We start from the raw sequence: 288,358 nt of genomic DNA, 5'->3' as shown, positions 1-288,358 counted from the left end.
AACCATTAGAGTGCTTAGTTGTTGAGATAAGTAGGACAGCCTTTGATCTTACAGAGAGTAACGTTACTGTTAAGGACTGTACTGTAAGATTTCTTACAATTTCTATGAAAGAAGACCTATTTATAATGGGCACAACGTAACAGGTGAAACAACCTGTCTCCACTTTTGGTCTCTGTGTCTTTCTCACCGTTTCTTCACTTTATCTCTTTGTCCTCTCTCTTTCTCTCATTCTCCCTCTTTCTCTATATCTCTTTCTTGCACTTTTTAATTATCTCACTCTCTATTTCCTTGTATCTCTGCTTTGCATTTTGTTCCAATGTGTCTTATACCTAAGCAATCTTCCCATCTTTTCTACACTGAAGGAACTGCATATTTTATTGTAATTTTCAACAGTTTGTTATGTTAGACCTGAAAGCCTTAGGGTTGTCTTCCCCCAAACATTGTGCTTGCTTGTCATATATTTTTGATGATTCTTTTTGTTAGTTCTAGGACTCTGAGCACTTTACCACTGCCGACCAGTGCTAAAGTGCACTTTCTTCTCCCCTAAAACATGGTTGGATTGACTTATCCACGGTATTCACATTTAATTTACTTGTAAGTCCCAAGCCCATGGCTTGTAAATTAAAGGCTACCAGTGATACTGTTTTGGCCACCCCCTCAAATAGCCCCTAAGCATGTCTCAGGCCTGCACTGCAGAACCTGTATGTGTAGTTCACACTGCCATGTCAACTTGGCTTTTAAAACCTCTTGCCAGACTTAAACTCGTGTTTTATTTCACCCAAGTCACCCCTAGGGTAGGCACTAGGTAGCCTATAGGACAAAGTACTCTGTAATAAAAAGGTAGGACATGTACTCTTAAGTTGTACATGTCCTGCTAGTGAAAACTTCCCAAACTCGTTTTTCAATACTAAGAGGCCTACCACTATCTTATGTTAACATTGGGGATTCCCTATTACATTTAATATTATGTCATTCCTAATTTCGGGAAAGGTAGAGTCATCACGTTTAGTACCTGTGGTATGCTAATGACAAATTCTCTTTAATGTTAAAGTTGAATTTGTAGTTGCCGTTCTAAAAATGCCACTTTTATAAAGTTTGAACATTTTCCTGTTCTCAGCCATTTGGTGTCTGCTGTCTGTCTCTGATCACTGGCTGGCCTGGGTGACAGGTAACTTTGGGTGTTCCGTCTAAACAGTCCCACACAAAAGAAGGCTGGGTGTGACTTGATGCATCTTCATGGAAGGAAGTGTCAATACTGGTCGCGTCTCTTTCTTGGAGAGAGGGCAGGCCTTGCAGAGGCAATATGGAACCAATCCCACTTCCTGCGTGCACCTATCAGTTTGGCTCAATTGCTCAAGCTAGCTGTCTCATCATAAAAGGGAAGAGGGCCCTTCTGAATAGGTGTATAGGTCCCCTGCAAAATTGTTGACCTGTGTGAAACACAAGAAGGAATGCATGTAACTAATTAACTTTCCTTCTAGTTTGGCCCTTAGATTATAGTGTCTTCCGCACCTCACCCTTTCCCTTATTTAAGTGAACGTAGGTACCTGCGAGGTAACTGGCATATGCGTGCACCTGGGTGAGTTGTAATGAAGTCTCAAGGAAGGTACCTGGATAATAAGTGAAAAGTGGAAGATCCTGATTACAACTGTTAAGGGAACACAAGGGTTATTGCATCGAGGGGTTCTAGTCTTAGGCATTATTAGATACAGAAAAACATACTTCAGTACACCATTTCTTACATGCACCTTACTAATCTTATACCACTAATCCCTTATAGTTTAGTTATGTTGTGAAGGAAATAGCACAATGTCCTGTTCCTCCACAGGAATAACACGCTCTCACTCTAGCACCAGTCAAATATCAAAAAGGTGCTCTTACTCGCAGTGCCAATATCTCTTTATCAACCGAGCTAAACAATGTGCAAGAATAGAAAGTAACTATGCACTGTTTATCTTTGTCTTAAAGGTTTCTTTTCTTTTAAAGGTACCTGTGGTGAGTGAGACAATGAAGATCAGCGAAGCAGATGATGGCTTCAGGTAAGTGTCCGCTTCTTGATGTAGTGTCTGCTCTTGAAGGTTTGTATGATTGCTGTGCATGAGGAGGATCTGAAAGAAGAGTTGTTTTTTTTGTGAAGGCTGCAATAACAGCTGGGGAATCCTGGTCTGACTTCTTTCACACTAGGCAGGAAACCAGCAGGGTAGCAGATCTTTAGGCAAAGCAAGTTGTTTTGCCTTGGGTGTGGTTTAAATAGACAAGCTGCTGCCACTCCCAATATTGCAACAGGAGGTCTTCTGTGTGCACATAGCACCACCCATGAACTAAATACTGTGAACATGGACCTTATGGCCTATGGGTGTAGCTCGGTTTAAGGGGGTTAGGAAGGGAGGGAGGAGCTGGGCACAACCTTATACTTACACATGAATATACTGTGCTCTGTCCAAATGCAGAGGGCTGGACTTTGAGTTTGAAGACCTCTTTGCACTTCAAAGACCCTTCTTTGAAGTACCCCCCATTTGTAAGGCGCAACTGGGTATAAGTACCAGCCACCTGACCCTATCAACTGAGTACACTTTTGGATCTGAAACCAACTTGCCAAGGGGAAGAGCTGCAGTGCTAAGGACTGGCACACTGCTGCACTGCTGTTCTTGGAAACTGCTGCCTGGCTGTGCTCTCTGCTTCCTGCTGCTTTGTTTCTGACTGGACCTCCATCACTTGACCCAGAGTGACACCAAGCGCTAGCTGGCTAGCCTCCTGTTCTTCAAAGACTCAGGGACATTGAAGTCGTTAACCCTGCTCCTTTGCCTAGTCGAATGAAAGTGGATCCAGGTGCTTGCTCCAGTGGAGCCAAGGTATCTTCTGTTGTGTGAGGCAGAATCAGCGCATTGCCGCTTTTGTGCGAATAGAACCAGCGCATAGCCATCAGAATTGATGCGTAAAAATCACTGCATCTCCGCCGCTGTAGGAGAGACGATTGGCGCATCCTCTCAATTGTGTGGAGAAACCCAGTGCATTGCACTCATAACCAACATATCTTGGAACCAATACATCGTCTTCGGAACCAGCGCATCACCATCGTTGTGTGGAGAAAATTGACTTGTCACCTCCACTGCGTGATCGACACTGGCACTTCACTCGGCTACACCCTGCATCTCACAGTTGCAGTAGGGATTGCATGGCTCTTGTATCTGGCCTGTGCCCCATCGCGGTCGACCTGAACTCTTGACTGTGCCCCAGTCTAGAATGATCAGATAACCCCCATAGACGCTATTGCTTCTAACTTTATCATTTAAAAATTCACATCTTGATCTCTACTATTTGGATTTTTGTTGTTCTGGTCTTGTTTTATTTATAAAATAGTAATCTATTTTTCTTAACTGGTGTGAAGTCTTTTGGTGCTGTTTTCACTGTGTTACGGTTTGTAGTGTTGCACAAATACATTACAAACGGCATCTTGAGTTAACCTTGCCTTCTCTGTGTCAAACTAACAGAGGATGAACACAAGTTAATTAACAGTGTGTATCTGACTTACTCTGACTAGGATTGCGGTTCCTGCTTGGACTGGGTGCATACCTCTGCCAACCAAAAACCCAATATCTAACATTGGTGATCAGCGGTGAGTGTAAGACTTGTGTTTGTGCAGTGACATACAGTACTACTCAATATCTAGACAAATAAAGTAAACTCTCCTTAATTTGATTTTTTTTTATTTTTTCAAAGGTTTCGCCTATTCCCATTTTTTCCGATGTGTCCATGACCTCATCTGACAGGATGGAGTTTGAGCTTGTCAACCTAGCGAGTTACACGGTGGCCCAGCTCAAACAAATCTGTCAAGAGATCGTTTTTTTTCCAAAGGAAGCTCTAAGAAAGCAGTGCTCGAGAAAGCTTAGAGAGCATGGGCAGAAGCCAACCAGAACAACACAGATAATGAGGAAGGATCAGGATCTGAGGAAGAAGCAGAACCAGGTCAGGAGAGTCTGGCCATGTGACTTGCTAGGGACGGAGGGAACATCCTTCCAGGACTGGATGTCCATACATGTGCAGGGAGCAGTGTGTCATCTAGGATCCTGTACCAGAGGAGCTGGAGGGCAGGAGGGAGGAGAGAACATTTAAGCTAGAGCTTGCAAACTTGCAGAAGGAGCAAGCTCTAGAGGAGAGGAGGCTAGCCATAGAGAAGTAGAAGTTGGCCCATGAGCTAAGCCTCAGTGAGCTAGATATTAAAGCCATGCAAGTAGAGTCCAACAGTAGTGGTGGCAGTGTAACTGCGTTGTCCACTGGTGAAGGGAGGGTCCACCTCCCCAAATATTTGATGCCCTGTTATGTGGTGGGGGATGGAATAGATGCATGGCTTGCAGCCTATGATGTGGCTCTAAGAGTGCATAATGTTCCAGAGGAATTTTGGGGGGGGGGGGTACTTTGTGAAGGTGCATGGCAACAATTGGGAAAGACACACTCTTAACACTGCAGGTAGAGGAATGAGGAAAAAACATACTACACTGCATTGAAAATCATTCTTGGCGGCACATTTGGTTTGACCCCTGAGAGGCATATGCTGAGATTCAGGGGTAGCCACAAAATCTCAGCACAAACCTGTGTGGATTTGCTTTATTATGCCAGTAAGGCACTGAAGAGCTAGGTGAAGGGCAGCAAGGTTGATGATTATTCGGGGCTGTAAAACTTAATTTTAAAGGAGCATGTGCTTGATATTTGTTCTCCAGAGCTGTGCAAACACCTGGTTGATAGCATGCTGACTGACCCCAGAAAGCTTGCTGAGTAGGTGGCCATCTGGGTCAGCACTAGAGTGTTCAAGAATGTATTGGGGGACTCCCAAAAGGGTGGTCAGGGTATCCAACTGAAGAAAGAGGGGGGAGATAAAAAGAAGGTAGGTCAGGGTTTCCAATTAGAAAAAAAGGGGGGAGATAAAAAGACAGAGTTTGCTCAAGGCCCCCAAAATGGGTCACAGGGGAAAGGGTCCCATTCCCAATCTAGTCATCAGAAAAAGAACTTCCCTGACAAGAGTCATACAAAACTCCCAAATGTTATGAGCGTTTTGAGAATGGACACTACAAGGGGATTCCAAGTGGCCAAAAAGAGCACCACCTCAGACTGGAGGAAAGACACCAGGGGTGGCAAGTTAAGTGCTTGGGAGGAGTAAGTGTCCCAGTAAGTGGGGAAAAACTCAGAAACGTTACACATGTTTCCCTGGGTGAAGGGGAAATGGTTCCTAAAATCCATGTGCCATTCAATACTGCAAAGTATAGGTAATAGGTTACGATCAATGGGCAAGGTATTGTGACTCTTGTCATGAGCAGCAAACCCATCATTCATGCTAGACCCTCTTGACACTCTAATTATCCTTATTGTCAATAATGTGCAATATACTTTGCTTGTGCTATTTATGGAACTTTGGGGCATATTACCAAAGGCCTTTTCGCCGCTTTAGCGGGACTTTTTCCCGCTAAAGCGGCGAAAATTTCATCGCCCAATTACCAAGCTGTCGCTAACACCAGTTAGCGATAGCTTGTAGGCGATAGCGAGCATTTTGGGGCCCGCTTTGCATGTCAGCGGTAATTATCGCTAATGACATGCAAAGTGGGCGTGCCAAAATGTTAGCGACTGAAAACAGTCGCTAACATCGCTATCGCCTATTACCTACAAAGGCGAACCAATGGAAATATTCGCGCTAAGCGCGAATATCTCCAAAAGCTAACGCCTGCTAATACCAGTTCTTAACCATGTTATCCAATGGGAGGTGGATAACATGGCTAAGAGCTGTTTCACACTAATGCGTGAATATCGCTGTATTGTCAGCGATATTCACGCATTTTGCCTGATTTTTTATCGCTTTTGAGATAAACCTTGCTAATAGCAAGTTATCTCAGCGATAAAAATCGGTGAAGCGCGGCGATAATAATTTTGTTTATGTTCAGGAAGTTGCATGTGTTTTAATCATCATATTTAATAATTAGAACAGAGATATTGCTTCGGGAGACAACCGTTACATCGCAACTTTTACAACGCACTTCTATTACAACACAACTTTTACAACGCTGGATCCATTACATCGCATGCCTTTACAACGCATGACATTACATAGCAGATGCTATTACAACGCATGCCATTACAATGTGAGTATAAGTAAGTATATAATTTTTTAAAAATTGTATTTAATATTATTTTAATAATTTAATTAATATAAATAATAAATAAATATAATATTTTTTTTATATTATAAATTAAATATATTAATGTAAGTAATTTTATAAAATAAGTATGAGTATAGGAGTATATGTTTTGGGGTACTGAGGTATATGTTTTGGGGTACTGAAGTATATGTTTTGGGGTGTTTCAGGGCTGGGTTTGGGTTTTGGGGTACACGGGTATTTTTAGGTTTCAGGGCTGGGTTTGGGTTTTGGGGTACAGGGGTATTTTTAGGTTTCAGGGCTGGGTTTGGGTTTTGGGGTACAGGGGTATTTTTAGGTTTCAGGGTTGGTGTTGGGTTTTGGGGTATAGGGGTATTTTTAGGTTTTAGGGCTGGGTTTGGGTTTTGGGGTACAGGGGTATTTTTAGGTTTTAGGGCTGGGTTTGGGTTTTGGGGTACACGGGTATTTTCAGGTTTTAGGGCTGGGTTTGGGGTTTGGGGTACAGGGGTATTTTTAGGTTTTAGGGCTGGGTTTGGGTTTTGGGGTACAGGGGTATTTTTAGGTTTTAGGGCTGAGTTTGGGTTTTGGGGTACAGGGGTATTTTTAGGTTTTAGGGCTGGGTTTGGGTTTTGGGGTACAGGGGTATTTTTAGGTTTCAGGGCTGGGTTTGGGTTTTGGGGTACAGGGGTATTTTTAGGTTTTAGGGCTGGGTTGGGGTTTTGGGGTACAGGGGTATTTTTAGGTTTTAGGGCTGGGTTGGGGTTTTGGGGTACAGGGGTATTTTTAGGGTTCAGGGCTGGGTTTGGGTTTTGGGGTACAGGGGTATTTTTAGGTTTCAGGGCTGGGTTTGGGTTTTGGGGTACAGGGGTATTTTTAGGTTTCAGGGCTGGATTTGGGTTTTGGGGTACAGGGGTATTTTTAGGTTTTAGGGCTGGGTTTGGGTTTTGGGGTACAGGGGTATTTTTAGGTTTTAGGGCTGGGTTTGGGTTTTGGGGTACATGGGGTATTTTTAGGGTTCAGTTTTTTTTTAAAAAAACGACTTTAAATAAATTAAAAATAATTAAACAAATTAAATTAAATTATATTAATTACAATTTTTAAATTAATTAAATTAAATGTATTAAATTAATTTATTAAAATAAATTAATTATAATTTTAAAATTAATTAAATTTATTTAATTAAATTAAATTAATTAAATTAAATTAATTACAATTTTTAAATTAATTAAATTAAATTAATAGAATTAAATTAATTAAATTAAATTAATTTCAATTTAAAAATTATTTAAATTAAATGAATTAAATTAACCTAATTAAATTAACTTAATTACATTTTTTTTAAAAAGATATACTTACCTATACTTACGTTGTAATGGCATGCGTTGTAATAGCATCTGCTATGTAATGACATGCGTTGTAAAGGCATGCATTTTAATGGATCCTGCGTTGTAAAAATCGTGTTGTAATGGTATGCGATGTAAAATTATGCGTTGTAACGCCATACATCCATTGCTTCATGTGACAAATGTATAGAATTGTGTGCTTCACATTGGTAATATATCAAACTGTGTAGTTTCGTAGCTCTGAGCATTTTAGAAATTCATGTGCAAGAATTAAACGTAAAAGATCAGGAAAATACATGTGAGCAAGGTTTGGAGCAGATGGTCATTTGCATGGCATTAGCTCAACAGCAGAAACGTAAGCACAAGTTTTCTCTCAAGTAGCAAACAGTATTTAAACTGACCGCATCTTTCTCTCAGTGCTTGGTCTCGTCAAAGGCATTGTCAGTTCTTACCTGATCTCCGATCCTGTTCCGCGGCTTCAACGGTCTTCGGCAGCTTCCCTTCAGTCCTCCTACGGTATAGTCCTCGTTCCTGCTCCTGGGGTGATCCCTGTGCTGGCCTCTGGCTCTCAGGGGTAGTCTTCGGAGGTGACTTCTTCTTCAGGGTCCCGATCTCCCAGTCCTTCCACTTTGTCACCATTCTTCCGGAGCCCCACATCTATGAACCAAAAAAAGGACAACAAAGACAACAGCTAAGTTCTTTAATTCATACTGATCGAGAAAACCTTAGCGGTGAGTAATTTCTTTTGTGTTTAAAGACCAAAAATAGACCTTGACAATGACATTGGCATAATTAATATTGAAGAAACTTCTAGATTACAGACAGCTTGTTTTTTTAGCGCTATTGATCATCAGGTGCCAGAACAGAAGCACTCGGACGAAAACTCCTCTTCTATTTTTGAAAGAAGGACTTTGGAAGAAATCAACGTTATTAGAGACATTTAACAGACCCGCCAGGATTTCCCGTTTTGCAAAAAAATCGCGAAATCAGCACTTTTGTAAAAATGATGCAATTTTTACAAAAGTGCCCACGAAATCCAGACATCCAGACCTTGGTCAAGGGGCCAATAGAAGGGGGGTCCTCACAGCAGGCAGGCGAGGTGGTGGTTGTTTACACTCCTCACCTGCCCTGATGTGCTGTTCTTTCTTACATTCTCAAGCTGAGGGGATTCACCTAGCTGCTGTGCAGTTGTGGACCACTCTAGGATTGCAGATCGTCGGCAGCCCAGGTAAGCTACTGCTTGCTGTGTTTGGAACCCGCTGCGTGCCTAGTGTGCGGCGGCCCAGGGGGCACTGTTTGGTGGCCCGCCGCACACGGGGCATGCGGCAGGCCCGGGTACCATTTTTTTAAATGTGTTTCTTATTGGGGCCAGTCGCATGCTCAGTATGAGGCGGGCGCTGGGGGACATTCTTTTTGGGACCTGCCGCACATGGGGTATTTGACGGGCCCCCGCTGCCATATTTAAAAAAAAGGGTTTGGGTGGGCCTGCCACGTGCCCAATGTGCGGCGGGCCCTGGGGCACAATCCTTTTGGGGCTTGCCCCACACAGGGCAAGCGGCGGGACCCAGCTGGCATATTTATTTCAAAAATTTGCGTACAGTTGGGGCCCGCCGTGTGCCTAGTGTGCCGCAGGCCCTGGGTGGCATTCCGTTTGGGGCCCCCCGCACACGGGGCATGCGGCGGGCCCCCGCTGGCAGTTAAAAAAAAAATGTGTTTCTTGTTGGGGCCCGCTGTGTGCCCAGTGTGCGGCGGGCCCTGGGGGGCATTCCTTTTGGGGCCCGCCGCACATGGGGCACGTGGCGAGCCCCGTCTGGCATATTTATTTAAAAAATTTGAATATTGGGTCCCGCCGCGTGCCCCATGTGCAGCGGGCCCTGAGGTGCATTCCTTTTGGGGCCCGCTGCACACGGGGCACGCCGCAGGCACCAGCTGGCATATTTGTTTAAAAAATGTTGTGGGCCTGCCGCATGCCCAGTTTGCGGCGGGCCCCGGCTGCCATATTCATTATTAAAATGTGTTTCTTGTTGGGGCCCGCCGCGTGCCTAGGGTGCAGTTTGGCCAGGGGGCATTCCTTTTGGGGCCCGCCGCACAGGGGGCACGCGGCGGGCCCCGGCTGCCATATTTTTAAAAAAAATGTGTTTCTTGTTGGGGCCTACCCACCACGTGCCCCGTGTGTGGTGGGCCCTGGCTGGCATATTTTTGTAAAAAATGTTTGTTGGTGGGCCCGCAGCATGCCGAGTGTGCGGCGGGCCCTGGGGGAATATTCATTTTAAAAATGTGTTTCTTGCTGGTGCCCTCTGCGTGCCTAGTGTATGGTATGCCCTCGGGGCAATCCTTTTGGGAGCCGCCGCACACAGGGCACGCGGTGGGCCCCGGTTGCCATATTTTAAAAAAAAATGTGTTTCTTGTTTCTTGGGCCTGCCGCGTGCCCCATGTGCGGCGGGCCCCGGCTGGCATATTTTTGTAAAAAATGTTTGTTGGTGGGCCGCAGCATGCCTAGTGTGCGGAGGGCCCTGGGGGGCATTCCTCTTGAAGCCCGCCACACATGGGGCACACAGCAGGCTCCAGCTGGCATATTTTTGTAAAAAACGTTTGTTGGTGGGCCCGTCGTGTGCCCAGTGTGCCCAGTGTGCCCAGTGTGCCCAGTGTGCGGCGGGCCCTGGGGGGCATCACTTTTGGGGTACGCCACACACGGGGCACGTGGCAGGCCCCAGCTGCAATATTTTTTTTTAAATGTGTTTCTTGTTGGGGCCCGCAGCATGCTCAAAGCGCGGCAGGCCCTGGGGGGCATTTCTTTTGGGGCCAGCCGCACACGGGGTACGCTACGGGCCCAAGCTGCCATATTTTTTTCAAAAAATGTTTGTTGGGCTTGTAGCATGCCCTGTGTGTGGCGGGCCCTGGGGACATTCCTTTTGGGCCCGCCGCACACGGGGCACATGTCGGGCCCCAGCTGCCATATTTTTTAGAAAAAAATGTTTGTTGGTGGGCCCGCCGTGTGCCCAGTGTGTGGCGGGCCCTGGTGGGCATTCCTTTTGGGGCCCGCCGCACATGGGGCACACGGTGGGCCCCGTCTGGCATATTTATTTTTAAAATTTGCATATTGAGGCCCGCCGCATGCCTAGTCTGCGGCGGGCCCTGGGGGGCATTCCTTTTGGGGCCCACCATACACGGGGCACGCCGCAGGCCCCGGCTGGCATATTAAAATAAAATGTTTGTTAGTGGGCCCTGCGCATGCCCAGTGTGCGGCAGGCCCTGGAGGGCATTCCTTTTGCGGCCCACCACACACAGGGCACGGGGCGGGCCCAAGCTGCCATATTTTCTTTTAAAAATGTTTGTTGGTGGGCTTGCAGCATGACCAGTGTGCGGCAGGCCCTGGGAGCATTCCTTTTGGGGCCCGCTACACACCGTGCATGCGGTAGGCCCCGAATGACATACTTAAAAAACAAAATGTTTGTTGGTGAGCCCGCAGCATGCCCAGTGTGCGGCAAGCCCTGGGGGCATTCCTTTTGGGGCCCACCGCACACGGGGCACACAGCAGGCCCCAGCTGCCATATATATATTTTTTAAAAATGTTTGTTGGTGGGCCCGCCATGTGTCCAGTGTGTGGCTGGCCCTGGGGGTCATGTCATTTTGGGGCCCGCAGCTCATGGGACACACGGCGTGCCCCAACTGCCATATTTTGTATAAAAATGTGTTTCTTGTTGGAGCCTGCGGGTGCCCCGTGTGCTGCGGGCCCCGGCTGGCATAGTTTTGTAAAAAATGTTTGTTGGTGGGCCTGCCGCGTGCCCAGCATGCGGAGGGTCCTGGGGGGCATTCCTTTTGGGGCCCGTTGCACACGGGGCACGCGGCAGGCCCCGGCTGCCATATTTTTTTGAAAAAATGTTGTTGGTGGGCATACCGCGTGCCCAGTGTGCGGCAGGCCCCGGGGGCATTCCATTTGGGACCTGCCGCACACGGGGCCCGCGGCGGGCCCCGGCTGGCATATTTTTGTAAAAAATAATTGTTGGTGGGCCCGCTGTGTGCCAGTGTGAGGTTACGTGGTTTTCGACTTCGCTTCGTATCTAGCCACCATTTTGTATTTAACCGCCATTTTGTGTTGCCTCACTCAGGCAGCACGGCGGACGTGGTGAACACGATGTTTTTGCTTTTTCAGCTGCTACGTGTCCTTCCCGTTAAAGAGTAACTTCTGCCTATGTTTATGAAACCGATGTCAGGGTCTCCCGAGTTTCGTAAATCCATGTCTAGACTGATTAATCCATGTCTTACTCCACTGTTTGGGTCCCACCATTCTTCTCAACTTTATCTTGTTTAACTGACCTTCGCTATTCTCTTTGTGCGTTCTCTTGTTACATAAACTGTCTTTTGAAGCATTCAACATGTTCTGCCACCTGCAAATTGAATTACGGGCACTAGTGTTGATTAACCTGAAGGGAGGAGAGCACACAGGGTCTGAAAGGAGGGTGTGTTTTAGACATTCGATAGCTTGTTTTCAAACTATTCCTATTTGTCAGTTTTGTATGTTTTGGGAGTTGGCATTATAAACTTGTGTACTATAATAGTCTGTGCGTCACGGAATGAAGTAGCAGTCTCCTGATAACATACCCGTTGTTGTACTTACAGGGCCACTGTGCTTAGCTGCAGCTAATAAATCTGCTTTTCTACGCCTAACAGAGTGTCACGTGTCTCTGTCTGCCAAAGGAGGTGAACCTGGAGATCTTAGGCGTGCCCTGCGCCGCCTGGCCCATAAGGTCAGGTTCTCCAATTGGCGGCCCAACGTGTGGGCGACTTCAGTGGTAGTAGTTCTGCCCGAAGGTCGTGAGGCGCTCCGCAAGAAAATTCCAGAGGATTTCGCGAGCCACGTGAGCGACACCTGTATGTCGAAGTGGACCGAAGGTCTTTTGAGGCATGGCAACTCCTTCCCGACGGCTGCTGACGACTGCTGCCCTGACTGTCACCATGCTTTGGCCCCTGGTGATGACTAGTATCGCGAGACGCTAGACGGACATCTGTTGGCGTGAGAGAACATTTAGTTAAGTATTCATGGGTAGCGCCCACCTTTTTTTGGGGGGGGTTTTGTCATTCGATTAGTGCACTAACCGAAGCCGTTTGTAAGTAGTCCAGTTCGTTACCAAATGCCTGGATTTAGTAAGTTTAGGAAATGTTGTTGTTTTGGTTGTACTAGGGATTCCCGACTAGAGTATTCTTGTCCGATTCCTCTGGTTGGAACTCCCACTTATGAGCTCTATTCAAAACATGGTTTAGGTCCTATTATTTTTAATGAAACATGGATTCGATACACTAAAAAAGATGGTGTTTTATGGTGGCCACAAAATGGTACCTTTGAGCCTGCTATATTAGACACTTTGGAATCGATTTTATTTAAGAGAAAAGCCCGGCCGGCAATGTTTGACTCTTTACGCCTCTGGTGTAAAGAATCCAAACAGAAAGAAATTAAGCAAATGAAGAAATATAAGAAAGAGCAGGATATGGCGATTTTACAGGCTGCCCAACAGTTTAAAAATGACGAAGCTGATCAGATGGTTGAGGTTTCGGAGAGACAGCATTGTATGGCAATAGACAGATGTTATCCTGTGTTACCTACTGCTTCAAAAAGTAAGGGTTCTGACGAAGATCCTTTTGTGTCCCATCTCTTGACGTTACCTCCACCTTATGTGTTAGGTGCTAATGCACCTCCATTACAACCTGTTGTTAATCCAGCTGTTCTGGTTCCTGCACAGCTGCCTCTTCCTGTGATTCCACCTCCACCCCCTTTGCCACCGACTTCTGTACCTCAAGCTCCTGTGCCTCAGTTTCCTTTACCTTCTGTTGCTACTGGTTCTTCTCCTGCTCTACAGAATACGTTGTCTCCTGTTTTATTGTCAGATTCTCCGACAGCTCGACATCGTTTAGTTGAAACTGTTTCTGGTCTTTTGTCACCTTTTCTTGGATCTCTTTTTTTTTCTCCTGCTTCATCTCAAAGACAATCTCGTAGTCAGATCCCAGATTTGGAAGAACGGACTAAGTTAGATTCTCTTGCTCGTAATTGGATTACGAGTAGTTTACAGTATAGTGTGCGTGATATTTTAGACACCTTTCTGCAATGGAGTGCGCCTACGCAGAGGTATGTCTTTAATATTATGTGCAACACTCTTATCAAAGAGTGGGAAAATATGGATTTGGATTCATCTCCTCAGGGTTTATTTGAGATACGGGATCAATTGTAGGTCCTGATGTAGAGTCTGCGGTTCAGAAGCTTGTTATTTTCCGATCTTCCTTCTTTTCTCAAAGTTCTCTTGAGCCTGATCCTGCGGTTCGTCGTAAAATGGCACAATATCCTATGCGAGAAGTTCCTCCGATATGTAGGGATGCAGTTCATCAAGCAGGTACTAATCCAGCTATTCCCGCTCATTTTCAGTGCATATGGGTACATGATCCATGGAAAAGATCAGAAGTGTTAGCACTGAAGCAGTCCTTACCGGACCCTCGTAAGAATCCTGCGGGGTATTATAAAGAATTGTCTCAGACTGTTAATGCATGCATTATGAATTTGGCAGATATTGATCTACTTATGGGAAATGTAGTACCACAAGCTTTATGGGCTAAAATTCGTAGACAAGACCATTATCAAGCTTTAGGTGGTAATTGGGCTGCTATTACGGCCGCAGATGAAGGACAAGTAGGTGGTGCCAAACTTGATGATCTGATTACGGAGTTGCCTGGTTGAATAATAGCTCTTATGAAAACGATGATGCCTGCTGTACGCGTTAACTGGGATAAGTTAGCAGCATGCAAACAAAAGGTCTATGAAAGTGTCTCCGATTTCTTTACTCGTTTTGAAGAGACTTTCATCGACCATAGTGGTCAAGATATGAGAACTGTAGGTGGACAGCGATTTTTTGTAGATAAATTCGTTTTTAATTTACTTCCAGAACTATCGCATAAATGGAAACAATCTGAGAGTGCATGGGCTGTTTCTTCAAGTGCCAGATATTAGGTACTGCTCAATATTATGAGAATAGGGATAAGGAAGATAAGGAAAAAGCGGAGAAGAAAACTAAAGAATTAAAAATGAAGGTTCTTCTGCAACAGGCTTATCCTCCTCGTTCTGCTCAGCCCCAATTTCAACAGCCCCCACAGTTTCAGAAGCTGTTGCAAAAACCTGAATCTCCAGCTCCGCGATTTCCGTTGGGTCCTAATCAATGTGCCTACTGTAAAGAGGAAGGTCATTTTAAGATTAGTTGTCCGATTTTGTTGCAGCGTTATGGCGGATCATTAGCGCCACGGGGTCGTGGAGACTCTCGGTCAGTATCCAGAGGTAGAGGGCGTGGTGCGTCGTCTCAGGAACAACGTCCCTCTCCCCCTCAGGACTCTGCAAACTATTTTGACCAGCGGAATTCTCAGTCTGCACAGTATTACAATGATGATTATTGCGCAGATGGTGAGAATGCTGATTTCCTCACTTGCTAGGACAGCCATAGACAGAGTAAGGGAGTCGTATCAGTTCCAGTGTATCAGGGTGGACCTTATGTTAATGTTGTAGCATTGGGTGTTACGGAACCATTTCTTTTAGATACTGGTGCAATGAGAAGTTCTATTATGCATTCCAAACTCCCTGGGGCACCTTTGTCTGGCTTAACAAATGTTTCTGTAGAACTCTCTGGCACCCCAGTTCGCAACCCTGTTTCTTGTCCTTTGCCCATTTCCATTGGTCCGTACGATTTAGAAGCTCCATTTCTTTTGACGACGGGTTGCGGGGAGAATTTATTGGGTTTGGATTTATTGAAACGTCTGCATGCCACATTGTATTGCTCACCATCTGGCGTACATCTTACTTTAGGTGCTAAGTTGACTTCTCCAATGTACGTATCTAAAGACTAAATGCCACTCACACTGCGTTCGCTTCCTGCTACGCTTTGGGCTACCGGTCCGAATGATGTTGGTTTGCTTCAAATTCCACCTTAGGTGATTACTGTGAAGCCTGATGTTAAGTTATCACGCATTCCACAATATGAAATCTCTAATGATGGTGAGAGAGCTCTGTTGGCTATTGTTCATGACTTGGTTCAGAAGGGTGTGGTCGAGGAGACCAGAAGATATGTTTGTAACAGTCCTGTTCTGCCTGTTCTAAAGCGTACTGATCCTTCCCAGCCACCTGTGTATCGTTTTGTGAGAGACCTCCGAGAGGTCCACAAAATTGTTGTTCCTTAGTTTCCTGTTGTTCCAGATATTACCGATTTGCTTACTATGATTCCTGCTTCTGCAGTTTGTTTTGGGTCATTGATCTCAAAAAAGCTTTCTTTAGCATTCCCAGTCCATTTTAGCAAGTCACATACATATCAGGAGATGTAATGTTCTGAATCCAGCAACATTGTTGCCTATTTTGGTGAGAAAAGTGTACAAGATCAGCATGATTGTTTTCTTTGTACGGAAGAAGAAACTAAAGGTCGAGTTGATTTGGAAGATACACTACTTACGGATCCGGACGGGATCCTGTGGGTAGATGGGTCTTGCTTCAAGCTTCCTAATGGCGAGACGACAGCAGTTACAACTCTACATACGATAGTGGAAACTGCACGCATTTCACAGAATTCAGCGCAAGCTGCAGAGTTGATTGCGTTGACGAGAGCATTTGTGTTGGCGAAAGGAAAAAGAGTGACTGTTTACACAGATAGTCAATACGCATTTGGCGTTGCCCACAGCTTCGGCCGTTTGTGGAGAGAAAGAGGATTCTTTACCTCCCACGGCACTAAAATACAGCATGGTCAGTTGATGACTGACCTTCTTGAATCACTCGCCTTGCCTACTCAAATAGCGATTGTGAAGTGTAGTGCGCATCAAAAGATTACTGATGACGTGGGTCGAGGAAAGGCATTTGCGGATGAAATATCGAGGGAAACGGCACAGAATGTTGAGAGTCGAATGTACGTTGCAGGACCGGCAAGTTGGGTCCCTGAAGCTGGTATGTGTGAAGACACAGTAGAAAGCGTGAAAATTATTCAGAAGGAGGCAACTGAGAAAGAATTGAGTAAGTGGAAAGAAAGTACGGAATGTTGGATACAATGGGATGTTGGACGGAATTGTCAGAGAATTAGCGATGGTTGTTACCAGATGCATATGTATTACCTGTGGTCACTATGGCTCATGGACCAGCCCATATTAATGCAAGGGGTATATGTAAACTCCTAGCTCCAGTATGGCAGAACAAAAATTTTCCTAAATGTGCAGAAAATGTAGTGAAGCATTGCATTGTTTGCTTGATGCATAATCCATGAAAGGGAACTCCAACTCCAGCAGATCCCTTTGCTCCCCCTATGTATCCTTTTGAGGTACTGCAAATAGATTACATCCATATGGAACATTTCAATAATCTTAAGTATGTCCTGGTGGTGGTTTGCGCCTTTTCAGATGGATAGAGGCCTACCCCCTAAAGGACAATACTGCTTTGTCTACTGCCAAAGCCCTTCTGAAGGAATTTTTCCCGAGGTTTGGTTTGCCGCGCATTGTCTGGAGTGACAATGGGAGTGAATTTATAGGTCAAATTATGCAGAAAGTATGTGTGGGTCTTGGAATTAGGCAGAAATTTCATGTGGCAAACCATCCTCAGTCAGCAGGTTTGGTAGAGTGTTATAATGGCACTCTCAAACTTAAGTTAGCAAAGATCCAGACTAGTACAGGCCTTTCCTGGCCTGATGCCCTGCCTTTGGCACTTCTCTCAACAAGAACGACTGTCCATTCTTGTTTGGGGCTTAGCCCATATGAGATTGTTTTTCGGGCGCCCTGCTAATGTTTGGGGAGTCCCTCGCCCCAAAAAGTACTCAGACATTCCGTATCCATTGTTGGTTGATTATTTGCACGACCTCACCACTAAATTGCGTGTTATTCATCAACAGGTCCAAAACGCTTTGACGGAGGCATCCTCAGATCCAGGACACTCCATCCAACCCGGTGACTGGGTGTGTCTGAAAAACTTCCAGAGGAAGAAAAACCTGGAACTTCGTTGGGGGCCGCCGAGACAAGTCGTACTCACTACCCGTACAGCAGTGAAGGTCGTCAATAAAAGAAACTGGATCCATGGCATGCATTGCAGGCGGGTACCATTGCCTTTACCTTACGACCAGTGGGTCCGAAAAGGCATTGGGGACAGTGAATGTGAAAAAGTACCTACTTTCATCCCGTTCCACATTGCATGCCTGGATTGGACTGGTTCTGAGAAAGAGGACGACGATGTTTTGCAGGAAGGAAGCTGTACCTCCACACCTACGACTAAACACATCGGATCTAGAGACTTTATTCAAGGACCAGACGATACCTGGAAAGACACGATACAACCTGAGAGAAAGGTTGCCTAAAAACAATTAAACTCTGTGCTTTATAATTTCGTCTTGTGTTAAAAAAGTGAAAGATTCCTTTTTCACTATCCATCAAGTTGCAGGGTCACGGTAGGAGTCTTAGGCTGTGACCTGAATAGTGACTAGGTCAACAGGACTTGCAGTGTCATAGGACGGCTAACAACCACAGCTAAGTGATTACGGAAGATTATCGTGAGCAACGCCTTTAGAGTAATGGATAGCGCAGGAAAAGAGAATGATGTCAAAATTATGAAAAGAAATCATTATAAGAAATTATTATTCAGTCGTTGTGGCGTAGCATTATGTATTTCAGTATGTTTATGCAGTTTATTAGCATGTATAGGATCGATCGTACACAGTATGCAGTCAACACCTGTTCCTACTTCTACCTCTTTGATTTCCTCTACTACTACTTCTCCGCATAAATTTTACACACTTCCAGACCATGAGCAGATAAGAAGAATGGAGTATTTTAACAATTCATTTATCCAACTGTTACATCAACATCAATTGGTAGTGAATACTACTGATTGTTGGGTTTGTGGGCTCATACCACACAACACAGAGAGAGGGATGCCGTATTTAGTCCTTCCATTTACGTATGAAGGTTCCGCCTGGGCTTATCTGGCTATGTTTTCTAATGCATACCAGAACCTACTCCGATATCCTCCTAGTGGGTCCTATAATGGAGGAGTGGATTTCAGTCATAGCTCTTTGATAAAGGGAATAGTGACCATGGCAAAAATCGCTGATATTATTAAGATTCCCAAAGATGAAAAGAGAGTATATGATGGATGGAACGTGACTCGGTATGTCACTAGTCTCACTGATAATATTAAACAGAAGAAATTTGCACCAATTTGGGTTTTACCCCAGAGAGGTAATCTGTGTTTACAAATAAATGGCCAGAATACCAAAATTAAGCAAGAAAGGAGTAATTGTTCTCACATATATGTCTATACACCCTTGACTCCTTAACCGTTAGTTCCATCTCAAGGTACATACTTTATCTATCATGATAAAGCTTATACATGGCTTCCCACCCATTTCTCGGGAACATGTTATATAGCTTTTCTTCTTCCTCCGACATATACTGCTCTTGCAGATCACCATAGAAAGAGATTTGGTAGAGGGGTTATTGATGCGTAAGACACAGACGGACAAGAGGGAGGAGATTTCCTGAATGGATTTCTTCTTTTTTGGGGTCCAATGGCAAATAGTAGAAACATCAGACGCCTAGTTTGTGTGGTCGATGCTACCATAAATATAACTTCTGGAGCATTGAATAATCTGACAGCTGAACTTCAGGCGGATCGCCTTATGACTTTGCAGAACCGAATGGTTCTAGACATTGTCCTGGCAGATAGAGGCGGAGTCTGTAAACTGATTGGGTCTAGTTGCTGTGTTTACATTCCAGATAATGCCCCTACAGTATACCAAGCCATCTCTAAGCTACATGTCATCTCCAAGTCCATTCATCAGGACACTGAAGACTGGTCTGTGATGGGATGGTTTTGGGGACTACTGTCCACATGGGGATGGAAAGTGTTAACTTTCCTTGGAGGGATTCTAGCAATCATCTTTCTTCTTGTCTTTCTTTACAGTGCGGTCCAGCTATTTGCGGACTTTGTGCCACTGTGTGTGTTTCTAAGCCAGTAACACAGGAAACAGAGAACATCAGAATGATGTTGCAGCAACACCTCAATGACCTCATGACCATCGATATCGATTCAGACTAACATGAGTCTTTTGTGCTTTGCCTGAGTATGGCAAAAGGAGGGTGTGAGGTTACGTGGTTTTCGACTTCGCTTCCTATCTAGCCGCCATTTTGTATTTAACCGCCATTTTGTGTTGCCTCACTCAGGCAGCACGGCAGACATGGTGAACGCAATGTTTTTGCTTTTTCAGCTGCTACGTGTCCTTCCCGTTAAAGAGTAACTTCTGCCTATGTTTATGAAACCGATGTCAGGGTCTCCCGAGTTTCGTAAATCCATGTCTAGACTGATTAATCCATGTCTTACTCCACTGTTTGGGTCCCACCATTCTTCTTCTTTATCTTGCTTAACTGACCTTCGCTATTCTCTTTGTGTGTTCTCTTGTTAAATAACCTGTCTTTTGAAGCATTCAACATGTTCTACCACCTGCAAATTGAATTATGGGCACTAGTGTTGATTAACCTGAAGGGAGGAGAGCACACAGGGTCTGAAAGGAGGGTGTGTTTTAGACATTCGATAGCTTGTTTTCAAACTATTCCTATTTGTCAGTTTTGTATGTTTTGGGAGGTGGCATTATAAACTTGTGTACTATAATAGTCTGTGCGCCACGGAATGAAGTGGCAGTTTCCTGATAACATACCCATTGGTGTACTTACAGGACCACTGTGCTTAGCTGCAGCTAATAAATCTGCTTTTCTACGCCTAACAGAGTGTCACATGTCTGTCTGCCAAAGCAGGTGAACCCGGAGATCTTAGGCGTGCCCTGCGCCGCCTGGCCCGTAAGGTCAGGTTCTCCAAGTGTGCAGCGGGCCCTGGGGGGCATTCCTTTTGGGGCTCGCCACACACCGGGCGCCCTGCGGGCCCCGACTGGCATAAATATTTTTTTTAAAGAATGTTTGTTGGTGGGCCTGCCGCATGCCCAGTGTGCGGCGGGTCCTCGTGGGCATTCCTTTTTGAGCCTGCCTCACACAGGGCAAGCGGCAGGCCTCAGCGGTCATAATTTTTACAACATTTTTGTGGTGGGCCTGTCACGTGCCCAGTGTGCAGCGGGCCCTGGGGGGCATTCCTTTTGTGGCCCACCTCACATGGGGCTTGCGGCGGGCCCTGGCTGCCTTAATTTTTTTTTAAAGTGTTTCTTGGTGGGCCCGCCTCGTGGCCAGTGTGCGGGGGCCCCTGGGGGCAATCCTTTTGGGGCCGTCGCACATGAGGCACGCAGCTAGCCCCGGCTGCCATATTTTTTTTCATTTGTTTCTTGTTGGGGCCCGCAGCTTGCCCAGTGTGCGGCAGGCCCTGGCTGGCATATTTTTTTAAAAAATGTTTGTTAGTGGGCCCGCCCTTGGCCAGTGTGCGGTGGGCCCACCGCACACTGGCCAGTTGCTTTTGAGGGCCGCCACACACGGGGAACGCGGCAGGCTCCGGCTGTCATATTTTTTAAATAAATGTGTTTCTTATTGGGGCCCGCCGCATGCCCAGTGTGTGGCAGGCCCTGGGGTCATTCCTTTTGGGGCCCGCCTCACACAGGGCTTGCCGCGGGCCGTGGCTGCCATATTATTTATTAAAATGTGTTTCTTGTTGGGGTCCTCCACGTGCCCATTGTGCGGCAGACACTGGGGGGCATTCTTTTTGGGGCACTCCGCACACAGGGCAAGCGGCGGGCCCCGGCTGGCATATTTTTGTAAAAAATATTTGTTGGTGGGACCGCCGTGTGCCCAGTGTGCGGCGGGCTCTGGGGGGGCATTCCTTTTGGGGCCCGCCGCACACGGGGGATGTAGTGGGCCCCAGCTGCCATATTTAAAAAAAACAACTTGCTGGTGTGCTGGCCGCGTGCCCAGTGTGCGGCAGGCCCTAGAGGACATTCTTTTTTGGGCCCGCTGCACACGGGGCACGCAGCGGGCCCTGGCTGCCACATTTTTTTAATAATGTTTGTTGGTGGGCCCGCCACGTGCCCAGTGTGCGGAGGGCCCTGGAGAGCATTCCTTTTGTGGCCCGCTGCACACGGGGCATGTAGTGGGCCCTGGCTACCATATTTTTTTTTCATTTGTTTCTTGATGGGGTCTGCCGTGTGCCCAGTGTGTGGCAGGCATTGGGAGGCATTCCTTTTGGTGCCCACCGTACACGGGGCATGCGGCGGGCCCTGGCTGGCATATTTATTTTGAAATGTTTGTTAGTGGGCCCGCCGCTTGCCGAGTGTGTGGTGGGCCCTGGGGGGGCATTCCTTTTGGTGCCCACCGTACACGCGGCACGCGGCGGGACCCCCTGCTGTATTTTTAAAAAAAATGTGCTTCATGTTGGGGCCCGCTGCTAAACCCAGGATGCGGCAGGCCCTGGGGGGCATTCTTTTTGGGGCCCACCGCACACATGGCACGCGGCAGGCCCCGGCTGCCAAATTATAAAGAAAAATGTGTTTCTTGTTGGGCCTGCTGCGTGCCTAGTGTGCGGCGGGTCCTGGGGGACACACCATTTTGGGCCTGCCACACACAGGGCTGGCGGCGGGCCCCGGCTGCCACATTTAAAAAAAAAATCTTGGTGGGCCAGCCACATGCCCCATGTGGTGCAGCAGGCCCTGGGGGGCATTCCTTTTGGGGCCCGCCGCACATGGGGCTCGCAGTGGGCCCTGGCTGCCATATATTTTTTTAATGTGTTTCTTGTTGGGGCCCGCCACGTACCCTGTGTGGTACAAAAGGGGGCGGTGATGGACGGAGCATCTGAACCAATCAAACACGCACACCCAGGCTGGCATATTTTAAAATAAATGTTTGTTGGTGGGCCCGCCGCATGCCCAGTGTGCGGCAGGCCCTGGGGGGCATTCCATTCGGGCCCGCCGCACACAGGGCACGCTGCGGGCCCCGGCTGCCATATTGTTTTAAAAAAATTGTTTCCTGTTGGAGCCCGCCACGTGCCCAGTGTGTGGCAGACCCTGGGGGCATTCCTTTTGGGGCCAGCCGCACACAGGGCACGTGGCGTGTCCCAGCTTGCATATTTTTGTAAAAAAATGTTTCTTAGTGGGCCCGCCGCTTGCCTAGTGTGTGGTGGACACTGGGGAGCATTCCTTTTGGGGCCCGCCGCACAATGGGTCACACGGCGGGCCCCGGCTGGCATTTTAAAAAAAACATTTTTTGTTGGTGGGCCCGCCACGTGCCTAGTGTGCTGCGGGCCTTGGGGGGCATTGCTTTTGGGGCCCACGGTCCCACGGGACATATGGGTAGGCAGTGGTTTTTAATGAGGTGTAGTGTGGTAAGTCGCAGTGCTGTGGGACAGGTGACATGGGAAGGGCTAGCCGAGCCTGCTCTAATGCTTTTTTCTTCTTTTATAGTCTAGATTGTTGAATCTCAGAGGAAAGAATCTGCTGGTTCAAGAGCCATTGCTCCATCTGGCAACCAATATATGCTTGCTGTTGCACAGCACAGGTAAGTTTTGGTTTCTGTACACTTCCAGGGAGATGAATACTACATATTCTAAAGCCCTGAACCTTGAGGTCGCCAACCATATTTGTGAAGTCCTACTTGCGATGGGTAGAGGGCTGTGCATGGTTTTGCAATGGAATTCTGTGTGATCAAGTGGCTTTCATAATTGTTTTTACATTTGGCTCATCCTTCCCTATTTTTTGTTTTTTCTCCACCCATGCAACCTTTGTCATGTTATTTTTTATTTGCAGCCACTTTGGGGCAGAGTTGTATTTTTTGGGAGAAACGCTTTCCTTATGTTTTTTATGTTTACCTCTCACCCCCGGTTTCCCACTATGAATCTGTCTCAACAAGTTTTCAATTTTGTTTGCCATTTGCAGGTGCTTCTGAGTTACATGCATTTTTACTCATTGCTTCTCTGCGTTTTTTTAACTTTCCATTCAACAATTGCAATGCCTTTTCACCCTCTGAAATACATTTAGTAACACCAAATATATTTGCAGGTGAGTTACTTGACTGCGCCACAACCCCAAGACCTTTTGGATTCAAGTAGCAACAGACCACTACAACAAAAGCACAATGGAGAAGTTTCTTCGGCCTTTGAAGGCTGTGAAGCCCAATCACACCTACCTACCCATATAACCGCAGCAGATCGAGCCAAAGAGTACTGCCCCATGATGCATGCTGATGGTGGCGTGCTGTTTTGCAGTGTGTGCAATGTGGCGGTGGACCACATCCGGAAACACACAGTGGATATGCATGTGCGGTCCCAAAAACACTTAAAGCGCTGTTCAGATGATCCAGACCCTCACTCTTCCAAAATGTGCCCGTCAGATGACTGTGAACTCACTTTTCGCAAAGAGTACAGCTGCTGGTGCCTCAAACCAGGAAATTATAAGTGAGTGGGTCAATGTCTGCACAGTGCTAAACATTCCACTGAGCAAAACCGACCACCCTGTGTTGCGCAAGTTTCTCCATGAGCGAGTACTAAATGGTGGACCGATACCTGGAAGTCTTAAGCTTCAAGAAAGTTATCTCCCAGAGAGATTTATAGTAGCAAAGAATCAGCGGAAAGAACACTTGCAAGATCAGAAGATCAGTGTTATATTTGATGAAACACCTGATGTCGAAGGGCGTTGTGTTTAGAATATGTCATTTGCAGTGGTCTCTGCGCAGGGTGGCCAGCAGATCCACACCCACCTAGCAGACCCAGTGTTCCTCTCACAGTGCAACCATGGGACAGTAGCGCAAGCAGTTGTTAAGGTGCTCACAGAGTACATCATAGCCTTTCAGGACGTTATTTCCTTTAACACTGACAATGGGGCAAACATGCTCAAGGCATACAACACTGTTTTGAGGAATCTGTACACAAACTCCATACATATCACCTGCTTGGCACACAGAATGAAGCTTACTGGAGAGAAATTTAGGAAGCCTTTTGAGGAGCTAAATGCTTTCCTTCTGTACTTCTCACACATCTTTTACATGGCTGGTAGGAGAAAGAAAAGGGACCTGCACCAGCTGTGTACAAGGACTGTGTGACCAGTTCTGCAGATGCTGAAAGGAGCAACAACATCTTCAAAATGATGGTGTCAGCCAGACAACGGTCCCTCTCAGAGCAATCCATCTGGGCATTACTGTTTTTGCATCATAATCAGCAGCACAATATTGGGCTGGATTCGGACTGCTCAGAAGAACTGCAAGATTACCACGACAAGCATACAGGTTCTGTGGGTATTTATTCATTAACATGTTTCTGTCCTATATGTAGCCTTGAAGCCAAATAAAGTGTCTATATTGTAAATAAACCAAATATACATACCTTCATGTTGTTAAATAACTCAAAAAACGAAGTTATCTGTGTTTATCGTAGGAAAAACTGCCAAATGAAATGCCCTAAAATTGCTGCTAAATTTCCATATTTGTGCCGCTAAATCTCCATAGTTGTGCCTCTATATTTGCTAATCCATGCCGCTATATCCTGGGGGGGTCTGATGACTTTAGAACACTTGACAAAAAGGTATAGGGAGCCATCTCAATTACACAAAGGTTATTTGAGAATTATGAACACATGTAAAAACAATTGAGAATATTTTGTTAAATATACATTTTATTTTACAGAGTCAAAAGTTTACAAGAAGTGTTAAACAGTTCATTTTAACTTTTAACACTTGTTTAAAGTCAAAGCAAACCAGAGATAGTATTCAGGAGAAATTGTGTGTTATTTTAGGTACCATTATTAACAGATCAGGTAAAGATTTATAAATTGTCTTTATTTCATATTGCTTGCTTTTGACATAGTATATGATTTGTTTTCACCACAGAACACCATAAGAGTTTGTCCTGATTTTTTTAGAATATATTGCCAGGACGCATCGCTTTAGTCCACATTAAGGTCCGAAGATCGAGGTATTGCACTCTTCAGGAAGACCTTCATATTTATCTCTCTCTTACTCCCATTCCCCTTTCCCTTTGGGACCTCTCTGGGTGACAGAATATTTAACAAGGCCCTGGCACTCAGGGAGTTTCTGGAGAGACTGGGGTTCGCTTGTCGCCATTCAAGAGCAAGGGGAATCAGGTGGGTGCTTTTCTTGACAGCTCTGAGGAACACAGATGCCAGTATGACTATGGTAAGGAGTCAACTGGTGGCCCCAGATCAAATTATATCCAATGCATTCCACTACATTTTGTTGGGTGACAACAGGGAAGGTCAATATCCAGTGGCCTGTGTTTCTTTTGAGTTAGGGCGGGTTTCAGGTCTTCTGAAAAGTCGCTGCGAGCCCTGCCATGCCTGTCGACTGTCTGTTAGAGAATGACCTTGAGCACACTACGTGGACAGAAGTGGAGCTGAAGGTACAACTGGAGATGTTAGGGTTGCCTGAGGGGATATGTACTACCACCAGGTCCATGCCTGCCCAGGAAGGGAGTCAAGAAGGTCTTGAGCCTGAAAGAATGGCCCAGACAGCTGTCAAAAAAGAGAAGGGAAAGGGGCATGGGAAACCAGCCCCTGAATGTCTCTTAGCAGAGGTGGATGGGGCACCAGACGAGGGCGCCTTGTACCCCACTGAGGAGGACATTGCCTCCTTTGGTGACTTGCCTGAACTTGCTAGATGGCATGTAGAAGGGGGACCTACGAGGAAGGAGTCCTGCAAGGCACATAAGGAGTGCCCAAACCTGGAGGGCTTGAGACAACAGGCCAAAGCCTAAGCTGCAGGTGATGCCTCTTTAAAGCACCCATTTACTAGGAGGAAAACCTACCTGTGCATGGGGCAGCTAAGGTCCTGGTAGTCCTCCAATGCTGCAGGGCCATTCTTACTGGAGTTGGCTTATGAAATAGCCTTGGCAGGGCACCTGGGCCAAGACATTTGCCAATATTGTCCCCACTTGTTTTGGCCTGGGATGAATATTTCCTCAGATGCATTCTGTAGGACTTGCTTGACCTGCAGGCCAGCAGAAAGACAGGGTAGAGGCTTAAAGTCCTCCTTAATCCCCTGCCTGTTGTTGGCACCCCCTTTGAAGGGGTAGGCAGTGGCACTGAAGGGTCAATGGTTCCCAAGACCACCTCTGACTGCAGGTTTATCCTGGTATTGGTGGACCATGCCACAGGATACCCAGAGGACATAACTTTGAGGACTGCAACTGCACTTGCAGTGGCTATGGCCCTAATGGTGAATTTTTCCAGAGTGTTTTTCCTCAAGAAAATGGTGTCTGACAGGGGCGCTAACTTCATGTCTGCTTATATGCAGTCAATGTGGAAGGAGTCTGGAAATACTTACAAGTTCTTCACCCTCTACCATTCACAAACCAATGGTCTAGTTGAGAGATTCATCAAAACCCTCAAAGGCATGATCAAGGGCCTGTCTGAGGCCCTAAAACGTAGGTGGGATGTCCTCTTACCATGCCTTCTCTTTGCTTACAGAAAGGTACCACAGAATAGGATTGGATTTAGCCCATTTGAACTTCTGTATGGTCATCTGATAAGAAAAACTCTCAGTCTGGTGAAAGAGGGGTGGGAGCAAGTTCCCAGGAAACTTCCCCAGGATGTAGTTAGCTGCATGCTGGATTTCAGGAGCCAGCTAGCTAAGTTGTAGAAGCATGTATCTGATAACTTAGAGGCCAGCCAGGGGGTGATGAAGCAGTGTAGGACCAAACGGCTACCCCTATGGAATTGCAACCTGGACAGAAAATGTGGGTAATGGAACTTATGGAGCCCATGGCTCTCCAAGACCTCTGGACTGAGCTCTGTGAGATAGTTAAGAGGAACAGGGAAATCAACTTCCTGGTGGACCTCAAGACCCCCTACCCCCACAGAGGGCTCTCTAGATCAACCATCTCAAACCACACTTTGAGAGATCTGAGGTCCCCATGTTGCTAGTGACTTATAGAGGAGAGGCAAATGCGAGCGAGCCTCTCCCTGATATCTTGGCCTCCAAGGAGAAGGATGGGTCAGTGGAATGTATGAACCTCTCTTCTACCCTGACTTCTGAACAGCAGAGTGACTGTCGCCAGTTGCTGGACAGTTCTCATCTCTGATTTTCTTCACTCCAGGATCTACTCACCTGTGTACCCATGATGTGGACGCAGGAAACCGCCTCTCTGTCAAGAATAAAACTTACAGGCTGTCTGACAAAGTTAGGGTCTGCATCAGATATGAGGTTTCTAAGATGCTGGAGTTGGGGTGATAGACCCCTCCAGTAGCTCCTAGTCCAGGCCTGTGGTGCTACTACCAAAATCTGCCCTAATTGGCACTAGAACTGAACTCAGGTTATGTGTAGATTGCAGAGAGCTCAATTCAGTCACCAAGACTGATGATCATCCCATTTCACAGGCTGATGGGCTGATTGACCGGTTAGTGGCTACCCTGTTTGTGAGTACTTTTGATTCCACTTCAGGATACTGGCAGATTGCCTTAACTGATGGAGTCAAGGAGAAGTTAGCCTTCTCCACACCAAAGTTGTGCTACCAATTCAAGGTAATGCCCTTTGGATGATTAAAGAATGCCATTGCCACCTTCCAGAGGCTGGTGAACCAGAATTTGGCTGGTATGAAGACCTTCAGTACTGCTTCCTTGGATGACATAGCAATCTTCAGTAGCAGCTGAAAGGACTAATTTCTTAACCTGCAAGCAGGGAGTGCTTCCGACACTGTAACATGAAGGCCTGGCTATCACGTCCAGTAAGTGCCAGATATGACGGGTCTGTGGTGTACTTAGGACAACTGGTAGGCCGGACTAAGGTGCAGCTCCTCCAGGCCAAAGTAACAGACTATCAGGGCCTGGGAGACCCCATAAACCCAAACTGAGGTGAGAGCCTTCTTAGGCCTCACTAAATATTACAGGAGATTTGTCAAGGGATATGGCACCACTGTGGCCCCCTTGAGAGACCTGACTTTGAAGAAGCAACAGAGAAATATGATTTGGACAGAGGAATGCAAAAAGCATTTAACTCCCTAAAGCAGGCCATGTGCACAGCTCGTTTGCTCAAGGCTCCTGACTTCTCCAGGGATTTCATTGTGCAAACAGATGCCTCAGAACATGGCATAGAGGCAGTTTTTTCACAGCTAAATGAAGAGGGCCTAGACCAACCTGTAGCCTATATTTTTAGGAGGTGCTTCCAGGGAACAAAGGTGGGGTGCTATTGAAAGGGAAACCTTTGCTGTAACCTGGGCACTGAAAAAGTTGAGACCATACCTATTTGGGACTCACTTCCTTATTCAGACAGACCGCAAGCCCCTCTGGTGACTCTTGCAACTCAGTGGTGAGAATCCAAAATAGTTGAAATGGTCCAGCTTCCTACTGGGAATGGACTTTATGGTGCAACAAAAACCTGGGTTAGACTTTGCCAATGCTGAAGCTCTTCCCACTTTCAGCTGGGGAGACATGTGTTAGAACTGACAGCCTTAGGGTGATCTTCCCCCAAACATTTTGCCTGCTTGACTCATATTTTTGCTGATCTTTGTGTTTGACTTAGTACTTTGAGCACTTTACCACTACCGGCTAGTGATAAAATGTATGTGCTTCTCCGATAAAACTTTTGATTGACTTATACACAATTGGCACAGTTAATGTACCTGTAAGTCCCTAGTACAGTGCACTACATGTGCCCATGGCCTATACATTAAATGCTGCTCATGGTACTGCAGCGCTGCTTGTGCCACCCACTCAAGTAGCCTATAGACATATCTCAAGACTGCTTCTGCAGAACTTATGTGTGCAGTTCACACTGTCACGTCGACTTGACATTTAAAACCCCTTGCCAATCCTTAAACTCCCCTTTTATTAGGCCTAGGCAGTATATTCCATTCCGCTCGCGGAATTTGCGGAATTTTGTGTTCCACAAAGAACGTTAAATTGCCAAAAATTCCATGATCAGCTGAACTTTTGCGTGCTCGCGGAGATTTTTTACCATTTTGCAGAGCTTTGCATAGTGCAACTACGCAAATTCCGCCCACCCCTAACTTTTATTACACCCAAGTCACCCTAAGGTAGATGCTAGGTAGCCCATAGGGCAAGATGATGTATAATAAAATGGTAGGGCATGCACTTTGAAATTTTGCATATCCTAGTAGTGAAAAACTCCCAAACTCATTTCTCATTACTAGGAGACCTACCCCTCTCATAGGTTAACCTTGAGGATTCCTTATTACATATAATAAACTGTAATTCCTAATTGAAGGAAGGTAAAGTCATCATGCTTAGTATTTCTGGAATGGTAATGACAAATTCTCTTTAATGGTAAGGTTGGATTTGCATTTGCTATTCTGAAAATGCTACTTTTAGAAAGTTGGGCATTTTCCTGCACATAGCCATTGGTGTATGCTGCCTGTCTCTGATCACTGGCTGGGCAGGATAACAGTTCATTTTGTGTGCTCCCTCTAGACAGATCCCACACAAAGGAAGACTGGGTGTGACTTTATGCATATTCCTGGGAGGAAAGGAAGGAGGATATTGCATATCCTTATACTTACACCTGAATAGGAAGTCCTCTATCCACACACAAAGGACTGCATAACCCCCATAGTTAGCCTAGTGCCAGGACAGGAAGAAAGGAGCTATGTGCACTTCAAAGAATCTTCTCTGATGCCAACCCCCGCTTCAAAGGAACAGCTGGGTATAAGTACTGGCCCTCTGACCCTACCAACTCGGTACACTTCTGGTCTGAAACCAACTTGCCAAGGAGAAGAACTGTTATGTAAAGGACTACCACACTGCTGGACGGCTGCTCTGGAAGACTGATGCCTTGCTGTGCTATCTGCTGATTTCTGCACTCTCTCTGACTGGACCTCCATCACTTGACCCAGAGTGACTCCAAGGGCTAGCTGACTAGTCTTTGGTACTTCAAAGACTCAGGGACATCAAAACTTTTGACTCAGTTCCTATGCTTGGTCCATTGGACATGGATCTAGGTGCTTGCTTTAGTGGAAGCGATGCATCTTCTGATGTGTTGAGCAGAATCGACGCATCACAGCTGTTGTAGGAACAGAACTGGTGCATCGCACTTGGAACCAGCGCATCACTGTCAGAATCGAATCATTGGACCCATCGCATTGCTGCCACTGCAAGAGAGACGATCAAAGCATCCCCTTGACAGTGTGGCAAAACCCAGAGCATCGCACTCGGAACCAATGCATCTCGGAACTGGCACTTTGCCTTTGGAACCAGCGCATCACCATCATTGCATGGAAAAATTTGACAACAAAGCCTCGCTCTGCTGAATCCCACATCCCGCTCTTGCAAACAGGATCAGGGTACTTTTGTTCAGTGGGCCTTGTGTGGCTCCTGTACCAGGCTCCTACTCCATTGTGGTCAGCCTGATCTCTTGACTTTGCCCCAGTCCAGTGCGACCAGATAACCCCAATAGGCGCTTATTGCTCTAAGCGCTATTATCACTTCTTTAAAATGTCATATCTTGACTTCTACTTATTGGCTTTTTCTTGTTTTGGTCTTGTTTTATTTATAAAATTATAATCTATTTTTCTAAACTCATGTGGAGTCTTTTTGTGGTGTTTTCGCTGTGTTACTGTTTGAAGTAACACAGTTACTAACTTCCCTAAGTGTACCTAAGTTTGCCAACTTAGGGCGAACAAAGCAAATACAAGGAGATGATGGACGGAGTGCTGAAACTTTTCAGACACTTACCCTCGCTCACCGATTATGGAGTCAACCCAGATCTGTGACTGGGGGTGAGTGTCCACCGTCATTTCCTTGTATTTGTTTTGTTCGCCCTAAGTTGGCAGGGTATGCCCAGACACGGTTCCCTTGCTCACTTTGCCACTGGATTTAATCTAGCCTGGCTGATGAGGGGTGTTACCCCAAAACCGGTCCCAGGATGCTTGTTTCCGGTACAGGGAAGACCTGCCTTGACAATTTGGGCTGGACTGTTCCCATGAGGAATAGGGTCAAGGCTGATTTGCATGTAGCTGGGTCTGAACTGAGGTAGTGAAGTGAGCTAAAGAACAATGATGGATTCAACCCAGATTCAATCCAGATCTGTTTCTGGGGAGTGAGTGTCTGAAAAGTTTCAGCGCACCATCTATCATCTCCTTGTGTTTGTTTTCTCACCCTAAGTTGGCAGGGTATGCCCAGATGTTGTTCCCTTACTCACTTAGCCACTGGATTCAAGCTAGTCTGGCTGATGAGGGGTGTTACCTCGAAACCTGTCCGAGGATGCTTGTTTCTGGTTCAGGAAAAATGTGGCTTGGCAGTACAGGCTGGACTGTTCCCATGAGGCACAGGGTCAAGACTGATTTGCATATGGCCATGTCTGAACTGGGGTGGCAGAGTGAGCTAAAGAACAGTGATGCTTTCAGCTCACCGTCCATCATTTTCTTGTGTTTGTTTTAAACATTTTATGTGCATTGTCACTCCCTTTTGAACCATCTTTATCCAGTTGAGAATGTGCCACAGCTGGCACCCCGGTACAAAAGGGGGTGGATGGATTAAACCCAGATCTGTTGACTGGGGGTGAACGTTTGATTGGTTCAGATGCTCCGTCCATCACCACCCCCTTTTGTACCGCTTTGTTCGCCATAAGTTGGCAGGGTATGCTCAGACGTGAGTCCCTTGCTCACTTTGCCACGGGATTCAAGCAAGCCTGGCTGAAGACAGCTGTAATGCCAGAAACCAGTCCTAGGAAGCTTGTTTCCGGTCCAGGGAAGGCATGGCTTGGCAGTTCGGGCTGGACTGTTCCCATGAGGCACAGGGTCAGACTGATTTGCATATGGCCATGTCTGAACTGGGGTGGCAGAGTGGGCTCAAGAACGGTGATGGATTAAACCCAGATCTGTTGACTGGGTGTGAGTGTTTGATTGGTTCAGATGCTCCGTCCATCACCACCCCCTTTTGTATCGCTTTGTTCGCCATAATTTGGCAGGGTATGCTCAGACGTGAGTCCCTTGCTCACTTTGCCACTGGATTCAAGCAAGCCTGGCTGAAGACGGCTGTAATGCCAGAAACCGGTCCTAGGAAGCTTGTTTAAGGCATGGCTTGGCAGTTCGGGCTGGACTGTTCCCATGAGGAACAGGGTCAGACTGATTTGCATTTGGCCATGTCTGAACTGGGGTGGTAGAGTTGGCTAAAGAACGGTGATGGATTAAACCCAGATCTATTGACTGGGTGTGAGTGTTTGATTGGTTCAGATGCTCCGTCCATCACTACCCCCTTTTGTACAGCTGGCACCCCAGCCATAGAGACATGCATCTGATTCTAATAGTAGATCTGGGGTGTAGGAAAAAGTATCCGTCCAAGCTTCTACATGACTCAACCACCAATTGAATTCTTCCATTGCCTCCAGACCTAAAAAAGCCATCTCCAAGTATTATAAAACTCTTTGTAAGGGCTTTATCTTTCATCTCTGGAGATCCCTGTAATAAAGGGGTCCCAAAAATATCACTATAATGGAAGGAGTAAGAAGGTCCACTAGTCTTGCCTTAGAGAGAACCTTGCTGTTGACCCTGCAGATCCACAACTCCTGCTTTAGTAGACAGTCGAGGGGATACGTCGAGCATCTCTCCTTCTGAAACGAATAAAAATCTCAGAAGTTCCATCCTTTTTGAGGACTTCAGATCCAACTTTTCTACTATTATGAAACCCATTATATGAGTTGTCTATTACTGCCTGTATGTGTCCTAGCAAGAGATTCTTTTCCTAACCCAGAAATATTATACTGCCCAAGTATGCCCTGATTCTCAGTCCTGGGGACCTGAGAGCTGCTGCAAAGGCATTTAACAGCTTGGTGAAACACCTGGGAGGAGAGGATAAGCCAAACCTTTATGCCTGCCCCTGCCAGAAGGACTGCATATTTTTTCTGTAACTGTGAAATATTTGCACAGTTAGATAAGTATCCTAAAATCTAACTGCATCATCTAGTGATCATCACCCAGGGAGAAGAATATACTGTAGACTGCGAACCGTTTCATTTGTTAAATCTAAATAAAGACTAAACAGGTACAGATCTTCTAGAGTTATCAGTGGCTGAAACTTTTGTTCTTCTTTTGAACCAAAAACATATTGCTTTCAAGCTCTTTGGGGGGAGGCTACAAAACAAGTCACTTCAGTCCTTTTCAAGTGCAAATCCTGTCTCTCCTGTAAAATTAAATCTACCCAACCTAGGAGAGCTCGATTGGAATAGGGAATGTGGTCTGTACTGATATGGCATAAAATAAGATTTGGAATCCCCCCAGACTGTTTGAAGAACCTTTTGTGAAGGAAAGTCTATTTTGCCCCCCAATTTCTAAAGGAGGGATGACAGAACTCTCAACTTGAAATCACCTTGCTTGTCCTCTATTGATGCCAAAGTACCCGCCCTCCTTCTTTGTGGGAAGGACATTGGTCGGGTACAACTGTACTGTTGGGCCGGCCATCTATTAGACCCGATTCTGTCCAATCTTCCCTTAGACTGTTCTCGAGAAGCCCTACAAATTGCCTGGTCCGACCATTTAGCCGTCCCTTTCTCTTTAGATATGGCTGAAACAGTAAAAAGACCTGAGGTGGGAACTGCTAGACGAGCTCGGAACTGGGGTAAGATCAACATGCCAGAACTCAATAATCTGTTGATCAAAACACTTCCGTGCACTGAACTACCAGTTGCTGCACTCAATTGCGCCACTGAACTTTGGCTAACTAATGCTGTCAATTTGGCGTTACCGATGACATCGAAGTTCGCTTCTTTACATCATCCCCCGGCTCAGTGGTACTCTGAACAGCTTAAATGTCTCCACTCACAATGTAAGACCCTGGAGCGTAAATGGAGACAAGGTTATTCCCCCTCACGTAAAATCATCTATAAAGAAGCCTTGAAAAAGTACCACAATAGCTGCAAAACTGCTAAAGCAGATTATACTAAAAAAACTGTGACTGATGCACGAAATTGCCCTAAGGTGCTATTCTCCGTTGTTAAAAAATTGACCGGTGCCAACTCCACTCCTCCCTCTCCGGCACTTGATGCCGCTCAGTGTCAATCCTTGGCAGATTACTTTATAAAGAAAGTTGATCTTATCTACGACCATTTCACCTCACTCCCAGAGACTACCTCTATTGCCCCTGACATGGTCCAGGAACCGGTAAACACCGCCATTGATGCAGTAATTACTACTTGGTAGCCTTTAGATGCCATCTCCTTTGTCTCCTGCTTAAATAGTGTGCGATCGGGCTCCCCACGGGATGCTCTCCCAGCCAAAATATTAAAACAATTTGATCCCCTCACACACCCCATCATCATTAAACTACTAAACGCTTCTCTGAGCGAGGCCCATGTCCCCCAACCTTGGAAACACGCCATGGTCGTACCTTTATTGAAAAAATTGGGTGCAGATTCCTCCAACTCTGCCAATTTCCGCCCTATATCACTATTGCCTATCTTTTCGAAGATATTGGAGAGACATATTAATTCCCAGCTTTCCAAACTAGTTGAAAACACTGCCTTTCTCCATCCCTCGCAGTCGGGCTTTCGGCCACGACACTCAACTGAGACAGCCCTCCTGGGGGTAACAGAGAGTCTTAGGCACGGTGTCGATCAGGGTAACACCATGGCGCTCATCCTGCTGGACTTGAGCGCAGCCTTCGACACCGTGTCGCATTCCATCCTTATTGACTCTCTGAAATCCCTAGGTGTGGCAGGCCAGGCCCTGGCCTGGGTAGTGTCGTTCCTTAGCGACCGAACCTTTCAAGTGTTTTCCCCTAAAGCAGCTTCCACCATTTGTCCATCTACCCGTGGCGTTCCCCAAGGTTCAATCCTTAGCCCTTTATTATTTAATATTTATGTTAAACCCTTGGCGACCATAGTTGAACAGGCTGGGCTAACCTTGTTCTCCTATGCAGATGACACCCAGATTGTCTTCTCCCTATCAGGGAGAGACGAGAACAACACCTCCGCACTCAAGTCTGGCCTCATTCTTGTGGCCGACTGGATGCGGAGAAATTGTCTCAAGCTGAATGGGGAGAAGACCGAGGTGGTCATTCTGGGTCGGAACAAACATCTTTGGGGCCCCCGTCATTGGCCCATTGAACTGGGCAATGCGCCTACGCCATCCACTGCAGTTCGTAACCTGGGTGTTATTATTGACGACAGGCTAATTATGAAGCAACAGGCTACTAAGGTTGCAGCCATTTGCTTCTCAACGCAGCGGTGGCTTCACAAGATTTTGTGGATGCTTCCCCTCTCCTCTCGCAGAACCGTAGTCCAGGCACTTGTAACATCACGCCTGGACTATGGAAATATTCTCTACCTGGGCGCAGATAAAGCCACCATACATGTGCTTCAGGTTGTACAAAATGCGCCTGCGCGCCTGCTAAAGAACGTCCCTAGACGCACTTCAGCTGCTGCCGCGTTGCGTGACCTTCATTGGCTGAGCGTTCCTGAACGTGTTAAAATCAAGGCACTCTGTTACATGTTCAAGGCCAAGCAGGGCAGCGCTCCAACTTATATCCAAGGGTTGGTAACACCTTACACACCCGTGCGCTCACTAAGGTCATCGGACACTGGCAATTTCACAGTGCCAAGATGTAAGCTGGCAAGAATGGGAGGCCGCTCCTTTTCTATTCTGGGCCCGAAATATTGGAACTCCCTCCCACTAGCACTAAAGTCAGAGACCAACCTACTCCGCTTCCGTAGGGCTCTGAAGACTCTTCTGTTCACCAAGCGCAGTCAATAGTTGGTTGTGGCCTCAAGTCAGGTGCTGCATTGTCCTTTCTTCTATAGTCTGTCCCTGGCGCCGGGAAACCCACTGTGGGTAGCTGTGCGCGGTAAAAGCTTAAATAAATAAATAAAATAAATTGGTGGTTGAAGTAGAGTCTGAAGTATGTGGTATGCCAGCAAATCGATCCCTGTGTCTGCTAGTCTTGGAAGAGACCTGGAAAAACACTCTCACCAGTGAGGAGTGAGTCTTATTCGGTCAAGCAAAAGCTTGAACTTAATGTCTAAGCTCCTTGATAAAGTCCTCGCCAAATAGATCTCCCTGGATGTTTAGTCCGAACTGCAGGATATCCAGTTCCTCCAGTTTTGGATCTATCCTCAGTAAGAGTAATTTGCGCCGTTTATATGACAGACTGACATTTGCGTTGCATTTGCCTTTGGACCCAGCTAGAAATTGACTACTGTATCTAGAGGTTCACCTGTGTTTTTAAATTTCATCCCGAATCTTGGAATCCACAAACAAATCTAAGAACGTCTTTTCCATTCTCAATGAACTGACAAACTTAGACTCTGTCCGCCCCAAGATAATTCCCACCCAGCTTCTCTGTGATTCACTCAATGTTTATTTTACTGACAAAATATTGGACATCAAAGCCAGTATTCCCCAACCGGTGTCCCCTCTCACTTCTGGCATGATAATTAAGCCCAACCACAATACCCTCAGTAGCTTCTCACCTATAACACAGGACCAATTTTGGGAACTACTGACAAGAGTAAAATCCGGTGCCCCCTCAGATAGTTGCCCCCCTCATATCTTGAAAGAGTGTTTCTCGACATACCCAGCCCCTGCCCTTACACTCCTGAACAATTCCTTGACTCTCGGCATAGTCCCCTCAGCGTTTAAAGAGGCCACAGTCATCCCGCTGTTAAAAAAACCCGGGGCAGACCCAGCTTGTAAAGCCAACTTCCAGCCCATCTTCCTATTGCCCTACCTAGCAAAAGTTCTGGAGGCTCACGTGGCTAAATGCCTTTTTACCATTGACAACACTGAAGACTCCATACTGAATTTTCAGTCTACCATGAGTTTTATTAAAACATGGATGGACCAGAACCAGCTTAAACTGAACCCGGGAAAAAACGAGTTATTCCTGATCGGCGACAGCGCCAAGTACTGGGGCCCACACTACTGGCCTTCTGAACTGGGCCAAGCTCCAACACCCTCCTCGTCGGCCAAAACACTTGGAGTCACCGTGGACTGTGATCTTTCACTGAAAGCACAGGTAGGTCAGGTGGTCTCCAAGTGCTTCTTCCAACTAAAAAAAATCCGGAAGGTCCATCGTCTACTTACGCCCGAGGCAATCCCCCAGGTTGTGATCTCCACTGTCCTGTCCCATCTGGACTATGCGAATGCCATCTATTTAGGTCTTCCCAACTACCTATCCAAACGACTCCAGATGGTACAGAACCATGCTGCGAGGTTAATCCTGAACCAACCAAGGCGTCAGGCAGCTACCCCCATACTCAGGAAACTGCATTGGCTTGCAGTCACCCAGCGCTGTGCCTTTAAAACCGGATGTATAATATTCAAATCCCTTTACTGTAAAAGCCCCACATTTATTAACCAACTAATCTCCAGATACACTCCATCTTGAAACCTACGCTCACTCCATCTGAGCCTCCTGCAGACGCCTTCTTTCAAACTTAAGCGCGCCGGAGGCGGTAGGTTCGCCACACTTGCCTCCTGCTTGTGGAACTCCCTCCCTCTGGAGATCCGGAATTGTCAAGACCTTCTTTCTTTCCGGAAAGCCTTGAAGACCTGGCTCTTCAGACAAGCATTTCAATAACTCAACTCTCTTCATCTATGTTCATGTTACTGCTGATCGCAGCGCCAAGAAACCAATCCGTGACAGTGCGCTTAAGAAATATTTTAATAACATGACAAAATCTTGTCCTGACATGATGACCAGGCTGTCTCCACATACATTCTTAGATCCTTACTTTTGGGAGGTAACAATTTTTGCATCCAGGACTGGGCTTACAGCCATTTTATCTGAATTAACTGGTCTATGGCATTCTAAACTTATTTTTGGTTTAGTGGCCCGGTAAATAGGATTCCTGAAGCTGGACTTTAGATAATCATCAACCAAGAGTGTGGGCAGCCACTCAGCAGAATGCAGGTGTTGTAAAATTGCAGGGTCTAACATTTCCTTCTGAATCCAAAATTACCCTATGTGGCTTATCAGCCAATTTGACTCTTTTAGAGGCATTAGCAGCAATACTATACACATATACGCATCACCAGAGTATTGATAAATCAATTCAGCATATGAACTATTGTTTAGACAACCAGTTACGCCCATATTCTGATCCTGCTATAGGGACTTTAACTCCTTTTTACAAGAGGAATTTAACTGCCACCATCCATGGCACACTCAAACTCATGAGGGTTTTCAATAATCAACACATGCTTATTCCTCATTGCTTCTTTTTCCCATGTAGGAGCAGACAAGGTACTTTTTACTGTAGTCTCCACTGTGTTATCTATATCGGTAACCACATTTTTAAGAGATGGATACTGCTTTATGTATTGACCTCACCACGGAATTATCCCAAACATTACATAGGTTTCTTTGCATACCTCATTTTCCTCTGTTTCCTTATTAATACTGTCAGGGTCTTTATTATTCTTATTCATAAAGTTTATATTTTTACAAACAGGGAATCCACATTCAAACTCAGAATGCAGAACTTGCCTTTAGATGGTAATCAAAAACTATTTTGAAGTATTTTAGTAGTACACCAACAGTACAGCTCGCCTATTGCAAAACGGTTTTGCAAATCTACATGTAAAGTCTTCACCTCACCAATATTTTATGTGTTGAGAGCTTCACCATGTCTGAGGAGATATCTGCACACTTATGCCTTAGTCCTTATCCTGATTAATAGTAAAGGTGATAGGGATGGGGGAGTGGCTACAAAATGGTGAATACTCAGTATTAAATGAGAAGGATTTAGTAAAGAGAAGAGTGGATTAGTGAGTAACATGCACTCACCCATAAAAGAGTAAACCCATTGACCTTCATAAACCACCTTTCTAAAGACACTAAAGCCAAAAAGGACCCAAAACAGTCTATTTTCTCCAGCTCAAAATCAAAGTAAGTCGAGTACGACACACATGGTCAATCATCGGTACTGCAATACCCTCATATAGAGAAAATAATGGAGGCAGAAGCTTAAAATAACACCCCATAGATAATAGTATCACAGTGAATGAATGAATTTCTACTTTTTAAAAATATGAATGCATTTAAAGAAAGTTTAGATAATTATATGTATAAAAAAGTTATTTTATTTTAAAATATTGTAATACATTTTACATTTAAAAAGCAATATAACTCAATTTTACTTTAAAACATATTGAAATTAATTTAAATCAGTTTAAATCAATTCCATGTGTACATTTCAGTAACATATTACATGTAAATAACATTTTTCTTCATTTGTTATAATAAATGTTTAAAGAATCATTTAAATTATTATATTTAAAATAATTAAACATTTAATTTAAACATAAATTAATAGTGTGGCAGCATTTATTTTATGTTACTCTTCATTTAAAGTAAAGCTATTAAATAAATTGATAATATTTCACATAAATATACTTAAGCATTTTTTGTTTCAAGTATAATATATTTTTTAATATTTTTTAACATGCTCCATTCTTTGCCATAAAGAGTTCTCCCTCCCGGTGGCAAAGACCTCTGCCTACAAGTGAAAAGTTACAAGTAGTGTCTTTACACATCTGAAGAGGCTCAATCCCCTTTAAGTCTACATTCTGGTCCTCTGTACGAGTACGGCTGTCCTCAGGACCACCATACTCACGGTGGCAGTCTGACCATCGCCACCGCTGTTGGCCAGACTGCTGAACCCACCATAAAAAGGGTCGCTCCTGTGCCTGGGGAAGCATGCGGGTGGGCACAAGTAGTGCCTCCCTAGAAATGCACCCTCGTTCCTGTACGGTGTGGCATGCACAACGTGGTGCATGCCACATCATGCATGAATGTGCTGCAGGTGCTGTCATGGTGGAAGTGTACTTTTAAGGTACTCCTATGAGCATAACAGAACAAAGTCGTGAGTCCTTGGAACCACTGCCTGCCCGTCATGGATTAAACTCATAATCTGGCGGGCGGGCGCACTATGGGCTTGGCGGTCCTCTTGTCAGTGCAGCAGTGGTGGGCCCGTAGGAGGACCACCAAACTCGTAATCAGGCCCTTTGTAGTACATGTAAGCTCAGTGGGGTCTATTCACAAATGCAATCTTACATATGAGTAAATCTACACATGTAGGTATACTCTTACACTTGTCAGTAAATTTACTATTTTCGCTATTCAACATGTACAAGTGTAAAGTTACACAAAAATGTAGATTTACATTTCTCTACTCCCTGAAACAGTGGGTGCAGTTAAGTTACTAGAGCTAAAAAAGGAGCAGTAGTAAGTCCAGCACCACACGTGGCCATACAAAATAGAGGTAGGCACTTAAAATAGAACCCAATAGAAATAATGTTAAATTAAATTCAACTTTTCGAATATATATATGTATTACCTACTGGCGGTCGCCAGTAGGTAGTTATAGTTAGGATTTTTTTCAATGTTAAATCTCAAAATTCTATTTGGAATAACTTTGGCGCTGGTTGACAAATCGGACTGAAAATTTCCTCAAAATGGCCTCGCGGCGTTCCGGTCCTTCCCTGAAAGTTTGGGGGGGATTCGTCAAGCAGGGGCCGAGATAAAAGGGGGGTCCCAAAACGCGTTTTCCCCATGTTAATTGCCATAGGGAGGTCGATTTCACTTTTAGCCCGAACGGCTGAATGGATTTCCACCAAATTTGGCAAAATTGTAGGGACTGGTAGCCCGATGTGCCTTTGCTATGTCTCAAGATATGTGCTCCAGTGGATTTTGAGTAATTTAGGTTAAAATAAATATATATATCTATATCAGCGCCCCGGTACGCGCCCCGGGGAGCGCTCCGGGCGCGCCACGCGGAGTGCGCACGGAAAGCTGATTGGCTCTCGGGTGTCTGTAAACATTCGAAACAGTCCGGAGCGGCCGCCATCTTGTGTCTCGGTAAAATCGAGACACAAGAGGTGGCTAAAACAAAGGGGGAAATGACCATAAGGCGTCAGGGATAGACCCCCTTTGACCCCCTAGGTTTGATGTGGGGGCTATAAAAGGGCCCCGCGGGGCATTTAAAATATATATTTTTTTTTCGTTTTGCGCGGGGGGAGTGCCCGGTACGCGCACCGGGGAGCGTACTATGAGGAAAAAAGATGACAGAGTTTTTAAAAAATGAAGCCTTTTTTTAGAAATTGGAGGTAGTTCTAAAAAGAACTTTTTTTTTCTTCTTTTTGTTGTTTTATATTTTTTTTGTGTTTTTTCAACATTTTGTACTTTTTCTGGCTTTTCAAAACAGTTTTCTATATTTTTTGTATTTTTTTAGGGGGAGAAACAAAAAAAAGGGAATTGAAACTGGCTCAACTGGAGCAAAAAAAACAAAAAAAACAAAAAAATACTTCTTTTTGGGGCACTTGTGATTATCACCTGCAAGGGCGATGAGCTTTACGCTTTTTTCACCATAGGCGATAAGCTTGCCACACAGAACAAGTGATTTTAAAATCAGCAAATCGTGGCTGAATACAAGGCATTATCTCTGATGTTTCTGGTCCCGATGAAGTGGGTTCGTTTCTTTGGGAGGTGGTCCTTGAAGACTGGGGGAGGTTACTGGCCAGTTCCCTGAGCTCTGCACGAGAATAGTTGTTAGGGTGCTTACGGGTCATATGTCGAATCATGGTATAGTTACCAAAGGAATATTTTTTGTTTGGGTTGCCCCTTGAGAGTTCTTCCTTACAGATTAGGCAAGTTACCTTGGCCGCATTCACTTTTTTCTTGCCCTCTGGGAGTGAAAAAAACTCCCATACAATGTGTGACTTGGGCTCGTATGGGGTATTTTGTTCAGGCAGCCATCTTTCATCATCCTCCTCTTCCTCTTCCTCCTCCTCCTCTTGTTGACCACAAATGTAATCTTGAGCTGGTCCTCTTGGTTGTTGTGGTGGTGGTGGTGGGGCAGATGCACCAGCTGCTGCTGCTACTGAAGCCATTATAAAGATCAAAAGGGTACAGAGAGGTAGAAACAGGTCTTCCTCAGTCAAAGGACAAAGTCAGAATAAGGAAAAAAGGTGGGGTCTTTCATCATTTGGAAAAAAAACTGTCCTGAACCAATGAGAAGTGTTATTTTCAGGTCACAAGACTAGGGGCTTCATCATTATGAAACCAAAACTGTTATGAACCAATGAAAAGTGTTATTTTCAGGTCACATGACCCGACGCGCTTACGCTACGCGCCCCCGGGCGTGCGCCCCGGGTCGCGTCGCGTAAGCGCGTTGGATGTTTACGTTGCGCGATCGTATTCGCTCGAGTACTTCTGGGTGCGCTTACGGCGTGCGTATCACGCGGACGCGGCTACGCGATACGTCACGATCATGTTTCCGTTCGCGATATTGGCGCTTACGGGACGCTCCCCGGAGCACGCCCCGGGGCGCTTTATAGAAGTACGCTCTTCGGGGCGCTCCTCCGGGGCACGCACCGGGAGCGCTCCAAAAAAAAAAAAAAAGGGGAAAAATTGTAGGGACTGGTAGCCCTATTCTTAAGTGGTTTTTACGAAAATTAACTTTGAAAAAATATGTATTGTGCTACATTGGGCTATATATATGTTAGAGGCAAAATGTAGCCCAAATGTAGCCCAATGTAGCCCAATGTAGCCCAAAGATGGCCACCAGAGACAAAAAAAATATATATAGCCCAATGACAGAATGTACCAGAGTGTTCTAAACAACTAGAGCGCTAACAGTCTTACTTATAAAGTGAGACTTATAGTTAGGAATTAGCATTAAAAAACCTATGAAATTAACTGAAAAAACCATAGGTTTCAGACCAGTTATAGTTAGGAATTAGCATTTAAAAAACCTATTAAATTCACAAAAAAAATAGGTTTCACATCAGTTATAGTAACACTTAATAAGCCAGTTAACCAATCATTTTTAAAAAAAAAAAAACATCCATTTACACACTTATTTAAACATTTATTTTTCCATCTACCTTTACATATACATATATAAAAAATATTTATTTTTCAGAAAGGCACACATTCACTGGATGGTGTCATCAGTGATGTCATGAGTGATGTCACTGACCATGTCATGAGTGATGTAATATGTGACGTCATCAGCAGTGTATTACACGCGCAAGTTATAGTGAGTCCAACTAACTATAACGTGGAATTTCAATGGTTTTATGTCAGTAAAATTTCCAGCTAACTATAACTGATGTGAAACCTATGTTTCTTTAGTGAATATATATATATATATATATATATATATATATATATATATATACTAGCAGCCCGCCCCAGCGTTGCCTGGGGCAGAAGGGGGCTGGGGGCTGCATTTTTACCCCGGGGCAGAAGGTGGCTGGGGCAGCATGTTCTTCGACTTCCCAAACACCCTCCCCCCCCCGCCGCCGCCGGCCGCCTCCCGCCTCCCGCCCGGACTCGAATTTTGGTATTTGTATGTTGCTTCCTTTCTGATATGTGCAGTGAGTGCCTTGATAGGCTTTAGAACCGGAATAGCTGCCCTGTGTTTTAGACGGACCGCAGACTACCAGGCCGAGGATCTTTTTTTCCAGGAATATCTCAGTTTAAGACGAATGGTAAAATACTGAGTAGCCGCCCCCTCCAGCCTCCCGCCTCCCGCCCGGACACCATAAACATTAAAGCCCGCGCTGGGCACCCGCCGACTCCCGCCTCCCGCCTCCCGCCCGGACACCATAAACATTAAAGCCCGCGCTGGGTACCCGCCGACTCCCTCCTCCCGCCCCCGCCCCCCGTCCTCCGCAACGTACCTCTCACTGCCACTGCTCCTCCGGTTATCCCAGCTCCTACCGGCGCTGTTGTCCTCCGCTCTTCCTGGTTCTGGCGCCGCTCCTCCCCTCACGTCGCTCATGTCGTCGCCTCTCCTCCCCTCACGCAGACGTCGCGGCCGGCGCTAGTTGCAAGGGACTATTTTTTTAAATGTATTAATATTTTTAAAAACGTTTTATTTTTATTTTTATGTAGCCTATGTCCTTCTGCTTGCCCTGGCCCTGAGGTTTTCTAAGATGTCTTGGGTGTGTGGATTGGCGCTGTAGTTCCCGAGTTTACCTTGCCTAAAGGTGCAAGTTCTCTCTTTATAATAGTAGTATAGATATATATATATGTATATATATATATATAATCAGGTGTCAACCTTCAATCCTTATGCCTCGGGACACGGTCGATGTATTCCATGATAATGTAACTTATCAATTGAAACAGTTACAGAAAAAAGTACAGAATCAAAAGTGGAAACATAACAGGCAATAGCAACAATATGAGGCCCTCATTACAAAATTAAGTCAAGAGAAAGACATAGTCATGAGGGCAAGTGACAAAGGAGGAAATATCATGTTACTTACCCGAACAAATTATGATAAGGAGGCCTACTCCCAACTTAATGACAGACATTGTTACGAGCGCACCACCGAAGCAGCAATGAAGTTGGCACACAAAGAGTATTATTTGAAATTGGCTAAATGGCGCAGAAGAAAAATGCTCACAGTAAACGAATACACATATCTTAAGAATGAGACCCCTGTGACTCCCAAAATGTACTTCATTCCCAAAGTCCATAAGAACAAGAACATGCCACCTAGTAGGCCCATTATATCAGCCAGAGGGGGAATGTTGGAAAGGACATCAATATACATTCATTTTTTCTTGCAATCATATGTAAAATCATTAGAATCATATGTGCAGGACACAGGTGACTTTCTTCAGAAAATACAACAAGTCACATGAGAAGATGGTTTTTGGATGTTGGCATTAGATGTCACTGCGCTCTTCACAAGCATCAAACATGAGGACAGTTTGATGGCAGTAAGGCATTATCTTTCACAGAGATCGGAACAACACATAGAAGACAATGAAGTGATCATACAGATGTTGGAACATTGTTTAACTAGCAATATCTTCATGTACTATAATTTGTTGTATCCCCAGTTGCAGGTTGTGGCAATGGGGGGCAGTTTTTCGCCAAGCTATGCCTGTCTCCATATGAGCAGCTGGGAAGAACTGGTCCTCAAAGTCAAGTATCAAGCAATATGGGAGGAGACAATTGTTAAATGGTTAAGTTATATTGATGACCTGCTTGTCGTGTGGAGTGGCACAAGGGAACAAGCTGAGGTGTTTGTGAAGGACATCGACAGCAAAGAGATCTATTTACAGTTCACAGTAACTATGAGCCAGTCAGCATTCCCGTTCTTAGACACTGAGGCCTATATCTGCAATAACAGGTTGGAAACCAGATTGTACAGGAAGAGTACCGCTGGAAACACGATTCTGCACGCTACCAGTGCACACCCGCCCATCTAATAGCAAGCTTCCATTATGGGGAGATGCCTCGCCTTAGGAGGGTGTGCAGCAATAAGCCGGAACTTAAGGTAGCACAACACAAGAGCAGACACAGATTTATAGAGAGAGGCTATTCCAGAAAAACCATAGATAATGCCATTATCAAATCCATGAAGTCTAATAGACATGAACTCCTCAGTACGGTAAACATTGTTTACCACGATGTTTTTACAACGCGGTACCTTTACCACGCGGCCTTGACAACGAAAGTCGTTACCACGACTTGCGCTGGAGGGCACTAAAGGATTACAAATAGTTAATTTACTATCCCAACACCTTCCCTAGGGTCCACGGGGAATAGTAAATTATACTATTTGAAATTCGTGCCCCCAACGCAAGTCATGGTAATGACTTGCGTTTTCACGGCTGCGTGGTAAAGGTATTCGTTGTGACGGTACGCGTTGTACCGTCATACATCCCTCAGTACATATTAGCAGGATGAAGAGAGGGTCAGGGAAATCACAGTGGTCCTGATAAATTCAATTAAGGCACAACCAGGTCCTTTTAGAATCATCACTGGGTACAATAAACAACATTCTGACATCTACAAAATCATCAATCGAAATCGGTCGATAACCCTAAATGATCCTGTGATAGGTCCTACATTACCTCGCAAACCATCATTAACTTTCAGTAGAGCACCATCGATGAGAGACCGCCTAGTAAACACGAGTCCTGAAGTCATTGAAAAAACATCCTGGCTTCAAACGAACAGTGGTTTCTACAAATGTAAGACATGCAAATCCTGTGTCCATGGCATTAATGTTAAAACCTACAGGGATGCATTCAGTGGCAAGGAACATCAGATCAACAAAGTGCTTACCTGTAAAACCGAATTCGCTGTAAACGTTTTAATTTGCCCATGTGGATTACAATACGTGGGCAGTACTAAGTTAGCAGTACATAAACTTATTTTACAACATCTACGAGCCATAGCTAACCATGATAACATGCCTGTGGTGAGGCATTTTAAAGAAAGGCATAGCAGCGACAATTCAGATTTAAAATACTTTGTGATTGACGCAGTAAGTGCCAGCAGAAGGGGTGGGGACAGGGAGTCCAAGTTGCGCAAATTGGAAACTAGGTATATCTTACATCTAGACTCTAAAAGTCCCGGAGTCCTGAATATCACAGAGGATTTACATACTTGCTTAACATAATGACCTTCAGGAAACACATACAGTAGTGGATATATAACACCTTAGTAGTTTGTGTAATGAAGAAATAGCAGTCACAAGTCTAATATCTTTTAGATCTGTAGCATGAATCTTAGACAGTTGTTAGTGTGTTTACCCTATTTATATCTCTGTGTGTTTTTACAAATGAAGCTGTCAGTGGATAGCGAGTGACAAGATGCTGCATTCTCCCATTCCCCCTATTAGGTATAGGAATATGATGCTTGATGCAATGTTTTAGTGCAAGTGCCTTTTCCAGCACGTGAGAGCTATTTTTCGGCAATAAACAAGCTTTGCCATTGGGCATTGCAAACAAAATCCTATGTCGACAACAGAACATCAACAGGAGTTACTGTTCACAGGCACTGAGTAAGATGTGACATAGTGGGGTGAAGCAACATCAACAGAATGTACACTAGTCATTACAATCTGTATATATATTGACATGAGCCTAAAATACAGGAAAAAACTGAATTTAATTATGATTGTAACCTAACGGATGTTAGAAGGGTTTTTAAATGTTGACACTTTGCACATTTAGGCACTATTTGCACATTGAAAAACGGATCCAGTAGACAGTAGATGCATTACATTAGATTTACATCAGAGTGTATAAGTCTCAGGGAGATAGGAGGATTACCATTTTGTATTTTTCCTTTCTCCCCGGCCGTTGAACAGAGGTCATTGAAGTATATTGACAGTTTATGTCTTCTATATGAACAACACATGGGATTTAGCCTACAATTATGTATAACGAATATGCGACCAGGGTTATCATCACACATGGTTGTAAGAATACATATCTTTGACCCTGATCTGTTCATCCGTTCCCCTCAGGAGGATGAGGGATGGTCAAAATTGGTATGGGAGCCAAAGTCGAGACATACCTTCCCTGTCTGGCTGGACAGGCTACCTTGAATTATGGTTTTGCCAGGTCCAACATGAGTGGACAGAATGTTCTATATTACAGCAGAACTGACAACTAAATTTGGTTTGGATTTTGAAAATGAGAACAGATTTCACTGTTGTGTCTTTCAAAATGCAAACTAAGTTTGCTATGGGAGGGTGGGAGCCGCGAGACTCCCGTTCTCTCATAGCAAACAGCAGTGTCCCGGGGGAAGGCACCCCGGGACACTGCAGGAGTCGACCCTAGGGCGTGGTGGTCTCCAGGGTCTTCGAGGGGTCTAGGCGGAGGGCCACGCAGTCTGCTTCCCACAATACACAAATACCCCGGCTGGTGGTTCCCGGGGCTTAAGGGGAGTCGTTGAGGTCCCCACATTTCTTATGTTGCAGGGGGGGGCCTTGGAGCCCCCCACAACCATTTGTTTTGTAACTCCGGGGTGTGGCTCTCACTCTTTGCTAGCAAAAAGCAATGTTGAGAACATCTTTTGGTAAGATAAAGGATTTTGAAGTCCATTTTCTGTGTTTTCGTGTACTTTGCAGGCGTTAAAGCGACGACAATTTTAACTCTGTCTTTGTAAATATGCCACGAAATTTTGGAATGTCTGCAATCTTGTCATCCATTTAAATAGGCACAAATTATTTATTGAAGTTCATTGTAAATCGTGAAACAACACTGTCTAATTGTGAGCGATAAAGAAGTGAATGAGTTGTCTACTTGTTTTGCTCGTAATGTGGATAGGGACAGGTTTACAAGTTTATTGCGTTACTATTGCATTACTTTTAAGCTGGGAAAAGTGACGCGAAAGTGGTACAAGGGGGGTGTAAATCTGGTTTGGATTTTGAAAGAGAGAGCAGGGTGCATCTGTAGGGTAAGTGCAGGGGTAACAATTACTATTCTAGATCTCCCCTATCCTCCCTTTCTCACCTTCCCTGTTCCCTCCCCTCTATGCTCCATTTATTTTGCCCTCCATATTATTTAAATGTTTCCCATTGAGACCTAGCTATTTCGCCAAAGCCCGGTGGAGATACCTGATAGCTATAGAGGAGATGGGTTTTGTGACTTCCCTCTCGACCGTCACCTACCCAGCCAGTCTTTGGGCAGACTTTCCTTCGTCTTTCTGCCGTATCTCCCTCCCATCCTGTTTTTCTGAGAACCTCTTCCCTCGACACTTGAGACCGAACTACTTTGTCTGATGCCCGATGGAGCTACCTGGTTTAGCTATAGGGAAGATGGACCGTGGATTCCTTCCTTGGTCGTCACCTACCCAGTCGGTCTTTAGACAGACTTCCTCTCATCTCTTTGGTTGTCTCTTCCCTTATCCTCACTTTCTCAACTCCCCTACCCTCCACTTATTTTCTCTCTCCTTTCTCTCCTCTCCTAATGTATTGCTGATTGTTTGATGTAATGTGTAATTGTTGATCTTTTTCTGTTATACCGTTAAACCACATTGTTCCACTTCCTTTCGTACCTCCAGTTGTCTCCTCCTGCATCCTCCCTCTATTTATGTCTCTCCTTCTCCCCTCTGTCAATGTATTGAGACTGAACGTTTTTGTCTGATGCCCGATGGAGCTACCTGGTTTAGCCATAGGGGAGATGGGCCGAGGATTCCCTCCTTGGTCATCATCTACCCAGTCGGCCTTTAGACAGACTTCTTTTCGTCTCTCCGTATTGTCTCTTCCCTTATCCTCCCTTTCACACCTCCCCTGCCCCCTCCACTACTTTTTCTTTCTCCTTTATCTCCTCTCCTAATTGTATTGCCTATTTTTTGAGGGGATTTATTGTGTAATTGTTGAACTTTTTCAGTTACATTGTTGATTTTCTGTTATATTGTTGATTCTCATGTAAAGCACTCTGATACCTCCGGGTCTAGCCAGCGCTATATAAAACTCTTGAAATAAATAAATAAGTGCATGTTAGTGTAGGGGTAACAATTAATATTCTAACTCCAGGAGGGTGCATCTGTAGGGTATGTGCTGGATAGTGTATGAGTAACAATTACTATTGCAAATCCAGGGGTTTGCATCTGTGGGGTATTTGCTGGATAGTGTATGAGTAACAATTATTATGAAAAAGAAAGGATTTAAAGGAGAAGGAGACATGCACTTTCACGGTCAACTTGGATGAATAGAAAGTGACGAGAGATGATTTCCGACGTGTTTAGGCTTGAGAGCCTGGTTAATCATTAAATGGGGTCTGGCAGATAAGTGCATACTTATTCTGCAAAAAGCCTTTCTGGGTCTTGTGAAGGCAAGTCATCTTTATTAATTACCCCACGCTGCGTGTACTTGCAAGGTCATCTGATTTGCTCGTATGTTAAAAACAGAAACTTTCTACACCTGTTATTCATTGGATGTGAAGCATGGATAAGAAGACGTATTACCGACCAATTCCTTTCCTTGCGCAGATTTTGAAAACCTTTTGATTGGCTGTTGTGTGGTTAACTCTACCTTCCTGATCCTAATGTTGATTGGCTTGTTTTTTCTATGTGACGTTACGATACCCTCACCATGTACGTAGCCCATTTTGTGACGCACTTTATTTTACAACGCGTTTCAAAAACTAGTTGTGGTAGGGTGTTTTTAACTTAAACTATGTACTCTGCTTACGAGTTTATTGACTGTAAAGGTATTTAAAAATATTATTCTATTTTCTATTGTATCATAATTGTGCTGACTTTTTTCCTTTAGCGTGGAGTACTTTGTCCTTTCATTAAATGTATAATTCTTCAAAGAATCCTTGAAAGAAAAATGCACAAGTTTTCAAAATATTTTTATTGAGTCTTTTATATTTATCACATGGGTAAAATGCAAAATCTTTTTTTTCATTCATTGGTATCACAAGTCGGACCACATTTTTTTTATTTTATCATAAGCACTCATTTCTTAAGTTAACATTATATAAGTATTACCATATCATCTTTTTTTCATGTTAGGGTTTCTTTTACTTTCAGATAAAATAGAATAGAAGTGCTACGACAAACACTCCCTCACTACTTCATCTTTCATTTTTTATGTACATTTCATGTCATTATTACATTTTACAATCATTTTTAAAAATTTAAAGCATTAACATTAACATTAACATTTGAAGACACAATAATATTATTATTTTTTTTAAAGTGCTTGCGAAGATAACCCTCCTGTTCTTCACGAGTGAAAATTGGTAAAAGCATTACTCAGTTTACATACTTTTAACCCATTATCACTGTAGAAGCTAAAGAGTATTTTCTTTTATTGTAAAGAATTTCCTTTCTGCGTCCATAGTGTATTTATAGTAAATTTTTCAATCATTAGGAAATACTTGCATAATAAAAACAAAAAATCCTCTGTTGAAAGTCATCCAACTCCACTTGAAGAATCATGAAGTTGAATGTAAATTAAAATATACATTAACAATATGATCCTTCTGTGGAAATGAAAGATAAAGTGAAGATTATACCATTGTTCCTAATCATTGTAATAGTTCTTTCGTCAACTCGTTATTATATTCCATTTCAATTTAAACATAGTAGATTTTATAATCATTTAAATATTTTTGCTTTCTTTTAAAAAAATATCAAACATATACCCATTTACATGATTTACTTCTGTTCGATATTCTTTCCTTCCTGCGTTGAAATTCACCCAACTCCTCGGGAGGGCAAATCATGTTTTATGTATTTTTAAATATACATTAACAATATGTTCCCTCTGAGGAAATGAAATATATTCTCAAGATGCTTCTGCAGCCCCGAATCATTACCTTGCTCGTAGTTTCTTCGCCCATATTGATTCTCTGACACAAAACTAGTCATCCCACAGGTGTGGTTTATATACTTTTCGGTTATTTAACAGTCTGTGGGATCAATTTATTGCTCCACTCACTTTTAAGTCCTATTTTTCAGTTGACAGGTGTTCTCATTTCCACTGTTTTAGTGTGTCACGTGTTTATGTAAACGTGCCTCTTTCCATACTTCTTAACTTTCATATAATTTCTAAAATGCTTTATTCAAACTTGTTTTTCTTATTAAAGCATTTCTATAGGTTACTTTTTTTTAAAAACGAGTATTAACATTCATTCCCCTTTTTTTCTACTTATTATTCTAGTAACTTCCCTTTTTTTGTAAAACTTTTTTTATTCTTCTTCATTACCCTAAACCCCTATTTTCCCTGCAACCTGTGCCATAGATTAAACTTTGAGTATTCTAATTTATATCGGACTATTAATTTATTTAATTTCATTACTTCGAGTTTTAATACATTTATTTATCTAATATTTTTAATCTTTCTTTATACACTGCGAGGGATACTGTTATTTGTCTAAGATACCACTATGAATCAGTGTCCTTTTGGCAAAATGGAGAGAGAAGGATTTGGTTGGTTGATGTGTTTGCAGTTACATAAGTACATATACTGTTGCAGTAAGCCAGGCTTTAGGGTTAACAGTGCTTCACACTCCTATGCATTATGCATGTAGTGGTGTAACCACCTTCACATTTGTGCTTCAGGCCTACAATTCTCCAGTCACTATCTATATACTCCAGAAAACACAGTGTGACTGATGTTGCAATTTCAAAATGACTCTTTCAGTACCATATAGTAATTAATTCACTGAAGTAAAACTCAACCAATTAAGAATTCACCCAGTGTCTTTATTTATATTAATGCAATCATTCAGTCAGTAAGCATGTAATCATGAGGTGAGCCAGGCTTTAGGGAATGGAGTGATTCAAAATGCTATGTTTCATACATGTAGTGGTGTAATAACCTTCACATCTGTGCTTCAGGACTACAATTCCCCACTCTCTATACATACCAGGGGTCTCCAATTAGTAGCTCGGGAGCTACTGGTAGCACACCAGCACCCTGAAAGTAGCTCTCAGAGGTGAAGGCACACCAAGCCAATCTCAGAGATTCTGTGTATAATAAATAAGGTAGTACTGCTTATTTCACCACCTTTAAGAGTTACAGACAGCCAAAGCATTGGCAGGGCCTGTTGATAACACTCAAACACACACTGTGGTGGCGTATCAATTAATCAATTAGGGATGTAAATAGTGCACTACTCACCTGTGAGGGTTTCCAGGCGCTGGGGAGTATGTGGGGGGGGGGGGGGGATTTCTGCAGCTTTGGTTATTAGAAAAGCCAGGTCTTATGGCTCTTCCTGAATGCTTTCAGTGTGCGGGTTCATCTGATGCTGAGGGGGAGTTCATTCCAGGGCTTGGCCATGATGTAGGAGAAGGGTGTGCCTCCTGTCTGGTTCTGTGGATACAGAGGATTTCGGCCAAGGCCTGGTCAGCAGAGTGGAGGTTTCTTTTGGGGTTGTGGATGGAGATTGAGGTATTGGAGTCCGGAGTGGTGGAGGGCTTTACAGGTGTGTGTGAGCAGCTTGAAGGTCACTCTTGTTTCAACGGGGAGCAAGTGGAGTTCTCATTTATGCTGGGTAATGTGGTCTTGTCGTGGGATGCTGAGGATGAGTCTGGCTGCAGTGTTCTGGACAGTCTGAAGTTTATGGAGTAGAGATTTGTTGATTCCGGCATAGAGGGCGTTCTCCTATTCCAGCCTGCTGGTGATGAGTACTTGGGTGATGGTGTTCCTTGATTCGGGGGTGGATCTATTTGAAGGTCTTGCTGAGTATGTGGAGGGTGTTGAAGCATGTGGAAGGTGCAGCGTTGGCCTATGGGTCTGTCATATGAAATATGTTTATCCACTTTAAATCTAAGTTGGGGAGACTTACTGCTGTGGTAATACCATTTGTGGCACACTGCATGAGATGATTGAATTTTACTTCATTAGAATAATTTAATATTGATCAACGTTTTCCTAGCATTCTGCTGATAACTTCACCTGGAATTTTATTGTGGTTACTACTGATAATTGTGCTTAGGGTGGTCATAGTATAATGTTAATACATACCCCCAGCACAAACCCTACACTTTACAAACACCACTACACTACCCTAAACCCTAAAACACTACCGCCAGCACGACCCCCTACACTACACAAACACTACTGCACTACCCTAAACCCTAAATCTACCACCAACACAACCCCCTACTCTCCACAAACACCACTGCACTACCTTAAACCCTATATCTACCCCCAGCACAACCCCTTCACTACACAAACACCACTACACTACCCTATACCCTAAAACACTACCCCCAACACTTATACAAACAACACTTTATTTACTCATATAGATAGTAACTCATAGTTAGTGTTATAAAAGCACTATTACAAGTATACAGTTATCCATACAGTTACTCATGCAATCACTGAGTCATATTTATACTTATTTATATAGAACAAATGTCACATACATTGCCTTTTATTTTTCTACTTTGTTGGACATGTCCCATTAAAAGAAATATTTGCTCATCACCACACCCATAAAGATATTAACTCACCTAAACAATTGTTATAACATGTAGTCTTAACGTCATATACCTACTGAATCAACTATTCACACATCTTTGGGCAGTCAGACACCCCCCACCGAACCACACACACATTCACTCTCCCATACAAATACTTAGTTAACTAATGACTAAGTAATATAGACTTTCACGTGGCTAGTAACCAACTGGTGCAGCAGTTTACAAAACAGCTGACAGAGTAATACAGATATTCACACAGTTTAGTCACTATCCAATATATTTAGTGATGTCATATGAGATGTCTATAGTGATGTGATCAGTGATGTCACTAACCATGTCATGAATGATGTAAGATATATATGTAAAGAGCTGCGTATAGAGGGGTCGTATTTGAAAGGAAAGGAAAAGTCACAGAGGTAACTTTTTCTCTCCATGTAAATGGTGTCTTCCTGCTCAAAAACAAACTCCACACGATACAGATATTCTTGCACCATGGTGCAAGGGTGCCTGTATCACCACATGCCTGCAGTTTAAGCTGCAGTGCAGAGGGAAGACAGACTTCCAACATATTTATGTACATATGTTGCATCTCTGTGCTTCGGAAGTAGCACAGCACGCTGTAGCTAAAGAGCTTACAGTGTCATGCTACAGCATTTCCTTATAGTTCTGCAGTTATACATTTACCATATATGACAAATGCATTCTTTAGTCAATTATGCAGAATGTATACATTTGTGTAAACTTTCACACACTAGCATATACACTTAGCTCTTTCTTTAACAAGAGTAGTTATTTCTGATAAGAACTTTTTTTTGTTGTACTTTTATAGTTTGTTTTGATTTTTAAAACGTTTTTTTTGCTTTTTTGGCGTTTTTTAAAAAGAAAAAAACTCAACAGGACGAACAAAACCATGAACTTTGAGGGAATACAAAAAAAAACTAGCATTTCTGGTTATCAATTGCTCTGCAAACTAGGTCTACTGATTTCTCCCCATAACAAATTAAACAATTGCACTTCACACACTGCATTCTAACTTTCACGAATTGGTGTTGATGTTGAAGGTGATGCTGCAGAGGTGCTTGGCATTGCCGGTGGTGGAGGTACATTTTGGCGCAGTCTTCTACATTCTTCTTGAGCATAGTTGACAGGATGCATGGATTGGAGGTGCTTGCGCATACTAGCAGTGCCACAGGAGTATTTCTTGTTTGGAGTTCCTCTGGACAGTACTGCCTGGCAAATCTTGCATGTTACTTTGGTGGCATTACATTTCTTTTGCCCCTCTGGAAAAGTAACAAATTTCCATAGGATGGATGTGTATCTTTTGGGAGGGTGAGGTTCTGGTAGAAATTGTTCAATAACAAAATCATCTGAATCAGATGTTTCTTGCAGCCATTTTTGATTCCAAAAAAGAAATTCAAGTTTCCAATGAACAAAAAGTGACGTTATTTTTAGGATAGGTCTTCTCGTAAGGAAGGTCTAGGAAGAGTAATTGAAATGAGTGGGGTTCCCAATGAAATCTTACTTTTTGGTCACATGGGATCCACGTTGGGTGCGTACAAGCAGCACACATCTAGCGCGACTTCTCAAAAGTAAAAGAATATTATTTTTTCCCCCTTAATATTTATATTAAAAACATATATATATATATCTTTTTTTATATTGAAAATTTTTGTGGAAGTCGTGCGCCCACCGTGTTAAACACGTACATGACGTCATGGGTCGCAGAGCAATTGCGCATGAAAATACGCACCCATCGCACACCCTATGCGCATCCTACAGAACAATTGTAAAATGGTGGCTACGGCCTGCGCAGCAATCGAGAGAGGTGCGCTTTGGCTGCGGGACTGCTCAAAAATTTGGGGAAAAAAAGAAAACACAAAATGTGAACAAAATATTTAAAAAAATATCAAATATATATATTACATTCAAAAATATTAAACATGTGTAATGTAATCTAAAAAATAAGATATCTAAAAATAAATATTTTTAAAATAAATTTGTAAATCAGGATCAAAGAAATAAATATAACAATTAATGGATTTAAACATTGGTATTGAATAAATCTTTCAAAATCACAAAAAAAACCTTGGGTTTCAGGCAGGTTATACTTTGAAATTATCTTTTAAAAATCTTTGAAATTCACTGAAAAAAACATAGGTTTCAGGCAGGGTATAATTTGGAATTATCATTAAAAAAAACATTGAGCCACACTTCTCCAATATTATTGTAGCGCTCAGTGCCATCAATTTACTATAGTGGTGCTGCAAAGCAGGGGCGGCATCTTTCTATAAAAAGAAAGTGTGTAAATATACATGCCATACAGTCATGGGAAAGTAACCAATGGCTATTCAAAGCACTGTAAATACAGTGACTGCTTTCAGCGTATTGAGCACAAAAGTGTAATAGGTGAAAGCATGCTTCTGCTCTAGTGGCACATAGGAGACCTATAAGAGATCATGCTGTAATGTGCAACAGACCAATACTGGCGCCAAATGGCAATGTTTACGAAAAACTAACCAGTTCCTGTAACAAAAACAAGGCTCATAAAAAAGTGACATGAAGTGAAAAGATAATTGAAGTCTTATCAATGCTTCAGGTGTGGCATTCGTGGTGAGGTGAAGAAAAGGGTAGGTGGCCCGTGAAGTGCCCAAAAGTGTTTGGTGGGCCCCTTCCTTTCCTCCTGTGAAAAATAGAGAAAGAAAATTCAGGTTAAAATTATAGAATATTGGAGGGCGTGGCTAGCGGCTGAGCATGGCGGCTGCCTAAAAGGCGAGCTCCGTGGATAGAGCAGCCTCTCCAAATATCCGAGCAATTATCTGGCAACAACGAGACCTCTGCAGGGGAGACCCGATGCCCGGGACCGGGCGGTACCTGACGCACTGCAGCTGAACTAAATCGGACACTGTGGGAGCAAGTTATCACCGACGACAGCCGTGGTTTTGAAAGGAAATACGGACCAGGAGCTCTCTTGTTAACAGACCCGACCGGAAATGCAGCGGACCTGGGCACAACATACTGGAAGCGCCTGATCTTGAGGGGCCTGGCAACGGTACTTAAATTTCGGCAGTACTGAGTAGGGGAGAGCTGCGGGAAACCAGCGACTGCCATGGAAATGCAGCAGTGGTGAAGCAAGCGGCATAACGGGCCGTGCGGCGGGCTGACTCCGGCAGTGGTGAAGACGGCGTATGAGAGTGTACCGCCATCTTGGAACAGTACAACTCGCCCCGAATCCCATGGTAGCTGACGGCGAGCACCAGACGGCAGAGACACCCGTCTACAACAGGAGCGCTGCATACAGAAATAGAGGAGCGGTGTCCTGGCCGGAGCCGGGGGAAGGTTCAGGTCAGACGGCTGAAGGCATCAACGTGCACCGCAAGTAGTGTGAGCGCGACGAGACAGGCCCTTACGCAAGTAAGGCCTGATGCCCACGCGGGGTGACACAGCTCCCCACTGGGCCGCTACGACAAGTACCAGGGTTAAGCACGAGGCACAGGACACCGGCACCCTTGGTAACGGCACTAAAGACCCCAAGCTGGGCGACGAACAGTGCGGCCAGCCAGCCCATAATTACAACAACCTCGCGGAGTGACATCGCTCACCAACCAAGGTCAAAACCGACGCTTGGATCTTGGGGCAAGAACCCACCAACACTGGCTTAACCAACTAGCGCCTCTCATTAAATGCTGAGATACTGCAGACTGACACCTGGGTGACATCTATCCTATGCCAAGTGTGCAAGCAGTGTTGCGTGACGATATCACAGTGTGAGTGCGGTGGACCGTATATCGGACCAGTCTATATATACTCGGGTGCACCTCTTCACCGCGACCAAGCCACTGTGCACGGAGCCTGATGCATCAACGACCGCAGTGCTGATCAACATGGCCGGTAAGGGCAGAAAGGGTGGCACTACGCAGACCAGAATCGACAAGTTTGCCTGCAATAAGAACATGTCCTCTCCGACGGATGGGAAAACGCAGACGGGAAAAGCAACAGATGGCACGAGCGGGAAGAAAGCAACGCTAGATGACGTCATGAAAGCCCTGACTCAAGTCCAGGCAACGATAGGCACGATATACACCGAAATTACCCTTATAAGGGCGGACTTCCATAAAATGTCGGAAAGGGTGAGCTCCGTGGAGGTGGTGGCGAAGTCTCTGGTCGAGGATGTCTCGGAGCTTCAATCAGCGATGGAGAAGATATCAGCGGAGAACAGGGTGCTGCGTGAAAGGCTGGACGATCAGGAAGGGCGCTCTAGGAGGAACAACGTGAGGATCCTAGGGGTTCCAGAATCGGAAGGTACCAGAGCGATGGACCTCTACGTGGAAGAGTTAATAAAGAAAGAACTCCAACCTAAGGGCCTGTCCGCTTTCTTTTCCTTTGAAAGGGCGCACCGGGTCCCAGGGGGACAACCTAAGCCGGGTGCGGCCCCTCGCCCGATTCTAGCCAGAATGTTCAATTTTCGGGACAGGGATGCCATCCTGCAAGCAGCGCGAGTCTCACCACCGGTCAAAATTCAGAACTCAACACTAGCCTTTTTTCCGGACTATACGGCGGAGGTGGCCCGCCGTACAAAGACGTTCCTAGATGTGAAAAAAGAACTCAGACAGCGTGAGATTCCATACACAATGCTGTTCCCGGCCAGGCTGCGTGTAGTGGTGGACAACAGGACCTGGTTTCTTGACAATCCTGAAATAGCCCGAGATTGGCTTGACGGTTGGCGGCCGGCCACTCATCCGCGCCGTTCGAACAGAACAAACAAGACTCTAAAAACAGGAGGGCATCGAAGCTCCCAAGATTCTAGACATGAGTCAGAAGACCAATCGCAGGTGAGAAATAGAGCGGACGAAGAAGTTAACGAGGAACAATAACTACCGGTGATTAAGTACATCCTAAGAACTCAGCGGTGGGCCAGATGGACTGCCACTGGATACCGAGCTGGGGCACCTGGAGAGAGTGAGAGGGGCTGCCATCTCCGGAGAGTCCTTCGCCCCATCGAGCAAGTATAATTTGTGTGGGGACTGGGTTGAGCACTCCGCTTAGTTGGGGAGGCGGGCGGTTTCATGTCCGTGTAGCTGGAGGGCAGGGAGGGGGGGTTTGTTCTCAATGTTAGCAAACTGTTCACACTGTTTGACTCGAAAAGATCTACTATGGCACACACACAACAGTATATGGACTGCTACACGAAGGACATGACAGGGTAAGCTAAGGGCACAGAAGGGCCTAACGCTGCAGAAAGACAATGGGGCACGATGCACGGTGTGATCTAGTGGGCGGGGGAACTGAGCGAGGGCCCGTTCCACCATTACATCTGATGTCCTGGAATGCGCGGGATTGGGTGACAAGATTAAGCGTGGGCTGGTTCTGCAGGCCATCCGGAGGCTGGGTCCCACAGTGGCTCTACTGCAAGAAACGCACTTGATGGGTGCGGCTAGCCGGGCACTAGATAGGCGAGGGTACCAAATGATTGCACCCTCAGAATTCACTTTGGGATCACGGGGAATGGGCATACTACTAAAAAAGTAATCCAGGTTCATATTACAATCCACTAAAACAGACGACCAAGGCCGTTTCGCGGCGGCACATGGACAAATGGGAGGGGAAGCCGCTGACTCTGGTATCAGCATATATCCCGCCAGCACTTCACACAGTCGCGCTACCAGACTTGGGGAAATTCCTACTGGAACTCCCAGAAGGAGATGTTCTAATAGGAGGAGATTTCAATGCGGTGGTGCACAACACGCAGGATAGGTTTCCACTTCGCACGCCAAACCCGGGTCCCTCCCGATTTAGCGATTTCCTAGTAGTACAGGGTCTGGTGGACCTTTGGAGACAGTTACATCCTGATGATAGACAATACACATATTATTCCGCTGTTCACGACAGTCTGTCCCGTATCGATTACTTTCCGAGGTGGTCTCCTCACCGTGAGTGACGTGCAAATTAGACCCAGGGGCATCTCTGACCACTCGCCACTGACACTAACTTTATCCTGTCCAGACATAGCAAGAAAACGAATATACCCAATCTTCCCTGGTTACCTCAAGATACCGACCATACGTAAAAACCTGAAAAAGGCTACCCGATATCACTTTGCGGAGAATACGACCTCGGTGACTTCACCGGCGATCCTATGGGAGGCATACTAGACGGTCCTGAGAGGGCGGGCAATAGCATCGATCACAGGACATAAACGCGCCCACAGGGAAGAACTGGCAAAACTGGAACTAGAGCTTGAGCAGGCGAACTTGGCACACATGTCGGACCCAACCACAAGTACACTGCATACATTACAGCTCTGTCAGCAACTTCACGATGACCATCTTCGTAGGAAGACGGTCGAGAACATCGCAGCGACGACACATAGAGTCTATGATATTGGGGATAAGGCTAATAGACTCCTGGCCTGGTTGGACACAAAAAAGGGAGGTGCCAAACATATATTGCAATTGAAACGATCTAGTGGGGAGGTGGATACACGCCCATCAGTGATAATTGAAAGCCTGGCTGACCACTTTCAAAATGTATACACCCCTGAGGGGGCCATAACACAGGAGGAGGCGGCGATGGCACTCCACGGGGTGCCAACGCAGACCCTGTCACAAGAGGCAAAGGGAGAGCTTTGCGCAGACCTGTCAACAGAGGAGATTCACCTGGCCATTAATGCACTAAATTCGGGTAAAGCCATGGGCCCCAATGGGATCCCAATAGAATGGTTTAAGACCGTGTCTGAAGAGGTGTGCACGCCATGTTAAACATATATAACGGAAGCCTAGAAAGGGGGATTTTGCCCCTGGACCAGCGGGTTGCAACCATTGTGGCAATCCCGAAACCAGGTAAGCCGCCAATGGAGAGCTCGTCCTATCGTCCTATTTCCCTCCTTAACGCGGAAGCCAAAATACTGGCAAAACTGCTGGCTATCAGACTGCTACCTCATCTCACACAACTGATCCACCCGGATCAGTCGGGATTCATGCCTCATCGGAGTACAGTGCTTAACCTCCGTAGACTACATGGAGCACTGGCAAGGGCCCCGTTTCTGACGGAACCAACGGCTATCCTGTCATTAGATGCCAGAATGGCATTTGACATGGTAGAGTGGCACTACCTTTTTGCAGTCTTGGATCATATGGGCTTCGGCCCCAGATTTATTTCATGGATTCGATTGCTTTACACTGACCCGGTGGCGCATGTGGCGGTGAATGGACATATCTCCCGGGATTTCTCCTTGGCAAGAGGGACACGGCAGGGATGCCCGCTCTCGCCCTTATTATTTGCTTTGGTCCTGGATCCATTGGCAGCAGTCCTTAGAACATCCCAGCTGCTGAGAGGGATACAATGGGGGGAAAATTGGGAAGACAGGGTCTCATTATATGCAGACGATATGCTGATCTACATGTCGGATCCAGAGAGGGGGATCCCGATGTTGCTGGCGCTGTGTGATCGACACGGGCACACCTCTGGATATAAGATCAACTGGACTAAATCGGTCATGTATGCACTTAAAGGCCCCGCCCCAAACCTACCAGCCGATTGCCCATTGACGGTGACGTACGACACATTCAAATACTTGGGGATAATTATCACTCCAGATAGTAAAGTCTTTTACGACCTAAACCTGATGCCCCCGCTCACGCAGCTTCAGGCAGACGCAAGACATTGGAAGACGCTCCCGCTGACGTTACTGGGAAGGGCGGCCTTACTTAAGATGAAAGCGCTGCCTCGTTTGATATATGTATTAGAAAATACGCCAATATTAGTGCCACCTTCATATTTTCGTAAAGTAACTTCGGTGGTAACTGGACTATTGTGGGGGGACCGACCGGCTCGAGTGGAATACGGGAAACTGGTCAGAGACTGGTACAGCGGTGGGATAGCCCTGCCAAATGTACAACTATACTATTGGGCGGCTCACCTTAAGATTGTCAACCAGTGGCTTCATGCACCGCAGGACGACCCTGCCTATCTAGCAGACAGAGCACAGCTGGGTATGCACACTCTCTTGGCCCCGTTATACAACAAGGGACTTCTGATGAAATTCCTGGGACCTACTAGGCGATATGGCACAAAGCACAGGCGAAACTGAAGTGGGGGGGTGTTATAACTAGACTTACGCCTCTATGGGACACTAAGGCCTTGGGACAGTTAAGACACAGTAAAGGATTCACACAGTGGGATAATATAGGCATCTCCACGGTAGGAGACCTGTGGACTAGAGATGGAGTGATTCCCTTTGACCAGCTGCGGCAGCAGTACGGCCTGGGAGTCAATGAGACTTACCGCTACATCCAAATAAGGCACGCACTGCTGACAGCGATTGAAGCGGGTACGGATGTCCCCGAGTCATCCCCGCTAGAAGATCGTCTGTTAACGGACTACATGCAGACAAGCGCCACCTCCCTCACATATTGGAAATTAATAAATAATCTACCAGACCCATTACAAAGCCTGCAGTAAAAATGGGAGAGTGAGATAGCGGAGATGGATGAGACGGAATGGAATGAGGCAATGGCCTCTCCAAGGGAAGCTGGCATCTCAGCGCGTTTTAGACTTGTGCAATCTAAAATACTACATCGGGTGTATTATACGAGGACCACATTACACAAAATTCAGAGGGCGGATCACCCATATTGCCTCAGAGGATGTGGTGGGGAAGGGACACTATTACACACACTCTGGGAATGTCCACTAATTGCAGAATATTGGAGGCAGGTACTGAGCACGATTTCACAAACTCTGGAGGTATCGATTACACCTGATCCACGCATGTGCCTGCTAAATATATGGGGGCCTAATGATCTAACACGCCAGGGACAACAATGGGCTGTTATAGGTTTCATGGTGGCAAAGCGTGACATAGCGCAGAAATGGTGGGCGATAGAGGTCCCGACCCGAGCACAATGGTGTAGGAATGTAGATATGCTCATGGTGATTGAGAGGGCTGTGTATAAACAAAGTGCTATTCCTCGAAAATGGAACAAGGTATGGCTTCCATGGAATAGTTATAGGGGGGATATATGTGAACCATTGTCAGAGGAGGACACGGACGATTCAGAGGAAGAGGAAGATGTATATTGAGATCTGAGTGATGGGGTAACAGTTGGGAGGTAACAGGAATAGGAAGTATGGCGGGAGAATAAATTAACAAGGGGGACCGAGAGCGATGGAATGTACAGAAGTACCGGACTGAGCTTACTCATATAAGTCGTGAAAAGTGGGATGCAATGTTGTGAACTGCTCATTGATCTATCGAGTCGCAAGTTAACTTAAGTTTATAAAACCATAAAAGTAAGACGTAAATTAAACTTTTCGTACAGACTGCCGTGTTTCTGATAAATGTCAATACACTGCTACTAAACTGCAACTTTTCCGCAGGAATGGATCTCAACTGATGTATGTTATTACTAAATTAATAGCAGCCGGCCTCCGGGTTGTAGGCGAATGCTGTGTAAACTACACGGATGTCAATAAAGTCTTACAAAAAAAATAAAAAAATTATAAAATATTAAAATATGACTTACATATATATAAACACATGTTGAAGAAACCATTTGAGACAACAGTTATACATGCAGCATAATGACTCTGATCAGAAAACCCTGTAGGCTGCCACTCTATTCCTCCAATAAATGGGATGCCAATTCCTCATCCACATTATGGCCATAAGGGTACTTCTATCCAGTTCTAGGATCTACTTGGACTCCCTTTTCCTGAGTTTCAGTTCGCGATTACCCCCTCTAGGACTTCCTAGTACTTGTTTGATGATAAAGAAATTAAGAAGTGAACTGTTTGCTAGATGGTATTCAGCAAAATGCCTAGCCACTGGGCACTGGGGATTCCTGTTGTTGATGGCCCTGAGATGTTCAAGTACTCTTTTCTTTGCTGTGTGTGTGATGCTCCCTATATAGTGTTTTTCACATGGGCATGTCAATACATAGATGACATAGTTGGTACTGCCCGTGAGAAATTGAGAAATTGTTTTCTTTCTATCATTGTGGGGCATACTGAAATCTTTAACCATCTGACTGAAGCGACACGCTTTGCAATGTCCGCAAAGGTAAAAACCTTTGAGGTTATGGATGCTAGTATTGGGGGTGGTTGTAATGTCACAACGCATAAGCATGTCTCTAAGACTGCGGCTTTTGCGGTAGGTGATCCTGGAAAGAGGCGACCACTCGGTCCCCCCGAACGTATGGTCGGGTGCCCCGATCCTCCCGGGAAACCATTTTGGGCGGGAGGCGTGTCTCGGCTGGTATGCCCGAAGCGGCGTAGCCGGGGCGCGCCTTTTCCCGCCCAAGAGGGTTTGTCCTAGACACCTACACCGATGGCCACGCCCAGTAGGCGTACCGGGGGAGGGTACACGCCCTCCCGAAGAAGAATAAAGAGAGCGGGAATCCGAAGAAGCGTCCTCTTGTTCCTGTGCTTGGAAGGCTGCACCCACTCATTGCTCGTGAGCCCTCGACGGAACAAGGAGCAATTTTGAGAACTTGTAATTCTTGTGTTTCTCTTTCAGAGACTTTACAGCGAAGGATCCAGGACCATGTTGATCGACTAACAGTTGATAATCGAAACCATGTCTGGCAAGAAGGCAGGAAAGAGTTCCGAGACAGACCAGATGCTTCGCATGTTGGTGACCAGAATGGCGAGAATGGAACGAAACATCGGAAAAGTCCCAGCGCTTGGTCGTGATTTGGCGGGTGTCAAGAAGCAACTGGCCGCAATGAACAAGCCTGGTAACCCGAAGAAGGTAATAGGCCCGGCATTGCCGGGAGTCGTCCCCGAGGGTAGAGGGAAACGGGTCAAGAGGAGGGCGGTGGCAGGGGAGGTTCCGGTCCCTGAGGTGCCCCCGGTCATGCCTGCCATACCAGCTGATTACCCAGTACCAACCCCAGACGCGGGTCAACCGATTCCGGTTGTGATTACGCCCGCTAACGATGAGGATATGCCTCCTGAATTGGCCACCCAGTTGGCCGCATGGCTCAATAAGAAGGCGGGGGGTGCTACGGCGCCCGGAGACACGGCCGAAAAGGCCAAATTACTAATCCAGCAGTTGCGGCAGTTGCGAGATGCCGCGAAGGCGAATCTCCCTCTTGTCTCCCCACAGGCCACACCAGAAGGACCGGCAGCTGGTCTCGAGAAAACGGCGGGAACAACGACCGCACCAGGTAAGCTCGCCTTGCCAGTGGCGGGGGAGGGCTCATTACCCTCAAGGCGGGAGAGGGTGGTTCAACATATCCCGATGGCCACAAAAGAATTGATATGGGCAGACAAGTATGTCAATATGTTTTCGTTGTTAACCGACCATCGCGAGATGGAATATGCTAAAACACAGAAAGATTTGTGGCACCCGAGCGTCTGGCGCGCCAAGATGGCGGAGTTCAGGGTGGAGGAGACGATAACAAATTGGGCGAAGGCCTTTGCAATGTTTACTGCGATTATTGGTGAACGTAAGCCCGAGGTATTGACCGAACTGTCTTGTTATCAGGCACGTATAATGGATTTTTATGAATCGTATGAGGGGGATGAATGGAAAGGTTACGACATGAAATTCCGTAAAGCGAAAGAGTATGATTCCTCTCTGACATGGGATTGCCTCGACTCAATTTCTTGGCATAAGCAGCTCCTGCCTGGGACGGCAAGGACATCCTCGCCAGGTGGGAATGGGTCGGGGGTTTCCCGCCAAAAGCTCGTGGTGCCCTTTCGAGCAGGCACCGGTGGCGATCACCAGCCGAAAACCGGCGGGAATGGTGGAAAGCGGGGGGTCTGTTGGGGCTTCAATAGAGGCAACTGTAACAGACCGCAAGGTACATGTAGGTTCAAGCATGTGTGTGCATGTTGTGGGAATTCCTCACACCCGGAGAGTTCATGCAGATCAAAAAATAGCGGGTCGGGAGGTAAAGGAGGGTCTAAGCAAGACTGAGGTGGATTGTTGTGTACAATTACCTACTCCCGTTGATCTCATGGCTATGACTCCTTGGTTAAACAAATACCCTGATTATGTCTCTGCTGGGGTGTTGAGGAAGGGATTCTTATATGGCTTTCACATCCCGGCGGGGGATTTTCGTGGGGAACCTTTTTGTAAAAACCAGCTTTCGGCACAGCATAATCCAGGTGTGGTGGAGAGAAAAATTGCTAAAGAAGTGAGCCTAGGCCGAGTGGCTGGGCCTTTTCAGCGCCCGCCAGTGGCGAATTTCATCTGTTCCCCATTAGGGGTGGTCCCCAAAAAGGACCCGGGGGAGTTTAGGCTGATCCATAATCTGTCTGCTCCAAGGGGTTTCTCAGTAAACGATGCTATTGACCCAGAAGTCTGTTCGGTGCGGTGCGCATCGTTCGATGATGCCGTCACCATGTTAAATCGCCTGGGCCCCGGGGCGCTGATGGCGAAATCAGATATCGAATCGGCATTCCGGTTGCTCCCGGTACACCCACAGGATCAGCGTCTGCTAGGTTTTGCGTTCCAAGGATGTTATTACATGGATAAATGCATGCCGATGGGTTGCTCCGTTTCTTGTGCTTATTTTGAAAAATTCTGCTGTTTTTTAGAGTGGGCATTCACTGAGGCCACGGGGCATAGGCATGTTATGCATTACCTAGATGACTTTCTGTTCTTGGGAGCAGCAGGCGACACGAAATGTGCGCAGGCGCTACAGGACTTTTGCATCCTCATGAGGGAGTTGGGAGTGCCATTGGCACCAGGTAAGACGGTTGGACCATCTACTTCACTGGAGTTTCTGGGAATTGAGCTCGATTCTGTGGAGGGATGTTTCCGTTTGCCAGTGGGAAAGGTATCTAAATTTAGGGCTTCCCTGGAACTTTGCCTTGGTAAGGCGAAAGTGACCCTGCACCAGTTACAGCAAGCAGTGGGTCAGCTTAACTTTGCCTTGAGAGTGATACCAATGGCCCGCCCCTTTTCAGGCTCTATTGCACAAGCTATGGTTGGTCTCAAAGAAGGACACCACTGCACGAGACTGTCTGCAGAGGTTCGCCAGGACATGCGCATTTGGTTGGCATTCCTGGCGGACTTCAACGGTCGAGTAGTGTGGAACAAGCCGCCAGCATCTTCGGACGAGCTGGGTTTGTGGACTGACTCGGCGGGGAGCGTGGGATTTGGCGCCATCTTTGGTAATCGATGGTCGGCGCAAACATGGCCGACGTGGTGGCACACCAGCGGTCTCACAGGTAACATAGGGTTCCTTGAGCTATTCCCTATTTTTGTTGCTCTGATGGCATGGCCGGACGAGTTCCGAGACCGCTCGGTGGTATTTTGGTCTGATAATATGACTGTTGTAGAATGCATTAACAATCAGGCAGCATGCTGCAAATGGATCTTGAGATTGTTGAAGGAAATTGTGCTGCTTTGCATGAGACTGAATGTACAGTTCAGGGCGAAACATGTGCCGGGTGTACTGAATCATGCGGCTGATGCACTCTCTCGTTCACATATGCAGGCGTTCAGGGGTTATCTACCTACAGCGGACCTAGCGGCGGCACCATTCCCCGAAGCACTCTGGCTAATCGGTGCCCCGGATTACAAGACCTCGTGGCAGCAAGCTTAGCCCCCAGGACGAGGAAGGCATACGAAGGAGCGTTTCGTTCCTATTGTGCATTTTTGGGTCCAACAGGGAGTCAGAACTGGGGTCAGGAGGATTCCTTCCTAGGGTTCCTGGTAGCAATGCACAGAGAAGGCCGATCAGCGGCAATGGCCAATAGACACAGGGCGGCCATCTCATTCGTGGCGCAGGTGCATGGCATCAAAGACCCAACAGGTTCCTTTTTGGCGAAAAAAGCCCTTCGTGGCTGGCAGCGCCTCGAGGGTCGCAAGCAAGACGAGAGGCACCCGATTGGCTTAGAAAGGTTGTCCATACTCATGGCGAAACTAGTCATGACATGCTCCTCCCAATTCGAAGCAGTTCTGTTCCGGGCAGCTTTCGCATTAGCGTTCCATGGGGCCATGCGGGTGAGTGAACTGGTCGCAAGGAATAAGAAAGATGTGGAGGGAGGCTTGTGCAGGGATCACATCCTAATTAGGGGTGATTCGATGGTAGTCATGATAGCTAGGTCCAAAACTGACCAGGGAGCTATGGGAAACAGTGTTGTTGTCCAGCGCATGCGAGGGTCCCCCACGTGCCCAATAATGTGTATAGAGGAATCCTTGGCACTGAGGGCGGATACATGGGGGGGGAGTTTGCTGAGGCACATCGATGCCACCCCACTGACGAGGTTTCAGTTCCAGAGGGTGCTAGCACTGACAATCGCTGCGGCGGGCATGGACCCGTGCGATTTCGGGACCCACTCCTTTAGGATAGGGGCTGCTACTGAGGCTACAGCCAGGGGTCAGAGTGCAGAAGAAGTGAAACAGTTGGAACGATGGTCCTCGAATTGTTTTAAAAGGTATGTGCGATTGCACATGTTGTGAAGTCAAGTGACATGCACTCACGCTTCTTGTCTTCTGTTTGATTTACAGTTTCGCGAGCATGTCATGCGGGGTGGAATTTGCAGTCGACCCAGTACCAGGGGACCAACGGTCATGGATCACCGTCTGAGGAGAGAGTGGTTTGGGTCGTGGGCCACTCATACGTGAGGCGGGCCGGGGACGTATTCAAAGCAGGTGACGTGACTCACGCAGCTGGGGAATACGGGTACAGAGTGGCCTTCCATGGAAGGGGCGGGCTCTGTATTGACCAATTCGAATCTTTTGTTGAGGGTCTCTTAGGGCAGCAGAGGTCACCGCCATCTGTAGTCATAGTACACCTGGGGGGCAATGACTTGGTGACACTGGGTAGACGAGTATTACTCAAGCAAGTTTTGTCGGCCGTTAGCTGGTTGGCAAAAAGAATCCCGGGGTGCACGATTGCCTGGTCCCACATGATTCCCAGAAAGGTATGGCGGGGGGGCCTTTCAGTGTCAGCACTGAACCATTCGGTGAAGAAGGTTAGCAACAAAATTGGTAGATTGTTTCGCTCTGCGCAGTTGGATAGCATTCCTCATGGGTGCATTCGGGGTGATCACATGTATCTGAATGATGGGGTTCACCTGTCCCGGGAGGGGAATGTTTTACTCATAGGAGACTTCATAGCATGGCTAAGGGGTTTGAGGAAGCATGACCTTTAGGAGGAGTTTGGGGGGGCCGGATAGCCGGTCAACTATCCGGCCTGTGGTGGTAGGGTCATGATCTGTGAGCAGTAATTTCAAGGTCCCTAGAGGGGGGGCGCCACCCACTATGGATGGGAGCGCCCGGGGGGTGGCGGCCATTGGCCCCTCCCACTGGGAGGCGGCACCCACTAAGGATGGGTCGCCTAAGGGGAGACGGCCATAGGCCCCTTCCAGGGGAGGAGGCGGCTATATGCCCCTCCTACGAATTTCCCGGGGCCCGGATATCCGCGACGGCGGATGTGATAGAGAGTGTGGGGGTGGAGGGGGAGTCCACGCTGTCCTTCCTACAGATACCTCACACGGGTGCTCGGACGACCTTTAAGATGGCGTCGAGCGGAAAGCGGGGCCCCCGACAAGACAAGGGAAATTAGAGTTGGCAAGGAGGGTACAGTCCTCTGCGCGGCCGCCACTCACACCGTGAGGGCGAGAGTTTTTGGTAGTAGGGATCTGACACCAGTTAAGACCTTGCCGTTGGCCCTTAATGCTAAGATGTACAATTTTAATTTAGAATGTATGCATTTGCAGGATGTTAGACTCGGCTAGGAAACCTTTGTATTAGAGATTTGTTAAGGTTAGCCAAAGAACATGTCTTCATCGAAATGTAATAAATGAAAATTGTACATGATTATGAAACTTTTTATTTAATGTTTTAATTTTGTTTCATATTTTAATAAATACGTCCGGGAGGGTGACTCCCTCCCGCCTTCCAAAAGTTCAGAACTGCGTCCGACTTCCCATCCTTGGGGATTGTGTTGGGAGGGGGTGACGGGCATCCCGGCCATATGGAAAGGGGCGACCACTCGGTCCCCCCGAATGTATGGTCGGGTGCCCCAATCCTCCCGGGAAACCATTTTGGGCGGGAAGCGTGTCTCGGCTGGTATGCCCGAAGCAACGTAGCCAGGGCGCGCCTTTTCCCGCCCAAGAGGGGTTGTCCTAGACACCTACACCGATGGCCACGCCCAGTAGGTGTACCGAGGGAGGGTACACGCCCTCCCGAAGAAGAATAAAGAGAGCGGGAATCCGAAGAAGCGTCCTCTTGTTCCTGTGCTTGGAAGGCTGTGCCCACTCATTGCTCGTGAGCCCTCGACGGAACAAGGAGCAATTTTGACCCACCCAACAGCCCCTTATGGCAGTGTTTGGTTTTGCAATAAAGTTTTGCTCTGATAACATCTTTTTTCCCTCCGTATAGAAGGAAAATGAATGTCTAGATTGATGATGTGACTTCTGTCTGCAGGATACTGTTTTTTCTTCTAGGAGTAAACAGTTTGATACAATTAGGTAGGCTGATATTTTCTTCCTTAGTAGGTGAACAAATGTCGTATTTATTTTTTGGTCGGGCGGTAAGGTCATGATCGGTGAGCAGTAATTTCAAGGTCCCTAGAGGGGGGGCGCCACCCACTATGGATGGGAGCGCCCGGGGGGAGGCGGCCATTGGCCCCTCCCACTGGGAGGCAGCACCCACTAAGGATGGGTCGCCTAAGGGGAGACGGCCATAGGCCCCTTCCAGGGGAGGAGGCCAACTACGAATTTCCCGGGGCCCGGATATCCGCGACGGCGGATGTGATAGAGAGTGTGGGGGTGGGAGGGGAGTCCACGCTGTCCTTCCTACAGATACCTCACACGGGTGCTCGGACGACCTTTAAGATGGCGTCGAGCGGAAAGGGAGGCCCCCGACAAGACAAGGGAAATTAGAGTTGGCAAGGAGGGTACAGTCCTCTGCGCGGCCGCCACTCACACCGTGAGGGCGAGAGTTTTTGGTAGTAGGATCTGACACCGGTTAAGACCTTGCCGTTGGCCCTTAATGCTAGGATGTACAATTTTAATTTAGAATGTATGCATTTGCAGGATGTTAGACTCGGCTAGGAAACCTTTGTATTAGAGATTTGTTAAGGTTAGCCAAAGAACATGTCTTCATCGAAATGTAATAAATGAAAATTGTACATGATTATGAAACTTTTTATTTAATGTTTTAATTTTGTTTCATATTTTAATAAATACGGCCGGGAGGGTGACTCCCTCCCGCCTTCCAAAAGTTCAGAACTGTGTCCGACTTCCCATCCTTGGGGATTGTGTTGGGAGGGGGTGACGGGCATTCCGGCCATATAGGTCTTGCACTAATACTGGGTACTATGATGTTATCACTTTTTAAGATTTGCCAGTTTTCGTTGAGAATTTTTTGTATTTTATGAGAACTGTTGTTAAATGTCAGGATCACCCTTGTTTCAGGTGGGTTTGTGTCCTTTTCTTTCTCAGCAAGAGTAGTAATACTCTCAATATATTTAATTGTATTCACCACCCTATTCAACACCCATTGAGGGTATCCTCTCTCTCTCTAAAGCGTTGATCATAATTTGTTCTTCTTGCTGATAGTTCTCTTCGGTGCTACAGTTTCTTCTCGCTCTCAGCAACTCACCATAAGGAATACTCCATTTGAGATTGTCCGGGTGGTTGCTGAGAGCGTTAAGGACACTGTTGCCCCCTGTATCCTTCCTGAAGAGCCTTGTTTCAAGTTTCTGATCTACTGATTTGATTTTGACATCCAGAAAATCAATTTCCGTTTTGTTGATGTGTTGGGTAAGTACTATATTGTAGGTATTGTTGTTGAGTTTTTTGACAAACTTGTTAGCCTCTTCCTCACGTCCTACCCAGATGACAAAGAGGTCATGAATGTACCGCATCCAGGTTTTGACCTTTTTGAAATCCTGAAAAAGACTTGCGTCCTTCCTGATCTCCTCTTCCCAAAGGCCCAGGAACAAGCAAGCAAAACTGGGGGCAAAGCATGTTCCCATTGCAGTCCCCAGTATTTGTTTAAAGAGTACCCCATTAAACATGAAGATGTTATTCTGTTAACATTGGTACATCATTTCGATTAACATTCTAGTGTGTTCAAGATATGCCATGTTCCTATCATTAAGAAAATAAATACATGCACGAATACCCTTGTAATGATCAATAATGGTGTAGAGACTGGATACATCCATAGTGACAAATAAGTTATTGGATGTCCAAACAATGTAATTGATTTTACATAACAAATCTTTTGTGTCTCTGATGTATGACGGTAGTAAAGTCTCATATGTCTGCAAAAAGTGATCAACTTATTTGGAAATGTTTTCAAGCACACTCCCCAGCGATGAGACAATCGGTCTTCCCAGGGGTACCTGTAGATCCTTGTGGACTTTAGGGAGAAAGTAGATAATAGGTGATTTGAGATAGTCTTTTTTCATAAACAGGTATTCCTCCCATGTAATTAAACCTTCTTCCTGCCATCTAGTAAGTTTGCTCCATGTTTCAAGTATACTGTCATTATATGTTTTGGTGTTTGTTCTTATGTAAAACGAAATATTGTTCAACTGTATTTGGGCCTCAGTTATATACATCTTTTTTCTCAGAAGTACAATGTTACCCACCTTTATCCGCAGGGCAGATGACAATTTAATTATTGTTAGCAAGAGAAGATATAATCTCTCTTTGTTTCATAGTTAATTTGCGTGTAACAAAGTTGCATGCATTTCTCGTATGTTTGTATTCCATCAGTGCTTTAGTCACTACCTCATGAAATGTATCAACATTATTATGTGGGAGGTTAGGATAGAAAATGGATCTGGGTTTGAATGAGGTTTTAGCAGCTTTATCAATGGGATTTTCCTCCAATTCCTGTGAGTTGTCAAGTTCCTGTATGACATTAAAGACTTCATAATCCCCAATAGTAAGACTAGTGGCATTCGTAGTCTGTGGTTCATGAGCAGGACTACCTTTTAAAGTGTGCCACTTGGTCAACTTGAGCTTCCTAATTAATTTAAAAATGTCAATTCTGGTCTCAGAGTAATTAAACATCTCTGTTTGGCAGAATGAAAGTTCCAGGCAAAGAGTACTTTTCTCAAGGGGTGAGAGGGTAAGGTTAGTTGGATTAATGATTGTTTTATTTACAATGTTTGTATCCATCATGGTTACTTCCTCTTTCTTGAGCCCCGTCCGGTTCCCACTGGCTTTGTGCTTTCCTTTTTGTATCTTGTGTTTGCGCCAGCTTCATCGTTGTTTACTTTGCCCCTGCCTCTTCCCTGTCCTCTTCCACGTTGGCCTCTTTCTCGTGGTGTTTGTTGGGAGGTTGTGGTCATCGCTTGCCGCCCCCTCCTCGGCGTGCGGTACTCGTCTAAAAAAGTCGCGGGACGAGTAAGTACTTCTACTTCTGAGATTGTACTTAAAGTGTGTACTGAGACATCGGTATTAGAATCACTGGTCACGGTGTCTGATACAGGCGCTCTTTGTTCACTTTGTGTTGTTGCCTGATCCTGAGAGCTGTTCATTTGTTGTGGTGATCATACTTCCAGCTATAAGTCAAGATGCGGCCACTTTCGTAATCTCCACAATCACGGTGTAATTTCCGTTGTTTTTTTCGCTTGATATCATTCTCATATATTGTCATCCGTTTTTTCAGATCATCTTTGAAGTTAGATACTGTGGTCTGGTCAGGATTTTTCTTGAGCTCTTCTTCAAGTTTCATTAATTCTTTAATGATGGTATCTCGATCTTCCCACGCAAACTTTATCAAGATGCAAAGCATATTTTTGGAACTTGTCGCTGAATTTTTTGCCCACTTCTCCAACATACGTGAATTGGGAGATTCATAGAATGGTGTGGTGTAAATGCGCAGCCCGCGGGCAATCATATTCTTTTCAACATAGTCCTGCAGGGATACTGCCTCCCACCACTTGGATGTCTCAACTTTTTTAAGTTTCTCATACTTTCTTAACTGGGTTGTAAGTGTATTATCACTGCTTTTTGTTTCTGCTGCGTTAGTCTGTATCTTTCCTGATGCCCTTGCCAACAAGGTTTGACCTGCCAGGCGTCTCTGTGATTCTTCATCCATGCTGCCACCAATTAGAAACAAAGATTATCCTTTTCATAAATGTGGCTTGATTGCGCCTTCGTGGTGCCTAGTTAACTTACAAGGCTCCTCAACATTTACTATGTATTCCGTTAAGCAAAGCTCTCCCTCCAAAGTCAAGGTTCCGATTGCCACCTTCAAAGTGATGTCCTCAAAATGCAGAAAACTGAGGTTTTAAATGTCCCGTCTATCTCGCGGGTTGGGGATAGAGTTCTTTTGGGCTGCGTGCCCTACAACTAGTTATCCCGTAATTACCTCCCACCAGAGAGCACCGAAGCCGACCATCCAGGGAAACCACCCCCCACACAGCGCAGTACCCAGGAAATGGGACACATGCGAATTTGGCCACTCCCGAGTCCCCGCCAGTGCGAGGCTTACCTCTGGGACGTCAGTCCTGATGCTTCTGGGAGTTTTGAAAACGGGGAATTGCTGGGCGCTCTGCTAGCTGGGAACGCAAGGGTATCGGAGGATAACGGGTTATGATGTGGTGCAAATGGGTGAGGGGATGAGCCCTATAACCCCCCAGTTTGTGTGTTGAGAAACCAACACACCGTAAAATTGCAACAAAGTACCCACTGCACACAACAAAATAAGTATAGCAAACGTGTGTCACTGTAGACACTTGTGAACTTCAATACAAAGCTGACAGAAAAAACCACAATGTCTTTATGTTTTATGGAAGACTTTAGGTCTTCATTTAATTCCTTCGATAAGTCAGCCGGCACATGTTTCGTCACAATGGAACATTAATTCCGCGACTCCTCAGGGCTGGGAAAGATACAAGGAACAGTGATGGAATATACAACACTATGCAATTACATGTTGTTCAATATAACCTCTTTTCAAGTGGTGCAACCTAAACCCAAAAAAATCTATGTGTGCTTTGTTCGCAGAGCATGAAAACTATATCTTAACCTGGTGGTGGTTGTGAGGAAGAGAGGATTGTGTGTGGTTGTGTAATAGGAAACATGTGGGTGGAAGGACTGGATGTGACATATGTGATCGGCGGGAGAGATCAAACCTGTTCTCAAGTTTTTGTAGAAATAGAAACCAGTCATTGTTTAAGTATTTGCTAAATGAGTCAGGCTTCCACACTAAAGTGTAGTACAAAAGTATGTAGACTGTGTGCAGTCATCTTACCTTAGTGGTTAATGTGTTTTTGTAAAATGCAATGGATAGTGTTGCTTGTCTAGAATCACACTATGAGTTTATGTGCATTTGGGAATCATTCTGAGAGAACCGTTTTGGTACTTCATGTGTTTGCAGACACTTAACTGCTTAAAAACCTATCCTGTTCTTAAGTTTTGGTAGAATTGCAAACCAGTTATTGCTTATGTATTTGGAAAATGAGTCAGGCTTCTACACTAATGTGCAGTAGTAAAATATGTGGGATATGTGCAGTCACCTTACCGCTTCTAGACTAGTAAATGTGTTTTGGTAAAATGCAAGGGATATTGTTGCTTGTCTAGAATCACACTGTTAGTCTGTGTGCATTTAGGAACTATTGTGAGAGAAGCATTTGGGTATTTCATGTGTTTGCAGAGACATAACTGTTTAAAAGCCTATCCTGTTTCAGGTTTTGGTACAATTAGAAACCAGTCATTGTTTATGTATTTGCAAAATGAGTCAGGCTTTCACACTAAAGTGTAGTACAAAAATATGTGAATTGTGTGCAGTCACCTTACCTTTTCCAGAGTAGTTAATGTGCTTTTATAAAATGCAAGGGATAGTGTTGCCTATCTAGAATTACACTATAAGTCTGTGTGCATTTGGGAATCATTCTGAGAGAAGCATTTGGGTACTTCATGTGTTTGCAGACGCATAACTGCTTAAAAACCTATCCTGTTTTCACGTTTTGGTAGAATTAGAAACCAGTCATTGCTTATGTATTTGCAAAATGAGTCAGGCTTCTACACTAATGTGCAGTAGTAAAATATGTGGAATGTGCGCAGTCACCTTACCTCTTCTACACTAGTAAATGTGTTTTGGTAAAATGCTAGGGATCATGTTTGTTGTCTAGAATCACACTGTGAGTCTGTGTGCATTTAGGAACCATTCTGAGAGAAGTATTTATGTATTTCATGCGTTTGCAGACACATAACTGCTTAAAAATCTATCCTGTTCTTAAGTTATGGTAGAATTACAAACCAGTTAACTCTAACCACCTTCACACTTCTGTTTCAGGCCTACAATTCCCCAGTCAGTATCCATACACTCCAGCAAGCACCCCGACACTGCTCTTACAATCCCATAGTGACCCTTTCAGCACCATGAACTAATCCCTTCACTGAAGTAAAACCCAACCAATCATAAATTCACCCAGTGTCTCTCCTTGTACTACTATAATCATTTAGTCACTCTTCATGTACTCATGCAGCGAGCCAGGCTTTAGGACATGGATTGCTTTAAACACCTATGAACTCTGCATGTGGTGGTCTAACCACCTTTTCACTTGTGTTTTAGGCCTACAATTCCCCAATCAGTATCCATTAACTCAAGCAAACACCCTGTCACTGCTCTTGTAATCCCGTAGTGACCCTTTCAGCACCATGTACCAATCCATTCACTAAAGTAAAACGTAACCAATTATAAATTCACCCAGTGTCTCTCCTTGTAGTAATGTCATATTTGAATCAGTACATAAGTACTCATTCAGTGATACTGGGCCTTAGCACTTGGACTGGTACAAACTCCTATGCACAATGCAGGTACTCCTCTAACCACCTACACACTTGTGTTTCAGGCCTACAATTCCCCAGTCAGTTTACATACACTTTGTGATGAAATTGAGTTTTGGTACTTTGATCCTTAACAAGAGAGTGCAGAAACTGATACATTAATAGAAGAAAATGTTGAAGAGAATGTTGAACATAGTAGTACAAAAAATGTTGAAGTTCAAATTACTAAGTTTAAGGTGATTTCAGGTGAAAAGCCAAATTATTCTTGTATTTGTTGCCGGCGAACTCATTATAAAAATCAGACTAGGACTGTTGATCTGTATTGAAAAAGTGAAAGAGAAAATAATGATAATTGGTAGGAATTTGCAACTTTTTTGTTGGTAGAGAACTGTTTTGATTGGGTTCTGATCAGCGTATTTGTAAATTTTGTTACAATAAATTAGATGAGAATAAAATGCCTGCTAGAGCTGTCCATAATAATCTAGAGTTGGTAACTATTCCTCCAGAATTGATAGATTTAAATACCTATGAGTCTATTCTCATTCAATATGTACACCCATTTCAGTCTATTGTTCTTATGGAGCCTAAAAGAGGTACATTGCCTCGTTCAAATCTACTGAGAGGATTAAAAGGAAGAGTTGTATATTTACCTCTAGATTTAAAGAAAAATGTTGATATTGGTGTAGAGTGTGTAGAAAATGAAGCACTAGTTATTCTTGTTAATGGCATGCCTATTAAGAGTAAGAAAATCTGGCAGGAGTTAGTGAATGTTAGGAAAGTGCAAAAGGCAACTTTGTATTTGATAAAAAAACAATGAGTACTCCAAAAATGTGTATATGGGAGAAGAAGAACCACTTTTAGCAGAAGATACTGAAAGGTCAAGTGGACAAATTGAAAAAGGAGACATGTCCAGAAGTGAAGAAATCTATGAACAATACAGTGTGCATCCACTTCATTCAAAAGAAGTGATGGGGAATACTACTGAGTAATTCCAAATGAAATAAGTGAAGGGAAGTCCCATGAGTGTATGGGAAGAAAGCTTGAAAGCTCGTTGTTTTCGCAGTTGTTCCCAACAGGAAAAGGAGGACGATATGATGAACGACCTGTGCAGATTCCTGCATCTGATTATCGGACAACAAGATTCTATGCAGAAGATCAAAGTTTTCAACAATGTCTCCCATATATATTTCATCTTTTGTTTGAAAGTAATTTGTCTGGACTTTCATATGCAGTCAATCATATAAATTTTTAAACAGGAGTACATCTGCAAAATGTTTCTGCAAAGGAATTTTATGGATAAAGTGCACCAGATAGATGATCATTTAGAATCTCAGCTGATTAATCTGATGGTATGTCAGCGTGGGACTAATGAATTTTGGTACCGTCATCATGGAGAACCTAAATGTATGCTAAGGAACTTAGGAACTCCTACATGGTTCCTTACCCTATGCTGTGCTGAGTATGCTTGGGATGATTTACTTGAATATCTTTGAGAGGCAAATTCCAATATAAAAAATATTGAATACAAGACACCAGGAGAATTGTGCTCTTTGGATCATGTTATTGTATGCAGGTATTTCAATCATAGATTTGAAGCTATGATGTCTTTTATCTGTAATTAAAAAAAATCCTCCTCTTATAGAAGTTGTGTATTTCTTTTAGAGAAAGGGGTATCAAGCAAGAGGGGCTCCTCATATACATATGCTGTTATGGATCAAGGATGCCCCCAAATTCGGAACATATTTGGAAGATACTGTTTTGACTTTTATTGAAGAATATGCTACATGTGCTATACCCAAAAGCACAGAAGAAAACAAGTCCTACGGTTCCAAAGCCATTGATGTGGAAAATGCTGTTGACGAAAGTAAAAGTCTAAGGATAAGTTCTATACCAAATGTCGTTTTGCATTTCCACATCCTGTAATATCCAAAGGAAGAGTGAACAGTTTTATGTCAGGTATGTGACAAACCATCACAAGAAACTCTCCAAAAAATACCTACAATTTGAGAAGAAGCAAAGAATCAAAATACATAAATGATTACAATCCGTTTATTCTGTCCATGTGGAATGCTAATATGACTATTCAGTATGTTGCGGACAATTCCATTGCTGTTGCTTGATAGGTAACATCCTACATTACAAAATCAGAAAAGACTGAATTGAAAGAAATGTGGGAAGAGATTTCTCACTAGAAGAGTCTAAGTAAGAAATTATACAGTTTCAGTTTGAAGAGAAATTGGACCATATGAATGCTCAGATAGGTTATCATCTGCAAGTCAATACTCCAAATCTATAAGAATCATTTGGGTGAGTCTAGGTCTTCCTGCAATGCGAAATCAAGTACTTAATACTGTACAAGAAATTGAATATTTAGCAGAAAAAGATCCAGAAAGTACAGATGTTTTGAAAACGAATATGTTCGACACATATTACCCAAACAGAAGTCATCATCTTGATAACATGTGTCTCTAAGTAGTGCTGCAAAATTACACTTTTAAACGGAATACTATAGAGAACTTCAAAGATGGAAAATATGGAATGATTAGTTCTGAAGGATGTTTGGTGAAACAAACGAAAGGAAATTTGATTAATCATAGGAAACTGAGTTACAACACTGCTGATAAAAGGTAATTTTACTATTTAGCCCTTTTGCAACTGTTCGAACTGTGGCGTTTCAAATTGGAATTACTTGGAGACTTTCAGAGCTATGAAGATTCCTTCAATGCTTGTAAAGATGCACTTTTTTTGCAAATTATGTAAAATTGTTGTACGATTGCAGCTGAGATTGCTAGAGACAGTTCTCAAGACAGTCAAAGTTCTGCCCCGCTGAGTCAAGATCCACTAGGACAACTAATTGTTCAAAATGAAGCAGCAATCACCATGAATGAGGTGGAAACAGCATTGTATCCAGCTCAAGAAGATAAAATGGACTTAGCAATCTAGGAAGAACAACTAAATGTTGAACAGAAAGAAATATATCAGCAAGTGAGACAACAGATTGACCATGGATTTCTTCATGTAAAGAAAGAATGCACATGCACATAATTTCAACCTATCCGAATGTATGTGAGTGGACAAGCTGGAACAGGAAAACGTTTCTTAGTTAAAGTGATCACCAGTTATCTACAGAAAACAACTGAGTCATATTTGTCTTGTGTTGTAACTGCTTCAACTGGGTTGGCAGCACACAACATTAAAGGAATTACATTTCATAATTTACTTATGCTACCAGTGGAGCATGAAAACAAATTGGAATATCACAAGCTATCCGGAGAAGCTTGTTGTGAAGTTTCAAGAGTGCTAAAGAAAATGAAACTTATGATTATTGATGAGGTAAGCATGGTCTCAAACTTAATGCTTGCTTTTGTGCATTTAAGAATGCAGCAAATTCTTAAAACAGAGTACGACGTGTTATTTGGAGGAAAACATGTCATAGTTTTAGGAGATCTACTGCAACTTACTCCTGTAAAAGGACAACCAGTATTTAAAACACTTGCGCATAAAGACACCAGAAAGTCTATGGGTAGCGTTGGAAACGTTAACATTTGGTCATATTATGAATACAAGGAACTCATTATAAATATGTCACAGGCCAATGATGTTGATTATGGATCTATTCTTCAAGATATAAGAATTGGAGTACTGACAGAACATGGCAAACAAGCTTTGCAGAGTCGATTACTTTACAATTTGTTTCCATATGAAATTATAGTTCCTGAAAAAATATATATGAAAATTGCAGAAAACAAACCTATAATCTGCTTAATGCCAACACTGCGCGAGTGTTCTATATTCAATTAACAACTTTTGAATGTGGAAAATGAAGAAATAATGAAAATGGAAGCCATTGATAAAATACAGCATGAAGGAATCACTATTATTTTGTCAGAAAAACTGAAAACAAAATTGGATTCTTTAGAAAAATCAATATCTAAAACTGCTGGTTTAGAAAATAATCTATATGCATGTATAAACTGTTGGGCAATTTTAAGGCAAAATTTGGATGTAGAAAAAGGTTTAGTTAATAGAGCAATGGACAAAGTTGTGGATTTTGTTAATTATCAGAATAACGATGGAATTGAATTTTTAAAAATTAAATTTGATCAGATTCAAGAAGTAAAACAAATTGGTCGTTGTTCAGTTCATTTTTTGCATGTTAAAGATTTATATGTCCGTAGGAAACAGTTTCCACTTTCTCTGGCATATGCAGTGACTATTCATAAATCTCAAGGTTTAAGTGTAGAAAGTGCTTTGGTGAACATTGGAAGTACCGTGTTTAAAGAGCGTATGGCATATGATGCTTTGTCCTAAGTCAGAACTTTATCTGGTTTGTTTTTGATTGATTTTGATGACACAAAGGTTACTGCAGATGCAAACTTTGTTAAACAGTATAATAGGTTAAGAAGAGCGTATGCTCACAATTTAGATCAATATCCTGTATTTGAAAAGAGTGTGGTAGGTCAAAAAAGAAGGTATGAGAATATCTGTAATGAAGGTATAGAGAAGGAAAAAAACAAGATAATGTCATTGCAAGCAAAAAGAAAAAGGACACTGTTGAAGAGTTTGTTGGTTATCAGTTTGAAAATAGTTCAGGTGTCAACTGCTATGCTAATGTAGTGGTCAATGTTGTTTTTTTTCTTGATAGTTTGCAACAGAAAATTATGGAGAATCGGGAAAAAAGATTTTGTTCTTTGTTGTATTGTATTTATGAAAAATTGAGAACTGATAAAAGTAAAATACAAAGCGTTTGTGATATTCGTCATCTTTTGGATGTATGTTCTGGTTCGACACAATTTACGCAGAATATCCAACAAGATGCTCAGGAATTTCTAATGTATATGCTTACCATATTGGAAAATGAAGGAATAGAAATTGAAAATCTTTTTGTCCTTTGTTATAAATGGGAACATCATTGTGAAAATTGTATGTATACATGTAGCACTAATATAGACACTGAAGGATTGATATATTTGATATTATCAGACTGTACTTCAGTATCTTTCATTAAACTAGTTAAAGCAGCAAATCAAAACATGAGTGCAGCCAATGCAAATCAGAAATGTTATCAACATTATTTATACAAAGATATGGACAATATATAACTTTAATGATGCAACGTTGTACAGCTGATGGAAGAAAATTGGACACTTTAATAAAACATTTTGTAGCAAGTCAACTATCAATATCAGGAAGGACTTTTGTAACAGTAGCAATAATTCTCCTTGATGGTCCTTCCACAACATCTTGACATTACACTACCTATCTAAAATGTGATAAAGGCTGAACATATTGTAATGATGCTCAGTTGGTTTTTAAAAAATGTTTGCCAAGCCAATTACCAAATTCTTACATAATATTTTTGAAGCCAAAGTTTTAGGAACATAATTCGGCCTCTGAGTAATTTATTAATATGTATTAATATGAGTACTATTGGACAATTTCAATATAAAGGATTTCATGAATACAATTTGGCCAAGAGGCAAGGGGTATGTTTGAATTACGGACTTTTTCTTGCACCTTCTCTAAGCGTATATTTTAAAACAACATTTACAGTGTATATAAATTTAAGTTAGAACATTTTATTAGGAGTAAGCATTTTATATATGTCTGATTTGCATTATACGGTATGTTATCGAGGATATAGTCTTGTTTTTCTTAAACAATCTTATTGATTGTTTTTTTTTTGCCCGCTGTTATGTGATGAGTACGATTGAAATCACTGTTTCTAGTGAAATTCAATATATTCTGAGAAAAGCAAAAAAGGCAAAGAAAATTATTTGTAAAATGTTAAAATTATGCTGTATTGTAAAAAATATAATATTATATATTATAACTCTATTTTTCTTCTCTTGTACAGATCCTAATTCTAAAATATCACATTCTTTGAGATTTAGATTATAAAAAAACAACTGAACAACAATGTGTAGCATTTTTTATTTCTATTACTGTGAAGGTAAGTTTAACTGAGTATTAAAATGCACAATGGCCTGTGTTTGCACACAACTGAAGAACGGGGAGATGGACGGAGTAGATATGTGTGGAAAGATGCTCTGTGGGTGTTTTAAGTTACAGGATAAAGTTAACATGAATACTAAATTTCACTGGGGGCCAACTTACCCACCAGATATGTGCAGAAAGTGCCAGAGAGTTACATTGCAGAGAGGTATAAAATGGGATATGGCTTCAGAGCACCTCTTTGCAAGGCAGCTATATGGTGTTCAATAGGAAGACATAGTGAGCTACTACGGCCTAAGGAGTTTGAGGATTAAAAGAGCATAAATTCTCTAAGTTAAAACATGTCACAGAGTGTGTTTCCACATGTTACATGAGGCTGCATTCCTTTCCTTCAGAATTCTATAAACATGTTCTATCACTTTACTGAAACCTAAGTACTTATACATTTACCTTGTTCTCTCTTTGCAGTACTGAAATTACTCTACCTATTACTCATATAGTTAAGGATTGGCCTAGCCATTAACCCTAGTACAAGTAAATTTCTTTATATACTATGCCAGCAGAGCTGCAAGAAGCTACAAAGTATTAATACAGTCTTAAAAACACCCAGTTTATACCTATGTAGTTTTGGAATCTCCCTGTCATAGGATATTGTGTGACCTGAAAAAAAAAAAGATTTGATTGGTTCATAATATTTCCCATTGTACCTATTGAAAGACCGCAATAATTTCAATCTTTATTCTTTGAGTATCTTTGGAGACATTACCTACTATCACTCTCATGCAATTTTTCAAATAATTAACTAGCAATATGTTGTTATTGTAACAATCTGCCATTACCTAAGCACTTATGTGGCAAATGTAGAAGCATCGTGTGCTAACAGTACGTCACTTTTTGTAACATAGTGATGGCGCAAGACACTCTTTCATATTTACAAAGACAGGAAAAGGTACTCTGTGTACCTGTTCTTCTCCATGTCAAGATGACCTCATCATACACACCACTTTGCATTGAAAGGGCGTTCTATAGGTGTTGCTGTGTGTGTTTGCAAAGAACACCCATAGAACAAGACACATTTCCAGATTTATCAGAAATCATGAATCTGGACATGTGTGTGAATGCTGCACCATCCTCTAATTTGTGTAGCAAGGCACAACGAGGAGAATTATTTTCATTCTTTCTCATTTTTTTCACTTTCAATATATGTTACAATGCACAGGATACATTGTAGGACAAAAATGCCTTCACTGATTGTTTTTGTGCAGGACGTTGTCTCTTCCTGCACAAAAACAAACCCCACACGACACAGACATCCTTGCACCATGGTGCAGGGGTGCCTGTGTCACCACATGGCTGCAGTTTAAGCAGCAGTGCAGAGAGAAGCATAGACTTGCAACATATTTATGTACATATGTTGCATCCCTGTACTTCGGAAGTACCACAGCACTAGAGCTAAAGAGCTTACAATGTGATGCTGCAGCACTTCCTTATAGTTCTGCACTTCTACATTTACCATGCACCACAAATGTATTATTTCAGGCAATTATGCACTACACATACATTCATAAAAACTTTCACACACTATCATACAAATATAGCTCTTTTTTTAACCAGAGTAGTGAGTTCTGAAAATAACGTTTTTTTCTTTTTTGTAGTTTTATATATATATTTGAAGGATTTTTTTGTTTTTTTTAAAAAGGAAAAAAGTCAACGGGACGAACAAAACAATGAACTTTAGGGCAAAAAAACCTCTAACAGCGATGGTTATCCTCATCATCAGCAGTAGATTGCGGGCGCGCGAGTTATAGTTAGTACAACTAACTATAATGGAGGAATTTCAATGGTTTTGTACGAGTGAAATGTCCAGCTAACTATAACACCCCTAAAACTTATGGTTTTTTCAGTGAATTTCTAAGGTTTTTTTAAATGCTAATTCCTAACTAGAACATGTCAGAAATCTATGTTTTTTCAGTGAAATTACCTACTGGCGGTCGCCAGTAGGTATATATAGTTAGGATTTTTTCCCTATGGGATTTCTGAAAATTCTATGTCTAATAACTTTGGCGTTTGTGGACGGAATCGGCTGAAATTTTCAGGAAAATGGCACATTTTGTTTCTGAGCAGCTCCTGGAAATTTGGGGGGGTTTCGTCAAGGGGGGGCTGAGAAAAAAGGGGGGTCCCAAAACGCGTTTTTAACATTGAGTTTTCCATAGGGCGGTTGGACTCACTTTTAGCTCGAACGGCTGAATGGATTTGCACGAAACTTGGCAAAATTGTAGGGACTGTTAGCCCGATGTGCCTTTGCTAGGTCTCAATATATGTGCTTCAGTGGATTTTGAGAAATTAACGTTTAAATCAAGATATATATCTGTAACAGCGCTCCGGGCAGCGATCCGGTTCGCGTACTTTTCGCTTATCGGAACTTTGCGAAGCGAAGCTGATTGGCTCTCCGGTGTCTGTCAACATTCTAAACAGTCCGGTGCGGCCGCCATCTTGTCTCTCGGTAGGATCGAGAGACAAGAGGAGGCCAAAACAAAGGAGGAAATGAAGGAAAGGGGGCAAGGTAGACCCCTTCTGACCCCCTAGGATTGATGAGGGGATATTATAGAGCCACGCTGGGCCCAAAAAAAAAAAAAAAAAAAATCAGTTTTTTTCGCCGTAGAGACGCGTCTTGGTACGCGAACCGGGCAGCTAACCGGGAAGCTAACCGGCAGTGTAACGGGAGTCTGACGAGTAGCTGATTGGCTGTCAACATTGTAAACAGTTCGGAGCGGCCACCATCTTGTCTCTTGGTAGGATCGAGAGACAAGAGGAGGCCAAAACAAAGGGGGAAATGAAGGAAAGGGGCAAGGTAGACCCCTTCTGACCCCCTAGGATTGATGAGGGGATATTATAGAGCCACGCTGGGCCCAAAAAAAAAAAAAATCCGATTTTTTCGCCATTTAGACGCGTCTTGGTACGCGAACCGGGCAGCTAACCGGCAGTGTAACGGGAGTCTGAGGAGAAGCTGATTGGCTGTTATCATTGTAAACAGTCTGGAGCGGCCGCCATCTTGTCTCTCTGTGGGATCGAGAGACAAGAGGTGGAAAAAAGGTGTAAATGAATGAAAGGGGTAAGGCAGACCCCTCCTGAACCCCTAGGATTGATGAGGGGGCTATTAAAGTTCCCTGGGGGGTGAAAAAAAAATGTGATTTTTCGCGGTAAAGGTGCTTCCTGGTACGTTAACCGGGCAGCTAACCGGCAGCGTAACGGGAGTCCGACATATTGTGTTTTTTGAACGTTTGTGATATGTGCACGTGTGGATTTTGTCTAATTAAGGTTAAAAAAAATATATATATAACTTTAAGAGTGTTTTGGCGCGCTTACGTTTTGGGTTTGGTTTGCGCTGCAGAGACGATACGTTACGGTTATGCGATGCATCATGAGGCGTCTCACGGGCTATGTGATACGTCACTTAATAAAGAATATATTTTACAGCTATAGATATTAGCTTTTAAAAAACCAATGAAATTCACAGAAAAAACCATAGGTTATAGACCATATATAGTTAGGAATTTGCATTTACAAAACCTTGAAAATTCACTGAAAAAACCATAGGTTATAGACCATATATAGTTAGGGATTAGCATTTAAAAAACCTTATTTTATTTGCACAAAACCATTGAAATTCCATATATAGTTAGTTGCACTAACTATATATCGCGGACCCGCAATCCACTGCTAATGATGTCACATATTACATCATTCATGACATGGTCAGTGACATCACTGATGACATCACTGATGACATCTCAAATGACATCACTGATGACATCACTGATGACATCTCAAATGACATCACTGATGACATCACTGACATCTCATTTGACATTACTGATTACATCACTGATGATATCATTTATGTGATAATACATCTTCAGACTCTAATATAACCTTAGATACACTCAGTGTAAACAGGCACTCACAGACTGTCACACATCCATGGAGTTACTCACACACCTAGTCAGTCATGCAAAGAATCAATCACACCTCCGTTTCCTCAACTATACAGTTATACACACCTTACTTATTCAAACATATACTAACACATATTTACTCTCTTATACAATCCTTGATACAAGTTCACAATGATTCATACAGCCACTCTCACATTCACTGGGTCTTATGTTCAGTTATTTATATATGTCAACTCTCACATGGAGTGTGTTTTACATATGTACTTACTTTGACATGTAGAACTGAGATATCCATTCACTAACCAATATACTCATGCACACAGTCAACTGTCCATACAGCTGTTTCTACATGCACTTTTGAAGCCATACACCTAGGGAATCAACTGCTCACACATCTATGCACAGAGTTATACACCTCCCAGCCACCCACACACATACTCAGTCTCCCATACAAATACTTGGGCAACCATTCAATAACCCATATAGTTACTGATATAGCTACTGATTTAAACATGCAGCAGTTTACAGAAGAACATAAATAATGATTGCCAAATTAAGACACTTTAATCACTAACACATGCACTCAGTGAGACACATTTAATCATTCTCTCATACAGTCAGTCATGCACCTACTAAATCCTTCATCCAGACACTTATACATCCACTCATTCTTCAATATGTAAGACATATTTTAACTTTACAGAAACATACAGTCACTGGGTGTTGTCATCAGTGATGTCATCAGTGATGTCATTTGAGATGTCATCAGTGATGTCATCAGTGATGTCACTGACCATGTCATGAATGATGTAATATGTGACATCATTAGCAGTGGATTACGGGTCCGCGATATATAGTTAGTGCAACTAACTATATATCGAATTTCAATGGTTTTGTGCAAATAAAATAAGGTTTTTTAAATGCTAATCCCTAACTATATATGGTCTATAACCTATGGTTTTTTCAGTGAATATATATATATATATATATATATATATATATATATATATATATATATATATTACCTACTGGCGGTCGCCAGTAGGTATATATAGTTAGGATTTTTTCTCTATGGGATTTTTGAAAATTCTATGTCTAATAACTTTGGCGTTTGTGGACGGAATTGGCTGAAATTTACAGGAAAATGGAACATTTTGTTTCTGAGAAGCCCCTGACAATTTGGGGGGGTTTCATCAAGGGGGGGCCGAGAAAAAAGGGGGGTCCCAAAACACGTTTTTCCCATGTTAATTTCCATAGGGCGGTTGGCCTCACTTTTAGCTCGAACGGCTGAATGGATTTGCACGAAACTTGGCAAAATTGTAGGGACTGTTAGCCCGATGTGCCTTTGCTAGGTCTCAATATATGTGCTCCAGTGGATTTTGAGTAATTTAGGTTCAAAAAAAGATATATATCTGGGCGGAGCCTAACCACACATCTGATCTGATTGGCTGTCAGCACTTCATCCAAGAAGTGTTGGCAGCCATCTTGGGACCAATATACATGATAGCACCTCATTAAAAAGCATTGTAGTTAATAGAGGGTTTTAGGACTTTAGTTACATTATAAATCATTTGTTGATGGTACCATACTCGTTTTAGGAATTGTGGTGGGTTCTAAGGTGATTTTACCATGTGAAAAAACCTTCTGCTGTGATATCATGAATATTGTTTGAAAGAAAACTAATAACTCATGATTTTCCAACAGTGGTTTGGAAGGGGATCTATAAGCTAAACTGAAAGCATATTTTCTGTAAATTCACATTATCTTTCTCAGTCATGTGAAAATGAAGTCTGACATTCTCAGTAAAACATGTACATCCAACAAGGACAGAGACTGTCAGTTGATTCCTTTGTGTTCTACTGCAGCCTCCTAGAGTGTTCTAAAGAACAACTAGAGCGCTAACAGTCCTACTTATTACAAAGGTATGGCACACCTGAAGCCATCTTGATTGGAATAAAGTGGTAACTCTTAATACATTTAATTTAAAAAGAAACAACATGAGGGGGTATATTTTGCCATAGAAAGTATGATTAGTGCTGCAGAATGAAAAATTAGGGCACATTTTGAGTGACTTCTCAAATCCTTTTCTATTTCATTAAAACATTCTGACATGCAGTCTCCCAAAATGGCCACCAGAGACAAAAGAGCCCAAATGTAGCCCAAATATCACCCAGATGTAGCCCAAGTATAGCCCAATGACAGAATGTCCCAGAGTGTTCTAAAGAACAACTAGAGCGCTAACAGTCCTACTTATTACAAAGGTATGGCTCACCTGAAGCCATCTTGATTGGAATAAAGTGGTAACTCTTAAAACATTTAATTTAAAAAGAAACAACATGAGGGGGTATATTTTGCCATAGAAAGTATGATTAGTGCTGCAGAATGAAAAATTAGGGCACATTTTGAGTGACTTCTCAAATCCTTTTCTATTTCATTAAAACATTCTGACATGCAGTCTCCCAAAATGGCCACCAGAGACAAAAGAGCCCAAATGTAGCCCAAATATCACCCAGATGTAGCCCAAGTATAGCCCAATGACAGAATGTCCCAGAGTGTTCTAAACAACAACTAGAGCGCTAACAGTCCTACTTATTACAAAGGTATAGCACACCTGGAGCCATCGTGATGGGAATAAAGTGGTAACTCTTAAAACATTTAATTTAAAAAGGAACAAAATGAGGGGGTATATTATGCAATAGAAGGTATTATTAGTGCTGCAGAAAGAAAAATTAGGGCACATTTTGAGTGACTTTTCAAATCCTCTTCTATTTCATTATAAAATTCTGACATGCAGTCTCCCAAAATGGCCACCAGAGACAAAAGAGCCCAAATGTAGCCCAAATATCACCCAGATGTAGCCCAAGTATAGCCCAATGACAGAATGTCCCAGAGTGTTCTAAAGAACAACTAGAGCGCTAACAGTCCTACTTATTACAAAGGTATGGCACACCTGAAGCCATCTTGATTGGAATAAAGTGGTAACTCTTAAAACATTTAATTTAAAAAGGAACAAAATGAGGGGGTATATTTTGCCATATGAATTATGATTAGTGCTGCAGAAAGAAAAATTAGGGCACATTTTGAGTGACTTCTCAAACCCTCTTCAATTTCATTAAAAAATTCTGACATACAGTCTCCCAAGATGGACACCCGAGACAAAAGAGCCTAAATGTAGCCCAAATATCACCCAGATGTACCCCAAGTATAGCCCAATGACAGAATGTCCCAGAGTGTTCTAAAGAACAACTAGAGCGCTAACAGTCTTACTTATGACAAAAGTATGGCACACCAGAAGCCATCTTGATTGGAATGAAGTGGTAAGTCTGAAAACACTTAATTTAAAAAGGAACAACATGAGGGGGTTAATTTTGCCATAGAAAGTATGATTAGTGCTTCAGAAAGAAAAATTAGGGATCATTTTGAGTGACTTCTCAAATCCTCTTCTATTTCATTAAAAAAATTCTGACATGCAGACTGGAACATGCACTTTGAATACCAGCAGCAGACGTCCCTGGTGAGCACTAGCTTTACTACAGTGATCTAATGTGCAACTAGAGTGCTAACATTCAGAATTTATGGCAAATGTGTGACACATCTGAATGCCTTCTTGATGGAACCAAAGTAAACAAGCATTGAAAATGCAATAGATCTCGCCCTCGTTTAAGTTAAAGCCATTCTGTTTGTAATGAGGTGGCTTTTTAGCTTTGCTTTTATTAGTGTTTTTTCAACTTTCATGTAAATAACATGCATCTGTATGCATATAAGTATATGTATGCATGCATTTATGTTTGTATTTATATAGATATACAGATGATATATGTTTATATATGTATGTATATATATATATTCACTGAAAAAAACATAGGTTATAGACCATATATAGTTAGGAATTAGCATTTACAAAACCTTGAAAATTCACTGAAAAAACCATAGGTTATAGACCATATATAGTTAGGAATTAGCATTTACAAAACCTTGAAAATTCACTGAAAAAACCATAGGTTATAGACCGTATATAGTTAGGAATTCGCATTTACAAAACCTTATTTTACTCACACAAAACCATTGAAATTCCATATATAGTTAGTTGCACTAACTATATATCGCGCACCCGCAATCCACTGCTGATGATGTCACATATTACATCATTCATGACATGGTCAGTGACATCCCTGATGACATCACTGATGACATCTCAAATGACATCACTGATGACATCACTGATGACAACATCCAGTGACTGTATGTTTTGTAAAGTTAAAATATGTCTTACATATTGAAGAATGAGTGGATGTATAAGTGTCTGGATGAAGGATTTAGTAGGTGCATGACTGACTGTATGAGTGAGTGATTAAATGTGTCTCACTGAGTGCATGGGTTAGTGACTAAACTGTCTTAATTTGTGCATCATTATGTCTGTTGTTCTGTAAACTGTTGCATGTGTTGATAAGTAGCTATATGAGTAACTATATGGGTTATTGATTGGTTGCCCAAGTATTTGTATGGGAGACTGAGTGTGTGTGTGGGTGGCTGGGAGGTGTATGACTCTGTGCATAGATGTGTGAGCAGTTGATTCACTAGATGTATGGTTTCAAAAGTGCATGTGGAAACAGCTGTATGGGCGGTTGACTGTGTGCATGAGTGTATTGGTGAGTGAATGGATATCTCAGTGCTACATGTCAAAGTAAGTACATATGTAAAACACAGTACATGTGAGAGTTGACATATATAAATAACTGTGCATAAGAGCCAGTGAATGTGTGAGTGGCTGTATGGATCATTGTGAACTTGTATCAGGGATTGTATAAGAGAGTAAATATGTGTTAGTATATGTTTGAATACGTAAAGTTTGTATAACTGTATAGTTGAGGAAATGGAGGTGTGATTGATTCTTTGCATGACTGACTAGGTGTGTGAGTAACTCCATGGATGAGTGACAGTCTGTGAGTGTCTGTTTACACTGATTGTATCTAAGGTTATATTAGAGTCTGAAGAGGTTCATCGTATTATCACATGAATGATATCATCAGTGATGTGATCAGTAATGTCAAATGAGATGTCATCAGTGATGTCATCAGTGATGTCATTTGAGATGTCATCAGTGATGTCATTTGAGATGTCATCAGTGATGTCATCAGTGATGTCACTGACCATGTCATGAATGATGTAATATGTGACATCATCAGCAGTGGATTGCGGGTGCGCGATATATAGTTAGTGCAACTAACTATATATGGAATTTCAATGGTTTTGTGTGAGTAAAATAAGGTTTTGTAAATGCGAATTCCTAACTATATACGGTCTATAACCTATGGTTTTTTCAGTGAATATATATATATATATATATATATATATATATATATATATATATATATATATATATATATACCTGTGAAATCAATTTTTTGGATATGGCAACCACTGCAACGGATAATACCCTGAAAACTAGGTTACATAGGAAGAAAACGGCGGGAAACTCTGTATTAAATTTTTCTAGCTTTCATCCACGGCATTTGATACAGAGTATTCCTTACGGGGAGATGCTGCATTTAAAAAGGATTTGCAGCAACTCCATTGACCTAGTAGAAGCTCAAAAACAAAGTAAACAAAGGTTTTTATCTTGGGGATATCCGGCTGACCTAATTGATAAGGCCATGAACAAAACTCAAAGATTTAGCAGACATGAACTCCTCACTAAAAACGATGAAAACAAAAATTAATTAAGTCAAAAAACGGTTTCTGCCAAAAGTGATCTTAGGTTCATAACCAATACAATTCACAAGCACATACCATCAGAAAAATTGTACATAGAAATTGGTCTCTAGTTAAAAGTGATCCCACCATAGGCCACAATTTGCCTCTTAAACCAGGATTTGCCTACAGAATAGCCCCCTCTTTGTACAGCAAGTTGGTGTCTACTAGTCCGGAAACATCAAGTCAGGCAAATTGGCTGATGCCTCTCAATGGTTTTAGTAAATGTAAATCGCGTAAGGCATGCACGTACGGTGCAAACAAAAAAAGTTATTGTACGGCCTTTAACACGAAGGAAATAAAAATCAACAAGCCTTTACACTGCAAAACGGAGTTTGCGATATATGTTCTTGAGCCCTCATGCCCGATCAAATATGTGGGCAGCACAAAATTACCGGTCAGCAAGGGAATTTTGCAACACATGAGAGCCATATTAAACTGTGACCACTTTTATCCTGTTGCTAGACATAGGTATTATGCAATAGACACTATACCCAAAATCAAGAAAGGTGGTGACAGAGAATATCTCCTTCGAAAACTAGAGACCAGATATCTCTTAAATATGGATAGCAAGACCCCTGGAGGGCTTAATAATACCGAAAATCTGTACACTTGCTTATAAATTTAGTAACTGTTTCCGGAAAAATATAATTTGCTGTATTTTTGCACTGTATTTTGTTTATACTGTGTCTTTATTGATGTAGGCCGCCTTAATCGGCAACCAATTATTATATTGTTTTTTTACTTCACTTCACATTTATGCACTTTAAATCCGTATGGATTTATATGGAATTACTTTCTCTTTTTTATTTTATTTATTGTTCTTAATTGAAGAACTTAGATCTTCTAGATGATGAATATTTCACTTTTTCTTTTGTGATAACACTTTGTAAACAGGGATGATGTTAATATATTTCAAGGAAGCATAAGAAAAGTATTTTACAGTGTTGGCAAATGAACTAGGATTTATCCAGTTATTTTATAAAATGCACTTCATGCCACTATTAACAAGCTGCTATTAAGAATCATGGCATCTATTTATGTACTTGTATATATATTTATTCGAGATTTTTTTAATATTTAAAACTTTTATATGATGGATTATTAACTATTGTATTTTTATATATTTATTTTTTAGCAATCAATGTATGATTGGACCACATATATTACATTCAGATATTTATTGTGGGATAGCAGCTTGAAACATTCATAAACAAATTGTTGTTTGAAATGTTTACATATTTATTCAAGTTTGCCTACTAGGACATATGTATATGTGTGTTCTAGCGACCTTTGAAAATGCGTTGGTATTTTCTCCCTGTTTATTATCACGTGCATAAGTGCTATAGTATAATTGGTCTAATTTTCATTACTGGCGTTGTCATGTGATCAAGGTTCTTCGGGACCGAAACGCGTAATGGCAGCAAATAAACCAGCATTCTAAGCACAGAACTTTGGGTCCGTGTCTGCTTTCATCTTTGCGAGATATGGAGATGGAGAAAAGTGGCGACTTATATATATATATATATATATATATATACATATATATATATATATATATATATATATATATATATATATATATATATATATATTCAATGAAAAAACCATAGGTTATAGGCCATATATAGTTAGGAATTAGCATTTACAAAACCTTATTTTACTCGCATAAAACCATTGAAATTCCATATATAGTTAGCTAACTATAAGCGCTAACTATATATCGCGCACCCGCAATCCACTGCTGATGATGTCACATATTACATCATTCATGACATGGTCAGTGACATCACTGATGACATCACTGATTACAACATCCAGTGACTGTATGTTTCTGTAAAGTTAAAATATGTTTCACATATTGAAGAATGAGTGGATGTATAAGTGTCTGGATGAAGAATTTAGTAGGTGCATGACTGACTGTATGAGTGAGTGATTAAATGTGTCTCACTGAGTGCATGGGTTAGTGACTAAACTGTCTTAATTCGTGCATCAGTATGTTTGTTGTTGTGTAAACTGCTGCTTGTGTTGATCAGTAGCTATAAGAGTAGCCATATGGGTTATTGATTGGTTGCCCAAATATTTGAATGGGAGGCTGAGTGTGTGTGTGGGTGGCTGGGAGGTGCGTGACTCTGTGCATAGATGTGTAAGCAGTTGATTCACTAGGAGTATGAGTTCAAGAGTGCATGTGGAAACAGCTATATGAGCGGTTGACTGTGCATGGGTGTGTTGGTGAGTGAATGGATTTCTCATTGCTACATGTGCAAGTAAGTACGTATGTAAAACACAATACATGTGAGAGTTGAGATATATAAATAACTGAACATAAGAGCCAGTGAATGTGTGAGTGGCTGTATCGATCACTGTGAGCTTGTATCAGGGATTATATAAGAGAGTAAATATGTGTTATTATATGTTTGAATAAGTAAGATGTGTATAACTGTATAGTTGAGGAAATGGAGGTGTGATTGATTCTTTGCATGACTGACTAGGTGTGTGAGTAAGTCCATGGATGAGTGACAGTCTGTGAGTGTCTGTTTATACTGAGTGTATGTAAGGTTATATTAGAGTCTGAAGAGGTTCATTGTATTATCACATGAGTGATGTGATCAGTGATGACAAATGAGATGTCATCAGTGATGTCATTTGAGTTGTCATCAGTGATGTCATTTGAGATGTCATCATTGATATCATTTGAGTTGTCATCAGTGATGTCATTTGAGATGTCATCAGTGATGTCATCAGTGATGTCACTGACCATGTCATGAATGATGTAATATGTGACATCATCAGCAGTGGATTGCGGGTGCGCGATATATAGTTAGCGCTTATAGTTAGCTAACTATATATGGAATTTCAATGGTTTTATGCGAGTAAAATAAGGTTTTGTAAATGCTAATTCCTAACTATATATGGCCTATAACCTATGGTTTTTTCATTGAATTTTCAAGGTTTTGTAAATGCAAATTCCTAACTATATATCCACTATAACCTATGGTTTTTTCTGTGAATTTCATTGGTTTTTTAATAGCAAATATGAAAAGCTTTAAAATGTCAAGTACGTGATAGATAAAAACATTTTCGTATTTATGCACGCTGATGTGCTTTGAACGCTGCCCCCCCCCTCCCCTCTTTTGCCTTTGTTAGTACTCTCTCTTTGCAGATACAGAAGGGTAGTTAACGCAGGCCTTTACCCCCGTTGTAATCCGTCGTACCTCCTTGTCTCTCCATTTGATTGATTGTTGTCCAAGCATTTACTGTTTTAGAATTGGTTCTCTTTGGATCATTCTCTATTTACAAACAAGCACAAAGTCGCAATACTCTGTTTAGTCTTTGCAGATAGTGAAAAATCGTGTAAAAAAATAAAAGTAATCGAGCAAAATCAGTAGGCCACTAATTGGATCTCTTTTTGACCTCGCTAAAATAGAAATATTAGGAACAACCCTTCTTGAGAAATACGAAAATAGTGAGATGAACTGAGCTCCACACCATGAGGGCTGCAAGACAGCTCGGCTCCATCACCCATCCCGCACAAAATAATGACAAACCCTATGCAAATATTAAAAATATAGACAACACACCAGCAAAGAAATAGGGTAAAACATTTTATTAAAAAACTATTTACATAACGTTGGTTTATAAGATGATGTCAGTAGTGGACCGATGTGTGAATAGATCGAAAACAGCACAAGGCTCCAAGATCCGGATAGCAAGCTCCTGGATGTTGGGTGCCATAGTTTAGAGTTCTGAATTTCAGCCTTTTTCAATGCCTGTGCTTTGTTGAATCAAAATGGCGGCTTGACACAAAGCTGACTCAAGCGTTGTTACTGATGCTATGCAGACCAAAACTGGTTTTCACTTTGTACATTTTTCTAGATTTTTCAATCCAAGTTTGGTTGACTTTGTAGAACGATGGCTTCAGATTTTCAACATACGGTGTGGTGGCGCTGACTGGGAGGGGGCGCTTCGCTCCTGCCCCCTCCCCAAGTAAGATTTTCATACGTGAAAGTACGTTAATGGTTTTGGTCCCCGAGATGCTTCGATGTCACTACCATTCTCAAATAGCATAAGTTCTGGATGTTGGGTGCCATAGTTAAGAGTTCTGAGCAGCGCTTGTAACACTGTCTGAAGCTTATTTCCTCCTACTGCAGCTTCACTATTCTCAAAGTAAGTGAGTGTCGTTTGTGGACCTGACTGCATTAGAAAACAATATGATATGTTACCTTCCTAAACAGCTTGACGGAGGCCCCTGAGGGGCGCTGTGATGGCCATGGACTCGGAGAAGACGCTTGGCTCCGACACCCTCCCCAAGTCTTATAGCACTGGTGTAGCCTGAGATCGCCCCCGACATAGGCGGCCGGCTCCCGGGGTCCGGCGGTACTTTTTGCCTTTTGATGACTCTTCAATTCTGGACCTTGTCCCACAATCCGTTTGACCTGAAGACAAGCTGTAGTGAGGCGCCCCTTTATCGTTTTAGTTGCCATTCCGCCCGCTTTTGCTACACTGTGCCTCTTCCGCCATTCAGCTGTTTTCCGCCCGCTCTTGCGACTACAGCGTCTCGCTCACCATGTAGTTGAGATGCGCCCGCTCTAGCGGTGCAGCGATAGGCGGCTGCCACAGGACTCTCAAAATGGCGGCCGGCTCTTCGGTTTTGGGCCTGGTCCACTAAAATGGCCCTGGGACACCTTGGAACTCGGACGCTTGTCTGCTAGGGCTTGGATCCCATTCTCGAAAAGCGTCCCCTCAGCCGTGAAGATTCTACAAAAGTCATGGGGGCCTCCGACTCCCGCAGGCTTCTGGTGGGGAGCGGCTGCCATGATTGCTCGTGGAATGGCCACGACGGAGCTACGAGATGGTAGTGGTCTCATGCTGACGCCAGCTTTAGTCTGAAACATCCAGAAACACTGTAGACTACCAATTCGATCAGTTCCGGTAGCGCCCCAACATGACCCGGAAGAGAAGAACTTGCCCTCCCCTCTTTGACTGATGGTTCTTGTTGCCTGTCCCCTCTGTTGTCATTTAACAGAACTTTTTGGACTGCTGAAAGGGGTTGTGTTCTGAACGCTGGTTGGTGGAGACATTTAGACTATATTCTTGACCTACGTTGTCGCGTAATGCGTTTTATGACACGCCGCGTTAGCGCACCCGGAAGTGATCCGAGGCGCGGCGCGCAGCGCGTAACGTAAGCATAACAGGTCATGTGACTTGTTAATAAAACTTTTCATTGGTTCATTTTACTTTTGTTAATTTAATGATGAAAAGCTTGGTCATATGACCTAAAAATTACGCTTTTTATTATTTTCGAACAATATTTTTTTTTCAAACATATGTTATAATATTCCAGGCTAATGTACTTTCCCGGAAAATTTACAACTGTCTGGCAAGTAAAATATATTCCTTTTTCGAGAAAAAGGGCGTTTCTTCCTTCCATGACGGAGCCGTTGAGTAAAAGAGATTCGGCCTGCTGTCTTAGTCGCCGATGCGCCTGATTATCAGATTCTTATCGATCACTTTATGTTGCAGACATGAAAAACACAACTGCCCTTGACCATTTATCTTTACTGCGTTCCTACATATTATACCTTTTATCCGTCATGTAATTGGACTGCTTTATTTCACTTGCCTTTTACTGATTCGAAAACAGTCACTAAAAGTAAAAACTTTACAAATGAAAATACTACTACCGTGTTTTGTTTTAAAAACCTTTATTGTGAAAATGTCAGTATACAAATACGGGCCTATAACCACGTGGGCCGGCCACGGAGCAAACTCAAATCGTATATGATGAGGAGACATTTACACTGTAGAAGAACGTAACGAGCGGGCCATTAGGTGACAAGAACAAAGGTGTCTAACAGTTGCGGTATCGGTGGACGTACATTTTGTAATTAAAATACGACAGGGCCACTTACAATAACATTTTCTAGATATACATTTGCGGGCAAAGAGTTACGAGTCCCATTTATACCGGCGCCATTTTGGGCGAGGCCGGGCAGGTCCAAGATATAGTCAAAATGTCTCCACCAACCATCGGCCAGACCAGAACCCCTTTCGGCCCTTTATGTTACAAGATGATGTCTTCCATTCAGAAAATATTGGTGGCAGCATTTTGAAAGGAAACAGAAACAGCCGTTCTCCTAGTGAGTTTCACATTGTTACATTTAGGAAGAATGTTGAAGAGTAGTATGTGGAAAATCTGAAGCCATTTTTCTACAAACTCTCAATCAGACTTGGATGGAAAAAAAAACCTGAAGAATGTACAAACTGAAAACCAATTTTTGTCTGTATAGCACCAACAGTAACGCTTGAGTCAGCTTTGTGTCAAGCCGCCATTTTCATTCAATCAATAGCGTCCCCCTGCACACATTCAGGGACCTGGTCGTGTCTTCAGATGAAACGCATTGTAGGAAAAGAAGCAGAAAGGAAAAGGAAAAAAGTTCCGCCGGACCTAGTGAAGCTGCAGCAGGTGCAAATAAGCTTCAGACAGTCTTACAAGCACTGCTCAGAACTCTCAACTGAGGCACTCAACATCCAGGACTTGCCATTCGGATCTTGGCGCCTTGTATTTTTGTTTTGTTTTTGATGGAAGGGAAAGAACAAAAAACAGACATTGAAAAAGGCTCAACAGTGCAGGGCGCCTTGTGCTGGTTCCGACCTATTCACACATCGGTCCGCTACTGACATCACCTCATAAACCAACGGGGCACCCCACGCCGACTTTCGGCGCAGCATTGTAGGATGGACACACCAGTGCGGCAATTTGATGGACACCACCTCGGTGCCATCCAGATCTCGGCGCGTTCATTCATTCAATAGCGTCCCCCTGCACACATTCAGGGACCTGGTCGTGTCTTCAGAAGAAACGCATTGTAGGAAAAGAAGCACAAAGGAAAAGGCAACAAGTTCCGCCGGACCTAGTGAAGCTGCAGCAGGTGCAAATAAGCTTCAGACAGTTCTACAAGCACTGCTCAGAAATCTCAACTGAGGCACTCAACATCCAGGACTTGCCATTCGGATCTTGGCGCCTTGTGCTGGTTCCGACCTATTCACACATCAGTCCACTACTGACATCACCTCATAAGCCAACGGGGCACCCCACGCCGACTTCCGGCGCAGCATTGTAGGATGGCCACACCAGTGCAGCCACTTGCTGGACACCACCTCGGTGCCATCCGGATCTCAGCGCGTTCGAGTCACTGTGCCGGAAGAGTGACCGGAACTCAGCTGAACACGCCGTCTTTCGGCGCAGCATTGTAGGATGGCCACACCAGTACGGCAATTTGCTGGACACCACCTCGGCGCCATCCGGATCTCGGCGCGTTCGAGTCACTGTACCGCAACAGTGACCGCAATTCAGCTGGACACGCCGTCTTTCGGCGCAGCATTGTAGGATGGCCACACCAGTGCGGCAATTTGCTGGACACCACCTCGGTGCCATCCGGATCTCGGCGCGTTGTGCTGCCTTCGGCCTATTCGCACATCGGTCCGCTACTGACGCCGCCTCACGTGCCAACGGATTTTCTACGCTTTTTGTAGCCCTATGTCGCATAACAGGTCATGTGACTTGTTTATAAAACTTTTCATTGGTTCATTTTACTTTTGGTTTCCTAAAGATGGAAGGCTTGGTCATATGACCTAAAAATAACACTTTTCATTGGTTTAGAACATTTTTTTTTCCCAAACGATGAAAGCCCCACCTTGTTTCTGGATCATTCAGACTGAAGCTGGCGTCAGCATGAGAGCACCACCATCTCGTGGCTCCGTCGTGGTCATTCCGCGAGCGATCATGGCAGCCGCTCCCCACCGAAAGCCTGCGGGAGTTGGGAGCCCCCAAGACTTTTATACAATCTTCACGGCTGAGGGGACGCTTTTCGAGAATGGAGCCCAAGCCCTAGCAGGCAAGCATCCGACTTCCAAGGTGTCCCAGGGCCATTTCAGTGGACCAGGCCCAAAACCGAAGAGCCGTCCGCCATTTTAAGAGTCATGTGGCAGCCGCCTATCGCTGCACCGCAAGAGTGGGAACAACTCAACTACATGGTGAGCGAGACGCTGTAGTCGCAAGAGCGGGCGGTAAACAGCTGAATGGCCGCCACCTGGGGAGGCCCGTTCACGCCGCCTCCCCCCCCCCCCCCGGGCCGCCGCACGCCAATTTTTGGAGCAGCATTGTAGGATACCAAAACCAGTGCGGCAGTTTACTGGACATCACCTGGGTGCCTGTCGTACATGTTGTGTCAGCCATGTGACACTGGACACAGACCGCTACTGACGAGGCCTCCCCCCGCACCACCCGGGACGCCCCACGCTGTTTTTCTGTGCTGCATTGTAGGATCCCTAAACCAGTGCGGCACCCAGGCGACATCACCTGGGTGCCGTCCAGAACTCTGCACGTTGTGCTGCCTTGGGACTATTCGCACAACAGACCGCTACTGACGAGGCCTCCCCCCGCCCCACCCGGGACGCCCCACGCCAATTTTCGGAGCAGCATTGTAGGATCCCTAAACCAGTGCGGCACCCAGGCGACATCACCTGGGTGCCGTCCAGAACTCTGCACGTTGTGCTGCCTTGGGACTATTCGCACAAAAGACAGCTTCTAACCATTGTTGCTTTTTGTGTTAATAAATGTTTAAATGTTTTTAGTTTTTGTTCTGTTCATTATCGTTAAAAGTTAATAAAGTTTTATAACCTTACTTTGTTGGAGTGTTATCTATTTTTTGAAAAACGGGTGAATGGGGCCTTGAATCGGGTTATTGTCATGTGTGGGCTTTGGAAGTGTGCTGCTGCAGGATCGGACATTTCAAACTCAAATGCACGTTCTTTTTCTTACCTTTCCGAAGCATGGAGCGCAATAGCAAGCAGAGAAAGGGTGATGCACGTGTTGAACACTACCTGACCTGGCAAGTTGCTGGCAGTGCCCCCCCGCCCGCTCCTGAAAGAGGGCACACACACACCGCCGCCCCGAGTACTTCAGAAATCTTTAAAAGACCATGCGCTTGTTCATGAGGCTTAAATGGTTTATCACCTCTTCTAGAACCCCTACATCGACCCTCTGACGTTTCATGGAAAAATTACCATGTAACACAATACCAAGCCCTATCAGCTGAAACCCCCAAGGAATCGTGGGGCATATTAGCAAGGGGGTTTATCTCCGCTTTTTTGGCTTTAAAAACCATGAAAGCGGAGATAAAATTATTTCCCTATTATCAAGCTGTCGCTAACACCAGTTAGTGACACCTAAAAGGAGATAGCGACCATCTTGGGCCCGGCTTTGCATGTCAGTGATACTTATCACTAATGACATGCAAAGTGGCGTGCCAAGATGTTAGCGACTGGAAACAGTCCCTAACATCGCTACCTTCTATTACCAACTTTTGGAGATATTCGCACTAAGCGCGAATATCTCCAAAAGCTAACACCTGCCCTGAGCAGGTTTTAGCCATGTTATCCAATGGGAGGTGGATAACATGGCTAAGAGCATTAGGTCGATAATACATGAATATCGCTGACTTTTCTGCGATAATAGCAAGGTTTATCTGCGATAAAAATCGCCGATGTGCGGCGATAATTTTTGTCTCTAAACAAGTTATAGACAAAAATTATCGCTAGTTGTTAGTAATATGCCCCCGGGTTTTTGCTTGCAGAAATCGGGAGGCGGGAGACTAGCACTGAAATCAGTACTCACACGCCTGAATCAGGAGGATTGGCATGTCTGAATTCTCTACAGCTGGGGCCATAAACTACATCCGCAGGGGTAGGTGATAGCCTGGGACCAGCCTGGCATCTAAAATGGCTGCCGTGCACGACAAAATTGTGGCATTCGAAAAAAGGCAAGATGGCGCAGCCGCTGGAAGAGATATATCAACATATATCAGCCTCCTCAGCCACCCTCAGGAAACATAGGGGATTAGGATATGTCTCCCGCACCCCCTTATACCTAGTACTTTAATTATCGAAGCACAAAATGGCGAATTCCCGTTTCGCTACCAGTTTGCGGCCCAGTTCGCGGCCCGTGAAGCGCTTCTACCGTGAAAAATCATTTTTTTTTTATTTTCCCCACGGGACCCTTTAATAACCCCAACAACATTCCTAGGGGGTCAAGAGGGGGATACCTTGCCCCCTTTCATTAAATTCCCCCTTAGTTTTTCACCTTTTCTTCTCTCTCGATCCTACCGAGAGACAAGATGGCGGCCGCTCCGGACTGTCACGCAGCAAAAAAAAAAAAAAAGCTCACGCACAGCCGCTGGAAGAGATGTATCAACATATATCAGCCTCCTCACCCACCCTCAGGAAACATAGGGGATTAGGATACGTCTCCCGTACCCACTTATAACTAGTAATTTAATTTACGAAGCACAAAATGGCGAATTCCCGTTTCGCTACCAGTTTGCGGCCCAGTTCGCGGCCCGTGAAGCGCTTCTACCGTGAAAAATCATTTTTTTTTTCTTTTCCCCACGGGTCCCTTTAATAACCCCAACAACATTCCTAGGGGGTCAAGAGGGGGATACCTTGCCCCCTTTCATTAAATTCACCCTTCGTTTTTCACCTCTTCTTCTCTCTCGATCCTACCGAGAGACAAGATGGCGGCCGCTCCGGACTGTTTAGAATGTTGACAGACACCGGAGAGCCAATCAGCTTTCTGCGCGCAAAGTTCCGATAAGCGAAAAGTAAGCGGACCGGATCGCTGCCCAGAGCGCTGTTACAGATATATATCTTGATTTAAACGTTAATTTCTCAAAAACTACTGGAGCACATATATTGAGACCTAGCAAAGGCACATCGGGCTAACAGTCCCTACAATTTTGCCAAGTTTCGTGCAAATCCATTCAGCCGTTCGAGCTAAAAGTGAGTCCAACCGCCCTATGGAAAACTCAATGCAAAAAACGCGTTTTGGGACCCCCCTTTTTTCTCAGCCCCCCCTTGACGAAACCCAACCAAATTTTCAGGAGCTGCTCAGAAACAAAATGTGCCATTTTCCTGAAAATTTCAGCCGATTCCATCCACAAACGCCAAAGTTATTAGACATAGAATTTTCAAAAGTCCCATAGGGAATTTATCCTAACTATATATACCTACTGGCGAACGCCAGTAGGTAATATATATATATATATATATATATATATATATATATATATATACTAGCAGCCCGTCCCAACGTTGTCCGGGAGCAATCATGGCTCAGGGCCCCCGCCCACCCTGACGTTGTGTAACCTGCCCACGTCACTGCTCACGTCACTTTTTCCTGCTGTAATGCCCCGTTTGGTACCTGCCCACGTCACTGGCCACATCACTTTTTCGTCCTGTAATGCCCCGTTTGCTACCCCCTCCACTTTGTACGCTTTTGTCACCTGCACACGTTTCTTTTTCCTCCTGTTAACCTGCCCACGTTACTTTTTCCTGCACACGTTTGTTTTTCCTCCGGTACCTGTGGCTCGCTCACCGCTCCTCCCCGCTGCCGATCCTCCCTCACGTTTGCTTTGCTGACTGGTAACTTGGCGCCCTACCTCATCCGCTGCTGACGCTCCTCCCCGCCGCCACTCCTCACTGTCTGCCTGCCGATCGTCACCGCCTGTCCGCCGGTCATGTCCGCTGCTCCCCTGATCTCCGCCGCTCCTCATCACTGCTCCTCCCCGCGCTGATCTCCGCCGCTCCTCCCCCCGCTGTTCTCCGCCGCTCCTCGCGTGTACGCCGCTCCTGATGTCAGCACGCATGTCGCGGCCGGCGATACTTTGAAGGAACTACTTTTTTTTTTTACTTATATTTTTTAATAACGTATTTATTTTTAATTTATATAGCCTATGTCCATCTGCAAACCCTGAGGATTACAACGATGTATTGGGTGTGTGGATTGGCGCTGTGGTTCCCGAGTTTACCCGCCTCAAAGCCTCAAAGTTCTTCCTTTATAATAGTAGTATAGATATAGATGTATATATATATATATGTGTATATATATATATATGTGTGTATATATATATATATATATATATATATATATATATATATACGCACGGCGTTTTTCAGATACGCCCAAAACGTAGGCTGCAGAAGGTGTAGGGCAGCACAGAACGGTTATTCAGCCCCACGAAACTATTTTCAGAACTCTGACAGCCCTTTCCATCATCCGTCATGAAGGATGCTGGAACTTGCAGTTCCTGGGTCTCCACCAATGGAGAGGATGCACTTTGAATATTAATGAGGGACTGCATTTGGCGCCAGTTTGGTGGAATGAAGGAATCTGATGAAGGACACACTACTCCGAAACATATATATATATATATATATATATTCACTGAAAAAACCATGGGTTATAGACCATATATAGTTAGGAATTAGCATTTACAAAACTTTATTTTACTCACACAAAACCATTGAAATTCCATATATAGTTAGTTGCACTAACTATATATCACGCACCCGCAATCCACTGCTGATGATGTCACATATTGCATCATTCATGACATGGTCAGTGACATCACTGATGACATCACTGATGACAACTCAAATGACATCACTGATGACATTATCCAATGACTGTATGTTTCTGTAAAGTTAAAATATGTCTTACATATTGAAGAATGAGTGGATGTATAAGTGTCTGGATGAAGAATTTAGTAGGTGCATGACTGACTGTATGAGTGAGTGATTAAATGTGTCTCACTGAGTGCATGGGTTAGTTACTAAACTGTCTTAATTTGTGCATCATTATGTCTGTTGTTCTGTAAACTGCTGAATGTGTTAATCAGTAGCTATATGAGTAACTATATGGGATATTCATTGGTTGCCCAAGTATTTGTATGGGAGTCTAAGTATGTGTGTGAGTGGCTGGGAGGTGTATGACTCTGTGCATAGATGTGTGAGCAGTTGATTCACTAGATGTATGGGTTCAAAAGTGCATGTGGAAACAGCTGCATGGGTGGTTGACTGTGTGCATGAGTGTATTGGTGAGTGAATGGATATCTCAGTGCAACATGTCAAAGTAAGTACATATGTAAAACACAGTACATGTGAGAGTTGACATATATAACAGTGCATAAGAGCCAGTGAATGTGTGAGTGGCTGTATGGATCATTGTGTACTTGTATCAGGGATCGTATAGGAGATTAAATATGTGTTAGAATATGTTTGAATTAGTAAGGTGTGTATAACTGTATAGTTGAGGAAATGGAGGTGGGATTGATTCTTTGCATGACTGACTAGATGTATGAGTAACTCCATGGATGAGTGACAATCTGTGAGTGTTTTTTTACACTGATTGTATCTAAGGTTATATTAGAGTCTGAAGAGGTTCATTCTATTATCACATGAATGATATTATCAGTGATGTTGTCAGTGATGTCATTTGAGTTGTCATCAGTGATGTCATCAGTGATGTCACTGACCATGTCATGAATGATGTAATATGTGACATCATCAGCAGTGGATTGCGGATGCGCGATATATAGTTAGTGCAACTAACTATATATGGAATTTCAATGGTTTTGTGTGAGTAAAATAAGGTTTTGTAAATGCTAATTCCTAACTATATATGGTCTATAACCCATGGTTTTTTCAGTGAATTTTCAAGGTTTTGTAAATGCTACTTCCTAACTATATATGGTCTATAACCTATGGTTTTTTCAGTGAATTTCAATGGTTTTTTAATAGCAAATATCAAAAGCTTTAAAATGTCAAGTACGTGGTAGGTAAAACATTTTCGTGTCTATGCACGCTGATGTGCTTTGAACGCTGCCCCCCCTCTTTTCTTTTAGGAGTATTCTCTCTTTGCAGATAGTGAAGGGTAGGTAACGCAGGCCTTTGCCCCTGTTGCAATCCGTCGTGCCTGCTTCCCTCTCCATTTGATTTATTGTTATCCAAGCATTTACTGTTTTAGAATTGGTTCTCTTTGGTTCATTCTCTATTTACAAACAAGCACAGAGTCGCAATACTCTGTTTAGTCTTTGCAGATAGTGAAAAGTCGTTAGAAACAACAAAAGGAATCAAGCAAAATCAGTAGGCCACTAATGGGATCTCTTTTTGACCTCGCTAAAATAGAAACATTAGGAACAACCCCTCATGAGAAATATGAAACTAGTGAGAGGAACTGAGCTCGACGCCATGATGGCTGCAAGACAGCTCGGCTCCGCCGCTTACCCCGCCCAAAACAACGACAAACACTATGCAAATATTATAAATATATACAACACACCACCAAAGTAACAGGGTAAAACGTTTTATTAAATAACTATTTACATGGCAGCCTGCTGCAACATCAATCCAAATGCATGCCGCCATTCCCGGGATTTCTCCCCGACTACTCTGCGGCCTACAAGATGGAGAGGACGGGGCGTTGACTAAGCAGGGCCTCCGGCCGCAACCACAGCGCCAACGATCGCTGCTAACAGCCACTGATCTGAAGAACCGCTGCCTGCGATGCTTCCCTGAGCCGCTTGACGGAGGCCCCCGAGGGGCGGTGTGGTGGCGCGGACTCGGAGGGGGTGCTTGACTCCTGCCCCCTCCCCAAGTCTTGTTGCCCTGGTGTGGCCTGAGATCGCCCCCGACATAGGCGGTCGGCTCCCGGGGTCAGGCGGAACTTGTTGCCTTTTGGTGACTCTTCCATTCTGGACCTTGTCCCACAATCCGTTTGACCTGAAGACACGTCCTGCGGTGCCCTGGTCCAACCATCACATATACCTGCGCCAGGACACGGCGTGGGGTGCACTGAAAGGGAGAGGCGGCGCAAACAAGCCTCCCCCACCTCCCCAGGTGGAGGTTTCTCAGCTACACCCCAGCGCTTCACTCGGCCACCTGAGTTGCGCCCGCTCCTGCGGCACAGGGCCTCGCTCGGCCAGCTGAATTGCGCCTGCTCTTGTTATTGCAGCGTCTCACCCGCCATCCGGATGATTTACACCCACTCATGCAGTACAGCGACAGGCGGCTGCCACGGAGCTCAGGAAATGGCGGTCGGCTCCACAGACTTGGGCCTGGCCTGCAAGGATGGCTCTGGGCAACCCTTGAACTCGGACGCTTGACGGCGTGGTGTGCACTGAAAGGGAGAGGCGGCGCGAACGGGCCTCCTCGACCTCCCCAGGTGGAGGTTTATCAGCTACACCCCAGCGCTTCACTCGGCCACCTGAGTTGCGCCCGCTCCTGCGGCACAGGGCCTAGCTCGGCCAGCTGAATTGCGCCTGCTTTTGTTATTACAGCGTCTCAACCGCCATCCGGATGAATTGCACCCACTCTTGCAGTACAGCGAGAGGCGGCTGCCACGGAGCTCAGGAAATGGCGGTCAACTCCACAGACTTGGGCCTGGCCTGCAAGGATGGCTCTGGGCAACCCTGGAACTCGGACGCTTGACTGCTAGGGCATGGGCCCCAGTCCCAAAAGCGTCCCCTCAGCCTTGAAGATTCTACAAGAGTCACCGGGGCCCCCGACTCCCGCAGACTTACGGTGGGGAGCGACTGCCATGATTGCTTGCGGAATGGCCACGACGGAGTCACGAGATGGTGGTGCTCTCATGCTGACGCCAGCTTCAGTCTGAAACATCCAGAAACACTGTAGACTACCAATTCGATCAGTTCCGGTGGATCCCCAACGTGACCCGGTAGAGAAGAACTTGCCCTCCCCTCTTTGACTGATGGTTCTTGTTGCCTGTCCCTTCTGTCATATGACGCGCCGCGTTAGCGCACCCGGAAGTGCTCCGGTGCGCGAGGCGCGAAAAGCAGCTACCCGGAAGCGATCCGGGGCGCGGCGCGGAGCGCGTAACGTAAGCATAACAGGTCATGTGACTTGTTAATAAAACTTTTCATTGGTTCATTTCACTTTTGGGTTCCTAATGATGTAAGGCTAGGTCATGTGACCTAAAAATAACACTTTTCATTGGTTCGGACTGGGAGGGGGCGCTTAGCTCCTGCCCCCTCCCCAAGCCTCTCTCGGCCAGCTGAGTTGCGCCTGCTCTTGCTATTACAGCATCTCACCCACCATCCGGCTAAATTTCACCCACTCTTGCGATACAGCGACTCTTCCATTCTGGACCTTGTCCCACAATCCGTTTGACCTGAAGACACGTCCTGCGGTGCCTCGCAATGCGGCCTGGTCCCTGAATGTGTGCAGGGGGACGGTATTTCTCGCTCGGCCAGCAGAGTTGCGCCCACTCTTGCGGCCTACGACATGGAGAGGCCGGGGCGTTGACTAGGCGGGGCCTCCGGCCGCAACCACAGCGCCAACGATCGCTGCTAAAGGAGGGGAGCCTTGCCGGTGAGAGCCACTGATCTGAAGAACGGCTGCCTGCGGTGCCTCCCTGAACCGCTTGACAGAGGCCCCCCAGGGGCGGTGTGGTGGCACGGACTGGGAGGGGGCGCTTAGCTCCTGCCTCCTCCCCAAGTCTCTCTCGGACAGCTGAGTTGCGATTACTCTTGCGGCCTACGACATGGAGAGGCCGGGGCGTTGACTAAGCAGGAGCCTCCAGCCGCAACCACAGCACCAACGATCGCTGCTAAAGGAGGGGAGCCTTGCTGGTGAGAGCCACTGATCTGAAGAACGGCTGCCTGCGGTGCCTCCCTGAACCGCTTGACGGAGGCCCCCCAGGGGCGGTGTGGTGGCGCGGACTGGGAGGGGGCGCTTAGCTCCTGCCTCCTCCACAAGTCTCTCTCGGACAGCTGAGTTGCGATTACTCTTGCGGCCTACGACATGGAGAGGCCGGGGCGTTGACTAAGCAGGAGCCTCCGTCCGCAACCACAGCGCCAACGATCGCTGCTAAAGGAGGGGAGCCTTGCCGGTGAGAGTCACTGATCTGAAGAACGGCTGCCTGCGGTGCCTCCCTGAACAGCTTGATGGAGGCCCCCCAGGGGTGGTGTGGTGGCGCCGACTGGGAGGGGGCGCTTGGCTCCTGCCCCCTCCCCAAGTCTCTCTCGGCCAGCTGAGTTGCGCCTACTCTTGCTATTACAGCGTCTCACCCGCCATCCGGCTAAATTTCACCCACTCTTGCGATACAGCGACTCTTCCATTCTGGACCTTGTCTCCCCAGAGGTACATCACCTTACACAGACATGCACTCTGATCTCCTTGGTCTCAGTCAAGCATCAATAGTAAGATTTTCATAGGTGAGTGTAAGTGGGGGCTGTTTGAGGACCTGACTGCATTGGAAAGCAATGTGATGCGGTGCCTCCCTGAACCGCTTGACGGAGGCCCCCGAGAGGCGGTGTGGTGGCGCGGACTGGGAGGGGGTGCTTGGCTCCTGCCCCCTCCCCAAGTCTTGTTGCCCTGGTGTGGCCTGAGATCGCCCCCGACATAGGCGGCTGGCTCCCGGGGTCCGGCGGAACTTTTTGCCTTTTGGTGACTCTTCCATTCTTGACCTTGTCCCACAATCCGTTTGACCTGAAGACACGTCCTGCGGCCTGGTCCCTGAATGTGTGCAAGGGGACGGTATTGATTGGATCAAGATGGCGGCTTCACACAAAGCTGACTCAAGTGTTGCTGCTGATGCTATGCAAACAAAAACTGGTTTTCAGTTTGTACATTCTTCAGGATTTTTCCATCCAAGGCTGGTTGAGAGTTTGTAGAACGATGGCTTCAGATTTTCAACATACTACTCTTCAACATTCTTCATAAATGTAACAATGTGAGACTCACTAGGAGAACGGCCGTTTATCTTTCCTTTCAAAATGCTGCCAACAATATTTTCTGAATGGAAGACACCATCTTGTAGCATAAAACGCAGCGTCAAGGGTGGTATTGCCCAGAATGTCTTGTTTTCTAGTGCTCGTAATGACGAAGCCAGAACTGCCGAAAAGGATTCTGGTCCTGCCGCTACTTACTGGAGACATTGAACTATACTCTGGACCTGCCTGGCCTCGACCAAAATGGCGCCAGTATGGGAGCGACTTGCAACTCCTTATGACGTTCTAGTTATTTAGCCTTGACGTTATGGGGGATGTATGCGGTCTTTGTGCACATGGCGGGCGGGGAAGGGTACTGACTGGGAATACGGACAACCCTATTGATGTCGATTTTTCATGATTAATTATTGTATTAATAAAGCTTCGAAGTAATGTTACCCATGATAATCGCCCATGGTGTGCGTATAGACGATTTTATTGTAATTGATCCTGTTATACTTTCAATTAAAAAATCAACCTTCACTGATCCTACAACCGTTTGTCACGTTTAGTTTTTTCAATTAAATGGCTCGCTTGTTACATACTCCTATACCCCTGGCTTTTGAAAGACACCATCTTGTACAATAAAGGGCTGCGTCAAGGGTGGTATTGCCCAGAATGTCTTGTTTTCTAGTGCTCGTAATGACGAAGCCAGAACTGCCGAAAAGGATTCTGGTCCTGCCGCTACTTACTGGAGACATTGAACTATACTCTGAACCTGCCTGGCCTCGACCAAAATGGCGCCAGTATGGGAGCGACTTGCAACTCCTTATGACGTTCTAGTTACTTAGCCTTGACGTTATGGGGGATGTATGCGGTCTTTGTGCACATGGCGGGCGGGGAAGGGTACTGACTGGGAATACGGACAACACTATTGATAACGCGGGGCCCTTTTAAAGCCTCCACATCAAACCTAGGGGGTCGGGGAGGATCTACTATGCCCCCTTATGGTCATTTCCCCCTTCGTTTTGGCCTCCTCTTGTGTCTCGATCCTACCGAGAGACAAGATGGCGGCCGCTCCGGACTGTTTAGAATGTTGACAGACACCGAAGAGCCAATCAGCTTCGCTTCGTAAAGTTCCGTTACGCGAAAAGTACGCGAACCGGAGCGCTACCCGGGACGCTGTTACAGATATATATTTTTTTGAACGTTAATTTATCAAAATCCACTGGAGCACATATATTGAGACCTAGCAAAGGCACATCGGGCTAACAGTCCCTACAATTTTGCCAAGTTTCGTGCAAATCCATTCAGCCGTTCGAGCTAAAAGTGAGGCCAACCGCCCTATGGAAATTAACATGGGAAAAACGCGTTTTGGGACCCCCCTTTTTTCTCGGGCCCCCCTTGATGAACACCCCCCAAATTTTCAGGAGCTGCTCAGAAACAAAATGTGCAATTTTCCTGAAAATTTCAGCCAATTCCTTCAACAAACGCTAAAGTTATTAGACATAGAATTTTCAAAAATCCCATAGAGAAAAAATCCTAACTATATATACCTACTGGCGACCGCCAGTAGGTAATACATATATATATTACCTACTGGCGGTCGCCAGTAGGTAGTTATAGTTAGGATTATTTTGTATAGGGAAATCGCAACATTCTATTGGGAATAACTTTGGTGCCGATTGAGGCATCTGCCTGAATTTTCCTGAAATTTGCCTCGCTGCGCTGCGCTCCTTCCCTGAAAGTTTGGGGGGGATTCGTCAAGCGGGGGCCGAGATAAAAGAGGGGTCCCAAAACGTGTTTTCCCCATGTTAATTTCCATAGGGCGGTTGGACTCACTTTTAGCCCGAACGGCTGAATGGATTTCCACCAAACTTGGCAAAATTGTAGGGACTGGTAGCCTGATGTGCCTTTACTATGTCTCAAGATCTGTGCTCCAGTGGATTTTGAGTAATTTAGGTTCAAAAAAATATGTATATATCTGGGCGTAGCCTAACCACATATCTGATCTGATTGGCTGTCAGCACTTCATCCAAGAAGTGTTGGCAGCCATTTTGGGACCAATATAATGATAGCACCTCATTAAAAAGCATTGTAGTTAATAGAGGGTTTTAGGACTTTAGTTACATTATAAATCATTTGTTGATGGTACCATACTCATTTTAGGAATTGTGGTGTGTTCTAAGGTGATTTTACCATGTGAAAAAGCCTTCTGCTGTGATATCATGAATCATGTTTGAAAGAAAACGAATATCTCATGATTTTCCCACAGTGGTTTGGAAGGGGATCTATAAGCTAAACTGAAAGCATATTTTCTGTAAATTCACATTATCTTTCTCAGTCATGTGAGAATGAAGTCTGACATTCTCAGTAAAACATGTACATCCAACAAGGACAGAGACTGTCAGTTGATTTCTTTGTGTTCTACTGCTGCTTCCTAGAGTGTTCTAAAGAACAACTAGAGCGCTAACAGTCCTACTTATATCAAAGGTTTAGCACACCTGAAGCCATCGTGATGGGAATAAAGTGGTAACTCTTAAAACATTTAATTTAAAAACGAACAAAATTAGGGGGTATATTATGCCATAGAAAGTATTATTAGTGCTGCAGAAAGAAAAATTAGGGCACATTTTGTGTGACTTCTCAAATCCTCTTCAATTTCATTAAAAAATTCTGACATACAGTCTCCCAAGATGGCCACCAGAGACAAAAGAGCCTAAATGTAGCCCAAATATCACCCAGATGTAGCCCAAGTATAGCCCAATAACAGAATGTCCCAGAGTGTTCTAAAGAACAACTAGACACATATTCGCTGGAGCCGAGAGGAACTACTTCTCCTCCGCCATGGCCACCTGACACCTTGCTCACATGGCATGGAGGCGGACAAGAGCGTGGACTGCAACTATTGCGGCTACACCTTTTGCGCAGGGCGATTCAAAACCAGTGCCCACCATCCCTTGATGTGTGGTTTGCTGAATGTCCGCTCCCTGCGAAAGCACTGTCTTGACATCCATGATCTCCTTGCTGAAAAGCGATGGGACTTACTTTTCCTCACAGAGACTTGGCTGGACTCGGATTCCATGCCAGAAATTATCGAGGCCATTCCAGAGGGTTACTGCCTTCAAAGATTAGACAGACCTAGAGGGAGAGGTGGGGGTATCGCCATAGTGGTGAAACAGGAATACCAATGCCAGCTTGAACGTACCACTATTGAAGGTAGTGAAGCGGGTGCCTTTTCCATTTCACTGAATGGCAAGTCCACCTTAAAAGGCTTCCTGATCTACCGCCCACCGGGCTCCCCCACAGCTTTCATTGAGAAACTAGTGGAAGCTGTTACTGAAGCTGCCCTGAGCACTGATAGGTATCTAGTCTTAGGTGATTTGAACCTACATCTGGATACTCTATCAGATAAGACAGCTATCGATCTCTGTCTCACAATGGCTAATTTACAATTTGAGCAGAAGGTGCAGCATCCTACCCATAACTTGGGTCATCTTCTTGACCCAATCTTTGCTAATTGGAGTCAAGTGGAAGCATGCACACCGGTCCCCATTCCATGGACAGACCACCATCTTGTCCCCTTTACCATAGGGAATCAAGAACCTGCTCCGATTGACCCTCCAGCTGATAAACACCCTAGGCGGAGATGGGCAGCATTCTCCCAACCCGCATTCAATTTGGCTCTAACGGCCAAAGGTCATCCTGGCGGAATAGGTGTGGTAGACATCAACTCCAACCTAGACCAACGCATTACAGAGGCCTTGGATCTGGTTGCTCCACTTGGTGCGGCCAAATTGGGGGGCCGAGCAAAGAGATCTGCTCTCTGGTTTAATGCTGATATGCGGGTGGCAAAAGCAGCGTGTAAAAGGGCTGAAAGGCAATGGAGAGTAGCATATTCCGTCTCCACTAAAGCAGAGTATACTAACCGTAGGCGTAGTTACCATAAATTACTACGGAAGGGCAAATCGGCGTACTTCTGCACTAGGATTGAAGGAGCTGAGCAGTCCACCAAAGAACTCTTTTTAATCTACAAGTCCATCACCATAGGCAAGTCTGCGGCATGCCCCCCGAAACTCTGCACGGTGGAGGGCTGTGACCGTGTTGCAGAATTTTTCACTAACAAAGTCACTCACCTTTACAATTCCTTTCCTCGGCAGGCAACAAACGCTCCCATATGGGGGAAGGGTGTCAAAAAGACGGGAGTACGAAAGCTTACCTCCTTCCTCACCCCGCCCACAGAAGAGCTAATCCGCATCTGCGGGTCAATTAAATCTGGCTCTCCAAGAGACCCGATGACCCCTAGTCGGCTTAAGGGCAGCTTGCAGGTGCTTGAACCTTATGTTCGCAATCTACTCGATTCCTCTTTTCTGTCCCAGAGTGTCCCCAAGGCTTGGAAGCGAGCAGTTGTACTCCCCCTGCAAAAAAAGGCCAATGTGAATTTCGAGAAATTCGACAATCTCCGCCCCATTTCCCTTCTGCCTTACATGGCCAAAATAGCGGAGAAAATTGCTAATACGCAACTGATGCAGTTCGTGGAGGAGGCATCGCTACTCCACGACTCACAATTTGGCTTCCGTCCCCGTCACTCAACGGAATCTGCACTTCTGGCGGCGGTGGAGGCACTCCGACAGGGTGTGGATGAGGGCCAGACTATGGCTCTGATCCTACTCGACTTAAGTGCAGCATTCGACACTGTAGCACATACCATCTTGCTACAGTGTCTGAGTGAAGGAGGGGTCACAGGTGCTGCGCTTGGTTGGATTAAGTCCTTCCTGTCTGATAGATGCTTCCAAGTCAGGATGGGAGAATGCTATTCGAGGGAGATCGAGTTGGGCCAGGGCGTACCACAGGGTTCGTCCCTGAGCCCGACTTTATTCAATATCTACGTCTCCCCGTTAGCAGCCATCGCGGAGGGCCACGGTCTCCACCTGGTGTCCTACGCCGACGACACGCAGTTGGTCGTCTCCCTATCTCGTTCCCCCGGCCTTGCGGCGGACATCTTCAGGAACTGCATGCAAGATCTTGCAGCCTGGATGTCCGCACACTGTTTAAAACTGAACGGCAGCAAGACCGAGGTGATCGTGGTGGGGGGCGGGCCTTCTGCGTGGTCGCCTGCGTGGTGGCCACCCTGCCTAGGTGAGGCCCCCACTCCCAGCCTGGAGGCCAAGAATCTTGGCATGTGGCTTGATAAGGACCTTGCCTTTGGCCCGCAGGTTGGCCGGGTGACAGGGGTGTGTTTCGGTGTCTTGAGAACTTTGAGGAAGGTTCTAGATCTGCTTCCCATCTCGGCTCGTAGGACGCTGGTGCACGCCCTGGTCACCTCGCGCCTAGACTATGGTAACCTGCTTTATTTGGGGGCTTCAGGCAAGGTCATGGGGCGCCTTCAGGTGCTCCAAAATGCCGCAGCACGGCTCGTGCTAAGACTCCCGAGAAGGTCTCCCTCTAAACCCGCTCTCCAAGCTCTCCATTGGCTTCCGATGGAGAAGAGAGTTGAGTTTAAGGCCCTCTCAACGTGCCATCGCATTCTGAGCGGCAAAGCCCCTGTGCCACTTCAGAGTTTGGTGTCCCACTATGAGCCTACCCGCAATTTACGGTCCTCTCAGACGGGACTACTTGTGGTGCCCAGAGTCAGGAAGGCGCGGATGGGGGGGAGATCTTTCAGATACCTTGCTCCCAAGTGCTGGAATGTCTTGCCCCCAGACTTGCGTCTTGAGCCATCAGAGGCCCTGTTTAGGAAAAAATTAAAAACTTACCTTTTTAGCAGGTAGCTCCTGGGGGAGGGGGGGATGGCAACTGCTCACTTATCATAGCGCGGGGACACGCCTTCTGGCGTCACCAGGCGCTTTAAAAATGTCCAAATAAATAAATAAATAGAGCGCTAACAGTCTTACTTATGACAAAAGTATGGCACACCAGAAGCCATCTTGATTGGAATGAAGTGGTAAGTCTGCAAACATTTAATTTAAAAAGAAACAAAATGAGGGGGTTCATTTTGCCATTGAAAGTATGATTAGTGCTTCAAAAAGAAAAATAGGGATCATTTTGAGTGACTTCTCAAATCCTCTTCTATTTCATTAAAAAAATTCTGACATGCAGACTGAAACATGCACTTTGAATACCAGCAGCAGACTTCCCTGGTGAGCAGTAGCTTTACTACAGTGATCTAATGAGCAACTAGAGTGCTAACATTCAGAATTGATGGCAAATGTGTGACACATCTGAATGCCTTCTTGATGGAACCAAAGTAAACAAGCATTGAAAATGCAATAGATCTCGCCCTCGTTTAAGTTAAAGCCATTCTGTTTGTAATGAGGTGGCTTTTTAGCTTTGCTTTTATTAGTGTTTTTTAAACTTTCATGTAAATAACATGCATCTGTATGCATATATGTATATGTATGCATGCATTTATATTTGTATTTATATAGATATACAGATTATATATGTTTATGTATGTATGTATATATATATATACATACACATACATATATATAAATGCATATGCATATATATGCATATATATCTGTGTATATGTGTGCGTGTAGAGAGAGGTAGAGAGGTAGAAGTGCAGAGGTAGAGAGGTAGAGGTAGAGAGGTAGCGGTAGAGAGGTAGAGACTAGTAGGGAGAGAAGTAGAGAGAGGTAGAGAGTAGAGAGTGAGTAGTAGAGAGTAGAGAGTGAGTAGTAGAGAGTAGTAGAGATCAGTAGAGAGAGTAGCAGAGAGTGATTAGTAGAGAGTAGTAGAGTGAATAGTAGAGTGAGTAGTAGAGAGTAGTAGAGAGTGAGTAGTAGAGAGTAGTAGAGAGTAAGTTGTAGAGTGAGTAGTAGAGAGCAGTAGAGGGTTAGTAGAGAGTAGTAAAGAGTGAGTAGTAGAGAGTAGTAGAGAGTGAGTAGTAGAGAGTAGTAGAGAGTGAGTAGCAGAGAGAGAATAGTAGAGAGTAGTAGAGAGTGAGTAGTAGAGTGAGTAGTAGAGACTAGTAGAGAGAGTAGTAGAGTGAGTAGTAGAGAGTAGTAGAGAGTGAGTAGTAGAGTGAGTAGTAGAGAGTGAGTAGTAGAGAGAGAGTAGTAGAGAGTGAGTAGTAGAGAGTAGTAGAGAGTGAGAAGTAGAGAGTGAGTAGTAAAGAGTGAGTAGTAGAGAGAGAGTAGTAGAGAGTGAGTAGTAGAGAGTGAGTAGTAAAGAGTGAGTAGTAGAGAGAGAGTAGTAGAGAGTGAGTAGTAGAGAGTGAGTAGTAGAGAGTAGTAGATAGTGAGTAGTAGGGAGTGAGTAGTAGAGAGAGAGTAGTAGAGAGTAGTAGAGTAGTAGAGAATGAGTAGTAGAGAGTGAGTATTTGAGAGTAGTGGAGTAGGAAAGAGTACGTAGTAGAGAGTAGTTGAGAATATTCCAAAGTTTGGCACAGCACCACTTGCACAATAAGTCCAATCAAATCATATCACTTAGAGTCCTTATTGAAGTGCTGAATTTTGGTGTATATTCAAATGCTTTTATTTTCCTTAAGTTTATGTACCACAGCCAGCCGAAACGTTTCGTTCTGTACAACAGAACTTCTTCAGGGCGTTCTTATTTCCTTCAAGTTATGTCGGTATCCTGTTGTCATATAACTAGATATTTCTTCCAAATGTTAGACGAGACGTAAGTACATTCTTATTCAAAGTGACTAGGTATCAATTTTACCCACACAATTCGGGCAGACTTGAGTAATTTATAGCATCCTCAAAGTCAGTCTTTCAAAAATTCCAAAGTATAGGACATGATAATCTAAATCCAAATGTTTCTCAATCGTTTCAATCGTTCGGAATATCGGTGTTTGGGCAGATATGACCCAGGGACCCCCAGTATGCAAGGGGAATTAGTCCCCCTCTGCAAACGCGCCAGTGGCCTGCATTGCAGAGAGGTGTAAAAAGGGGCATAGCCTCATTACACCTCTGTGCAATGCAGCCCCCTGGCGCATACTGGAGGTTCCAGGTGGGCTAGTTGGCCCCCAGGGACCCCTAGTATGCAAGGGGAATTAGTTCCCCCTCTTCAAACATGCACGGGGGCTGCGTTGCAGAGAGGTGTAAAAAAGGGTGTGGCCTCATTACACCTCTCTGCAATGCAGCCCCCTGGCGCATACTGGAGGCTCCTGGTGGGCTAGTTGGTCCCAGGGATCCCCAGTATGCAAGGGGAATTAGTTCCCCCTCTGCAAACGCGGCAGGGGGCTGCGTTGCAGAGAGGTGTAACAAGGGGCATAGCCTCATTACACCTCTGCAATGCAGACCCCTGGCGCATACTGGAGGTTCCAGGTCGGCTAGTTGGCCCCCAGGGGCCCCCAGTATGCAAGGGGAATTAGTTCCCCCTCTTCAAACATGCACGGGGTATGCGTTGCAGAGAGGTGTAAAAAGGGGCGTGGCTTCATTACACCTCTTTGCAATGCAGTCCCCTGGCGCATACTGGAGATTCCTGGTGGGCTTTCAGGTCTTATATAGTTAGGAAGTAGCATTAAAAAAAACTTTGAAATTCACTGAAAAAAACATAGGTTTCAGGCCTTATATAGTTAGGAATTAGCATTTAAAAAACCTATGAAATTCACTGAAAAAAACAGGTTTCACACCAGTTATAATTAGGAATTAGCATTTAAAAAACCTATTAAATTCACTGAAAAAACCATAGGTTTGACACCAGTTATAGTAAGCTGGAAATTTTACTGACATAAAACCATTGAAATTCCCACGGTATAGTTAGTTGGACTCACTATAACTTGCACGCCTGCAATGCACTGCTGATGACGTCACATATTACATCACTCATGATATGGTCAGTGACATCACTCATGACATCAATGATGACACCATCCTTGTGGCAGAGTGACAGACCTCCTTTCAGTGTAATGTAACCATTGAAACACATATTCAAAAATAGAAACTAAAATTTTCAAAAAAATATAGATACCCATACCAGTTACAACAACCAATTCAGTAATACCACCATCTATATACACATCCACTCATGCACCAACAGTTCTATATAGTCACTCATACATATATTCACGTATCATATGTAGTGAAACACCTATACATCCTGTTACACACCGACAGTCATCCAAAAGTTACTCACACACATAATCACACATGCAAATAAACTATTGAACATCCATTTATTTGCATATACAGCTATACACACACTACCACCTTACTTCTAAGGAAACTTACACATACTTACTCTCTTAAACAATCACTTATAGAAACACATACTTATTTAAACAAGAACTCTTTCAATCTCTCACTCTCAAATATACTCACTTATATACATCAATACTCACATATACTAGATTAAAACAAATGTAGTTACTGATAAAGACAATAGTGAGACAGTCATTCACTCACTAACACACACATATACACACTCATCCACCCATACAGTCCTGCACATATGCTGTCTTCAAAACACATACAAACAGTGAGTCAGTCATTGATGCATCTATGTGCTAAGTAACATCCCCACCAAACCATACAGACAGTCATACTGATACTAAAAAACATCTAATAACCCATAAACACACATGTAGCTACTCACCAACCCATGCAGCCACTTATACACAAAGTGAAACACTGATACAAACATTGAAATATTTAAACAATACTCCCTAACATATGTATTCACTAAGATACACTTAATAAGCCAGTTAACCAATCAATTTTTTTTTTAAAAAACATCCATTTAGACACTTATTTAAACATTTATTCTTCCATCGACCTTTACATATACATATATAAAACATATTTATTTTTCAGAAAGACACACATTCACTGGATGGTGTCATGAGTGATGTCATGAGTGATGTCACTGACCATGTCATGAGTGATGTAATATGTGACGTCATCAGCAGTGCATTGCAGGCGCGCAAGTTATAGTGAGTCCAACTAACTATAATGTGGGAATTTCAATGGTTTTATTTCAGTAAATTCTCCAGCTAACTATAACTGGTGTCAAACCTATGGTTTTTTCAGTGAATATTGTAGAAAGGTGGATATCTGACTATGGTTACCCCCAAACTTTTTGCCTGGTGTTTAGCTGGTTTTTGACATAGTTGGCCTGGGATCCTGCTATTCAGGGCCCCAGGCTGATTGCTCTCTCCTTAAAATGGACTCCATGTACCTTAGGTGCATACACAATTGGAACTGGTTCACCTTATTGGCCCCTGTAACAGTGTACCCTAGGTACCCAGGGCATAGGTGTTTCCAAGGCCTACCAGGGGCTGCAGCATGTATTGTGCCACCCCTGGCCTGGCCTCCATATTTGACACAACTGGCTGATCACTCAGCTGGGGTAAGTCGGTGTAATCACCTCTTACTTAGGTATAGTATCCCTATGCCTGACCTTAAACTGGACACATATGTTCCTATCAGCCACTCCTATGGAAGGCCTCATCAATCCTGGAGGCAGAGTGCTTGGAAATATGTGAGATGGTGCTCTAGCATGAGCTGAGCCTGTCTGCAGCTGTCGGGAACCACTCCCTAAGCTGTTCCGGGATATTGCCATACCATATACTCTTAAGTGCATTATAATCCTCGCGGTTATATGCTATCTTTGGTTTGGCTGTATCAAAACATGTCGAGTAAGGTGTCATACGAATTGGAATACTATCCCCTCGACAGTTCTGTCGACGGGGATAGCATTCCACCCTTCTAGAGGGACACGACATGTGTGTAGCCTTAACCCCGGTTAAAGTTAACCAGAGCCTCAGCATCACAAAATGGATGCTGCCACCACAGACACAAGTCTGACCTCCCGCTGCTGGGAGTCCTTCCAGCAAGGGAGGCTTGGACAAAGGGTTTCCTGCCTTGGGAGGTGCGAGCACCACCCCAGACAGGGTTTTGTGTATTGGGTAGGACAGGGCTGAATAGATTGAGACATGCCCGGGGCACACAAGGTGTCCCCGTGCATAAGCCAGTCCAAACCGGTCCTGGGACTTTCCAGACCCAGGCCTGGCAAGGAGCTGGACAAAGGAAAGGGGGTGTAACCGCCCCCCTTCCTGGTTCCTCCCAGAGGAGGGACCTAGTAGGTGATCCACCCCTCAGATTGGGAATAAGAGTGGGAGCAGTGCCATTGCACAGCAGATCATCCTGAAATCAACTTTAAACAAAGAAGAAGACTGGACTTCGACATTCTGCTGCTCAGAAGACTGAAGAGAATCTCCCTTGTGGCCTAGGAGTGGCCACCCTGTGAACACAGGTACCAACCAGCGAATCGACGTCTGTTTTGCTGCCGCCTCCCGCCGGAGCACGAGCACAGAGCCTGACAAGAGCCAGACTCCCAGACTTCTCAGAGCCCGATCCACAGTCCCTGCAAAGAAGGGACTCGTGGAGGCACCGAGAGACGTGGGACCTGACATCTTGGAAGACACCTGAAGAGCTGACAGTGCAGCACCAGAGGCATCCTCGACGTTGTGCTTTGGGGACTGAGAACCCCCACCACCGAGCAGCCCTTGCACCGAAGATCAGCCCCCCAGCATCTCCACGATCTGCGTGGGGCCCTTTTGCATTGTGCCACTCAACGCGCCATCCCGGCCACTAGCCACGTGGTCAGCGGCCATCTTGGCGAATACAACTACAAACTACACTGCGGGTTTGGTTGCTCGAGACTTGCCCTCGCTCCTGTAAAAAGGAGCCCCTGCTCTGACCTTGCTGGTCCGAGTAACAAGCCTTTCTTGATTCCTGCGTGGCTTGCATTAGCCAAGGCCTGTTTGCTTCAATCAAGTTGCCGACACCGCCAACAGTGAGAAGCCTGCGTCGGACAGCTGGTGACCGACTCCTGGACGTCCTCGACCCCCGGTGTCCACGTGGCTGCAGAGAGAAACTACACCTCAGTGCCTGTTTGCACCCGACATCGCCTGGTTCCAATCTGGTTTCACGGTAGTCACTGGCTAGTGACTTTGAACATTGTCCCCTCTGCTTTCAGGTCTTCACATCTTCAGATCCACCCTTGGATCCACCGGAACTCTTCACATCGAGCCGCCTGCAGCATCTTCAGCTCCAAGCACCATCGACCAGCGTGACGAAACCCGACACTACTTCGACCCTGTGCACCCGCTTCCTGTGGGTGAGGTAACTCAGCTCAGCCGGTGTTCCTACACTGGTACACACCTCTAGGGCCTGTGTCTCAAGTTTTAGATTTCTAGGTCACTCGGAAGGTTCCGAACTAACTAACTTTGTACTTTTTACGCACCATAGACTTTGCATTGGTGAGTGCGTGCACTTTAAACATTGCACCCGAGTCCCGCGGGCCTTTCCCGACTTAGTCACTGCTAGTCCCGAACAGCTCCAGCGATTCCCAAGGCCCTAGGCCTGTTTCCTTTCCGATTGGTATCTCTTATACCACTTATTTAGTATATGGTTTAGGTGGCCCCTAGGGCTCATCCATATTGTGCAACTTTTGTGTATTTTAAACTGTCTTGTGTTTAACGCTTGTGCTTCTGTGCTCATAAAGAGTCCAGGGGATACTTTTATTTAATAAATCAATATATATTTTCAATATATATATGTGTGGTGTCCTTTCATTTGGTATTCAAGGGGGTTGTGTATGGTAATACAGCTGGCTTCACATTCCTTTCAGAGTTTAGCCTAAGACTGCTTTGTCCACGTTACCACTAGGATAACTGGTCTATAAGGTTGACTTACAACCAATCATCATAAGGGTTGCTTGGCATGGTACAAAGTGATCACTAGAATTAGTAAGCATTATATACCAGGCCAACTTCTCACAAATATATATATATGTATATATATATATAAACGCTCAAGGGTCCCCTTACTCAAAAGGAACAACAGCACTCCGGGGGTGATAGATTACACAGCGGTCTTAGTTTATTTTGAAAGTCATCAACAAACGCGTTTCGGCGTCAGCCTTCGTCAGTGTCAATGACACTAAGCACATGATATCATTTTAAACCCTCCTAGTGGTAGCAGACATAGGTGAAGGACAAACCCTAGATCTAATACGGGCGCCATCTTGTAATGGATAAGATGTGCACATTAACACAACAATTACCCTTCCAGAGTAATCAAACCGTGTATCGGTTAGAAAAACAAGAGGTAAATGCCAAAAGTAATAATTATACAAGTTATACAATGTGTCAGTATCTAGCCGTGGATCGGCATAAGTCCTTACATTATTGGTCTGCTATAATAAGGATAAGGCTTATATCGGCATGAAAATCAAAGAGAAAGTGCACTCATAACCAAATATACATATACACACATATGTACATTACACCTAAAAAAATATATTACAGGAAAATATATATACAAAAAATGCATATGAAAGCTATCCTGACTTCATATTCCTTCAAAGTTTCAGAAAGTATGTACATATATATACACAGGTTAATGAATAGGCTGCACAAGTTCATGGTGAAAAATCCACAGAAATCTTTTCTTACTTCAGTTTACTTCTGCTATACTCATTTCCTAGAATCATGAATCTCAAACATATATATATATATATATATAATGAACAGCTTCACTTTTTTCCGAAGAAGTACAGGCCACACCGATCCAGTATATATATATATATATTCATGGTGCAGGTCGCAATTATGCAACCCATTGGGAATGGGCAATAACACAGGGATGGCGTCCTGCTGGGGACAGCAGACCACCATGTCTATGTTTGCTTTAAAATAAACCAACTTTTGTTTTTTAATGTAGCCCGTTTTTCTTGAAGGAAACGTTTCTGTTTCATTTTCCAAGAGCAGGCAGTGGTCCGTGGGACCACTACCCGCTTTTAAAGTAAGTTTTGCTACCATTCACAAAGGGAAAGGGGTCCCGTGGGGCCCTCTTCTGGTTTGCAACTGGCTTACTACCTACTTTAAGTAGGTGGTAAACAGCGTTTGTTTTGTGACTGCATTCTGGTCACAAAACAATCGTACATCCCGCTGCAACTCCCTATCAGGAAGGGGCACCCATGGCACGCCCCTTCCTCATAGTGACTTGCAAAACCTATTTTATGAGTCTGTAATAAGTTACTGACTCGCAAAATAGGGTTTGTACATCGCAAAATGCATTTTACTGGTCGCAAAGGGCCTGTTGGGCCTTTTGTGACCGTTAAAATGCGTCGTACATCTGGCCCTCAGAGCAGTAATTCATGTGTGCAGGAGATTCCAGGTGATATACATCGACAATCATTTTTGAGGAACAGGGGCCAGATGTATAAAATCATGTGTTTGCGATTTCCTAATAGTGGATTTTAGTGATTCGCTATCAGGAAATCACAAACTGCGATGTACAACATAGTGTATGACACTGTTAGAGATTTGCAGTGCGTCGCAAATGGACCGGCCTCATCAATATTTATGCGACAGCTCGCAATTTACGACCCATTGTGAATGGCTACAATCCCAGGGATGGTGGCCTGCCTGGGTCAGCAGTCTGTGATTGCTTTTTAAATAAAACTATTTTTTTTGTAATGCAACTAGTTTTCGTTAAAGGAAAACACGATGTTTTTCAAAAATAAAAATGAAAAGCTACTTTTTCATCTTTAAGAGTAGGCAGTTGTCCGTGGTACCACTGCTTGCTTTTAAAAAATGTTGGCGCCCACATTTTCAAAGGAGAAGAGGTCCCTTGGGGATCCCATCCCATTTTTGAATGGATTACCACCAACTGCAAATGTTTTGCACCTACATTCTCGGTCACAAAGCATTCCTACATCCTACGCGCTATTAGGAAGGGATGCCCTTAACAAGCCCCTTCCTAATAGCGACTCACAAATCCTGTTTTGCGAGTCAGTAATATGTTACCAATTCGCAAAATAGGGTTGGTACATGCCAAAAAGCATTTTACTTGCAGTTTACGAGCAGTAAAAATGCTTTGTATATCTGCCCCCAGGACTTTATTGATAATCAGACTTTGACCTACAGCGAAAGATAGAAAACAGTGTACAGAAAGATATGAAAATATTAACAAAGGAAGAAAGCAATAATGAAATATAACATTCAAAAGTCAGACAAATTAACTATACAGATTAGAGTGAAGAAAGACAGCCGCAAGATGTAAAATAAAGACCTAGGTAGTCTTAGTAGCACGGGTATTGGACTGCGCCAGTGAGGCCTCTTAAAAAAAAAGTCCCTTCCTGTTTTGTTTTTTCAACATTAAGCACTTCAGCAGAATCCTGCTGTGCCACTGATAAATTGAACAGAGTTCAGTGTTTTTTTTTTTAGATATGCTACATCCTATTTGTAGTATTATCGGTGGTGCAGGTGTTCGGTCGGACGATATGGCATTGTCCCACACTTTGTCACTGACCTATAGTTAATAATACATAGCTTTCAGATGACTACAGTGATGACAAAAAAGAAAGCAAGATGGAGTTTTAACTCAGCAACAAATCACGTCTTCTTCATACAGGCAGCTAGGACAAGTTGACAAATGTTCCCATGCACAAGACTATACCTTCATCCAACGACTGACGACAAATGTCAACAGAGAGACTCCGAGGCTTCAGAGGGAGATAAGAAAATAGTCCCTCATAATACACTGAAAACGATTTCTACTTATTTTCGTGTGTGGCAACCCAGGCGCCTTTCTTAAAAGCGAGTGAGAGTAATTCACAGTGAATGACACTTGGCAGGTGTGTTTGCTGCCGCCCGACTGACTCCATGTTTCAAAGCAGCACTGAACTGCTGACTGGCGGTGGTGACTGGCTACCAGCAGCCTTCTACCCCCTGCTGCTGCTTAAACTCATATGACAAGCTGCTGTGCGGCTGAAATACATTGGAGGCAACACCAAAGTATTAAACTACGACGCCGAAAACCACTGCTTTGAGACACCTTTCCAATGAAAGCAGAAATCAGCAATTCGCTTTCCAGCACCAGCTGTAGTACCGCGCTGTGCAAGGACAGGCAGCCAGAAGGCTCGGCTAGGGAGCTGTGAGCAGCCAATGCGGTGCGAATCGTGAGGCCACTCCCCTTGGAATCTATGTTCAAGCTCGTTCTTTTCCCGAGGTGAGAAAATGCCAAACTATTGAAACTTGGTGGCGTTGAAATGCACCAGTGGATTATACAGAACGCTGAAGTCATTCAAAGGAAAAAATATAACCTTTTTTGTATCAACTAATTGTTCACTCATAGTTTGTCATAAAATATGTTTTTGCTGGAATTAATAATTATCTTGCCAGTCATCACCTTATGGTAAACAGATTGAGGATATCAAGGGCCCCATGTATATAGGATTTATTTTCCAATTACCTAATTGCGAATTTTTGCGATTCGCTATTGGGTAATCGTAAACACCAATGCACTATCAGCCAGATTCATCATAGACCCGTTTTGCGAGTCTATAATAGCGATTCATAAGAAATCGCGATTACAGACTCGCAAAACGGGATTCATGTAGGAATCGCAAAAAGATTTGCGATTCCTACACAATCCTTATTTGCGATTAGCTAATCGCAAATAAGATAGTGATTTAAAGGGTGCCAGGGGTGTCCAAAGGACACCCTGTAGCACCCCTTAAATGCAAATTTAAACAGGTGTTGCGCACACACATGTCCTTTGCGTGTGCAACATGCAACTTAGAAAAATGCTTTTAAAAGCATTTTTCTAAGTTTTCGCTATTTACCACGAGGTTTGACCTCGCGGTAAATAGCGGGCCGAAATAGCAAATTCGCAATTTTTTAATGGATGATGAATTGCATTTAAGGAATCTCAAATAGAGATTCCTTAAATGTAATTCCTCGCAAAATTGCGACATCGCTATTACCGATTTTTGCATTTGGGATGATGAATCCCAAATGCAAAAATAGAGCTCGCAAAAGGCCAGATTCTCAGAATCTGGCCCTTTGCGAGCCGATTTCGGCTTGATGAATCAGGCTGTATGTACCTCTGCCTTTGGCACAGTTGTTTCTAAAGGGGTCGCAAATGACCTACCTCATTAATATTGATGAGGTAGGTCGCAATTTGCGACTCACTGGGAATCGCTAAATACACAGCGATGGTGGCCTGCTTGGAAAAGCAGAACATCATGTCTAAGTTTGCTTTTAAATGAAGCAACATTTAAATAAAAAAATACAGTCTGTTTTCCTTAAAGGAAAACGGGAAGCGGTTAAAAAAAAGTAAGTATTTTCTTTACATTTTCTAAGAGTTGGCAGTGGTCCCACGCTACTCTTAAAAGAAAACGTTTTCGCAACCCTTCCCATTTGCAAACAGGTTACCATCTACTTGAAATAGGCACTTAAATGTAAATGTTTTGCGACAACATTTCGGTCACAAAACATTCGCACATACCACTGCAACTCGCTATTAATTAGGGGCGCCCTTGACACGCCTCTTCCTAATACTGAATCGCTAACTCATTTTGCAATTCGGTAATAGGTAACCGAATCGCAAAAAAGGTTTGGTACATAGAAAAAGTCATTGTGCCAGTCACATCAGCCCACTTGTGCGAATCGGGCCATTTGTGATCTGGAAAAACCTATGTACACCTGGCCCTAGGATCCAACCCAAACAGGGGCAGATTTTTCTGAAGTACTAGACACATGCCTAGAGAGAACCCCTACGGGTGTTCCACATTGCACATTCCAGGGTCTATTTTTTGTGCAGCAGGTGCTGTGACGCAAGGATAAACTGGTTCGACAGCCCACTGCGCCCAGTTATAGATGTTTTTCACTAGCCAACCGACTACGGGGGCCAGGGGTACATTTTTCTTGGTTGACTGGGAATCCATGACAACCTTACTCATATCTGCTGCCCCTCAGTTTGAAATGTTCGAGTCTCTCATAGTGGGTCCTGCTTGGAACAGAAAATAAGAGGCCCCATGAGCCCAGAAGTGGTGCACAGGAGTTGTGCAAGGCGAGCGGGTCGTCTGGTTCTGAAAGGCAGCAAAGGGGAAGGTCTCCTCGTATTTGGTTGTTATGTATGTAGACAATGATGAAGGACATATATTAATTAACGACTGGTTACTACTTTGTCAGGACGAGCCAAAAGACAAAAACTTCGGCACAAATTTTCCCCGTGTGAGATTACACTGGCTACTTTCAAAGTAAGATTTTGGGCAATGTTTTTTCCTTAGTAAAAAGCAGAATTCACCTAATTAAGTCTTTTCCTCTACTGACACCTCGCACCTGCCATTGTTTTAATTTGTCTGATTGCTTAAACGGAAACAGGAGAAAGAGACCGCGGGTGAAGTGCCAGGTATCTAACTCACTGGAAAGGAGGCTGGAGAGAAAACATGTACGAACATTGTTAAATGTGTAATTTGGCCACAATTCAGTAAGAATGTGAATCCATGGCCAAACGTTTGCATCCAGCTGGAAAACTCATTTATGTTTGCCAAAAAGAAAACACCAAAATGTCTTAAAGCGTTTTGTCGCTTCTTAAAGCCATTGTAACAATGAAATTCTTTGGCCTAGGATACGTGTATGTTGAACGATTTTTACTTTAATTGCTCTGTTTTCTGTATTTAATTGCAAAATACACATCAGTTCACCGTGGTGCTTTGTTGGGACAAGCTGAACTGCCTAGACGAGGCTTTCCCTGACCATGCTACGACAGAAAAAAAAATCTAGGGCCCATATTTACTAAGATTTTGCATCAGGATTAATGCAAAATTTATTTTGTAATTTACAGAGCCACACAAAGCCTGATTTGTGCGGCTTTGTGAGAAAAAAAGTAATGCATAGTGTTTTGCCTCAAGTAGGCTTTACATGGGTGGAGCAGGAGCTTTCCTGTGTACTCACCCAAGTAAAATCACAAAATCAACACCAAGACTGTGACCCAAACCCCCCCGCTGAGGACCGCATCAGTTGCACCACGCTGACCGACGTACACCCACACTGCTCAACTCATGGAACATCATCTCGGAGAAGAAAAGGGCAGGCGTCATGAGATCTATCCATTCCGAAGTCCACGCAGACCCCTGCCCACACCACACATTCAACCTCGGCAATCAACCCATCAGCAAAGAATTTACCAAGGCCCTCAACTCCTCCATCACCATGGCCCACTTCCCCCAGAAGTGGAAAATGCTGACGTGAAGCCGCTACTGAAGGAGCCATCCACGGATCCAGGGGAACCTCAGAACTACCAACCTATTTCCCCGCTTCCTTTCCAAGCCAAGGTCATTGTAAAAGCCATCAACATCCAGATTACTGGACATCTGAGGAACTGCAACATTTTGGACCCCTCCCAATCAGGCTTCAGAGCTAACCCCAGCACAGAGACAGCCCTCGTCGCAGCCACAGATGACATCAGAATGGTTTAGACCACAGAGAAACAGCAGCCCTCCTTCTCTTGACCTCTCAGCATGCTTCAACCCCATATCCCTTCACACACTGTTAAACACTCACCAGAGCGGCATTCAAAGAGAAACCCTCAAGTGGATCGCATCCTACCTCACAGGAAGAACGCAGAAGGTCATCCTCCCACCCTACTCCTCGCTCCCTAAGGCCATCACCTGCGGTGTACCTCAAGGCTCAACCCTCAAACTCTCCACTCTTCAACATATACATGACACCTCTGGTCAACTTCATCAAGTCACAGACTCAATATCATCTCTTACGTCGGCAACACCCAACTCATCCTCTGCCTAACTAATGACCACCAAGGACAAGTTCCAAAGATGCATGAAAGACATGACTCCTGGATGAAAACAGCTGTTTCAAATTCAACACCAACAACACAGAAGTACTCATCTTTGGGAAAGGCAAGGACACACTCTGGAACAATGAATGGTGGCAACCTGAGCTGGGCCAAACTCCTAAACGCACCGAACATGTCCGCAACCTCTGCATCATCCTCAACAGGCAGCTATCCATGAAGAAGCAGGTCGGCGCCATCTCCTCCACTTAATTCCTCACCCTCAGAATGCTCAGGAAGGTCTTCAGATGGCTCCCACTCAACACCAGGCAAACAGTCACGCAAGCTCTTGTAGCAAGCAGACAAGACTACATCAATTCCCTCTGCGTAGGAATAACCACTCAACTCATGACAAAACTCCAGACTATCCAGAACACAGCAGCCAGACTAATCCTTGACCTCTCAAAAAAGAGTCACATCACCCCTCACCTCAGGAAACTCCACTGACTGTGAAGAGATGCCAGTTCAAGCAGCTCACCAGCACTTACAAGAAAGTACACAACGTAGGACCGGTGTACTTCAACAATTGAATGAATTTCCACCAACCTACCAGGAAACTCCACTCTGAATCCCTCTCCCTAGCAGCTACCCGATGCATCCGCTGGACGAACAGTGGACGCCATTCCTTCTCCCACCTGGTTCCTAAGCCTTGGAGTAACGTCTCCCTGTACGTCAGAGCCTCGCCATCGCCCCAGCAGTTCAGGAAGGACTTCAAGACCTGGATGGTCAACCATTTGGAAAACAGGGCCTCGAGACCCTCATGGGTGAAGCAGTCATGCTCTACAAATCCTTGATTGATTGATGTATTTTGACTCAAACCCATATTTACAAAGACTTATACACATAGGTTTGCACCTGTTTCACCTTGTTTTTTTTCCTCTTTGCATGTGTGCGTCATTCTGCACCACACATACACCACACATACACAAAGGAAATACCATCAAAGGATAGTTTTTGTCCAGGAAGGTATCCATTCCTGCATAAAAAATATCCTGACAACAACGCAGGCGCCCTTGCGACATGACACAAGGATGTCTGCTTTGGCGCTAGGCAGCTACAAGTGTGCCAGCACTAGGGGAGAGCAGAACTTTGACACATGTTTGTAAATAATGTGTAGATCGCTCTCTCCCTTTCACTTAATGCAACACAGAAACTTCCCTTAGTGGGGTGCGCTGCGTGAAATGTTAGAACACGCACTCTACTACTGTTTTATCATGTTGCAGAAGTGAGAGGGTCACACGTGCCTTCGCGAATTGACAGCACTTTTCTTTTTTTGCACCTTGTTGTGCCTTCGACAAAGGGCCAGGGCCTGTATTTCTTATGCATTCCTCATTCGTGTCTGGTACATCGACAACATCCTTTGCCAAAATATGCTTGGAACAAGAAAGAGCACCAAGCTCACAGCAATATTATTTTAGTTTTTACGGAAACACAGTAGACAGTGTTTTCTGTGTATGTGGGCAGAAGCATCTGTAGCAAAGAGCGCCATTTTGAAAGTAAGCTTTGGAGAAATTCTACAGCTAGCTGGTGGCAGGCTATATGGTATTCTCACACAAACTCGAATTTTGAATATTGAATATTGTGACCAAGTATCAACTACCACACTATCATGAAGGTAAGTACCTACAGATAAGTGTGGATTTACCATTCTTAACTTAACATATATGTACCTAAACAATATATTAGCTTCAGCATACGTAGAAGGGGATTTACGGATAGCAAATCTATACTTGGCAATATTATTTGTTAGCTGATATTTTGTTCACAATATTCTGTCAGGAAGATTATTTGATCTTTCACTCGATATCGTAATTTACAAGCCAGGACTTATTTACCTTGTATTGAAATCATAAATTTAAATACCAGTTAGTACACTCAACATCTTATTAATGTGGGTTTCATCAAATGAGCCGCCTTAGGTTGACTTTAAAATATATATCACTAAAAGTGCCAAGAAGCTGCGTCAAAGGCGAACCTCCACTTTACCAATACAGATGTTATGTCTGAGTGAGTTATGCCCTAGCATCCACGATCTATGTTTCCCCGTATTACATAGAAAAACCCTCAAAATCCAATCGATGTGCTCGGGGAAAGTTCCCAACAACATTTACTAATGGCACTTGAGATGTAGGCCCACATATGGGTGCATTTCCAGTTCCCCTGACCGTAACTGCAGCTCGACCGTGCTGCCATCGGCATTTTCTGTCTGAAGTGGCTCTAATCATGGTGGTAAGAGCAAGCCTCTGCATGTGGAGAAAGCCCCACCTCTGGGGAGAACTACAAAAGTAGAGGTCTGTGCACGAGAACACAGAGGTGGTGCCTCCCCTACACCAGTGATGTTACAGTCGCGCTGCCGAACTTTAAGTCAAGCCTAAGTCGTTAGCTAACTATAGCATAGATGCATCAAGCTAAAAACCGCTCGCAAAGGGGCAGATTCTGAGAATCTGCCCCTTTGCGACCGGTATTTTTGCATTTGGGATGCATCATCCCAAATGCAAAAATCCCAATTAAAGAAATCGCAAAATTGCGATTACTTAAATTGATATTGCATTTAAGGAATCTCAAATTGAGCTTACTTAAATGCAATGCATTAAAGTTAAAAAATTAGCGATTTCGCTAATACGGGGAGCAAATTACCATGAAGTTGAACTTCATGGTAATTTGCGAAAACTTTGAAAAATGCACTAAAGTGCATTTTTCAAAGTTCCATTTTACACACAAACATATCCTTAGGACATGTGTGTGTGCAAGATGTACCCATATGCAGATTTCAGGGGTGCAACAGGGTATCCTTTTGACACCCTTGCACCCTTGAAATTGCAATCTCAATTTGTGATTCTCTAATTGAGAATCGCAAATTGAGATTGTCTTCCCATTCATTCCTATGGGCCTCTAGGCCCATAGGAATGAATGGGGAGGTATTCCTTAATTGCGACTCGCAATTTGCTAGTCGTAATTAAGCAATTTTAAGAAATCACAATTTTGAGAAATCGCAATTTTTTAAGCGAGTTCTTCTTGCATAACATTTTGCTAATCCTTATTAGCGAATCCTTATTTTTCGCTAATAAGGAATCGCAAAATGGATGCTTGATGCATTTGGGGGTTAGTGTACTGTTCCTCACAAAAGACCTGTCAAGCAACATGCACTTAGAGTCGGCCTGTCAATGTCCCTCAGGCAATAAATACATCTCCTACTGACCTTTGAGGTCTGATTTAGACCTTGACACACAGTCAGCCAATTGACTGATAGAACAATTACCTGCACCACACTGCCTCCCACACTGTCCCAACATTGGCCAACCATTTTAAGGAACAAGTTGAGAGTTTTTCTTCAAAGTGGCTCCTCTTAGTAGGGCAGGGGATCCTTCATGAATACAGAAAATTGCAATTTCACTATATATCCTGTTGAATTTGCAATTAGGAATGTGGGAACTGGGAATTTACCTCTAATGTGAGATTGCATTTCTAGTCATCATCCTCATTACACCACATTTCCAATGTCTGCATGATATAGGCTCTGATGCTTTGTTTTGGTTTCTCCAAGGAGTACGGGGTTATTTAACATGCTTTCTGTGCAGAATTAATGTCATGAGATAGCGGCAACAGAAACAGCAAAGAACCTTCAGCAATAAATTGAACAATCAGCGCTATGTAATTTCCACCAGCAAAACCACAGGAAATGATGGACGGAGCGTTGACAATACAAGCACTCAGCCCCAGTCAACTGATCTGGGTTTAATCCATCACCGTTCTTAAGCCCTCTCTGCCACCCCAGTTCAGACATGCCCATATGTAAATCAGTCTGACCCTGTGCCTCATGGGAACACTCTAGCCCGAACTGCCAAGCCATGCCTTCCCTCGACCGGAAACAAGCTACCGAGGACCGGTTTCTGGCATTTCAGCCGTCTTCAGCCCGGCTTGCTTGAATCCACTGGCAAAGTGAGCAAGGGACTCATGTCTGAGCATACCCTGCCAACTTATGGCGAACAAAGAAAAACCAAAGGAAATGATGGACGGAGCGTTAACAATACAAGCACTCACCCCCAGTAAACTGATCTGGGTTTAATCCATCACCGTTCTTTAGCTCACTCTGCCACCCCTGTTCAGACATGGCCATATGCAAATTAGTCTGACACTGTGCCCCATGGGAACAGTCCAGCCCGAACTACCAAGCCATGCCTTCCCTGGACCGGAAACAAGCTACCGAGGACCGGTTTCTGGCATTTCAGCCATCGTCAGCCCGGCATGCTTGAATCCAGTGGCAAAGTGAGCAAGGGACTCACGTCTGAGCATACCCTGCCAACTTATGGTGAACAAAGAAAAACCAAAGGAAATGATGGACGGAGCGTTGACAATACAAGCACTCACCCCCAGTCAACTGATCTGAGTTTAATCCAACACCGTTCTATAGCCCACTCTGCCACCCCAGTTCTGACATGGCCATATGCAAATCAGTCTGACCCTGTGCCTCATGGGAACAGTCCAGCCCGAACTGCCAAGCTATGCCTTCCCTGGACCGGAAACAAGCTACCGAGGACATGTTTCTGGCATTTCAGCCATCTTCAGCCCGGTTTGCTTGAATCCAGTGGCAAAGTGAGCAAGGGACTCACGTCTAAGCATACCCTGCCAACTTATGGCGAACAAAGAAAAACCAAAGGAAATGATGGACGGAGCGTTGACAATACAAGCACTCACCCCCAGTCAACTGATCTGGGTTTAATCCATCACCGTTCTTTAGCCCACTCTGCCACCCCAGTTCAGACATGGCCATATACAAATCAGTCTGACCCTGTGCCTCATGGGAACAGTCCAGCCCGAACTGCCAAGCCATGCCTTCCCTGGACCGGAAACAAGCTACCGAGGACCAGTTTCTGGCATTTCAGCCGTCTTCAGCCCGGCTTGCTTGAATCCAGTGGCAAAGTGAGCAAGGGACTCACGTCTAAGCATACCCTGCCAACTTATGGCGAACAAAGAAAAACCAATGGAAATGATGGACGGAGCATTGACAATACAAGCACTCACCCCCAGTCAACTGATTTGGGTTTTATCCATCACCGTTCTTTAGCCCACTCTACCACCCCAGTTCAGACATGGCCGTATGCAAATCAGTCTGACCCTGTGCCTCATGGGAACAGTCCAGCCCGAACTGCCAAGCCATGCCTTCCCTGGACCGGAAACAAGCTAACGAGGACTGGTTTCTAGCATTTCAGACGTCTTCAGCCCGGCTTGCTTGAATCCAGTGGCAAAGTGAGCAAGTGACTCACGTCTGAGCATACCCTGCCAATGTATGGCGATCAAAGGAAAACCAAAGGAAATGATGGATGGAGCATTGACAATACAAGCACTCACCCCCAGTCAACTGATCTGGGTTTAATCCATCACCGTTCTTTAGCCCACTCTGACACCCCAGTTCAGACATGGCCATATGCAAATCAGTCTGACCCTGTGCCTCATGGGAACAGGCCAGCCTGAACTGCCAAGCCATGCCTTCCCTGGACCGGAAACAAGCTTCCGAGGACCGGTTTCTGACATTTCAGCCGTCTTTAGCCCGGCTTGCTTGAATCCAGTGGCAAAGTGAGCAAGGGACTCACGTCTGAGCATACCCTGCCAACTTATGGCGAACAAAGAAAAACCAAAGGAAATGATGGACGGAGCGTTGACAATACAAGCACTCACCCCCAGTCAACTGATCTGGGTTTAATCCATCACCGCTCTTTAGCCCACTCTGCCACCCCAGTTCAGACATGGCCATATGCAAATCAGTCTGACCCTGTGCCTCATGGGAACATTCCAGCCCGAACTGCCAAGCCATGCCTTCCCTGGACCGGAAACAAGCTACTGAGGACCGGTTTCTGGCATTTCAGCCGTCTTCAGCCCGGCTTGCTTGAATCCAGTGGCAAATTGAGCAAGGGACTCACGTCTGAGCATACCCTGCCAACTTATGGCGAGCAAAGAAAAACCAAAGGAAATGATGAACGGAGCGTTGACAATATAAGCACTCACCCCAGTCAACTGATCTAGGTTTTATCCATCACCGTTCTTTAGCCCACTCTGCCACCCCAGTTCAGACATGGCCATATGCATATCAGTTTGACCCTGTGCCTCATGGGAACAGTCCAGCCCGAACTGCCAAGCCATACCTTCCCTGGATCGGAAACAAGCTACCGAGGACTGGTTTCTGGCATTTCATCCGTCTTCAGCCCGGCTTAATTGAATCCAGTGGCAAAGTGAGAAAGGGACTCACGTCTGAGCATACCCTGCCAACTTATGGCGAACAAAAAAACCAAAGTAAATGATGGACGGAGTGTTGACAATACAAGCATTCACCCCCAGTCAACTGATCTGGGTTTAATCCATCACCGTTCTTTAGCCTACTCTGCCACCCCAGTTCAGACATGGCCATATGCAAATCAATCTGACCCTGTGCCTCATGGGAACAGTCCAGCCCGAACTGCCAAGCCATGCCTTCCCTGGACCGGAAATAAGCTACCGAGGACCGGTTTCTGGCATTTCAGCCGTCTTCAGCCCGGCTTGCTTGAATCCAGTGGCAAAGTGAGCATGGGACTCACGTCTGAGCATACCCTGCCAACTTATGGCGAACAAAGAAAAACCAAAGGAAATGATGGACGGAGCGTTGACAATACAAGCACTCACCCCCAGTCAACTGATCTGGGTTTAATCCATCACCGTTCTTTAACCCACTCTGCCAACCCAGTTCAGACATGGCCATATGCAAATCAGTCTGACCCTGTGCCTCATGGGAACAGTCCAGCCAGACCAAACGCTACTCATCTCCACAATACTCACCAATAATCATGAATCACTACCTAGGCCCATAAACTAAGAGACCATTTTTGAGCGACTGAATCATGTGACCTAATTAAAACACTCTATTCATAAACTATTTACAAAAATTATATACAACTGCAGTTCATTATATCGTACCATGGTTTATAAATCATACAACATTAATTAAGTCACAAAGGCGAATGGATCCGATAATGATAACTAGACCATGAATAAACAAGACCAGCTTGTCATTTCAAAAATCTAATTTTAATAACTTTATTAAATTCAAGGAAAGAGCATTTGTATTCTGTAATCATTATTTTATTAGCAAATAGAAAGCATCATTCAAGGAAGGCTTATTAGTCTGACATTTTAAAGTAAACCATTTAGCATGAATTAATGCAAATTAAATGTTTCCATTCCTTTAAATCTATTTCTCTGACTAAAACTCTCTTTACCTAAGAATATTTAATAAAGTCAGCTATCCTTACGTGCACCAAAAGTCCAACAGCACGTCATTCAGGAATCGGGAAGCAAGAGCATCAGCGGCCTCCTGACCGTGGGGCCAGGTTTTATTCCTTTCTGTCTAGCTATGTAACTAATTTTGCACTCTTCTCCAGAAATTAAAACTTGTCATTGGCTGAACCGTGTCAGTCCACCATCGTATCATTCATTCCTGACCAAGTCCGGGGCACATCATAAGCCCTTATTGTTCTTAGATTCTATCCTTCTAGCTTCATCAGAAAAGAAACATTTGACCGAATGCAAAACTTTTACTTCCTAATCTTGGCAGGCGATTCAGGCTTTTTGTCCTTGGTGCTCTCTCCGAGAACACGTACAACTCGACCAAAACAGTTCCGCTAATTATTCCATTGTTTTAGCAAAACGCTCTTTTTTCTGCGTGTAAGTGAAGGCTTCACTCTGGTCAAGTTTCGCATTTTCCAGCACTGCCAGTCAGCCATTTTCTTAGGCCCACTCGAGAACTAGTATTTAAACAAACACAAGACAGTAATTAATTAGAGAATTGAGACCCATTCTGTTACCCTCCCCTTTGCTAAATATTAACACATTAATTATGTTACCTAGCAAAGCACATAAAAGCAGCATGTATAAAAACCTTCTTCTTTCAGGTCACCAGGATTCTCCAAGAGCCTTTGCCACAGAAAAGACATGAAAAACACATTAAGAATACACAAATATAGCACATGCCATTAATAAAACAGCAGAAAAAACCAGGTAGTCCCTCTTACTGACTCAAACAGAAAAAGGGGGGGGATAGCACTTGCTCCTATGATACCACTGTAACTCACGAGATCTTTACAATTTCAAGCCACTCATAACAGTTTATACCAAAAAATCAACAAATTCAAATAAAATATCTCAATCATTTATTAAAAGAATTTTTTGCGATACTAAACATCAAATAACTGTGTCACAGAAAAGTATTAAAAAAGAGTGTCAGCATCATGCAAAAGTGATGTACATCTCTTAGGTATACACAATACACAATTTAAAAACAGCAAATTTAAAAAAACCAAGTTGTCGACGCAGCGTTTCGGTTCTTAAGTAGACACCTTCATCAGGACGGGGTTCTATGCAACAGAGAAACAACGAATTAACACCACATATTTCTTTCACAGTTCATAAAAGTCATATTTCACCTATTACTATTTTTTTACAGCTTATAAAGTGCTTAGTGACTATCTTCTATTTTTCTAGCAAAGGAACAATGTTCTCACAGACATAATTCATTACTAATGTGTGGTGGTTTCTCTCAAAACATCTTTAGAACAGCAATCAAAGTGACACAAACTACCGTGGCTACTAGATCTCATGAGCTACAAGGAAAGATTTCATGAAGAATGCTACATGGGGCATTGACTCTTTACTGGCAATGCAGAGCTGGGCATCGTTGAGTTTTATTAATGCAACCAAGATGATTATGCTGCAAGGAAAAATATATGAACTTACTTTTAAAAACAACGAACTCGTGTTGTCTTCCTCTATCTTAAATTGAAGGAGACAATTCTAGATTCATGGTAGAATATCACATGAAATTCAAATGGGTTGTAACAGTTGTAAAGGGGAATCCCTTTAATCTGAAAACACATATAAGACCTTCCATTACAAAAGAATATATTTATATGCACATTGCAATTTGATATTAATGTGTGTGCATGACCTATTTATACAGATAAATACCTGATTGTTAAAAGGGGTTTTCTTTCAATGGAGGAAAAAGGAGCCACCGATATATCTGACAGTTTCTTTCAACAGGCTTCCTTAGGGGAATTAAACAGGGAATACCAGTTAGTTCCCAGGATGGACTAATAGTTTCAAAGCCAATACATTTATTGCTTGTACAAACTCACCCCTATCAAAGAGGTACCAACGAAAAAATGCAGCACGTGACTGGATGGCATCCGGCTATTTTCGTTCAGTGGGGATTGATTCCTTGTCACTGTTCTTAGAGGGTTTTTTTTACATTCACCTCCCTATAAAAAACATGCAATAATGAAGCGTTTTGTGTCTCAGTCGCTAGTTTAAAGTATTAAACCCATTACTGCATCAGTTGAGCACTGGTCTAATAGATATTGTCTTTGTTAAGAGGGGCACCCCTTCACACAAAGTATTGGGGTTTATAAATCGCGTTCTTTATGAGGGTGCAATCGATTATATCGCAAGAGCGCTTTAAAACATTTGCATTTAGATTATTAACTCCTCACGTTTAGTGCATTACTCGGTACATTTTGGTGCTTCCTTTATTACTAAACTTGTCTGTGAAGGCAGTTTATCTGCCTAAAATAACAGCGCGAATACTGGGTATACTATTCCCCACGTTAAAATGTATAGTTAACAATTTAGAAAGGCCGGTTATTGCATAAAGCACCCTACCCTTCTTAAATACAGCTAGAGGTGCTCAGCGATCCCTAATTACTATTAGCCGGGGTTCACGCTTACCTTGTAACCGGGATTCGGCCTCCTTGCTCCTATTTTTCCTCCAGATTCATCGGGTAGTTATTCCCCGTGAGAGTCCCTGTGTGTATTTAAAGGGAAAAGTTTCGCGCCGTATTTACCAAGTCTCGCGTGATCGTAGATGTGATTTCCGAGTTGTTTGGGTGCGCCGTCATTTAGGTGCGCCATCATTTTCGTGAACTACCGGGGTAGTTCTACATTAAATTTAACTATGTTATCCTCATTACTAATCCGACCTTATTTCAATTCTGCTTAAGTCGTAGATACCAGCGTTCTACTGACTGGGTTGTATACTCGAAAGCGTGTCATTTCATATGACGAAGTGTAATGAACTACCAGAGTAGTTTTTAGACGCATTCATTCTTTTTTTGTAGCGATGTGTCCTTTACCGCGTAGCTACACTGGTGCTTTAATTCTCATATCCAGCGTGGTTCTGATCTTTATTTAATTGACCAACGCGGATAGTATTCTCAATTAAATACGATTTTAACTAACAATATTATGACAGTACTCTATGGGTTCGTGTTTATCTATTTACTGCTAGGTCATCAAGGAAAATATCAAACAGTATTTATTTAAAGAAAGACAATTAAACACCAATGTCTTATGCCCTATATCTTTAGTGACGAGTGTTATAACGGGTAATTCTAATTTATGTAATTAAACAAGGCACCCATGTTTTCCAAGGTTCCCTGTAACTAAGATAAAAGAGCCATCACTAAAAACCTAATGGTACTATTATTGCGTTCTTCCTTATCTAGAGATTGCTAATACCCAGGAGGCTGTTGATCCAAGGGTTTTGAAGTGTTTTTATGAATCACGTATCATCAAACATCAAGAACGAAATGTTTTGTCCCAGTCTATCTATAACAGAAGCTTTTCCCAGTCTTCTTTATTATTTAATCCGGTTCTCACGGTGTTGAATCGGGACATAAAAATTGTTCCCGTTTTTTTCTTTTAAGGTCTATGTCACCACCTCTTAGGTTCATTTGGAATACTCTCCAAACCACACCAGGTGATCTCATTAATTGTGTGGTTGGCCTCCTGCCAGTGTTCAGTTAGGGGGGCTCCTCGTTTTTTGGTACGAATCGCTGATTTGTGTTCAGTTATTCGTAGTCGTATTTCACGGCTAGTTTCTCCTACATATATTAGATTGCAAGGGCATCTGATCAAATAGATGAGGTTTTTTGACCTGCAGTTGATGAAAGAATTTATCTTGTGTTTAGTCTTTTTGTGTTCTATACAATCTCCCTTGATGATGTTTCCGCAGTTGCAGCAATTGCCACAAGGAAACGTTCCAGTAGGAAGGGGTGCACTGTTGATGGTTAGTTGCGTAGTATTAGATACCTCTCTATATGTGTGCACCAAGCTTTTCTTAATGGTTGGGTTGCGTCTGAATGCAAACATAGGTTTAGCTACTCTATCTTTGTTGGGTTTACTTATCAATTTCCAATTCCGATTTATTATATTTTTAATTTTGTTACTGATACTGCTGTAGTTGGTCACAAAGATTAAGCGTTTTTCTTCTTGTGCATTTTCTTTCTTTGAAAAAAGATTCTCCCTATTATAGTATTTAGCTCGCTTGTGGGCATGTTTAATCATACGCTTAGGGTAGCCTCTTTCGACAAATTTTTGGGTTAGTACAGCTGCATGTTTTTCAAAATCCTTCATGTTACTGCAATTACGTTTTAGTCTTAAAAATTGCCCGAAGGGGATGTTATCCTTCTGGCAAGGCGGATGGTGACTAGAATAGTGGAGCATGGTGTTCCTGTCTGTCTTTTTTGTAAAAAGTTCTACTTGGAGTTTGTTGTCTTCATGTTTTATAATGATGTCAAGGAATTCGCATTTATGCGCATCATAGTTTGCTGTAAACTTCAGGTTGGGGTCTCCCAAATTTAACCATAAGATAAATTCATTGAGCATATCCTGGGATCCTGACCAAATAAAAAAGACATCATCGATATATCTCGACCACTCTGATATATTTTCATAAAAGGGGGCTGTGGGGTTAAAAATATGTATGTTTTCAAATTGAGATACATAAAGACAGGCCAAGCTGGGAGCGCAGGTGGCTCCCATACTGGTCCCCTTTGTTTGCTTATAATATTCTTTATTAAAAATAAAGATATTATTTTTTAGGACGAGGCTAACACAATCGATAATAAATGTTTCTTGTGGGTTGAAGTCCCTATGTAGTGGGCAAAGTAGTTCCTTAATCATGTTTATTGTACTGTCTTGAGGTATGTTTGTATAAAGTGCCTCGATGTCGAGGGTCACTAAATACTGAGTTTCTGGGTTGAATGGTAGCTGCTCTACCTTTTGAATTATAGAACCTGTATCCTTGATGTACGCCTGTTGCTTTGTCACGTGCGGCTGTAGGAAAACGTCCGCGTATTTACTGAGTGGCTCAGTCAGTGAGCCGATGCTAGCTACGATAGGCCTCATAGGAGGATCGAGTATATTTTTATGGACTTTTGGTAGTCCATATAGAGCAGGTATGGTTGGGTTGCTATTCCATAGGAATCTGTATTCTTCCTCACAAATGGCAGCATCTTCCTTTGCTAGATCTAGTGTGCGTTTAATCACATCTTTTAATTGGATCCAATCTTGCCTGCTCACTTTTTGATAGTGGTCCCTGTTCTCAAGCATACGAGTCATTTTATCATTATATTGGGCAGTATTCATAATAACAATACTCCCACCTTTGTCGGCAGGTTTAATGGTTAATTCGGGGCAATTTTCCAGATGTTTAAGAGCCTCTTTCTCTTCTTTACTGAGGTTAAATTGAATCCAGTTTTTCTGATCTAAAAGATCCATTACACTTTTTTCTACTATCCTTTCAAAGGCCTCTACGTCCTTATTGGTTTGGCCAATGTGAGGAGTCCATGTTGATTTTGGTTTTAAACCAGATTTGTTGGAGGATGGGGCTCTCTCTTTTCCCTCAAAGAATGTTTGCAACCGGATTTTTCTACAAAAATTTTGTAGATCTCTCTCCAAATTAAATCTATCTATTGGGCATGCTATGGCAAAACCTAAACCCTTTTCTAAAAGTTTAGTCTCTGTGTCCGTCAGGGTGGTTTCCGAAAGATTAATGATAGGGGCTTTGGTTACTTGTTCCACATTTTCTGACTCCTGGTATAGGGGCGTTGGTATGGTTGAGGTTGAGGGGCATAGCTCCCTCTCCCTCTGCCTCTCCCTCTCTGTTGTCCGTAGGATTGGCGCTGTGCTAAAAAAGGAAGGGTATCTTTTGTATTCCCTGAGGTACCTTCTCTATCTCTGCTGACGGTTCTGCTATCTTCCTGATTTTCTGCCTCAGAATCCGTACTCGAGTACGATGTATCGAAAAACCTTACTTTTTTGTTTCTTTGGAAATTTTGATTTTGATTTTGTTGCCACGGTCTACGGTTAGCAAAGGTCTCTCTCGGGCGGTCATAAAAATCTTTTTGGAGATAGGGATATACATGTTCCGGATTGTACTTCTCAACATCTTTTGCAAATTTATTGCTTTTTTTATTGAATAGGTAATCCCTATAGCTATTAACGTCATTCTGAATATCGTCTAACTTTTTCCGGGCATCATCTAAGGCTGTGCTGTCAGATAGTTTTTGCTCTAGGTCTTTTATTTCTTGCCTTTCCATGACTAGGATGTCTGTAGCTGTTTCTATAATTAAAAGCATCCAGTCACGGCTGCACCTGTTGGCAACTAGAGTCCAATTCTCTATGAATTTTTGATTGTTAATGAAAATGCCAGGTTCGTTATTCACTTGGAGGCCTTTGGGAATTATACCTCGTTTGCAATAATCGATAAGGAAATCTGAGTGTAGCTCAGTTCTTATCGTTTTCTTTTTGGCATTCCAAAGATTGCGCCACTCATCTTCATTTGTATTGTCTATTCTGACGGTAGAGATATTTTTGACCGTCCCATTAATAATTTTATTAAATTGTTCTTCGTTATAACTAAGGGTTTTTATACCTTCCATAATTACTGTGGGGTATGGTTACCCAGAGGTTACAAGCACAACCTCCCCGGTTAACAAACCGTAAATACAATATAAAGCAGAAAGGGAGGTCTCCTCTCAAATCCAATCCAGGGACGAGGAGTGAAGGGAACAGAAGAAAAAACCAGGTAGTCCCTCTTACTGACTCAAACAGAAAAAGGGGGGGGATAGCACTTGCTCCTATGATACCACTGTAACTCACGAGATCTTTACAATTTCAAGCCACTCATAACAGTTTATACCAAAAAATCAACAAATTCAAATAAAATATCTCAATCATTTATTAAAAGAATTTTTTGCGATACTAAACATCAAATAACTGTGTCACAGAAAAGTATTAAAAAAGAGTGTCAGCATCATGCAAAAGTGATGTACATCTCTTAGGTATACACAATACACAATTTAAAAACAGCAAATTTAAAAAAACCAAGTTGTCGACGCAGCGTTTCGGTTCTTAAGTAGACACCTTCATCAGGACGGGGTTCTATGCAACAGAGAAACAACGAATTAACACCACATATTTCTTTCACAGTTCATAAAAGTCATATTTCACCTATTACTATTTTTTTACAGCTTATAAAGTGCTTAGTGACTATCTTCTATTTTTCTAGCAAAGGAACAATGTTCTCACAGACATAATTCATTACTAATGTGTGGTGGTTTCTCTCAAAACATCTTTAGAACAGCAATCAAAGTGACACAAACTACCGTGGCTACTAGATCTCATGAGCTACAAGGAAAGATTTCATGAAGAATGCTACATGGGGCATTGACTCTTTACTGGCAATGCAGAGCTGGGCATCGTTGAGTTTTATTAATGCAACCAAGATGATTATGCTGCAAGGAAAAATATATGAACTTACTTTTAAAAACAACGAACTCGTGTTGTCTTCCTCTATCTTAAATTGAAGGAGACAATTCTAGATTCATGGTAGAATATCACATGAAATTCAAATGGGTTGTAACAGTTGTAAAGGGGAATCCCTTTAATCTGAAAACACATATAAGACCTTCCATTACAAAAGAATATATTTATATGCACATTGCAATTTGATATTAATGTGTGTGCATGACCTATTTATACAGATAAATACCTGATTGTTAAAAGGGGTTTTCTTTCAATGGAGGAAAAAGGAGCCACCGATATATCTGACAGTTTCTTTCAACAGGCTTCCTTAGGGGAATTAAACAGGGAATACCAGTTAGTTCCCAGGATGGACTAATAGTTTCAAAGCCAATACATTTATTGCTTGTACAAACTCACCCCTATCAATGAGGTACCAACGAAAAAATGCAGCACGTGACTGGATGGCATCCGGCTATTTTCGTTCAGTGGGGATTGATTCCTTGTCACTGTTCTTAGAGGGTTTTTTTTACATTCACCTCCCTATAAAAAACATGCAATAATGAAGCGTTTTGTGTCTCAGTCGCTAGTTTAAAGTATTAAACCCATTACTGCATCAGTTGAGCACTGGTCTAATAGATATTGTCTTTGTTAAGAGGGGCACCCCTTCACACAAAGTATTGGGGTTTATAAATCGCGTTCTTTATGAGGGTGCAATCGATTATATCGCAAGAGCGCTTTAAAACATTTGCATTTAGATTATTAACTCCTCGCGTTTAGTGCATTACTCGGTACATTTTGGTGCTTCCTTTATTACTAAACTTGTCTGTGAAGGCAGTTTATCTGCCTAAAATAACAGCGCGAATACTGGGTATACTATTCCCCACGTTAAAATGTATAGTTAACAATTTAGAAAGGCCGGTTATTGCATAAAGCACCCTACCCTTCTTAAATACAGCTAGAGGTGCTCAGCGATCCCTAATTACTATTAGCCGGGGTTCACGCTTACCTTGTAACCGGGATTCGGCCTCCTTGCTCCTATTTTTCCTCCAGATTCATCGGGTAGTTATTCCCCGTGAGAGTCCCTGTGTGTATTTAAAGGGAAAAGTTTCGCGCCGTATTTACCAAGTCTCGCGTGATCGTAGATGTGATTTCCGAGTTGTTTGGGTGCGCCGTCATTTAGGTGCGCCATCATTTTCGTGAACTACCGGGGTAGTTCTACATTAAATTTAACTATGTTATCCTCATTACTAATCCGACCTTATTTCAATTCTGCTTAAGTCGTAGATACCAGCGTTCTACTGACTGGGTTGTATACTCGAAAGCGTGTCATTTCATATGACGAAGTGTAATGAACTACCAGAGTAGTTTTTAGACGCATTCATTCTTTTTTTGTAGCGATGTGTCCTTTACCGCGTAGCTACACTGGTGCTTTAATTCTCATATCCAGCGTGGTTCTGATCTTTATTTAATTGACCAACGCGGATAGTATTCTCAATTAAATACGATTTTAACTAACAATATTATGACAGTACTCTATGGGTTCGTGTTTATCTATTTACTGCTAGGTCATCAAGGAAAATATCAAACAGTATTTATTTAAAGAAAGACAATTAAACACCAATGTCTTATCGCAAAAAATTCTTTTAATAAATGATTGAGATATTTTATTTGAATTTGTTGATTTTTTGGTATAAACTGTTATGAGTGGCTTGAAATTGTAAAGATCTCGTGAGTTACAGTGGTATCATAGGAGCAAGTGCTATCCCCCCCCTTTTTCTGTTTGAGTCAGTAAGAGGGACTACCTGGTTTTTTCTTCTGTTCCCTTCACTCCTCGTCCCTGGATTGGATTTGAGAGGAGACCTCCCTTTCTGCTTTATATTGTATTTACGGTTTGTTAACCGGGGAGGTTGTGCTTGTAACCTCTGGGTAACCATACCCCACAGTAATTATGGAAGGTATAAAAACCCTTAGTTATAACGAAGAACAATTTAATAAAATTATTAATGGGACGGTCAAAAATATCTCTACCGTCAGAATAGACAATACAAATGAAGATGAGTGGCGCAATCTTTGGAATGCCAAAAAGAAAACGATAAGAACTGAGCTACACTCAGATTTCCTTATCGATTATTGCAAACGAGGTATAATTCCCAAAGGCCTCCAAGTGAATAACGAACCTGGCATTTTCATTAACAATCAAAAATTCATAGAGAATTGGACTCTAGTTGCCAACAGGTGCAGCCGTGACTGGATGCTTTTAATTATAGAAACAGCTACAGACATCCTAGTCATGGAAAGGCAAGAAATAAAAGACCTAGAGCAAAAACTATCTGACAGCACAGCCTTAGATGATGCCCGGAAAAAGTTAGACGATATTCAGAATGACGTTAATAGCTATAGGGATTACCTATTCAATAAAAAAAGCAATAAATTTGCAAAAGATGTTGAGAAGTACAATCCGGAACATGTATATCCCTATCTCCAAAAAGATTTTTATGACCGCCCGAGAGAGACCTTTGCTAACCGTAGACCGTGGCAACAAAATCAAAATCAAAATTTCCAAAGAAACAAAAAAGTAAGGTTTTTCGATACATCGTACTCGAGTACGGATTCTGAGGCAGAAAATCAGGAAGATAGCAGAACCGTCAGCAGAGATAGAGAAGGTACCTCAGGGAATACAAAAGATACCCTTCCTTTTTTAGCACAGCGCCAATCCTACGGACAACAGAGAGGGAGAGGCAGAGGGAGAGGGAGCTATGCCCCTCAACCTCAACCATACCAACGCCCCTATACCAGGAGTCAGAAAATGTGGAACAAGTAACCAAAGCCCCTATCATTAATCTTTCGGAAACCACCCTGACGGACACAGAGACTAAACATTTAGAAAAGGGTTTAGGTTTTGCCATAGCATGCCCAATAGATAGATTTAATTTGGAGAGAGATCTACAAAATTTTTGTAGAAAAATCCGGTTGCAAACATTCTTTGAGGGAAAAGAGAGAGCCCCATCCTCCAACAAATCTGGTTTAAAACCAAAATCAACATGGACTCCTCACATTGGCCAAACCAATAAGGACGTAGAGGCCTTTGAAAGGATAGTAGAAAAAAGTGTAATGGATCTTTTAGATCAGAAAAACTGGATTCAATTTAACCTCAGTAAAGAAGAGAAAGAGGCTCTTAAACATCTGGAAAATTGCCCCGAATTAACCATTAAACCTGCCGACAAAGGTGGGAGTATTGTTATTATGAATACTGCCCAATATAATGATAAAATGACTCGTATGCTTGAGAACAGGGACCACTATCAAAAAGTGAGCAGGCAAGATTGGATCCAATTAAAAGATGTGATTAAACGCACACTAGATCTAGCAAAGGAAGATGCTGCCATTTGTGAGGAAGAATACAGATTCCTATGGAATAGCAACCCAACCATACCTGCTCTATATGGACTACCAAAAGTCCATAAAAATATACTCGATCCTCCTATGAGGCCTATCGTAGCTAGCATCGGCTCACTGACTGAGCCACTCAGTAAATACGCGGACGTTTTCCTACAGCCGCACGTGACAAAGCAACAGGCGTACATCAAGGATACAGGTTCTATAATTCAAAAGGTAGAGCAGCTACCATTCAACCCAGAAACTCAGTATTTAGTGACCCTCGACATCGAGGCACTTTATACAAACATACCTCAAGACAGTACAATAAACATGATTAAGGAACTACTTTGCCCACTAGATAGGGACTTCAACCCACAAGAAACATTTATTATCGATTGTGTTAGCCTCGTCCTAAAAAATAATATCTTTATTTTTAATAAAGAATATTATAAGCAAACAAAGGGGACCAGTATGGGAGCCACCTGCGCTCCCAGCTTGGCCTGTCTTTATGTATCTCAATTTGAAAACATACATATTTTTAACCCCACAGCCCCCTTTTATGAAAATATATCAGAGTGGTCGAGATATATCGATGATGTCTTTTTTATTTGGTCAGGATCCCAGGATATGCTCAATGAATTTATCTTATGGTTAAATTTGGGAGACCCCAACCTGAAGTTTACAGCAAACTATGATGCGCATAAATGCGAATTCCTTGACATCATTATAAAACATGAAGACAACAAACTCCAAGTAGAACTTTTTACAAAAAAGACAGACAGGAACACCATGCTCCACTATTCTAGTCACCATCCGCCTTGCCAGAAGGATAACATCCCCTTCGGGCAATTTTTAAGACTAAAACGTAATTGCAGTAACATGAAGGATTTTGAAAAACATGCAGCTGTACTAACCCAAAAATTTGTCGAAAGAGGCTACCCTAAGCGTATGATTAAACATGCCCACAAGCGAGCTAAATACTATAATAGGGAGAATCTTTTTTCAAAGAAAGAAAATGCACAAGAAGAAAAACGCTTAATCTTTGTGACCAACTACAGCAGTATCAGTAACAAAATTAAAAATATAATAAATCGGAATTGGAAATTGATAAGTAAACCCAACAAAGATAGAGTAGCTAAACCTATGTTTGCATTCAGACGCAACCCAACCATTAAGAAAAGCTTGGTGCACACATATAGAGAGGTATCTAATACTACGCAACTAACCATCAACAGTGCACCCCTTCCTACTGGAACGTTTCCTTGTGGCAATTGCTGCAACTGCGGAAACATCATCAAGGGAGATTGTATAGAACACAATAAGACTAAACACAAGATAAATTCTTTCATCAACTGCAGGTCAAAAAACCTCATCTATTTGATCAGATGCCCTTGCAATCTAATATATGTAGGAGAAACTAGCCGTGAAATACGACTACGAATAACTGAACACAAATCAGCGATTCGTACCAAAAAACGAGGAGCCCCCCTAACTGAACACTGGCAGGAGGCCAACCACACAATTAATGAGATCACCTGGTGTGGTTTGGAGAGTATCCAAATGAACCTAAGAGGTGGTGACATAGACCTTAAAAGAAAAAAACGGGAACAATTCTTTATGTCCCGATTCAACACCGTGAGAACCGGATTAAATAATAAAGAAGACTGGGAAAAGCTTCTGTTATAGATAGACTGGGACAAAACATTTTGTTCTTGATGTTTGATGATTTGTGATTCATAAAAACACTTCAAAACCCTTGGATCAACAGCCTCCTGGGTATTAGCAATCTCTAGATAAGGAAGAACGCAATAATAGTACCATTAGGTTTTTAGTGATGGCTCTTTTATCTTAGTTACAGGGAACCTTGGAAAACATGGGTGCCTTGTTTAATTACATAAATTAGAATTACCCGTTATAACACTCGTCACTAAAGATATAGGGCATAAGACATTGGTGTTTAATTGTCTTTCTTTAAATAAATACTGTTTGATATTTTCCTTGATGACCTAGCAGTAAATAGATAAACACGAACCCATAGAGTACTGTCATAATATTGTTAGTTAAAATCGTATTTAATTGAGAATACTATCCGCGTTGGTCAATTAAATAAAGATCAGAACCACGCTGGATATGAGAATTAAAGCACCAGTGTAGCTACGCGGTAAAGGACACATCGCTACAAAAAAAGAATGAATGCGTCTAAAAACTACTCTGGTAGTTCATTACACTTCGTCATATGAAATGACACGCTTTCGAGTATACAACCCAGTCAGTAGAACGCTGGTATCTACGACTTAAGCAGAATTGAAATAAGGTCGGATTAGTAATGAGGATAACATAGTTAAATTTAATGTAGAACTACCCCGGTAGTTCACGAAAATGATGGCGCACCTAAATGACGGCGCACCCAAACAACTCGGAAATCACATCTACGATCACGCGAGACTTGGTAAATACGGCGCGAAACTTTTCCCTTTAAATACACACAGGGACTCTCACGGGGAATAACTACCCGATGAATCTGGAGGAAAAATAGGAGCAAGGAGGCCGAATCCCGGTTACAAGGTAAGCGTGAACCCCGGCTAATAGTAATTAGGGATCGCTGAGCACCTCTAGCTGTATTTAAGAAGGGTAGGGTGCTTTATGCAATAACCGGCCTTTCTAAATTGTTAACTATACATTTTAACGTGGGGAATAGTATACCCAGTATTCGCGCTGTTATTTTAGGCAGATAAACTGCCTTCACAGACAAGTTTAGTAATAAAGGAAGCACCAAAATGTACCGAGTAATGCACTAAACGCGAGGAGTTAATAATCTAAATGCAAATGTTTTAAAGCGCTCTTGCGATATAATCGATTGCACCCTCATAAAGAACGCGATTTATAAACCCCAATACTTTGTGTGAAGGGGTGCCCCTCTTAACAAAGACAATATCTATTAGACCAGTGCTCAACTGATGCAGTAATGGGTTTAATACTTTAAACTAGCGACTGAGACACAAAACGCTTCATTATTGCATGTTTTTTATAGGGAGGTGAATGTAAAAAAAACCCTCTAAGAACAGTGACAAGGAATCAATCCCCACTGAACGAAAATAGCCGGATGCCATCCAGTCACGTGCTGCATTTTTTCGTTGGTACCTCATTGATAGGGGTGAGTTTGTACAAGCAATAAATGTATTGGCTTTGAAACTATTAGTCCATCCTGGGAACTAACTGGTATTCCCTGTTTAATTCCCCTAAGGAAGCCTGTTGAAAGAAACTGTCAGATATATCGGTGGCTCCTTTTTCCTCCATTGAAAGAAAACCCCTTTTAACAATCAGGTATTTATCTGTATAAATAGGTCATGCACACACATTAATATCAAATTGCAATGTGCATATAAATATATTCTTTTGTAATGGAAGGTCTTATATGTGTTTTCAGATTAAAGGGATTCCCCTTTACAACTGTTACAACCCATTTGAATTTCATGTGATATTCTACCATGAATCTAGAATTGTCTCCTTCAATTTAAGATAGAGGAAGACAACACGAGTTCGTTGTTTTTAAAAGTAAGTTCATATATTTTTCCTTGCAGCATAATCATCTTGGTTGCATTAATAAAACTCAACGATGCCCAGCTCTGCATTGCCAGTAAAGAGTCAATGCCCCATGTAGCATTCTTCATGAAATCTTTCCTTGTAGCTCATGAGATCTAGTAGCCACGGTAGTTTGTGTCACTTTGATTGCTGTTCTAAAGATGTTTTGAGAGAAACCACCACACATTAGTAATGAATTATGTCTGTGAGAACATTGTTCCTTTGCTAGAAAAATAGAAGATAGTCACTAAGCACTTTATAAGCTGTAAAAAAATAGTAATAGGTGAAATATGACTTTTATGAACTGTGAAAGAAATATGTGGTGTTAATTCGTTGTTTCTCTGTTGCATAGAACCCCGTCCTGATGAAGGTGTCTACTTAAGAACCGAAACGCTGCGTCGACAACTTGGTTTTTTTAAATTTGCTGTTTTTAAATTGTGTATTGTGTATACCTAAGAGATGTACATCACTTTTGCATGATGCTGACACTCTTTTTTAATACTTTTCTGTGACACAGTTATTTGATGTTTAGTATCGCAAAAAATTCTTTTAATAAATGATTGAGATATTTTATTTGAATTTGTTGATTTTTTGGTATAAACTGTTATGAGTGGCTTGAAATTGTAAAGATCTCGTGAGTTACAGTGGTATCATAGGAGCAAGTGCTATCCCCCCCCTTTTTCTGTTTGAGTCAGTAAGAGGGACTACCTGGTTTTTTCTTCTGTTCCCTTCACTCCTCGTCCCTGGATTGGATTTGAGAGGAGACCTCCCTTTCTGCTTTATATTGTATTTACGGTTTGTTAACCGGGGAGGTTGTGCTTGTAACCTCTGGGTAACCATACCCCACAGTAATTATGGAAGGTATAAAAACCCTTAGTTATAACGAAGAACAATTTAATAAAATTATTAATGGGACGGTCAAAAATATCTCTACCGTCAGAATAGACAATACAAATGAAGATGAGTGGCGCAATCTTTGGAATGCCAAAAAGAAAACGATAAGAACTGAGCTACACTCAGATTTCCTTATCGATTATTGCAAACGAGGTATAATTCCCAAAGGCCTCCAAGTGAATAACGAACCTGGCATTTTCATTAACAATCAAAAATTCATAGAGAATTGGACTCTAGTTGCCAACAGGTGCAGCCGTGACTGGATGCTTTTAATTATAGAAACAGCTACAGACATCCTAGTCATGGAAAGGCAAGAAATAAAAGACCTAGAGCAAAAACTATCTGACAGCACAGCCTTAGATGATGCCCGGAAAAAGTTAGACGATATTCAGAATGACGTTAATAGCTATAGGGATTACCTATTCAATAAAAAAAGCAATAAATTTGCAAAAGATGTTGAGAAGTACAATCCGGAACATGTATATCCCTATCTCCAAAAAGATTTTTATGACCGCCCGAGAGAGACCTTTGCTAACCGTAGACCGTGGCAACAAAATCAAAATCAAAATTTCCAAAGAAACAAAAAAGTAAGGTTTTTCGATACATCGTACTCGAGTACGGATTCTGAGGCAGAAAATCAGGAAGATAGCAGAACCGTCAGCAGAGATAGAGAAGGTACCTCAGGGAATACAAAAGATACCCTTCCTTTTTTAGCACAGCGCCAATCCTACGGACAACAGAGAGGGAGAGGCAGAGGGAGAGGGAGCTATGCCCCTCAACCTCAACCATACCAACGCCCCTATACCAGGAGTCAGAAAATGTGGAACAAGTAACCAAAGCCCCTATCATTAATCTTTCGGAAACCACCCTGACGGACACAGAGACTAAACTTTTAGAAAAGGGTTTAGGTTTTGCCATAGCATGCCCAATAGATAGATTTAATTTGGAGAGAGATCTACAAAATTTTTTTAGAAAAATCCGGTTGCAAACATTCTTTGAGGGAAAAGAGAGAGCCCCATCCTCCAACAAATCTGGTTTAAAACCAAAATCAACATGGACTCCTCACATTGGCCAAACCAATAAGGACGTAGAGGCCTTTGAAAGGATAGTAGAAAAAAGTGTAATGGATCTTTTAGATCAGAAAAACTGGATTCAATTTAACCTCAGTAAAGAAGAGAAAGAGGCTCTTAAACATCTGGAAAATTGCCCCGAATTAACCATTAAACCTGCCGACAAAGGTGGGAGTATTGTTATTATGAATACTGCCCAATATAATGATAAAATGACTCGTATGCTTGAGAACAGGGACCACTATCAAAAAGTGAGCAGGCAAGATTGGATCCAATTAAAAGATGTGATTAAACGCACACTAGATCTAGCAAAGGAAGATGCTGCCATTTGTGAGGAAGAATACAGATTCCTATGGAATAGCAACCCAACCATACCTGCTCTATATGGACTACCAAAAGTCCATAAAAATATACTCGATCCTCCTATGAGGCCTATCGTAGCTAGCATCGGCTCACTGACTGAGCCACTCAGTAAATACGCGGACGTTTTCCTACAGCCGCACGTGACAAAGCAACAGGCGTACATCAAGGATACAGGTTCTATAATTCAAAAGGTAGAGCAGCTACCATTCAACCCAGAAACTCAGTATTTAGTGACCCTCGACATCGAGGCACTTTATACAAACATACCTCAAGACAGTACAATAAACATGATTAAGGAACTACTTTGCCCACTAGATAGGGACTTCAACCCACAAGAAACATTTATTATCGATTGTGTTAGCCTCGTCCTAAAAAATAATATCTTTATTTTTAATAAAGAATATTATAAGCAAACAAAGGGGACCAGTATGGGAGCCACCTGCGCTCCCAGCTTGGCCTGTCTTTATGTATCTCAATTTGAAAACATACATATTTTTAACCCCACAGCCCCCTTTTATGAAAATATATCAGAGTGGTCGAGATATATCGATGATGTCTTTTTTATTTGGTCAGGATCCCAGGATATGCTCAATGAATTTATCTTATGGTTAAATTTGGGAGACCCCAACCTGAAGTTTACAGCAAACTATGATGCGCATAAATGCGAATTCCTTGACATCATTATAAAACATGAAGACAACAAACTCCAAGTAGAACTTTTTACAAAAAAGACAGACAGGAACACCATGCTCCACTATTCTAGTCACCATCCGCCTTGCCAGAAGGATAACATCCCCTTCGGGCAATTTTTAAGACTAAAACGTAATTGCAGTAACATGAAGGATTTTGAAAAACATGCAGCTGTACTAACCCAAAAATTTGTCGAAAGAGGCTACCCTAAGCGTATGATTAAACATGCCCACAAGCGAGCTAAATACTATAATAGGGAGAATCTTTTTTCAAAGAAAGAAAATGCACAAGAAGAAAAACGCTTAATCTTTGTGACCAACTACAGCAGTATCAGTAACAAAATTAAAAATATAATAAATCGGAATTGGAAATTGATAAGTAAACCCAACAAAGATAGAGTAGCTAAACCTATGTTTGCATTCAGACGCAACCCAACCATTAAGAAAAGCTTGGTGCACACATATAGAGAGGTATCTAATACTACGCAACTAACCATCAACAGTGCACCCCTTCCTACTGGAACGTTTCCTTGTGGCAATTGCTGCAACTGCGGAAACATCATCAAGGGAGATTGTATAGAACACAATAAGACTAAACACAAGATAAATTCTTTCATCAACTGCAGGTCAAAAAACCTCATCTATTTGATCAGATGCCCTTGCAATCTAATATATGTAGGAGAAACTAGCCGTGAAATACGACTACGAATAACTGAACACAAATCAGCGATTCGTACCAAAAAACGAGGAGCCCCCCTAACTGAACACTGGCAGGAGGCCAACCACACAATTAATGAGATCACCTGGTGTGGTTTGGAGAGTATCCAAATGAACCTAAGAGGTGGTGACATAGACCTTAAAAGAAAAAAACGGGAACAATTCTTTATGTCCCGATTCAACACCGTGAGAACCGGATTAAATAATAAAGAAGACTGGGAAAAGCTTCTGTTATAGATAGACTGGGACAAAACATTTTGTTCTTGATGTTTGATGATACGTGATTCATAAAAACACTTCAAAACCCTTGGATCAACAGCCTCCTGGGTATTAGCAATCTCTAGATAAGGAAGAACGCAATAATAGTACCATTAGGTTTTTAGTGATGGCTCTTTTATCTTAGTTACAGGGAACCTTGGAAAACATGGGTGCCTTGTTTAATTACATAAATTAGAATTACCCGTTATAACACTCGTCACTAAAGATATAGGGCATAAGACATTGGTGTTTAATTGTCTTTCTTTAAATAAATACTGTTTGATATTTTCCTTGATGACCTAGCAGTAAATAGATAAACACGAACCCATAGAGTACTGTCATAATATTGTTAGTTAAAATCGTATTTAATTGAGAATACTATCCGCGTTGGTCAATTAAATAAAGATCAGAACCACGCTGGATATGAGAATTAAAGCACCAGTGTAGCTACGCGGTAAAGGACACATCGCTACAAAAAAAGAATGAATGCGTCTAAAAACTACTCTGGTAGTTCATTACACTTCGTCATATGAAATGACACGCTTTCGAGTATACAACCCAGTCAGTAGAACGCTGGTATCTACGACTTAAGCAGAATTGAAATAAGGTCGGATTAGTAATGAGGATAACATAGTTAAATTTAATGTAGAACTACCCCGGTAGTTCACGAAAATGATGGCGCACCTAAATGACGGCGCACCCAAACAACTCGGAAATCACATCTACGATCACGCGAGACTTGGTAAATACGGCGCGAAACTTTTCCCTTTAAATACACACAGGGACTCTCACGGGGAATAACTACCCGATGAATCTGGAGGAAAAATAGGAGCAAGGAGGCCGAATCCCGGTTACAAGGTAAGCGTGAACCCCGGCTAATAGTAATTAGGGATCGCTGAGCACCTCTAGCTGTATTTAAGAAGGGTAGGGTGCTTTATGCAATAACCGGCCTTTCTAAATTGTTAACTATACATTTTAACGTGGGGAATAGTATACCCAGTATTCGCGCTGTTATTTTAGGCAGATAAACTGCCTTCACAGACAAGTTTAGTAATAAAGGAAGCACCAAAATGTACCGAGTAATGCACTAAACGCGAGGAGTTAATAATCTAAATGCAAATGTTTTAAAGCGCTCTTGCGATATAATCGATTGCACCCTCATAAAGAACGCGATTTATAAACCCCAATACTTTGTGTGAAGGGGTGCCCCTCTTAACAAAGACAATATCTATTAGACCAGTGCTCAACTGATGCAGTAATGGGTTTAATACTTTAAACTAGCGACTGAGACACAAAACGCTTCATTATTGCATGTTTTTTATAGGGAGGTGAATGTAAAAAAACCCCTCTAAGAACAGTGACAAGGAATCAATCCCCACTGAACGAAAATAGCCGGATGCCATCCAGTCACGTGCTGCATTTTTTCGTTGGTACCTCATTGATAGGGGTGAGTTTGTACAAGCAATAAATGTATTGGCTTTGAAACTATTAGTCCATCCTGGGAACTAACTGGTATTCCCTGTTTAATTCCCCTAAGGAAGCCTGTTGAAAGAAACTGTCAGATATATCGGTGGCTCCTTTTTCCTCCATTGAAAGAAAACCCCTTTTAACAATCAGGTATTTATCTGTATAAATAGGTCATGCACACACATTAATATCAAATTGCAATGTGCATATAAATATATTCTTTTGTAATGGAAGGTCTTATATGTGTTTTCAGATTAAAGGGATTCCCCTTTACAACTGTTACAACCCATTTGAATTTCATGTGATATTCTACCATGAATCTAGAATTGTCTCCTTCAATTTAAGATAGAGGAAGACAACACGAGTTCGTTGTTTTTAAAAGTAAGTTCATATATTTTTCCTTGCAGCATAATCATCTTGGTTGCATTAATAAAACTCAACGATGCCCAGCTCTGCATTGCCAGTAAAGAGTCAATGCCCCATGTAGCATTCTTCATGAAATCTTTCCTTGTAGCTCATGAGATCTAGTAGCCACGGTAGTTTGTGTCACTTTGATTGCTGTTCTAAAGATGTTTTGAGAGAAACCACCACACATTAGTAATGAATTATGTCTGTGAGAACATTGTTCCTTTGCTAGAAAAATAGAAGATAGTCACTAAGCACTTTATAAGCTGTAAAAAAATAGTAATAGGTGAAATATGACTTTTATGAACTGTGAAAGAAATATGTGGTGTTAATTCGTTGTTTCTCTGTTGCATAGAACCCCGTCCTGATGAAGGTGTCTACTTAAGAACCGAAACGCTGCGTCGACAACTTGGTTTTTTTAAATTTGCTGTTTTTAAATTGTGTATTGTGTATACCTAAGAGATGTACATCACTTTTGCATGATGCTGACACTCTTTTTTAATACTTTTCTGTGACACAGTTATTTGATGTTTAGTATCGCAAAAAATTCTTTTAATAAATGATTGAGATATTTTATTTGAATTTGTTGATTTTTTGGTATAAACTGTTATGAGTGGCTTGAAATTGTAAAGATCTCGTGAGTTACAGTGGTATCATAGGAGCAAGTGCTATCCCCCCCCTTTTTCTGTTTGAGTCAGTAAGAGGGACTACCTGGTTTTTTCTTCTGTTCCCTTCACTCCTCGTCCCTGGATTGGATTTGAGAGGAGACCTCCCTTTCTGCTTTATATTAATAAAACAGCCGCATTTAATACTGACAACAACAATAGACAAGATTAGTTTATTATTTCCGCACACTTGCGAATGCAACATAAAAGCACATTATTCCCGCGTGTAATGTCTGCAATTTTAAAACTAAATTGATTATTTATTTCAACGCATGCCATTAGTACTGTTATACTTATTATGGAAGTTTAACTTTGCGAGTTTGAACAAAATCTTATTCAACATCTCGCTCCATCAACTGCCTCATCCAGTGATTTCATAATCACCAAACCACACCCAAAAATTTTCAGCAAACATTTTATCTATATTGACCATGTTTTGAACATTCTCTGTATTAGTTTTTCTAAAGCTTAGATTCAGCAGTTTGTCTACTACTCTCATATTGAGCTCTACGAAACTCTTCCAATTCTATTTCCTTCTCCTGTTCTTTTCTGAGTTTATAAATTCTTCTCTTTTCCCTCACAAATTTCTTTCTCTTATGTATCATGCAACTAATTTTTAACAAAAGTATCACTATGACTATAACTATAACAGGATAAAGTATTTTCCCAATGATTGAATTACCAATCTCTAGGAACCAGTTTTTAATTGTTGCGAATCTTTTAGCCAAGCGCTCTGTGGAACTCTCATCAACAGGTTTAATTTCAGCATGTAATTCTGTTAAATTCTTTATATACATTTCTATATCCCTACTTTTATCAGGAATAATGGTACTGCAGTGTTGGACATGCAATATCCCACATACTCCTCCCTCTTTTGCTAGCAGAATGTCTAGAGCAAGACGGTTCTGCATTACCATGGATCTCAAGGCAACAAGTTCAGTGTCAACTAATTGAAATCCACTTGCAGTGTCTGTTGACAATCTGTCAACAATTGTAGAATCTTTTCTGATTTTATTTGCATTCAGGGTAATTCCCACCATAGGTATTATTGCACCAAATATATCTCTAATAATTTCTGAAAAGCTTTCTCTTCTAAATCTACTCAGATGATTACCAATTTCAAAAGAACCCTCTGAATTTCTATCTACATGGAACATCTTTGGAAAGACTAAACCAACAAAACAGGTCCCATACCAATGGTCGGGAAGACTGTAATAGGCTTTATTCCCATAAATGAAATAAATTCCAGGAAAATTGGATCTTTACCCCCTTTAAATCCCCAACCCCCTATAATACGATAGGTATCTTCACATTGACTTGCTCCCACAAAATAATCATCATATAATGTATTATCTCTCCTAATGCAAAGCTTTCCTCTATCAGGTTTATCTATGTTAATAGCAGCATTCTCATTTCTTCCATTAAGTTTCTCGTCCTCCTTTTGCCAAAACTTAGACTTAGTATGTTTCGTCATCATGTTTCTCTTATAAATTGCTCTTCTCTCTTCCACCATGTTTAACAATGTCTTTTCTTCTGTTCTCAATTTACCTGGTAAATTATTTTTAAAAGCATACTCATAATTGAGTTCACCAGTCACTAAGAAAAATTCCCTCATCTGTTTTGCAGGTCTCACTTTGTTTAAGCTACTTACAACTTTTAGATTAGCTAAAATCTCATCAAAGTCAGAATATTAATATTCCAACCGACCAGTTTCATAAAACAAACTAGTTAATACACTACAGGTAATACCATAAGTAAGAGGAAGCATATTATACGTCACCCCTTCCGAAACTGAAGCAGGTAACTTCACACAAATGTAACAATCCTTAACATTCATCACTTTAACATATTCTGAAAGAAGTCTAGAAAAGGTATTACTAGAAAAATCACCAACAGATCTATCTTGATGGATCTCTGGTTTGTGCTCAATAACTTTATTAGTTTTACCTACTGCATCATGAATAACTTGTTTTGCCTCAACTTTGCTAGTCATATTAGCTTTGTACATCTCTTTGTCAATTCCAAAAGGGAAAATGACAGCAACAATTAACCAAACCAACACTATTAAAATCACACAAATAGAAGACATTTTGCAACATCTTCTTAAAATAGAGCATCTCAAATTATTGTTAGAATTAGGCATCTTTTACTTGAAACAAGAGCCTTTCAGAAAAACAAAACAACATTTTTAAAATCACTAAATATACACCCCCCTTTTTGTTATTTTTTAAAAAAAAGAATTCACTAACAGCTTTTCTTCGACCTTACGTCTTACAATGTGTTTTTCCAGCTAACACAATTTCTTCAACATTGTGTCATCTAACACATTTTCTTCGACCTTGTGTCACTTACAATTTTAACCTAAAGTGAAAACAAACTTAATCAATGTCACTTGTGTCATCTATATCTTCCTGGCTACTGCTGCTCACCTCCACCACTGGTGGGATGATAATGTAGGTCCACTCAGGTGACTTATACTTTTGATTGGGCTTTAACACTCTTTTTGTTCTGCTGCTGATCACTTCTATTTTCTTTCCTACTTGATTTTTCTTATCAGATTCACCTCTCTGACTCGAAATCTCATTAATCTGTTCTTTTGACTTGTTCACTAATTTGAATTTCAAACCTTCATTCTCATTTGACCAATTATCTCCTTTTTTGAATAATTTCTTCTTTGGCTCAGATTGATTGCATTCAGTTCTCCAAGCTCTTTTTCTGAATTCTTTCACTTTAGATTCCTCATCACTTTCATCCGTTTCACTTTCTGTTTCCTAGACTTGAATTCTAGATTCAGGTACTTCTTTACTCGGTAGCTTCACTTCGTTAGGAACATCATTCTTATAGCTGGTATTTGGTAATTCGTCTTCTTCTTGAATTACTTCCAATCCACCAGTTTCAGAATTTTAGTTCCTTCTTCCAGAGCTTCCAATCTGCTTTTCAATACTCTCCTGATCTTGAATCACTTCTTGATCAGACTCTTTTTCTGCTTCCTTTCCTAGCAGATATTCATCATTTTCAGAGTCTAGTATCAGAATTTCTAGATCTTTTTCATTTGATGCCTGATTCACATCTGCATCTTCCAGATCTCGACTTTCTTGTCGATCTTCAGTATCTGGATTTTTAGGTTCTTCTTCAGAATCCGAATCAGTTGTTGTATCACCTTCTTCGTCAGAATTCTCAGGTGGTGGCGCTCTAATAGTATGACTAGCATGTATCCATCTTTTCAGACCTCTACACTTAACTGCATTTGTTGTGACAAGAATCACTTGTCTTGCTTTTTGCCACCTGGGTACCAGACAATTTCTCCTTCAGTGAACCTTTGTCCTCATCCAATCTCCTGGCAATAGATCATGAGCCTGTTCTTTTTCTCTTGTAAGTACCTCAGTTCCCACCTGATGGAACATAGAAGTCACTACATCAGACAGATTTTTACAGTACTCAATAACTGCACTATCATTAATGCTAAGTACTTTTTCAACTGGAACAATTGCTTGTCTCATTACTCTGCCCATGAGAATATCATGAGGACTTAAACCAGTTTTTCTATCTGGAGTACTTCTCAGAGACATTAAAACAAGTGGAAGTGCATCAGTCCACTTCATTCCTGTAGCCAAACAGATTTTCGCAAGCCTATTTTTGATAGTACCATTGACTTGCTCAACAACACCTGATGCTTCTGGCCTATAAGCACAGTGTAGCTTTTGTTTTATACCAAGTGCTTCACAAATCATTTGTAACAATCTGTTCTCAAAATGTGTGCCGCGATCAGTTTCAACCGTCACTGGAAATCCATACCTAGGTATGATCTCCCTTAAAAGCAATTTTGCCACAGTAACTGAATCATTGTGACGAGTCGGGAAAGCTTCCACCAATCTTGAAAACAGACAGATTATCACTAAGACATATCTCAATCTGTTGTGAGGAGGCATATCAATGAAATCCATTTGTAACCTAGTAAAAGGACCACCCTCGCTTACGACTGTTTTTCTGTTTGGATTGATCTGTTGACAAATCAAGCATCTTTGGCAAAAAGATTCAGCAATAATCCTGAATTTTGGGTTGTACCATGTTTGCCTAAACAACCTAATCATTGAATCTCTGCCTAAATGACCTGGACCATGATACATTCATACCATGTCAGCAGTCATGCAGTTTGGCATTACTGGTCTGTCATCTTTGTAAACCCAAATCCCATCATCATCTCGCTGTCTGCAACCTGCTTTTAGCCATGTGTCTTTTTCCTCATCATCTGCCTCATCTTGTAAATCTTTCACTCCTTGCCATGTTTCAACTACAGATATTAGCATGAGTGAATTCACAACATGTTCATTGTCTTTTTCCCGATTAATGGACATATTGTTTTTCGCACAGAATTTGGCGACTTCATCAGCGTATGCTTTTCCCTTAGTGATATAATCATTTCCCTTTTTATGTGCTGTACATTTTATTACAGCAATTTTCTCTGGCAGCTGAATGCCATCAATTAACCTTTTAATCGATTTTGCATTTCTGATAGGAGTTCCCGCAGAAGTTAAATAACCTCTTTGAGACCAAAGCTGGCCATAGTCATGGACTACGTCATACCCATACTGACTATCAGTCACTATGGTAATTTTTTATCCTGTTGCTCTTTCATATGCACAAATCAAAGCAATCAATTCTGCTATTTGAGCTGAACGAATTCCTTTGAGACACGAAGCTTCAACCACATCTGCAACTGTACAGACAGAGTATGCTGCATTCAAGACACCTTGATCCGTTCTCAAGCATGAGCCATCAACAAAATAAACAAAATCAGATTCAGGCAACAGAACATCTTTAATGTCCTGCCTAGGTTTGGTGCAATATTCTAAAACATCCGGGCATTCATGATGAATGTCATTCTCATTCCAGATTTCTGTCACTGTACTATCAGGCAACAATGTGGAAGGATTTAGATTCACACATCTTGCAATCGAAACGTTATCTGATCCCAGAATAACTTTTTCATATTTAGTCAATCTGTTACTCGTTAAATGCTGAGTTTTGCTTCTGGTAAGAAGAATTTCAACTGAATGGGGAACGTATACTTTTACAGGAAACCCCATTATTATGCCTTCACTTTGTTCCAAACTTACACTTGTTGCAGCTACTGCTTTTAAGCAACCTGGTAATGCTTTTGCAACAGGGTCAAGAACTGCTGAAAAGTAAGCAATTGGCTTTCTCAGTTTTCCATGTCTTTGAATTAAAACTGATAATGCACATCCTTCCATTTCACTGCAATACAGCTCAAATTATTTTTCATAATCCGGCATTCCCAATGCTGGTGCTTCACACAAACTTCTTTTTAACTGCTCAAAAGCCTCTAATTCAGTTTTTGTTAATCTCTGCAATGGTTTCGCAATTACCGAAAATCCACTAATCCATTGACAACAATAACCTACCATTCCTAGAAACATTCTGATTTGTCTCTGTGTTTTTGTTGGTTGCATTGCTTGGATCACTTTTATTCTTTCAATCGTCACTTGTCTAATTCCTTTTGCAATTCTCTGTCCAAGATATTTTACTTCTTGTTTGCAAAACTGTAATTTTGCAGGAGACACTTTATGTCCCTCATCTGCCAAATGATTCAAAAGAGGAATGGTATCTGTCACACAGTTATCTCGTGTTTTTGCAGCTACAAGGAGATCATCAATGTATTGCACTAATGTCGAATTACCAGGTAAATCTAGATTTTCCAAGGATTTCTTTAGCAACTGACTAAAAATAGATGGACTTTCTGTATACACTTGAGGGATACGACACCATGCTAAGATACGCTCCTGGAATCTGAACGCAAAAATTTGTTGGCTCTATGGATGCAATGGAACAGTAAAGAATGCATTACTAAGATCTTTAACCCCTTCGATGCGTGTGACAAGGTCAGCTCGTCATGGGCGTTACCTGCGCTGTGCGTGTGACGAGTTGACCTTGTCACATACGTGGGATTTTTAAAATTGCAGCACAGCATGGTAATTGCTGCAGCAATGATGCGGTTAACTGTATACAATTCTGCATCATGCGGAATCTGATAAAGAATTACCGCTGGGTTTGGTACAACTGGGCAACATGGAATAACTATCTGATTAACCTTTCTCAGGTCCTGAACAATTCTGTAAGTTCCGTTTGGGTTTTTGATTCCCATAATCGGTGAATTACATGGACTACTCTCAATTTCTTTTAGAACCCCTTGCTTTATAATTTTTTCAATCACAGGAATTACTCCCGCAATTGTCTCAGCTTTCATTTTATACTGAGGAATATTTGGAAAATCTGCTCCTTGTTTTACCGTAATTTGGACTAGGTCTACATGTTTCATCAAACCCGTTTCATCTCCAGACAAATCCCAAATTTTAATATTGACTGTCTCTTTTAATTCTTCAGGTAAATCATTTTTGTCAAAAGCAGGAAATAATTTACTTTCTTCTGCTTCAACCATTAACATTGTTAATTTATAAAGGCCATCCTCTTCTTCTGGAGTTTGCAGCTCAATACCATCCGATGAGCAATATATTTTGCAGTTCATTTTACAAAAGATGTCCCTCCCTAACAAGTTTACAGGACTGCTATCACAGACTACAAATCTATGTTTGTCTTTAATTTGCCAATTTCAACTTTAACTGGTTCTGTTAAATCTGTTTTAATTTGTTGATTAGCTACGCCAACTACTTGGATGGTGTCACCAGAGAGAGGAAGGTTTTCTATTTCCACTGATCTAACAGTAGAACGGGTAGCACCCGTGCCCACTAGAAAAGTGATTTCTACATCATTCACTTCACCATTTACAAATGGACCAGACTGATCTACCTCAAGAGTGGCTCCAAGCACACACTCTTCCTCCTCTCTCAGGCACCGTCATAAGTAATCATCAGACTCACTTCCATCATTCTCTTTCAACCAATATTGTTGAGAAACATTTAACACATTCACTCTTGGTGATCTGTTTACCTGCTCACCTCCGCAGAATCCTGTTTCAGAATTGTATCTCTGCACATTAACACAATTTGGAAATGGTGGTTTTGGAATCTGACTCTGTTGATTCACTAACTGTCGCTGTAGCTGTTGCTGCTGATTTATCTCGTTTAACTGTCGCTGTAGCTGTTGCTGCTGATTTACCTCATTCTGCATCTGTGAATTTAATTATGTATTTCTGGGCCGATTTTTACACTCACGCTTCCAGTGTCCAATTTCGCCGCAATTAAAACATGGGAGTTTCTTCTTTAATTCTTCAATATTACCTATTACTTTTGGCTTATTAAAATTACCCTTAAATTTTCCTTGATTCGAATTAACATTTTGATTTTCTAAAGTTGCAATTTGTTGTTCAGCTACTTTTACCTGTGCCCACATTGCTTTTTCTTTCAGCTTCTTTTGCTTATCGTCTATCTCATCACTGCAGTATTTTGCTTTTCTCAAGATGTCATCGACTGAGATTGATTGCCAACCAACTATTCTTGATCTGATCATCTTACCAATTTCAGGTTTCAAGCCATATACAAATCTGTATATAAAATGGCTCATATCCTTCTCACTCAGCTTCTCATAACCACTGTATTGTTTAAATATCAGCAGTAATCTTTCTTAGAGGGAATGTACTGACTCTTTTGGCTCTTGATTTGTTCTGTCAATTTTAACCCAATCTACTTCTTTTGGGGGAATCTTGTTTTTCAGCCACATAATTATTTTATCATACAGCTTTATAACATCAGGTGAAGGTGCACCTGTTACTTTATCTCGAATAGGTTCTTCTTTGGGCCAATCTATAGAAATTTTACATTCTGTCCAAAGATCTGAAGGAACAACAATGTCAAAGAATCCATCAAGACCAATCCACAGAATTTTGAGACCTTAACAAATCTTTCTACCTGACGATACCATTCCACAGGTTTTTCTCTCAGTCTGAGAAAATCATTTGTAAACAGTAAAATGTCCTGTCTCGACCAAGGAACATGAACATACCCTCCGCCAGCTATTTCTCTCATAGGACACTCAGTTGCAATTTCCCCTCTTTCTCTTTTATCTTCCTCTCTTTTCTTTGTCCATTTCACTCGCCATTTACTTAATTCACCTAATCTTTTTAGAAACACTATTAATTCTTTTATATGTATTATCCTTCCTGTGGTGTTCATGTTTTCAATATCTTTTTCAGAGAAATCCACTCTGTAATGTTTCTGCAAATTTTTCTGTCTACTCAAATCTATTTCTAATTCAGCAGCCATTTCTTCTAACAGATCATATTTATTTTTCGTTTTCCATTGTATGCTTTTGCAAATGAACAACAATTCATCATTCAGATATAACTTTAAACTGTCAGGTCAAATTGTGCCAATAATTAATTCCTCTAAATCCACTTTCAATTTTGCAACATCAAGTAGTTTAAATTCTGAGGGCTGTGGAGTCTTTGTTAAATCTGTTTTATTTATGCTCTTTTCTGGAGTTCCAGAATCAGATTCTGCAACAGATGGAGTTTGACCATTTGAAAAACTTTGATTAAAAGTTAAATCTGGCATCTTTTTCTCTCAGTGAATTTCTGTTAATTCTGAATAAAAATTTTCAGCCACTTTCTGAATTTCGGCATTTAAAGGGATAGTCAGAGCTGAATGTCTGATTTCTTTTTGATCAAAAACTGGAACAACAGGACCAATTGTTACTGGTACCGTAACTGCTTCCAGCCTTTAGTTAACTGCTGTATTAAGTCTTCCTTTGATCAAAGGTATTCTGAAATATCTGGAATATCCTCCAGTCTTTCTGTTCTTTTTACATTTCTTGGGATTTCATTTCTCTGAACTGGGGTTTCAGCATGATTTCTACTTTCTCCAGATGTACTAGAGTTAGTTCTTATTTCTAGTCTTTCAGGAAATTTTGTATTATTCTGATTTAATCTAAGTGGAGACTCATCATTAATTTCTCTAGGAGGAGCACTTGGAAAAGTTCCTTGAGGAATTCTCGGGGTAGACCATGAACAAACTGGTTGATATGGTGGCGGTTTTCGTTTTGTTAAATAAATTTCTCCTAAAACTGAATCTTCTAATTCGCTATCTTCACCAACATTATTTTTCTTTGCAGCACTCTTTTGACCTGTTTCTTCACTAAATCTTGCTGGATATAAACCATTGCATTTATCCATACGTCTCCAACGACGCATTCTGTCTTCATGAGTTTCTCTATTAATGTCCAATCTAGTGCCTCTTATTACACCTCTGTTTCTCGTTCTAATTCTATCATCTCATCTTCCCATTCAACTAAAGCCTCAAATTGGGTAGGTCTAGGTTATGGTACAAGAGACATAATTTTTTCTCTCAAGTTTTTCAACACCTTAATGTTAAAAGACCCATCTTCCGGCCATGCCAATACACCATCATTTTTGGTATATTCCTTCCAATTCTCCATCCAAAGACAAGTATGATAACCATATTCACCTAACATATAGGCTGCAGGAGTTTTGTACTTATGAAGTAATCTCCCAACTCGCGTTTCAATTTTCTTATCATTTTTGAAAATGTTTTTCAATTTCTGAAACCATGAAGGCTTCTTTTCCTCTTTCCTGTGATAATAATCCATGTTTTAAAAACAATTCCGCCTATTTAGAAAAGATCGTAAATATTTTCTTGTTGTTCCGCTATTCCAGCCAATCCGTGCACGAAACTCACCAATAAGCTAATCAGGTTAAGCCACGTCACTGCTCTGTTCAGCTAATAGAATTACTGGATTTCAGAATGAACCAATCAGGCACAAGCCTGCAAAGTCACATGAGCCAATCAGTACGCAAATACTGTGACGTATGCTAGCCAATCACAACGCAAACTTGGTGACGTATGCTGCCGCTGCAGCTTCACCGTCTCCGATCCACTCCTTGAACTGGCCCCTCCTTTACAAAATATTTTCACAGCGCCATATTTTTACAAATCTTTTAATAGAATTCACTTAGTAACTTCACAAAAACAAACAATTTGTCTGTTTCGCTAAAATAAAGACATAGCTTTTTCAACCATACAAGTATCCTTTCACGTGAAATAGACGACGCTATTTTCACAGAATATTTAAATTTGTTGATAAAAACAAGTATCCTTGCTTTACCCTTCTAGCACATGCAATCATACGGAAAGAATCCCTAATCATTCATACATGAAATTTGTGTTAGGACTTTAACCCGCGAACAAAAATCCTCACTTGCCAGTAAGTATAGACGACGCTTCCTTACCCTTCACTCAAGCTTGAATAAATTCTACTACTCTTTTCACAGTGAGTTTTAAAACAGGACAGTTGTCCCTATACTCGAAAGCTACAATTTCATAGACAATCCTCACTATGCATTCAACCTATCATACCTAAAAATCCCTAAACTTGTGTTGTACCTCCACAACACTTATGATATATGTCAATACCACTATTTTGAAACAGAACAAATGCACTGTGTAACCTCACTTGTCACACTACTCTTGCCGGCACACTAGGAATTTTCACACTACTGGGAAAGACCTTTCGACTACATATAACAACTGAACAAACTTAACATGTTTTAGACAAGTATCCTATGTACCATGTAGCATGTCAGTTACCATAGTAACCGTAACTCTGCTACCAAGTAATTGATCCAGCGCTCCTAATGAAAAACTGTCTCACAAATGCTACTCCACAATACCCACCAATAATCATGAATCACTACCTAGGCCCATAAACTAAGAGACAAATTTTGAGAGACTGAATCATGTGACCTAATTAAAACACTCTATTCATAAACTATTTACAAAAATTATATACAACTGCAGTTCATTATATCTTACCATGGTTTAAAAATCATTCAACATTAATTAAGTCACAAAGGCGAATGGATCTAATGATAACTAGACCATGAATAAACAAGACCAGCTTGTCATTTCAAAAATCTAATTTTATTAACTTTATTAAATTCAAAGAAAGAGCATTTTTTTTCTGTAATCATTATTTTATTAGCAAATAGAAAGCATCATTTAAGGAAGGCTTATTAGTCTGACATTTTAAAGTAAATCATTTAGCATGAATTAATGCAAATTAAAAGTTTCCGTTCCCTTAAATCTATTTCCCTGACTAAAACTCTCTTCACCTAAGAATATTTAATAAAGTCAGCTATTGTTACGTGCACCAAAAGTCCAACAGCACGTCATTCAGGAATCGGGAAGCAAGAGCATCAGCGGCCCTCCTGACCGTGGGGCCAGGTTTTATACCTTTCTGTCTAGCTATGTAACTAATTTCACACTCTTCTCCAGAAATTAAAACTTGTCATTGGCTGAACCGTGTCAGTCCACCATCGTATCATTCATTCCTGACCATGTCCGGGGCACATCATAAGCCCTTATTGTTCTTAGATTCCATCCTTCTAGCTACCTCAGAAAAGAAACATTAGACCGAACGAAAAACTTTTACTTCCTAATCTTGGCAGGTGATTCAGGCTTTTTGTCCATGGTGCTCTCTCCGTACAACTCGACCAAAAACAGTTCCGCTTATTATTCCATTGTTTTAACAAAACGCTCTTTTTTCTGCATGTAAGTGAAGGCTTCACTCTGGTCAAGTTTTGCATTTTCCAGCACTGCCAGTAAGCCATTTTCTTAGGCCCACTCGAGAACTAGTATTTAAACAAACACAAGACAGTAATTAATTAGAGAATTGAGACCCATTCTGTTACACTCCCCTTTGCTAAATATTAACTCATTAATTAGCACATGCCATTAATAAAACAGCCGCATTTAATACTGACAACAACAATAGACAAGATTAGTTTATTGTTTCCATACACTTGCGAATGCAACATAAAAGCACATTAATCCCGCGTGTAATGTCTGCAATTTTAAAACTAAGTTGATTATTTATTTCAACCCATGCCATTAGTATTGTAATACTTATTATGGAAGTTTAACTTTGCGAGTTCGAACAAAATCTTATTCAACATCTCGCTCCATCACCACCAACACGAGTGCTATCTTCCACTACACTGTAAATAAGGAGGGGGAAGGGAGAGGTGGTATGCCGTTTTTGGCTGATACATTACTTTCCACCTCTAAGTCAGAACCTGTATATTTTGAGATTATAACCTTTTCTCATAGAATTGCATTTGTTTTTATCGTCATCATTAATCTTTATTCAGTTTACATGTCGAAAACTACAAAGGTACACAATAAAACCAGCAAAGTACACTTATTAACAATACATTTCAAACAGAGTACACAATAAACAAAGCACAGTTAATATATTAACAATAAATTGAAACAGAGTTACGTCTCAGTACCCACTCCCATGGCTAAACACAGAAGTATGAATGTAGCAGCACAGGCTGTTGAAACCTAAAAGCAAATACCTACTTAATGGACCGCATGTGAATGATTATTATAACCTGGCACAACCCTCACACATGACTAAGTCCAGGACATGCGATCGGTACAATGAGAGGAAATATAAGTTTTCCAATTATTAGAACATTGGAATGTTGGGAGCTCCATTGAAAACAATGGAGTGCTTCGGGATATATATAATGGCTGGTATAAACCTGGAGCTCCAACATTCCAATGTTTCTTTGTTCACAGCTCTGGCTGCGAACAAAAGCTTCAAGGAGCCTGCGGGGATTCCAATCCCCTCACGCTCCCATAGGGCTTTGTTCTTTTTTGTTAGAACATTCTGCCCTCTAGTGGCAGAATGTTCTAATAGCCTTATAACCTTTCGTAGCTGGGCTTTACCGCCTATTAAAGTCCCTCCCCTTTGTTAAAGGCCCTCGCTGAACACTGGAGAGGGCCTTTAATAGCCGGTATAGCCCTCTACGGCTGGCTATAAGGCTATAATACAATCAAACATCCACAACTAGCACGTGACTCTTAAGCATAAAGTTGCATAAATCAATAGGAACATGATGAACACAATCAACTGGATATAAACATAGCATGCAAACCAGGAGAATGCTTCATAACTCTCACAGAAGTGGGCACATAATTTGCAATTGATGAGCATACCAGCTGGTTAGGAAGGGATTGTAAAAACAGCTAGGCCTGCCTACACTGCCTAAAATTTAGAAGATGGGGCCTTACAAATCTCACTCTAATGGAGCAGGAACAAGTGCAAAAGAAAACAAAGTGCATAGTGCATTGAATAGACCGACCATCACAACCACAGACCCTCCTTTCTCTAGTCCAGTGACCTCTCAATGGGTAAGGGACCATAAAATGAACTATATTGAAACAGAACTTGGTAATAATGTACCTATGTAGGGTAGATAAAATATTGCTCAAATATAACTGCATGTCACACACTGGGGCAATGGATAAGCATGAGACCACCAAACTCTGCAAGAGGTTGTGTGGATCCCTCACAGCTCTTGCCACCCCACATAACCTGACCTTTAGGTCTCCTTTCGGACAGTCAAAGATGAAACACTCCTCAGAAATAATGGCTTAGGAGCTGGTAATGCTTTATTAGTTGATCTTTTTAATGTTTTGAACAATCATTCCCTTGTTGCAATGCTAATCTATGCTTTAATGTGGCTATGTGTCCCATTGTGGGAAACATGTTTGTGGTCTGAAAGATTTTAGGAGAGAACCTTATTTGGGAATACGTTGAATGCTATGATCATAACTTTGTATCCAACATGTGCTGTTGAAAAGAAGCATTGAGATTATCCTTTTCTCCCTGCCTTTACTGGCAGGGGTTGCTCATCCAATATTGATCATATTGTGGTGTCTGAGTACTTACTCTCTTCTATAACTTACTATCGTGCAATTCCTTCCTGCCATAGCGATCACAATCTGGTGACTATGGAGGCGTTGATAAAGGCCAGTTGGCTTTTTCTGGCTCTATCCTTAACAATATTCAGTCTGAAGGGAGTGCACCTAAGATAGATAGGGATTGATCCAACTAGATTGCTTCCTTCATTCTTTAATTCTAGCGTGGAGCTTTTCCAAACTTGTGCACATGCTGACGCTTTATTAATCAATCCCATACCCTTGAAACCAAGACCTCCAAAGGATGGAACCTGCACTAAAGCTCCACTAGCTTTTTAAATGTACCCATCATTCTGTTCCTACAGACCCAACTTCTATTTCCGGTTGTTGTACTAACTATAAACAGATTCTGAAACATCCAAAAAAACCCTGACAAAAAAAACGCATGGGAGAAATTGCTCCAAGCTAGTGATACTAAAAATACCCGATTATTTAAGGTCACTATTAATTCTCTGTTGTTTAGTCATGATGACCTGCTATCATTACCCTCACTGGGGTCTGAGGAAGAGTGGGTTGCCCACACCTGGAATATATGTGCCTTAGATGTAGCTGCTGATGCTTCCTCTAATATGAGCCAGTATGGGCAGGTAATTCCTGTTTGAATTTTTCTGCAGAAGAAACACAACAGGCCATCTTTGTCAGTTCATCTGGTAGAGCTCCATGTCCGGACGGAGGTCCGGCTGGCCTTTTTTGTGCTTAGCTGTTAGTTTGGGGTCCGTTACTTAAAAATAATTTTTCTTCTACTTTCAGTGAAGCTGTACCCAGGTCATGGGACAAAGCTGTCATAGTCCCAATATTTAACAAGCATTTGCAATGCAATCGGTCTTGCTCTTGGGACTTATGAGCATTTAGCCATGCAGCACTTTGTCTGTAGCTGGGGACCAGTAGCGACTTCACCGGGATGTGGGGAAGAGAAACAGTGGTCTAAAATGGCCATGCTGTTTTTTTAAAGAGCCAAATAAACACAGGACAACACCAAGTTCAATTTACTAGGTCTTTATAAAATGCATGGCTGGAAGAATGACAAGGGTGATGGGTTCAATGTTTGTGTCTGCAGGGTAAATCATCTGTGAAACTACAGGGGTTCGACAAGCCCGGCTGGGAAAAACAATAGCAATGTGTTGGCTAGAGAGGTAGAATAAAAAGTACAATAACCTGAATGTCTACTTGGCTTTACAGTGATAAACTTGGTTAGAAAAATGGATACTTCTTGGGTCACAGAGGGATGTAATAGTTTAACCAAGTGGGGGGCGAAGGCACTTAGAAGCCACTTGGTGGCCTAACGAAGTACTTCAATAAGAGGGGCTATTTTAAGCTTAACAGCAAACATGATGTGCGCCCTCAAGCTATGGTAGAACTAGGTGTCAAGCCACAAAACTGCACATTTATTTATATCTTGTGATGGACTCCTCGTAGACTTTGCTCTGTTCAATGGAGTCTGTATTGAATTTTCATTAATGTTTTGTTAGTGAAGTCAAGTGGAACATTGTGGGTGTTAGTCTGAGGTTAATCCCTTTGATCTTTCAGTGCTGGCAGGGCATGTCAAGAAGAAGCCCTCTGAAGTGGTACAATTAGTCGCAGCAGATATTTTGGAAAGGGGCGACCATTCGGTCCCCCCCGAACGTATGGTGGAGTACCACGATCCCCCCGGGAAGCCATCTTGGGCGGGAGGCGAGCCTCGGCTGGTATGCCCGAAGCGGCGTAGCCGTGGCGCGCCTTTTCCCGCCCTGGAGTGGGCTGGCCTAGACACTGAGGCGGCCGGCCACGCCCTTTGGGCAGGCAGGGGCGGGTTTTACGCCCGCCCTGAAGACGGATAAAAGGAGCAACAAGCCAAGAAAGCATCCTCTTGTTCCTGTGCTCTGAAGCTGCACCTCCTCGCTGCACGTGAGCTCGAGATGGAACGAAGAGCCAATTTTGAGCGTGGTAATCTTTCTTTTTGTCTTACAGATACTCCGTCTGAGAATGCCCAAGAAAGTCGGAAAGCGGGTCAGTACCGATCAGATGCTCCGCATGCTCATGAAAGAAGTAACCGACTTAAAGAAGCAGATGGCAGCTAAGGACGGGGAAGGGGGACCGAAACGACCTTTGTCGGGAGTAGCCCCCGGAGGGAGAGGCAAGAGGTCCAGAAGGGGGGCACCTGGGGGGGAAACCCCGGTTCCCGATATCCCACTTGAAGAGCCAACTCCAGTACCGAAGGAGGGGAATCCGATTCCCGTGGTGGTCACTCCCGTGTCCGGGGAAGATATGCCTCCCGAGTTAGCAGCACAATTGGCAGCGTGGTTGGGAAAGGATAGCGAGGGCGCCACGGCTGACGACGCCCGGGTGTTAATGAGGCAACTGCGTGAAACTAGGGAGGCGGTGAAGGCACCATCGTCAGTTACCCTGTCTCCGGCGGCAGAAAAAGCAACAGGCCCAGGTTCGGCGGCAGATGCAGCTTCTGGTTCAGGTAAGCGGCCATTGCCGATCGCGAGGGAGGGGTCTGCACCTTCATGAAGGGAAAAGGTGGCTCAGCATGTTCCGCTGGCAATTAAGGAAAAGATTTGGGCGGATGAGTATGTAAACATTTTTTCGTTGCTTACCGACCATTATGAGATGGAGCATGTTAAGAGCCAAAAGGAGCTCATGCATCCGAGTGTTTGGCGCGCAAAAATGGCCGCCTTTAAGGTTGACGAAAACATTGGCACTTGGGGCAGGGCATGGGGAATATTTACCTCCATCATGGGCGAACGTAGGCCCGAGTTGCTGACCGAATTGCCTATTTATCAGTCACGGATCATGGAGTATTACGTATCATATGGGGGCAATCAGTGGTTCTGCTATGATAATATTTTTAGAAAAGCGAAAGAACACGACAAAAACCTGACTTGGGATTGTTACGACTCCGTTTCATGGTCAAAAATGGAGAGTACAGGAATGTTGAAAGTACCATTGGTAGGAAGTAGCGGGGGCGAATCCTCCCGCCAATACGCTGGGACATCCTTTCGGACGGGTGCAGGTAACGACTATCACGCAAAGCCGAATGGCAACGCAGGTAAAAGGGGGATTTGTTGGAATTTTAACAGGGGTAAATGTACGAGGCCCCAGGGGTCATGCAAGTTTAGACACGAATGTGGGGGGTGTGGGCAGCCATCCCATCCTGAGTCCATGTGCAGAGCCAAAACGGGTAATAACGGTGGTAGGGGAAGCGCCAAGCAGGTCTGAAATAGTCCGAGGGGCGTCTTTACCTACTCCGATTGATACCATGGCAATGATTCCTTGGCTCAATGAATACCCGGATCATGCTTCCGCTGGGGTGTTGCGGAACGGGTTTCCATATGGTTTCCGCATCCCAGTGGGGGATTTTCAGGGTGTAGCAAAATGTAAGAACCAACTGTCGGTCTTGCAACATACGACCGTGGTACAGAATAAGATTAGGAAGGAGGTTATTCGAGGTCGAGTTGCCGGTCCATTTGATGTGCCACCGGTTGCTAACTTTGTTTGTTCCCCTTTAGGGGTGGTCCCCAAGAAGGACCCGGGTGAGTTTCGGCTGATACATAATTTGTCAGCCCCACGTGGTCTTTCAGTGAACGAGGCGATAGACCTGGAAGTGTGTTCGGTGCGGTACGCATCTTTCGGTGAGGCCGTTGCCATGTTGAATCGCCTAGGGCCCGGTGCGCTGATGGCAAAATCAGATATTGAGTCAGCGTTCCGGTTGCTCCCAGTACACCCAGACGATCGGCTTCTCCTTGGTTTCATGTTTCAGGGTCACTATTACATGGATAAATGTATGCCAATGGGATGCTCTATATCTTGTGCCTATTTTGAAAAGTTCAGTTGTTTCCTGCAATGGGTCTTCACAAGGAAGACGGGTTTTCAACATGTTATGCATTATCTCGATGACTTTTTGTTTCTGGGGGCAGCCGGGGATCCAGAATGTGGACAGGCTTTGAATGAATTTTGTGTCTTGATGAATCATTTTGGTGTGCCATTGGCACCAGGTAAGACTGTGGTCCCTCGACTTGCCTCGAGTTTCTGGGGATCGAGCTCGACTCAGAGGAAGGTTGTTTTCGATTACCAAGAGAAAAAGTGTTAAGATTCAGGGCATCCCTTGAAACGTGTATTGATGAGTCTAAGGTTAAACTGCATCAATTGCAACAATTGGTGGGCCAGTTGAATTTTGCCCTGAGAGTAATGCCGATGGCCCGCCCCTTTTCCCGCTCGATCGCTCAAGCCATGGTCGGCCTGAAGGAGGGTCATCATCGCACGAGGCTATCGGCAGAGGTTCGCCAGGACATGCGCATTTGGTTAGCATTTCTGGCGGATTTCAATGGTCGAATTGTCTGGAACAAACCGGCGGTGTCCTCCGAGGAGCTGGGGTTGTGGACAGATTTGGCTGGGAGCATTGGTTTTGGTGCCATATTCGGCACACAATGGTCGGCTCAAAAATGGCCGTCATGGTGGCATGAGTGCGGGCTGACAAGTAACATTGCTTTTCTTGAACTTTTCCCCATCCTGGTGGCCCTGAAAACTTGGCCCGAGGGGTTCAGAGATCACTCTGTGGTGTTCTGGTCTGATAACATGACCGTGGTTGAGTGTATCAATAGCCAGGCAGCACGATGCAAATGGATTCTGAGACTGCTCGAAGAAATTGTGTTATTGTGTATGCAATTGAATGTGCTATTCAAGGCAAGACATGTGCCGGGGGTAATGAATCAAGCGGCTGATGCGCTTTCTCGTTTTCGTATGCAGGCCTTCTGGGGTTTTCTGCCCACAGCAGACCCGGTGGCGGCACCCTTTCCCGAAGCTCTTTGGTCTCTCGGTGCCCCGAACTACAAAACCTCGTGGGAGAGAGTTTAGCACCCAGGACGAGGAAGGCATATGAAGGGGCGTTCCGTTCCTATTGGGCCTTTTTGGGGGCTGCTAGGGGGGAGCTTTGGGGCCAGGAGGAGTTGGTAGTGAAATTTCTGCTGTCTTTACATCAGGCAGGCAAATCAGTGGCCACGGCCCAGAGGCATCGGGCCGCCATTTCCTTTATGGCAAGGGCTCATGGGATCCAGGACCCGACAGCGTCTTTCGTTGTGCAAAAAGCGCTACGTGGGTGGCAACGCCTTGAGGGTCGCAGAGTAGATGAAAGGCGCCCGATAGGTCTGGATAGGTTGGCCCTGTTATTATCTGTACTCCCTGCAACGTGTTCATCTCAGTATGAAACAGTGTTATTCCGAGCCGCTTTTGCGCTAGCATTCCATGGGGCTATGCGGGTAAGCGAACTAGTGGCGAAGAACAAGCAGGATGCAATGGGGGGACTGTGCCGAGAGCACGTTCAGGTCAGGGGGGAGACAATGACTGTCTCGTTTGCCAGGTCCAAGACCGATCAGGGTGCGATTGGGGACTGCATAATCATAGAAAGGATTCCCGGGTCCTCCATGTGCCCTGTGGTGTGCGTAGAGGAATATTTAGCGCAAAGGGTGGCATCATGGGGGGGGACCTTGTTGAGACACGCTGACGCCACCCCACTGACGAGGTTTCACTTCCAGCGGGTGCTTGCGATGTCGATTTCGGCCGCGGGCATGAACCCCGGCGAGTTTGGGACCCATTCCTTTCGGTTAGGGGCTGCTACAGAGGCTACAGCCAGGGGTCTGAATGTAGAACAAGTAAAACGTGTGGGGCGTTGGTCCTCGAACTGTTATAAGAGGTATGTGCGGTTGCACATGTTGTGAAGCTGTAATGATGTACTCACGCTTCTTGTTTTTGTTTGGTTTTCAGTTGCGCAAGCCTACGAGGCGGGGCGGACTGTGCAGTCGACCCGACACCGGGGGGCCAGCGGTCAGACATCACCGGCTGTGAAAAAGGAGGTGTGGGTCGTGGGCCACTCATACGTGAGGCGTGCCGCGGACGTATTCAAAGCAGGTGACATGATTCACATGGCTGAGGAATACGGGTACAGTGTGTCCTTCTACGGAAAGGGCGGGCTCTGTATTGACCAGTTTCAACCATTTTTCGAGGGTTTGTTAGGGCGGACAAGGTCACCGCCGTCTATAGTCATAGTCCATCTTGGGGGCAACGATTTGGTGACCACTGGTAGATGACTTCTTCTTGAGGCGATGCTTTCCACTGTAAGTTGGTTAGCGAGAAGAGTTCCAGGGTGCACAATTGCATGGTCCCATATGATCCCACGGAAAGTGTGGCGGGGGGCTATTTCGGTTTCTGCTCTGAATCATTCAGTAAGAAAAATTAATAATAAAGTGAGTAGATTGTTCCGTTCAAGTACACTGCATTCTGTTTCGCATGGTTGTATTAAAGGGGACAGTATGTATTTGGGGGATGGTGGTCATTTGTCCCGGATGGGGAACGAATTACTCATAGGAGACCTGATAGCTTGGCTAAAGACTTTATGACATGACCTTTAGGCAGGAGTGTTGTGGGGGGTCCGGATAGCCGGTCAACTATCCGGCCTGTGGCGGTAAGGTCATGATCGGTGAGCAGTAATTGGAAGATCCCTATGGGTGGGCGTCACCCATTACGGATGGGAGCGCTCGGGGGAGGTGGCCATTGGCCCCTCAACGGGGAGGCGGTCCCTTCTAAGGATGGGCCGCCGAAAGGAAAGGAAAGGCGGTCAAGGCCCCTTCCTGGGTAGGAGGGGCTACAGCCCCCTCCTGGGGAATTTCCCGGGGCAGGACATCTGCGACGGCAGATGTGGTAAGTTGTGTGGGGTTTGGGAGGGGGTTTACGCTACCTTCTAGACACCTCACACGAGTCCTCGGACGACCTTTAAATGGCGTCGAGTTTATTGGGGCCCCCGTCAAGTCAAGGGAAATTGGTAGATGCACTTGAGGTACACCTCTGTGCGGTCGCCCCTCACAAGTGAGGGGGATATTTATGGTTTAGGGATCTGACACCGGTTACGACCTTGCCGTTGGCCCGTAAACGTTAGGATGTACAATTTCAAGTTAAAAGTTTTGTAGGATGTTAGTTCGGCTAGGTGAACCTTTGTATTAGAGAATATGTTAAGGTTAGCCAAACATCGCAATGTGGAAATGAAATTGTACATAATATGAAACTGTTATTTTAATGTTTTATTTTGTTTCATATTTTAATAAATACGGCCGGGAGGGTCATTCCCTCCCGCCTTCCAAAAGTTCAGAACCGTTTCCGGTTTCCCATCCTTGGGGATTGTGTTGAGAGGGGGTGGCGTGTATCTCAGCCATATTTTTAATGAGTTGTCGCATCTATAGCACAACCAAAAGGAGAGCACCCTATTTATGGTGGTTATCTGAGAGCTACAGCTGCATTGAAGCTACACCAAATTTATAGAGGGAGGAATTCACATATGTTGTTTGCCTCTGATTGTCTGTCCCAAACATCTATGGAAAAACGTATTGATCTAGAATGGGAATGCTGGATCCCTTGCATTGTTGTAACATATTTAGTAGAACAACTAAACAACATGTTAAACCTTCCCCATCCTCTACAGAGGCTAGGCAGGCAGCCTGACCAAACTGCGGAACCAAAATAATCCCTGGCAATAAGGTTCAAACCTCTCTCTCCGCCTCTCTCCATCTGTTCTCTCTCTAGCCTTCTTTCCTCTCTGCAAGCCCCTCTCTCTTTGTGGACCCTGGGTTCAGAACAGTCCTCAAATGGCTCTAGCGCATCAAAGAAATGCCTGATAGAATAACATACAGCCACGGCCCGTATGGGGAGTTGCGATGATGCAGAGAGGCAGGGCGGGGGAGGGGCAGGGTGGGGGTGCTAAAAACCGGCATATGGATAATTGGAGGTAAGTAAACAATTTAATTAATAAAACGAATTTCGTAGCGTGCCCTGCATCGCAGAATGCTTCCGCACTCGGACTGTTTGTCGAGCCAGGAGTGGATTGACTCCTGCTGAATACGAGTAAGTACCGGTTGTTGCAATGTGATTTTTGGTTTAAACTTTGTAGTCTTTGAACTTGGTTGGTGCATTATCCGTTTTTTATGATTTCTCGTTCACAGGCCATAACTATGTGAAGACTTATCACATCTCTTGAGTAAGTACTGAACTACATTCTTTTGCAATAAGTAATGATTTAGTTAAATACAAATGGGGCTAGACATATGGTAAAATTGTGTGTTTCTGTTTATGTGTTTTTAGATAAGAGTAATCTGATTTGACAATCTAAGGTAGGAGAAGGACCCTCTTTGTCAATATATGGCTGCATTTGATATATTTCAGTCCTAGAGCCTTACAGGCTGTTTTGTTTGCAGATTCAAAAACAGGCTCAGTTTCTTGGCTATATAAATATATACCTGTGAAATCTTTCAGTGAGTAAGATATCTTCATCTTTTTTGTTATTTAGTATTATAACACGGGTGCTCACTAGTTGATACATGATTTGGTAATTTGCTAAGTCTGGCACTAATGGTGTGCATGAATACTAGACCAACATATTGGTTATTTTAGAGTTTTGGTGTGTTATTAGTGTTTAGCACTGGTTGCATGTTTTGCAGTGGGTTGCACACAGGGTGGATTTAACACCACTGTTCAATTGAGATATGAGCAGACGATACTATTGAACTCAGGGTTTTTCCTATTTATTTGTTTTGATTGTTTTTATTAAATTAGATTCATGGTGCAACATATTGTCCTGAAGATGGTCTCGAGGACCTTGGTGGCTGCTTAGAGACCAAAACGTCGACGTAATAACACCCCTTTTGTTGTAAATTGTGATTGTTGGTGAACAATGAAATCAATGCAAACGATTAATTGATCGTAATGTATGGTTCATTCAAGGTACTATCCATTCCGAGGTTTTAACAAATGGGTGTGTTAACACTACTATTAGCTTTACAACTGAGGTAGTATTGCAACTGTTGCCGTACATGAAAAAATGAATGTATTTATATCTTTTTCATGGTTTTAAGATTTTTTGTATTGACATTTTGATAAAATTCAAACCATAAAAGATATAAAAAATGGTAACATTTGTTTTGGAAATTTCCCTGATTTATGAATAATTTGTTCAAATATCTGGCAATATAAATATTGAATTATGAATATATTTGAATTATGTGAATGACTCCTCAAGGAACATTTTGTAATTGTTATTGATAGAATAAAAGGCATTCCAGCCCAGCAGTCATGGTCAAACATTAATGCAATGATTATAGCCAAATATTACAGTTAAAAAAGTTTTTAAATTCAAAACATTAATATTTGTAAAAAAATTGAAAAGACTCCGAAGTCTTTAAGATTCAATTGTTTTCCTCTGAGAAGCTAGGATTTATAATTTTGCAACGTTGTGTTTAATGATCAGTTTTTCCTGCTCTGGAGTTGATGTATATCAAACATTTTCCCACAAGCCTCTAACAGAATGATAGAGTGTAGGGAGAAGATGTGATGCAGCAGTCAGAGCTACCGACTCAGGAGATGGAGATCCGTGCTTGAGCCTCGGTGTAGGCTCAACATCCTGTGAATCTGAGCAAATCATTTAATCTCCCCAGTGTTGGCGCTATATTCTACTAATTTAAAGTAGACAAAAAAAGCAGTAATCTCTGAGGGGTCATGGGGGCGGGCCAGCAGTGTTGTGGGAGGGTTGAGGTGGTGGGGAGAAACGGCTCAGGGAGAATAAGTGTGAGAAGCATAATGTAAATTAAACAAAAGAGAAGCGTGTGTGTGGCTGCTCGTTCCCATGGCAATACTCCATGGGAGTTAACTTGTGAGAAAAGGTGAGACATTCACCAACAATTAGCCATTTACAGGCTACGATTTTTGATTGACAGATAAAAGCCATTCCAAAGTGGTGGAAGGAGTCAGACCCCATAAAGTACGTACACCAGATCATATGACAGCGCAAGCGCTGTCTAGGCTCGACTTAAAAAGGGCACTAAGGCCAGCTCTGCATGCTACCGTCCGATAGTCTTGCTTGATTTCTCTATTAAAATCGTAGTTAGGGTGCTATTACAAAGAATTGAGACATGGGAAATAGACAATTTAATCCTCTCTGATGTACAATATGGCTTTTGTAGGGTCATTGTTACTCTTGAACAGTTCCTCAACCTGGAATTGATAATAAGAAAATACACCAAGGCCGAACAGAGGGTTCTCTACCTGGGCTTCACAGACCTTTGCAGTAAGTTTGATTGCATTAACCCTAGTACACTTTGGACTATATTGGTTTACAATGACGTTGACCATGGAATTATACATCTACTGCCCAACATCTATTCAAAGCCATCTCCTGGGGTCCGTTAAGGACCAGGTGGAGAATGTCCCAAAAGTTATGCAGGCAGGTGGAGGGTAAGGCAAGGTTGCGTCTCTTAGCCTCTTTTCCCGTTCTTTGTATATAAACGGTTTGGAGAAGGCCCAGCTTGACCCTCCTGTGGAAATATCCAAGCTATTGCATGCAGATGATTCTGCTCTTATGGCCTGCACACCCTATGCATTGCAGTCTCTCCTAAAAACACTTACTCAGTTTATTGATAATCTATAACAAATATCCAGAAACCTTTGCCTTTGTTTTCATGTCTTCTATGCTGCACTAATTCGAAATGTCTCATTCAATAGAGAAAATGTAGCTTCTGCTGTCAAGTCAGCTGTCATTATATTTTTGATGACACAGTGGTTAATAAAGCCTAAAAGGCACATATTTAATCGCTAACAGACCATACTGAACCATCCACATTCTAAAGTTCTCTACGAGCCAGGATTAGTCTATGGCAATTGTTCTGGTGCAATCCTGGGTGATATTCAAGTGATTACAAGTGCCAGTGGTATTGCAGCTTGGATTCTGTCTGATCGTTAACTGCATTTACAGCAGGCACTATTTAACTTTTTATCAGGCGCCTTACAATAGCAGGGATCTCTGGCATAGCATTGGAATGTTTTCCTTTTTCTGTGTGGGCTATTCTTCAACCTCCTGCTTTGAACCATGGATTGTGGAAAAATAAGCTATTAAATAAAAACACAGGAAATAATCAATAATTCCATCAACACTTTCTCAATTAAAAGCTTGCTTACCATAGAGGGCATACAAGGGCATGTGAGCATGTCTGTTCACGGAAAGACCCAAGGAAGGAAAAATTGGTCTGGACACTTCTGCCAAGTATAGGAACAAAGGAAACCGCTTCACCCAAATGGCAAAGCAACGATATGCAACACTGCAGACTGATTAATGATACAACTTCCTGCGGCTAGGCCGGCTGGCCAACCTGTAAAGGCAGCCAACCCCACACTGTGCAGGCATTTCGATCATGCATGGTGGGGAGTTGACCACAGGTCTTTAGAGGGAGGGGGGCACGTGACCCACCTCCTTGGGCTGATTTTGGCCCCTAGGAACTTATCTCCCGGGGCCCGGCAACATTTCCAGGGGGAAGGAGGCATATGGACCCCATCCCCGGGGCTCAGTGTTACTATTAAGATGAGGGAGTCATATGCCCCCACCCCTCCCAAGGCTGATTTAGGCCCAGGTACCCCATTCCACCTGGGCATGGCACCTGGGCTGATTGTGGCCTAGGGAACCCCATCACCTGGGGCCCGGTGTTATTTTTAAGTGGAGGGGCATACTTCTCCTCTCCATGGACATATTTCTGCCCTGAAACCCATCCCCAGGCCCAGAATGATTATGATCATGCAACACACCTTACCGGGCATATTTTGGCACAAGAGACCCCATCTCCCAATGTTAACATTAGGGGGAGGTGGCATGCAGCACCCCTCCCTGGGCTGACTTCAGCCCCAGGGACCCCATTCCCAATGCCTGGCATCATTACAAGTGGGAGGGGGCAAGCAGCCCCCATCTCATGGCTCATTTTGGCCCCAGGGTCCCCATCCCCTGGAGCTCCACACAATAAAAGATGATTGCCCTTGGTGCTCACCCAGGACACCAATTATAGTCTAGTTAGTGGCTCTGGGGGAGCCTCAAGGCTCCCATGGCCCCAGATTGCTCCCGTCATCCAGAGAGCACTGACATTGCTCCTGCCCACAGGGAACAGCTTCTAATGCTACTCCCTCTGGGCAGGAGCAATATTTTTATCTGTTTCCCTGCCCGCTTCAGTGAAGGCTGGAAAACAGTTGAAAAGTACACTAGCATCGGGCGGAAGCATTTTTGAAGTTCTCACCCACTGGGAACGGATTTTGTGTTTGGTCCCGCTTAGTGGGAGTTTTGAAATTGCTCCCGCCAAGCAAGAGCAAACACAGGTTTCCCTGCCCATGCCAGTGCGAGCAAGGAGACCTCTATGTCCCGGAGGTAGGTTCAGAGCGACAGGACCAGACAACTTATCTGCACTAACTCTTAAACAGATAACCAATTGGTGAGCACATTTTTTTACTCCCCTCTTTCAAAGCATAGCTAGTACTGAACAGATCCCTACTTCGTGGAGAGGTTCAGTGGTAAAATCCATATTTAAACTGGGTAATGATGGTTTTTCCTCTAACTACAGACTTGTAAGTCTCCTTAATGTGTCTGAAAAGACATTTTCCCAAATGTTAATTCCACATCTAGAGAAATGGTTCATCAACAACAATTTCTTACTGATTGTACAGGATGGCTTTGGCGAGGGGTATCAATGACCATCTAATTCGTTAGGGCTTATATGAAGACTCAAGTGTCCACCTCCAGGCACCACCAAATCTGAGTACCGTTATGGCACAGATTTTTGGAGTGGCCAGGCATAGGAAAGTGTTTTTTGGGTAGTGAACAGTAGGGAATGTGATCTGGAAAAAAAGAGAATATTGTTTACAAAAGGTCTGCTAAAACTCCCCCCCACTACACCATAGTGCATCTAGATTCCAGTGATACAATAATCATCTTTATTGATTAGAGCTGATTTCTAGGGTTTGGTTCCTATGGGTTCTACTGTTCCAGTTACTAAAACTGTAGTAATTCAAAGTAAAGTTGCCCACATTTCCTTTGCAGGCTGCAGGCAAACAGGTTAGAAAATAAATTCCTGCTTGCAAAATATTTATCAATATTTCATGTAATGCAACTCAGCAAGTCACCTTGCTCCACTGCATGAAGGGGAAAAGGCAGGAATGCACCACATTTAACATTAAACAGCACATTCCTGCTCTCTACTTTTGCTGAAGCACAAACTGCTGCCTAGCTCCAATGCAGGCACCCTTGCACCATGGTTATGCATGGGCGAATTTTGCGAATCTCGCGTTCGCGAATTTGCGGATTTTTTTTTTTGTGTTCGCGCGTGTTTCTGCAAGTTCGCGAGGGTTTTTACAATTTCGCAATTTGCGAACTTACCTGTCGGGTCGCAAGTTTTGCGAACTTGTTGTTTCTACGTGTCCAGCCTGTTTGGGACACTCTTCTTCATCACTGCCACTCTCTGTCACCACTGCCACTCTCTGACTACTCATGCCACCCTCTGGCCCACCCATGCCACCCTCTGTTTCATCACCACACCCTCTGGTTGTCCAGTGTACATTATTTTCGGCAAAGCAAAGCACACCTTCCCTGCCTCAAGTGACCTGAATTAATTTGGGGCTGATTAATGTGTCACAGAATATTTTTTTAGCTGGCACCTGCTTCCTTAGTGCTTCCTGATTAGTGATCTTTTGCACTTGCTAAGTGCTTTCATTGTTGCAAAATTAGTTACAACACCTGCCCTGCCCCAACTGACAATAATGAATTAGGGGCTGATTAATGGATTTTAACTTCCAGCCTGGCTCCTGCTTGTCTCCCTTAGCTGTAATTCAGGACCTTTGTGGCATATGTGTAACTATTCTGAGGTTCAGAGCAGGGTCACATAATAGTTGCAACTGGCAACTGAACTCTGGAGAGGCCCCTCAGGAAGCACTACAGGAAATGGCCACTAATGATGAGCCTGAACTTTTGAACCTGGTAAGTAGTTTCAGTTTTGCTAAGATCGTATTTCTGCAATTTAGCACTTACTCGCGGGGTGCGAAGTTGTACTGGCAAGCCGCGAACAGTGCGAGCAAGCCATAAAATCCGCTGCTCGCGGATTTGCGGATTTCACGGGAAATTCGCAAATCTCGCGGATTGCGAATTTACCGAAAATCCGCAAAATCCGCGAGCGAAACGGATTTTCCGCCCATGGTTAACCATGGTGCTAAGGTGCCTGCGTTACAGGTAGGATTGTTTTTGTGCAGGAAGGAGCACCTTTCTTCACAAAAAGTATTCTCAGAGGCATTTTCCTCTTTCTAAGTGTGCTGCAGAATGCACACACTTAAAAAGAAAAAACGTGCAGAAATAAAAATATTTCTCTTCCCGGCACCTCGCGTGGGGAGGCATACAATTCTGACACATTCCCAGGTCTTCCAGTGTTGGTAAATCCGGGATTGGGTCTGAATGTATGGTTGGATGTGGGGGAACATCCATGCTCCACTTATGGCATGCCTCCCTGCTGCATAGTAACGCAAGGCAGCGATTTATGCTGTCTTGCGTTACTCTAGATTTATCAAGTCATGCAGGGCCATGCAAGGGGACCTTGCCTGGTTTGATAAATCTCATGTAGGTTTTGCGTTGCCGTTGTGTCCCCTTGCGTGGTGCAAGGGTGGTACAAAACCTTGATAAATATGGGCCTCAGTCATAAAGGCTCCTCATAGCGCTTCAGATTGGAGAATTCCCAGTGCTACAGACTCACACTAAAACATTAGGTGATTCTATTGCGAAAATAGTGGACATTCAAGCCCTTCTATTAGAGCTGGAGAAACCTGATCTGTTAGTTCCCACCCCTGTAATACCAGATACAGTTTTCTGCCTAGAAGATTATCACACAAACTTGTCTCAGTAACGCCGAAACAGATTAAGTAGTTCAAAAGGTAGATAGACAAAAGCTTAGCAGCTTTGGAGAATGACGGCCTTTTTATACAATTAGCTACCTTTACTTCACGTACACTATGCAAGGCCAATTAGAGTGAAGGGATCCATGATGAAGGGAATTTTTGCAGCTGACTTAAATGGAAAGACAGTGGTTAAGACAATTAAAGCTGCCACTGTAACTCAATCTCAATCTGAGATTGAAGCAGATATCAAAAAAGCAATAGAGGAACATTGAATGGGGACAAGTCTCCTGTAGGATTATCTGTAAAATATTTCTACAGTCTCCCAAAAATTGATATCACAAAGGCTGCTATTCTGGGGATAGAGACAATGCAAGCCCCAGATAAAGTGATTAAGGTATACCTCATAAAGACTGCAATTCGAGAGTGGCAACTGTCCATACTTTTGTCAGTACTATGATATGAATGCTATGGTATCTTTGCCATTTATGACTAAATGATCTATAAAGTACATTTTGATCTGTAAAATTTGTCAGCGAACAAACCTTCTATCACTGTCTGTGAGGTACACTCTGACATCTATCGCGATATAAGGTCACCCATTCAATCTCACTTTCCTTATCCACATCAAGGGAATTGCTCCCTGACAATAAGTAAAAATATATTCTCATTACAATTAACTCATGATATAGATTCCTGTGGGCAAGACCATAAAACACTGCCTTGCAGTACATAAAAGATTCTTATTGATTAAGAGCAATGGGAGCAGTCCACACCTTTCATTCTGACAGTGGTTCAGTGTTCACTGCAAAACCATTTGCTGAAACAATGGCTGGTCTGTGAATCCACCTACTAGTCTTTGATCTGCAATTGAACCGAACAGAAAAGCAAGCCATAGTTATGCTTAAACAATCCTTGAGCTGTTATTGGACGCAGGATTTTTGTGGTGCCACAAACTATATTGGGAACGGAGGGCACTAAACAATTTGTGTAGAAATGCAGTAAAAAATCACATAACGTATGAGCCACTTATTAATGGCTCAATGCTTCGGTCAGATCTCCTGCTACTTGGAGAGGCGGAGTCACAGCCCGATTCACATGTTGATCTATCACAGACCCTCTATAAAATGAGAGTTCCACAATGCAGGCTCAATTTGAGAACAGGAGCTGTGTTTTCAGAACAAATTATTCCTGTTGCTGTTTGAATTCATTTTTCTTATTGTTGTTTGCATGAAGATCATTCCTCTTTGCACGGTAAAATGACTGTGAAATGTTTACTGTATTTTATTTTACCTTTAGGTAAGATATTCTCGTTTATCTAAGTAGCACCATCTCCTTGTTTTACCTTGATAAAGTGAACAAACTGGCATTTGTTGTGATACACAAGAATTTGTAGCTCAATATTTGTTTATAATCAGCACATTCAGCAGCTAAAAAAGTAAATCTGCTAGATTCTCACTATGTCCTTGGTGCTGTGTTTAGTGCCTTAAACATCACAGGTATTGCAACTGTGTTTATGAACGTTTTGGACTTATTACAGTCTATAATATTGTTTTTGATGTCATTCCTAATTTTCTGGTATCATTCAGTTCAAATGTGTTCAGAGGATTGCTTCCTATCTTGATCATGGCAGATGTGATCATTTTTATTATCCTTTTTGAATGATAACTTCTCCATCTAGCTTTCATTATTTCAATGCTGTGGCCTTCTACCTGTGGTAGATTTGCTTGCAAACCTGCATAAACATTGGACTTTATGCTTTCACAAACCAATCGGTGTATGCTGCTTTACCAATGTTTCAATTTCTGCCTGCTCTCACATAACTCTGCTCAATTGCTCACACAAGCGTCATTTAGCCACTTTTTCTCCATCAAGTTCATTGTGTGGCAATGATGTTCCCAATCATTAATGCTGTTGCCTATGGAGCAGCCCAGCTGCTGCTACATCATGTGCCCCACATGCTCTCTGCTATGCAGCTTACACCTCCAATGTCACTTTATCCTACGGCCTAACCATGGTCAAATCAGGGAACCACGACCCATTTACTTGTAGAAACAATGCTGATCTTCTCCCCAACAGGGCCACCATCTGCAATCTTGAACCAGCAATTATCTGGTCTCTAAATCCACGAACCTCCTGTTCTCTTTCCAGGACCAGCCATATTTTCTGTGGTGTTTTCCCACCTCCATCGCCTGTTATTGAACCAGCTAACCTTTGACTCTACATATTGCATTTTGCCAGCCTGCCTAGTGCATCAATGATACCTTAAAACAGGCCCAGAGCTGCTGCTGGTTTTCCTTGTTGCCCTGGTTTGTAGCGAGCTGTTGTTCTCGGTTTTGCACCCTGCTATCTAGTCAAATTGGAATGGCAGCTTTTTGTCTTGCTTTAATATTTACCAACATGCAAATCATGCATTCAGTGTTGGAGCTCACTATCATTCTGGAGATGTTGTTTGTTAACACATTTTGCAAGGGTACCCATTATTCACCTTTCAATTGCTTGCAACTTTAAGGACCCATAAATAATTATTCATTGCAATACTGATGCTGATTACTTTATTATATTATGCTAATTATCATAAAACTGCATTGTTTGTGTTTCGTTTGTTTTATACCTTCTCAGAGTTTTCCTGTGAAACAGACGAAATAAGATTCTCTATGATTTCTCAGGCAGAGAGACACAAATGCTTTGGAACCAGGGAGATAATTCTGCCAGGAACACTGGCTGATAAACCAGCTGGGTTGTCACACACTTTGCTTTGCAAGCAATGGGCTGCCTAAACATACCAAACAGGTTTGAGAGGGTGTTTCTAATTCTCATCATGGAAGAGCTTTTAGATATGAATTCTTATATGTAAAGAATTGTTAAAAAGGAGAATTATCAAAAATACCATGTAGCCTCTTTTCATATTATTTATGTTCTGTGCATTCTGTGTTCTTACAGTAATTCACTTTTTAAAGGAGTGTGTGCTCTATAGCTCCCCGTGTGGGCCTTCTCTTGTGCTATATTTTAAGTTTCCTGCTTTTAAGCATTTTGACTTACAGTTGAACTCGATGCTATTCACCTGTGAAGTCAACAGGGGCAGGAAAGGCCTGCTCTTTTTTGTAGCAGTGCAGAGATTATGGTATCAGTTTCTTCCTAGGATCTATCTTTTGTTTTTCAAGTTGCTTTTCCTCAGCCCATGTTTTCCTGAGTTGTGCTTACCACTCTGTAGCTGTTTTCTTCTGTTTCTTTTCATTTTCCCTTCCTCGATATGTAGGGTGCCTCAAGGACACCCTGACGGGATCGGGAGGATGGGATTTCCTAGCAGACAGTTTACTGTGCAGCCTCTTGACCCTCTTCATGTTGCAGTTGGACAGGGGTATTTCTGTTACTCTATCCCTCAGATTCTGTCCTCTGTACACCATTGTGGGTTTTCCTGGTGTCACACAGTTACATGGTGCAGCAGTACTTTGCTCCATGCTCATCTATTCTTTGCCTGCTTTCTGTGAATGGGTTAGTCTGTTTGGTGCATCGACCGAGACGAAAATGACATGCATTGGGATAATGTCCTAATTCCACATCCGTAATCTTCATTACTCTGAGTCGTAGTTTTCTTCATCATACTCTTACATACCGATCTTCCCTGCCCAACAGTGTGAACCTGAGTACCGCTGAAGTGCTTGGTATTTCAAGACAAGCGAAGGGCATGTTACCAATTTATGGCTTCCATACCATGGAGAGCCTAAGCTTAGGAACAGTTATTTGTTTTAAAAAGTTAGCCTAAGTCTACGGTAGGTACATCCTCTCTGTGTAAGGAGGCAAACTTCATGATGTAAGGACTGGAAAACAGTCTAAATATTGAGTTTTTTATTTCGACCTACAGAATATCGAATTGGAAATATTGCAGGGACACCTTGAAGGTAAGAAATATTGGTTTTGGTAATATCGAAGTTAGTAATATCGATAGCAAAAATATCGGTGTTACTAATATCGATAATAATATTAGTGTTATGTATTTTATTATGTATTTTATGTTTGTGTTTATATTTTTTTAGTTATTGTAGTAGTGTTAGAATATATGTATTACATTTTTAGAAGTTAGTATTTTTTTTTTTAATTAAATTATGTGTTTTAGTACTATAGGGAGTTGTGGGTCTATAGGGGAATAGGGTGGGAAGTAACTTAATTATAGTAAAGTCATTTAAAAAAATTAGGAATTAGTAATTATTTTTAAATAAATTTCACGTTTTAGTTCTGTAGTGGGTTGTGGATTTATAGTGGAATAGGGTGAGAAGTAATTTAATTGTAATTAAGTATTTATTTATTTTTATTCATTGGAATTGATAATTAATGTTATGTTAAATAATTATCAATTGGTAATTAATTTTTATTAATTGGTAATTAATTAATTATTAATTGATTAATTGGTAATTATATTAAGTGTATTAATTTAATATAGAAGTGTGTTGTGAGTTTATAGGGCAATAGGGTGAGAAGCAATTTAATTATAATTAAGTAATTCTTTATTTTATTGTTGAGTATTGATATTTAATTTATTTTTAATTAATTATTAATTGGTAATAACTTTTTAATAATTCATACTTTTTTGTTTTGGAAATTAATGTATTGTTCATTAATTAATAATTCCTAATTAAATTTGATTAATCATAATGTATTGATATTTATCAATAATTTATTTTTAATAAATTATTAATTGCTACATATTTTTTTATAATTATTATGTTTTGGTATTACAAATGATTATTTTTCATTTAATTAATATTTGGTAATTACTTTTTTATAATTCTCATTTAATTGTATGTATCATTAATTTAATTGTTAATTAATTATTAATTTGTAATTATTTCTAAGTAATTATTTTTTTGGTATTGTTACTTAATTTATTGTTATTTAATAATTAAATTATTACTTATTTTAAAACATTTATGTTAAATATTAGTAAGTTATTTTTACCCCTACACTTTCCAACACTTTTCCTACTGTTGCACTCTCTGGAGTTGAAATAGTAATTTTTACCTCTACGCTATCCAACACTTTCCCTACTGTTGCACTCTCTGGAGTTGGAATAGTAACTTTAACCCCTACGCTATCCAACACTTTCCCTACTGTTGCTCTCTCTGGAGTTTGAATTGTAATTTTTACCCCTACGCTATCGAACACTTTCCCTACATTTCGATATCCTTTCAGGGGTGTAGTATAATTGACAGATTGTTTTATACTGCTGCAGCCTCAAGTTAGAAGAGTGTACCGAATTATTGATACTGGTGGAGGCACGTGATATAGTGTTAACTGAGAATAATGTCCCCATACTGCGACTCAAAGATTTTTCATTTATTTCATACATGCATTCCCATATATACATTTATCAATTTCATACTACGTATAAGATAATCTCGGTTCTGGTACTATTTGAATTGCATATCTGATGATAAATTATATAGAATGTTCAGTCTTTCAAATGTAAAACGCCCATTTTAGTCATATAAATCCCCTAGGCATTTTATCCCAGAGCTAGCCAATTGCTTTCCCTCTGCATCTTGAAAGATCTTTGGTAAACCCGGTTACCCCACAAAGGGAATTTGACATGATAGAACAGTGTATTACATTTATGCACAATGGCACACCAGATTTTTACAATATCGCGTGCGGTCTTAAATTTGACCCGCTCAAAATAGTTTGGATCTTTAGTTCTGAAAAGAAGCATATTATAATCTTCTCCTAACATGAATCTTTAAAAGAAGGTTGCTTATGGGATTTATTAGACTCCGGAGGCGACCCAAAAAAGTTGCCCAAAAATATAATTTAAAATCTGGAAAAGCTAGTCCCCCCCTGGTTAAATGGAATCTTTAGTAGGTCGATAACTGCACACTTTCTTATAGCCCCAAATAAAACCACTACAGACTCCACCTAGGCGTTTGAAAAAAGAAACATTTATTCGTAAAGGAATAGACTGGAACAAATATAAAAATGTAGGCAGGATTTTCATTTTGATTATATTTATACGTCCGCTAATACTTATAGGCACCTTGTGCCATTTCTTGAGTGACCTAGCTGTTTCCTTCAGGAGTTCCTTGTAGTTTAATGCAATAATCATATCTATTTTAGCCGATATTCTAATCCCTAGGTAAGTAGCCACACTGCAGACTCCCGGTACTGGGGCTGGGGATTTATAGTTCAGTAGAACTTGAGTCTTATTAGTGTTAAGTCTGTAGCCCGATATTACACCGAATCTCTTTGCCTCCTCAACAACCCCTTCAGTGATTCCTTAACATCAGTCGAATATACGGTAATATCATCAGCGTACACCATGACTTTGACACTATTTGAACCACATGTAAAAGGCGTGATCCTAGATTGGCTTTGCAGAGCCAAAATAAAAGGCTCTATTTACAGTGCAAACAATATCGGCGATAAAGGGCACCCCTGACGGGGGCCACGAGAGATTGGGAAGATAGTAGATTGTAGTCCTACTTACACTAGTTTAGCGCTAGTATGGTGATACAAGGATTTAATCAAGTGCAGAAACTTGCCTTTGATACCAAATACTATTAATGTGGCCCAGAGAAAGTCCGACCCCACTCGGTGGAATGCTTTTTCAGCATCTAATAGAATCATACTGAGTGGGGTCGCCTTTGTCTTTGCAACATCAAATGCTCTTACGGCCATATTCACATGGGCCGTAGTGTCCCTCCCTGAGATGAATCCATGTTGTTGAGGAGACACCAGTTCGGGCATTATCGGAGCAAAAATGTTTGCATCAGTATTTATGAGTGATACGGGTCTATATGACTAAGCATGAGCGAATTTTGCGGATCTCGCGTTCGCGAATTTTGCGGATTTGCAGATTCGCAATCCGCAAAATCCGCGAATTCCCGCGAATTTGCGGATTTTTTTGATTTTTTTGTGTTCGCCCGTGTTTCTGCCAGTTCGCGAGGGTTTTGTACACTTTCGCAAATTGCGAACTTACCTGTCGGGTCACAAGTTTCGCGAACTTGTTGTTTCTACGTGTCCAGCCTGTTTGGGACACTCTTCTTCATCACTGCCACTCTCTGTCACCACTGCCACTCTCTGACTACTCATGCCACCCTCTGGCCCACCCATGCCACCCTCTGTTTCATCACCACACCCTCTGGTTGTCCAGTGTACATTATTTTCGGCAAAGCAAATCACACCTTCCCTGCCTCAAGTGACCTGAATTAATTTGGGGCTGATTAATGTGTCACAGAATATTTTTTTAGCTGGCACCTGCTTCCTTAGTGCGCCCTGATTAGTGATCTTTTGCACTTGCTAAGTGCTTTCATTGTTGCAAAATTAGTTACAACACCTGCCCTGCCCCAACTGACAATAATGAATTAGGGGCTGATTAATGGATTTTAACTTCCAGCCTGGCTCCTGCTTGTCTCCCTTAGCTGTAATTCAGGACCTTTGTGGCATATGTGTAACTATTCTGAGGTTCAGAGCAGGGTCACATAATAGTTTCAACTGGCAACTGAACTCTGGAGGGGCCCCTCAGGAAGCACTACAGGAAATGGCTACTAATGATGAGCCTGAACTTTTGAACCTGGTAAGTAGTTACTTTCAGTTTTGCTAAAATCGTATTTCTGCAATTTTGCACTTATTCGCGGGGCGCGAACTCACGCGAACTCACGCGAACAGTGCGAGCAGTGCGAGCAAAATCCGCTGCTCGCGGATTTGCGGATTTTGCGGGAGATTCGCAAATCTCGCGGATTGCGGATTTCCCGAAAATCCGCAAAATCCGCGAGCGGAACGGATTTTCCGCCCATGCCTATATATGACCCACATTCCTCTGGAGGTTTTTTCTTCTTTAAAAAGAAAACAATCTGTGTGACATTCCAAAAGTCAGGAGCGTTTCCCCCTGCTCTGATAGATCTAATCAGCTGAGTAAAAAGTGGAAGTAATTCATCCATACAGAGCTTATATAGGTCTAGAGGGATGGAGTCCTCCTCAGATGCTTTACCCAAAGGCATAGCAGCTATCGCTGACTTGACTACTTCGTTCGTAATATCAGCTGACAGTAGGTCGGATATTTCATCGCCCATACTTTTCATTAAATGAGTCTGCAATTATTTATTTATGTCAGTCAATTCCGGTCGAGCCTCCGGCGTATATAATTTTTGATAGTAATTGGCGAACTGCCCTAATATCTGATTTAGGTGCTCGTACACCGCATTATTAGACCCTTTAATCAGCTTTATATGCGTCTTGGCCTTATCATCTGCCACCTTGAATGCTAAAAGCTTCCCAATTTTTTCACCACTTTCATATTGGGATACCTGATATTTATTCAACTTAGCTACACTTTTTTCCCTAAATGTCTTTTTCAGAGCAGATTTTCCTTAATTGTCTTTTCTGTTTCTTTCTTGCGCTCCCCATTCTTCCTTCAAATATACTGCTGGGAGAATCCTCTGATACTAGCCTTACATGAGTCCCATACTGCAGAGTCAGTATTGATTCCGAGAAATTCTGTCAGGTGTCTCTTAATGCATGCTACAAAGGTTTCATCTGAAAGCAAGTATCTAGGGAGCAAGAAGGTCCTAGATCGCCTTCTCTCAGCTGAGAGTTTGAATGACAAGAGGATGGGGTTGTGATCAGAAGTGACCCTTGGGCATATCTCCATTATACTTGAATCTAAAATTTTGTCTGACAGCCAAGCCATGTCTATCCGAGAACATAGCGTATGTGCAGCCGAGTAATAAGTATAGCCCTGTATATTCAGGTATAATGCCCTCCAAGCATCTCTAATAGCGTGTAGTCGACCAAGCTCTTTAATCCCGGCCCGCGTCTTTCAATCCTCTGCAAAGCGCTTTGTCTAGTAGTATCTATCTCATAGTTCATAATGCAGTTAAAATCACCCATCACCACTCTCTCACCCTCCCAGTTTACCAATTCCAAATGTAATCTGTCTAAAACTAGAGGATCATCAATATTTGAGCCATATATTACACAGAAGACATATTTACTACCTTCTAATACCTCTGTGCTATAGCCCATTTACCACTTTTGTCTGTTAATGTTTTTATCGAGTGCAGCTTTGAACTGTTTATGTTTTAAGATGGCGACCCCTCTAGTTGAAAAATTTTGATCGGAGCTGACAACTACCTCATATCTCAGCTGTTTTAATAAACCTCGATCTTTATAGGAGATATGCATTTCCGATAACAGCACTAGCTGTGGATTATACATCCACAATTCTTCCGCTATCAACTGTCTCTTGTGTCTGTTATCCAGCCCTCCAACATTCCAAGCTAAACACTTAACTAACTTCATCTAGTTAAGAATAATACTCCTCTTGCTTCATTCCTATTGAATAATCTTTTTAAGGTCCTGACTTTTATCCTCTTATTTTGTAACGTTTTCATGTTGTTTTTTTGCGCCCCATAAACCCTGCCCCTCCCCTGATCTCCCATTTCCAACCCTCCCCCACACCCTGTTTCTAGAAGGAGGAATCATCCTCTTCTATCAGCTGCCGTTGGAAAGGCAGCCATCTAGGATTCGACCACCCCCCTTGGCTCCCGAGCTGGGACACCTCCATGCTTTAACCAGTCGAAATGAGATTAAACGTACATAGGAGAGAATACAAAAAGAAGATTTTACATCTACATCTGACCCGCCCCTTCCCTTTGCCATTTCTGCATCATTTCAGTCTCATCAGACTTAAAAGAAAAAAAGTAGTTCTGCCCCTTTCTAATAACTTTCAGATGAGCAGGCTCCTGTAAAAAGACTTGAGCCCCCATTTCCTTCAATGGTTTGATTAGCTGTCTCAGCTGCCATCTCCTGTCCATTGTAGTTTTGCAGAAATCTGACCGAAAGAATATGGAAACAGAATCAACCACTATCGGTGATCAGGGGCCAGCCTTTAGTGAAACCGCTTGTCACAGCAGAAAGTTGCCGAAATAGAGTAGAAATGGCCTTGGAAACTGAGAGTTCTGCAGACGTTGTACAATTGGGAGTCTGTGTGCCTGCTGAATCTGGCAGCCCCAGTCCCAATCTCCCAGATCAGGGAAGGCCTTTTGCATGATCTGAACTATGTAAGCTCTGGGATCCGCTCCCTCCTGGCCTTCAGGAATTCCAAATAGCTTGAGGTTCTGCTTCTTTTGTCTATTTTCGAGGTCCTCCAGTTTGGACTGCACATTCCTGAGCTGTTCCTCGTGTTGTGCGACCGAGCTAGCAGTTCTAGATTCAGTCTCTTCTGTGCAAACAACTCTCTGCTGAAGCTCTATCACTTCTTCCGTCACAGACCCAACTTTCTCCATTACCTCCTTCAATGTTTGCTGAGTATTTCCATTATCAGCTCAAACTTGAGCAAGAGTTCTCGTGTTTCTTCCCTCTGATTTTTCAGAGCCTGCAGAATCATAGAAGGTATAGCTGCTTCGTTGCCCTGAGTACTGCTGCTCTGAGAATCCTCTTCTGAGTGAGACGTATAGGAGAGTGGAGATGCTGAGGGCAATACTAAAGGCAGAGAGGGAAGCAGGGAAGCAGAAGAGTCAAGGTCAGATATGAGAGCTGGAGAGACCTCACCAGTGCCTTTTTCCCCAAGATCCACCAGAGCCGCCTTGTCCGCCAGGTACCTTTATTAAATTTTACATTATTTCAAGAGACGGGCAGCCCAGAACTTTGGCTGTCGCTGCACCTGTACCTGCCACTATACAACCGAGCACATCTTCTGGTCCTCCACCAATAAGTCCCACATCCAATAGTCTAGCGCTCGCCTTCTTGATTTCACCTTTAGCCTGCACCCATTTCCTCGTTGGACTATTCTTTAAATCCTCTTTAGCCTGTATTTTCTTTTCTTTTACAATGCCTGTATTAGATATGTTTATCATTTTCTTTGAGTATTTAGCAAGTTTAGCTTTAGAGTCTTTCTTTAGAGGATCTGCAGCAGCTGTAGTTAGTGTCTTTTTTTTTGCTTCTCTTTGAGGCCGTTGTTCCCTTGATAAGTTTCCCAAATGTTGCTCCTGGCCCCCATCTGGAGTAATTGAATTACTGACATCCATGCCAGAAAGAATAGAGCCCTCAAGGTCTTCTTTAGACATGTCAGCGCGTTGTGTCCCTGAAAAATCATCGAGTAATTCTACATTTCTGCCCTTGTCACTGCGCACTTCAATTCTAACATCATCTGAGGCGCCAACACCCTCTGCCGGCTTGGACTCCGTTCCTTTATCCCCTGTCTTCGTCTCCATCTGCACTGAACCTCTGGGGATATTGCCTATATTTTCTGAGCCTCAGCAAGAGAAAACTGCTGCAAGAGATCAGAAGACACGGGGCTCTGAAGCAAGGAGTCCGTGCAACATTGTTGCTTATTAGCAATAGCGTTGATTATAGTGTCCCCTAGACGGCTTTCTTCAAGGGGCTGTGTAGCAATATCTGAAAGCTCTGGTGTTCTTTTAGACTGTAGGCAATAAATTACCTGCTTGCCGAGCTTCATATTTGATTTTGGAGCACAAACCGCTCCCGCGTTTTCTGAAGCCTCCAGCCTGCCTGCTGATTTCTCCACAGCTCTCTCTGTCTTCCCCCGCTGGGAGTCTAGCACAGTCCCGGCCCCCGCCACCTCTGAGCTCATGCTTGCGGGCACTCCCCCACTCACCTCTGAATCTGCCGGCTGGCGAGTCGTCCCGTGCCCACCTTGGGCTGTACTTCTTGTCGGGGTCATGTCTGCAGCAGAAATGATGGGTAACTGTCGAATGAGGCCGAGATGGGAGCCGTAATAGAGTCGGAACGGAGAACGCCAAGCAGGAACCCTCACAGCCAGCAGAACCGACAATAAACACCTGATGCGAGTCTGAGGTAAAAACTGCATCGGAGCATCGGTGCCGGGCGAGCCTTCCTGTTTTTTTCCAGGTGCGCTGATTTTCTCTGTTTCTCACCACTTTTCTTTTTCTTAGAGAAAGAACATCGTCAGCGCACATTCAGTTTTTTAGCGTTAGCATTAACGGGAAGGTCCAGTTCCTCAAGAGCCACAGCGGTCTTCTCCTAGAGACAGCGTCAGTTCGCCATCTTGTCTCCTCCCTCTCTTTCTCAAAAAGAAGAAAAGATATTTTTAACAACAATATATATATTTTTTTCCGATATTTTTGTACTTTCCATAATGTAGATAGGACTTCGATATTCTTGATCTCAACATTTCGGCTCCGATATTTTTGATGTTGATATTTTTGGCGTCAATATTCTGTCAGTGTTTCGTAAGGACTGTGACTAGAAAGAGCAGAACTTGAAGTAATGAAAATACCATACATAATTGGGGCATTAACGTGAATGCATGGAATTTACTATCTACCTGCGGTAATGTGCACAAACATTGCATTATAAGAATTCTCGAAACTCAATGACACAGAAATGAAAGAACTTGTCTGTCTGTAAACTCTTGCACTTGATTCAGGGCCAGATGAACTAAACTTTTTAGTAGTCTCAAGCACTCCGGCTCACAAAATATGACTGCTTTCAAACACTAAATAGTTATCATGAATGTACTAAACCCATTTTAGGAGTCAGTGATGATTTACCAACTCCTAAAGTGGTTTTAGATATCGACACTGAATTACAATTTGGAAGGGGTGAGTAAAGGGCATTTCTTTAAGATAGCAAATCAGTACCCAATGTATCAGTGGTTTTCAACCAGAATTCTGGTCGCAGTCTATCAATAAGTTCCCAAACTCCCAAGTTGGATGGAAACTCATTTACTAAAGGGAAGTGGTCCCCTTTAGACTCCTTCCTCTTTGCAATTTGGGATGGCAGCTTCTGGGCAGTAGGCAGTTGTGCAGGGGACCACTGTCAACTGTCACTGAAGTTTACAACTTTCATTTTCAAAAGCAGCCCCATTTTTTTTAAGAACATCGGGCTGATTAGAAAAAAAAGTTTTCAGTTTTAAAATACAATCGCAGGGATAGTGGTCTGGCGACAATTATGTGAAGGTAGAACTCTTTTCAGCTTATATAGGAATCCGGATTCCAGTTCCGCTAATTGGTTTAATGCTACTATTGATAGTTCCATCATACCGGAAACTGACAATCTGAAGTGAAAATCGCTATTTTAAAATAAACGTAGTAACTCAGAACCTGGAAACTACCACCCTGTTATATTGATGGATGCATTGTAAAAATAATTTGGTATGGTATTGTGAACTGGATTTTGTAATGGTTGGAGAAGGATGTTAATTTTGTCTACAGTCTACACTGAGTTTCCTAGACTTAAGAGCACTGTGGACCACTTGTTTCGCTTATATCTGATACTTAACGAATGTAGGGGCATATTTACAAGGGCTTTATCTCTGCTTTTTTGGCTTAAAAAGCCAAAAAAGCGGAGATAAAACTATCACCATATTTACAAGAGGGTACTAACATGTATAGTTGCATGTTAGCACCCTTTTTCCCCCCTAAGATGCAAAGCGGGGGTCACTGGGCGTACCCCGGATGGACAACCTTTCAAATATCTTTGATGTGCACCTTGCGATATTTACAAGGCAGCCCCTGCATTTGAGCACACTTTCGTTTTTAGAGAAAAAACTAACGTCGGCTAAAATGCAGATTTACCTATTCCCAACATTGGGGAGGAATATGCTGATACGACCCTGTGGGTCGTATCAGCAAGGTTATCACCGTTTTGCAGGGAACATCGCAGGAAAACCAGCGATGTTCCCAGCAAAATGGCGATAACCTCGCTATCTCTGGAATTTTTATCGCCCTGGAGTAACGCGTAGTTAATAACACGCTACCAGGGCAATAAATTCCAGAGATAACCTGCGATAATATAGTTATTGCTAAGCACGGCCAGCGATAATTATCGTTGTTAATATGCCCTTTATTGTTCTGAGAACTGTTTTATATGTACAAATAACATGCTAGTTATACGCTGCATTCAGCTCCTGTTAAGGTTCCTCTTCAGTCAGAAGCACACCATGGAATAGGTGGGGACCCTTCCTTGGTGAAAATGATAGAAATGTTGCACTATTTACAAGGATCTAAAATATTAACCTAAGTCTTTAGCGAGTACTGTGTGTACATGAAATCTTTACGAGCAGCCCAAATGGACTACTATGCTGCGATCAAGACAGCTAAAAGTAGGTATTATTCAGACAGAATTGAGAAGGCGGAAAACAACAGCAAAGAGATCTTCTCAATTGTCCAAAACTTTCTATCTCCCTGTGCTGCCCAACCCCAGCTCCCTTCTTCCCCCCAATGGTGTGAAAAACTGTCCTGCTATTTTACGGACAAAATTGCAAAAATACAATCGGACTTAGAAATGGCTCAAAAGTCCCTTACGACCCCTCCTGCCCTACTTGGATCGGATAGACTATGTCAACAGGACCAACTTGTTGCCTTCCTTCCGGCCTCGGAATTGGACATACGGCAAATCTTGACTGCCTTAAAGTCTGGATCTCCCTCAGACCCTTTGTCACGACGTCAATGGAAAGTACCACTAACCTCTGAAAGATGTCAGCAGGAACGATGGAAGGATGACTAGCCCCCTCGTCTCCAGAACGCACCACACACAGTGTAGGGTAACACAACTATGCGTAAGTGCCTCCCGGGAAAAAGGGGGATAAAACCAAAGTAAGATGTCCCAATGGGCTTTTCAGGAATATATGGATATCGTCCACCCACTTTCTTGCCAGTCTCTAGGACCCCCGGTGGCTCTGCAGATGGGGAAAGAATAATAACCAACAATTAGAACCCCAGACCGGTACAGGATATAATATGACAAGATGTGCTTTACTAAAAGGTACTAACTGTACAGTGGGACTGGATCGCTGAATAAAGCCTTTAGGATTATAAAACAGGAAACAAGACTTCATCCGATAGAACCAAGACGTCTGGAGGGCTATCCGGAAAATAACAATCCTGGTTTCGAAATGAAGACAAAATCAGCAAGGAATGATAAAACAAAATCAGCAAGGGATTCTCCTGGAAAAGCGTACCGGCCGGCACGCCTCGAGGTTCCGAATGAATTACCCAGGAAGAATACAGTGACGGAGACGACAACGCGCTCCTGCGCGGGTCTCACAAACGCCACTGACTAGAGCGAGTTCGTCCGTTTTACTAATTGCGGGGACTCGTTGAAAGAAACAAAGTTGCAAGAAACTGTCTCGAGAAGATTCAGGAGCAGGCTCCGTTCTGCCCAGGACTTACAAGTACCTTGTTCTCCGTTCAAACTAAACCGGCAATGGCTCCGTCCAAACTACGCTCAAGGTCCTGATTGACAAGCCCCGAGCCGTTACCTCCGAAGGCTTTTGTAATCATTACGCTTCCGTTTCCTAATCTGATGGGCCTCTGGGGATTGTAGTTCCGCAGTCGCCGAACACCATCTAGTGGCGATATGCGGTAATTTCCTTCTCTGACTACCGCTAGCCGCCCTCTCCAGACCTTGTTCCCCACGGTGATCGCTACAGAGCCTCCCCTCAAGGACCGACGTCCCGGCGGTCGTCCAGGCTTGCTAGGATAGGCGTCATGGAACTGGTCCAACAACAGAGGGCAATGCAAATTGGCCGAAGGTTCCCAAGTTCTGTCCTCAACTCCATACCCCTTCCATGAAACCAGGTATTGCACCCTCCCACGGGTCAAACGGGAATCCAGGATCTCCTCTACCTCATACTCCTCATCCCCATCCAGATCTATGGGGCCAGGGCGAGAGGGAAGTCTCATTCCTACCCGACAGGGACGAAGCAGAGATACATGGAATACTGGATGGAGCCGCCAAGAAAGGGGGAGGGATAATCGCACGGCCACAGGGTTGATAATCCTCTCAATTCCATAGGGCCCTATGTACTTGGGAGCCAGTTTACCCCTTCCCTTCAAATGTAGGTTCCTAGTGGATAACCAGACCTTATCCCCCACCTTGTATTCAGGCTCAGGAACCCTTCTTCGATCAGCACATCGTTTCTGGGATGCTTGAGATTGCGCCAGGTGGTTCCTAGCGTCAATCAAAACAGCCCGAAGATGAGCGTGATGCTCCTGAATGGAAGGGTGAGTGGAGGTGACAGGCCACTCAAAAGGAAGCATATCGGGATGGAATCCATAGGAACAGAAAAAGGGCGAACAACCTAGGGTGGAATGGTCAGCGTTATTATATGCAAATTCCGCCATCCAGACCAGAGGAAACCAGTCACCGGTGTTCTGCAGAGTAAAACACCGTAAATATTGTTCTAGGGACTGGTTAAGCCGCTCCGTTTTACCATCTGTTTGAGGATGGAAACTGGTCGATAAACGAGCTTCCATATGCAATGCTTGGCAAAGAGCCTTCCAGAAACGAGAGGTGAACTGAGAACCCCTGTCAGTGATTAATACTCTAGGTATACCATGGGCTCTCACTACATGCTGAAGAAACACCAAAGCCAATTCAGAGGAGGAAGGTAATTTCTTCAAGGGAATGAAATGACCCATTTTTGTCAAATGATCTATTACAACAAGAATGGTGGTGTATGTCTCACACGGGGGCAATTCCACAATAAAATCCATCGACACTGTATGCCAAGGGGAGGGTGGAATGGGAATGGGACGTAGCAATCCCACAGGTTTGGAATGACTGGCCTTACTCTGAGCACAAACCGCACATTTCTGTACATAGTCTTTGACATCTTTTCGCAGCGAGGGCCACCAAAAGGAACGTTCCATGTTCGCGATGGTCTTGTATTCTCCCAGATGACCTCCTAGTGTAGAATCATGACACCAATGCATAGTCTGTTCTTGGAGGATTTTCAGGGGCACATATAGAGCATGATAATGATATAGTAGGTCATCTTTGGAACTTCTATGATCTGGTTCTTCCTGCATCCATGCCGTGCCATCGATCTTTGATGTTGCCACCTTGACGTCGTCTAAGAACTCTCCCGATATCACAAGTGCCAGCGTTGATGTCGGGAAGGCCGAAGGAGAAATAATAGGAGGAGGCTCCTCATCTGCCATCTGCTGAGGTTCTGCATGATCTACTCTGCGGGATAGCGCATCTGCCTTGCCATTCTGGGTTCCAGGTCTGTACTTTATGATGAAATCGTAGTCCGAAAAGAAAAGAGACCAACGTAACTGCCTGGGAGTTAGCGCTTTCGCAGTCTTTAAAAACAGCAGATTTCGATGATCCGTATAAATTTCGACTGTATGTAGAGCCCCCAACAGGTAATGCCTCCATTCCTCACATGCCCGTTTAATGGCCAATAGTTCTTTATCCGTGATTGAGTAATTCACCTCACAGGGTGAGAGTTTGCAGGAGTAAAAGGCCACTGGATGTAATTGTCCCGTCTCGGGATGGCGCTGGGACAATACTCCACCCAGGGCATATTGTGAAGCATCCGTTTCGACTACAAACGGTAGATTAGGATCCGGATGTCGCAGTATAGGTGCTTGAGTGAAACGTTTCTTCAACGTTTCAAAGGCTTGATCCGCTTCTGGAGTCCACTCAAAGGATACGTTCTTTCTCAGCAATCTGGATATGGGAGTGAGAATGCGAGAGAAATCCTTGATGAACCGTCGGTAGTAATTAGCGAACCCCATAAAACTCTGCACAGACTTCACATGGATAGGGGCTGGCCACTGGGTTATTGCTTCTTCCTTGTTCATGTCCATTTGGAACCCCTGGGCATTGATGACGTATCCCAAAAAGGCCACCTCCTCAACATGGAAGAGACACTTGTCTAACTTAGCAAACAGGGAATGGATACGAAGACGATCAAGCACCGCTTTCACGTGGCAGACATGTTCGGTGATATTACGAGAATATATCAGGATGTCATCGATGTAGACTATACAAATCGTTTCCAACAGCCCTCTCAATACTTCATCCATGAAGTATTGGAATGCAGCTGGGGCGTTGCATAGCCCAAAAGGCATCACTTGGTACTCGTATAAGCCAAACTTCGTACGGAAGGCCGTTTTCCACTCGTCACCGGACTTTACCCGTACCAAGTGATAAGCACCACGAAGATCCAATTTGGTGAACACTTGAGCCCCTCGTAGCTGGTCCAGGAGTACAGGAATAAGGGGCAAAGGATACCTGTTCTTTATGGTCACTTTGTTGATAGACCTATAGTCTATACACGTTCGTAGTTCATCACAGTCCTTTTTCGTGATGAAAAAGAGAGGAGACGAAGCAGGGGAGGTAGAATGGCGAATAAACCCCGAAGCAAGGAGTTCCTCCAAATACGTCTTCAAGTATCGCGTCTCCGGCTCAGTCAGAGCATACACACGGCTGCAGGGTATATCGGCCCCGGGAACAAGATCGATTCGACAATCGTAAGGTCTGTGTGGTGGCAGACTTGTTGCTTTCTTTTTGTCGAAGACATCCAGGTAAGACGTGTATTCACTGGGGAGAGAGGTAGCACAGCAGTACATTCCTTCGACACATCCTTGGGCAAGAAAAATGGCCTGCGTTTCACACTGGTCGTCTGACGTCTCTGGAGGGCAGCAATGTTCTTGACAGTACTGAGATGTCAAGGACACCGTACGTGCAGCCCATTGCACCACAGGGTCATGTAATGTCAACCAGGGCATTCCGAGAATGAGACGAAATTGTGGAGCGTCGATGATGTCAAATTGTATGGTTTCCTGATGATTCTCACCAACATACATCACTAAGGATTCTGTGTGAAAGCACACTGGGCCTGAGGTCAGGGCCTTACCATCCACGGCCTTCACCATTTCAGGGATCTTTTTCTTCTCTTTTTGAATGCCCATCCTCCGGGCATACTGTTGATCGATAAAATTTCCTGTGGCTCCTGAATCCAATAGAGCAGACACTGTGAAAACACTGTCCTCAGTTATTTTCATAGACACAGTAATGCACATATGAGCCACGGAAGGTTGCATGGTATTTGCAAGGTACAAAGGGATCTTTTCTTCGTTTTCCTTACCCAAGACGGGGATCCCGTCCGTACTTGGGCTCTTCAGTTTTCCGACTCCTGTATGGCTGCAACTTGGTTACGAGGACTTGAACCCGGATTGGTTGTTCTTCCTCTAGCTCGACATTCTTTAATAAAATGACCGCTTTTCCCACAATAATGACACAGCTTTTGCAGGCGTCTTTTCTCTCGTTCTTCAGGGGACAATGGACCCCTCACTCCTCCGATTTGCATGGGTTCTACTCCCACCCCAGGTTTGTTGTATTCCTCTGGTGGAGGGCGAGGCTTCGGAAAATATGAACGCACTTCTCCTCTATTCTTATCCCCTTTTCTGTCTTGAACTCGGTGATCCAATTGGACCGCAAGATCTATTAGTTCATCACATGTCTTGGGCAATTGTACCACTTGGGAGAGTACGTCCTTTAACTCCCCACGTAATCCCTGATAAAACAAGGAGGTACGTTTTTCAGGAGGCCAGTCGGTTTCGACGATTAATCGATTGAAGGTGGTGATATATGTCAACAGATCCTGTGATCCTTGACGAAGTGTCATCAGCTCACGATCTAACGACAGCATGTGGGTTTTCCTGTCAAACAACTTTCTCATTTCGCTACAGAAATCCTGGAAATTGTGTAGCACAGGGTCGTTCCTTTCCATCAACGGAATAGTCCAACTAGCGGCGTTTCCACCCATGTATGACATCATGAACGACGTCTTAGAAGCATCATCCACAAAAATGGTGGGTTTACAAAGGAAATGGAGCCTACACTGATTCAAGAATGTTTCAAATTTCTTCGTGTCCCCATAGAATCGCTCTGGAGGTGCCAATGGTATACCTGGATTCTGGATAACATGAACTGTGGGACCAGGACTGAAAGGTGAGGGATTAGAGGGTTGTGAAGTAAAGAACCCACCTCCCATGGCCACCCCATCCGGGTTTTGAGTAGGGGGGGGAAGTGTTGCCTCTCTAATATAACTCCGCCCTTTGCGAGAAATACCCGCCACCTCCCGTCTTAACGTACTCACTTCTGTTCTAAGGTCCACATTCTCTTGTCTTGCAGCATGTACCTCCTGCTGGAGTGCATTCACGCTCTCCAGCAAAGTGGTCAACACTGTAGTAGTATCCATCGTTCAGGCTGACGAATTTCGTGGGCTTGTCAATCTGTCACGACGTCAATGGAAAGTACCACTAACCTCTGAAAGATGTCAGCAGGAACGATGGAAGGATGACTAGCCCCCTCGTCTCCAGAACGCACCACACACAGTGTAGGGTAACACAACTATGCGTAAGTGCCTCCCGGGAAAAAGGGGGATAAAACCAAAGTAAGATGTCCCAATGGGCTTTTCAGGAATATATGGATATCGTCCACCCACTTTCTTGCCAGTCTCTAGGACCCCCGGTGGCTCTGCAGATGGGGAAAGAATAATAACCAACAATTAGAACCCCAGACCGGTACAGGATATAATATGACAAGATGTGCTTTACTAAAAGGTACTAACTGTACAGTGGGACTGGATCGCTGAATAAAGCCTTTAGGATTATAAAACAGGAAACAAGACTTCATCCGATAGAACCAAGACGTCTGGAGGGCTATCCGGAAAATAACAATCCTGGTTTCGAAATGAAGACAAAATCAGCAAGGAATGATAAAACAAAATCAGCAAGGGATTCTCCTGGAAAAGCGTACCGGCCGGCACGCCTCGAGGTTCCGAATGAATTACCCAGGAAGAATACAGTGACGGAGACGACAACGCGCTCCTGCGCGGGTCTCACAAACGCCACTGACTAGAGCGAGTTCGTCCGTTTTACTAATTGCGGGGACTCGTTGAAAGAAACAAAGTTGCAAGAAACTGTCTCGAGAAGATTCAGGAGCAGGCTCCGTTCTGCCCAGGACTTACAAGTACCTTGTTCTCCGTTCAAACTAAACCGGCAATGGCTCCGTCCAAACTACGCTCAAGGTCCTGATTGACAAGCCCTGAGCCGTTACCTCCGAAGGCTTTTGTAATCATTACGCTTCCGTTTCCTAATCTGATGGGCCTCTGGGGATTGTAGTTCCGCAGTCGCCGAACACCATCTAGTGGCGATATGCGGTAATTTCCTTCTCTGACTACCGCTAGCCGCCCTCTCCAGACCTTGTTCCCCACGGTGATCGCTACACCCTTGCCCTGCCAGGGTTTTGGGTGGGATAACGGACACCATTACTCAAGAGGTGACGCACATCATTAACCTCTCCCTTTCCACGGCCAGAATCCCGAGAAGTTGGAAGGAGGCAAAGCTGCTCCCTTTATTAAAAAAGGCCGGTTTAGAGGAGGAGCTTCGCGGGCGACCAAGATGGCCGCGTAAGCTCGGAGCTCCGTGGACCGTCCGATCCACCGCAATTATCCTGCTTGAAATCCTGGTCCACGTTGGTGGCACTGTAAAGCTGGCGGCCTGCTGAGGCGGGGGCTGCAATCGGTTCCCGAATCGGTGGCTCCTGAGCGAAGTTACGTCGAGCTGAACTCCGCTCCGTAACGGTGCCATTGTCCATCCGGACTTCGTCACTTCGCCACTTCGCTCGATCGTGCTGCGAGGGCCTTGATTGCCACCTCCCTGGTGAAGACGCGGTGATCTAGCCCTGCCCTGGTCGACCTGATTGTCTTTCTGACCTGATTGACTCCTGGCTGTGGACCCTGACCTGCGACCCTGACCTGCGACCACCGGTCCTTTGTTCTTGGGGACCCAACATGGCGGGCAGAGGCGCTCCGGAGAGGGCATCGAATAAAGGAAGTCGGGGCAAACCGCAGACGCAGAACAACCGTATGGAGCGGTATGTCAATCTCAACTCGCCACCTGCGTCGGGTGCTGTCCCCAAGGGAACCCCAGTGACTGCCCCGCCGGACGGCTCGGATCCTACCCTGGTGGACATTATGGGCGCCATCACCAGCCTCCGTACTGACGGACAACACCAACATGAGGTTCTGTCCCACAAGGTGGATTCCATGGCCATTGATATTGCCTTGATCAGGACTGACTTGGGGAAGACAAATGACCGTGTGAGAGCGCTGGACATTAAGACCACTAGTCTGACCTCGGATGTCTCTGAACTACAAACGGAGGTCCGGAACTTGAGGGCGACCGCCGATCAGTTCTCTAAAAGGCTGGAGGATTTTGAGGGGCGAGCCAGGCGGCAGAACGTCCGCATAGTGGGGGTTCCGGAAGGGTCCGAGGATGGCGCAGCGGACCTTTTTGTTGAGGAACTGGTTAAGACACATCTGGCGCCCTCTGGGCTGAGCAACTTCTTTTCGGTGGAGCGTGCCCACCGTGTGCCCGGGGGTCCACCTAAAACAGGGGCGACGCCGCGACCCATTGTGGCGCGCCTTCTTAACTTCAGAGATCGAGATGCGATCCTTCAGGCGTCCAGATCGCAAGGGCCACTACAATATCAGAACGCGGAGGTTCATTTTTACCCGGACTTCACCAGGCTGGTGCAACGCCAAAGACTGAGCTACGCGGGGGTCAAGAGACGCCTCAGAGATATGGGACTCAAATACTCTATGCAATTCCCTGCGAAGCTCCGCGTGGAATTCAAGGGCCGTGCCTACTTCTTTGATTACCCGGACAACGTGAGCGAGTGGCTGGACACTGTCACACCAGCACGGGAGGAGCGTGAGGAAGATGTTGGAGGGGCCTCGGGCGGAGCGGAGCGGCAGGAATGAACTGGGCGCCGGGGCTACCCCTGCCTCGAAGGACCGTCGGACTACTGTTTTGGTGTGATTACTCTCTCCTTTCTTTTGAAGGTGGGTGGCGGGACGACTCCACGGGGATTCCTTCCTCCTCTGGGTCTTCGGTAGAGTAGTTAATGGGGCGACAGGCACACTGCAAGTTGGGGGGGCTTTCTAGTCTAACGCAGGGGTGCAGGGTGGGGGGTTGGTTGGGTACATTTTTGGTTTGTGTTTTGTTTCTTTTTTTCTCCGTATTGTGGCACACGGACAAGGGCGATCCTGGACTTTTTCTGATGCACGTGTCTTTGGGTGATGGGTGGGGTGGGTGGTGGAGGGATGAGGGGTAGGGTGTTGAAAATTCTCAGTTGGAATGTTAACGGGTTGGGTGATCGTATCAAGAGAGGGGTGGTTATTCAGCTGGTTAAGCGGCATATGCCGGATGTTGTACTTCTTCAAGAAACGCACTTGGTGGGCAATGCCTGTAAAGCCCTGAATCGCAAAGGTTACAAAATGGTGGCTCATTCGGGGTTCTCTTCCGGCTCCAGGGGGGCGGGGATTCTTGTGCGCGCATCCCTTCCCTTAGAGATAGGGACCACCTTGATAGATGATAGGGGGAGGTACGCAGCCGTATCCGGGAGATGGGAAGGGCGTTCCCTCACGCTGTTGTCTGTGTACGTCCCTCCAGGGCTTCAATCTAGTACTTTCCAGGACCTTGGTGTTGCCATTTTGTCTATGCCGGCTGGTCGTCTGATCGTGGGGGGTGACTTTAATGCGGTTTGCTCGGGCCTCCTCGACCGCCAACCACCTCGCGACCTGAGTGGACCACAGATGTGGTTGCCGTCCTTCCTTGACTCTACTGGGCTGGTGGACACGTGGCGGCTTTTGCACCCCACGCTTCGCCAATTTTCTTTTCTGTCGGGTGCGCACGGGAGTCTCTCGCGCCTTGACTATGTCCTCACGCTGGCCTCGGATGCCCTAGCTGTGTCGGAGGCCCGCTTCCTTGCCCGAGGGATTTCTGATCATTCCCCGTTGTGGGTCTCTTTCGACTTTGGCGTGACTCTGTCGGACCGCCCGGCAGCGATCAATCCCTGGTACTTTCGAGATTTTAAGTCCCGCACCCTTTTGGCCAAGTCTATTGACCTATATTTTACCGAAAATGTGGGCTCGGTGGATTCGGCCGTTACACTGTGGGAAGCCTTTAAGACGGTGCTCCGTGGTGAGGCCCAGGCACTCATTGCGGCCACCCGCCGGGATAGAGACTCGGCTATGCTGGCCATTGAACAGGAGGTGCTACACCTCGAGGCCCAGCTGCGTTCCGATTCGGACCCCCTGGCCCTCCATACTCTTTCGCTGAAACAAGCGGAGTATCATGACTTGGCCACTAATGCCGCCCTTGTTCTCGCCAAAGAACAGCAGGGCCGCATCTATGATGTGGGCGATAAGGCCGGGAAACTGTTGGCTTGGCTCGACAGGAGGGAGATGGCCAGCCGAGTGGTGCCGGAGCTCCTCGGAAACGACGGTACGCTCCTTACGGACCCCAGCGCCATTGTTGACTCTTTCGCGGACTACTTCCGTGGTATTTATGAGTCTGTCTCGGAGTTCTCGGAGGCGGATAATACGACCTTCCTCGCTGACATAGACCTGCCTAGTCTCTCCGAAGAGGAGAGGGAGGACCTGGATAGGGACATTACAGCGGACGAGATCGACCTTGCGATTCGCTCCCTTAATTCGGGCAAGGCCTCTGGGCCCAATGGTATTCCAGTGGAATTATACAAAATCCGATCGGATGCGGTTTCCCCGCATCTCCGCAAGATGTTCCTTGAATCCTTTGAGAGAGGCTCCCTTCCCCTGGACCAGCGACTTGCTACCATCGTGGTCATCCACAAGGAGGGCAAACCACGGGACGTTTGTCGCTCCTACCGTCCCATCTCCCTCCTTAACGTGGAACCTAAGATCCTTGCCAAACTGCTGGCTAATCGGTTGGCTGGAGTGATTAGTGGCCTTGTCCACCCCGATCAATCGGGATTCATCCCACACCGCAACACTGCCCTGAATCTGCGTCGCCTCCACGGGGTTATGGCCCGGGCCCACACTCTTAAGGACCCGGCGGTGCTGGCGTCCCTGGACGCTACCATGGCCTTTGACTCCCTGGAATGGCCTTATTTATGGGCGGTTCTGGCTAAACTTGGGTTCGGTCCGATCTTCATTGGCTGGGTGAAACTCCTCTATGCGGACCCGATGGCCAATGTGACGGTCAATGGTCGCCTGTCGGCATCCTTCCCCCTGCGCCGTGGCACCAGACAGGGTTGCCCCTTGTCCCCCCTGTTGTTTGCCCTGGCTCTCGAACCCCTTGCGGCGCAGTTACGGTCCCATCCCGACTTGAGAGGTATCGAATGGGCCCCCGGATTTGAGGACAGGATCTCCCTCTACGCTGATGACATACTGCTGTACATGTCTTCGCCGGGTAGTTCCCTTATTGTGGCCTGTGATGTCATCAGACTGTTTGGGCGATACTCCGGCCTGGTCATTAACTGGGCCAAGTCTTCCCTCTATGTCCTTAAAGGGGATACCCCGCGCCTCCCGGGGGGCTGCGGTATCCAGATCGCCTCGCGCGGCTTCAAATATCTGGGTATATACATATCCGGTAATGCCAAGCTCAGATATGATAACAATCTGCTCCCTCCACTTCAGCGGCTGCGGCGTGACGTCGATAGCTGGCGCCACCTGCCGCTTTCCCTCCTAGGCCGCGCGGCCCTTTTTAAGATGATGGCTCTTCCCAGGTTCCTTTATGCACTACAGAATTCGCAAGACCCTGTCCCTGCCCGCTACTTTCGCGACGTTGACGGCCTTCTCCGTAATCTCCTCTGGGAGGGCCGCCCTCGTGTGGCCCTCCACAAACTCACGCTCCCCTGGTATGATGGGGGCATAGCCCTCCCCGACGTGCGCCGGTACTATTGGTCATCCCAGCTCGCTGCCCTGAACCATGGATTCTACGGCCCAGTGGAGAACCCTGGATACGCCATGGACAGATGGCTGATGGGAGGCGGTAATTACTACCGTGCCCTATACTCCAAGTCCCTTGACCGCAAACTGACGGGCCCCACTCTAACGGCGGTTCGTATCTGGAAAGCAGTTACCAAGGCGCAGGGATGGCAGGGCAGACTCACGAGGTTTACTCCCCTCTTCGATTCCGACATCCTGGGTAGACTGTGGCACACCAAGGGCTTTGACAAGTGGGACCTCATTGGCATCAGCAGGGTTGAGGATATGATTGCTAGGGGCGTGATTAAGACCTTCTCCCAGTTACAGGCTGAATATCAGCTGGGCGCGGCGGAGTTCTTCCGCTATGCACAGTTGAGACATGCGCTGATTTCGGCCTCCCCGCCGGACGGCGCCATTCCTGAAAGTTTCCCGCTGGAAGATAGGATCCTGGATGGGCATGTGCCAGACAGTGCGATTTCCCTCTCGTACAAGAAACTGATAAATGCACGCGCGGACCTCCTCCTTGACCTGAGAGAGCGGTGGGTGGCGGATGGCCTTGAGCTGGACGACGAGGATTGGCAGAGTGCGGTTTCCTCTCCTAAGGAGGTTGCCATCTCTTCCCGTCTCCGCCTTGTGCAGTTTAAGATTCTCCACCGAGTGTACGTGACTGGGCCCCGATTGATGCGCATGGGTTTCTCCTCAGATGGGCTTTGCCGCAGGGGGTGTGGGGCTCCTGCCACCTTCCTACATATCCTCTGGGATTGCCCGGTGATCGCCTCCTATTGGAGGAGGATCCACCGCGTGATGGCGGAAGTTACTGGCGTGGCCGCCCATGCGGAGGCCCGTCGGTGCCTCCTAAATGTTTGGGAACCGTCAGATCATAATGTTGCACAGACTAGGTGGGTCACCCTTGGGAACATGGTGGCGAAGAGGGACATAGCCCAGCGGTGGGGTGCGACTGCGGCCCCACTACTGGTGCAGTGGAAGGCCAACATGGACTGGTGTATGGTTCGGGAGAAGACGGTCTATGTAGCCAGGGGGAGGCCGCAGAACTGGACGAAGATCTGGGGAGCATGGAACGAATATAGGGGGGATATTTGCCAACCACCTGCACCAATTGACCAACAGGAGGCTGCGTTCCCCTGACCTGTGACGCCAACTGAACTTCGTAGTGCTTCTTTCTCCTGATGCCCTTCCCCACCTCCCTCCCTCCCGTCCTGAACTCTTCCTTTCTTGATCGTATTCCTGCCCTATTCCCTACCCATCCCCGACACACAGCGTCATGCTTTACGTACTGCCACTTTCGCGCCCACGGGCGCTAGTTGTTGTTTTTCTATAAAAATAAAATTAACCTTTGATGAGTATGTTCCTACTGTTGGACGCTAATGCCCTCCTTTGCTTATGCTGCCTTGCCTCCGGGATGTTAGGCTAAATAGCTGTGTGTCCTGATTCCGAATAAAGGTTTTCAAAAATTTAAAAAAAAAAAAAAAAAGGCCGGTTTAGACCCAGCACTACCATCGAGCTATCGGCCCATTTCACTGTTGCCAGCTCTGGCTAAGGTGTGTGAAAAGGTGGCCTTTAAACAACTGGACAGCTTCATTGAGTCTTCTCACGCCCTACATCCTGCTCAGTCAGGATTCAGAGCTGCCAAAAGTACCGAGACAGCTTTGGTTGAGGTTTCGGAGGCTGTTCGTGAGTGCCTGGACGGAGGTGGCAGAGCGGTCCTGATTTTATTGGACCTCTCTGCCGCCTTCGATACGGTCCCACATGACCTATTGATTGACAGATTGCGTGCTGTTGGCATCTCTGGGCTGGCCCTTGACTGGCTGTCATCATTCCTGAGTGACAGAACTCAACAGGTCTGGATGCCCCCCTATTCGTCGGCACCCAAGAGACTGTCAACTAGAGTCCCGCAGGGTTCTACGTTAAGCCCTTTGTTGTTTAACGTTTATATGACCCCTCTACTCTATCTGGCGGAACATCTGGGAGCCAAGATAATGGCATATGCTGATGATACTCAGCTGCTATTCACATGGCCTAAGGGTGTGTCCGATCCATCAGCAGTCCAACACTGTCTGTTGGAAGTCTTCAGGTGGCTTGCACAAGTCCAACTTAAGTGCAACGAAGATAAGTCCGAGGTCTTATTCTTCGGCCCCTTCCCTGACAATTTCAAGGACCAGATTTGGCCCTCGAACCTGCCCTGTCCCAGTGCGACGGGAGGCCCAGCTAAGAACTTGGGGGTCTGGTTCGGTCAGGATCTAAAGTTTGCGGATCACATAAAAAAATTGACCGGCATCTGCTTTGGCACCTTGCGTGCCCTGAGGAAATTCTTTCCTCTTCTGCCTAGGGCAGCCAAGGAGTCTGTCCTTCGAGCTCTAATTCTATCCCGGCTCGACTACGCCAATGCCTTATTTAGTGGTCTACCTGCGTATATGGTTCACCGCCTGCAGGTGATACAAAACGCTGCAGTACGTTTGCTTTTCTCTCTCCCAAGGAGGTCAAGCGTGCGTAGCCACCTACGCAGTCTGCAGTGGCTACCAGTACCACATCGAATTTTGTTTAAAGTTCTTGTGTTGGCATTCAGAGCAGTTCATGGCCAGGGACCTACATATCTGCAGAAAAGGTTTTCATTCTACACTCCCAACCGTGCCCTTCGATCGGCCAATCTCTGTTTATTAACCACCCACAAATTCAAATATGCACGTCTGGGAGGCCAATCCATTTCAGTTAAAGCAGCCTCTGCCTGGAATGCTCTCCCCCTCTCTCTCAGAGCCTCGCCAACCATTTCTGTGTTTAAGAAAGATCTCAAGACCCACTTGTTTAATGCCCCTCTCTTGTAGTTCTTCCAGACTCTGTTTTAGCTCTTATGTTCTCAAATTCACTCACCGCGCCAGGATACCCCGTGGTAACAGAGCGCGCTACAAAAGTTTTAATAAACAAACATAAACATAAACATGTTAACGATATCTCATTTGTTAAAAACCCTAATTTGTATCGATGGTACCCAAGTAAAGTGTTTTGAATACCTTTATCTGACAACCAGTCATGGAGCTCAAATATTGATACAATCAAAAATGCTCCAGCCTATATACTATTCTGTCTATAGTGTGAGAAAGGGCCTGTTTGTGAGTGGGTCAGTTATTTCTGACCCATTCATAAACGTCTGTTTACGCACATCTCGGAATTATGAGTTTGAAGGTATTTAATGCATCCGATAATTATCGAATGCGCTAAATAACTCAACCTTCATTAAAGTTTGCAGGTCAACCTTGCCTCAATTTTACGGGAGTAAAGCATACGGTACTTTCCATAGCTTGCGGATTTTGGTACATTAAACACCAGAATATTATTCCCCACAAACTCGTAATGTTGCTATTTATCACACCTGATAAATAATTTACTCTATGTTATCATTATTTATCAGGTGAGATAAATAGCATCTACACCCTTGAGCAAGCCCTTTCAAAACTGGTTGTTGCGTACTTCAGGAGGCACCCAGGGTTTATACAATTAGAACTTCATTTCACACTAATATGTGGGATTTTTATGTCATCAAAAATAAATAGGAACAGTAGAAAAGAAGTTAATATAGTTCTTGTCAGCTTTATCGATTAGTACTTCATCTTTTGGTTTGAGAGCAGAACTGCGGATTGAAACTGTGAATTAAGTTATTTGCCTAAATGCCCTTTTAGCTTGAGGGTAACATTACCGCCAAATTATGATAGTGAAATTTATAAGACTAATCTGAAAGATGTTTTTTGTTAAAAGAAATCTATTAAGGTGCCCTTGGTTATGGGAGGTGAAGGAGATGCTTTGCAAGTTAGGAGTTATTCACGATTGGGAAACTGAAAATATTAATGGTAGTTGTAATGAATACTTACAGTGGAAGGGTTTGACCAATTTGCTGCTTTCATCACCTCCTCCAAGCGCGCTCCTGCTGTATAAACCATAGAAACTATTGCGTCTCTCACCGAATGTGACTTAAACAGATCAATGTTCAAAGACCAGCCCGCCTGCATCCGTTAGCGTCCCGGAAGCGTCCAGCGTCAGCCATGCCGCCCTAAAGTCCCCAGGTAACTAGCCAATGATAAGTTACTGTGGAGCTTCTCTTAAAGCACTGGATTTCCTGACTCATTGTCACTGCCAGACTTGGGATGTGTCGATGCCTCCTCCTGCCCCCTGCATAGATTGTGGCTTTCATTTGAAGGGCGAGCAGGCTCCTTTTGCTATCAAGGACCGCTCTTCGGCTCAGAGGGCTAAGGAAGTTCATATTAGGGCTGCTCTGATTAATGTCCATTCCCTTAGGAAACACTACGTCAATATCCATGATCTTCTGGAGGACAACTTTTTAGATCTGTTGTTCCTCACAGAGACATGGCTTGACGCTTCTTCCGACCCTATTGTTTTCTTTGCTGTCCCCTCAGGATATAAGATTCTCAGAGCCGACCGTTTGGGAGGCAGAGGTGGCGGCGTGGCCGTGGTTTTCAAAGATATATGGGAACTCCGTCTTGAAGATTTGTCCCCCTCGGCCAACTGTGAGGTGCTTGACTTTAGTGTGCGCGTCTCAGCGCACTTTACTCTGGGGGTCTCTTTAATCAATAGGCCTCCTGGCCCCGCGGGCTCCTTTCTTTTGAGCTGCAGGGATGTTATTGCCTCCAGGGCAGTTAGGTTTCCGCATTACTTGGTTTTGGTAGACCTTAATATTCATCTGGATTGCCCTGTCACTAGGGAAGTGGCTGACCTGTTGGATATTCTCCATCTGGCTCAACTTGTCCAACACGTCCACCTTACAACTCATCAGGCGGGCCATCTTTTAGATATTATCTGCTCTAATTTCCCCCTTTCCATAGGAGACCCTTGCCCTGTGTCCTGGTCAGATCATTTTCTATCCCATTTCTCCTGGGCGCTTTCTAGTGCTGCTCCATGGGTCCAATCCTGCCTGAAACCGGTTTCTGGCAGGATCGATCCTTTGGAATTCAAACTGGCCCTTGACCATTCTAGACCTGTCCTGCCTGGAGATCTGGAGGAGTGTTTGTCAGGGTTCACCACATGGGTTACCAAGGCGGCGGGCTCTGCAACCTCTTCTCGGCCCTTTAGACCGGCCAGAGACACCCCGTCTAAACCTTGGTTTAATGCGGATCTCAAGGGTGCTAAGCATGATTGCAAGGTTCTGGAGCGTGCCTGGCGTCAGAGTGGCTACTATCTTAGGAAACTGAGAGCTTCGCAAAAAATCTATTATGAGGCTATTGTTGTGGCCAAAGGACAATTTTTTGCTGCTCGCATTGATTCCGCTAGGAATAATGCCAACGAAAGTTTCTCCATAGTGCAGAATTTTACATCTCCCCAGGCCCAGGTGAGTGTTATTCCTTCTTCTCCCGCCTGGTGTGACACACTCTCCCGCTGCTTTAGAGAGAAAATTCAGGCCATTCAGTCCTCCTTCGTTCCGGGCAACGGTTGTTGCATGGGACCTTTGGTTGCTCAATCCGACGCCCTTGCCCGCTCCTTTACAGCTTTCAGAGCACCTGCTCCTCTAGAATCTCTTAAAATCCTCAGTGGGCTTAAGTCTGGCTCTCCTTCTGACCCTTGCCCGGTGAGGCTCCTGGCAGCGGTGGCAGAGAGCGTTAATACCGAGGTGAATGGTATTGTCAACTTGTCCCTCCAAACTGCTGTGGTCCCTCTGAGGGAGAAGCAGGCGAAGATACTGCTTCTTCTTAAGAAAGCCTCTTTGGATCCCCTTACCCCAGGGAATTACCATCCTATCTCCCTTCTCCCTGCCATTGCGAAGGTCTGTGAGAAGGTTGTCTCCACAGAGTTTGTGGAGACAGAGGGACTCCTGCACCCAGCTCAATCAGGGTTTCGTTCCTCCCACAGCACTGAGACTGTCTTAGTGGAGGTGGTTGAGGCCATTCTGGGGTGTTTGGACGTGGGCGGGAGGGCAGCATTGATTTTGCTTGATCTCTCTGCCGCGTTCGACACGGTCCCTCATACTCTTCTTCTGGCCCGACTGGCTGGGATAGGGGTATCGGGAGTGGTCCGGGCTGGCTTAGGTCCTTTCTGGAAGAGCGGGCTGAGCAGATTTGGCTCCCCCCTTTTTCCTCCTCTCCCCAGTCGGTCACAACTGGAGTACCTCAGGGTTCCTCCCTTAGCCCGCTCCTCTTTAACATTTATGTTATGCCTCTTTTATATCTGGCAGAGGAGCTTGGGGCTAAGGTGATGGCCTATGCCGACGACACGCAGCTGCTGTTCACCTGGGATAAGACCTCCAGTTCTGTTTCAGCAGCTCAACAGTGTCTGGTCCCCATCTTTAAATGGCTGGACGAAGCCCAGCTGAAGTGTAACAAACAAAAATCTGAAATCCTACTGTTTGGCAGGTTTCCCGTTGACTTTCATGAGCAGCTGTGGCCCCCTGACTCCCAGCTCCCCCCGGTGTCGGGACAGCCTGCTAAAAACCTGGGAGTATGGTTTGATGAGAGTCTTTCTTTCTCCGCCCATATTAAGAAACTGGCTGGCTGCTGCTTCGGTCTCCTTAAGTCTCTGCGGTCCTTTTTCCAACTTCTTCCTCAAGGGGCTAGAGAAACTGTCACCTGCGCTCTGATCCTTTCCCGCCTGGATTACGCCAACGCACTCTTTGCTGGATCCCCTGGTTATCTGCTTAAAAAATTTCAGGTAATCCAGAATACGGCCGCGAGATTGCTATTGGGTATCTCGGTAAGGAATAGCGTGTACTCTCTATTACGCTCTCTTCACTGGCTTCCTGTAGCTGATAGGGTCAGGTTTAAATCTCTGGAGCTGGCCCATTGTGCCCTCCATGGTCTTGGGCCCCTTTATCTTCAGAAGCGGTTCTCCTTTTACTTTCCGGCTCGTGCCCTGCGATCTGCGACCCAATGCCTTGCTTGGGTGCCTCGCTTTAGGCTTCAGAGGAAGGGCGGCAGCTCCCTCACGGTGAAGGCCAGTGCTGCCTGGAAGGCCCTCCCCCTCTACCTGAGGTCCATCCAGAACCCTATCATTTTCAATAAGAAACTTAAGACTCACCTTTTTGTTTGTTAATTTCCTCTTGTACCCTCTCAGGCATCGCGCCGGGACACTCTTGAGCATCAGTGCCAGCTACAAGTGGATTTAACATAACATAACAACATAACACCAGACTCTTTCATTACCCCTTTAACACATCTTGTAATAGTAGCAACAGACACTGCTTTAAAAGGTGTAATTTATGAGATACATTTTTTATTTACACCATCACTCCTGAATTCTTGTGTTTGTATTTAGTGATATTTGCATTGTACAAGAAGGATTCTACATCACAAAATAAACCTACGTTTTCACGATGATGATTGTAATAACTTTCCAAGGAAATCCACTCATCTACAGAAAGTAAAACAGTACAGCTTATGAAGTATGCAGTGCCTTACCATGGATTGTGGCACACACACGCTCCCAGGTTGGTGCCGGGGAAGGTTTTGTATTGGCTGAATGGATTGGGGGAGGGCGGGATAAATGGGATGGAGAAGATGGACAATCATGAGGAATTAAAGAGTCATGAAGGGCTAGGCTAGCTAGTGTCTGGGCAAATGTGGGAACTCATGCAGCTTGAGATCAACAGACACCTGACCAGAAATGGACTAAAGAAAACGCTATTGATTTAAGGCTCTCAGTCAAAACAATTTAGGCTTCAGCCACTTGGTAAGAGTGTCATGAAATTCCCAGTCATGAACAGGTCATGGAGGCAAAAGGACAGAGCCTTCATCAATTTTTAAGCTTTTCACGTTTTGCATGACTGGTGAAAACGAGGACAGAGTGGGTCTCAAGATGCAGGGGATAGAGGGTGCCAGCCTGTTGTGTTTTAATTTTTCTAGGTTTGCTCATGAGTCTGCAAATTTCTCTTACTTTAAGTTAAACAATGTAGAGTAAATATTGCCTTCTTTTTGTTCTGTGATTTGCAGGCTGGCAAAGCTGGTGCATGAGTAAGAATACATTGTTGTCTTTTCAGATGATTAATATCTTGAATACTGGTGTGGGTGTTCTGCAGTCCCCCATGGTGGTTGGATATGCTCAGCCTGCCCCACATGGCCGCCACATAATTATTTCCACAATAGGTTTAAGAACCCGTTCTCAAACAAGTAAGATTTGGAGGAGAAACTCCACTCAAACAGTCACATTTCTGCTCATGCGAGGTCAAAACATGTACTGAAGCATAAATGAGGCTATGTTCAGATATATAATACTTATTTAGTTGCAAATATTTTCCACCAAACTACAAAAACCATGCGGAAAGTGTGGCGTCTGTCAACATACCAAATTTAGTTTAATTCAGTCCATTTTTGTTTGCATATCATTCAATAAAACCATCCTCGGGGAATTTGAATGGTGCCACCGTATAACTAACAACCTATATGACATGTTTAAAAATAAAGCTTAGATAAATTAATGCTTGGGGAACGTTTTGGTCGCTTGGCCAATTGAAACCAAACTTATTATCAATACCAAACGTGCTCTTTCATAATATAGCATAAATATAAACAACGTAAACATATTACATGGTCTGCTTTAGCATCTCTGTAGGTCTGGATGAGATATTTCATCTCAATCTGCATGAATTAAGGGAGCGTTCTGATCCATCCGACTTTGTTTTGAACACCAAATGCAATGTTCATGACCTCACACTCGATGTGACAGATCACTTCACAAATTACATAAAAGGTGCCACTAGCGAAATTGTATTTTACCTGACTATTAACATTATAATTGACAAACTCTGAATATAGTATGATCTCTATGTTTGTGAATGAGTTTATTGGAAATTTGCCTTTTCTGCTGGTTCACCTCAAATTGTTTGGCATTTTGCTAAGCCCTATTTTTGCTGCCTATACAATTCTGTGCACTTTACCTCCGCTAACTAGTGGCAAAGGGCTTGTGTGCCTATTTTCAAAATAGTAAAATTGGTATATTTTGTGATTGGCATATTTAACTTACCTGTAACTCCCTAGTGTATGGTTGCCACAGTGTACCCAGGGCATGTAAGTTAAATGTCACCAGTAAGCGGCAGCAATGATTGTGCCATCCACTATAGTGATTGAGTAAAGCATTTCTCCAGGCCTACCACTGTAGCCTGAGCATGCTGTTTTAAACTGCCACTCCAACCTAGTAAAATAAACCCTTTAACAGGACTGCATCTTCATTTTAAATAGTAACCCTAACCTAAGCTCTATTGCCCATAGGGTAGGGTGTATGGTATTTGAAAGTAGACCATGTAAAATATTAATATTCCACATTTCCTTACAGTGAAAAAGCTTAAAAGTTATTATCACTCTAGCAAGGTGGGCTGCTACCATACGGAAAGGCTGGGTTTCATTACAATACCTTATAATGCTAATTATATAATTGGTACCAGCTAGTTTAATAGCTACAACAGATCCAATTTAATGTCAAAGTTGAATTTTCTGTAACTATTACAGAAAAGGTTCTTTAAAAACATTACCTCTTGCTTGCCTAAAAACTCTGGAGACCTTTCTGTAAGTCTTTAACTGTCACCAGTCAGTTTGATTACTCCCCTGTAGTGAGGTGTGAACTGCTCCCAGGACAGGGATAGTGAACTTTGGGTGCATGTCCTCCCCTTGATAGGCTGGCCTCAGAGCTGCGCCCAGAACCTTGCTGCATTTCAATGTGGCCTCCCTTAAAACAGGAAGATGCAGCTCACAGCTGAGCCTGCCCCCATTTTGTCCTTCTAGTCAGCCAGGCACCAATCCCAGTGGGAGAGAGAGCTGTCACAGAACTGGTTTACGGTGACTACTGGGGTGCGGCTTGGGGTAACCTCTTTGACGTTAGAATGTAAAAGCCTGTTTGGATGTGACATCCGGCTAAACAGGTCTGCTGGTTTTACATATAACATTTGGGCAGTCTTCAAAGGAGGGTAACACAATGCCAAAACACTCTGTGTATATCTGGTTGCTGAAAGCTCAGCTTTGATTTTACCACACTTAAGTCTCTGAGTTTGTTGAGGGTACAGGGACTGCCTACAACTGGATTTTAGTGTTAGATGTGGAAGGACACTAGGTTTACTTTAGTGCATTTTCTAAACACCCCTAGCCCTCTGAGCCCAAGTTTAACATGACTGAAGTATTTGGTCATCTTGAAAATACCCAGTATGAGTAGGGTTAGCCCTGGGAACCTTTGATCCATGAGTGTCCCCGGGAATAATTTTCAGCCATTACCTAATGCCATGCATAAATATGGCACCTCCAAGTACACACTTCAGAACACTCCTGGACCTGTGGAAGATCAGAAGATAACTGAACCCGGTGACTGAGACTTAAGAAGAGTCTGGAAGACTGGACCTGCTCTTCCTCTTGAACCCAGGACAAAGACGAGGCAGTGGTAGCTGCCTCGGAACAGGGGTGGTGGGCAGGGGGGTGATGGATACCAAAAATTAAATTAACGTACCTGCCCTTCATCAGCAGCCGCACGCCTCTCCTTCGTCCTCGTATCTACACTGGAAACCCCAGAAGCAGACTTTCTCAGCCAATCACAACGCTGCATGCAGCATCGTGATTGGTGTGAGCGGACTGTTTGGCTGCTCAGGCAGTGACTGGGAGCCAGGGCATGTTCTCTATTGGGCTGTACAACACAGTCAGATAGAGAACATGCTACGAGCATATGAATGTTTGGCTGTCCCAAGAGGGCTGTCCAAATATTCATGTGCACTTAGGGAGTGAAAACCACTCCTCGCTTTGTTCAGCCCCGCCCCGCCCCACCCCACCCCGACCTAGCTGGCTCCAGTCCCGTACAGAAAAATAAAATTATAATAACGTCTTGTTATTATCATTTTTTTTTTGCACTGCTCAAATATCAGTAAGTCTAGGCTCCTCCGCCTTACCAGAGGAGTTGCCACTGAGAAATTAACTCCAAGAGTCATAAGACTCCTGTTCAAGCTACAGGGAAAAAACAAGCTCTAAGAGGCTCTTCCTACAACTGTGTGGCTGATTCGTGGCAAATGAGCCTTGACTCAGTTGACTGGACTGTGCTTGCCACCTTGTGAGTCTTTTTGTGCCTCCCCTGAAGTCTTCGGGGGGGGGGGGTTTGGAAGTGTACTGCTGTGGGGAATTGAGATTAAAATACTAAAGTCAGAATATAACATCTTTGGATAAGGAGGAACCGTTTAAGTGTATCTGACCCACTCTCCATTATGACCAGCGTACAATTGTGCCTTGTTCCTGTTCTATAGTACCATTAACTATTATTGACACTTTTAGCTTCTTGGCCTTATTTCTATTTAAAGCTTTAAGATTTCACATTTCTGGTTCCCCATCCTGGATCTTTGTCATTTTGGTTTAATTGTGCTCATAAAATTTTACTCTATGTTTCTAAGTCATTTTGGGATTTGTATCTTTTCGGATTTTAACTTTACTTTTGTCTTACTGCAGCATAAATACGTTGCACATTGCATCTAACCCTGTCTACTCTGCGCCATAGCTGCCAGAGGTTGCACAGTTTTAATTAGTGCCTTTAGTGGATTGTGAAATTTACTTGAGATGATCGCTTACCCCCTCAAGTAATACGAACATTTCTTACAGAGTTGAAATTAAATACGTGTTTGAAGTCCTCCTATTTATTGTTACAAATAATGTAAGGTCATAAGCATTGCATTTGGTGTGTGATTTATGGTATGCATGGTTGGTGTGCTAGATACAAACTGTGGGCCGAATCATAACTGGCGATTTTCAGACAGTTTTCAGTTTTATCTCATACCCATAAATACTCTAAGTTTTTTATGTGAATTTCAGAGGTCTTAACATATGTAAAAGTGATATGACTACAGCTATCTGTAACTAAAAGTTACATGTATTTTTTCAGTGACTCAATGATTTTTTGATGATATACTTCTCCCAACTTCAAAAAACAGCGCTTCCACAGTGTGATTGGCATTTAGCTGTGTGAAGCAGGATGGCTCATCCCACTGTGCATTGTCAAAGGACTTGTGCTGTAAGCTTTGGCCACATGGCCTGGACTGAGGCCTGGGTCTGCAGCTGGCACTACACAGACAGCAACGTAATTCTGCAAACTGAACCAAAAGAGATCTTCTGAGCAACCCAATTTTTTTAAATTTTTTTAATTCTGGGTATGGAGAAAAGGACACAGATATTTGAATGTAATTTCCACTGAGTAATGGAAGGTTTAACATGTGATTCCAAATGACTTTTCTCAAATCCATGAAGCAACTAATCTATAATAAAGATAGCCTTAAAGGTACTCCTTTATTTTACTGGAAACCTGGATAAAAAAATGGCATCTGGTTGTAATTGCCAATCTACTTGTATATGATCCAAGTGTCAGAAAGGCCAAGATACCAATGCTTGCAATAATCAAATCTTGACAAAATGCAGACCGCAATCACTAGGTCATGTTTGTTTAGGAAACAAAATGAGTGCCTTATAAGGTAAGCTGGAGAAGACTCTCGTTATAACAAAGCTACTCCTGGAGGAGAGAGACTATCACATCTTATATGTGATGTGTGGTGCTGCTAGAATGCCAGCTTTCCCAAGACAGGTACTTGGGGCACTCATGGTGCAATAGATGAGTTAGTGCCAATAGTGTCAGACACCAGTTCGCACTCACTTGGATTCAATTTCCACAGGCGTGAAGAGCTGCTTCCCCATGACACAGAAGACCAGATTTCAACACTCATACTTAAGAAGTGCAGATGATCTTTGTTGGCTGAAAGTGAGAAGGAAAGATGGCAGGGATAGAGGAGATGAAGGAGGTTCTGAGTCGCTGTGAGGATTACTTGTTAAGGGAAATTGCCTGAATTATCCCCAATGGATACAGAATGGAAGCCCTGGGGAGGAAGAGAAATAACAGGGAAATTAGACAATGTTTTGCGTTTGGATATATAAGTGTACTACCCCGTGCGACCCCTCGCCAAAATCCCAGAAATCACAACTCACTAGCCAAGGCAACCAACTGAGCTATGCAAGAGCAATCAACAGAATCCATCAGGATGGAAGGCAGGAGTAATATAAAGGTGGACATAATCCGTTCTAGGGGTCTTACAGGGATAAACGCAAATGCTGAGGAGATGATCCAAACAGACTCATCCAGTAATAACACATTCAAGAAAATATGAGTCACATAAATCATTGACCCCCTCATGCCAGTTCATGAACACCTATTGCAGCATAGGTGTAATCGTAATCTATTGCAGTCTGGTGCTTATTGGCTCATTAGATTATAGCAGTAAAGCAAATGCCGCTAGCAAAAAAATATATCCTGTTCCTGGCTGGGACGTGAGAGAGGTACAGTGCATTGACTCAAAAAACAGCCTGACGCACTCTAATAAAGCGTAACCACTCTACATTATAAATGTACCCCTAAGCTGAAGATTAGAGTGCCTAGTGAGGAAACTAGTGCTGCTGCACCGGGTCCACTGAGGCGCGAAGGACAAGAGCTAAGTGCAGCAGGAGGAAGGAGCCAAAACACCAAAAGGATCTAACAGGAGGGAGTAACACAACAGGCTGTAAGTAGAAGAACACCTTCATCAGGTGTAACCAAGCAAAGTTTGTCTTTTGGGGCACATTTATATAGGCTGTGCCCCCAAGATGGCCACCGAGAAAATGACAGCCAGGTCTTGTGAGACCCTGCATGTCCGAAGGCTGGCCCTTGAAACTAGCAGGAGTAGGGAGAATGGAAGCTGTGCACTCAATAGCTGTCCACGCTCAACTGATGCTTGCGCAGCAGGAACCACCTGGTATACATTAGAAGGGACATTCCTGTGGAGGGCGGGTGCCCCAAGGTGGTCAAGCCGGCAAGGGTCCTAACGATAGGTGTCAATGCTATCTGTATGGGAAACACATGCCTATGACAAATTCCTCAACTAAAGTGAAGGAGGAATCAGAACATGAGATGTGTTCTGACCCACCCTCTGATGCTATCAGAAAGTAAATGTCTGACCGGTAAAGGTGGAAGTATACTGAAAGGAACCTTTGTCATTACCAACTGGCTTCTCCAGTACCTGCTGTAATGATACTTATGCAGTGTACTTAAAGCAATCTTTTTCATTACCAATTGGCTTCTCCAGTACTAAGTGTGGGCTGAAAATCCGTTCTGCTTGCGGAATTAGCTAATTTTTGGCAATTTCGCGGTCCGGGGATCGCGTGAAATTGTCAAAAAATTCACAATTCGCACGCTGGTGTATTTTTTTGCTTGGTCGCGCTTCAAAAATACTAACTTGCGTGCGCGGCATTGACTTACCGCGATTCTGAGTTCGCCGAGTTGTTTTTCTTCCTGGTTTGCGTGCGCTGCGCCATTTTGGATCTGGCTGCGTGATCGCGCAAGACTTTTCGACCGCGAGTACGTCATAGCGGCCTGCCATCTTGCTTTGCGAGAGTTTGAGAACGCAACTACGTCATAAGGGCCCGCGATCACGCATCGCGGGAGTGAACAATTGAGAACACGTAGATGCGACGCACAGCTGACTTCCGACGGGAGATTAGAACACCTCGCTTTCCCGAACTTGCAAGAATTGCAATTCTGCACAAGAAATCTACCGCAGGCAGCATAAACCCTCTGAAAATGATGATTTGGATCAGAATAACTCCGCTAATTGACATTTGGCTGCACTTTTTTGTGCACGGAGTCCATTTTTGGGGGGGTGGGAGGAAGGAAGTGCCCCAGAGTCTCCAACTTCCTGTTCCTGCCCAGCAGGCTCCTCCTAGTGCTTTGTCCATGTCCTGGTCACTTTTCATTTGGATCTGGAGCTGGAAGGATTACTTTTTGTGGCTGCTGCTGGATATTTGTTTTTGAGGACTTTTTGTTTGGATCACTTTTGGATTACTTTTGGATTTGAGATTTTACAAGTAAGTTGGTATTGTTTGTTTGGGGCATTGCAGTTGCTGCAACTACAATTTTTAAACTTTTTCACAACTTTAAATAAAATATATTGTGGGTAGGCACGGTATCCAGTAGGCCCAGGGTTAGTCATGGGTGCATGATACAACTGTTTCTGTGAGTTTTGATGAATTTATATATCATTTATGTCATGGAATTGAATAGCTCACTGGTATATGTGGAATTTTATTTTTATTTTGGGGTGCGTCTAAAGCCACACTAGCCAGTAGGCCCAGGGGTAGTCAGTGGTGCATGGAACAAGTCTTTCTGTGGGTTGTCTTGAATTTAAACATAATTTAGGGCATGGATGGCATTGGATTGTGGTGATTTTTTGTGGGTTTCTCGATTTTTTGGGGTGTTGTTGGGGCCTGGCCATGTGGGTGGGGGCCATTTTGAAGCCTGGTCCAGTCAGGGCCTGGCCATGTGGGTGGGGGTCAAGGGGCCATTTTGAAGCCAGGCAGTGTGCTTTGTGCCATAGGCCTGCACCCAGTCTGCCTTGCTTTTATCCATTATGCCCAGGGGTACTCAGTGGTGCATGGACCAGGGTTTCTGTGGGGTCTCTTGAATTTAAACATCCTTTAGAACATGGATAGCATTGGATTGGGGTGATTTTGTGTGTTTTTTTGCTTTTTGGGGTGTTGTTGGGGCCTGGCCATGTGGGTGGGAGCCATTTTGAGGCCTGGTCTAGGCAGGGCCTTGCCATGTGGGTGGGAGTCAAGGGGCCATTTTGAAGCCAGCAGTGTGCTTTGTGCTATAGGCCTGCACCCAGTCTGCCTTGATTTCTTCCATTATGCCCAGGGGTACTCAGTGATGCATGGACCAAGGCTTTTTGTGGGGTCTCTTGAATTTAAACATCATTTAGGGCATGGATGGCATTGGATTGGGGTGATTTGTGTGTGTTTTTTGCTTTTATTGGTTGTTGTTGGGGCCTGGCCACGTGGGTGGGGGCCATTTTGAGGCCTGGTCCAGGCAGGGCCTGGCCATGTGGGTGGGGGTCAAGGGGCCATTTTGAAGCCAGGCAGTGTGCTTTGTGCCATAGGCCTGCACCCAATCTGCCTTGCTTTAATCCATTATGCCCAGGGGTACTCAGTGGTGCATGGACCTAGGCTTTCTGTGGGATCTCTTGAAGTTAAACATCATTTAGGGCATGGATGGCATTGGATTGGGGTGATTGTTGTGTTTTTTTCTAGCTTTTTTGGGGTGTTGTTGGGGCCTGGCCATGTGGGTGGAGGCCATTTTGAGGCCTGGTGCAGGCAGGGCCTGGCTATGTGGGTGGGGGTCAAGGGCCATTTTGAAGCCGGCAGTGTGCTTTGTGCCTTAGGCTTGCACACAGTTTGCCTTGCTTTCATCCATTATGCCCAGGGGTACTCAGTGGTGCATGGACCAAGGCTTTCTGTGGGGTCTCTTGAATTTAAACATAATTTACGGCATGGATGGCATTGGATTGGGGTGATTTTGTGTGTTTTTTGCTTTTTTGGGTGTTGTTGGGGCCTGGCCATGTGGGTGGGGGCCATTTTGAGGCCTGGTCCAGGCAGGGCCTGGCCTTGTGGGTGGGGGTCATGGGCCATTTTGAAGCCAGGCAGTGTGCTTTGTGCCATAGGCCTGCACACAGTCTGCTTGCTTTCATCCATTATGCCCAGGGGTACTCAGTGGTGCATGAAACAACTCTCTCTTTGTGGTCTTTCTTCTATTAATGTAAACATCCATTTTTGATTAGAAAATTGTGATTTTAATTTGTGGTCTTTCCGTTTTTGGGTGTGTTGTAATAATAATAAATGCCTAGTTGCAAATATTAATTGAAGCACGACATATGCAACATTTATTTAACTGATGTTCCTCTGGCTTCCTTGGCGTTTAGGTGCAAAAGAGCACCACGAATCATCCTCATCGTTCATCATCAGTGTCAGGAAGAAGTCCTGCTGCGTGTGGCCACAGACAACTCTGCAACTCGTGCAACTGCGGCCTGCTGTTCGGACATCTGAAGAAGATGGGTCCAAATAAAGGTGGCCGTAGCAACTCTGCCAAGAAAGTTGCCAGTGCCACTGCCAGTAAGAAGGAGCAGAAGAAGCAAGTGGAGCCACTTACCAAGGAGACTGGTGTGCCCACAGACACTTTTTTGGGGGAAAAAAACTACACCTGCAGCAGCGGTGTCCGCCGGGGACCAAGCTGGGAGCAGCACCTCAGCTTCATTGGTCTTAGTGCCACCATGCCAAGTTAGGCCCAAGGCCATGAGTGCCGCAGATGCAGCTACTTTAATTGCTCAATCACCATCAACCAGTGATGTTGGCGTTGACTCATCGCAAGAAAGTAGCATCCAGTCTTCCAGATCCCCAGCAAAAAAAAGGTCAAGGAGGGTTAGTACAAGTTCTTCCTCAAGCCCCCTTCCTTCTGATGATCTAGATCTTGATTGGAACCCACCAATGCAATCTGAGAGGGAGGCACGTCATGAGCTGAGAAAGGTAGCTAAGCCTAAAGGGAAGGTCTTCGCAAGGCTGTCACTTATGGGTGATGACGACTAATAAGAAGTGGAAGAAGTGGTGTATTCTGCTGCTGATGAACAGTCTGACGATGACGACCCAGTCGTCACAGTCGTCACTCCAGCCCCAGCGGGCATGAAGCAGACAGACATTTTTACCCTATCCAGAATTGCTGCTGAGTGGGATGTGGGCGGCGTGGCACTTGTACCACCACCAACACAGGTAACTACTACACCAACACGACCTATAGCTGCCATATTTTCTCTTCAGAAGGGCCGTCAGGGACCTCCATACAGCTTGACCTCCATTACCTCAAGTAGTGGTGCTGTAACTGTAAGTGCACAACAGAATCAAATTCGGCCACGCCCATCCTCCATTTCATCTGGCATTGAAAGTAGCACCTCCACCACCACCACCAGAAATCTCAACTCCCCAGTTTGGGACTTCTTTAGTATTAGCAAAAAGGAGGAAAGCCTAGCTATTTTTTCGATTTTAAAACTGTAGTTAGTCGGGGTAAGTTTGGTACCAACAATGGTACCGGAGGCCAGAGAGGTCATCTCCAAAAACACCACACTATCCAGTGGGAGGTGTACCTAAGTAAGATTTGGGAAGCCAAAAGTACAACAAATCCAAATGTATCCATTGATATTGCATCTGATGATGACGAGGGGCTGATGATCGTGCAGGGGGGAGGTGAAGAAGCAACAGACATTTTTTCTGGTACGCACAGTACCCCTGGCAGCAGCACTGCAGTGGTAGCGCCCCAACCTCTACCCCAGCAACATCCATGAGGCACACTAAGTGTCTGGGAGAGACACCAATGCGAAAAAGTACATCAATGAGCCTAACTTGGTTGAATAAGTCTGGATCATCATCATCACGTATGAAAACAGTCCAAACCACCATTAAAAGCATGTTTTGGTCCGAGGCACCATTTGAACGCAATGTATAATGCAATGCTGGCTAAAATGTTAGCACTGGACCTTCTCCCTTTTTCTTTCGTGGAAGGGGTGGGTTTTCGAGAATTTGTGGCAACAGTCTGCCCTAAATGGGGAGGTCCTAGCTGGTCCTATTTTGCCAGAGTTGCGGTTCCAGCACTACAACAAGATGTGCTGGAGGTGATTGGGGCAGCTTTGCAGAAGAATGCTGTTCACACTTTCCACCTGACAACAGACATGTGGACCAGTTGCCAAGCCATTGTTTACATGTGTATCACTGCACACTGGGTCTCTTTTGCAGGGGTTAGAGACAATATGTCTGCAGGTGTTGACACTGCCACCATTTTTCAAGCTAGTCGGAAACATGCAACAGTAGCCATGTTTGCCATGGAGAGATCTCATACTGCAGAAAACATTTTGGAGGAGTTTGACAGTAAGGTCTTTGAATGGATGCATCCAAGAAAGCGCATGATTGGTTATGTTTCCACAGATAATGGCAGTAATATAGTTAGGGCCATGAATGATGGTGGCTATTTCAGAGTGCTGTGTTTGGTGCACAGTATTAACATTGTCGTTCAAGATTTCTTGAAAAAGAAAACAAAGTCAGCAAGTTACTGACCACCTGCCGAAGAATCTGCACACATTTCAGCCATTCTTTTAAAGCCTGGAAGCAGCTGAGGATCATTCAACGTGGCCGTAGAGTGCCAGTCAGAGGACTCATCCAGGAGGTGGTAACACGTTGGAACTTAACCTTCTACATGCTTGAGCGTCTGTCTGAGCAGTGCTTCTATGAAAGACATGAGGCTAGAGTTGGAGGAATGGGACATAGTTAAAAGTTTGACAGACATGCTTCGTCCTTTTGAGCTCTTCACGCGTGAAGTCAGCAGGGAGGACTGTACTTTCCCATTGTTGGGCATGATAGAGCACCAACTGAAGGCGTTGTCTTCAACGTTCAAAGATGATACTGACAAACAAGACGCATATCAGTTGGTGGAGAGCTTATTAACCCGCCTAGTTGACAATGAAAGGCATAAAAAAATACATACAGAACAACATTACATTTGTGCCATTATTCTGGATCCATGGTACAAAAAGGCACTGGCCAGCAAAGCATTCATTCCTTTTAATGGAGGAGATGTTTCAAAGTACAAACATTGGCTAGCTCTGTCAGCCACTCGGTTCGAAAAAGAGCAGCAGGAAATTGAAGGAACTGGCAGAAGTACTACTGAATCAGCAGGCCACCTGGCATCAAGGTTCACTTCTGTGGCCGAAGGCAGTCACTTTCCCTCACAGCCGTTACCAACACCAGCAACCGTATCATCATCCTCACCTGCACCAGGCCCAGCCATAATATTGTCGGAAGCAGATTGTATAACACATTAAGGGTTTGCTTGTTCCAGTGTTGATGCAAAGGCCTCAGATGGTACGCAAACTTCAGCACCCATGGATGACCTTGAGTGGATGGTGCAGGCCTACCTGGATGACCCAACAGAGGTCTACATTGATCACAATCCATTGCTGTTTTAGTATGGGAAAAGGGGTCAATGGCCACTGATCACCAAGCTGTCTCTAAATTATTTGTCTTGCCCACTCGCAAGCGTGTCTTCTGAACGTGTTTTCAGTGCTGCTGGTGCCATTGTAACTTCAAAAAGGACCCGCCTCGCGCCCAAAAATGTGGAGAGGTTAACAATGATCAAGATGAATCACCACTTCATACCACCAGATTACAAAATACGTTAATCCAAGCAGGAAGAAGAGGACACCGACTTAGGTGACGGAAGTTCTTCTCTGTTAGCTGACCTACTCCTGTCTCAATTCACAGAGTTTGAGGACGAGATCTACTTCCCTGACACCTAGGCCTGAAACTGACTTCCTTTTTTTTCTTCCTGACTCCTTATTTTTTCTTCCTGACTCCTTTGTGTCTTTCTTTGTTTTGCAACTTTTGCCACAACAAAACTCTAATCACAACAAATCCATCAGCAGCACTGCCTTCATCCATTTTCCTTATTACAGGTGCCGCTGTCTGCAATCCTGAAGTTCACAACTCAGTCATGCTCCTCTATCCTCCTCATCCAGACTCCCCCTGTCCATTTCCCTCAAGGCAGATGGCTGGATTACGCAGAATGAAGAAAATGTCGCTTCGTAGACGAGTCCCTTCAAAAGAAGTGGGACTGGAATTACTGACTATCTGCTGATTGATCACAGTTACTTCTGAAATTGACACAAGAGGCTGCCCTGTGGGCCTTCACTTTAAGAACAAGATGCAGACAAAAAGTGGAACAGGTAATGAATAATTAGATGGCATGCAGTGGACCGCACTGGCTGTCTGGCTCTGATGAAAGCAATTGCTGTTTCTTTGTTGTGCATGAAATGAATCATATGTCTTCTGTTATTATTGTTATTAATCTTTTACACACTAAATGTAACTCAAGTCTACTCTGGTTTTTTTACCTTGTTTAATTCAAATTGTACTTCTACTGCAGGATCCCCTATGTTGTATTTTTTAATATGCAAAATGTCCTTGGACTCACTGTGTGTGTAGACTGCGACAGCATGAACAACATTGAGTTTGCCAATATACCATGATGATGATGAGTCTTGATAATCAAAGTTACAAAATATCCTTTTTCTTTGCAGTCACTCACTGGGATGGATGGATCATCATCGTCGGTTTACGGAAGAACCATGGCCATTTCGTGAGTGGCAAACAGGTAAACCAGTCAACAACAACTACAGCAGAACTACATGTCTGTCTAGTCGTGGTATGGAGTGGTCGAGCCAGTGTAGTGTTGTTATTCCAGAGTCCAGACAGCAGTTCATGTAAAATTGCAGCTATGTGGCTTGCTGCATACAATTAGATATGCTTTGTCTGTCTGTGTCAATTCAATTTCAAAAGCTTTATTCGATGCATAACAACAACCATATAAGCATACATAAAACACAAATTACATTTCCTATTGCTTGCTAAATGATAGGCTAGACATGGCAACCAGAGCAATTAAGTTAGCATAGCGCAATTGCAATACATTAAATACAAAAAATGACTTGTGCTTATAGCATACAATGTATACAGTTAATACAATCATATGTGTATATGATTGTTCTGTTTCGGAGTTCCAATACTGGTACATTGCATAATCAAGTTAACAATGGCAGCAAGGCTATTAGCTGATTATAAAAACATGTGCAAAATACGCGAAAGTGTCAAATATAAAGTGAATTGTGCATACAATGAATTATTGCAATTGCAGCTGTTAATCTTACATATAGATGTTCCAAATACATCTCTTTAGTACAAATAAAGTGCAAAATTTCTTTAAAACAAGGACTCAGAGATATATCTTTTTAAAATATAATTGATTTACTAGCGGAAATACATTTTAAAATATAGGAAGTTGTGTAAAAACAAACATCAGGACTTTCCAATAGGCATAACAACCTCATTGCATTTTTGGTGGATGAAACATTATATTTTAAAAACAATGGTTTCAAATAAAATTTCCTCAGGGAATAGCATAATTTGCAGAACAATAAAAAATGGCAGGAGCTTTGCATAGATGTATTGTCACATGGGCATACTGCACTCTAGCTTTTCTTCATTTCTGGGAAAGCCACTAAGTGATCTGCAATCCCTAACCATAAACTTATTAAAACGAAGCGGCGGGAAGATATGGTTACTTCGTCCAAGTATGTCTGGAAGCCAATTTTAAGGTTTAACATTGTAAAATACAACAGTGGACTGAGACCCAGTTAAATGTCCCCTTTTCTCATTTTTATGAGCTAAAAATATTCCTTTAAGGTCTTTTTTGGCAATGGAGACTGAGTATTCTGGTTCAATAAAAATGTCAGGTTTATATAAGGGACTGTACCAGTGACGAATATATCTCAGCCACGGAATACGAAGGTTGTGGTTGAGCTTAATACAATCTCTTATAATGCTTTGAGTAAAAGCGGTTTCAGGTTTAGCCCAGATACAGCACCATAATAAAAGGGGGCGAAGGCCGGCCAAGTCTGAGATATATTTTAGGCCCACTTCCTGATGTATTATTGTTTTTGAGGCTGAAGATGGGACACACAGCAGGCGTTTAATAAATTTATTTTCATCCTGCTGTCAAGACTGTTCAGAGTGGTGAACCCAGATTCTGTCACCATATAATGCAGATAAGACACATTTGGCGTTACATATAGATATCATGTCTTTAAATCTTCGTGCACCAACTTTTGCGGAAAAAAGGAAAATGCCATTCACATTCCTGCTCATTTTGAGGCGGATGTTAGCATATTCATGTGACCATTTTCCGTTCCCTGCAAAGGTTATCCCTAGGTAGCAGAAGGATTTGACTGATTGCCTTTTTGCACCTTCTAAATAGAAGGACTTTCCCGGTTTAGTTGTTAATTTTCCACATGACATAGTAAATGTCTTTGTTTTATTAATTAAAAGTTTCCTGCCATTTATAAAAAGAGTAAAATTATCTATAAGATGTTGAAGGCCAATCGGGGTATGTGAAATTAAAACCGCATCATCTGCATATAGTAGAATGGGGGCAGCCTTACCCTCTATAGAGGGTGCGTCAGCAGGGATTTGTTTTAGTGTACTATCCACGTGATTAATGAACAGCTAGAACAAAAATGGCGCGAGTACACATCCCTGATGGATGCCCCTTTTTACACTAAACAGGGGGGTACACTCTCCCGCTGGACCATAGCTCACTTTACAGGACAACTTCTCGTACACCCTTGCTAAAAAATAAACAATCCCCTTAGGGGCGCCGGTGTCCAGAAGTATCTGCCACAATATAGAGTGATCCACCAGATCGAAAGCGCTGCTTAGGTCCTCAAAACATAGATATAAGTTACCCCCTTTTGCCATGGTATATTTGCTTATTATGAGGTCCAAATTAGCGCAGTGTTCCAGGGTGCCGATACCTTTTCTAAACCCATATTGTGCCGGTGAAAGAAATTTGTTGTCCTCGGCCCATATTTCGAGTCTTTTCAGCATAACCCTGCTCATTACTTTGCGTGACGAGTCCAGCAATGATATCGGGCAATAGTTGCTGGGCACAGATTTGGAACTATTTTTAAAAAGGGGGATAATTAATGATTGACCTCATGTTTGGGGGATTTGGCCAACAACTGAGGCATTAAAAATAACAGTTAAAATAGGTGCCCATAGATCCTCCTCACTTTTGTATAGGTCAATGGGCGCACCATCTGGCCCTGGTGCCTTTCCCCCTTTGCTGTCTAATAAACCTTCATGAACTTCATCTATTTGTATCATTAAAGGTAGTATAGGCCAGGTAGAGGTAGATAGTTGATTTGCATTGGTCTTATCTGGGTTAAAAATCACTGTGTAATGTTCAATCCACTTATCACTATTTATATGTGAGGCTAGTTCCGGTCGGCTACCATCTTTTAAAAAGGGACAGTTGACCGTCTCCAAAAATAGCTTATTATTATTATTTGCGGCCGCCAAGCTAAAATTGTCCCATGCCTCCTGTTGTAGTTCTTTTTTCCATGCCCCTATAATGTGTTTATAAGTAAGGCGTAGCGCTCTAATATTCTCCTTGTTTCGGGGTTTTATGCCCAAAGCAAGCTTTAAAGCATGCTGGGCGTCAGTGCAGCTTTTGTTAAACCATCCTGTATGTACCTGTTTCCTGGCATTATATTTTTTTGTGAGAAGTTGCTCAATAAATACTTTAATCTTTCGGAAGTTAGAGAACGTGAGTCCACCTCCTCTCTCAGGCAATAGTCTATTCCTTCTTTACAGTGGGTGATGACTTCCTTTTGTATTTTATTTGGGTCAACACTTACCCACTTTAATCTCATGCCATTTACGGGAGAAATATCAATTATGCAATTTGGTGTATTAACCTGTTTATTTCCCGTTTATTTCCTGTTTATTTCCCCAGCATAGCAAGGCTATGGAAATGCTAATGTGGCCACTGACCACTGAGACAAGTATTACGAGACCTCCCTTTGCCCTACCAGAGGTAGAATCAACCGCTTTAAACCAGTTAGTAGTGTACCCATCAATTAAAAACTGGTTCTCTGCACCACATCTCCTGCAAATAGAGTATATCATATTTGGATATAATAAGATTATTCCAATGTGGAGTATTTGACTTGCTTTGTAGGCCTGCTATGTTCCAGCTCATGAAGGTATAACCTTCATGGTCATGGACCATATTACTTTCACGTGGGTTGGTTATTTTAAGTGTGGCAGTTGGTTGTTCGATTGGTATGCCCTCGTTGCATGTAGGTACTGCTGGTATGAATTTCGGAAAATACTGGCTTACTACTGTCCCCCCTGTATTTGGTGCTAGTATATTGTTTCCGAAAGTTGCAATAAAATTGGATTTGAGTATATTACCATCCTGAATAGCTTTGGGTTGAGGCTGTGCCGGGCTGTCCTTGACTACTGTTTTACGACCTGTTGCAACCCTACTCCCAATTTGTTTTAATATTGGGGTTGGTGGAGCTCCCTCTGTTGGCATGAGTCAATCATTATCCTCCAAAGAGCCCAGTATCTGGTATCTATTAGATATAGGGATGCTTGGTTATGGAAGTAACGGTGGTGGTGGAAAAAGAGTTTGATATCGGGTTTTGGGATAACGGGTGGTACTGCCTTGGTCAGGATTCTCCATAAGGTGTCTGTAAAAATAGCCGAGTGGCAATAGTGTCATATTGTATTCCCATTGAGATGGGGGAGGGGCATTTGCTAATTCATCTCTTGCCCAGGCTGGAGATTTAAAATTGATTATAATACAGTCTGACTCAAATTTCTTCCTCAAAAGACCTATCCAACCCACTCGTTGCACTAATAATATCTGTTCCGATGCCGATAATGGAAAACCACATTTGTCTGACATCCAATGAATTATTTTGTTTTTTAGTGCTACGTGATTTTCCCGGTGGTCTTTTTTTAATGTAGGTACAATCACCATAATGGCCACATAAGGACCGCACTCTGGAGGTAAATTAATAAATGGGGGCACTATAGAAGTAATATTTGTATTACCTATCACCTCTGGGACCGGTACAGGGGGAAATCTACTTTCTGGTGCAGCTACATCCCTTTTATCTTTTTGGCATTGCGTTCTAATGGTGTGCTTGTTAGATGGCTGTTCGTGGATATCGGTCAGGTCTCTCATTTGAGTTTGGTTACCATTAGAGGGATTCACATTTTGTTCTTTATTAGTACAAATTACAGTGGTATTATCCTCCCTGTGGGTTGTTCGATACATTCGCACCCGTATCGTTTTTGCATTCACACTTGTTAACTTTCTCTATTTCTGTATGAATTTTCTTGAGGCACCCGCTTAATTTGTGCACTTCTTTAGCTATATTGTCTATTCTTTCGTGCAGCGGCCTTAACAGAATTACCAATTTGTCAAAAATGGCTTCCATGTTCAAAGTTTTTGGGGCATTATTCTGCTCTGCTTCCTTATTTATTATAGCTACACTCGCTTGAGTAAAATGTTTCTCATCTCTCTTTGACTTTATAGCACCCTGACCCGGAACTTTTTTTCTTATAATTGCATCCTTTGGTGGTAATATGGGGGATGTGGTGGGTGGGGTAGCCAATATAGATAGGGAAGGTGTTTTAGAAATAAGTGAATGGTCTTGGCTGATCTCGGTTATATTGTCAGCGTGAATGATTTCATCTCCAGCTACAAGCAATGACCCTGTAGTTGGTATATCTTCTATGTTCCCTAAATTGGAGTCTTCCCTTGAATTACCTCCGAACGCTGCGTTTGAACTCAAAGATAACCGTCTCTCTGTGCGATCGCTTTATTTAGACAGGTCACTGACTGCTTTAACTAAATATGTATCCAAAGTGTTACATGCATTCTCTACCAAGGTCTTATTTCCCCGTTTTCTAGCCATTAGCACTTGTGCCAGTGGAGAAGCGTGCGGTGATTTAAAAAAACAAATAGCTTATATATGTAAACTAATTAATGTATCTGCTAGTAGCTCGCAACAGTACCTTCCAGATATTATGGCCGTTTCAACAGGTTAGAGGGGTGGCCCAGTCCAGTCACTGCCAGACTCTGACAACCACAGACGGCCCCGCCCTTGTCCCGGGCTTCTCCCGCGCTGCCCGCGGGAGGTGTGCCTCTCCTTTGAGTGCCTCCGGGAGCGGAAGTGGGCGGAGGTGGGCGGGGTGATTCAGCAAGAAGACCTGGGGGCTGTATCGTCCCCCTCGGTGGCCGCGCGTTAGTTCGGGCAGTGGTGGCGGGGGAGACTTGCAGCAGGTGGCAGATGGCCCCCAGATCAGGCGGTGTATGAGGGCTTGAAGGAAAATGCCCAAGGTCACGAGAATCCCTCAAAGAAATTTGCCGGTAAGGCCTGTGTCAAAGAGGTATGCTACATCAGGTTGCTTCACTCAGTGGTGCCTGGGGGCTGTAGTCTCCCTCTTCGGCGGCCTCGCGTTGGTTCAGGCAGAGACCTCAGTGCTGCATCTTTTAGCCCAGTACTGATCCTGAAAAGTAATTCTAACAGTACTTATCAGTAACTTGAACTTCCGTCCATAGGATATCATTGCCTGCTTTTGTTGAAAAAGTTTCTGTTGATTTTTGAAACTTACAAATATTCCTCTAAAATCAGCCGAACTACGAATTCTGATTTACTCACCTGTTATCAGTAGAGACCTCAGTGCTGCATCTTTGAGCTCAGCTCTGATCCTGAAAAGTAATTTTAACTGTACTTACCAGTAACTTGAATTTCCTTCCATAGGATATCATTGCCTGATTTTTGCTGAAAAAGTTTCTGTGTCGATTTTTGAAACAGACAAATATTCCTCTAAAATCAGCAGAACTATGAATTCCAATTTACTAACCTGTTATCAGGAGAGACCTCAGTGCTGCATCTTTGAGCCCAGTGCGGATCCTGAAAACTAATTCTAACCATACTTACCAGTAACTTGAATTTCCGTCGGCGGGGGAGACTTGCAGCAGGTGGCAGATGGCCCCCAGACCAGGCGGTGTATCAGGGCAGGAAGGGAAATGCTAAGTTCACGAGCAGCCCTCAAAGAAATTCGCCAAGTAAAAACTATCAGATAAAAGTTCAAACAAACAAAGGATTGCAAAGATTAGGGCAGGATAGAAAAAGCATGTCCAGAACCATAGCAATGAATGAAAATCAATATGGCCGCGTCCATTGAGACCACGTGGGTAAGTTTGCGCAATATTTTCACTTCGACCATGCAAAAACGGACTCAATCACGTATTTGCGCCCAACACGAGCATGCAACTAGCGCCCGGAAACGGAAATACGCAACGCGAACACTGAAAACAAGATGGTCGCGCCCATGTACGACTGCATGGGTAACTTCACGTTAGCTGCGCTGAAAACCCCCCGCAAACACGCAAAAATAAAAAATCCGAAAATTCGCACTGATTTGCAAATTTTGCCCATACTTATCCAGTACCTGCTGTACTAATAGTTACTTTATTAGCCCAAGTGGAATCAAAGATTCCATTGATCCTGCCCACTAGATTAAACTAAATCTTTGCCCTTTAAGGTTCTGGTATATGGGCAGGTATTCAGCTCGGGTGAGCTCAAGGAGGATTTCATTTGGTAGCCCTTCCTTGATACCCTACTAAGTCAATGAACTGAGCCATGGGCAAGGAGTCGCACAACATGTATCTGGAAATAACTGAATGGAAACCAGGACTGGTAGGCTCTGTGCGGATCCAAGTATCATTATTAGGGAATCCAGAATATCTTTGTGTGTTTGAATTAGGTAATATATGACACAATGTTCCTTAAGCAGCCTATATATGGATAAGTTCCTTGGCAAGTTGACTATGGGGGGTGTAGCTATGACATGAAGGCTAACAGCAAGTAAAAAATAGTTATGGTTGAAGTGAACCCTTGGTGTGATAGCCACAGACTGTACAAATGCACCCATTGGAGACAAGATCAACATTTAATAAATGATGGTTCCCCGATTCCATCCAGTAAATGTGAAAGGTCAACCCAACATTTCTATTGAATTTAGAAGGTCATATTTCGTCAAATGCTTGTATAGTTTTTCATCCCTTTGGTCTGTATTATAAGGAAGAGAACCATCCTAATGAGTTTGGAAGGGCTGGAGCAGAGTATGATTGGAGCCTAAATTAGCATTAAAATCCACCCAGTAGTGACATTAAAACCTGTAAGTACTGGAAAAGATCTGTTCCACAAGAATTGTAAAGCAGTGGAATAGAGCATCTGCATTGCTGGACTAACTTAGTTATAGAAATGAATAAAAAAAAATATGAATTTTTACAGCGATGACATCCCAAAGAACTCTGTTACAAAAAACGATTTTGGAGGTATAACTGAACTCGCAACGTTTATGATGGAACTTATCATGACAAACAATAAATGAGGATTACTGCTGTCATTGCTGGGTTTTGAATAGATTGGAAAATATGTTGGGTGGAGCTTGCATTAAGAGTGGTTTAAAGTGACAAGAGTTGATACATACAGTGCTGATCATATTGTAAATCTGCCTTGAGGAAGCCCGCAAAGGGCGAAACGCTCTTCGGCTGTGAAGCACTTTGTTTTAAAAGAAATAAAAACCTAATTTTTCTACACAACGGGACTCCCTTGGACTGAGAAGGAGTGTCTGTGCAAAGATACAAATTGAAGAATAGTGCTGAGTGCACAAGGATAAAAGTGACTTGCTGTGATGTGCACTGGTGTTTTTGTCTCTCAAAAAATGTGTATTTCTGAGTGGGTGGTCGGCACAAGATTACCATGTCCAACCTACTAGCTGGAACACAAAAGCTATGAAAACTGCTCCAGGTTATGTTTTCAAGGGACAAGGTTTCAGGAAACTAGATAAAGTAAATCTTTTGCTAATAAACAAGCCAACCCTTGTCCCCCAGTTTGGACATTATGCCTGAGACGTTCCAGAATCCCAGCTTCAACGAAAGTCCTTAACAGTCATTATCCGCACAGATTGTTTGAGTAGTTACAATTTCTTGCTTGACTGGCTGTACCGTCCTATCGGTTAAACCCAGGGTGTTTCACAGGGGATTCATGGGAACACTGGCCAATTGTTGTGGTTGACTCAGTGGTCCGTTGCTGTCAATCCATTTTGTTACGACCAGATAGGGGTTTAAACTGATTGATTCAAGGGATGCCCGCCTGCCCCCAAGGGAAAAAATAGTGTTATGTGCCAGGTTAGATAGCAGCTTGTCCAAGTTTCAAGTGTCTATAAAAAAAAACTAGAGGCAGGAGGCTAATATTCTCCTACATGCCAGTGCCCAGTAGTTGTGAGAGAGTAAGCATCTTGCTAGGGCCGGTTGTGGCAGCTAGTTTTGGTATGTAACTCAGCAACAACAAACATGCAGCTTTCAGGCGGAAGGGTCAAACAGGGTGGGAAGGATTTGGTACTCAGAGCACAGGAACATATTGAATTGGGAAAGCGATGACCAAGTCCAGGAATCAAGCTGACAGGTGCGTGTCTTGGTGAATTCCTTTGGGCCAACCTTGTAGGGGGTCTACAGGTTTTATTAGTAGACATGGCAGTGCTGCCAGGAGGTATGTGAAGCTCCTTCACTGGTAGCAGTGGAAATAAGGGAAAAATGATTGACGGGGCCTCCGGGTGAATGGAGGTAATTATTTGTTGACAATGTTTGGAAATGTTCGCAATCTCTGCTTTCAAACTAACAAATTTCTCAATCAAGGGTGCAATACACTTGTTAAATACTGCTGTAATCTTAACAATTAAAGGCGCACCATTCAGATCGTCACAACAGCCTGTAATTTTCTGATCCAGATCGTATGATGACCCTAAGGGCCCAATTTGGATGTCAGCCGGAGAGCCTATTGCTAGTAGTTGGAGGATCTCCACCTGACATCCTCAGATTTCCCTCCAGCTGCCGTATTGTGGGGGTTCCGGTCCTATTTCTATGGGATCTTTGAGCCCGTTGGAACAGGAGAAGAATAGTAATCCCTTTAAAAACTGCAGAGCCAGCCTCTGCTCCATCTTCGGGATTACGATGTCACCTTCTGACAGCCAATCCATGTCGGCCTTTCTAACATGGATAGGCTATCGGAAACTGACTTTAAGGGCCACTAGCAGTGCCCCCTTACTCCCTGGCCCTCCGCTATGGGGCATGTGGGGCACCCATGGTGCTTCCCTTAACATCCCTGCACCTTGTGGAAGGCACTGTACGACGTAATCGCCCTATGGGTGTTCACATCGCAATAGAGCGATTGGAACCGCCGACCTAAGGTCATACAGTTCCTTTTCCTCAATGGTTCTGTTCACCCAACATTATAATAAGGTCCTTAGTTATCCCTCAAGTATGTGAGCAGCAAATTTCACCTTGCTTTTACGCTTTACAGATGGGTTACTGTTTTGCAGCCTCAGTTGGGATAATGACTCCTCTTCAGGTGATGGACTACAAATTATTATATTTTTATATAATTATTAACTCCACTATCTGCAGTTCACAGCTGTTCAGCTGAATGGATATCAGCAGAAGTAGATGAAAAAAGGCACATTTCCCCTGTCCAAAGTAAAAGCCTTTCTGCCAGATTGATATCCTTACTGATGATGCCAACAGGCCTCACCAAAAACCTGTCTATGGTTGAACTGTGGGTCTCTGTGCCAGCTTTAATGCATGGTGCTTTCTTCTTTAACATGCCTATGGTCCAAATAACAACAAATCTCCCCAAAAAATTAATCTGAAAAAAACAGGCAAGTTCATATGACAATGGCACAGCAAGGAACACAGTGTAGATTGGACAAGCTAGGAAGACACCAAATAAATCAGATTGCCATATTTCCCAATTTACCATGCCAGTGCCACACAGAAACAAAAAGGATGATCTGTTAAAAATAGGGAGGCAGGGGCATAGTTTCGATGCTGATCCAAGATGGTGTGACCGCGCGAAGCTCCGGAGGAACAGGAAGCCTTCTTCACGGCCAGAGACTATTTCCAGCGCTCGTTGAGGGATGAGAATTTTGGTGTCTCTCCCTCATGCAGTGGTAAGTCGCTGGAGCTGTTTTTAACCTATACCGCAATAATTTCAGGGCCATAATGACTCTGAGGGATTTCTCATCATATTAAAGTGATGTCCGCCAATTTGAAAGGCGAGTGCGTTTCCTTTCCAGATATGACACACCGCGCTCCTGTATCTAAGGCAATCTTAATTGTATTAACTTCACACCCCTTCTCAGTGGATTTGTTTTTTCTCTTTGTTTATCCTGCTAGCATATTCGTTTACAAGAAAACATGCTCATTACATTTTGGAACCCTTTTCTCTCAGAGTAATTCATTTTAAGGAAAAGTTTCTTCATTATAAGGCGGTTACGTCAATAATCTTTATTATGTGATCATTAATCACTGTTTATTTGTTTTTTAACCTATATCACTACTATCAGATAGGGAGGTTTTTTGATACATCTCTGTGTGCTTCACTCTTCTAGAGCTGTGGTCTTCTTCTCCTTAGGTGAGTCTAATCCTGCTTTAAATTTTTTGAAGGTTCAACTTACGCACAGCTTTACAAAACCTCCTTTTCTTGTTTATGAGGAGTCTAAGAAACCTTAAACATTCAGCTTCCTCCAAACAAATTGAGAACTCTGACTCAGACTCTACTCATAATGATATGGAAGACAATCCTCCTCATAAATCTGACCATACACCAGGTGCCATTCCAAAATCGCAGTTCTCAAGCAAGATATCTGTGATATCCACCATTACAACCAAAAAAAGACCCTCTGTCTCCATTGCACACCTTCTCAGCTTCAATGGATGCAATTCTTGATGGAATCTGTGCTTTGAAACCCTTCATGAAGGAAACCAATAAAACTCTGCAACATCTGGATAACAAGTGGTCTTCATTGGAATCATGTGTACTCATTGTGGAACAAAAAAAGAAATCACTTCAATCTTCATGCTCGAGCATTTCCTTTCTAGAATCAGAATTATCTCTCCTCAAAAAGCACACTGAAGATTTAGAAAACTGAAGCCATACGAATAACCTCCGTATTTATGGTCTCCCTGAACATATCGAAGGATTCTAACCCGGCTGTTTATTTTTCAGACATTTTTGCCCAAGCTTCTGGAGATGTCTGCTACTACTCCACTTAACATACAACGGGCTCATAGACTTGGTCCCAAGGTCTCAACAAAACCATGTGGATTCATCATGTTCTTCCTGCAATATACTGAGCGCCTACAAGTCCTGTCTACTGTCAAGCCCAAAAAACAAATTTATTGGGATGGTCATCAACTATTTTTCTCTCAGGATGTGGCTAAAGCCACCGCAGATCATTGGAAAACATTTCTTGATCTCCGTAGTCAGCTAAGATCCCTCCAAAATGGTGTTGTGTTCACAAAAGTGTGTTTGGGCATTGCATTCAGAAGTCTGCACCCTAAAAGAAGGAAATAGAATAAATGATGGTTTAAATGTTAAAAATGTGAAAACACAGGTGTGCATCCCGTCTCCCACTACTGTTTAAGATCCCTATAAATGCCAGATATTGACTAATTCATCCATGCCTTTTTAAAGTTAGCTATAATGAAAAGATTACCACTGGCTGCATTATAGAAATTTCTTCGTCAACATGGAGCGGATGTCATGGACACTTCAAAGTCTGCTTGATTGTTATTTAGTTTCATCTTGTATGGCTGTTTCCTTATCTAGGTAATTCTTTGAATGCTGTTTCGCTCTTGTTTAATTTTTATGATGCTCATTTACTAGTATTTTTGTCTCTTTTTTCTCTTTTCCTTTTTTTAGGAAAATATCTTACTCATATTGTCTCCTTTCTTCCTAATACAGGTGTATTATTTCGCTTCCCGTCCCCCATATGGTCTCCTATATATATTGTGTTATCACTGACCCTTCCTGCACTGCGGTTGCTAACCGTTAAGGTTGGCTACTTTTTTTGGATTATTTTTGTGTTAATCCTTACAAATGATACACCTAAAGGCAAATATTTAGCAATATAGTGAATCTTTTCTTCATTTATTTGCATTGCACTCATATCTGTACATTATAATACTTTGACATTCAACACAAAAAAGTTTACATATTCACAAATTAATTTGTTTTATACTGTCGTGAATCCCAATGCATTTCGAGATCATGTGATCTCTTCTTCAGGGGAAATGCAATATGAAAAAAATTATTGTACATGTCAAAATCTTCAAACAAATAGGATCGATACTGATTTTTAAGCAAATAGTGACAAACAACAATTGCCAGAGAACCCATTAAATGATATCAGAAATACATTGGAAATCATTCTGGAGAAAGCAACTGATATGGGTTGGATCAACAATAACACCAAATATTTTCTCACAACCACCTCACCAAGATGCCCAAGAATCTACATGTTGCCAAAGATTCATAGGAACTTACAAAATCCTTCCTTCAGACCCATAGTAAGTGGATGAGGATCTGTTTTTGAACCTTTGGGGCACTATATTGATGAATTTCTTCAACCATTTGTACAAAACTGGCAAACTTATCTTAAAGATACAACCCATTTTTTGCAACTGCTCCAAAACATCTCAGCAGACTGGAAGGATATAACTCTATGTACCATTGATGTAACTTCCCTTTACACCTCAATACCTATTCAGGAAGGGATCGAGGCCTGTGAATGGGCTTTGCTGAAAACCTCTGATTTACCAACCAACAAAGTCTTTTTACTAGAACTCTTGGAATTTTGCCTACGTCACTCATATTTTTCATGGAAATCAGACTATTATCTCCAAACCAGTGGAACTTTCTTGGGTTTTTCAGGAGCCCCAGTTTTTGCCAATATTTTTATGGCTAAATTTGAGAACGACTTCATCTTGTCAGAAACAGCGTGGAAGAAACATTTGATCTTCTTCTGAAGATTCATCGACGACATCTTTTTATTATGGGATGGACCGCAAACTATGCTCAAAGAACAGATCAATGAACTCAACACCAAGAACAGCAGGATAGAATTCACATCTACTATAGATGCGGTACAGATTCCCTTTTTAGATGTCATGATTCACAGAAAAGCACGACAACTAGAAACTACAGTGTTCCACAAACCGACTGATCGCAACAATACTTTGTTATTTACCAGCTTTCATCCTAAAGCCTTGCTACGCAATTTACCTTTCTCACAATTCATGAGAGCTAAACGCATTTCATCTACTGAGCAATATATTGCTAAATATTTGCCTTTAGGTGTATCATTTGTAAGGATTAACACAAAAATAATTCAAAAATAGTAGCCAGCCTTAACAGTTAGCACCCGCAGTGCAGGAAGGGTCAGTGATAACACATCACCTACAACGTACTTTTGATCCACAGGAGGTTAGCGCCCTCCTCCCAACCAAGCACGCACAGTGAAAAAATTTAAAAACTTTTGAAACTAGGGATTACTCAAAGAGAATAGAGTGCGCAGTACAACCCAAAATCCATAACTCCTATATATATTGACATCCTGACCCATCCATGGTTACCTTGATGTTTGGTGGAGTTCGATTGCTGTTATTGTTGTTTTCTGGTGTTGCCACCCTCATTTTGTCATGGTGTTCTGTAAGTATGTTCTTGAGTCGTCATTTGTATGACTTGTACAGCCTTTTTGGTTCCCTTTTTTATCTCTTCTGTTAGGTGTTTTCCTCTATGGTTACTTTCTATCATTTTTGTTTTCATATAATTCATTTAATCTCTCCTTCCTTCATGCTTTCTTTCATTAAATAAATGCCTTATTTCTTTCACTTTTCTTCTTATATCTGTCTTATTCTAACTTCACTTTCACTATTGTAAGCAAATTGATTGTTCATGTTCTGAACTTTAAGTTACATTTTGGGGTACTACTTGGAATATTAAAGGGCTAGGTAACCCTATTAAAAGGCAACAGGTGTTATCTTATCTAGCTAAATTAAAAAATGACATTGCATTTCTTCAGGCATCACATATTTCTGAAGCTGAAGCTTCCAAGTTGAAGAAATATTGGGTGGGTCATGTGTTTAACTCTCCAGCTTTAGGTAAGAAAAATGGGGTTTTAATTTTAGGCCATAAAAATGTGCATGTCTCAGTTGTTCATCAGGAATCTGATATTGGAGGTTGATGGGTTATTGTTAAGCTACTTATAGATAAGATACCTCCAGTCATTTTTAATGTATAAGGTCCTACTTCTGTTGATAAGGTTTTAAGGACAACATTTTTGATAATCTACTTTTAAATGATGATGACTACATTATACTTGGTGGTGACTGTAACGGAACTCAAGATCCCATATTAGACAGACACTCAACATTTAAGTTTATACCTCCTAAAATGTGCTCTCAATTTACTTCCACAGTACGACGCAAATCGTTAGTTGATATTTGGCAACTCTACCATCCAGACCTTCGAAGTACAGTTTTTATTTAGCTTCACATCACTCACAGTCCTGTAATGATTATCTTTTCCTGAGCAAGGTTTTGGCTCAAAATGCTATTCAATCTGAAATTAGATCAATTTTAATCTCAGATCAAGCCCCAGTTCATGTAGATGTAGACCTTATCTCTTTTTCTCCATGCTTATGTAGATTGCGCTTTAAAAAATCCTTACTCCTTGATCCTAAATTTAGTCAACAATTCAAATCCTTTTCCTCTGATGTTTTTGCTATCAAATTAGCCACAGAATCCTCTTTTGTAATGCTAACAATACATTTTGTATCACAAAAGAAAAAGTCCCTAGAGGCCCAATGTACTCAATTACTTAATAACATTAAACAGTTTCAATATACTTAATATCATTCCAGTAATGATTCTTCCTTGAAAAATCATATTGATGCTAAACTTACTTTTAATAGATTATCTACGGATGCTGCTCCTTTTATCTGTTGAAAAGTAGTACTCGCTCTTATGGGGGTCAAAATAAAATGGGGAAACTGCTGGCTAAATATGTAAAAGTAAGAAAAGACAGAACTAGAATAGAATCTTTACTGGGCGATATGGGTACTCTTCTTTTTAAAAGGAAATGGTATTTTAAATGAAATTGTGTCATTTTATGAAAATATATATTCACCTGAAACACAACCAGAACAGTCTTATCTCTCTACTTATTTATAGTCAATTGCTTCTCCTCCCTCCCACCACATTGACTTTGATTCCCTGGGAATTGATAATTCCTTAGCAGAATTTTCTCATGCAGTCTCCGTGTTACGATGAGGGAGGGCACCTGGGCCAGATGACTTTACTATTGTGTTTTATGATCATTTTGCAAAACACCTCCTACCCAATCTTATTCTTTTATTTAAATCTCTTACAGATAAAGGTACATCTCAGGGCACATTCCAAGTACCCCTGACCTGTTTATTTCCAAAAGAAGATGAAGACCATTCTCTCTGCAAGAATTATTGTCCCATTTCCTTAGATTTTGGCACTTCATATTGACCCCGTCCTGCCTGGTCTGATAGGTCCTGAACAAGCTTTGTTACCAGAAGATTAGCCTCTGGCTATTCCCAAATCTATTTCAATTTCTTCAGCGAGGTCTTATCTTTAGATTACCCTATTGCTGCTATTGCTTTAGACGCAGAAAATGCTTTAATTTCTCTGTTATACTCAGGTCCCTAAGCCTCAATATTTGTAAATGGGAAAACCTCAGATTACTTCACATTGTTTAGAGGGTTACGACAAGAGGGTCCCTTATCCTCTTTATTGTTTGTCATAGCACTGGAACCCTTTTTAACTAAAATTAGTCAAGATGCTCATATTTCAGGTTTTCAATTTGGTCCTCAGCCGGTCAAATGTCAGTCTACACTGATGACATTCTCTCATACTGTTCAAACCCTGTAATCTCTTTCTCCCTTTTCTTCAACAAGTAGCCACTTTTTCTCAGCTTTCAGGATATCCACTTAATATCGGGGAGAGAATGTAGCCTTACAGCTAGAGCGGTCGACCTCAAAGCTGGGGAACCGGGTTTGATTTTCGGCAATGACGCTCAACATCTTGTGATTCTGGACAAATCACTCGATCTCCCCGAGCCTAACAAAAATGAATGTGTCCTCATGGAATGGAACTGGCACCCATGTAAAGCACTATGATACCCAATGTCTCGGGTCTAGTTTGCGCTTTATATAGCTCTAAAAAAAATCAAAAATTAAAAATAAATAGATAAATTTGAAGTTTTGCCTTTAAATGTTTTATGTCAAAAACATATTTTTGTCCACCACAGTTTATCATGGCAACCATCTTGGTTCCGACAATTCCTGAAACATTAAAATATAATTTTGATCACATTATCAAAAAATAAAATGATACTATCACACGTCGGCATCCTCTTTTTATCTTGGTGGGGCTGAATGTACTAGATAAAAATGATGCTCTCTCCTCTGATCCTGTATATTATCTCCATGAATCTTGTTCATATTCTTGGGTATTATTTTAAGAAAATTGATTCTCTCTTAACAAAATTTCTTTGGAAAGGCAAACCCACTTGCATAGCTTTGTATTCTTTAAAAAAGGATAAATCTAACTGAGGTCTTAGGTTTCCCGACTTCAAAACTTATCACAGCTGCCTGTTGGCTCTCTTTGGAGTTACCTGTTTAACCTCCTTTGTGGATAAAAATAGAGAAATTTCTTATTGCCCCCTTCGATTTCCAGGAAATCCTTGCTTTACTACTAAAATTTCATCTTTACTTTCCCCTATCATTTTCTCATTCCCGTAAGCTCTTAGTTCCCCCTCACATCATCTTATCCCTAAATTCACTCTTATCAACAGCAATCCATTTGGCATAATAAATCATTACGAATTAAGAACCGTTCTGTATATTGGAGAAATTGGCTTTCTAGGGCTTACGTTGTATATCTCAACTTCTACTTGACGATCAACCCCTTTTATATACTGATCTCCAAGCAAAATTTTCTTTACTAGAGTGCGATATGATCTTTTATGCCCCTCCCTCAACCATTCTCTTCTTACATTACCAAATACTTCCAAATTCCCTGCAAATTCCATAAATCTTTCTCCAATATTGGACACTTCTCCCTCTGCATCCACTATATACAATTCCTTACAATTGCCCCAGGCAGACTCAAATCAAAGATCGAATTGGCTTGAGAAAAAGATTTATTACAAAGTAAGCCAACTACTACATGAGATAAGTTATGGTCTAACTTCACAAAACCTCACGAGCTGGTCATACCAGACAAGCCCTTTTCTTCCTTTATCAACAGGTGTTATTTTCTCCAGTGACTCTAGCATCTTTCTCACCGGATATGTCTTCTACTCGTTGGTCCTGTCCTTGCCCTACTGACAATTTAAAACACGTGTTATTCGAATGCCCACTATCCTCCAATTATGGCAGTTGGTTTGATCCCAAAATAGATAAAGTCACTTTTAGATCCTGGTGGAACGCTGTGTATTTTCATCATAGATTAGATACTAATTATGTTTCCGTTATACCTCTACGATTAAAGGAGATCTTTTATGGCTTCCATTAGCCACATATTAATCTTTATCTGACTTCTATTGTTAAGTCTAGAATGATGATGGATTAAACCCAGATCAGTTGACTGGGGTGAGTGTTTGATTTGCTCAAACGCTTCGTCCATCATTCCCTTGGGTATCGCTTTGTTCGCCCTAAGTTGGCAGGGTATGCCCAGACGTGGGTCCCTTGCTCACTCTGCCACTGGATTCAAGATAGCCTGGCTGATGAGGGTTATGAACCCAAAACCGGTCCCAGGAGGCTTGTTTCCGGTCCAGGGAAGACATGGCTTGGCAGTTCAGGCTGGACTGTTCCCATGAGGCACAGGGTCAGACTGATTTGCATATGGTCATGGATGAACTGTGGTGGTGGAGTGAGCTAAAGAATGATGATGGATTAAACCCAGATCATTTGACTGGGGGTGAGTGTTTGATTTGCTCAAACGCTCCGTCCATCATCCCCTTTGGTATCGTTCTATGGTTAAAGTTATTACTGTATCAGATGATGTATGGAAGCCACCTTAATTTACTCTTTGCCTCTCTTTTCCTAGATGATTTGAAGTTTGTTACACCCCTATATAATTATACCATGCTATTAAGTTTTCCTTATTGTTATGCTTACAGTGTTAAATCATTTATTTTTCTTGTCTTTTACTCTGAATATTATAAATAATACTATATAGCCTTCCTCCCCTTGCCCCTATTGTTTAATACTGTGTATATTCTATTTTGTATACAGCTTGATAGTTATATTCCCATAAATTCTTGTTTTCCCTACAAATTTTATGTTAAATAGGATTTGGTGTATTCATTACATTGCTGTTCTTTTTCTTGTTATTCCATAATAAACTCAAACTTAAAAAAACTTAATAACAAAAATAACAGGGAGGCAGCAGCTCTAAGTACCTCTATGTTTTGAGATCTTCTTGGAGGACTCGAGGCAGAAGAGCCAAGGGGAGACAGTCTCAGTCGGCCATGGACAGGGTCCGTCTTTACTCGGGTGGGAGCCTGAGTGCATCCCAAGCCGTGGGATTCCTGCTGTCAATTCAAGCAGCCACACTAGTGATGCAAGCCCCACCTTCTGCTGACATGTGGGGGTGTGGGCAATGTAGTCCTCCATTCCAGCAAAAGAGGCTCTGCTTCCAGAGATCAGGCCTCCTGCTCAAGGGACTTACCGCTGTCAATTTAAGGCCCCACACTGGTGATGTGCGCCCGCCTTCTCTTTGCATTAGGGCGTGTGGGCAATGTAGTCCTGCCCTCCAGCAACATGGGCTCTGCTTGCAGAGATCAGGAAGCCAACAAGGGCTATAATGGTTAGGTGATTGATAGAATAGAGCACAGTGTTCCATTAGTGTTGTTTGCTGTGACTTCAAATGTTTGGTGTTTTCATAGAGTGTTGTTTGCTGTGACTTCAAATGTTTGGTGTTTTCATAGAGTTTGCATATTTACAAGATGATCTGATATAAATAAAACTACAATGCTGGTGTACTTGTTTTTTGCCCCCTAGGTGTCTGGTTATAGCTAAGTAGTTTCTTTCCTTTCACTTGGTGAAACAACCTAGAAAACGATAGACAGAAAGGGTCAATGGTCCAGATGAAAGTACAAATGTGTATATAACTCTAAAATGTTGCTACTAAATGCCATTTCATTTGATCTTTCTCTTTCTCAGGAATCCAACGGTCCCACTTTAAATTTCTCTTTACTTATTAAATAGGCCCATCATCCATGCTTAAGAAAGTGACTCATGCATGGTCAACATCGGTTATGGGTACCCAAACCAAGCTCTAATTTCTTTTTTTTTTTTATATTTTTTTATTTTTTTCTGTGGCAGAGGCATAAAACATACAAGGACGAAACAGCATCTAATCCATGACAATCATTCACATAGTTGCTAATACATTACTAGCTAAATAAAAAAAAAAGAGAAAGAGAAAACATATAACATATAAAATATATCTTTGCAAATGCAGTCATTATAGAATTAGATCCAATTGTCAATAGGGGACCATATCTTCCTAGCGAAGATCTTCTTTTTCTGTCCCTTCAATTTATAAACTGCTTTGTCCATTCTATAGACATTTAGCAACTTTCCCAACCATTGTTCAAATGATGGTGGATCTATGTCTAGCCATCTAGAAGTAATACAAAAATGATAAACAGACATTCCAATGAAAAGAAAGTATTCTTGATCAACAGATAAACTCTCAGATGGAAAATAGATACCAAAAATAATCACAGAAGGACATAGCTTAATGTTGATATTGAGCAAATTAGTCAGAAACTTTTCAATCTTATCTATATATACCACCAATTTAAGACAGCTGTAAAACATGTGACATGAGTCCGCTGCTAGGGTTCCACAGCGGCTACAATTAATACCTTTCGTGGCTTTCCATTTGGCCAGCTTAGCAGGTGTGTAGTAGAGATCTAGAATAGACATATAATGTTGGCTTTTAAGAGAGCTATTAATTAATGTTTTGTTACTCATCTCAAACGCCCTTACCATATCTATCCCTTCTATACACAATTTTCTTTGCCATTTCTGGGCTTGTTGGTCAAGATCATCATGCAGCCTGTTGACCATTAATTGATAGATTGTGCCAATACGGTTATCCTTCCTACAGCTCTCTAAAATATCGTTAGTCTCCATTGCATCGCTATATAAGAGGGTTTTTTTTCCAAAAAACGACGGATCTGTAAATATTTGAAAAATTCATTCCTGGAAAGGCCAAATGTTTCTTGAAGTTCAGAAAAGGACATAAAATCCCCATTTTGATACAGTTGCCCAATTGAGTGGATCTGTCCCATACGCCATCGATATGTAGGAATGTCTTGAAAAATCCCTGATAATTAAATATTACAACAAATAGGTGTATAAAAGTTGAGTTTTGAAGTTATCCGTAAAGTTTTGTTGATCTGTCTCCAAACTAAAAAGGCAGAAAGAAACACCTTAAATTTTGTTTTTTTGTAATAGCTGGGTTCCATGAATTTCAATAAACATTGACGCGCATGAGCGCCCATAAGCATTTCAAAAATAGAGGGTGCCATAGAGGTTTCGGTAACATGGTCATGAAATAGTAGGACCCTGCTTGTTTTAAGAGTGATAGCCCAGTAATACATTCTGAAGTTCGGAAATCCCAACCCAGCACGCTCTTGCGGAAGAGTACACCACTTTAAAGATCTTCTTGAGCGGCGGTACCCCCACAGAAATCTGGACAACATTCTGTCTATTTTATTGAAAAGAGACATAGAAAAGAATAGGGGAATGGTGCGGAAAAAGTAAAGAAATTTTGGGAAGATCATCATCTTGATGACATTGGTTCGTCCATATAAAGATAAGTGTAAATTGTTTATCCTTTCTAAGGTTCTATTGGTGGATATGAGTAAAGGATCCAAATTTAGTCCAACAATGTCATCAATTTTAGAGGATATAGTTACACCGAGGTATGTGCCAGTAGAATTTAATGGAATATCAGAGGGTGTACCAGTTTCAGAGTGTATAATCTGGGTTTTTGAGATATTGAGCTTATATCCGGAAAATTTCCCAAATTCTCTAGCAACTTCAATTATTTTAGGTAGCGCAGTAGAAGAATCAGAGGTTACAATGGCCACATCGTCTGCGTACGCTAAAACTTTGTGGTCAACCTCGTGAAGTTGGACTGGTGGGATGCCAGGTTCTGTAATTAATCTGTTCAGATAGGGTTCTAAATAAAGGGCGAATAAAAGCGGAGAACAGGGGCAACCTTGTCTGGTCCCCCTGGTGATTGAGAATGGTCTAGAGGTATCAGTGCCTAGTCTTATTACACCCTTGGGATTAGAATAATGTGATTGTACAGCTTTAACAAATTGTGACGGGAAGCCCTTCCATTCTAATGCAGTCCAAAGGAATCCCCAGTCTACTCTGTCAAACGCTTTTTCAGCATCGAGTAGGATCACCCCGACTGGGGATTCCTTCGCTTGAGCCCAATCCAATAATGCAATAACGCGTTTGACATGATCTGTGGTATCCCTGTGTCTGATGAACCCATGTTGGATATGAGAAACCAAACCTGCCATTACGTCATTTAATCTATTTGCAAGGATTTTAGAATAGATCTTACTATCTGCGGTGATAAGAGAAATAGGGCGATAAGAGCCTAATTCTTTTGGGTCCTTGTTCTTTTTTACAAAAATAACTATAATGGCAGTAGACCAAGAGTCAGGAGATTTACCTTGAAATGCTATATTGAAGATTTTTAACAGCTCTGGTTTCAACATGTGTCTAAATGTCCGATAAAATTCAAGGGGTATCTGGTCGGGCCCCATAGCTTTACCCGCCGCAAGACTCATGATGGCCTTTTCGATCTCATCCCAACTTATTGGCCTAGCAAATAAGTCTATATCTTCTGGACACAAAGAAAGTTGGTTAGCATTTTGAAGATAGTTTGCGGGATTAAGAGTCTTATCAACTTCATTATTGTGGTCGTTATACAATGTCTTATAGAAACCATGGAATGCCTCTAATATTCCTTCCCTGCATTCGTGAAATACACCATTCATATCTTTAACACATTGTATTTCATTAGTGGAAGATTTTTGTCGTAGGCGCTGTGCTAAAATTTTTCCAGTGCGCTCGCTAAATTCATAACGTTCAGTTTTATATTGCTTAAATTTTGCTGCTACTTCATCGGCAATATGAATACGCAGACCAGAGCGTTCAGTAACTAGACGTAATTGTGCATCCTCTATTCCTGCATTATTTTTACATGCAGTAGATAAGTCCATCTCGGCTATCCTAATCTTATTAAACCTCTCCTTAAAATCTGTTTGGATTTTTTTCCTCTTATAATTTGCAAAGCTAATTGTCTCTCCCCGTACAATAGATTTAAAAGAGTCCCAAACTACTTGTGGAGAGGCAGTATCATTATTTATTAGAAAATAATCTTTAATAATTGTAGCCATAAATTGAAGATAATCTTCGTCTAATAACAGATTTCTCTGGAATGACCAGGATCTAGTTGGATTTTGACAGTCAGTGGGAAACTGAATCTCAGCAATTATGGGGTTATGATCTGAGATAACTTGCGGTAATATTTCGATACGGATTTTCTCCAAAAACACAGAGGATACAAAAAAATAATCTAGGCGGACAAATTTCCGATGAGGAATAGAAAAAAAAGTATATCCTGGGTCTTTATAATAGAACTTATTCCAGACATCAGTTAGCCCGTTATTTAACACCAAATCTCTAAGTGCTCTATAAGTTCTAATCTTACGACCCGTATATCTCCTCCCTGATTTGATATTCCAGTCAGCTGACATATGGATATTTAGGTCCCCACATACTATTATTGGTTGTGTCCAAGTAGCTAGCTCTATATTCATAGTGTTAAACACTTCAGCATCATCCAGATTGGGGCCATAAAGACAACATATGGTAAATTTACAGCTTCCAATTATTAATTCAGCAAGCCCCCATCTGCCCCATTTATCAGCTGATGTTTTTAAGCACTTCCCGACTCCCTTTCGCATACAGATTGCAACACCTCTTTTAATGCCCATTTGTTTAGACGTAAGCAAGACTTCTAATCCCAAATTATCCAAAAGAAAACGTTTGTCCCAAGAGATATGAGTTTCCTGGATACATAATAAATCAATATATAAAGTTTGGAGCATAGTTCGAAACATAGCAATCTTTTTTAAATCATTAAGACCATTAATATTAATTGTACATATTTTCACCTTTTTATCCATATCGAAAATAGTGAAAAAAAAGAAATGTTAACCATCATCAACACTATATACTCTTTAATATTATCATTTGAATGCCCTGTATTCATCCTTGTATTAAACGCCTCTGCCTTACACCCCCACCACTAACCCTTACCCTTACCCACCCCCACCCTTTTCCCAGAACGCCTCCCCCCACCCTTCCCACTATAGGAGGCACAGGAACTTTCAGTTCCTGAAACGTATGGGTGCCGTGTCCCTGGCCCATAGCGTCCTAACGAAGAGAAAAGAGAAAGAATGGAAAGGGGCGACCACTCGGTCCCCCCGAACGTATGGCGGAGTACCACGATCCCCCCGGGAAGCCATCTTGGGCGGGAGGCGAGTCTCGGCTGGTATGCCCGAAGCGGCGTGGCCGGGGCGCGCTTTCTCCCGCCCTAGAGTGGGCTGGCCTAGACACTGACGCGGCTGGCCACGCCCTTGGGGCAGGCAGGGGCGGGTTTCCGCCCGCCCTGAAGACGGATAAAAGGAGACGCAAGACCAGAAGGCATCCTCTTGTTCCTGTGCTCTGAAGCTGCACCTCCTCGCTGCACGTGAGCTCGAGACGGAACGAAGAGCCAATTTTGAGCGTTGTAATCGTTCTTGTTTGTTTTTCAGATACTCTTTTGGAGAATGCCCAGGAAAGGCGGGAAGGGAATGTCGACCGAGCAGATGCTACGGGTACTCATGAAGGAGATGGCCGAGCTGAAGAAGCGGGTGGCGGAGAGAGAGGGAGAAGGGGGGCCGAAACGTCCCTTGGACGGGGCAGCTCCGGGAGGAAAGGCCAAAAGGCCGAGGAGGGGAGCAGCTGGAGGAGACGTCCCGGTTCCCTGTACCCCGCTCGAAGCGCCAACTCCAGTGCCGGTAGAAGGGAATCCGATTCCCGTGGTGGTCACCCCCGTGTCCAAGGAAGATATGCCGCCCGAGCTGGCAGCACAACTAGCAGCGTGGTTGGGCGAAGGTAGCGAGGGCGCCACGGCTGTCGACGCGCAGGCGCTGATGAAGCAACTGCGTGAGAAACGGGAGGCAGCCAAGGTGTCCGTGCCGGCTGCGGTAGGAGACAAGCCGCAAGGGACAGATTCGACCGCAGAGGCATCGTCCGTTGCAGGTAAGCGGCCATTGCCGATTGCGAGGGACGAGTCAGCACCCTCTCGTAGAGAGAGGTTGGGTCAACATGTGCCTTTGGCTATTAAAGAGAAGATTTGGGCAGGAGAATATGTGAACATCTTCTCGTTGCTTGTTGATCATTATGAGGTGGAGCATGTTAAGGGCCAGAAAGACCTCATGCATCCGAGTGTTTGGCGCGCAAAAATGGCCGCCTTTAAAGTAAATGAAAACATTGGCAATTGGGGCAAAGCATGGGGGATTTTTACGGCGATCTTGGGGGAGCGAAGGCCCGAGTTGCTTCCCGAGTTGCCGACTTATCAGTCGCGAATCATGGGGTACTCGACATCACACCAGGGTAACCATTGGTTCTGCTACGACAATCTTTTTAGAAAGGCTAAGGAGCATGATAAAAGCTTAACCTGGGATTGTTATGACTCTTTATCATGGGATAAAATGAAGGAGACTGGTATGTTAAAAATCCCATTGGTGGGGAGTAATGTTGGCGAATCCTCCCGCCAATTTTCGGGGACGCCCTTTCGATCAGGTACGGGTACCGAGGATTACTCGAGACCTGCCAGCAATACAGGAAAAAGGGGGTTCTGTTGGAATTTCAACAGAGGTAAATGTACTAGGCCCCAGGGATCGTGTAAATTTAAACACAAATGTAGTGGGTGCGGGTCCTCCCATCCTGAGTCCACGTGCAGAGCCAAAACGGGTGATAACGGGGGTAGAGGAGGCGCCAAACAGGTCTAACATAGTCCGAGGGGCGCCTTTACCGACCCCGATTGATACCTTGGCGATGATTCCCTGGCTCAGTGAATACCCGGATCGTACTTCTGCTGGGGTGTTGCGGAACGGGTTTTCTTATGGTTTCCGCATCCCAGTAGGGGACTTTCAGGGCGTGGAGAAATGTAAAAATCAACTTTCGGTCCTGCAGCATACGGCCGTAGTGCAGGATAAGATCCGGAAGGAGGTTACTCGAGGTCGGGTCGCCAGCCCGTTTAGTGTGCCACCGGTGCATAACTTTGTTTGTTCTCCTTTAGGGGTGGTCCCCAAGAAGGACCCGGGTGAGTTCCGATTGATACATAATTTATCGGCTCCACGTGGTCTTTCTGTAAACGAAGTGATAGACCCGGAAGTGTGTTCGGTGCGGTACGCATCCTTCGATGAGGCCGTAGCCATTTTGAATCGCCTGGGGCCCGGGGCGCTGATGGCAAAATCTGATATCGAGTCAGCGTTCCGGTTGCTCCCGGTACATCCAGACGATCAGCGTCTCTTGGGTTTCATGTTTCAGGGTCATTATTACATGGATAGGTGTATGCCGATGGGGTGCTCCATATCCTGTGCCTATTTCGAGAAATTCAGTAGTTTTCTACAATGGGTCTTCACAAAGAAGACGGGTTACCAACATGTAATGCATTACCTCGATGATTTTTTGTTCCTGGGGGCAGCCGGGGATCTTGAATGTGGCCAGGCTTTGGCCGAGTTTTGTGTGTTGATGAAGCAGTTTGGTGTGCCATTGGCGCCAGGTAAGACGGTGGGTCCTTCGACTTGCCTCGAGTTTCTGGGGATCGAGTTGGACTCCAGAGAAGGTTGTTTTCGTTTACCAGCTGACAAAGTGTTGAAGTTCAGGGCAGCCCTGCAAATGTGTATAAGTGGATCTAAGGTTACGCTGCATCAATTACAGCAGTTAGTTGGACAGTTGAATTTTGCCCTGAGGGTTATACCAATGGCCCGCCCCTTTTCCCGTTCGATTGCCCAAGCCATGGTCGGCCTGAAGGAGGGCCATCATCGCACGAGGCTATCGGCTGAGGTCCGCCAGGACATGCGCATTTGGTTGGCATTTCTGGCGGATTTCAATGGTCGAGTCGTCTGGAACAAACCGGCCGTGTCCTCGGAAGAGCTGGGGCTATGGACAGATTCGGCAGGGAGCATAGGTTTTGGTGCCATCTTCGGCACAAGATGGTCGGCACAAAAGTGGCCGGCATGGTGGCATGACAATGGGCTGACAAGTAACATTGCTTTCCTGGAACTTTTCCCCATTTTGGTGGCCCTGAGAACGTGGCCCGAAGGGTTCAAAGATCACTCTGTGGTATTTTGGTCTGACAATATGACCGTGGTCGAGTGTATCAATAGCCAGGCAGCACGATGCAAATTGATTTTGAGACTGCTCAAAGAAATTGTTTTACTGTGTATGCAACTGAATGTGCTATTCAGAGCAAAACATGTCCCGGGGGTAATGAACCAGGCGGCTGACGCACTGTCTCGTTTTCATATGCAGGCTTTCTCGGGTTTCCTTCCCACAGCGGACCCGGAGCCGGCACCCTTTCCCGAAGCTCTCTGGTCTCTCGGTGCCCCGAACTTCGTCACCTCGTGGGAGAGAGTTTAGCACCAAGGACGAGGAAGGCATATGAAGGGGCGTTCCGGTCCTATTTAGCCTTTTTGGGGACTGATAGAGAGGGGCTTTGGGGCCACGAGGAATGGGTGGTGAATTTTCTGATGTCTTTACATATGGCTGGGAAATCGGTGGCTACGGCTCAGAGGCATCGGGCTGCCATTTCCTTTGTTGCCAGGGCTCATGGTATCCAGGACCCGACAGCGTCTTTCGTTGTACAGAAAGCGCTACGTGGGTGGCAACGCCTTGAGGGACGCAGAGTAGATGAAAGGCACCCGATAGGTTTGGATAGGTTGGCCCAGTTATTATCCACACTCCCTGCCACATGTTCATCTCAGTTTGAGACAGTGTTGTTCCGAGCCGCTTTTACGCTGGCATTTCATGGGGGCAATGCGGGTAAGCGAACTAGTGGCGAGGAACAAACAGGACGTGACAGGGGGTTTGTGCCAGGAGCACGTTCAGATCAGAGGAGAATCAATGAATGTCTCCTTTGTCAGGTCCAAGACCGATCAAAGTGGGATGGGTGACTGCATAATCATACGCAGGATTCCCGGGTCCTCCATGTGTCCGGTTAAGTGTTTAGAAGACTACCTAGCACGAAGGGTGGCATCATGGGGGGGGACCTTGTTGAGACACGTGGACGCCACCCCACTGACAAAATTTCAGTTTCAGCGGGTGCTTGCGATGTCGATTGCCGCTGCGGGCTTGAACCCAGGCGAGTTTGGGACCCATTCCTTCCGGATAGGGGCTGCTACAGAAGCTACAGCCAGGGGTCTTAATGTGGAACAAGTGAAACGAGTGGGGCGTTGGTCCTCCAATTGTTATAAAAGGTATGTGCGGTTGCACAGGTTGTGAAGCTGTAATGATGTACTCACGCTTCTTGTTTTTGTTTGGTGTTCAGTTGCGCAAGCCTACGAGGCGGGGCGGACTATGCAGTCGACCCAACACCGGGCCAGCGGTCATACATCACCTGTTGTGAAAAAGGAGGTGTGGGTCGTGGGCCACTCATACGTGAGGCATGCCGCGGACGTATTCAAAGCAGGTGACATGATTCACGTAGCTGGGGAATACGGGTACAGTGTGTCTTTCTACGGAAGAGGCGGTCTCTGTATTGACCAGTTTCAATCATTCTTCGAGGGTTTGTTAGGGCGGACGAGGTCACCGCCGTCTGTAGTCATAGTACATCTTGGGGGCAATGATTTGGTCACCACTGGTAGACGACTTCTTCTGGAGGCGATGCTTTCCACTGTAAGTTGGTTAGCGAGGAGAGTTCCAGGGTGCACAATTGCGTGGTCCCATATGATCCCACGAAAGGTGTGGCGGGGGGCTATTTCTGTTCCTGCTATGAATCATTCTGTTAGAAAGCTTAATAACAAAGTGAGTAGGTTGTTCCGTTCCAAGACTTTGCATTCTATTTCACATGGGTGTATCAATGATGACAGTATGTATTTGGGGGATGGTGTGCATTTGTCTCGGGTGGGGAATGAGTTACTCATAGGAGACTTCTTAGCATGGCTAAAAACGTTATAACATGACCTTTAGGTAGGAGTTTTGTGGGGGGTCCGGATAGCCGGTCAACTATCCGGCCTGTGGCGGTAAGGTCATGATCGGTGAGCACTAATTGGAAGATCCCTATGAGTGGGCGTCACCCAACACAGATGGGAGCGCTCGGGGGAGGTGGCCATTGGCCCCTCAACGGGGAGGCGGTCCCTTCTAAGGATGGGTCGCCGAAAGAAAAGGAAAGGCGGTCAAGGCCCCTTCCTGGATAGGAGGGGTTACAGCCCCCTCCTGGGGAATTTCCCGGGGCCAGGACGTCTGCGACGGCAGATATGGTAAGTTGTGTGGGGTTTGGGGGGGGGTCTACGCTACCTTCTAGATACCTCACACGAGTCCTCGGATGACCTTTAAGTGGCGTCGAGTTTTATTGGGGCCCCCGTCAAGTCAAGGGAAATTTGTAGTTGCACTTGAGGTACGCCTCTGTGCTGTCGCCCCTCACAAGTGGGGGGTTATTTCTGGTTTAGGGATCTTGACACCGGTTACGACCTTGCCGTTGGCCCTTAAACGTTAGGATGTACAATTTCAAAATTTCAAGTAAATGTTTTGTAGGATGTTAGTTCGGCTAGGAGAACCTCTGTATTAGAGAATCTGTTAAGGTTAGCCAAACATCGCAATGTGGTAATGAAATTGTACATTAATATGAAACTGTTGATTTTATGTTTTAATTTTGTTTCATATTTTAATAAATACGGCCGGGAGGGTCACTCCCTCCCTCTTCCAAAAACTTCAGAACTGTTTCCGGTTTCCCTTCCATTGGGGATTGTGTTGAGAGGGGGTGGCGGGTATCTCAGCCATATGGAAAGGGGCGACCACTCGGTCCCCCCGAACGTATGGTGGAGTACCACGATCCCCCCGGGAAGCCATCTTGGGCGGGAGGCGAGTCTCGGCTGGTATGCCCGAAGCGGCGTGGCCGGGGCGCGCTTTCTCCCGCCCTAGAGTGGGCTGGCCTAGACACTGACGCGGCTGGCCACGCCCTTGGGGCAGGCAGGGGTGGGTTTCCGCCCGCCCTGAAGACGGATAAAAGGAGACGCAAGACCAGAAGGCATCCTCTTGTTCCTGTGCTCTGAAGCTGCACCTCCTCGCTGCACGTGAGCTCGAGACGGAACGAAGAGCCAATTTTGACCCACCCACCAGCCCCTGAGGACAGCCAGTTGTTTTGAATAAAATTGATGGATAACTCTAATTTCTTTCACAGGTTGTGGTATTACCGTGATGATTTTGAGTATATAATAAAGAATGGTCTATTTTGGTTATTGTTTCGTGAATAAAGAAATTCTGCTTTTGTGTTCATTGGTTAGCATGCTTTTAATACAGTTATAGTAGCCAATGTCTTTGTAGTTTAGTAAAAGTTAGTAGCATTGTCGTATTTATTTTGGTCGGGCGGTAAGGTCATGATCGATGAGCACTAATTGGAAGATCCCTATGAGTGGGCGTCACCCAACACGGATGGGAGCGCTCGGGGGAGGTGGCCATTGGCCCCTCAACGGGGAGGCGGTCCCTTCTAAGGATGGGTCGCCGAAAGAAAAGGAAAGGCGGTCAAGGCCCCTTCCTGGATAGGAGGGGTTACAGCCCCCTCCTGGGGAATTTCCCGGGGCCAGGACGTCTGCGACGGCAGATATGGTAAGTTGTGTGGGGTTTGGGGGGGGGTCTACGCTACCTTCTAGATACCTCACACGAGTCCTCGGACGACCTTTAAGTGGCGTCGAGTTTTATTGGGGCCCCCGTCAAGTCAAGGGAAATTTGTAGTTGCACTTGAGGTACGCCTCTGTGCTGTCGCCCCTCACAAGTGGGGGGGGTATTTCTGGTTTAGGGATCTTGACACCGGTTACGACCTTGCCGTTGGCCCTTAAACGTTAGGATGTACAATTTCAAAATTTCAAGTAAATGTTTTGTAGGATGTTAGTTCGGCTAGGAGAACCTCTGTATTAGAGAATCTGTTAAGGTTAGCCAAACATCGCAATGTGGTAATGAAATTGTACATTAATATGAAACTGTTGATTTTATGTTTTAATTTTGTTTCATATTTTAATAAATACGGCCGGGAGGGTCACTCCCTCCCTCTTCCAAAAACTTCAGAACTGTTTCCGGTTTCCCTTCCATTGGGGATTGTGTTGAGAGGGGGTGGCGGGTATCTCAGCCATAGAAGGAAAAATAGAAGAAAGAAGAAAAAATAGGTAAAATAGAAAATAAAAAAAAAGCACAGCGGTCCTGCATCTTTGAGTAGTTATTAAACAATGCAATTTCTAAACTCAGAGTCTTAAAGTCTAAATTTATCAGACTACGTATAAAAGTTCTTCATGATTATTCAAAGAGAGTCCAGATATTCCTTGGCTTTAATTGTAGAGATAAAGTATTTTACTTGGCCTTTGAATATAGTCTTTAGTTTTGCAGGACCTTGGAGAAACACTGCTACTTCTTTCTTTTGGAAATCAGGAATTAATTGCCTTAGTTGCCATCGTTGAGCCACAGTAGCTTGACAATAATCTGGTCGCACAAAAAACTGACAGCCCAGTCCGTCCGCTTTCTTATCTGGTCTTGCGTTTACATAAATGGCTTCGTGGGCGAGGAAGTTATTGAACGACACCAAAATGGCCCTGGGATAATTTTCTTGACTTTGTCGTGGTTTCCTCACTGTGAAGGGAAATCTGTGTGTGCGCTGTATTTCCCGTGCCCAGTCCCATTCAGTAATCTCGGGAAAAGCATCATTTAATAGATTAATGATGAACCTCCTCGGGTCAGCTCCTTGTTTATTTTCAGGGATCCCCAAAAAACGCAAGTTGCTTCTGCAGGCTTGGTTCTCCAAATTAGCTAACTTATCGGATAGATCCTCCTTTTGAGCTTTAAAGTCGCCCACTTCTTGTCTTTGGGCCATACATTCTTCTTCTAGAACAGATATCCTAGCCTCTGCTTCGGTGACCCTGTCAGCGGTCTCTGAACATAGTTTAATTGCACGTCGTACTGCATTTTTAACTTTAGCACAAGTCATCTGCGTGCGTTGGTTCTCAGCTTTACTTTCTGCCCTGTGATTCATCCTGGTGTCGAAAATTGTTTTCAATGTGATCTCTTCGCTATTTTCTTGTGGCAAAGTCGGGTCAGAAGCTCTAATTTCTTTATCGCAATATTGCTATGATTTATCTTGATAATTTTGACAGAACTGTTAATATGTACATAAATCCAATTTAAATGGTTCACAAATTAATTTTTTTTCTACAGTAGAAGGATGTATCAGCCGTACGTAGGAAAATGCCGATTGGGCGTCCTGAACACATTTTTTGTAGCCAAACCTAGGCTTCCATTGGAATATATATTTCTTCATTTATATAAATTCCCTACCAGGCTCATTCAGAAAAGATACTTTGTGCTTACTATGCAGATTTTGGAGACCCAAAGCTAAGTTTCAATGATTTGTGAAAATGCAAAAGGGATCCAACACAAGATCTTTGCACTTTTGGGAGAACTGCAAATATGTGCCTCAATCCTGAACCAACAATTCAAAATTGTATTTCTCTACACTGCACAGATATTGGACAGCAAAACCTGTTTCCCAATGAATGTCTTATGATGAAAACAGATAACCGTTTTTAAATCTGAAGTGGTATTTTCACACTTACAAAAGTATTTTTCTACAGAGACATTTGGGTACACAAATTATTGGGACTGATGTGCTATTTGGCAAACCGATTGCACTCCATCAGGATGATGGAGTAAATTACTTTGTCACCCTGACGAAGTAGCAGCCTGACAAATTTAGAAATGACAGGCAGAAATTTCTACCATTCAACAGACATTCCATCATTTAATGTTTGTTGCCTTCAAGGCAGTTCCTGTGAATGTATTTGAACTTTGCCATACAACTCTGTCAGACATGAGAGAACCATACAGTAAAGTTTCAAAACGTTTGTCATTTTCAAAAACAAAACCCCAAAGTGTTTTTTTTTGTTTTTGAAAATAAAAAAAACAAGTTATTGACCATAGTGAGGGGAAATTTTGAAATGTTTTACTGCCCATTATCAGTAGGGTTTCCCTTACAGTATAGAATGGCTATATGTCGACCCATCTAAATTGGGTAGGCAGCCATATAGTCATTTCTCCGACAACCCTTACTCTGTCAGGCCATCCAAGAAGTTTGGCCATGACAGAGACATATTACTCTCTGTTGTTGCCAAACTATAGTCCAACTGCATATACATTCAGCAGGCCAACCATTATATTGGCAAAATGCAAAACAACAGTTGATGGACAGAATGCAGAACAATGTCATACATTCACCCCAGTACAGAGATATGTGCCTAAATCCATCGTTCTTTTGCACTCCACACCACCCCAGTTCAGACATGGTCATATGGCAATCAGCCTTGGCCCTGTGCCTCATGGGAACAGTTCAGCCCGAACTGCCAACCCATGTCTTTCCTGGACCGGAATCAAGCATCCTAGGACCGGTTTCTGGATATCAGCTGTCTTCAGCCAGGATAGCTTGACTCCAGTGGTGTGGAGAGCATGGGACTCACGTCTGAGCATACCCATCCCACTTGGGGTGACAAAATGCAAAACAACAGTTGATGGACAGAATGCAGAACAATGTCCATTATATTGGCAGCATGGATACTACATCATTGTTTCGATGGAGTATGCTTACCCCTAATGTATAAATAGGGCCCATAGTTTTTTGGGCCATATGAGAATTAGAAAGTGTATGTAAAATGTGAAATGGTGTGGCAAAAATATTTTTTAATTAATGCCTCAAAGATAGTATCAATATCTTTAGAAAACTACCCACTTACCCTGCAGTCCAAATTGGTAACACTGATAATTTTTCAGATCAGATAGAAAGTAATTCAAACTATACATACATTTAAAGATTTTTTTATTGCACAAGGGCCTCATAACCCATATTTCCTAATAATGTTAAGTATTGAGGACATAAATATATGCCCACTGCCCATAATCTCATCTGGCGTGTGAGAGGTTGCAAGGGACTGAATTAATTTCACTGTTGCTCTCCATACTATGCACTATGAGTAAAGGGCCTGGCTGATAAACCAGTACCCAAAATATAACTGGACAGGCCAAAGGCCAGGAAAAGTGTACTGTAAGTGCAGGCTGGCACTTTAATCAGAAGAAATACATTACAGCTGTTGGAAGAAATTGCATTACAAAATTTCAAATAAATGGTCAGTATGGTTGAAATACAAAACCATAACATTTCCAAATTATGGTTGCGTTTTTATTAAAAATCATAACTTCATTTGAACTACAATGTTTATGTTTGGTATTGATGTTCTTGGCATGGCCTTCAGAAGTTCTAAATGGGTGCAGTTGTAGCTTACTACTATGCCAATGCTTCTAACATGCAACCCCCCAGAACCCTGTGCACAAGGTCTTTAGCACTTTGTGGTGCATGCTCCCAGTCCCAGTATAACTTACTGCTCATGACTTCCAGCCATCCACAGTGGCTATGAGTGCAAGATGTACCCTCCACCATTTCCCTGTGCTCAGGAAGTGTTGCACCGGAACCTGTTGTATATGGTCTACTGCATGCATGACAAACTGTGAGAACAAGGTATGAAATCTACTTATACCTGATGGGCCAAAACATTTAGCATCTGCAGTAGGCTCTGGAAGTAAGGCATGGCTGAGGAGTATATCCTTTGCCAAACACGTTTACCCCCAAAACCCTCTACATGTGGTTTTGACTGTGCGCAGCACATTCTGGGCTCAGGCATGCATCCTTGTCCAACAGGCAACAACATACCAAAAGACAGTTTGCAGTGGGCTCTGGGAACAAGAGTTGGAGTCTGGCTGTATCTTGTAAAGAACCATTGCAACCATTGTAAATTTTGACCACAGGGCCTGGCTTCCTACCAAACCCATCGCTGGGTGGCCCAAACCAGAGGAATCTCATTAACGTTAAAGATGACGTATTTGTGATGTTATTAGTGACATAATGTTTGAGATCTTGAGTAGTACATTAGAGCAGTCATATTTTCATTGTTCACCAGCCATAACTATGTTCCTTGTAGGTTTGTAATTTTTCTGCACATCAGGATGATCTTGTTGTGGTGGTAAAGTGAATGCCAGAAAATTTACTTAGAGTTTATGTGATTAAGTGCTACAAAGAGGGCATCCGCAGGTATACTTATTTAATTCCAGCGATACGAGGAAACATCTACAGGCCCAGCACCGAAAAGGGGAGTCTCCAATGTAGAGATTCAGAGGCAGTGGAAGAGGGAAGAAGAAAAAGAAACCCTGCCACAAGATAACCAGCATAAAAGTAAAGCTGAGAGAGATAGTCACCTCCAGTTTTCTCTGCAACCACTACAAGAAAAGTACTTGTGTGGTAAGTAGATTAAAAAGGTTATCTCTTGGGCAATAAATGTCCATCTAAACAAAAAGATTAACATTGAAAAAAGAATGTAAAAATTTGTAAGAGATTAAGTAATTCGTTTAGGGGTGGAAGCTCCACTCAGGCAACAACCACAGTCCTTGTCAGGGTGAACAACAAAAAGTCACTAAATCAACCTATGCTTAACTCTCTGGTAGCTTGGCACAAAGCAGTGAGGCTTAACATAGAGCAATGTGTATAGTATTTATGCAGCACACAGACAATAATTAAGTGAAAACACAACACATAAAAAAATCCTAAACCAATTTAGAACAATAGAGTACATTTTAAGAAATATAATGATACAAGTACAACCGAGAACTGGAGATAGTCAATTTTAATGTATTAACTGAAAATAGCGCCTAAAAGCCCAAAGCACAACTCGTGGTCATCTGGTCATGTTAGACCATGAGAAAGTCACAAGGTCAGGATGATCATGATGGAGTACTGGTCAAATACAGAGACCAGGTTAGACCAGATGAAAAGATTACTTTAAGTTCTGGCACGTAGATCAGCATTCGCAGTGGAGGAGGCCGAGAGGAGCAGGCTGAGCATTGTGGGCAGTCATCACTGGAGCACGAAGAACAGGTCGGGTATCATGGATGGCCGTCACTGTAGTGCAAAGGGCCAATCAAGAGTTGTGGACAGAAGTTGCTGTAGCTTTGCATTGGTGGTCATTGCGGGCTGTTGCTGCTCTAGCGCAAAGCTCGGATTTTGCATTGCCAGTCATCGCTGGTGGTTACTGTTAATGCACAGAGTAGGTCTTACCGGAGCTTTGCATTGCCGCTCATCAAAGGGGTCAGTGTCTTATCACAAATGGGCCTGTTTGTGGTCACGAGGAGCTCAACCTTCAGGGTTTTCACCATTTCATGAGGAAGAGTGCACTCTGATGTGCGCCAAGGGGCCAGGACCTGGGGAGGTACCTCTTGGTGATCAAGGACTCTCTACAGCACAGGACAGGAGGGCTCAAGCAGGAGCAGGTACAGGTCTGCACAGTCAGGTCCAGTGCAGTAGGACCTGACTGGCCAGGTGTCAGATTCTCTATTGTGCAGGAGACAAAACCCTTTAAAGTGTAAATGGAGCTGCGTACAGACTAACCCAGTCATTCCGGCAGTATTGCCCATCCTGTCCACACCTAAGACCCCTTTGAGTAATGGTGTTAAAGAAAGGCACACATTCCAACATCAGGGCTATTCAAAGTCATGTGACCCAGGGCATTGGCAGAAGCCACAAATGATTGGGACAAATAAATGCCAACTTTGGAAAAAGTGGCATTTTCAGAATACTAACTTAACATCTGACTTTACCAGTAAAGAGCATTTTAAATTACAATACATTTGAGTGTACCTAGCACATTTCTGTCTGCTACTAATGCAGAATCAGCCCTTATTAAATATAACAAGGTAACACAGTGTTAGTTAATAGGAGAGATAGGCCTTACAACAGTGAAAACATCTTTAGGAGTTTTTCACTGTCACAACAAGTAAAAAGCAGGCACACATCCCTACTTTTAAATACAATGCACTCGACCCTGTGAGCCTTTAGAGTTTAATTCAAATTCAAATTCAAATGTATTGTTTGATTAATTAAAATCATTACAATACCCCCCTAGAGCGAATAAAAGAATTACATAGACAATTTATCAATATATAAAAATACATATCACTTTTAGTTAAAAAATTCATAACAGTAAAATTTGAATATAAATGATTTTGCAGTTGGCGGCTTTCAAACTTTGAACAACAGAGTTAACAGTGTGACTCCCTTGAGAAGGGTATTAATGTCATTTTGCAGAGATTTATTTGAGGTCTCTGTCGTCTTGCCGTAGAAGTCTATTAACTGCGTTCATGTATTTGACTCCTCTACATGCCAGGATGTATGACGTACCCTCTAACTAACGTATCACCGCTTTACCTGCTTGACCGGATGTTCAAGTCGTTGAAAATTGATTTTAGGTGCTGCTACCTGAGGTCTTGGGCTGCTGGGCAGGCACATAATAGGTGAATTAGAGTTTCTTTTTTGAAACCGCATAGTCGGCAGGACTTTTTCCACAGAGGGTGCAAGTCCTTTGAGTTGTGGAGGCCCATTCGAAACTTTATGAAGCTCATTTTTAACTGTGAGCTAAAATGGGCAGATAAGTATGCTTGTGGCTTTAAGAGGCGGTAGGAGTTTATGACTGTTCACCCATGCCGCCTCTTGTTGAGCGCCTTTTTGTCCTCCCACAAAGATTTCTTTTTGGCTGCGATGTTTACTATTTTGCCCAAGGTTCCTCTGTCCAGCCCTGTGTCCCATGCTGTTTGAAGCCCCAACTCATCAACGAGACTCTCAAAAAGCTTCCCCAGGAGTTGGGGGTATCCAGCTCCCCCTGGAACTTAATTGCATCCCAGCATAAACTGTTCAGAGTGCCCGAGCATGAAGAGCGAAATGTATGACAAAGTTTGATAAGGCTGCTCATTCCCCGGAACTTCTGATGCTGGAGGCCGAATTCCAATCTAACCTGGGCGGGCGAGACACATTTTGGTAAGTCAAAGACTGCTTTATAAATCTTTGACTCCAGCTCGTTCAATAGGTCTGCTTCTTTGCCACACCAAGGGACCAAGCCATAGGATAAGCTGGGCTGGAATTGTGCGGCCATTACTTTTAGCAAATGGGAATGGTTCGGGCAGTCAATTTTTTTGCGTAATAATCTGTAAGCAAAAATTAAAGATTGAGCCTTGGCTTTTAATGCAAATTTATGTTCTTTGTGGGTTGCCCCCTGCCCGATTATTACGCCGAGATATTTATATGAGCTCACTTCTTCGACATTTGCCCCTTTGGCCCTCCATTTGAACTTGTTTTTTTTTGCGGTCCACTAAGCGGACGAATTTGGATTTCGCTTTATTTAGCTCCAGCTGGTCCATGTCCAAGTAGGCTACGAGATTATTTACTGATCTCTGTAAGCCAATAGGGGTTTGGCTCAGCAAAACTATGTCATCCACGTATTGTAGGATGGCGACTGGAGTGTTGGCCATTTTCAGGGGGTGAGAATCTGGTTTCTCAATATGTGGTGCAATGTCCGATAAAAACAGGTTAAATAAGCTGGGGGCCAAGACACAGCCTTGTTACAGGCCTCTTTGCGTAAAAATACTCGCTGTTGTACTTAGCCCATCACCAAGCTTAACTCTTGCCCAGGTGTCCGTATACATTGTGATTATGGCATTAAGCATTTTGTTTGGCAAGCCCCATAAGTCGAGTTTCTTCCAGATCTGGCTCCTGCTCACTCTATCAAATGCGGATTTGATGTCCACAAAGCATGCGAACAGTTGTTGTTTTCTTATTTGTGCTTTCTCTGTTAGGAGTGCTAGGATGGTGAGGGTAGATATAGTGCCCATTCCTTGCCTAAATCCGGACTGGAACTTAGGAATTATGTTTTTCTCTTCCATCCAACCTTGCAGCTAAATTAGCAAGCACGAAGCGTATAGTTTTTCTTCTACGTCTATCAGTGAGATTAGTCTATAGTTTCCCGGCGTACGGTGGTCTCCCTTTTTGAATATAGGGTGGATGATATTACCCTTCCAGGAAGTCGGGCTGTCAGACTGGTTGTAGATCTCATTGAATAGTGGGGCGAGGATAGAAGACCACAGGTCTGGGTTATACTTAAAAATTGCATTGGGAATGCCGTTTGGCCCAGCCGCTCCCTTAGACCTTTACTTCCGTATAAGCCTGCTTAGCTCATTCGCATTAACCAGGATGTTAAACTCGTTGGCACGCAGCTCTGACTGTGGAATGCTGCCTTCCTCGTAATCCGGTTCTCGAGGGCCTCTTTGTCTTTCAGGTCGAGATTTTGGCTGTGGTGCATTCCTTCGGGACCCGTCACTACCTGGTTGTACAGGGAATGCACATGGGCATTCCATGTGTCTGCACCAATTCCTGCTTCTTGCGTAAGTCTTGGGCCGGAAGATAGTAAATTTATTATACCCCAAAAGGCGCTACTATTGGGTTTTTTGCTAGCAGATAGTAATTGCAGTCAGATGAACCCTTTGTGCTTGATTTTTGCTCTCCCCAGATTCCTCCTGTAGGTGCGCCTTAATGCGTACAACTTCGCTTTATCAACTTTGAGGCCCTTTTTTCAGCATGCAATTGCAGACGCACTTCTCTCGCGATCTCTCTTTTTTGATTCCTAAGATCTTGGTTGAACCATGGATTGCTTCTGTTTGCTGATGATGGCGTGTGTCCCAGGACGACTGGAAACTTAAGGACTAAAGACTGGGCCAGCTGTTCCCAGGAGTTGACGCAGTCGTTCTCTGCCTAGGGGCCTTGATTAGCCAAGAGGGCCATTACTGTCTCCTCAATAAATTGGGGGGCCACTCCCCGCCATTTTAACTTGCGCAGATGGAATTTTTCTGGCGCTTGCATAACGGAATTCATTTTTAGTACACACTTAACTTTATTTTTCAGGTTCAAAATGAGCGGGAGGTGATCGCTTTCAGCTTGTGGGATAATTTTAACATTATTGATTTGTGGGAGCAAGTTGTTGCTGATAATTGTGAAATCAATCGTTGAAAAGACTTTTCCGCTTAAGTATGTTACAGCTGCTGGGATATCCCCCGGGGCGTTTCCATTCAGGGTTGTTAGGTCGAGGGCTGCTAATTTACACACCAGTTCACTTGTTCCCTGAGTAGCTTTTCTTTTACTTCCCGATCGAGTCTCTAAGAGGTTACTATTAAAGTCGCCTGAGATCACTATTTGGCAGTTCTCGTGGCTTCTCTGTAATGATGATATTAATTTAATCAGAGTTGCAAATTTCCCTTCTGCTTTTTTCTTTCTGGGTGGATGTAAACGTTGATTAACAGGAGAAGCCTCTTAGATTCTTTACTGCTTACTTTAGTCACTTGGCTCCAGTTAGCCCCCGTATCGAGTTCTTCCGTTACCCAGTTCAGTTTTTGTGTAATGAAAGTTGATAGGCCCCCTCTCGGATGTCCAAAACTTGAGTGTCTCTCTGCCACAATGTGATAGTCAATGAATCCTGGAATTGAGCTAGCAGCCAGGTTCCAGGTTTCGTGGAGCAGGATTATGTCTTGTTGGGAGAAGAACGATACGGTTTCATGGTCGAGCCCCATATCCTTAAATCCGTGCACGTTCCATGAGCAAAGCAAGATGTTGACTGTACACATGCCTTCCGCTAAGGAAGGCATGTGTACTCTTCTTTGCTTGGTTAGGAATGTTTATTGTTTAATACGCCACGAATCCAAGATCAGTTCATTGTTTCCTGTGAACTTCCCTTGTTTTTACCAGGGCCTTCTGTTACGCTGTGCCTGTTCTGACTGGAAGGAGCTACTGGTGAAGTAGAAAGCGGGCCCCGTACGCAGGTGAAGTTACTTTTTCCCGAGCTGATCGTTTCTTTTAGGTTATTGAGGAGGGGGTGCGGGTACCTAGTGGGTTGATGAGCCTTTAGCATGATTCCCCATGCTCCGAACCTTCCGCTTGTTGATAATATTTTATCCACCAGATCCTTAGATGACCAGGTTGTCTGGGTCTCTTCAAATCCCTTCCTGTTCGTTTCTACAAATTTCACCGATGTTAGGTTACACGAGTGGATTCTTTTTAATTCTGGGATTTCATTAAACAGCCTCAGGAGATTTCCTCTGTTTAATGAATCTTGTGTTCCTTTTGTTAAGTATTCCGGGATGAAGATCAGTTTTCGTTCGAACTCGTCCGCTTGGATATGATCCTTAATGAGAGGGGTTCATTTTCCTTTCTTCCACCTTTAGGTGTTAAATTTGATGAAATATGTTGTCCACGATGAGGGTCATGCTCGAAGAAGTATGAGGATTGATTTCCCTATTTGCGGCTCTGATGGATCCTGGTTGAGGAGCTTGCAGTGACGCTCCTTTCCCTTAATCGTTACAGCAATTGATTTAAAAAGATTTTGAGTATGTTGTGGGGTAGGGGCCTCCGACGTAATCAATAGGTGAGGGTTCTGCTGTCCTGAATCAGGGCCCTTATTTATTGCATCTTGTTGGACGTCCTATAGATGGGTACTCGGGTGAGGCTGAGGCTTCTGCAGTCCTCAATCTGACCCCTTATTTATTACGTCTCGTTGGGCATCATATAGATGTATACTCGGCCAGTGCAGGTCCCGTGGTTCTGTTATCTGTTGTAAGTAAGGTTTTTATTACTTCTCCATCTCCTTTATTAGATGATACTTTAACTCCTTGAGGCTTGGGTGCCGGGGTGACTTTCTGCACTGCTTTGTCCACTGGGGGGAGACTTCCATCCCCTTGTGTGCCTTGATGAGAATTTTGAAAGAGGCAAGTTGGCTGGGGCCCTGTTGCGTTAGGATAGGGGGCTGGATGGCTTGCTGAGTGACTTGGGATTGGTCATCTCCCTGGCATGCTGCCCCAGACAGGGGGGGGGGTGTTTTTATTCTTTTCCCTAGGAGATTTTGCTGTGAATAACGGGAAGAGTTTTTCCGGGGCAGGGCTGGACTGTTTGTGGTGTTTGAGCCCGGCCTTTCTAGCTCGTTTGCTTTCCCGTTTAGTTGGTTTAACTACCACGGCTGCAGATTTGTGATGGTCCGTTGAGTCGTCTAGGCGGAAGTCTATTGAGTTGAACTGTGCGTCGGACTCAATTTTCGCTGGTGCTTCATTAATCTCGTTTGGTCCTTCTTTTAGTACATTAATGTTGTATGCTCTTGCGATTTGATCAAAGCTAATTTGGGGGTTTAAATACTGCTTACTGTTGTATGGTTGTTTTACTGCCCCTAGGACGTCTTTTAACATTTCCGGGAGCGTTGCCAATTTCTCGATTATGGGGCTGCAGTGGCAGAAGGATAATTGATTGTTAATTTGTCTTTGATGATCCAAATTTTCTTTTTTTGTTAGTAGTGAGATTATTAAATCTATTTTGCTGTTTACGCCAGAGATGTGGCTGGCAATAAGATTAATAAGATTAATTTGGACGTCCATTTTATCGGACTCAAAATTAAGACCCTTATAGCTTGTTCCAGGGTATGAACCAGAGTTTGGGCCCATTGCAGGCTGGCGTAGTTTTCGATGTGCTGCGCCGGGAATTCTGACCCGACGCTTGCCCCACTCACTGAAGAGATCGTTATTGGTGAGGAAAGGTTTGGTTGCTTAATGATTATGGAGCTTTGACTGGCCTCCGCTAGTTCTAAAGGCTGGCGATCTTGTTCGCCCTGTGGGCTTTGAGGTGTGGATGAGACCAATTTGGATCCCCTTCGTCCTCTGCTTTTACTTGGACCTGTGCTTTGAAATTCGTTGTCCTGACAGTTGGTTTCTAATGATTCCAGAATTTCTATCAAATTAGAGTCATTTATGTTGAAAAATGAATTACTGCACGCTGCCTCTTTTGGAGCTGCTTTTGCAACAGATTTGATTAAGTTTATTTTTTCCTCCTTGGTCCATTTTGAATTTGAGCGGCCCGTTTCTTTGAAACCTGATGGTAAATTGCCTGCTTTTGCGATTGTGGCTGAAAATGTTCCTTTCGGTACTCCTTTTGTTGATTCGATATTAAGCTTGAACTTTTCGCCTTCTCTGTTATCCCCCCCATTGGGGTCTCGGTAGACTCAGCTCGTTCTACATTAGGTACGATTTTTATTCCTATCCCGTTAGATGTTTTAATTGGCACCACAGACTTTGTTATAGGGGAAGTAGTGGGTGTAATCTGATGCACCTGGGCAGTTGTTGTCACAAGCTTCCTAACACCAATGTAATTCAAATTTTTCCCCGAAAGAGATTCGGATTGGGATGTAATGATGGAATTTGCAGGGGTACCTGGAATGGCGGTTTGTGATTTGTCAGGCTGCATTGGGCTTGGTAAAAGGGCGGATTCTTTTGAAGGAGCATATATTGCCGCCATTGGGTCTTTTAGAAAGAATAATTTTCGTGTTCCTATTTGATTTTTCGGCGTTGGTAGTGTTTTTATTGTTGTTGGGCTAGATGCTGAAATCAGCCTCTCCCTTGGACCAGCTCTGTTTTATGATATATTGAGTGTAGAGTCCTCCTCTTGTGCTGGTTTGGATTTGGATTTAGCTTTTTTTATTTTTATTTTTTATTTTGTTTTTTGCCTGTCGCCGCTTGATGGATTGTTCCAGATAGCATTTGTGCGGAACCCTAATGCTGAACCCTGATACCGGTTTCTTGAGAGCGCTAGACACTCTGTTGGAAGTTGGTAGATTGAAAGAGTGACGGATTTGGGGATTTGAGGTTTTGCTTTGACCCCTATATATGACCCTGGCAATCTTGTCCTACCGCCTACTATGGGTGGGCGTGGCAGGGTCTCTCTCTTCACCTCCCTCCTCCTTCTCCTTTACGGTGAACAGCTCTCGACCTGGTCACCCTAAACATCTTGTCACTCACGGGGGCTTCAGGGGGCTCAAAGGGCGCTAGCTTCGAAGTGCGGAGAGCGGAGCTTTTGGGGCTTAGAGCCTTGGGTTTGATTTGGCTCTTGAAGCTTGGGGTTCTGGGACTTTGTCCAGAAAGTGACTTTATATTCCCAGGCCCTAGGTGCCAACACCTCTCAGTCACGCTGTCATCAGCCCCCCCCCCTCCATGCGATGTAACAGCCTCACCTGCTTCTCTCCGTGCCGTGGACCAGGTGAAATGCTGATTTGAACTCCTGGTTCTCCCCCAGCCTGGTGTTGGTGCGGTGCGGGCGGGGCGGGATACTTTTGCTATGTTGCCTGTAGCCTGTTTCCTGTATCTAGTTGCTGTTGCTGATGCTTGTTTTCCAGACTGCTTGTCGCCCGGGCCAGCGTGGGGAAAAATGCAAGGGAGCCGAGAGAGAACCACTGTAGGCATGCTGGTTGGAGGCAAGCTGGAAACGCTGATAGCACTGAGTGCTAAGTGGTGAATACTGGGGATACTGGATGCATGCAGGCAGGCAGGCAGGCTGGGCCCTCCGCCCCTCCCCGGTGCTCGGCAGCGGCTTCGCTCCCTCTTGGACCAGCCGTCCCGCGGTCTGCTAATGAGGTCATCCTGGGGAGCCGAGGCGCAGCAACAACCTTCAACAGCCTTCAACAGCCTTCGAGGCTCCGAAGCTCCACACGCCGGCGGGCTCAATGCGGGGTCAACGCGAGCTGCGAACCGCAGCTGTGGCACATTTGGCTGGGCGCTGGGCGTGGGTGGAAAATGGCCCCCCCCGGTGGAATCACCCGGCTTCGATCCGCTTGGCAAGCCGTCCCGGGGCGAGCAACAGCCTCTGGAGCTCTGATGGACTCGTCGTCGTCAGCGGCGGGTTCTCTGTGGGCTCATTGCAAGCTGTGGACTGAACATTGTAAACACATAGGCACTCGCTAAAAAGGGTTTAATTTACGGGGTGACATATAAGTATTAAAAAAAATGTTTAGGCCTGGCAAAATGTTTATTTTTGCCTAGTGGAAATGTTAGTTTACAACTGCACTACAGGCTGCAGTGGCAAACCAGAGACTTGTTTTAATTGGCTACTTCAGTGGGTGGCACAATGAGTGCTGCAGCCCCACAAGTAGCATTTAATTTACTGACCCTGGGTTCATGTAGTAACATTTATTAGGGACGTGCAAGTAAGTTAAATATGCAAATTGGGTGTAGGCCAATTTTACCATGTCTGAAGAAGAGAGCACAAGCACTTTAGCAGTGCATAGCAGTGATAAAGTGCTCAGACTTCTAAAGCCAATAAAAATGAATTCAGCAAGACAGGAGGGGTGAAGGCCAAATGTTTGGGGGAATACCACACTAAGGATGTCAGGTCTAGCAATAGTTGGCAAAATAGATTTACAAGAATTACAAAAAAAAAATGACAAAAATCTAAAAAGCTTAACCAAAACAATATTAAAACGGCTGCTTGTGTTTGGTTGTGTGCAGAACTTATCTGCAGGCTCAGCCCTGTGATTGGACCCCCATACGCATTATCAAAGGTTGCGTGTAGTCATGGGGAGCCCATCCGTGGTGATAGGATTACAGGGCCTTCTCAAAGTACCGGTCCGGAAATCATCTACACTTCATCCAGCTGATTACTATTCACAGATGGGAGTTCCCACCATTTGAAGAAGTAAGCAGCTACAATTGTTTTTCTTCTAAATATGGCGCCCAGATTGTTTCGTATGCCGACAACACACAGCTTCTTTTCACTTGTGAACAGAATACCGCTTTTAATGGGGAGAGTATTAGGAGTTGTCTAGGAGCCGTCTTCGCATGGTTCCAACTGAACCACCTCAAGTGTAACTCAGACAAATCGGAGGTGCTCTTTTTTGGTTGCCCTCCCGACCCCGGCTGGAAGTCCTGGTGGCCGGCGGCTATGTTTCCTCCTTCTGCTGCCACTTCTGCGGCCAAGAACCTGGGAATGAAGTTGGACAATGGTCTTACTTTCAAACCTCAGATCTTGGGCTTAGTGGGACAGTGCTTTGGTCTCTTAAAATTGCTGAGGAAGTTTCTTACACTTCTGTCCCTAGCCCACAGGAGGACCACGGTCCAGGCCCTGATAGGTTCACGTTTGGATTATGCTAATGTGCTGTACTTGGGCCTTCCAGAATATCTTCTCTCACGCCTGCAAACGGTGCAAAATGTTGCTGCACAAGCAATTTTCGGTCTCAACCGGAGATCCAGCACGGCAGCCCTTCTCAAATCTCTCCATTGGCTTCCTGTACGAAAATGCATCACTTTTAAAACTCTGACCACGGTATTCAAGGCCCTTCACGGCACCGGCGCCCGCTATATTAGGAAAAGAGTGAGCTTCTATCTGCCATCACGATCGCTACGGTCTACATTGCTGGCTCTGGCTACTGTTCCGGCAATTAGGCGAGCCCGTATTGGGGGTCGCTCTTTTAAACGTCTGGCTTACCAACTGTGGAATGCTCTGCCTTTGTCTCTGCAGAGGTGCGACAATCTATTAGCCTTTAGGAAAGATCTTAAGACATGGTTGTTCTGTCAGTAAACTCGTCCATCCATTTTGCTTTGTGCCTGTTATGGTCTATAGCGCTGGGACACTCTTTTGAGTAGCTGAGTGCTCTATAAAACCCCATGTAACATAACATAACAAATGTATTTTAGGTTCTTCCAGCATGCTCAACCAATATGGAGCCTATTTTTCTAGGTCAACAATGTTACTCGATTCTAGGCATTTTGACGACAATCTTCTATTGCCTCCTCCTATATTTCTGATCACTTTGTCTATTGTCTAATGTTGGAGAAGGTCGTACCTCGCTGTATTGTGTTCCCCACATATGTCTTTTCACATGGGCATGCTAACATATATACCACATAGTCATTGCTACAGGTGATAAACTTGCTGTAGTTGCTTACTTCTAAATGGGGAAATATGATGCAAATATGAGTTTTTAATCTTCTTTGTATTGGTGTTAATATCTTAAGTACAATTAGTTTTAGAGTACAGTGAAAACTGGGCTCACAATTTAATTTAATAGGTATTTATTAATTTTTTTTGTTCAATAATTATTAATATGTTATTTATTTCATAAAAAATATTTAATTTATAAGTATGTTAATGTAACCCCTATGCTATCCTACTTTTTCCCTACTGTTGCACTCACTGGAGGGGGATAAGTAATTTTTACCCCTCCGCTATCCAACACTTTCCCTACTGTTGCACTCACTGGATTGGGCATAGTAATTTTAACCCCAACGCTATCCAACACTTTCCCTAATGTTGTACTCACTGGAGTGGGAGTAGTAATTTTAACCCCTACGCTATCCAACACTTTCCCTAATGCTGCACTCATTGGAGTTGGAATAGTAATTTTATTTTCTCCGCTATCTAATATTTTTTTAAATATTTTAGGTACTGTAGTGTATAATTAATTTTATAAAGATTAAAATTAAAAAAATAAATTAATTTGTTAAATATATTTATTTTGTTTTAATTTATATTATTTGTTTTATGTGTATAAATGTATATATAATTTATTAAAAGTTATTAAAATAAATATCAAAATATATTAATAGGTAAGTATATATAGTATATATTATATTTATTTGTTTAATATAGGTTTTAATTATATATATTACTTATAATTTGTAAGTATTTTAAAATATTTGTAACCATGTTTATTTTAATTATATGTATTATTTACTTTATTTTACAATATTTTTTTAGCTTAAATAAAAAAAGTTATTTTTAACAACAATATTTTTGACATTGATATTTTTTTCTCAATGTTTTTGTACCTACCATAATGTTGATGGGATGTCAATATTCTTGACTTCAATATTTATGCTGTGATATTTTTGTAGGTCTATATTGTGACCGTCGATATTTTGTCAGTGATTTGTTTTTATCAATATGTCAAAAGACACAGTTTTGGAATCTGGTAGTGTTAAATTCAAAAATCTTCAACGTTTATTTGAGTGGTAGACATAAAAGAGCAATCTTCACAGTCATTGTTCTATATGTAACTCAGTCCATATAATTTACCTATGTTTATTTCTTCTTCTTCTAAAATTCTAAGCATGATCATTATAAATTCCTGTGCATCTTGTTGACTAAATAGTGCTAATCCACTACATATATCTACCAGATCTTGAATGCCTGAAGCACAACGTATTATTTCCTATCACTAAGTAAACATTGCTGCAAAGCACACAGTGCCTAACATAATCTTTTGTGTACTTTCTGCTCTATTGCATTTATAATATGTGTTAAATGAAACAGTACATCAAGGACAACATTTGTATAGCAGTTGACACCAGAAGTGTTTGACAACTTGTAACCTACAATTCATCCATCATTCTCCAGTTTTCTCTTCTTAATATCTTTCTTGTTGTCCTTCTTTTCCTTCTTTTCAGCAACATCCGTACATTCTTTTTTGAGCTTCTGCTTTGGACAGTTCATCAATTTTTCATAAATGGCATACAGTCCTAAATGAGGAGCGTACACACTTCTTAACCAATTGTACTCTCTGCCATGTCTTGTATCAGCACTAACTTTCAAGTCAACCAAAAAGAAACCGAACAGAATTTTCATTCAAGACAATGCATCACGTGCCATATCTTAATTAAACACAATACTACCAATATTACTAAAAGCTACATCTACACTTAAACCTTGAGATTTATAGATGGGCACAGAGTACGCTAGAGATACTGGGAATTGCTATCGCCGAACATATAAGTCTTTTACAAGCAGAAAATGTACTACACATCAGCCAATCTGCTTGATGGCATCAATCTGAGCAAAACTTATGGCTAAGTATTCAACCTCAACCCTATTTGGAAGATTAATGCAATCAATACATGTACCCATAGCACCATTTACTATTCCTTCCTCAATACTTAAATGCCTATGCAAAACTACTTAGCAGTTTTTGCATACACGTAAACACTTTTCTAATCCTGCAGTCTTGGATACAGAATTCCCTAAATATTCCTATTTTGCTCGTAGCTTTGCACTTAGCTGTACTGTTATTCCCTGGTGTTCCATTTTTTCTATAACTATTCCAACATTGCTTCTTTATCCAGTTTTAGCAATTGTTCATTAAAATTGGAGCACTTTGAAGTGTAGGCATTAAACAGACTATAAAGTTTCCTCAATGAAATTGATAATTAATTGTGCTGCTGTGTTCATAGAGGAGAAATGTTTCCTGATAAGTCAGAACTCCTACACTAAAATCTTTCAGAATATTTACGAATTCCATGTTGAATGCTCGACACGTATTCCTCAGTAATTCCTTGTATCTGAAGTTTAGCCAAATGAATACATTGCCAATACTTCCAAAAGAATTTCAAGTTCATCATGCAGAAGTGTCTTGAAAACAGGCTGTCCTTTGACAGGGGTAAGGTGCAGTAGGTCACCAAAGACAATTAAATGCTTTGCTCCAAACAGCATGTCATACTCTGTTTTTAGAATCTGTTGCATACTCAAAAGTATGAAGGCAGGCATTAAGTTTGAGACCACGCCCACCTCTGCAATGATCAAAAGCTTCAGTTTCTTTAATATTCTTGACACTTCATGACAAGTTTCACCAGATAACTTTTGGGATTAGTAGACGATGTAGAGTAATTCCTTTAATGTTGTGTGTAGCCAATCCAGTGAGAGCTGGTACTATACACAATAAATTAGATTCTGACGTAAATAATTAATTTACTCTCTTAATTTCTATGCAGGTAAGTACTTAATCAATAATAACTCAATCGGAATGAAAAAAGACAGAGTCCGTGGTGTTAGAGTTCTTAGGGGTTTTATTCCTTAAAAAGGAATGGTCATGACCAGGATATCTGATTCTGACCACCACAGGGGTGTCAGAAGGGATAGAGCGCTACATTTTATTAACAGTACATAGCTTATATACTTAATTTATGTCATAAGCAACAGTGCAGGAGGCGTAACAGCTGAGAGAAGACAAGATAACAGTATACACGTGGTACTAGTACGTAATCAAGAGGCGTGAACTGGAGGTGTGTGCTAGAAACGTCACAGGCAGGTGTCACAAAGGGGTGGCACTAACAGAAATGTTGTAATGTCAGCAGAAATTGGAAACTTGGATGCGCGCGCAGCTGCATGACGTGTGAATGACGTGAAGCTGGAGGGTGCAGGGGATTTGACATTCAAACTGACGGAAAGAGACAGAAGTCTGGCATGTCAGATCAACTTGTACTTTTATCATATCTGATATCTGGTGTTGCGGGAACTAAGCTATCTGGGCGGAAAGGTTTTCTGGGGCAGAAGTCGTTCTATACTGACTGAGAGTGCGTGTATAAGCGCCTGAGTGTCTGCATGAGAAGCGTGGGGGCATGGGCCTTCCATGGGAGCATGGTAACAGAGGCTATGAATTACTTGAATTAATTGCACAGAGACAGGCCGGCCCTTTGGCTCTGCAGCTGGGAGGATGTTTACTTAAACTAGTAGGCAGGAATGCATTTTCGAGGAGCAGATCAGATAATTCGAAGGTTGAAGTCAGTCTTGGCAGAAAACAGGCTGAGCTGAGCGCGAGGGGCCGCGCTGGAAGTAAGTCAGAGTTCACGGGTACAGAGGCAGCCTGGGCTGAAACCCTCAGAGTCAGAAGCCAGAAAAGAGGCTCGGTGGCAGAAATTCAGGGCCTACTTAGCTAGAGGTGGAAAAACGTAGAAGTACACCACAAAAAGACGTTGGCATGGCATACTTAGGAACGGACTATTCAATCCATTCAGGGTGGATCTGAAAGAGGACATGTTAACGTTGGACGCAAATGTATTTGCGTCTTCATGGCTGGCACAGGAGGGAAGTTACATGTACTTTAAGCTTGATACATGGAGTCGGTGGGGTACACGATAGGGAACATAACATGACCAAAAATTTATATTTCCTCATTCCCTCCTTGTTCCCTACGGACCCTTCATGAAATCTCGATCCTCATGAATCTATCAGTTTGTTCTTGCAGCATCATTTGCTCATCTTTCTTTCTTTGACGGTTTGAGAGGAGACTAGAATGTTCAATGCAGGATGTGGCACACAGTCCACAAATCGCTGGCCCACACTGTAGGCACAGGCAGCAACTGAATACTATGACTAGGCCAATGCCTAGGAAGGATAGGATCTTCCATCCCCAAGCAGTTAACGTTGTCCAGAACCAACCGGACCAAGTCCAGGTGCCTGGATTCTGATGTATCAGATTTGCAATTTTATGAAGACGGGTGATAGCTTTGTAGACAGATGGCGCGTTTTCTGGGATGAAAACACAGCAACTTGACCCGATGACCTTACAAGCTCCACCTCGATCTGCCAAGATGACGTCAATCACGAGACGATTTTGAAGGACAACAATCCGCATAGCAGACTGTTCCTCTGTTATGTTACCTAAAGCGGAAGCGGTTTCATGTACTACTGCTTCAAGTGTTCTAGTCAATCTACGTATTGTTTTACTATTTTGGACGGGGCCTACAAAGAAAAAGAATCCTTTATTAAAATCTGTGTATTGCTCCCATGCCGTTTCAGTATAATCGACAAGCGGGAGGTCTCTTCGGACTCTATTGTTTACTACATTTGGATTACGATGATAATCAGGGGGAGCTAAGAAAACAGGAGGCAGAAGGAAAGCAAGATAACAGGTACCATCCCAATCTGGAGGTAGACTTATGTATGCTGTATGACCACAAACAAAATATGTATGTCGTCTAGCTCGGAATGAGGACCTACCCTCATCAGTGAATTCGACTACAGTAGTACATTTACTATGACCTAAGTGTACTGAACCCTTCTTTCTAACACAGAGGTGACCGGTAACTGGTAATACTGACATGGCAGGAAGGACAGGCGCAGCTTCGGATTCAACAACAAGAATCATAAGGTTTTCTGTGTAATTTCCTAACCCATATACTTCATTTTCTAGATCAGTTCCTACAGAAACAGATTGACCTTTACTATCAGGGTAACAGGCGTAGAATAGGACTGAATTCAGGTTTCCCCATATCCATTTCCCTTCTGGGGTAGCAGCAATCTCGGGATCTAAAGTCTTAAGTAAGTTATTAAGTATTTTAAACCATGCACCACAGGAGCCATTGTGCGAGAATGGATACGGAAAAAGAGGCAGGGCTCCCTGGTATTTCTGATGGGGAGGGAGTCGGCCGCATACCCAACAATTGGTAGCATTGCTGGTCTGATGAGAGTGATGTAACATACTAATGAATGTATTATTGCGCAGCGCAAGTCTGTAAGAAAGCTCGTGTGGAGGCAATTCACTAAAAGAATGTTCAGCAGATGCATTGTAAGCAGATTGTTCACGCCTGAAAATAGGCCAGTAGATGGGTAGCAAAATGCTAGCAATAATAATTAAGATACTCAGAATAAACATGATTATTAGTGTCACTATACAGTAGCTACGAAGTGATTTACAATATGCACGTTTCTTATATTCTCTCTCTCTATCTCGATCTAGGGGATACATGTCAGAAACTATTTAACCGATTCACCTAGGGGAGGACTTAAACAATTAAACTGTCTGACTTGCTAGATCGGAGTTTCATACGGTACTCTTCTTGGGGAGTTTTTTCTCGTTCAGATTCTGTAAAGTCTTTTGGCTCAACACAGTCTTTGATGGGGGTGGACGAGTCTCGATCAGGTTTCAGTCCAAAGAATTTTTTCACATGACTCGTGTGAACCCACCCCTTTCTCCCTTCTATTTTTACTGCAGTCCTTGTGGTGAGAAGAACGGTCTTCGGGGATTTCCAGCGGGGCTCCAGCGGACTCTTCCTGTCGAAATTGCGTACCAGGACTAAATCACCAGGACGGACATCGTGTGGCTTTACATCAGTGTTGTCAGGGAAGGCTGCGGCAACCTGTGAACGACATGATTGGAGTGCAGACATCAAGGAGGCAAGGTAATCTGTCAACATGTTACAATCAACATCAGTAATCTTTTTCGGAATGGGCGTCCCCCACATATTCGGTGGTCTACCAAAAACCACTTCGTACGGAGATAGCCCTGATCTCGAATGGGCAACCATTCTCATATAGAATAGTGCCACTGGCAGGGCGACTATCCAGTCGACCCCTTTCTCTTGACATATTTTTGCAAGGCGTATCTTTAGTGTCTGGTTATGCCTTTCTACAAGGCCTGCGGCTTCTGGATGTCGGACACAATGGAATTTCCACTGGTATCCTAGCAGTAAAGAAACTTGCTTCATTAACTCGGACGAGAATGGCTGTCCGTTATCTGAGTAGACGACACGAGGCAAACCGTATCGTGGGAAGAATTCACGAACCAGCTGCTTGGCAGTGGTCGGGGCAGTGTAATCTGGGACTGGGTATGCTTCGGTCCAGCGGGACAGAGCACAAACAACTACAAGGACATATTTAAATCCTCTACAACGGTCCATCTGGATATAATCCATCTGGAGGACTTCAAAAGGGTGATCGGGAGGATGAAATCCACCTTGCTCTACAGGGACGCTTTTACCTGGATTGAACTGGCAACAGATCATGCAAGTACGCACTTTCTGTTTCGCTGCTGCTCGTAAGTGTTTATTGTTCCAAAGATTTTGTAAACTATCTAACATCGCTTTCTCTCCTAGGTGTGCTGGGCTATGTGCTGTATTTATCATGACTTGAACCATAGAGTCAGGGAGAAACCATGTAGATTTTCCCTTTGTCATCCAACCTTGATCTGTCTGGATCCCTCCTAGTTCAGTCCATTTCTTTATTTCATCTGCGGTAGCATGTGTCTGAATATCAATGACATCTAGAGCGGGATCCTTAACTGCCATACACTTTGTCGGTACTATTGTCTTTGTCACATCAGTTGTCTGGGTGTGAGTCTGTGCTGTATGTTTTGCTGTCTGGTCTGCCAGGTCATTACCCTGGGAAACAGAATCTGTGACTTTAGTATGTGCTTTACACTTCATAACAGATATTCCTGAGGGCAGATGTATTGCTTCTAACAGTGCTTGAATGAGGGGACCATGTTGGATCTTGGCACCATGAGAGGTCAGGAAACCCCGTTCTTGCCATAACATGCCGAAGTCGTGTACAACTCCGAACGCATAACGGGAATCAGTGTATATGTTGACATTTCTGTTCTTAGCTAGAATACAGGCTCGGGTCAGAGCAATGAGCTCTGCCGCTTGAGCGGACAGTGTGTCAATGCGATGTGTTTCTTTAACTTCGGTTTCAGTGGTCACGGCATACGCGGCCACTAATTCTCCTGTATTAGTTCTCATGCATGAACCGTCCACATAAAGTGTCAGGTCTGGATTTGTCAGTGGGACATCTGTTAAATCTCGTCTAGGCTTTGCTACTGCATTAATGATCTCTATACAATCATGCGGGGCTAGATCTGTCACAACTGAGGGTAACAATGTTGCGGGGTTCAAAATGCTGCAGCGTCTGATTTCTATGTGTGGCTGGAATAGCGTCAATTCGTAACCTGTCAGTCGTGCTATAGTCAAGTGCTGGGTCTGGGTTCTGTTTAACAGAACCTCTACAGAATGTGGAACTTGTACTGTTAGTTGATGGCCTAAAACAATTGAATCGCTCTGTCTGATGGCTAATGCTGTTGCTGCAACTGACTTCAAGCACGCAGGGAGTGCCTGGGCTACTGAATCCAATGTACTTGAAAAATAAGCGCAAGGCTTATGTGAACCTGCCTGATCTTGAGTGAGGACAGACAATGCTGTACCGTCACGTTCTGTAACAAAAAGTGTAAACGGTTTGCTGTAACATGGTGTCGCTAAAACTGGTGCTTGGCATAAGGCTTTCTTTAATTCTTCAAAAGCTTGTGTGTGTTCCTGAGTCCAAGGGAGGACAGTCGAAGTCGCTGCCTCCTGCGTCGTTAACTGGATGAGTGGCTTGGCTAGAAATGCATATTGAGGAATCCATTGTCTGCAGTACGAGGTGAGGCCTATAAAGGCCCGCACTTCCTTTTGTGTCTCGGGTTGTGGCATATTTACAATTAACTGAATGCGATCGGGAGTGAGCTGTCTCCCCACTTTGGACAGCAAGTGACCCAAGTACACAACTTGCTGAACACAGAATTGTAGCTTCGAAGGAGACACCTTGTGTCCCTTGTCGGCCAGGAAATGTAAAACTGTCAGTGATGCTTGTTCACATTCGGGCTCACTTCGTGCGGTGATCAGCAGATCATCGACGTATTGCAATAAAGCGGTGTTAACTGGCATTTGAATACAATCTAGTTGTCTTTTCAGTGCTTGACTATAGATGCTGGGGCTTTCTGTGAATCCTTGAGGTGCGCGGGAAAATTTGAAACTTCGTCCATTTAAACTGAATCCGAATAGATATTGGCTGTCGGGGTCAATAGGTACACTGAAGAAAGCGTTCTTAAGATCAATTACAGTAAAGAACGTTGCTTCTGAATCAATAGCAGTCAATAGGGAAGAGATATCAGGGACCACAGGGTACTGTGGTACAATGCATTTGTTCAGTTCTCGAAGATCAATCACCAGCCGATATACTGGCGGTGCATTGGGGTCGGTACGTTTAAGAATCGGAATGATGGGTGAATTACAGACATTGGAGTTGGTCTCTACGACCACTCCTTGGGCAATGAGCTCTTCAATGATTTTCAGTAAAGCCACTACAGCATCGGGTGGTAACTTGTATTGTCTGATTCTGGGTAAAACAACACCTGTCTTGAGCGTAACACGGTATGGAGTGATATGCATGCAACCTACATCAGTTGGGCCTTTCGCCCACAAGTAATCTGGCACATTTTTCAATCTGACATCGAATTCTCTCAAAACATAGTGACCCTTGAAATCCCGCAGAAAGAGTCTAACTCCCTCCGGGGAACAGCATATTATAGCTCCTAGAGCTTTCAGAGTTTTAATTCCTAACAGGTTTTCTGGGCATGATTTCGTGAGTAACAGGTCTGTAATACGTGATAATGGACCCACAGCCAAGGGAACGGGTTGCGATACCTCATTTACAATAGGCTGTCCTGAAAAACCAAGGGAAACATTCTGTGAGCCTGAGAGGGGTGCCCCTGGGACTTCATCATGGCTGATTGTAGTGCGACTTGCCCCTGTGTCAATTAAAAACTTTCTATCTTTTCCCAATACGTGACTGTGTACATAAGGACCTTCTTGATCTACAGGAATTTCAATAAGAGGCAGGCCACCTTCCCTCTCTAGGCTGTTTCATGTATATCGGGGGTAATCTGGATATGCAGACTGGGCATACTGATACATCTGTTGCGAAACTTGCTGAGTCGCGGCAATGGGCTGTGGCTGTGGTACCGCTACTGTCTGCGCTGTGTGTGATGGAGCATGCATAGACTGTGTGTTCTGCATTGGCTGTTCGCTCTGTGAGGTCTGTTGATGCCCATGGTCATGTCTAGGCGGAT

The sequence above is a fragment of the Lissotriton vulgaris genome, chromosome 4_1, assembly GCF_964263255.1.
Source record: "Lissotriton vulgaris chromosome 4_1, aLisVul1.2, whole genome shotgun sequence".
Classification (NCBI taxonomy): Eukaryota; Metazoa; Chordata; class Amphibia; order Caudata; family Salamandridae; genus Lissotriton; species Lissotriton vulgaris.
This window is presented reverse-complemented; position numbering follows the sequence as displayed.